Below are 204,918 nucleotides of genomic sequence, written 5' to 3'. Positions count from 1 at the left end.
GAGTTGAGGATGACTCCAGGGTTGGAAGGCTGGATGACTGGGAGGATAGTGTTGCCTCAGACAGTAGAAAAGATGGGAAAGGGGGAGGGTTTGGAGAGAAAGATGAGTTCTGGAGCTGAGGGCCAGCCTTATATATAGGCAGCAGCCATCAGGCAGGGCCACGATGGTGGAGAAAAGATGGGGACTTGCCTGAGCTCCCCCAAATTCCTCTCCAAACAACTTTAACACCTCAAAATGAATTCTGGAGTGGCAGAACCCACAAAAGGATGGGGTGAAACAATTTTCCAACCCAAGTCAACTTAGAAGGTTACCAGCAAAAGTCTGTTTCATCAGGGTGAGAGTGGAGCACAGTTGAGCGCAAGCAATACCAGGGTGCCTCAGCAAACTAGCAGCAGACCTTGGAATCAACTGAATGGGCAACGGCAGCTTCTGGAGCAAGAGAGCCTATAGATGGTAAGGGGGTTGGACAACTGGTCAGAGAAGGTAACAGAGGTAATCTTTACTGGCACTGGATACAGAATTTTGTTGCATTGCCTATATGGGGATCCTGGTCATAGTGCTGGGTCCCAATCCCAGGGTGAGGAGGAGCCCTAGCACACCAGAGTTTGCAGTTGCAGGGGAGTGGGGTCCTGGTCATAGTTCCAGAGCAAGAATGGGTGCTTATAGTTGCTCACAGACCAGAGTGCAGGCCATATGAGTAGTAAATACACTTTTCTTTAGGCCATACCACCTTGGAAGAATTGAAAATTTACAGACTTCCCCACCCCAGAGCTAGCTCTGAAAACAACTGCACAAAAAACCTGAAGTTTGAGACAGTGCTTCCTCCATCCTGGGAACAGAGCCCAACTTTAACATAAGTTAAAAGGCTGGAAATAGGCTGGGAAAATGAGTAAACAATAAAAAAGAACCTGACCATAGAAAGTTACTATGGTAAAAGGGAAGATCAAAATACAAATTCAGAAAAAGACAATAGAGTTAAAATTGCTATATTCAAAGCTTAAAAAGGGAGGGAAGGGGATTGGTCTAGGCCCAAAAAGAATTCCCACAAGATCTCAAAAATAATTTTAAAAATCAAATAAGAGAGGTAGAGAAAAAATTGGGAAAAGAAACGAGAGTGATGCAAGAAAGTCATGAAAAAAGAGTCAACAGCTTGGTAAAGGAGACACAACAAAATTGAAGAAAATAATACGTTAAAAAAACAGGATAGCTTAAATGGTAAAAAAAAAAAAAAAAAAAAAAAAGAGGCACAAAAATCCATCAAAGAAAGGAAGTACAGAAAAAGTAGAATTGACCAAATGGAAAAGGATTTACAAAAACTCACTGAAGAACATTCATTACAAATTAGGATTAGGCAAATAGGAACTGAGTCCAGGAGACATCAAGAAACAATAAAACAAAATCAAAAGAATTTAAAAAAAAATAGAAGTATGAAATATCTCAGTGGAAAAAACAACTTACCTGGAAAATAGATCCAGGAGTGAGAATTTAAGAATTATTGGACTACCTGAAAGCCATGATGGAAAAAAAGATCCTAGACATCACCTCCTGAAAGAAATCCCAAAATGAAAACTTTCAGGAATATCATAGCCAAATTCCAAAGCTCCTAGGTCAAGAAGAAAATATGGCAAGCAGTCAGAAAGAAAGAGTTCAGATATTATGGAGTCAGAGTCAGGATCACATAAGATTTAGCAGCTTCTATATTAAAGGATTGGAGGGCTTAGAATATGATATTCCAGAGAGCAAAGGAGCCAAGATTACAACCAAGAATCATCTACCCAGCAAAACTGAGTATAATCTTTCAGGGGTAAAATGAATATTCAATGAAATAGAGGACTTTCAAATATTCCTGATGAAAAGACCAGAGTTGAATAGAAAATCTGACAAGACTCAAAAGAAGCATAAAAAAGTAAACAGGTAAGAGAAATCATAAAAAAGATTCAATAAGGTTAATCTGTTTACATTCTTACATGGGAAGATGATACTTGTCACTCCTAAGAACTTTCTCATTATTAAGATAATTAGAAGGAGTACAGAGGGCATAGATGTGAGCTGAATATGATGGGATATCTAAAAAATAAATTAAGGGGTGAGAAAAAGGAATGCACTGGGAGAAGGAGAAAGAAAGAGATAGAATGGGGTAATGATCTCACATAACAGGAAGGTGGATTGGGGGAGGTGGTAGTCAGAAGTAAAATACTTAAGGACAGACACGATGAAAGGAGATGGTCAACTGACATGCTAATAATAGCTAATTATTAATTATTAATCGGTCATAGCTAATCCGACTTGGAGTTAGGATTCAAACAGGGATTTTCTCTTATTCAATCAAGTGCCCTTTCCCCTGCTTCTCAATTGTGAAACACATACACAAACACACACATACAAAATGCTGCCCGAGATTTACAGGTGAACCTTCCTCGTGCTGACTTTCAGCCCACATGGACCTCCTTTTGCCTGCTTCTTGGACACTCACTCCATTCATTCCATTTGATTGTCCTGCCCCCATGGATCTCTGAATACCAGCAAGTCCGATTCTCTATTTCTGACATTTGTTACTGTGGTAAGGCCAAAATTCAAAAGGAAAAGTTAAAAAGGGAGAGATCAATGAAGGAGCTGAGTTAAGGAAGAGGATATAAAAGTAAAAAATTTAGTGGAAAGTTGAGAAACCAGACTCTCAGGATACTTATCAAGTATTCTTCCCATGCCATGAGTTACTTACCTCTGGAACAACTCTCCCACCTGTTTCCAGGATACTATCAGGCAATAATGTTAGAGTTCACTTTAGTAAGGCCTGGGGCAAACAGGGAACTAGACCTCCATGAAAATTTCTGGTCCCAGAGAGAGGGCACTACATGCAACTCTTTTCTTCTCTCTCTTTTTTTTTTACTTGTTATTTACCATTTTATTTTCCCTAATTACATGTAAAAACTATTTTTAACATTTTTTTTTAATTTTGAGTTCCAAATTCTCTCTCCTGCCCCCAATGAAAAGGCAGCAATTTGATTTAGGTGATGCATGTGTAGTCACGCAAAACATATTTCCATATTAGTCATGTTGTACAAGAAAACACAGATTCAAAAAAAAATCCCAGGAAAAATGAAGTTTAAAAAGTATGCTTCTATCTATATTCAGACTGCATCAGTTCTTTCTCTGAGGATGGATAGCATTTTTCATCATGAGTCCTTCAGAGTTACCTTGGATCATTACATTGCTGAAAATAGCTAAGTCATTCACCACTGATCGTCACAATATACATGCAATTCTTTTCTACAAAACCATCACTGGGGGGAGGAGCCAAGATGGTGGAGTAGAAAGATACACATATGCTAGCTCCAAACCCACAGCCCATAAATTACCTGTAAAGAAGAACTCCCAACAAATTCTGGAGCAGCAGAAGCCACAGAACAACAAGGCAGAGGAGATTTCTGTTCCAGAGAGCCCTGAAAAGCTGACCCAAAGGGTCCATCATGCCCAGACTTGGAGCAGAGCCCAGCCCTGCCTTGGCCATGCAGCACGGAGAGGAGTGGATCTGAGCAGGCTTCAGGGACAGAATCTCCGGCAGCCCCACAGGTCCCTCCACCCACAGGTGACAAGGGTCAGTGAGAGAGTCTTTTTGGGTGGCCAAGAGGGGAGTGGGGTGTCCCCGTGGCTCCAGCCCTCTCGGGAGGCAGCAGCAGAGGCAGCAGCACACAAGGGCTCCCAAAGCAGGCAGGAGCTCAGATCCATTGTTGAAGGTCTCTGCATAAACCCCCTGAGGGAACTAAACCCTGCGTGGCAGCCCTGCCCCCACCTGAGCACCTAAACTTAATCTCACACTGAATAGCAGCCCTGCCCCGCTGAAAGTCCTGAGGCTGGGAAGCAGCATTTGAATCTCAGACCCCAAGTGCTGGCTGGGTGGATCTGGAGGCAAGATGGGTGTGAACAGGAAGCTCAGAAGTCAAGTCACTGGGCTGGGAAAATGCCCAGAAAAGGGGAAAAAATTCAGACCATAGAAGGTTACTTTCTTGATGAACAGATATCTCCTCCCTTCCTTTCTGATGAGGAAGAACAATGCTTACCATCAAGGAAAGACACAGAAGTCAAGGCTTCTGTATCCAAAACATCCAAAAGAAATATTCCATGGGCTCAGGCCATAGAAGAGCTCAGAAAAACTGGGAAGAGAAATGAGAGAGATGCAAGAAAAGCATGAAAAGCAGGTCAACACCTTGCTAAAGGAGACCCAAAAAAATGCTGAAGAAAATAACACCTTGAAAAATAGGCTAACTCAATTGGCAAAAGAGGTTCAAAAAGCCAATGAGGAGAAGAATGCTTTCAAAAGCAGAATTAGCCAAATGGAAAAGGAGATTCAAAAGCTCACTGAAGAAAATAGTTCTTTCAAAATTAGAATGGAACAGATGGAGGCCAATGACTTTATGAGAAACCAAGAAATCACAAAACAAAACCAAAAGAATGAAAAAATGGAAGATAATGTGAAATATCTCATTGGAAAAATACTTGACCTGGAAAATAGGTCCAGGAGAGACAATTTAAAAATTATGGGCCTACCTGAAAGCCATGATCAAAAAAAGAGCCTAGACATCATCTTGCATGAAATTATCAAGGAAAACTGCCCTGATATTCTAGAACCAGAGGGCAAAATAAGTATTCAAGGAACCCACAGATCACCGCCTGAAAGAGATCCAAAAAGAGAAACTCCTAGGAACATTGTGGCCAAATTCCAGAGTTTCCAGGTCAAGGAGAAAATATTTCAAGCAGCTAGAAAGAAACAATTCAAATATTGTAGAAATACAATCAGGATAACACAAGATCTAGCAGCTTCCACATTAAGGGATCAAAGGGCGTGGAACAGGATATTCCAGAAGTCGAAAGAACTAGGACTAAAACCAAGAATCACCTACCCAGCAAACCTGAGTATAATACCTCAGGGGAAAAATTGGTCTTTCAATGAAATTGAGGACTTTCAAGCATTCTTGATGAAAGACCAGAGCTGAAAAGAAAATTTGACTTTCAAACACAAGAATGAAGAGAAGCATGAAAAGGTAAACAGCAAAGAGAAGTCATAAGGGACTTACTAAAGTTGAACTGTTTACATTCCTACATGGAAAGACAATATTTGTAACTCTTGAAACTTTTCAGTATCTGGGTACTGGGTGGGATTACACACACACACATACACACACACACACACACACACACACACAGAGCACAGAGTGAATTGAATAGGATGGGATCATATCTTTAAAAAATGAAATTAAGTAGTGAGAGAGAAATATATTGGGAGGAGAAAGGGAGAAATGGAATGGGGCAAATTATCTCTCATAAATGAGCCAAGCAAAAGACTTATTAGTGGAGGGATAAAGAGGGGAGGTGAGAGAAAAACATGAAGTTTACTCTCATCACATTCCACTAAAGGAAGGAATAAAATGCAGACTCATTTTGGTATGAAAACCTATCTTACAATACAGGAAAGTGAGGGATAAGGGGATAAGCAGGGTGGGGGGGATGATGGAAGGGAGGGCATGGGGAGGAGGGAGCAATTTGAGGTCAACACTCATGGGCAGGGACAGGATCAAAAGAGAGAACAGAAGTAATGGGGGACAGGATAGGATGGAGGGAAATATAATTAGTTCTTACACAACACTACTATTATGGAAGTCATTTGAAAAACTACACAGATTTGGCCTATATTGAATTGCTTGCCTTCCAAAGGGAAGGGGTGGGGAGGGAGGGAGGAAGAGAAGATGCAACTCAAAGTTTTAGGAACAACTGTCGAGTACTGTTCTTGCCACTAGGAAATAAGAAATACAGGTAAAGGGGTATAGGATGAAGACAAGGGCAAAGAGGGATGATAGAAGAGAGGGCAGATTGGCAGACAGGGGCAATTAGAATGCTCGGTGTTCTGGGGTGGGGGGAGGGGACAAATGGGGAGAAAATTTGGAACCCAAAATTTTGTGAAAATGAATGTTAAAAGTTAAAAATTTATTTAATTTTAATTTTAATTAATTTAAAAAAAAAAACCATCACTGTAGGGTATGACACAGGATGGGACAGTCAAGACCTGTATACCCTGTACAGCTGTATACGTCTTCCTCATTCCAACCCTTTCTTCTAATCTATTCTCTTATTCTTCTCATCCTTTTCTCTCCTCCTCCTCTTCTCTCTCTCCCCAAACCATAGGATTCCACAATCATTTCTTCTCCTCTCTTCCTAGAATTTTGTTGTCATAAACTAAGATAAAGGTTTGGATTTGCCAAACCTGGGGGCTATTCATTTCTTCTTAGGCACTATATCTGTGGTTTGAACAGATTGCACTAGATGGATGATGGTACCTAGACAATAAAGCTCTTCCATCAAAATGCAACTCTTTATTAAAACAGGTAAAATAAATCTTAATTAGCCACTATATTTATGAAAATAACATGACATCAAAGCAAGATTTATATGTTAATGCCCAAGTAAAACTTATTGCCTTTCTCATTAATTTGAAGTTCATTGTTTAAATTAAACTCATTTCTACGTTCAGATTTGAACAAAATGTGTTCCATCTCACTCATCAACCTTTTAACAGCCAGTGTTCAGTTTTTGTCATAATGCTTTCTTGATTACCACCATGGTAGAAAATGGATTTAGCCTTAGTACAGCTGGGGCTCTTTTGTTGTTCAGTAGTTTTAGTCCTGTTTGGCCCTTCATGACCCTCTTTGGGGTTTTCTTGGCAAAGATACTGGGGTGGTTTGCCATTTCCTTCTCCAGCTCATTTTACAGATGAGGAAACTGAGACAAACAGGGTTAAGTGACTTGCCCAGGGTCATACAACTTGGAAATGTCTGAGACCAGATTTGAACTTAGGAAAACGAGTCTTCCTGACACTGTGCGCATACAAACACATTCTCTGCCACCAAGATGGCGCATATTAAGGAGGGAGACAAAATACTTGGACTTTATTCCCGAGGCAGCAGCAAGGGTTTTACCTATTTCCACAGATGGGGTGGGTGGGGTGCAGAATGATGACTAAACAGATCGAAACACTGAGAAATAAAGCTTTTTGTTTTGTTTTGCACAAGAACTATGATAATCATAGTGAAAAACGGCGGGGATTGCTCAAGCTCTAAACTTTTGGTTCCTGGTTGAGTTGGGGCTTCAGGGCAGTTTAGCATCAAAAGCCTTTGCATGCGGCCATTGTTTAGCTTTTGATTTTCTTCTAAGGGGATAAACTTTTACCTTCTTAGAACTTCATGTGTTTATACTTTCAATTTCCTTGCTTACCTTTTCCTTCATCACAAAGCAGAAAGAAAGAGAAAAACTGGTACAGGCTGATTTCATTGGAGAGATAGTAAAAACCAAACAAAACCCCCCAAAAAACCCCAGGTGATTTCCAGTCTCTATAGTTTCCATGGCAGGCAGTTTCTGAAATACCTCAAATCCCCACAGAGACATACTTAGATAGTAGATAAGAGTGATAAACTCAGGGTTGAAAAAAAAACCTGCATTCAAATCTCATCTCTGGCATTTACTAGATGTGTGACTATGTGCAAGTGACAGCCTCTCTGAGTCTCAGTTTCCTAGTCTGTAAAAAGAGGGGATAGGGTTAACCCAGCCATCTACAGTGTTACAGGGCTGATTTTCACAACTGCTCAAAGAGGATCTACATTTGTAGATCATGGGATCATAGAGTTAGAGTTGGAAGGGACTTGAGAGGTCTTCTAATCTAAAGCCCACCTTAATTTTATAGGTGATGAAATTGAGGACTCAGAAAGGTAAGTGATTTGTTCAATTTTCCAGTGGCAGAGCTAAGATTTGAACCTTGGTCCTTTAACTCTCAATCCAACATTCTTTTCATTCTGCCATGCTGACCTCCCTCCTACCTCTAAATCTAAGATCCTGTAAGTTGAATGAGATCACCTGCCTTGTCCTGAAAGCTGGACTTCTATCAATGCAGCCTAGGATCATATTAACTTTGTTAACAGTTGAGGGGCAGGACTATATATACACACACATATATGCATATATGTGTGTACGTACACACACATGTATATACATATACATGAATATATACATATATGTATATATGTATGTGCCTGTATCCAAACATTATTTTTACAAGTCTATTTAAATAAAAACAACCTTTCCAAACTCAGATATGAGGGAAGCTATGAGGTATGTTGTCAAAAGAACACTGGATTTCTGGTCAAAAGATTTGGGTTCACAACCACCATCTGAGGCTTTGTCACCCTCTGACCATGAGTCATTTCTTCTCTGTGGGTCTCTGTTAATCTCTATAAGATGTGTGTGTGTGCGCGCACCTGGCCTGTGTAATAGAAAGACTATTCAGTTCACATGTTGTATGGACACGTATCTGATCCAGGATGTAGCCTGCCCCTCCCCAAGGAAAGCTGTGCTTTCTGAGTTTGGGGGGAAAAGGAAAATTATGTAGTTCGACATTTGCTCCTTCCTTTGCCCACCTCAAGAGGGGTGTCTGGTTAAAATTATATCTACCACATATTAAGTATCTCTAAGTCTAGGGGTATAGTAGGTTTGGAATAAACTCATTTTTTTTCCAAACTAAACAGTAAACAGAAATTTGGGAAGTGCGATAGATTAGAATAGAACAAGATGTTGTTATTCCAGAATGTTTGACTCTACTTGACCCCATGTTGGGGTTTTCTTGGCAAAGATACTGGAGTGGTTTGCTATTTTCCTTCTCCAGCTCATTTCAATGATGAGAAACCTGGGGCAAACAGGGTTAAATGACTTGCCCAGGGTCACACAGCTAGGAAGAGTCTGAAGCTGCATTTGAACTCATAAAAATGAGTCTTCCTCATTCCAAGCCCAGTGTTCTGTCCACTGCAGCATGTACCTGCATGAGACCAAGAAATGCAAAATCAGAAAGGAGCTCTTCCACCTTCACTTAATCAAAGAGAAAGGAGAATTTCCCACCAACCAGAATCTGCTCAGCCGTCAGATTACAAGTGCTGGGACAAGTCAGAGGATATGCTAGGTGGGCCAGATTTCCCCACAAGTCCACATAGCTTATCTCCAGTTCACAATTCAAAAAAGTCCGAGCATTGACTCTCTGGGCCTGTCTCCATGACTGTTACCTCTTACAGTACCCCAGCCATCCACAGTGTTACAGGGCTGCTTTTCACCACAACTGCTCAAAGAGGTGTTACATTTTGTAGATCATAAGATCATAGAATTAGAGTTGGAAGGGACTCGAGCGATCTTCTAATCCAACCCCCCTCTTAATTTTACAGGTGATAAAATTGAGGCCTCGGAAGGGTAAGTGACTTGTTCAATTTTCCATGGGTAATAAGTGGCAGGGTCAAGGTTTGAACCGGTCCTCTGACTCCCAATCCAACATTCTTTCCATTCTGCCACACTGACCTCTTAAGGTCATCTGGAGCTAGCATTCTGTTCATCTAATCTATAATGGGGAAACCTATTGTTAGGAGAGAAATAAAAGAGTAAAATATTTCCAGCCCAGGGAGCAGTGAAATGTTACTAAGTAGAATACCAATACCCACCATTTCTGTAATAACAGTGGAAAGAGGAGTGGGTTGGGTGTCCACAGGACCTGGGTTTGAACCCTGGCTACACCACTTCTTGCCAAAGTGGAAGATAACCTTCTCAAGGCCAAGGACTGCTATTTTCTTGTCTTCTTATCCACAAGGCCTTGAACACAATAAGCACTTCGTAAACATAAACACTTGAGCGAAAGGTTCCTTCCAGCTCAAAATGTTTTGATCCTCAGATAGGGCTGAGTCTGGGGTTTGTGGGTCTGTGTGAAGAGGGGGAGCCTCCCTTGCCTGATGGCACTTCTCTATAACCTCTCTGGGGGTTCTCGCTGCTAGTAACCACAAGAAGAGACAAGAGATAAAAATGATATGTGGTGAATAGTGATAAACCTTCTTACAAGTTCCACACTAGAAATCCGTCACTGGTATTCAATGGAATGGAATGATATAGAGAGTGTCAGGGCTAGAAATGACTTGGCTCCATCCCATAGGGAGCCTTTGTAACTCTTTCCATCCCTCCCCCCCCACCCCACCCTATGTCTTAGATGTCTTCACGTCTCTGAATTACTTTCTGTATGCTGTACGTTTGCATAGCTCTTTTCAAGTTTTATTCCTTCCCCCTTACCCATAAGGGTGGAGGTTGGAGACTGGGTTTTTGATTTGAGATTCTGGTTTTTATTTGTTTGGGGGGAGTTTTTGATCTTCGTATTTCCCTGTGTTCAGCACAACGCCCTGGAGATACTGTGCATTCTAAATTAATGCTGAATTGAATAGAATCGAATCTAACTCCTTCAGTTGTTAAAGTTTACAAAGTGCTTTACAGACACCATTTCATGTGATTCTTAAACAAGAGGATGACCTGGTCATAATTCTGCTTGAGGAATATTCATCTACAACTGCTAAAAGAATGAATTAGAGAAGGTAGTGACTGGAAGCAAGGAAACCAGGTGAGGCTGTTGCAATAGTCTGGTCAAGAGGCAATGAGGGCTTGAACTAAGGTCATGGCTCCTTGAGTAGGGAGAAGGGGTCAAAGGTGACAGGTGTTGTGGCTCTTGAATCAACAAGGCCTGCCTCTGGGGGTTGAGGAAGAGTATAAAGTCAAAGACCAGTGAGGTTGCAAACCTGAGTAACTGGAAAGATGGTGGTGCTCTGGACAGAAAGAAGTTACAATGAGTTCCCTCTTGCACGTATTGAATTTGGGTCACCTATAGGATATGTAGGGGGAGGTAAGTACTTGATGATATGGGACTAGGACTCAGAAAAAATGTATATATATATATATATATATATATATATATATATATATATATATATATATATATATATATATATATATATATATATATATATATATATATATATGTATGTTTATGTATGTTTATGTGTTGGATATACAGATCTGGAAGTCATCTGCATAGAGATGGTGAATGAACCTATAGGAGTTAAAGGAAAGTGAAGGGAGAAGGACCCTAGAGATATTCTAGTTCCCTCTACTCTCATTTTACAGATGAGAAAACTGAGGTCAGAGGAAAAGTGACTTGCTTAAGGTCACAAAATTCTTTGTTCTAACAAGCTGATACCCAAGAAGCATGGCAAACCCTCCCTGTCTCTTGCTGCGTCAGCCCTAGCTTGACCTTCAAAGACTCCCATTCCTCTGCACTAATGAAGTAAGTTAGAGAGCCCAGGTAAGAGGATCTCAAATTTGTTTTGGATCATTTCTAAAGGGAAGAGTCTATCATCTTTCTAAGGTCAAGAAATACCTACTACAGGATCTTTGAGTTTAAAACATCAGCAGAGAATACTAGAAAGTTGAAGGGCAAATAATAGCCTGGTACCATATAGATTTCTTTCTCTCTCTTTTTTTGGTCTTTTTTAATCTTTCAAGTTGGAAACTCCCTCTACGTAGGCATAGCAGCAGCAATTCTGTAACATAGCCTAGAGAGCTGGCTGAGGCATATGTTGTCCATGGTCATATGTCTCCTCTATGTAATAAGCAGGAAATAATAACGATAACATATATTATATCACATATAATTTTCTGTCACAATCATATTATGTTTTTATGATGTTACTAATAATAATGACATTTATATAACACTTTAAAGTTTACAGAGCATTTTAAAAATATCTCATTTCATCCTTCCAACAAACTTCTATGAGCCAAGATGGCAGAATAAGCAGTAAATCGCCATAATTCTCCCGTATTCACCTCCAAACAGCCATAAAATAGGGCCCCAAAACAAATGCTGGAACAGCAGAACCAGCACAAAGACAAGGTAAAACAATCTTTGAGCCTAAGTAACTTGGAAGATCAACAGGAAAGATCTGTGTCATTTAGGTAAAAGGGGAATGCAGTCCAGAATAGGAAACATCCCAAAAACCAGAGCAGCAGGAGATCCTGAAGCCCACTGCAGTGGAGCAGGCAAACACCAACACCAGGACCACCCACGTGCCTCAGCATAGCTAGAGGAACCTGAAGACTCCAGCTCTGAGAACTGCTGGGTGCTTCAGCATAGTCCTGGGCAAACAGGCAGCCTCCTGTGACCAGGCTCTACTTCCTTCAGTGTAGCTGTGGGGAAACACCACACTGGCCTTAACACATGCCAGACACCAGCACTAGGACCCTGGCTCTGCACCAAGTCAGCTGCCAGATCCCCTGTGTCCTCCAGCAGTACCAGTCACCTCACTTATCATCGAAGCACCAGATACAAGGGTCCCCCATAGTCCTCAGGTCTACATCACCATAGCACCAGGTAAACAGCCAGGGCCTCCAGTCTCTGGCACAAGGAGCCTGAGACAGTGCCCCTTCCATTCTGGCAGTGGAGATCAAATTTAAAAGAAAGGAAAAAAATCCAAAAAAGGTGAGCAAACAACAACCACAACAAAAGAACCTGACCATGGAAAGTTATTACAGTGACAGGGAAGATCAAAACACAAACTCAAAAGAAGAGAACAATGTCAAAACACCTCTGGGCAAAACCCCAAAGAAAAATGGAAAGCGGTGTCAAGTCCAGAAAGAACCCATGAAACAGTTCAAAAAGGAGCTTAAAAAATATATGAGAGGTAAGAGAAAAATTGGGAAAAGAAATGAGAGCGATAAAAGAGAATTTTGAAAAAAGAGTCAACAGCTTGGAAAAGGAAAACAATTGCTTAAAAAGTGGAATTGGCCAAATGGAAAAAGAGACACAAAAATCCACTGAAGGAAACAACTCCTTAAAAAGTACAATTACCCAGATAGAAAAGAAAGTACAAAAGCTAATTGAGGAAAACAACCCCTTAAAAGTTAGAAATGAGCAAGTGGAAGCTAATGACTCTATGAGACATCAAGAATTAATCAAACAAATTCAAAAGATGAAAAAAATAGAAGAAAATGTAAAATATCTTTCTAATAATCCTGGGAAGTGCTATTATCACCCCCATTTTACAGATAAGGAAACTGAGGCATCAAGAAGTTAAGTGACTTAGCCAGGGTCACACAGTAACTGAGGCTGGATTTGAACTCAACTCTAATAGTTCCTTTCTCCCAAAGTGGTTATGAGGATCAAAGCGAGATAATAATTATAAAGCACTTAGCCCAGTGCCTGGCACAAAGTAAGTGTTATGCAAATATTAATCATTTTTATTATCATCTTTCTGCCTCCAGGTCCAGTGCTTTATCCAGTGAGCCAACTAGCTGTTGAATCCAAGTCTTGCCAAGTCCAAGGCTGGTTCTCTATCCAATACACCACATGGCATCTTAGAAACACTTAGGATCCTCAGTCTCCAGCTGGAAGAGACCTTAAAGCTATGTGTCCCAACCCCCTCATTCACATATAGAAATGAAGGTCATTTAAATAGTACACATCAGGAGCAAGATTTATACCCAAGTCCTCTGACTTCACAGCAAATACACTTTTCCACAGTCACATTCTACCTCCTCTAATTGCCTCACCCTCTTTCATTTCTGAGTCTATATACTCTCTTTGTCCTTATAATTTGGGGCTTTTGTTGTTCATTTGTGCCTGACTCTCCATGACTCCATCTGGGATTTTCTTGGCTAACGTACTGGAGTAGTTTGCCATTTTCTTCTCCAGCTCATTTTACAGATGAGGAAATTAAGGCAAACAGAATGAAGTGACTTCTGGGTCACTTCAGGGTCACACAGGTAGTAAATATCTGAGGCCAGATTTGAGCTCAGGAAGATGAGTCTTCCTGACTCCAAGCCCAGTGTTCTATCCACTGAGACATCAAGAGGTGAGGTTATTAAGGGATGGTATGATTTCACTGGTATAGGGAGTTCCCTATAACAGTGAGAAAGAGGAAAAAGAAAGTTCCCTCTACCAGTGCATGTGGGCACCTGCTCTGCACCACAGAGTCTTAGAGAGTGTAATAATGTAAATAAGCCCTGTGGCATGGATGATGTGGCTATGGGAAAAGGAAAGTGGCTGCCAGGCATGATTACCCAGAGACAGTCAAAGAGACAAGCGCCAAAGACAGGGACAAATAATTAGGGCTTGGCAATGACAGATTTCCTTGGGAACCTAAGGAGCTACAGTGGCTCAGAGATCCTAAAAGATGGTCAGGCAGGGAATCTCGAGTCTAGGTTCAGGGTTCAGGGAAGTTTAGTGAAGACTCAAAGTCGAAAATACCTAGAGCCAAAGACAGAGTCCCCTGGCTCCAGTTCAAGGGGAGGAACTGATGCCCTAGGGAGCTGACAGCGAATCAATGAGACCTAAGACCCAGAGTCGAATGTTTGAGCCTATTACATGACTAGGGACTATTTAAAGGGAAATGAGGCTTCATAGGGTTATCATGGAGGAATAGTCTTTCATTAATTAGTTAACTAATTAATTTGACAGTCATTTATTACTAGGCAAGTCTATCTACTCCATGGCAGAATCCCAACTCATATTGCTTGAAGGCCACCAGCGAAAAAGGAGTCTGCCACCTTCCAGGACCTCCTATCCCCCTTCTGGATAGCTCTGATGATCAGACAAGCCTAAATTTGTCTCTCTTACAGCTTCTTCCAACTACCCTACTCCTCTCTCAGGGAATCTAATATCTCTTCTCATTTGGACAGTTTTTCCAAGTACAAGGAGTTGGGAACTGTTAGCCTGGCCCCTTACCAAATGTCCCTAGTTCCTCTGACCACTCCTCATATTAGCATAGAGTCCAGGTTCTCCTGAATTCCCTTAGCCTTCTTGTGAACATTCAGCAGCTTTAGCATTGTCCTTCCCAAAATGTCCAGAAGAATGATCATTCTCCAGATGTGCCCCGACCAGCACGACTCTTACTTCCTTATTCCTGAAAGCACTGCAGTCCAAGACTGCATCATGCGTTTTTAAAACTGTCCTAGCACACTATCATCTCTCGTTAAATTAGTAATCCACTGAACCCTTTAGATAATTTTCATCCTGTCTAACCATGCTTCCCCCAAAGCCCTCATGTGACAGAGGGAATCTGACTCCAAATTCAACACTATTTCTTCTTAGGATCCCCCCTTATACCTATCACCTCAAACTGTATTCAGCAAGTGTCTGCTGAGTATCTACTAGCCTAGCCCTATCCTAAGCCCTGAGATAATCAAAAGAAAAACTCACTCACCTAAGGCTCTTCTAGCCTAGCCAGTCCGCCTACACCCTTGGTTTCCACCCTTCCTTTAGTTCTCAGGAATCTCTGCCTTACTCAATCATTTCTTTCTTATTCATTTAAGCAAATATTAATCTAGCTTAATTAAAGTAGATTAGACATTAATCTACTATAACGAAAGACCCTATGCTAGGAACTGAAGATGTAGAGCAAGCCCTAAAGGCAAAAAGGAAGCCTGAGAAGTATATAGGTCAATCATAAAACCAAAGAATAACTAAACTAAAAGGGACCTTGGAGGGTCAGCCTCTAATCTGGTCCAGCTCCCTTATTTTACAACTGAGCCCAGGGGAAAAAAGAACTCACACAGAGTTTAAAAGGAACAGTTAGGATTAGAATTTCCCATCCCCACATCTAGGACTCTTTCTACTTCACGGTATCTTTGTTTTAGGGATTGGATCAAAAGGGCTAATTTCAGGACTGATTATAACAAGAGGACAGTGGAACAGTGAAAAGATCCCTCCCTATGGAACCAGATAACTTGGGTTCAAGCCACTTAAGGTCCCTGGACTTGTTTCCTCACTTGTAAAATGAGAGAAAGGGTGGGATAAATGAGCCTGTGGTCCCTTCCAGATCTGTCGATATGATCTTATGTCTTTTTTTTTTTTAATCACACCTCCTTCTTTGGTGACCGAGGATAGAGAGCAGGACCTGGAGTCAGGAAGATCTAAATTCAAATCTATTCTGACACTAAGCTGTGTGACCCAGATCAACTCACTTATGTCCCACCTTTTCCTCATCTGTAAAATGGGATAGCGCCTACCTCCCAGTATTGTGAGGCTGGAGACACTTATAAAGCATTTTGCAAACCATAAATGCTAGATGTTATTATTCCGATGAAGTCTCCGTGAGTGATTGCTGGTTCCCAAAGCCCCCAAACACTGGCTGGGCTGAATATTTCGTTGTCATTGCCCCGGGGTCGCTCTGCCCCAGAAATCACTTAACGAGTGGAGAGATTATGAAGGCAACTGCAGACAAGCGCTAACTATCTGGAAAGGTGTTCAGGTGTGCAGAAACAAACTCCTGCCCCCCAATCGCCCCATCCTTTCGGTGAAGTGCCTTTGGGGTCTGGCCTGGGGTTGGTGAGGGATGACCCAGGCTAACCTCTCACTTTCCAAAAGCAAGGACGAGACTGAGTGGCCCAGGAGCTGGTCCCGGCGTCAGAACAGGCTGGAAAGGTGTCTGGAAGACCCGCTAGCAGTCCGGGAGGGGTTCCCTTCAGCCACGCAGTACCCCAGTATTCTGAGGGCCTGTGCCAATTTGCCACGCTCCGGGGATCACTGCCAGGTCTGCACTCCCTCTCACCCCAGTACCCCTGAGTACAAAGTCGGCAAACATCCCAGGGCAGAACGGCTCCGCTCAGCTGGAGGGGGGCAAAAGGGGAAAAGGACTAGGGGCGGGGAGACAGTGTCTGGCTCCGCCCCGCCGACCCTCCGCCTCCGGGCGCTGCCGGCTGGGGCGCAAAGCAGAAGGAATCCGGGAGATCGGCGGGCCCGGCCCCGCCTCCCGCAGCTCCGCCCCCGGGGTGCCTATTATCTCTAGGCTCTCCGGGGAGGTCGGCTTGCTAGGGGCTGGGCGGGGGGTAGGAGGGGAGCCGCGGCAGCAGTGGCGCCCGAGCCGGGAGCTGGGCGCTCGGGCAGCGCTCGGCGGCTCCTGCCCGGGGGGCGGTGGCGGCGGCGGCTGCGAGCCGGAGGCAGCCGGGCTGCGCGGGGCTGGGGCAGCAGCCGCGGCCGGGGAACCTCGCCTGGAGGTGCCTCGCCTGCAGAGCCAGGATGAGGAAAAGCCGGGTGCAGCGGATGGTGCTGGCCACATGTCTGGGCTCCCTGCTCCTCGTCATTTTCTACTTCCAGAGCGGCCCCAGTCCGGGTAAGTGAAGGCGAGCGGGCTCCCTTGGGGAGGGGGCGGCAGGGCTCCCCGGGCCAGTCCCGGCGGGCCTAGGGGAGCGCTCTGAGGTCCGCGGTCCAGATGACTGGGGGTGAGCAGTACCCGACCCGCGCAGCCAACCTGTGGCACTGTCCCCACCTCCCGCCCCAGAGCAGGCGCCTCTGCCCCAGGGGCCCCGGCCGCTGGGCCACTCCACTCCGTGGCTACCTCGCGCAGAGCTAGCCCCTTTCGGGTGCACCGAGTTGCACCCGCACGGGGACAGCCCCAAGTTCGAGCCTGAGGACGGAACGGTACCGGACCGGACTGGGCGCACACTCTGGCTTTGAGACAGGCAAAGCTTGAGTGCGCCGATTAGTCTCAGGCAGATTCTGACCTCTTAGGTCCACCTCCCTTATGAGCTCCTTTCCCATCTCCCCAGTCCTTGTCCGTCACCTTCCTTTCCAAAGAGAGGGTGCCACGGTAACTAACTTAGTTTAGGTGAAAGAGAATTGTGAGGATTCTACCCACCTTTAGGACCCTGGGCGAGTTCCTTCACTTCTAAGGGCTTTGGGGAGGTACAGAATGATGGAGGGTGTTAGCCACGGCCAGTGAGTGCAGTGCAGTTTCAACAATCAAGGATTCTTTACGTATCCTAAAAGGATCCCAGGGACATCCAGGAGAGGCTGGAGAGAGTTGGAGGCCGGTGGTTGTCTAGCTGGCTCCTGTACTGACCCAGCGCTGCAACTGAAGCCCAGGGAGAGTCCTTCCTCTGGAGAAATATGGCTTTGGGGGAGCCCAGCGGACTAGGGGTGAAGGAAAAGAGTTCAACCGCGTCCTTGTGTGTTTCAGAACGTGGGGAACTGGGTCAAAGGTACTTCATTCTCCAGCCTGAAATTTTACGTTAGTAGGCTGTTGGAACCAGGGAGTTCTTAGCATGGACCACGTTGGATAATGCAGGGGCCAGTGGGGATGAAACACAGGTGAGGAGGCAGGAAATCAGCTCTCAGCTATGAGCAGAGTAAGGGAGAGGGGATCTGAGCTCTGTAGCCAACTGGTGATGATACCTTGTGCAGGTCATTTCTCTCCTGGGCTTAATTTCCTTCTATGTAAAATTGGTGGATTGGACTAAATACCTCTCTTCGGGTCCTTCCAGCCTCCGCTAGATCCCATAATTACAAGGCAGGTTTCTAACTTTGGAGCGTGAGGCAATAGTTCCAGGAGAGGAAAGGAAAGGAATATAAGCCTGGCTCGGGTTCAAAGGGAGATGGCTGGGACCTTGGAGACCATCTGGGGCAACCCCCTCAACCCGGAGAGTGAAAGTAACCTGCACAAAGTTATAATCAAGCAAGTATTTATTAATGCCTATGTGCCAGGGGCAGCTTACATGTCGAAGTGGATCAGGAAGACTCATCTTCTTGAGTTCAAATCTGATCTCAGATACTTACTGGCTGTGTGACCCTGGGCAAGTCAGTTAACCCTGTTTGCCTCATCTTCATTTGTAAAATGAGCAGGAGAAGGAAATGGTAAACTACTCCAATATCTTTGCCAAGAAAACCCCAAATGGGGTCATAAAGAGTCAGACTGGAGTCAACAAAACAAGAACTATGTGCCGGTTAGGTGCTGGAGATACAAAGAAAGTGTGGGCCTTTAAGGAAGAGGTGGAGAGAGACAATAAACACCTATATAGGTATATGAAGAACACACAGAGAGAAGATGCAAGGCAGTCTTGGAGGAGGAGGCACTGGCAGTTGGGGGGAGGTGGGTAGGGGATGAGAAAAGCCTTGTGGGGAAGGAGGCACTTAAGCTGAGTCTTGGAGAAAACAGATTCCAAGAGGAGGAGGAATCCTGTTATTTCAGGAGCCCCATTGGCTGAAGCTGAGGGGGTTTCACATTCCCCTCTGTGGGGGTGCTTTGTCCTATGTGTGTTGTGCCCTATTCTTCCATTTAAGGCTGGAGTGGTTTATAGGATAAGACACTTAGGGCTGAATCATTTCTTGCCCTGGATAAGAAAGAAAAAATAACTTTCCTTTTCCCCTTCTGTGGAATCCTGTGTGGGACAGTCTTTACCACCTCTAGAATGTAGGAGCCTGCAGAGACCTCCACTGGGCAGTGTGGTACTGGGAGAAAAGCTCTGGACTTGGCATCAGAGGCAAGGCCCTGAGTGTTCCAAATACTCAAATTAGCTTTGGAAAAAACATCTTTAGGCACAGGAACCAAAATATCGTGAAAGTATCATAGATTGGAGAGCTAGAAGAGGCTATATCCTCTCCTCCCTCTCCCCCATGCACATTTTACTGATTAGAAGCCAAGGCCAAGAGAGTAGACATACCTCTGATCACACTTTGAATTAGCAGCAGAACCAGGTACTGGAGCCAAGCTCCCCCAATGCCCCATCTGTCACTGGTTCCTTTCTACCACACTGCCCCACCTGTGAAGGACTGGCATCTGGATGGACAGATTCTGGCCTTTATGAGAGTTAGTGTTGTCCCTACTGATCATTGTGTGTTCTTGTATAAGCTACTTGAGACAAAAAGCCAATGTTAATGTCATGCTTTAGGTTTGCCAGATATTTTACATGTATTAACCCATTTGATCTCTTTGTTTAATAATCTGTCCATTTCTTTCCTCATATGTATGTCAAGAGGTGGATGACTTTAAATGTTCCTTCTACCTTGATGGTAGAAAGAGCACCAACTAGCATGGGAATTAGACCAGAATAAATTTAACTGTGTCACTTTGGAGTGCCAGTTAACGTCTTTGAGCCTCAGTTTCCTCATCTGTAAAATGAGAATAATGATGTCTATAGTCCCTTTGACAAGACTGATATGAAATGAAGCTGATCCCCTTGGAACTTGGGAAGCTAAGCTCAGTCTAACAATACTCCCATTGCAAGGTGATTTTTCTTTAATACAAGTGTGACCTTGGCACTCAAACACCTCCAGTGGCTGCTTATTGCCTCAAGGATAAAAAATACACTTTGTTTGTTTGTTTTTAAATCTTTCATGACTTGGCCCCATTCTATCTTTCCAGCTTCATTTTCAATTATTCCTCTTTCCAAACACTACAGTTCTGCCAAATTGGACTTTTCTGTTCCTCGAATACAATCTTCCATCTCCCATCTCCATCTCTTTACACTGGCTCTCTGCCTCATAGGAACCCTCTTTTCCTTGAAGATGCAGTTCAGTCATCCCCTTCTCTAAGAAGCCTTTCCTGATCCTCCAACTGCTGTCCCTCTCCCCTCCCCAAATTACTTTACATTTATTTTAAATTTATTCTGTATATACTTATACATCATATAGTCAGCTAGGTGGTACAGTGGATAGAGTTCTGGACCGGAAGTCAGGAAGACCTGAGTTCAGATGTCTCTCAGAGATCAATTAGCTGTGTGACCTTGGGCAAGTCACTTAACCCTTGTTTCTTTCAGTTTCTTCATCTATAAAATGGATATAATAAAACACCTTCCTCCCAGGGTTATTGTGAAGAACAAAAGAGATAATAATTATAAAATGCTTAGCACAGTGTCTGGCACTTGGTAAGCGTTATAAGATTTTTAGTTATTCTTGTTATATGTCATGATGTCTCTCATGATAGAATGTAAATTCTTTGAGATTAGGGATTGTTTCAGTATTTGGACCTGGATAGTACCTGATGCAGTGCTTGGAATACAGTAGATGCTTAATAAATGCATAGTGAATAATTGTTTGCATGTTCTTGTCATTGCTAGAATTCTTTTGAGAATGGGCAAAGAGGAAAAGCAGTTTATTAACAGCAAACCTCATTATTGACCTAAAGGGGATTCCCCAACTCATTTTTTCCTATCAGTGATGAAACTCAGCCCTGAATGACTGGGGGCTATTTCTAAAAGTCAGATCTATCCCCAGAGGATAGAGATTAACCAACACTGAAGAAACTATATAAAGTGAGTCTGCACCTTCAGATTGAGTCAGGGGTATTTTTAGTGTGGTTTCCAAGAAGTCCAATTTCACCTGCCGTTTCTTTTTTGGCAATTGGGTTCAAGAGGTAATAAATGAGTGGAGAATTCTTTGGTAGAACAGACTCATCCACACAGGCTGGGCATGGGCCGTGGACTGGACCTTGTCCAGTGTGGAGGGTAGACAGATTGTCTATGTAGTCCTCACTATTCCAAATGTCCTTAGTGTGTGTGTGTGTGTGTGTGTGTGTGTGTGTGTGTGTATACATACACATGGTCCTCACCAGCCAGACTCATGCTTTTCTTAACCTGTGACTCAGAACATTTAGTTCAGCCTGGTTTTCTGAACCTTGGTTATCTCCAGTACAAACAGGTAGCGATTCCTAAGGGACCCTTCAGAGTTAGTCAGCACAGCTTGGGACCGGTTATCATTATCCTCCCCTACATACAAATGGTCCTGTGCTCAGCATTGTAATAGGGTGTCAGGATCTCACAGAGTAGGTTAGGGAGAAGAGCGTTGAATCTGGAGTTCAGCTCTGTTACTTAATTATAGCTAGCAGTAGTGACCTTAGACCAGTCATTTCACCTTTCTACATTTGACTTTGGCTTCCTCTTTTGTAAATTGAGAGGGTTAGGTTAGCTGATGGATAAGGTTCCTCCTAGCTCTAATAGTTTCCAAGTAAGAAAATTAGGGTCAATTTCAGGCTCACAAAGGGAGGTGGGCAGGTAGAGGGACACAGGAAATTAGCATGGCCAGGAGGGCCTTATGCCTAGGCTAGCTCCTTAGGGGACTTCACCCATGATATTCCACCACCTGCCCTGGAATATAGTAGGTGCCATTCCTCTGGTCCCTCATGCCTAGAAGACTTTCCTTCTTTATTTCATCTGACTTCTTTCAAATCTCAGCTAAAAATCTCACCTTTTCAAGAAGTGTTTCCCAATCTTCCTTAATGCTAATGCCTCCACTCTGTGATTATCTCATTTGTCCTGTATAAACCTTGTGTGTGCATAATTGTTTGCATGTTGTCTTTCTCATTAGATTGAGCTCTTTGAGAGCAAGGACCGGTTTTTTCCCCATTCTTTGACTCCCCAACACTTAGCACAATGCCTGGAACATAGTAGGTGCTTCACAAAAGCTTGCTGATTTGACTTGACTTGACTTGGACTCTTAGAATTTCAGAATCTCTGACTTCAACAATGTGATTTGTGTGTTTGACATCCTTAAGTACTTGCCACATCCAGCACATTCTAATTCTTTTCTTGAAGACAGTATTCACTGTATGTGGAATATTCCAATAGTCTTAAGCAGTTAAGGAGATAGATGAACATGGACATAGAGATATGGACATGAACATATCTAGATAGTGGTGAGGCCTGTGGTGAAGCCTTTGGCTTCTTTCAGATATTAATCCTGAACCATATTCATTTCCCAACCTGTTTTTCTTTGTCCTCTCCTCTTTGCTTTGTAGTTGCTAAATATATTTGTCTGCGTTGACTTGGATGGAAGGATTATGTCAGGTTCTTACAGTTATACAACTATGGTTGTATAGTTGCTATACTTGTCTACATTGACTTGGATGGAAAAATTATGTCAGGTCCTTACAGTTATACAACTATGGTTGTATAGTTGTTATACTTGTCTACGTTGACTTGGATGGAAGGATTTTATCAAGTGCTTCACAGGAATTCTGTACCTCCTCATTGGTGCATATGTAACCTGAAATTTTCTTCCTGGTGGTCTTTTTAATCTTGCTCTTGAGTACCATTTGCAACGTGAGGTGGCTTGAAATGATACTTCCCTTAGGGTCCATGATAACAGCTCCCTCCATTTACTTCTCCGAAGAGAATCTGTGAAGTCATTTAGACTTCCATGGGCCTTCTGGGTTCATTTAGAGCAAGAATGTTAATACTGAAATAGTTGATTTTTTCCTGTAGTGTGTCAACTTACTGGTCATTAGGCAAAAGTCACACATTTAATCAATCTAACCAACAATGAAATAATTATTTATAGTCTAAAAATGTGATTCTTAACACCTCCTGTCTCTTTCTCATCACTGGCTCTGTCTCGGCAGCAGCTGAAATCGGTCAACCAGGATTGAGGGACCAGGGACAGGAGGATTATTAGCTTAAACAAAAAGACCTCCCTGGGAAAATCACTGTTGCTTATTTGCTAACATGTATTGGAGGACAAGGAGCTGGAGAAATTCTATGAAGGCCTTGACATGATCCCCTCCAAACCAAGTCAACATGCACAGCTATATTTGGTGACTGTAGTGCAAAGGTATGTGGGAGGAGGGGCGGTGTGAGCAAGGTCAGATCACATCTGGAGCACAGTGTTCAGTTCTGGGCACCACATTTTAGATGAGGGGAGTCCAGAGTAAGGGGACCAGGGGAGAGAAAAGCATGGAGTCTGTGCCATTGGAGGATTAGATCAAAATGTGAACACTCAGCATGCAGAAGAGAAGATTCAGGTGGGACCTGAGAGCTGTATTCTAGGATCTAGAGGACTGTGAATGAGGGATGAGGCTTGTTCTGTTTGGTCCCAGAGGGTAGAACCAGGAGTAATGGGTAGAGAATGCAAATGAGCAAATTTAGGCTCAGCTTCAGGGAAAATCTTCCAAATGGTCAGAACTAACCCAAGGTGGAATGGATGATATGGGTTACCTTTCATTGAAGCTTTCTGAGCAGAAGCTAGATGGCCATTTATCAGGCGTCAATCAATGTCGATGTCAATCAATCGGCGAATATTTATCAATTGCCTACTCTGTGCCAGGCGCTAGGGAGACAAGGTAAAAAAATGAAGCAATTTCTGTCCTCAAGGAGCTTATACTTTATTGGGAGAAACAACATATGTGTATATTTATATCATACACACACATGTATATATGTATGTATATTTACACACTACACATATATGGTATTTATATATACATGTATGTATTACATATGTTTACACACATACACACATATGTATGTGTGTATAGGTTGGATTGGCTGGCCACCAAGAGCCTTCCAACACTACAATAATTCATTACCTAGAGCAGGTCTTCTTAAACTGTGGGTTGTGACCCTTTATGGGGACATTCTTCTGATGATCCCCCTTTCTCCACTTAGCCAGGTTGAACCCCAGCCAGATGGCAGGCGGGGCCATCCCTGGGGCCATGTTGAAGCCTTTCCAGCTTGGTAGGACGTGCTAGGGCTTGTGTTCTGCCGCAGCAGCTGAGCGCTATGCTAGAGGAGGACTTGCATGGAAGTGTTGCTCCTCGGAGAATTGTACGTAATTTTGCTGTGACTGACTTTTAAAGGATTCTTCCTGAGAGAAAAGTGAAGCATTCCAAGTGCCTTTTAGTAGCCTCGGGGACTATAACCAAGTCACTACACAAGCTTCTATTGTGTGCAAGCCTGGCTTATAGAGATGACGTCCCAAGATGTTCCCCTAGTGACTCAGGTGTGAGTGAGTGATGAACAGACATAACATGGCAGGGCTGAGTATGGCACATTTTGGAAGAACTCCCTGGAAGTGGGGAAAGCTTGAATACCTGGGCCAAAGCTCCCAGCCAAGACTTTAGACCTTCTCTGTCCCATGTGTAAGATTAGTGGTTGCTAGACTGGCAAAATCAGAGATGTGCTGGGAAATTTATGGTGTAGAAATGGGAGGGAGATGGGGAGATAAGAACAAGGTGGACTTGGGGAAGGAAGAAAGAGCTAATCTCTTTCCCTGGATCCTGCACCTGGGAGCATACAGCAGATACTGCAGAGAAGCTAGAAACCACGCTGGCCCCAAACTTAGAGAAGAACATTTCTACACCTTGGCATTTAGAGCTTAGAAGTCACATAGTCCAACTCCCTCTTCTTACCAATGAAGAAACTGAGACCCAAAGAAGGATCAGAGATTGAGAGCTAGATTCAGGAAGATGAGTCTTCCTGATTCCATGCTCAGTGGCCACTGGGCCACCTACATATCAATCTATACAGTATCTACTCTCATAGGTAGTATCTCTGTACTATCTGTTCTCATATATACTAGCTATCTATTCCCATAGATACTATCTATATACTATCTACTCTTATAGATATTATCCACTTTCTTTTTTCTGTTTCTTTCCCCCGAACTTAATAGTATTTTATTTTTTTCCAATTACATGTAAAGATAGTTTTCAACATTCACTTTTATAAATTTGAATTCCAAACTTTTTTTTCTCCCTCTTCTCAATCCTCCCCAAGATGGCAGGTAACCTGATATAGGCTATCCATGTACAATCATATTAAGCATATTTCCACATTAGTCATGTTGTGAAAGAAGAATTAGAACAAAAGGGGAAAACCACAAGAAAGAAAAAATAAAGAGAAAATAGTATGCTTCCATCAGCATTCAGACTCCACAGTTCTTTTTCTGGATGTGGATAGCATTTTCCATCACGAGTCTTTTGGAATTGTCATAGCTTTTTACATTATATTGCTGAGAAGAGCTAAGTCTATCCAAGTTAATCATCAAACAGTGTTGCTGTTATCATGTACAATGTTCTCCTATTCTGCTCACTTCACTCAGCATCAGTTCGTTAGTCTTTCCAGGTTTTTCTTGAATCATCTTGCTCATCATTTCTTATGGAACAGTAGTATTCCATTACATTCATATATCACAGCTTGTTCAGCCATTCCCCAATTAATGGGCATCCCTTCAATTTCCAATTCTTGGCCACCACAAAAAGAACTGCTATAAAAATTTTTGTACATGTGGGTCGTTTTTCCTTTTTAATGATCTCTTTGGGATATAGACGTAGCAGTGGTATTGCTGGATATGAAACACAGTTTTATAGCCCTTTGGGCATAGTTCCACATTGTTCTCCAGAATGGTTAGATCAGTTCACAACTCCACCAACAATTCATTAGTGTTCCAATTTTCTCACATGTCTAGAATTTATCATTTTCCTTTTTTGTCATATTAGCCAATCAGATATGTGGGAGGGAGTACCTCAGAGTTGTTTTAATTTGCATTTCTCTAATCTATGCTATCTACTCTCATAGATAGTGGTCGGTATACTATCATAGATACCAGTCCACATGCTGTCTATTTTCATAGATACTACTATGTACTTACCTTTTTTCGTCAATACTAGTCTATGTACTATCAGCCATTGCAGAGCGCTGGAAAAGATGTTGGAAGCCATTTAGTTCAATGTCTTTATTTTACAGATAAGAAAAATCTTGTGCAAAACTTAGATGACTTGCCTAAGACATCAGTGCTAAGTTAATGCCGCAGAATTTGAATCCAGATCCTCTGACTCCAATCCCCCTTTCACTTCACCCTTCTACCTCAAGTCTAACCCTTTCAGTTTTACAGAGAAGTAACCTAAGGCACAGAAATGTGTTGTATCTAGGTAGGTCACACAATAATAATTGAGCTCTTCAAGATTAAAGCTAACTCTTCTAACTCCAAATCCAGTCTTCTCTATATTATACCATGCTGACCCTTGGTGGGGATAGAACAGGTATCCAGAAATATTTTCTCCATTTCCCTCTTTGCTCTCCCTCCACCAAGTCACTGAAGAGCTTAACGTTAAAATTGTCCTAAATATCATGAATATTCCAAATGAAAAACATAGAAGAGAACAGGAGGTTGTAACTCAATTTCCTGGACATTTATTAAGTATGTACAACGTCACAATGAGCTGCCCACGAGCATGAGAAGGGGGTGGGGAAAAGAGCTCCCTACCCCAAGGAACTCTCAGATGTAGACAAAAAACAAATACTATAAGACGTTGTACTTAGACACTGGGACCCCACAGATGAAACAAAATAGTGGCAGCCCTCAAGGAGCTGACAAGGAGAGCAAGGCAAGGCTTTCCATGTTGGCTCTAAAGGTCCTGCTTTAATGAATAAATTCAAAATGTAGTGGGGGGGGGGGGTTTAAACATCTTTTTTTTTTTCAGCACTTAAGAATCTGTGATTTGTGAGAATGTGAGTGGTCCACCAGTAGATCACAGTCCCTCCCCTCCCCCCGACTCTTACCCCAACTGAGTAAAAGGGCTTTCAAGAGTTGCTGTGGCCAACAACTGATCATCCTGTAGCCAGTTGGGTAATCAGTGAGGCTCTGTGGCAGACATGTGGGTCCATTGCTGATCTACACTTGAAGCCTTTTCAGTTTGTTTTCCTACCTTCTAGAATTTCTGCATAGCCTCCAAGAATTCATAGCCACCTTCATACCACAATGAGGCACAAGAGGAGGGGGATCTGAATGGACTAGAGTTTGGTATTTTTGTTAGGATATCAGTCAGTAAGTCCCATTTATACAATGCTTTGTTTGACAGGCCCTGTGGGATAGGTAGTCCAAATAGTATTCCATTTTTAGGGATATGGATGGAGGTCCTTAGGGACCTAGGGATAGGGATAGGGATTTCATTAGTATGGGGAACTTCTAGTGTGGAAACACCCTCCAATAATTTCATAGCTCCCCCATAACTTTTAGTCATAGAGTTGTTTGGAGCACAAGTCCATGATCACCTACCATGCATATGTCAGAGGCAGAATTCGAATCTAGGTCTTTCTGACTCAAAAGCTGACCCTGAATTCATTTGCATTACACTGCTTCTTCCTCCTCCCTACCCCAGCATCCCATTTTACAGATTGGGAAATTAAGACTTAGAAAATTGAAGTAATTCATCCAGTGTCTCACTCCTGCTGGATGTTAGCTAATCCTTGCAAAGTGACCTCTTTAGTTTGAAATGCTGCTACTTTGAAGGGAGGTTGGGGGGGGGGGGTACCTAGAAAGCATCTTCATTTTAAAAGTGAGACAGCCATTACATGACCCAGGCAGGACCAGACCCCAGCCCTGGTGACTGCAGGTCCAGGATTCTTTCCACTATACCATAGCTGCTTCAAACTGCAAATTCAAATACACCCTATTTTCTTGTTCTTTATGAGTGTAAATTAAGATTTTTCAAGTGCCAAAAAAGTTTACCATTCTGAATGGATCCACATCCCCCTTCCAATCTCTCCTGCTAGTCTCTTGCCTTGCAAAGAACTTTCCCTTCTAGAAAACAGAGAAAAACAGTCCCCATCAGGATTTTAGTGGTGACTATATAGGTACATCAGGAACAGTGCACAAATGACATCAGAATTAACATCAGACAACAAAATTATGTTCCATAAATGATGCAGCTCATCGCAGTTGTGCAGACCTGACTCACAAGGCACCATGGGATCTGGAATTTTCATGGGATTTTTTAGAATAGGAGTTCTTAGCCTAGGATCTGCAGTGAACTTGCTGTTTTGGTTTGTTGTTACCGAGTCATTTTGATTGGTTGGTTGGTTTAAAAAAAAATTTTTGATGAAATCTTACAAAAGTCAACGTTGAAAACAATCTTTACATGTAATTGGAAAAAATAAAATAATATTAAGTGGAAGTAAAATAAGATATAGTCACAAGCTTTGAATATTTGTGACAATAATAACAATAAGAAAGAGTGATAGAGGAAAACTACTTTGATAATAATATTTCATTATAATTGGTTTCCTTTGCCATGTGTATTATTTGATGCATTTTTAAATGGTGTTTTGGATCCATAGGCCTCACTAGAAAGTCCAAGGGGACCATGACACCAAAAACGTTGAGATCTCTGAACTAGAGCAAGTCAATGTTGCTTGTGAGGGGTTGGCAGCTTCTTGCATATGTCCCAATGGAGACATGAAGAATGATTTTTGAGTGACATGGTCAGGACCAGCCCTGGGAAAAAATTCACAATTTTTGTTGGCAAGGTTTATTTTTGGCATTGTTGCTCCAGCCATATCAATGCCTTTTTCCTCCTTCTTTGGCACATGTACCTTCCTTTGGGAATTTCATTGTGTCCCTCCCCACCAATCCCAGACATCTAGGCTGTGTCCTTCTCCTGCACTTAGCTGGCTATTAGCTAATCCTTGCAAACTGATCACTTGAGTTTCAAATGTACACCCTCCTGGGGGTGGAAGTCATTGCGTTTGCATTTCTAAAGGGAGACAGCTCCCTGGGTCAGTGAAAAAAGCTCTTGACCTAGAGTCTAGAGACCAACTTTGAGTCCCCAGGCTTATTACAACTTTGGGCAAACTTAATAAAACTTATTGAAACCTTGGGGAAATCACTTTCCCTCTTTTGGCATTTGGAAAAAAGAGGGAGTTGGATCAGTTGATTTCTGAGGGTTAATTCATCGAGAGCAGCCAGGTGGGTAGAGTGCTGTCATAACTGGCATCCAGAAGACCCGAGTTCAAATCTGACCTTAGACGCACTTTACTGCCTATGTAACCCTGGGCAAGTCACTTAATCTAATTTACCTCAGTTTCCTTCTGTGTAAAATGATCTGGAGAAGGAAATGGCAAAACATTCCAATATCTTTGCCAAGAAAACCTCAAATGGGGTCACAAAGTGTAGGACATGACTGAAACAACTGGACAGCAACAACCAGGCTACTTCCAGGGCTGAGATTTGATGGCTTAGATATAAAGTGGCATCTCAAGATTCTCAGACTAAGACTTTTTAGACTCCCCCTGTATTTTTAAGGCCTTTGGATCTTAGCTTTAGAGCTGGATGGAGAGTGGTCAGCAGTAATAAACATCACAAATAAAATTTTAATCCAGGCCCTGGAACTCCAGAGCCAGGGTTCTTTCCATTGTACCACATGGAAGGTAGTAGACATCTGCTATCTCCTCCTGACCTTCTGTCCTTTCCAACGACAGTCCAAGACACCAAAGCTAGGAGCCCCTAGGTCAGTGTATGCACTGGAACATCTGGCTTGGGAGTCAGGAGACTGGATTCTAGACTTTACTCAGTTCGTTATATGACCATGGGCAGATTGCTTCTTTCTGGATCTCAGTTTTCTCATCTGTAAAGTGGAGATACTGGATTAATGAACATCTCTCTCATCCCTAGAAGTCTATAAAGTTCATAAGTCTTTCAGGTTGTCATTTTATAGATACCACTCAGAAAAAAAATCTTAATAAAAGCTCATGAGTTACAAATAATAGCTGATATAGAAATCATATATACTATTATTAATATAGCTGTCTGGTACTTAAAATTTTGTGTCACCTTTTTACACCCATTATCTCTTCTGATCCTTACAACATGCCTGTAAAAGTAGAAATCATTTTTCCCTCTATCCAGATGAGGATACTGAGGCCCAGTGGGGGAAAGTGAGTTATTTGGGTGAATTATTGATTGAGGCACATCTAAAGTCCAGGACTTCACAAAGCATTAAAGCTAGAAGGGAGTCTAGAGGGCATCTACTCAAATCACCTCATGTTACCAATGAGTAAACTGAGGTTATTATTACAGCTAGCATTGACGTACTACCTACTATGTGCCAGGTGAGGGCAAAGCACTTTACAAATAGTATTTTATTTGATCCTCACGGGGAGATAGATGCTATTATTATTTTTCCCCTTTTACAGATAAGGAACCTGAGGCACACAGAGATTAAGTGACTTGTCCAAGGTAATACAGTGAATAAATCAACAGAGGCTGGATGTGAACTCAGGTCTTCCTAATTCCACATCCAATGCTCTATATGTAAAGTGTTCACAAACGTCAAAAAGAATTATGGTTTATATAGGTATAAATGTGTGACCTTGAGCAAGTCACTTAACCTGTTTGCCTCATTTTCATCATTCATAAAAATGAGGGAATTGGCCTCAGTGGTCCCTAGGTCTTTTCCATTGAGCTATTAGGATCTTGTGTTGTTTTCCTTGGAACAAAGCTCCCTTTTATGTGTTTGTTTGTTTTCATTTTTGTCTTTGTAAACACCCCTCCCCCCCAGAACCCAGTACCTGACATACAGTAGGTGATTAATAAATGCTTGTTGAATGAATAACCACTTCCTCTGTAAGCCTTCCATGCCATCCCTCCCTCCACCTTGCACCTCTCTAGTCTTTATGTCATCATAAGGATCCTGTGTCTCTATCTCATCAGCATTAATAGCCTGAAAGCTACTTAAAGGCAGAACCTGTGTTGGACTGAACGAACCTTCTTTACTACTGACTTCCTTAGCATGTAGCAGGGTGCCTCACTCACAATAGGTACTTAATAAATGCTTATGAACCAACTGATTGGAGCTTTGTTGCTCTGTCCCTGTGGGTACTAGACAAGCACTTTAGCTTTCCCCCTTCCATCCTGGTCTAGCTAGGCCAAGGTTAAAGGGACCAGCTGCTGCTACTGCCACTGCCCCAAGGGCCAGGCAGCCCCAAACTTGGCACTCCATCCTTCTCTGCCTTTGTGAAATGAGGGGGTTGAATTGGAACCTCTTCCCTTCCAGCCTCATGAGCCTAGGATATAAGTTGACCGAGTCTGTCCTTGCTCCAAAGGTGAAAGGAAGCAGGTTTAGGCCCATGGGACTCTGGTAAGAAAACAGGAAAAAAAGTATTCTGAGTCTGGGGAGGACTGAAGAAACTGCGAGGGCTGCATTCCCCAGAGGCTGAAAAGGAATGTGGAATGATGACTAGAATCAGATTGGAAGGGAAAGCAGGAGGTGGGTCAGTAACACAGTGAAAGGAGAAGTGGAATTGAGTGAGTCCTCCCTTGTGGCCCAACTGCCAGCCTGAGCAGTGGGGAAAGCACTAGAGTGGAGCCGGAGATCTGGGCTCGGGTTCTCACTCTGTCAGACTACACTTACAACCACAACAAGAAACTTCTCTCTGGGCCCCAGAGTCCTCAGCTCTGAAATGAACCAGTGGGATTAGAGGATCTCTCTGCATTTTTCAACCATTAAAGTGATTCTCCTAAAATGCAGGTTCGGTGATGTCATGCACACACACACGCACACACACACACACACACATACACACATGCATACATGCACACACACACACACACACACACACACACACACACACACACACACACACACACACACACACACACACACACTCTGTCTCTCTCTCTGTCTCTCTCTTTCTCTCAACTCCAGTGGTTTGCGATTACCTCCCGGAGCAAATAGAAAATGCTATGTTTGGTATTCAAAGCTCTCTCTGACCTAGCCCCCACCTACCTTTCCAATCTTCTTATATCTTACTCCCCACACATACTCTTCAGGCCAGTGACACTGGCCTGCTGGATGATAAACCACTCTAGCTCTAGTCTCTGGGCATTCTCTCTGGCTGTCCCCTATGCCTGGAATGCTCTCCCTCCGCCTCTGGTCCCACTACTGACCTCCCTGGCTTCCTTTAAGTCCTAACTAAAATTTTACCTTCTAAAGAAAACCTTCCCCCACCCCTCTTTTTAAATTTTATGTTCAATTTATGAAATAAAATAAGTATTTCCATAACATAGTAGAATTAAAATAATGACGATTGCACATGAAACTGCAAATCTATTATGCACAACTTTGAACATTTCTAACCCCTCTTAATTTTAGTGCCTTCCCTCTGTTAATTATTTCTTATTTATCCTGTATATGACTCACTTTGAATATATTGCATCTTGTCTCCCTCATTAGATTGGAAGCTCCTTGAGGTCATGGACTGTCTTTCCCTCCTTTTCTGTCCCCAGGGCTTAGTACAGTACTGGCACATAGTAGGCACTTAATAAATGGTTATTGGTTGAGTGATGCCCCTTCCAGTCCTAAAAATCTACACACCTCTCAGGCCATTTGCATACCAACCATTCAGAAAAAATATTTAAAATAAGAACTCATAAGAGGCGTATCCGAATTTATCATGTCAATCAACAAGCTTGTGGGTAGAATGGGAGGTTGATTTTCACAGCCATTGGACATCTGTTATCCCACCTGATCCTCACATCACACCTGTTGGGGAGGCAAGGAAGTCTATGATTTTCAATATGGGGAAGCTAGGGCCCAGCATGAGAATTAGTGACAGAACTGGCATTAGAATTCAGGATTTCCCAAATGTTACAGATAGAAAGAACCTTAAATCATTTCATCCAACTCTCCTCCTCTCCCATTTTACAGATGGGAAAATGTGAGGCCTTGAGAACAGAAGCTAAGACTCAGATCTTCTGACACTACACTGTAGCTGCCTTGGGCCTCAGGCACAGCAGCCTTCCTCTTTCTCTTCCTCCTTTTCCCCATCTTTCCTCTCTGTCTCCTTTGGAGTATATGCCTGAGTGTCACCATTACTAAGATCGTTGGAGCTTTTGTGGGGAAAAGAAGAAGAATTCCTGTTCAGGGGCTTGGCAAGGGTTGACATCTTTTCTGTCGTTTAGAGGCTGGGTCAGAGAGCCACCTCTTCTGGAAAGATGGCGCGGTTCTCACAAGGGTGATGATGGGCAGTGTCTCATCGCTGATAGTAATGCCTTGTTTTAATAGATATAGAGCTGGCTTTGTGGCCAGAAAGAGTTGGATTCTAGTCTTCCCTCTGACCTATGCTGGCTGTGGGAGTCGCAGCAAATCGTTTAGCCTCTCAATATTCTTCCAAAATTGTCCTGCAGGCCACCTTTGGCACACGAGTTATAGATCACTAAATTCTGCTTTAATAATACTAATTATGGAGAACTAGAAGAAGCTACAGAGACATAGCAGAAGAAATCAAAACCGCATGGAAAGAGGGTGAAGCACATGTCATCCCCATCATCCCGTCTGCTCCAGGCCTTTCATTGAGCTGGAAGGAGATGAGCTTCCATCCCAATTTTATTCATTTTCAAAATGGAGTTATTTTTATCCACTTGTCTAGTCCAAAGAACAGTAAAGCTCCTTGAGAACCACAAGTGTCTTTTACCTTTCTTTCTATTCCTAGCACTGACCACAGTGCACATAGTAGGAACTTAATAAATGCTTATTGACTGACAAAAAATATAAAATATACCCACCGCATAGAAACTTGTCCCATGACCATTTCTATTTGAACACCATCAAAAAATGAGAGCGAAATTAGTAATATTCATTTGGATAGGGACTATACCTGTACCAATGTGTGCTGACCGGTACTGTCTTTGCAATTTATATCTTAAAAGAGTTGCTTAAAGCATGATTTGCCCTGGGTCACATGGCCACTATATGTCAAAGGCAGGATATGAACCCAGGTGTTTCTGTCCATAAAGACAACTCTCTGTCCACTACAACAAGCAACCTCTAACAACAGTAATACGCATCTCAGCAGCATTTTATGGTGCCAGTGTGCTTAGCACATACTTCATATCATCTGATCCTCTCAGCATCTGCTATAACTACATGATGAGTATTAACCCCCAGGAAACTGTGAGATGGACAAAAGTGAAGTGATTCATTGGAAGTCACCACAGCTATTAATGGCAGAGCCAAAATTGTCATCCCAGACCTCATGATTCCTCATCATTCATTTAAATATAAACCATTTAGTGTAAGGGCCAACTGTGGTATAGAAGTATGCTAATGATAATCTTGGTCCCTACAGAAAATATGATAAAATATTTTCTTCCTCTCAGTAAAGGTGGAGGGCTATAGGAGCAGAATGTTGTATATATTGTTGTACTATTAGTCAGTTTTGTTTAACTATCCTTGTTCTTTTTTTAAAATTTTTTCCCCAAATTGATTAATTTGTTTTCAGTTTTCAATATTCACTTCCATAAGTTTTAAATTTTCTTCCCCTCTCTCCTCCCTCCTTCCCCAAGATGGCATGCAATCTTATATGGTCTCTACAGATGTATTCCTATTAATAACATTTACATACCAGTCGTGTTGCGTAGAGGAATTGTAACAAATGGGAGAAACCTTGAGAAAAACAAAACAAAACACAATGAAACATAACAAAAGAGAAAATAGTCTGCTTCATTCTCCATTCCGATTCCATAGTTCTTGCTCTTTATGTGGATGGCATTTTGCCTCAAGAGACCTTTGGAAATGTTATAGATCCTTGAGTTGTTGTGAAGGACTGCCTGTCAAAATCAGTCCTCGCACACTGTGTCTGTTACTGTATACAGTGTTCTCCTGGTTCTGCTCACTTCACTCGGCATCAGTTCATATAAGTCTTTCCAGGTTTTCCCAAAGTCTACCTGCTCATCATTTCTTATAGCACAGTAGTATTCCATTACATTCATATACCACAACTTGTTCAGCCATTCCCCAGTTGATGGGCATCTCCTCGATTTCCAGTTCTTGGCCACCACAAAGAGAACTGCTGTAAATATTTTTGTATATGTGGGACGTTTCCCCATCTTTATGATCTCTTTGGGATACAGTCTTAGAAGCAATATTACTGAGTCAAAGGGTATGCACATTTTTGTAGCCCTTTGGGCATAGTTCCAAATTGCTCTCCAGAATGGTTGGATCAGCTCACAGCTCCACCAACTCTCTCACATCTTCTCTAACATTTTATCCTTGCTCTTTCTCCTAGTACATTCATTGCCTACATTTCTTCCCCGCCACTCACTTCTCAGCTCTTTGTAATCTGGCTTCTGATCTTGTTGACCAACAGAAATTGTTATCTCCAAAGGTTGCTAACAATCTTTTAATCACCAAATCTGATGGTCTTGAACATTTGAAACCATCAACTACCTCCCTTCTCTTCCTGAAAACAGTATAACTCTCTTTTGTCATGGTTCTCTTCTAACCCATCCTCACTCAATGGCCTCCAAAAAGGTATGGTCCTATTCAGAATCTATGACCCTTTGCTAGGTCATTGCCTATATCCTATCACCTAATTGTGGGGTCTCCACTGAGGCTCTGTCCTGGACCCTTTGCTCTTCGTTTAGGATCTCATCAGCTCCTGTGGATTCAATTATCATCTCTAAAAGAATGACTCTCACACCATATATCCAGCCTATATATCCATATTTCCTAGCTTCAGGTCCACATCACTAACTGCCTTGGAGACATTTTTAAATTGAATGTGCTTTAGACGTCTCAAACACAAAACATCCAAAATAGAACTCATCTTTCCTCCAAAACCTACCCATCTACTGTAATTCCCTGTGTCTGTCTTACCTATTTTTCCACCTCCCATCTCTGAACCTTTATATTGGTTAGACTTTATGCCTGGAATGCACTCTCTCCTCATCTCCATCTTAGAGTCCCTCCCTTCCTTCAATTCACCTACCACATGGAACATATTTTTATTCGCTCTGGTAAATGTTGCCTGAAACCTAAAAGGCAGAAGCGTGTGTTTCTTCTGCCATGCTGCCCTGCTTCAGTTCCCCCTTTCTTTCTTCAGGAGCTACAAGGTCCCAGTAATCCTCTTTCAAACTTCTGTGGGTACAGACTTGCCTCCTTGCTTCCTTCCAAAGGCCTTTGCCAATGGGGCAAAGCATCATGCCCAATGGGTCTCCAATCTGATCTTGGATCCCAGCTGATGGTTCTTCAGAACCAGAGAAAAACAAGATTCACTACAGTCCAGGAAGGGCTGAGGTTTTGTTGGGGCTTTTTTTCGCTCCCAAACAGATGTAGAATGTCTGCTTTTGCCAGATCAGCTCTGGAGCAAGTCCAAAGCAGGGCCCACTGTGATCACATTCCAGCTTGAATGCAAACTGAAGTCCAGGCCAGGGAACAATGCCTGGTTTGTAGGTGCCATCCAATATCAGGACTAGAGGTCAATTTCTCCTTGAGCAGGGAACCCTCCTGGGAAGGGCAAACAGCCAAGGAAACCTTTGAAAGGGAAGTATCATGGGCCACAATCAAACAATACAGATACCAGAGACTCGTTGTAGCTTAGCATTCAAGATCCAGTCTAGAATGCAATTGTCCATTCCTTTTACAATGGAGTGCCAGCCTCACTAACCAGTGCTGGTCCCTGAGAGCAAGCAATCAGAGCTCCTTTTGGTCTCCTAAGTCCTTGTCTAGATGCTTAGAAGGGCTTAGGAAATCCAATGACTGGAATATCATATCCCTTGAAGATAAAGAGTAAATGCTTACTGTGACCCCTCTCTTTCTGGATCTCTGTTTATTCTATTATAAAAAGGATGGAGCCAACCAATGAGCATTTATTAAGAACCCATGATGTGCCAGACGCTGTTCCTAAGGATATAGAGACATTAATGAGCAACCTCCCTCTTTCCAGAACTTATGATCTAGCAGGGGAAAACATGTCCACATGTAGGTAAATACCAAATAGATACAAGGTCATTTGGAAGGAATGCACCAGCACTTGGAAGTGTCGAGAAAGGTTTCAGGTGGTATCAGAGTTGATCTTTAAAAGAAACAAGGGATTCTAAGAAGCTAAAGGAAACAGGGACTTCTTCCCCTCCCCCCTTACACCAGGCATGGAACCTTGGTTAAGTGCTTACTTAGCATAATAGTTGGCACATAGTAGGAGCTTCATAAATTTCATGTGCTTCCTTCCCCCTCATTCCAGAGATGGGGAATAGCTACTGCAAAGGTATAGAGTTGGTAGACTGGTATATCATGTGTGAGGAACTGTAAGAAGGTCAGTTTAACTTTCCAGCCCTGACATTCTATGTTCTAAGATTCCTTTATAGAGAAGATCATCAATTTAGAGCTGGTAAGAATCTCAGGGGTCATGTAGGGCAGCCCCCTAATTTTAGAGAAGAGGAAACTGAGGCCCAGGGACGTCCTATGATTTGTACAAGGTCATATAAGTAATAAGAATCAAAGGCAGGATTTGAAACCAGACCATCTGACTCAAGATCCAGGGCTGTACTCACACCGTAGAACACTGACCATCCCCCTGTAACCATCTACATTCCAAGGTCTCTTCCCATCCTCCCGTTCTGTCTTCTGAGGATTTCTCCAGCTCCAACACAATACCATAGATTAGCACTTGAAGGGACTGTAGGGACCATGTAATATAACCACCTCCTTTTACTGTGGGGTAAACAGAGTCCCAGAAAAGGGACACACTTACCCAAGGTCCCATATAGCCTTATAAAAACTCAAAGCCTACATAAATGTGACCTGCTGTGGGTCTAATGATTCTAAGTGGGCTCTTGAAAAGAAGGGTCGATTTTGTCCAAAATTATAGCTGCCTTATCTGGGTGAAACACACATAATACTAGACTTCTCCTTCTTGCCACACCTCTCCACAACTGAAATGTGGTGGCCAGACTTAGACTGTGGCAGGAAATGAGCCCATGATTGGTGGTTTCTGGGGGAGTTGCCATGCGAACAAGGCATCAACGGCTACATTAGAGCAATTGCTTCTGCAGATCCAGCTGGGCTAGTCTCTCCCTGCCCCCCTCCCTCTCTGGACACATCCCTTGAGTCTTCTTTCTTCCTTGCACCCCTGGAATGCCTTCTTCCATCTCCTTTTCTCTCCCAGATTCTACCCTTTAAAGTACAGCTTCATTCCCACCCACCATCCAATGCAGGCATCATGGTTAGAAGGAAAAGCAACAGATATTGGGTTAGAAGCCAGAGGACCCAGACTGGAATTCTGTCTCTGTTGCTTACTTCCTATGCAACTTGAGCAGCTCTCTTAACGTCTAGGCTCCTACTTGTCCTCATCTGTAAAATGAGGTTAGCATAGATGATCCTTAAGGTTCTTCCAATTTCTGAATCCTAAAAAGCCTTTCCTGATCACTGCTCTTTTCTCGTCTCATTGCTGTCTCCAGTCTATCCTCTGATCCTTTATAACCCATTATAACACAAGTGCCAGAATAATCTTCCAAATTCAGTGCTCTCCTCATTTTTTATTTAGTCATTTCAGTTGTGTCTGACTCTCCCTGGCCCTCTTTGGGGTGTTCCTGGCAGAAATACTGGAGTGGTTTCTCCATTTCCTTCTTCAGCTCATTTTAAAGATGAGGAAACTGAGGCAAACAGGGTTAAATGACTTGCACAGAGTTACACGGCTATTAAGTATCTGAAGCTGGATTTGAACTCAGGAAGATGAGTCTTCTTCACTCCAGGCACTGTACCACCTAGCTGCCCCGATTCTCATCATGTCATTCCTCTACTCAAAAAACTTTAGTGACTCCCCATTGCCTACAGAGTAAAGTATAAATTCCTAATCCCATCATTCAAGCCCCTTCAATTCTGGTTCTAGATCCCCTTTTTGGTCAGCTTACTCCTATTCCTCACAAACTATATGCTAATCTAACTGGACTTTCTATATTCTCCCCTCTCACCCTGCTTGCTCCTGTCACTGCCCCTTTAGTCAAACTATCATCTATGCTTGGAATGGACTCATCCTTTTGCTCCTATCTTAAAAGTCCCTTCTGTCTTGGTCCACCATCTCCATGAAGTCTTTCTTGTACCTCTTCTCTATCTCAACAAATTTCTTATAGCTCTTTTCCTGGCCCTCTCTTTTACATTTATTAGGATCATAGATTTAGAGCTAGAAGGAATCTGAGGGGAAGTCACTCAAGGTCACATAGGTTATACATGACAGAACTTATATTTGCAATCATATCCTTGGACTCCAGAATCCACTATTCTTGCCAATGTAAGATATTAATAGCTTGATTTTTAGATACAGTTTTATAGTTTATAAAGCAAGTTTCTCCCCCAAATCCTGTGAGGTATCCATTCAAATGTTAGGGGTTCTATTTTGTAGTTGAGGCTCAGAGATGCACCCATCATGAACTACCTAGTAACAACAAATCCCTTCCACTCTAAGTGAATATACTTTGTACTGCATCCCTGGAAGCAATGAGCAAAACAGATTCAAGAGACCTCCAGCTGGTGCTCTTTGTCACAGCTTCAATTCTTTAAATGCTGAAATAATTCTTATGTATTTAGGTCATTCTTCTTTGTAGCATCTTTAATTGTGTTCTCCTCCAAGTTAGCATGTGAGTTTTTGAGAGCTGTCTCATGTGCACACAATGCCTTGCACGTAGTAGGTGCGTAATTAGTGTTTCATTGCATTCAGTTGAACTGACTCTCGCCAGGGATTTCCTCTTAACCTCTAGAGTGTGTTGGGGAGTTACTATAACTGCATTTAATATTCTTGTCATATTTTGTCCTACGTCTCCTTTTGTAGCCCTTACTAGCTATGGGAACTTCACCCCTCTAAAATGACTTTTCTTCATGTGTTGAGTAGAAAAGGTAATGTTTATACTATCAGTGTCACAGGATTGCCAGTAGGGAACTGCTTTGCAAAACTTAAAGCACTCTATGAATAGGAGCCAGCATTATTATCTTCCCCTCTCCTCCAGGACACCCAGTACAGTACAGGCACATAGTAGGTGCTTGGCAAATACTAGGTTAATTCCTAGGAAGATTTCTTATCTTAATCTCCTCTCTCCCTCAGGAGTCTGACCCATTGATTATTTCCCTCTTTTTCAGCTGCTCCCTACCTGCTAGCTCCTCATAATCTACAAACACTCTTAGAGCTCAGATCCCAGTTCTTTCACTTACTAGCTGTGTGACCTTGGGCACACCATGTAACTCCACTGGATCTTGGGTTCCTCATCTATATAATGCAAAGGCTGGACTCGATGTTCTCTAAGTCCATTCTAATTATAAATCTATGATCCTAAGATCCTTGTATTTTTTTTAAAGTCACTTTCCTTTGACTCTATCATCCTCTGCAGCCAGTGTCCAGTATGTGTGCTTATTTCTCTCCTAATCCTCTAAAACTGCCTCGACTTCTTCACCCATCCCCCCTTCATCCAGCCCTCAGCAGTCTGACTTCCAACCCTTTCACTCCACTAAAACTAGTTTTCCCTCCAAAGCTCAATAGGGCCACCCTCTTCCTAAATACTACAGTTTTTTTCTTGGTCTACATTCCCTTTGCCCTTTCAAAAGCATTCACCATTGCTGACTACTTACCTCTTCATTAATATTCCTGGAAGTCTTTGGCCTGTGTTTCACCACCATCCTGGTTCTCCTCTCTGTTAGACAGTTCCTCCCTAGGTTCGCCCTCCTTATCCTGTTCTGTGAGGGTGGATATCCCTCAGAACTTGGTCCCGGTTCCTCTCTTTCTTCCTTCCGTGGTGATCTCATGCACTTCCATAGATTTATCACCTACTTCTCTGCAGATGAATCCTAAATATATCCAGTCCTAAGTGCTCCCCTGAGCTCCAAACTTCATAAGCAACCTGGATGTTCCCCCAGCACCTCAAATTCAACATGTTCAGAACTGAACTCATCTCCCCCTAAGTCTTCCTCTTTCCAACTGTCCTGTCTTCTTAACTGTCCAGTTCTGTTGAATCCTCCCAGTCCACTTATGCTGGAAAGCTTGCAAGTCATGGGGTAAAAGGGTCATACACCTAGAATGGAAGGGAGCTTAGGGGTCATCTAGTACAATCCCCTTGTACTTATGAGGAATGAGGGACCTGACAAAGAGGAGTGACTTACTTGGCCAAGATGCCACAGAGAGTATGTGATAAAGTATGGTTTGTACTCACTGAGGTCTGAAGTTCAGCTCTCCCAGACCAGCATTCTCACCACTATACTGTACCATGTCTTTCCTCACACTTGCCCTCATATCCAATCCACTACCAACTACAACATTATTCACTTGACCACCACTCTGGGATCTGTACCATCTTCCTAATTGGCCCCATTGCCTGCCAGCTTTCCAATCTCCTCTCCATCCTTCCTATGCCTTCCAAAACAACCTTTATAAAGACCCTATCATTGTCATTATCTGCTCAAAAACCTTCACTGGTTGCATATGGGAAAAAATATCAGTACCTTAGCTTGGCATTTAGTGTCCATGATTAAGATTCAGCCTACTTTTCTTTCTGTTGAAATCTCTTTCTCTAAGACTCAGTTCAGGGGCTCCATGATAGAATTATCAGTTGAGAGATGAGAGGGACCTTGGATGCATCCAGCTTCTTGCTTTTACAGACCAAAACCCTGAGGCTCAGAGGGACTAAGTGAGGGGCAAATGCCCAGGACCATGCAGTTAGTGAGTGTCTGAGATGAGATTTGAATTCAGGTCTTCCTGACTCTGAGTCCACTTCGTAATCTGTCCCCTTCATGATTGCTTTCTACACCTAACCTGCCCCAAAGTATTCTCTCTGTCCTCAGATTTTATCCACCTGTGTGTACGTGTTGTCTCTTTACCGTCCCCCACTCCTATACCACCCTTCAACGCCCTATAAAATGTCTCCACTGAAGATAGAAGGAAGGCCACTTTTTGCTTCTGTGTCTCCAGGACCTAGCACAGAACTTGACCCAGGTTGCTGGTTTTGTTCAGTCATTTTCAGCTGTGACCCCATCTGGGCTTTTCTTGGCAAAGATTTTGGAGTGGTTTACCATTTCCTTCTCCAGCTCGCAGATGAGGAAACTAGGCCAATGGGATTAAATGACTTGCCCAGGGTCATACAGCTAGTGAGTGTCTGAGATTGGATTTGAACTTGGATCTTCCTGACTCCAGGTCCTGTCACTCTATCCACCATATCTCCTAGCTGCCCCTAACTTAATCTTTAACAAGTATCTAATAAGCATTTGTTGAATTGAATTGTTGAGACAATTCTGATCTTCCCTTACTCTTGGAGTTAGGGATCTGTTGCATGGATCTTAGACCTCCCACCTCCCTGCCCTCATATTGATGCTGGATTATCCTGACAGCTGGATCTGAAATCTTGTCCAGGAGCCATGTTGCATCCTTTCCTGTACCTAACCCGAACCTTAACTCTCTCTTTCCCAGCAGCCATAACCTACATTTTCCTTAGGATGTAGTTTAAGGAAGTATCATCTCCTCCTTGAACAGGTAGAATGGTCTAGGTAGGAGAAAACACACTAGATTAGAAGGCAGAGAACTTTGATTTGAATCCTAGCTCTGTTCCTTACCACCTATATTCCCTATTAAAGCCCCAGTCTCCTCCTTTGTAAAATTACACTACAACAGTAATCTTTGCCTCACCTGCCTTATAGAGTATTGAGTAGAAAGCCCTGAGCAGATCTGTAGAAGGAAGGACACAATGTCAGAAGAAGTGGGAGATGATTTATTATCATTCCCCTACATTGTCTGTTGAGGAATGGGAGACATACTGGGGTGCCAAGAAGTGTTTCAGGGAAACTTCTCTCCTTTTCTTATGTAGAGACAATCCTGGGCCAGGGTGGCTGAAGGGGATGTGGGATGGGTACAGATGACACTGATCCCAAGAAGTTGCAAGTGCCCCCTCCCCAGAGCCATAAAGAGGCCCCCTGTCATCCCAGCCTCACCACCATGACTCAGTCCTCCCAGCCAATCCAAGAGGAGCCCAGCTTGGCTGGATACAGGCCCAGCTCCCCACCCCTCTCTCTGGCTCCCTGCCTCCTAGTGAAAGGATTGGTGGGCTCAGGGTCAGAATTTCATCAGCTCCAGATGTGGGGTTGGCAGAGCCATCGGTCCCATTGGCTGGGCTGTTTCCCACATGCCATCAGGCCTTCCTGTCTGTGCCTCCAGGATCAGGGACCAGGAACAACCACTGTGTTCATTGCTTTTTCCCTTCCTGCCAACATGTAGTTAGGATGTGTTAAAATGAAAGATCTATTAGGACTAATTAGCTGATGGCAGATACCAGGGAGGCAGGCATAGACCAGCAGAAAATGAAGTCATGGCTCAGGCCTCACTTTTTTGTGGTTCAGTGGAAAGTGAATTGACATTAGGGCCTATGGACCTGGTTCGGACCAGGGCTCTGATACTTTGGAGCCATGTGGCCACTGAGTAAGTCCTCTTTTGTAAAAATGAAGGGCATCATCTCAGATCTCTTCTGAGTCCTACGAATTATCTTTGCCACGTCCCTCAGATCCCTAGCATGTCTCTTTCCTCTGCCTGCTTGTCTGAGTCTCATGTGGGTGTGGTGGGGGAAATCAACTTAATTATGCCAGCTTTTCCCTAGGAAGACAATGCTCTCACCTCAGCCTCAGCTGGGATGGCCTTAGAATTATTCCTCCAGCTGTAAGAATGAACTGTGCTGTCCACACCCTCCATCTCTTGATTGGTAGTCAGTGCCAATGGATTAAATAAAGTAGCAAAGGAAGTCAAAAGTTCCTGTCCCTGGGCATGGATGTCAGTTGTACAGAGTCAGGGAGTGTCAGAGGTGAGAGAGACCCTAGAACACAGAGAGTTCAAAAGGACCTGGGCATCCAGATTGTCAGAACTGGAAGGATGTTAGAATATAGAAGTTTGTCAGGACTTTAGAGAGCATCCGAACCACAAGGGTCAAACTTGGGGCTTACATGCCACAAGGCAGCTGCCCGAAGAAACCCTATTAAAATGTAACTGGAAAATGTTTAACAACAACAACAACAACAAAACCAAAAATGCAACACAACGCAGATAATGCTAATTTGTGGTTTTCTTAGTTTTCTTCTTCTTTCCTTGCTGTGGCCAGCAAGGATCAGTTTCTATTTGAGTATGACACTGCTCTAAACCAAGGGTTCTTAACCTTTTGGAGGTTTGGAGATCAATCTGTGATTGGAGGTTGGGGCTCATTTTGAAATTAGGGAAATAGACAAAATTACGGGGCCCAGCCAGAGAACAACCCCCTTGACCTTGACTTTGGTGTAGCATTTTTCTCTGACCCCTGAGTCACTGACCACAGGCTGGCCCATGGTTATTCAGCAATTCAACAAATATTCACTGAGCATCTACTATATTCCAAGACCCCTGAGGACAACCCAAATGCACAAGATATGATCTTTGTCCTAGGGGAGGGCATGGAGGGAAGAGTCAGGCAGCAGAAGGGAGAGTGATAAAAGTGAAGGCACTAGTTTTCTTATTAGAGGAGACCATACCAATTTGGGAATCCGGTCCCTAGATCTGAAGCATGCTATTTGACTTCAGGAAAGGCGCATTCTCATTAAGCCTCAATTTTCCCATCCATAAAGTGGGCATTGTAACACTTGTAAACTCTCTAGCTTGAGGCATGGGGAAAGCACCTTATAAATCTAGAAATGTTACTAGTACGATTAGTACTATTAGTACGATTGTTTTGTTGTCCAATCGGTTGTGTTCGATTCTCCGTGACCCCGTTTGGATTTTCTTGGCAGAGATGTTGGAGTGGGTCATCGTTGCTGTCTCCAGTCTATCCTCCGACCCCTTCTAACCCATCCTCCACACTAGTGGAGCTGTCGTCCAAATTCAGCACTCTTCTCTTCGTTGTGTCTGACTCCCCATGATCCCATTTAGGGTTTTCCTAGCAAAGATACTGGAGTGGTTTTGCCGTTTCCTCCTCCAGCTCATTTTACAGATAAGGAAACTGAGGCAAACAGGGTGAAGTGACTTGCACAGAGTCATACAGTTAGTAAGTGTCTGAGGCCAGATTTGAACTTAGGAAGATGAGTCTTCCTGACTTCAGACCCAGTACTCTATCTACTGTGCCACCTGGCGACCCCAAATATTATTAGTCACATGCAACGTAGCATCAGAAAATACACTGGCTTTGTAATCAGAGGGGTTGGGTTCAGAACCTACCTCTGATACCCCTGTGTGACTCCCTCTGCCTCAGTTTTCTAGATTGTAAAAAGGGGGTGGGGCTGGACTAGGGAGCCTATGAAGTCCCTTCTGACTCTAGTTCTGGGATCTTATATGAATGCCCTGTAAAGACTACAAATTCCTATCAGAGTTCTGAGAAAAGACCTCTTGGAGATGGTGGCATTGCAACTGGGCCTGGCAGAATTGGGTAGGATTGTGAAATCAGCCAAGAGCAGAGGGAGAAAGATAGAAGAACCAGGTGTGGCTAATCACAAACCGCTGATATAGAAATCCTGGACTGTGGGAGTAACTCTCCCTTCTTTCCCCCAAAGCCTCCCCTAGGGCAGCCCTGCCTTCCCAGCTGTGTTAGAGCCTACTGGACCAACTCTACTAGCTCCTTAAGTTTTCTGCCTGAGCGTTATTCACACCTTGGCAGTCAGCAGATCCTTTAAATCTAGGCTGGATTATCATTTTGCTGATTGTCTGGACTTAAGAAAGTCATGGAGAAAAGGAAAATAGTGAAGATTAAGGTCTATCGGGTGTCATTTAGGAAAGCTGCTTGTTAATCATTTACCAGGACAGCCCAGCTCCCTTCCAGCAGAGCATGCCTGGGGGAAGGGGTCGAGTATTAGGGCCTAAAATCCTCCAAAGGCAAAGCCTGCCACGAGTTTGACAGAAAGCCTGCCTGGCCTGTCTATCCCTTTTGGGAAAGAGGAAATGAAAGGTGGCCGTGGGCCTTCCTGTTTTGCCGGGCCCCATTATAACCTAAGCCCAAGTAGGATTAGTCTGGCATTTCTAATTGTGGCATATGTGCCCTTTGTCTGGGGGATACAAAAGGTTATATTCCCATCATGGGGCACAGACTTTTCACTCTAACTGAGTATCAATTAGTCAATCAATAAACATTTAAACTATTTTTTTAAAAGAAAGAATGATTTTTAAGATTTGAGTATCTGATTTTCTAAATGTATCAGATTATACTTATGGCAAAAAAAAACCCAACTCATGTTTCTCAGTACATGACACGTCTGTGTATATATGTATACGTGGATATGTGTGTGTGTGTGTGTGTGTGTATTAAAGATACAATCGTTAGTCCATTCCTTAAAACTGGACCAAATTAAAACTCAGGAGTCTTGTTTTCAATTTAAAGAAAACCATTCAGACTTTTCTCTCCCAAGTGTTTTGCCATATATTAAATACCTACTATGTACCAGGCATGCCAGGCACCATGCTAATTGCTGGTTAGAGGTAGAAGGAGTTGGAGAACACAGAAGAGCAGAGTACAAAGGCTCCTTAGCACCTAGAATGTCAAAACTTGAAGGATCTTAAATATAGAATGCCTGGCATGGAGAGGACTTTAGAGATCCTCCAGTCAGGAGTTCTTTCCCTGTTCTGTGTATGTAGCGGGGTGTCGTGGGCTACTTGGGCAGTCTGATGAGACTTTTGGACCTCTTCTCAGATTAATGTTTCTATATAAATATGTAGGATTACAAAGGAAACCAATTATACTGAAATAACAATATTTTTTCTTCCAAATTCTTGGTCCCCCTAAAATTTATCCATACCCTAAATTATAATCTAACTCCTTCATTTTACAGAGGAAATAACTGAGGCTCATGAAAGGACAACTGCTTGTCCAAGGTCACATAACAAGTTAGTGGTCAAATTAGCACTACAACCCAGATCTCCTGCCTTAACACACTGCTATACACTCTATGCCTCTGTTTACAGGTTCTGTCTACAAGGCCTTTTGATCCTCAATTATAAATGAAACTGCCTTTAGATTTCACAGAACAGAGTCCTTTATACTAAGACTGAGTTTGGAGGAATAAAGTATAAATAGATGCTAATTGGTGCTTTGGTTAATTGCCCCTCTGTTTCCTCCTCAGTCACTGAGCTTGTACTCCAGTGACCTCCCCTTCCCTCATTCCAAACCACTCTCCAGTGGGTGCTCAGGGCTCTCTCCCCTTCCTGGGGCTACCTACTGCTCCCCTACGATGATGGCCCATTGGGGTATCTCTTCCCCAGGCAAGACCCTACGCTAGAAACCTTCCCTTCAGAACACCCACATCCTTTCTCCCTGCTCCTGTTCATGGGGTAAAACTGCAATGTAGACGCCTCTCCCCCAGGAAAACATACAGCCATGGCATATCAGAGCTAGAAGACATTAAGAAAATAAAGCCCAACATCCTTATTACATGATGGCGGCTAATGCCCATTACATTGCACCTGACCCCAGAAAGCTCTTTAATCGTGATGCAGGTAGTGTTCGTTTCAGGTTCTGAGACAGTGGGGGAGGAATTAGGAAATGTTTAGGGGGTCACGTATGCCTTTCATACCCAACAGCAACTGCTAATTCTGCCTTTGTTCGACAGGTATTCATTAATCATCTATTATGTACAAGGCTCTGTGTGGGGGGCATTGGGAAAAAAGGGAGAAAAAAAGAATACAATATCAATCCTCAATCAGTTTACTAACCTGGACAAGTTTACAAATAATTAAAGGATCTCAGTCTAAATCCTAGACCCTTCACTTACTACTCCCTGTGTGACCTTGGATAAGTCACTCTGTAAAATGAGAGTGTTTGACTGAGCCTTTCTAAAGGGCTTGGTGAATTTGAGGCCTTTATCCTTTATATCTGCCATCCCAGCTGTTGCTAACAAATGATTTCAGTTGTGGCAGCCTTGAGCTCAGCTTTGGGAGGGAGACCTAGAATTGAAAACGACTTTAGAGCATCATTTTTTCCCCATCATCTCGCACCAGCTCCCTGGTGTCTCTTGGCCCCAGCCCTGATCCTTGGTCTGGCTGGACACCAGCACACAGATGGATTTACCAGCTACTCCAAAAAGGGAGAAACCAGCTGGCCCTGATTCACTTCACTACAATTCGGTCCAATCCAGTGGCAAATTCTCAAACATTTATTAAAAGTCTGCTGTGCGCCGAGCCCCATACTTCGTGCTGAGAGGGAAAATACAAAGTTTAAGGCAATCTCTACCTTTCTGGAGCTCATGGCATGGAAGGGGAGACAAGACACAGACATAGAACTGGAAGAGACTATTTCAGATAGTACTCTAAAGAGAGGCAGTGGGGTGTGGAAGCTGGGTAGAGAATTAGCCTCTGAATCAAGATCTGGGTTCAAGTCTAACCTGAAACATTCTGGCTGTGTGATGCTGGGACAATCACTTAGCCTCCCTCAGTGCCCTTGCTTCTATGGAGAGATAGCCTTCACATCTAGGAACTCCCTATGGGTCAGTTGAAAATAAATTAGATAGTTAGATAAGTGGAGGACAAAGTATCCTGTGAGGAGGCAGGTTGTTACTGAGGTAAGAGGTCCAGAAAGGCTTCTTGAAGGAGGTAGCCTTTGAGTTGGACTCTCAAGGATAAGTAGGAACCTAACAGATGAAGAAAGGAGAGAGGACATTCAAGGCATAGGGAACTGTGTAGTTAAAGGCAAAGAGGCAGGAGATGAAGAGAATGCTTAAGGGACAGAGTAGTTCTGGTTGGCTGTTGCATAGGTATGAGGCAAAGAGTGACATGAGATGAGGCTGGAAAAATAAAGTAGTGTCATATATCGTGAGACCCTGAAAGGAGTTTGATTTTTACTTAATAGGCAGCAGGGAGGCTTTGAAGGTCTTTAAGCTTGTATGAATAACTAGATCTACCCAGGAGGAGGACTTGTCTAACAGCATGTGAAGGAAGTTTTGGAGGGGCCAGAGTATAGGACTGGGAAGCCCCAACCAAAACCAGAGCTACCTTCCCAAAAGAGTCTTCTCTGGAAACCTAGAATCCAGATTTTATTCATGTCTTTTCTTCCCATCCTGCCTCTGGGGAAGAGTCCTGGAGACTTTGAAATGGGACACTTAGGTTTTGTTCCTATTTTCTAACACCCTTGGCAAGTCTTGTGATTTCTTCGATCCTTTTCTATAAAGTGGGGCTATTTGTACCCTTTACCTCTAGGTATATTGTGAAGGTCATACAGGTTAACAGTTAAAGCCGTGCTTTGCAAATGTTATGGTTCTAAAGAAAGTCCAGCACCTGTCCTGTGGTTCCATTTGGAATTTGGAGTCCGAGTTACCTGGGGCTGCTACTTTCCACCTATGTGACCTGGGCAATTCACCTCCCTGCTCAGTTTCCAAATGAGTAAAATGAGGGTGTTGTTCCAGCCCTCAATCTAAGATTCTTATCCAGACCTTTTTGTTTTCCTCTAGTGACTGTTTTGCATGGAGCTCAGGCTTCTGCTCTCCCCTTGGGTTGTGGACTTACAGGATAAAGTCCAAACTCTCTGGTCTGGTCTGGCAGCATATTCCATCTCCAGCCTTATCTCCCAGCTCTGGGTTATGGGATCCCTTTATCCCCTCTAGGCTGTTTCCTTCCCTCTACCCTAACACATGCAATGCTCCTACTTGCCCCTGAGACTTGACTCAGTCTACCCAGAAGGTCACAGGACAAGGACTAGCCAATTCCAGAAATCCAAATGAGAAATAAAGGTTAGGCCAGATTTGTAGGATCATAAAAATTAGATGTGATAGAAACATGTTTTAGAGATGAGGAAACTGGTGTTCAGTGAAGGTGACAGAATTTTGTAAAGGAGGTAGATTTTCATCTGGGCCTTGAAGTATGAATACGCATCAGATAGGGGGAGAAGGAGGAGGGAAGGTATGGCAGAGAGGGACCGGGAGGGACACATCCTCCTAGTCCCCTGCAAAGGAGAGAGATAAGACTTTTCTCCATGAAAAAGAATATTTATGAAGGCTTCCAGATTTTAGGTAGGAATTTGAACACCATTTTATATCACATTTTGTCAGTGTCTGCCTATTAAAAAAGATGAAAATGGTTTTGTATAAATGTTAGGAAGTGAATTATAATTTTGCTACTCACGGTTGGACAACAGTAGAGGGAGGAGTGGCCTGTTATCTGTCTCCTCTCTGTCTCCCAACTTTAACTCTCTACCTGGGAGGGACCTTGAAAAGAATCCTCAATCAGGCTGTAGGGCTTCACGGATCAGGCCTTCTCAGAACTTTGTCCTGATCTCATGAACTCATTTCAACACCCATTGGTTAAGGGCCTATGGGCAACAGCCATTGGTACTGGGGATACAAAATGGATAGATGCAAATCCTCTTCTTCTTGGAGTGAAGACATTGACTTGGGTCAGTGGTTTGGGGTATGGTATTCAGTCCAAAGTCATCTAGGAAAAATCTGAAAAGGGAGAGACCCTTTTGAGATGGAGGTCTCTGAGAAGCTTCGTAGAGGAGGTTGCAGATGATCTGAGCCTTCAATGAAGAGAAGTGCTTTCTAATAGGAATGAGGAGAGGAGAATCTGAGCTGAAGAAACTGAGGATGTTTAACCTAGAGAGAAGTCATATCTAGGAAAGATACCTGTCTTCCCATGGTCCCAGAAGGCAGAATCAGAGCAAAGGAAATAAGCAACTTAAACAAGATTGACTCTGGGGGTCAGAATACCTGAGTTGAAGTCTTATTTCTGATGATTACTGCTTGTACGATCTTGGGCAAAGGCATTAACTGCCTAGGTCTCAGTTTTCTCCTCTGTAAAAATGGGGTAAGGTTTTACTCAATGACCTCTTAGGTTCCTTCAGTTCTAGATCTTTGGCACTGAGTCATAGGCATATTTGGACTTGATACAATGAAAAATTTGCTAAAGATTTGAGTTCTCCCTTCCGTGGGAAGTGTGGATGAGTATTTGTCAAGTATGTTATAGCAAGCATTCTTTTGGGGAATGTGGGGTTGGAATGATTGACCTCAAGACCTCAGTCATGGACAGGGAAAGTGGAAAGAATGACCCTGGAAGATGACCATAGGAGGAGATCTAGGAATAGCTGCTGGTCTAGCATGGCTGGAATGCATGCAGAGACTCCTCAGGTGTGGCCAGGTCTCCTGCAGATTTCATTAATCTAACCTGCTCCTGGTACACAGTCCTCCCCCGTGGGTTAGACTCTCACTTCCTGCTGTAGCATCTTGTCAAAAAGTCATCTCCTATGGCCATCCCACCTCCTCCTGGATAGCTCAGTGGTGATCCTAAATGTTTCCCAAGTGTGTCCCAGCTGTGAGAATGGCTAGGCTAAACTGACCCCCTAACCAGTCTTCACCCACCTGTAAGAACTTATACCCAACCAAAGTTTTGTCTGAGTAATATCACAATTAGATCTGTGCTTTGGTTCATCACCTTTTCTTAACCTTATTTGCTAAGTGCATTATAATAATTGAAGAAAATCATAGGTTCAGAGATTTTGAGCTAGAAAGGGATTTTAAAAAGGCCTTTGAATCCCACCCCCTCATTTTACAGGTGGGAAACTGAGGTTGAAAGGGGTTCAGTGACTTGCTCAGGGTCACACAGCTTCTGAAGCAGAATTTGAACACAGGTCTTCCTGACACCAGTGCTAGCTTTCTATCCCCTAGCCCATCTGACTACCTGATATCACAGAATCTTAGAAAGTTAGCACTAAAGAGAGCTTTCCTATTCACATATGACAACGAGCACCATTCCATCAGTTGGTAGTGAGATTTTCTGGTGGAAAAGATATTGCCCTACTAGTCAGAAGTTCTAGCTCCAGATCTTACTGGTTTGCTGTATAACCTTGAACGTGTCACTGCCCATCACTGGGTATGTTTCCTACTCTATAAAATCAGGGAATTGAGTCAGATGATCTCTAAGAGCTTTACAAGGTCTGATGTTCTATGATCTCAGTTCCTTTCCAACTCGGACATTTTATGTTCTAAAGTCCCTTCCTGCTCTGACATTCTATGTTCTAAGGCCCCTTCCTGCTCTTATATTCTGTGTTCTAAGGTCCTTTCCAGCTTTGACACTTCTCTGTCCTCAGCCTCCATCCAGTTTTGTATGAGAATTTTCTTCTGGGTGTTCCTTGGCCTTCGAGAAAAGATGGTCCCCTCCGTCATCTTGAAGCAAAGCTAAGTGTTTCCAGATGTTCCTCTATTCTATAACTGCCCCAAGCAAAGTCTGCAGTTCACAGAACCGCTAGCTTAACCCCCTTGCTTGATGAATGTTTTTGTATGGCGTAAGCCTTCCCGGTTGGATTCTGTGCTTGCTGGTTTCCTATTGCAGCCCTCTCTTCCATGAAGGCTCACCCTTCACCCTGGTCTTACTTTGGGGACCTTTTTTTTTCTCTTTGCTGTCTTGTCACCCAGTAAATTATATACTAACTGTATTTTAGGCCTGATGCTTCAGTTAAATATCAAGGAAGAGTGGCCAACTAGGTTATTTAAGTGGTACATAAGGATGCCCACCTCTGCAAGGGTGGGGACCCCTGGGGTCAGAAACTATTGCACAGGGATACGATTATAGCCTTCAGGCCAAAAGGACTTTAGAGGTCCCCTGTTCCAGTCCTCTCATGTTACAGATGTGCAACCTAGATGGGGAAGCGTTTTGCCCAAGGCTACATAGGTTGTAGGGAATAAAACAGAGAAATTCAGATCCTCATACTTTGATTCCAAGTCCTGGATTTATTCCATTCCACTATGATGCCTCTGATTAGTTCTGACCACATTATGATGATGGCATCTTATTTTTTTTTTCTTTTTCTGGTTAGAACATTTATCCGTTTTCCTAGTTTTCTTTTGTGGTATCTGGAAGTTCATCTGTGAGCCATTAATTTTCCATCTTCCACCAAACCTCATTACTGTACTTTTGAAGCATACAGAGTATATAAGAGTTGAAACAGACCTCAGCGGTCACGTGGCGCACACCTCCATCTGACACTTAACCAAATCTCTTTGTCTCTCTGGCAAATGATTGTTAGAAAGTTCTCCCTTCTTTTCTTGAGCAGAAAGTTGCTTCCCTGTGAGCTTTCATGCAAAGTGACTAGTTCTGGCCCCCTGGAGAAACATTGCACAAGTTGGCTTCCTCTCCCACATGACAATCTTCAGATATTAGATGGCAGTTATTGCCCCTGCCCTGAGTTCTTCTCCGTCAGTCATCTAATATTTATTCAGCTCCTACTATGTGCCATGGACTACGCTAAGCGCTGGGGATGCTGGTTGTCCTCTGTTCTCAAAGAGTATCAAAATGATATTACTGTGTTAGAGTCAAGTTACAGTGTGTCCAGCTGTGGCTGATCAGACCAGGACAAGCTCTGAATGTTCTACCACAAGTCAGGCACAAATAGTCCATATGAACAACTGATGTGGATTCTCTAAATTTGCACATCTCACGTTTCTTTTGAGTGACTTCAATTCAGTTTTGTTCATAGAGCACTCCACCTTCCCTGATGTGGGCACGCCATGCTGGGCGGTCCTGTGCCAGTGTGTCCCATGTCACACAATCAATTCCAAAGTTCTTAATAGAGACCTTGTATCACTTCTTCTAACCACCATGTGATCACCTGCTCTGTGTGAGTTCTCCATAAAACAGTCTTTTTGGCAAGCATGCGTTTGGCGTTGGAACAACATGGCTTGCCCTGCCTCTCCAGAGAGTTGCGCTCTCTGGAGTAGAGTTTGAACAGTTGCCCGATGTAATAAGTAAACAACTATTAACAAACAAGCTATGTACAGGATAAACTGGAGATACTCAGCAGAAGGAAGGCCCTAACATTAAGGAGAATCATGAAAGTCTTCTTGCAGAAGGTGGGACTTTAGATGCTATTTGAAGGAAGCGTTAGGTGGCACCATAGTGCACAGAACACTGAGGTTGGAATTAGGAAGACTCATCTGCTGACTTCAAATCTGTCCTGAGACACTTAGTACCTAGCTCTATGACCCTGGGTTAGTCACTTAATCCTTTTGCCTCAGTTTCCTCATCTGTAAAATGAGCTGGAGAAGAAAGTAGCAAATCACTCCAGTATCTTTGCCAAGAAAATGCCAAACAGGGTAAAAAGAATTGAACAGGACTGAACAATGGCAAGGAAGCCAGGTGGCATCCTTGAGGAGGGGTGTTCCAAGCATGGCAGATCATCTGTGAAGAAGCTCTTGAGTCAGGAGATGGACACAGAACCTAGGGGCAAGGGAGGAGGCAATAAAAAGAGAGAGAGGGGACAGATCATGAATGACTTTATGCCCACAGCCAGAGGACTTCATACTTGATCCTGGAGGCAATAGGGAATCACTGGAGTTGACTGAATATAGAGGTGCCATATTCTGACTTGTACTTAGGAAGATCAGCTTGATATCTTACTGGAGGATGGAATGGGAAAGATGAAACAAGGAGACAAATCAGGGGACTGTTGCAATAGTCTTCTTGCATCTAACTGGACGCTTCCCTCAAACTTTCCCTATATGATATGGTTTTGGGTCCCCTGACCTCCTCTGGGTGCCCTCCAGTCTGTCCTGAATGGTGGTGCCTAAGGAAGGGGAAGAATATACCTTTCTGCTCTCAAGAAAGATGGGATACTGTGGGTACAATGAGGAATACATAGCACAACGCTGTGTCTAGGCAGTAGATGCCCCATAGTTAATGCTATATGTTCAGAGAAAAGAGAGATCACAATGGTTTGGGCTGGTCAGCGAAAGCTTTATGGAGAAAATGGAATTTGGGCTGAGCCTTGATGAGTGGGTAGGATGGGAATGGGTAAAGTCCTCCTTCTTGTCCCCAAAAGCCAAATGCTAATTTGGAATTACAGTTTCTCAGGGCCCTGGGAAGAAACTGCTGAAGACGCCATTCAAGCCTGTTTTCATCCTGGAAACTCTTCTCTGGAAAGCGAGGCAGTGCATCTTTGTAACAATCTCAATAAATACAGTTGCAGGCCGTAACAGAAGCCAAATCCATCTGCGTTACTCCTAGCTCTCACCCCATTGGATCATAGCTATCTAGAGATAGGACACATCTGATGGGACATATAATCCAGGCCCCTCATTTACCGATAAGGAAGCCAAGGACTTATCCAAGGTCACGCAGGTAGTATCAGAGGCAAGATTTTTAACCCATGTCCTCTGCCTGGAGAGCCAACGTTCTTTCTCTACTCACCCACTCAGACTATCTAAGGCATCTCCTTATCCAGTATCTCATTTGTACCAACAGAGAGGACAAGGCCAAGTAGAGTTGGTTCAGTAGACCCTTGTCCCTTGACTCTCAAACCAGTTCTCTTTCTACCATGCCAGGCCTCCTTGATAGGGCAGACTGGGCACATTGGGAGGTTTCTGAAGACCCGGGGTTTAAACCAGAGTCAATCTTGTGATGAGATTCACTCGTGGTGAACCCAAAAGGGATCAGAACCAGCAGCCCAGGAGCTCAACAGGAGTCAATAGGGTGACATGGCAGCCCCCAAAGCTCCCAGTATTTAGGACAAATGAATAGAAGCCTGAGTGCAGAAGGAGGGAGATGCTAGTCCCACTGTATACTTCTCCGTCAGGCCACAAACACCTGGAGTTCTAGGTCAGCTTCTGGACTTTTACACTTTATTTTATTTTTCCACATGTTTTTCCTTTTAGAGTTACAATATTAGAAATAATATTTTATTTCCTTTTTAGCCATTTATTTTTCTCCTGAGTCATCTTGCTGTAATTCCAGAACCCTCCCCTGTAACAAACTCTATTATGAGCCCCGTATGGGCTGGGACTAGTCCTTCCTTGTATGTCCCATAGCCTAAGGTTAGAAACTTCATAAGCACTCATTGGGAGGGTGTGGAAGGAAGGAATTGTACGTGCTGCTGGATGAAACTGCTCTGCCCTTCTGTCTGGGTAGAAGGGAGAGTCTCTAGGACATCAAGGTGAAGAAACATGGCATATATCTTAGGACCTTTCCCCTCTGGGTCCTGTGGTACAACCTTGTTATTAGCCACACTCCAGGATCAGCATTGTGCTATATATGCCCCAGAATGGAGAGCAGACCTAGCTATTGTTAAGACCTGGGTGACTTGCTGTGTGCCCTTGGACAAGTCACATCCTGATCCTGGTTCTGGATCTGTTTCCTCTTCTGTAAGATGAAGGATTTGAACAAGGAGATCACCGAGGTCCCTTCTAACACCATAGGTTCTAAAGCCTTCCCAGCTCTGATAGTCTAGATTCCCAAGTCCCTCCTAACTTGACTAGCCTAGGTGAGAAGCCCTAGATCTAATCTAATATTCTAACATCCCTCCTAGTTCTAACAGTCCAAATGCATCAATCCCTCCCAGCTCTTATATTTGAAGTGACAGGATCTTTGTCTCTTCTAGCATCCTCCTAGGTGCCCAGACCCCTCCCAGATCTAACACCCTAGGTTATAAGACTCTTTTCAGCCCTAACATTTTAGGTTTCTGTGTTCTGGGAAACCAAAGGAAGATCAGAAGATTTCTTTTTGAGTAATGAATTTCCAATGGGATGGTAATGAGACATAATAGCCAGATGTGCCATGTCCACTGTAGGTTTAGTTCCACCAGGCAGCCAGGAATATTCATGGTCGCCAGCCAGGGTGCTTTCTTCCCTGGCAGTGCTGTAGAAATGCTAATGTTGTTCATCGTTGGTTCTTCTTTTCCTAGACTCTGGGCAGATACCAGGTCACCCCTCCCACTTCTGTTATGGCAACTTCACCTTGGCTTTCCTACCATGAATGAGAGCCCAGATTTCTATATACATTGGTTATATTGTAGTCTCCTGGACAGGGGCCTGAGAGCCTCTCCCCAAGTCCCTTGATGGTGTTTGGAATGTTCATTTCAAGAGCACATTCAGTTACCATCTCAGAGTGTTTTTCTGGAGAAGATTTTCAGATGTACTCAGGGTCGTTTGGTGGCATCAGTTTCCCCTTTCCTCCTCCTTCTCCTATACCATTCCCCCCTCCACACACACACCCCAGCATAATCTGACTTCAAAGAAATCACTGGATCATTGATTTTTGGAGCAGGAAGAGATCTAGTCCAATCCTCTTATCTTAAAGATAGGGAGACGGAGGCCCAAAGAGATGAAGTGAACTGCAAAATAGAGATTCAAACCCATGCCCTCCAGTAATAAATCCAGTGCAAATTCAGTAGGAAGGAGAGAGCGCTGAAGACACACCAGCACACCAGTTTTGGCAGAAGAAGTGGTGCCCCAGATAGACCCACACTGGTTCAGATGAGTCTTTATGTTCACAAAGGAACCTCCTCCCCCACAGGAGACAGTAATGTTCTGTTGTCTGGAAATTCCTGGCAGGAGAATTAGAACTAGGCTCTGCTGTCAGAGGATAGCCAGGTTCTTCCGACCTGCCTCTGCAAACCATTGCAGCTGCCACACGCCTCAGGAAGCTCCGAGAAGGCCAGGCAGCAGAGTAGTGTGGCCAGGGCCCAAGCTCCTGGTGGGCAGCCAGCATCTCTGACGTAGGAGTCTAGTGACTTCTCCAGGCCTTTTGTCTCTTCTGTGGAACTCCCACCTGGCATTCAAGGCCCATCAGAGCTGGAAGGAGCCTCTTAGATCTTAGAACATCAGAGGAGGTAGAGCCCTCACAGAACAACTAGTCCAACTCCTTCATTTGACAGATGAAGAAACTGAGGCCCAGAGAGATTAAAATGACCCACCCTTTAATGGAAGAGTGAGGAGATCCTCTGAATTCACAAGTCAGTAGCAGCACTCTCCCCGTAAAACCTCTTTTCTTTTGCCCTTAGTTGGCCCTTCTCCTCCTTGATCACTTTGAAAACTGAGGTGATAGAATTTCTATTTAAATCAAGCCCCTGCTAGTTAACTAGTAGACTGAGTATTTTCAAGCAATAATTTCATGGTTTTGAATGCTGTTTGCGGTCCCTTTGCCCCCATTCTCCCTGGTAAGTAGGACTCTTGGCTTAATTCAGGCAGAATCCTTTGCCATCTTTGCCCACTGCACCATGCTGTTTCTTTCTTCTGTGCTTTTGCCTGAGCTGTGCCCTTCATCCATGAATCTCCTTTTGCCCCTGCCTCATCCTTCAGTTCCAGGACTGCTTTCCTAGAAAGCCCTGCCTGAATACCTCTGTCCATCATGAATGATTTCTTCCTCCTTAGAAATCTAAAAACCTCTCTTCTCTCATTTTGGTTTAAAATAATGCTCAGCCTCAAATCATTCCCTAATCATTTCATGGATGTGGATCTCCTTTCCCCAATGACATTAATCAATTCTCAAAGGCAGGGACAGCAGGGGTTTGAGGTTGTGTGTGTTTCTTTTTGGGGGGGATTTCCCTCAAGCATCTAGCACAAGGATGAGTATACAGGAAGTGTATATTCAGGAAAAGCAGACAATAAGCAATAAAAGTTTATTGAATGGAAGTGGGAGATTGGTGAAGATTACACAAATATTTGAATTAATGAATGATTAAATAAGCATTTGCTACATGCTTACCATGTGCCAAGCGTTGTGTTAAGGGCTGGGCAAGGCAGACCTTTCCCTCAAGTAGGCAAAGGCTACATATAAAAGGAGCTAGAGGTGGAAAACAGAGTGAGGAGATGGAAAGGTACCAGCTTGGCTTGGGAATGTCTGGGAAGGATATAGGGAGTGGGGCCAGACGAGGCAGCTCCAGTTCTGGGAGGAAGAGAAGACTGGAGTTCAGGTGGCCTAGCTTAGACATGGTCAGGAAGTGAGATAATGGTAATGATAAACCTGGTTCTCCCCTTTGCATGTGAAGTTCCTATTTGACTGTAAAGTTTGATGATTTTCTGGATGAAGGAAAGCCTTGAATGCCATAAGAAAAATCATAGGATTTAGAGCTGGATAGAAATTTAGAGGTCACATCTCATGCAACCTTGTCATTTTCCAGTTGAGACAACTGAGGCTCAGGGAGGGCAAGTAAGTAGCTTCTCGAAGCCTGTCATGCAGTAAAAGCAGGGTGGGTTCCGAAGCCAGCTCTCCCGATTTTAAGTCTTGTGTTCTTTCTACTTCGCATGATGACTCTTAAAATGACAGTAGAAGGAACACACCTTCCTTCTTTACCCTGCCCTCTTCCTCTTCTCTTTCCTTCACCCCATGACTTCCCCTCCGAGGCTCCTCCCCCCTCCCACCCCAACCTTTGCATGCTCATACACATATGGAAGTTTTCATGAATGACTAAGAAATTAAACCACAGAGTAAAGGAAAAAAAGCAATAATAATGATGGCTCACAATATAGGCTCATTGATTTAAAGCAGGAAGCAACATCAGAGGCCATCTGCCTCATGTTACTGGTAGCCAAGGGTGCCACAGGTTGTTAGTGGCAAAGTTGAAATGCAAATCCAGGATCTCTGGCCCCAAATCCATGGAACATTCTTTTCCAAACAATGCCCCACATCTCTGAAACATCTGACATCCCTCTCACCCACTTCTCTTGATCCTCACAACCCCTATGAAATAGGCAAGACAGAGACTATTATACCCATTTTATACATAAAGAAACTGAGATCCAATTTGGTAAGGACATGTCCAAAGTCACAGACCAAGTCAGTGGCAGAGTCAGATACTATGACTCAAGATTTAACTTCCAGGGGTTCTTTCCCCGCCACATCCCACTGCCTCTGTAACCCACACTCTCACCCCGCCCAAGCTGGTGTCTCCTCTTCTTATCCTCTGGCCTGTGTCAGTAAACACTTCCTGTCACTGGCGTGTTTTTTTTAAATGCCTCCTCAGTCCACCCCTACTTTCTCTTAAGCTCAACCACATCCCTGCTGAGGATTCAATTCTCTGTTCCAGCCTGGATATTGTGTTTGTTTTAGGAGAAACACATAGACACTTGTCTCCTCAGCCATGGTTTGGATGGCTGCTTCCCCTGCCCGAAACCACACTCTGCCAGCCTGTCCCCAGATGGAAGGTAGAGGCAGCAGAACTGCGTGGTGTGGTCTGAGGGGCAGAGCCAAGAGCCAACAGGGAAGAAATCTGAATCTAAATTGAATTCTCTTTGACTTGGAGAGACTTCTTGAGGACATCTCAGGATTTTAGGGCTGAAAGGAAGGGAAGAGATCATTTAATCCAACCACCTGTTCCAGGGACTCTCCTCTCCCCTAAGTGGAATATAAGCAACCAGAGGGTAGGAACTGCGTAACTTTCGTCTTTGTATCTTTACCCCATAACACTGTCCTTGGTAGCTCAACACAATGGAGAGAGAAAGATGGAGACAGATAGAGACAGGGGCCCAAAGGGTGATAGAGACAGAGACAGGGACAGGAGAAAAGGAAAGGAGAGGCTAGGATCTATCAAATGCTTGGCACTGGCTCTGGAGTCAGAGGGTCTGGGTTCAAATCCTGCCTCTGGCAGTTAATAACCATGAAACTTCCCTGACTCTCACTTCACTCATCTGTAAAAATAAAAGGGTTAATTTTCTCCTGTGTTATGTTATGTTTTCTTTAGTTTTATGGTTTCTCCCATTCATTTTAATTCTTCTATGCAACATGTCTGAGGTGAAAATGTATTTAATAAGAATGTATGTGTAGAACCTATACAAGATTGCACACCATTTCAGGGGGGAGGGGAAGGAGGGGGAGGGGAGTGGAAAAAAATCTAAGCTATATGGAAGTGATAGAAAACTGAAAACAAAATAATTATAAAAAAACAAAAGGATTAGAGGTAGCATCTGAAGTCCTTTCTAACTGTACATCTATAATCTTATAAATGTTGTTGTTTGACTCCTTATGACCCCATTTGGGGTTTTCTTGTCCAAGATACTGGAGTGGTTTGCCTTTCCTTCTCCAACTCGTTTTACACATGAGGAAACTGAGGCAAACAAAAGTTAAATGACTTATTCAGGGTTGCACAGATAGTGAGTGTCTGAGGCTACATTTGAACTCAAGTTTTCCTGATCCCAGGTCCAGCACTATATCCATTGCGCCACCTGGCTGTCCTTATAAATGTGTAATAAACAATGAATTCTTGTTGCATTGAATTGAATATAGATAACAGACCCATAGAGTGACTTAACCAAGTCTCTCAGCAAATGATAACTAGAACTCATATCTCCTGACCAGTACTCTTCATGCTATACCAAAGAGATAACAGGAAAGAGATGTAATGGTAAGCAATCACACATGGAGGGAATGGAGGAGGAAAGCAGTGAGAAATATGGTCCATGTGGTCTTAGGTTAAGTCCTGCCATCTCTCTGGGTCTTTTCTTTCCTCATCTGGAAAATGAGCAGATTGGATCTGATCTCGAGAGGCTCTTTCAGCAACCTGATCCATGGAGCCTTGGGGTCTGATGAGGTCTCCATTGAACTGGCTTCACCCCACTGTTCACTCAGTCTCCTAAGTTGCCTGTGTGCCCTGGAATCCCAGGCATTATTGAGGAAGTCATGATGCAATAATGTTCTCTGCTTCTTCAGAAACGCTATAAAATCCTCTCTCCTCTTTTCCCATCTATCCCTCTGACCTTTCCCAACCCTCTCACCTTTACTCTCTCCCCTTTTTCTTTTCACATTCCAAGTGTTCTCCACTGGAAATGGACACTTCAAGCTGTGTCTATCAAAGGCACTTGAGTCACTGCCCTGTCCTATACCCATCCTGCATCTTGGCTTGCATAGGATCATAGATTTGGGCCAAGATGAAATGACTTGATACAGAGAGCATCTTTCATCATATGTCCTTAATAGTTCATTTGGGTATTTGTAATAGTCGAAATGACTTAGTTGCTCCAAGTTGCTCTTAAAAAATATTGTTATTCCTGCCTACAATGTTCTCTGGGATCTCCTCATTTTGCTCTTCATTATTTAATGCAAGTCCTTTCATGTTTTCCTAAGACTGTTGGCATCATTGTAGGCAGAAATAACAATATTGTTTTAAGAATAACTTGGAGCAACTAAGTCATTTCTTATAACACAGCAGCATCCATAGAAGAATATATAGAATAACTTTATATACATACATATGTGCGTATACTTCTGCAGGGTGAGATGTGGGCAGGTTTTAAGAGGTAACTGTTAGCTGCTACCTGGAATTCTATCCCTAGTGCTTCAAAAAGGCTTTGCCATCTGTTAAAATATTAGTCTCCCTGGGAAGAGCCCTACTGTATGATGTTGGTAGTCATTGATACCTTAGTGTGAATAAGAGAGCTGAGAGTTACTTTAAAAGGAGCAAGGGGGAGAACAGGACTGAGGAGCCTGGGACTGAGGGGAAGAGGAAAAGTGTCCCTGAGAGGGACTGTGGCTGCTAAAGACAGACTTCTTTTTGTGGTATATGTGTGTATATTCCTTTTGAGTTAGTGGGAGAGGATCCTGAAAAAATGATGGGAGAGGGCGCCAACTCTCTGAATGTACAAGAGGTTCCTGCTGAGTTGGAGGGCAGGTATGATGAGGTGCATGCGAGACCTGATAAGGTAGGGCAAGACAACTGGAAACTGTAGAGGGACTACCAGAGGCTGAACTGTTAAATTGCCCTTCTCTTGTATTACATCCTATCCCATCCCATAATCCCCTCCTCTCCCATCCTGCCTCCCCAGTCTCATCTCATAAAGAGGTCTATTCACTGAATGGGCATTACCTCACTCTTCGAGAGTACCTGCAAAGACCTTGGCCTAAAGGGCCCAAGGTCTCCCGTTGCATCCTGGGTCATCTCCAGTCATCCTGATAAATATCAGGTCACTGGATCCAGATGGCTCTGGAGGAGAAGTGAGGCTGGTGACCTGCACATCCCTCACTCACTCACATCAAAGTCAGCTGCAAGTTATGTCATCATTTTCCTGATGTCACGGTCTTCTTTGAAAATAAAGGACAAACACAACTTATTTGTGTCTAATGGTAGCCATCTCTAAGGTGGGGGAGAAAGAAAAAAATTTATACAACTTTATTATGTATTTAGAAGGAATAGCAAGTTGTACACAATAGATTTGCAGTTCCATGTGCAACAGTCTTTTTTAATTATACTATGTTATGGAAATCCTTGTTTTGTTTCATAAATTTTTTAAAAAGGTGAAATGACTTGACCAAGGTAATGTAGGTACCAGAGTATCAGAGAGTGGTATCAGAGAAGCGTTTTGAACTTAGATTCTCTGAATCCAAGACCTTTCCACTGTACCAAGATGACTCAAAAAAAGAGCCATCTATGCCCTAGGATGAAGTTTGAAGGCTCTTAGTTTTGGGGTGCTACAGGGGAAGGGGGAAAAGTCAGGAGAGAGATGGCCAAATAAATTTGGCAAGGCCAAATAAACCTACATTTGGCCCTCTAACCCCTTTGTCCTGGGGGAATTAGCTCACTATAGTGTCTGGACATTGGGACCTCCAGAAGGCAGTCTGTGTTTGGCATCAGACTGGGTCCCTTCTCTTGAGCCAGGAGAAAATGATTTACTACCAAGGGGCTGGCTGGCTGGTTGGTGATTGTTCAGGCGCACATGCCACGGGAAAGTGGAGCCAGGGCTGGCACATGTCTGCTGCTTTCCTCCTCTCTAGTCCGTGGCTGACAGTGGGTCTGCATTTCTTTCTTGATAGCCTCCCTTTGGTAGATTTCCACCTCTTGAGGTGGAGATAGCCAACGAAGTAAGTCTGGAAAAATCACCCTTTCCCTGGAAAGCCAGCATTCTAGCCAAGCAATACCACATGCCGGACAGCTCTGCAGTTGAGTGGTGCCTGTCCTGGACAGGACTTCTCCCCACTCACTGAATGTTGGGGTTGGAAGAGACCCTGAAAGAGCAGCAAGTCCAATCCTCATATTTTGTAGAGAGGGAAACTGAGGCTCAGAGAGTGGAAGTCACTCAGAGAGCTAATAATAGAGCCTGGAATAGAAATTCAGCTTTTCTGATTCCTACTTCAGCCTTTTCACTCCAACACAGTGACTCCAAATAACCCCCAGTCAGCTACTTTTTTTCAAGTCCTGAGATACATTTGGAATGAATAAAGAAAATTATGACATCCTGAAATGTTTTTAGTACTTTGTGTATTTCAAAACAGTCCCATACATAAAGCAGAGCTAATCCTGTGAGGTAATAATAAATAACTCACATTTATGAATCACTTTAAGGATTTCAAAGCACTTGACTCACAATAGCCCCATTAGAGAGATATAACAGTGTGCATTGACACAGTACTTTAAGCTTGACAAAGGAATCTGGCTATCTTTTCCTTTGTCTGTTGCTTTAGGGAGTGGTGGCCCATGGCCAGTTCATAATTTTTGGACAGTTCTGAAAAATGTACTAAGCTTGAAGATTTAAAAATCAATTTTTAAAAAATGAAGTAAAATTCATTCAGTTTGCCTTTACCACCCCTGTGACACCCTTGAGTGGAAGCCCCAAAGCTAGATTTTCTTCCCTTCCTCTGACCTCTTCCTCCCAGAGCCTCTAAGTTCCTCACGTTCCAGGTGGTCTCCCCTCTCTCCTTCTCCCTGTTCCCCCTCTCTTCTTTCTCCCTCCTGTCCTTCTCTTCCTTCCTCCTCCCTGTCTCTCTTTCTCTCCCTCCTCTCTTTCTCTCTATCTCCTGTCTGCCCCTCCCCCTCTCTCTTTGCACTTTCTCTTTCCCTCTATTTCTCCCTCCTTCTCTCTCCCTTCCCTTGTCCCCCTTTCTCCCTTTCCCCCCTCACTCCTCCCTTTCCTTCCCATTCTTTCTCCCTCCTCCTTTTCTTTGTTTCTCCCTCCTTCTGCCTCTCCTCCCACCCCTAGCTATACCAGATTGACCCTCCAGAGGATAACTTATTCTTTCTCCTTATTTCCTCACCCAGTTGCTGGGGACAGGATCTTGGGCTCCAGATGGTTTGGCAAGACAGGGAGAAGTCCACTTCAGGCGCTTTATGACAGTGACCAGGTGAGTGAGGTCTGGGGCCTGACAAACAAGGATCACTTGGGAAAATGAGGGAGAGGGATGATAGGGAAGGCATTCTAGGTTTTTGCATTGTTCCTCTGTCTTCTAGTTGCTTTCTCTGCCCTGAGGTCTTCCCTGGAGTCAGTTAGGAGACTGCAGAGTTGACCATAGATTTTAGAGTGATTAAGGTTACCACCAGGAGGCCTGTTAAATAGTTGAAACAGCTGTCTACAAGGCATGATTGGAGGGGCATTAATCAGCCTTCATCTTTCTACTCCAAACAAATTCTCTCACTGCCAGAAATTCCACCATTGGAAATTTAGAACATTTGGCCTTTATTCTCCAATAAGATTTTGTACAGATCCCTGGGAAAGGAAGGCATCATAAAGTCTCATCAGGCAACACATTAGCATGGATTAGCTGATTACCAGGCTGAAATCAAGGCTCTCCAGGAATAGGAGAGGGGATTGGAAGGTGAATCCAAAGCAAACTTCCTCTCCACCATTCAGCCAAAAGGTCCTTTCAGCTACTACTACTTTTATTCAGGTGCTACTTAGGTGGTGTCAGGCCTAAGAGGAAGCCCAATCATGCCTTGACCACAAGGGAAATCAATCAATCAGGAAACTTTTAGTAAGTACCTGGCATGCACCAGGCGCTATGCTAGGCACTGGGGGTACAAATACAAAACTGAAATAAAAACCCCTACTCTCCGGGACCTTAGATTCTGTTAGAAGGAGACAAGTCCATATATAAGTATATACAGGATCAACACCTACATAATAAAGACAAACTAGTTAAGGAAGAAGGCACTATACTAGAAGGGGGGGGCCAGGAAAAGTTTCATGTAGAAGTTGGTGCTTGAACTACATCTTGGAGGAAGAGATTCTATAAAGGGAAAGTGAGGGAGTGCATTCCAGGCATAAAGGATGGCCAGCACAAAGGCACAGAGATAGAAGATGGAGAAGCAGCAAGAAGGGCAGTTTGAGATGGGCAAACTTACTTAATTAGGTGGTAAAGAGCTTGAAAATAGAGAATTTTATGTTTGAATTTTATGTCAATAAGGGAGCCACAAGACTTTATTAAGTAGATAAGTGACATGGTCAGAGCTACTCTTGAGGAAAATCCCTTTGACAGCTAGGTGGAGGATGGATTGGAGTGGGGGAGAAAATCAAGGCAGGGACCAATTAGAAAGTCATTATGATAATCGAGGTGAGGGGTAATGAGGATCTGAACTAGGATGGTAGCAGGATGAGTAGAGAGAAGGGTTCAGAAGTAGAAATGACAAGATTTAGAAATGATTGGATAAGTGGGGGGTAAGTGGGGGGAGGGAGAGTGAGGAACGTAGAATCATGTCAAGATTACAAACGTGGGAGACTGGAAGAGCAATGGAACCTACAGCAGAAATAGGGAAGTTTGGAAGTAGGCTGGGTTTGAAGAGAACGAGAATTGATTCTGTTTTGAACATGTTGAGTTTAAGTTGTCTCTGGGACACCCCATTTCAAAAGTCTAATAGGGTAGACTGGGAAGGGAGAAGGAAGTTCAGGAGGAAGACTGATGATAGATCTATAGACTGGTGAGTCATCGGTATAGAGATGATCATTAAAACCATGGGAACTAATGAGGACCCCAAGACAGACACTGAAGAAAGAAGTCAGAACTTCGGGGAACATCGAGAGTTGGGGGGGGGGGCATGAGGTGGACAATGAGCCATCAAAGAGGATGGCAGAAAAAAGACCCAAGGAAGGAGAACTAAGAAGGAGTAGAATGGCAAAAACTCAGAAAGGAGGGAGAGTATCCAGGAGGAGAAGGTGGATGACAGTTCAAATGTAATCGAGTTCAAGAGGGATGAGGAATGAGAAAAGACGATCCGTCTTGACAATTATGAGATCGTTGGCCATTTTGGAGAGGACAGTCTTACAGAGTGATGAGGTTGGAAGCCAGGCAGCCAAGAGTGGCTAAATAAGAAGATGGAAGAAGCTACAGCTGTAGGAAACTTGTTCCAGGAATTTGGCGGATATATGGAAATGAGGTGTGGGATGGTGGCATCTAGAGAAGGTTTTGTATTTTGTTTTGTTTCAAAAGGAGAGAGAAGACTTGAGTATATTTGAAGGTAGCAGGGAAGGAACTACTCGAAAAGGAAGAGACTGAAAATGGGGTGGGGGGCGGGATGATGGAAGGGACAGTCTGCTGCAGAAGCTAGTGGTGGGGGTGGGGTGAGGATAGGATCAAGGCATAGGGAGAGGCATTAACCTTGGCAAGGAGAAGGAACACCTCATTATCAGACACCAGAGGAAACGAGGGGAGAGAAGGGGGTGGTGATTTCAAGGGAAACCAGACATGATGGTATGGATAATGCAGGGAAACCGCTCTTCATTTCCATCAACAACCCCAGTAATGCACAAGAGCACAGAACGTAAGCCTCTTTCAGGGCAAGGGCTACCTCATTTTTCTGTTCTGAGTCACTGGGACCTAGCATGATTTCAGGCACATAGTAGGCACTTCATAAATACCTGTTAATTATTGGTTGATTGGCAGGGCTGGAGGGAGAGAAGATGCTCCCTGACCACGAAGAGTGAGTACCTATATCTTCCCAATAGGTACATACCCAACCACTATGTTTTGCTATTTCTTTTTAAAGATTTTTTTTAAGTCCCTAACTCAGAAAACCAGACCCAGGCAATTGCTGTAGTTGAGAATCTTTTTGCATGAATTTCAGAAAACTTTGAACTTATAGTCCCAATTATATCTTGACCCTGGCCCCAGAGTGAAACCAGAGACATAGAGAGCAACCCAAGGAGGAGGAGAGGATTTCACAGCACGGGACAGTAGGGCTCCAAGGCCTGAGCCTGCCAAGTGGGCATTCCACAGACAGCTCCTGGCCCACGTGGCGAGGTGAGGTCAGACTGAGCTGGGCAGGGAGCCAGGCAGGAAGCTGTCCATTGAGGAGCTGCACAGTGCACTGCTGGTCTGCTTCTCTCTTGAAGGTTAGGACCCTCAGCCATGGACGTTGTGACCTGCTGTTCTCAACCTCTTAGGCAAGAAGATAATGGATCTCCAGTCCTGGAATCCCTCTCCTGTGCCTAAGGCTTATGGCCTGTAGGCAGCTGGCTCCTTTCTCTGGTCAACCGCAGTACCTCATTAATGGGACTCTGCTGAGCTAGAGTTTACCATTTCAGACACAGGTCTGGACAAATCTGATCAAATAGGAAATTCAGAAAAAAATTTATGTCTGCAAGTTGTTTTTAGAATAAGTGTTTTGAACCAAGAGGTGCACCTGTATTGGGAAATGGATGAACAATTCATAGTATCTGAATGTATTGGAATATTATTGTTCCCTAAGAAATGATGAAAGGAATTGTTTCAGAGGAAACTGGGAAGATCTCTGTGAATGGATTCGGAATTAAATGAGCAGAACCAGAAGAGTTTATACAAAAATAACAACATTGTTCAGAAAAACAACCTTTTTTTTTTTGAAAGATTTGAGAATTCTGCTCAATAAAAATCCATGGTTCCAGAGAATGAAATATAAAGCATGCTAGAGAACAATGCATATAAAATGCGGAAAGAAACATTTATTTTTGGACATGATCAATGTGGGAATTGACTTTGCTTAATGATGAATATTTGTTACAAAGGTTTTATTTATTTGGGGGGGTTGTTCAGTTAAGGGGGAAAGGGAAGATAAAGTCTCTAAAACAGAATAAACATTTTATTGATGCTTTCTAGCATAATTGTAACTATTTACATCTTCTTAGGCAAGCCCTCCCTTATAACAAAGGAGTATAGCCAAGCAAAACAGTCCCTTGGCCATGTCTGCCTTATTCCTCCTCTGTTTGCTCTGCCAAAAGGAGGATGGCATGTTTCCCCATCAGTCATATGCAGAATCAAGATTGGCCTTTGCATCAACTGGAGATGATCTCTCTTGGTGTTTTTCTGGCTTTTTTGTTTTCTTACATTTTTGTGGTCATCGTCTAGAAATTTTTCTACTGATTCTATTTGCTTCCTCAGCTCATATAAGTCTTCCCAGGTTTCTTGGAATTCCTCATAATCATCATTTCTTATGAAATCATAATTCGTTACTTCCACATACCACAATTTACTCGACCATTCTGCAGCTGATGGATGTTCACCATATGTCTGGATTTTTACTACAAAAGCGCTGCTGTAGTTTTGTATTATGGGATCTTTTCCTTCGTCTTTGACCTCCTTGGGCTATGTTGATATCAGTCAATAAACATTTATTAAGCACCTATTACATGCCAGGCATTGTGCTAAGTGCTGGGAATACAAAAAGCTGCAAAAGACAATCGCTACCCTCAAGGAGCTCCCAATCTGATGGGGGAGACAGCAAATGAACAAATACATGCAAACAAATTATATATAGGATAAGCAGGAAATAACTGAGAGAGAGAAAGCACTGGGATTAAGAGGGCTCGAAAAAGACAGTTTTCATAATTCATTGAGCATAATTTAAAACAGTTTTCTAGCACAATTGAATCATCCACAGTTCCACCAACAATGCATTAGTATGTCTCATTTCTCACAATTCTTCCAACATTTACCATTTTCTTCTTTGATCAGTTTGACCAATCTGATATGCAGGAGGTAAAACTTCCATTTTTCTGAGTTTTCAGTCTTATTTCCAAGCAAAGGGGATCTCCACACAGCAAGGTGAAAGTAAGACCCATAGACTAGGAGTCTAGAACCTTTGGTTCTCAGCTCAGCTCACAGGATTAGCCCTGTGACCTTGGGCAAATCATAGAACCATGCCATTTTTAAACTGGAAGAGAGCTTCGTAAGGTTTCCAACCAAATGATATTTGACCAGCTTGGCTGGCAGTTTATCTTGGTTGTTTCTAATGGATGTGCTACATTTCAGTTTTGATTTTGCCAACCCTAAACCTTGGCAATCAACTGGGCCCAACCTCTTATTTTATATATGAGAAAAATGAAATCCAAAGAAACTAAATGATTTGTCCAAGAGAACACATTTAACAGCAGAGCTGGAACTAGAACTGTATCTCCAGGTTCCCAGTTGAGGACTCTTTCCACTGTATTATGGTACCTAACTCCCCTGAACCTAATTCATTTTCTCAACATCCAGGTACAGAGAATGGTCCCTGCTAGGTCAGCCTCATGGGCAGCTGTCAGTACTCACTTCCTCTTGAAATTATTTTAAATTATATTATGTTTAAATTCTTCTCTCCTCTCTCTCTCTCTCTCTCTCTCTCTCTCTCTCTCTCTCTCTCTCTCTCTCTCTCTCTCTCTTTCTCTCTCTCTCTCTGCCCCCCTCCCTCTCCACCTCCCTCTCTCTCCCTCTCTCTTTTTCCTTCTTTGTCTCTTTTTTCCCTTCCTTGACTCCCCACGATTTCATTGGTGTCAAGATCTTCCAGTAAAGAAAGGCCTTCTACCAATACACTTCAGTACCTTATCTACAAGTTTTAATCTTAAGGACTTGCCTGGAGTTCTGAGAGGTTCAGTATTTTTCCCAGAATCACACAGTCAGTACGTGGCTCAGATGAGTGTTGAACCTATATCTTCTTGACTCCAAGGCTAGCTCTCTCTATCCAACATAATGTTGCCTCTCATTACTTTTTACATATATGGAGACTCCTTGTCCTTAAGAAACTTACATTTTCCTTGGGGAAATAACATTCACACATTAAGTAAGTAAACTCAGAGTAGTTCTACAGCAGTTTATGCAAGTATATTGCTGTCCATTTATATTCAACTACATTCAAAACTATAATTTTTCAGCCATTCCTCAATCAGTGGGTACCTGCTTCATTTCTAGACCTTTGCCACCATTCAGAGTGGCATGTATGTGATGACTATTTCAGTACATAGTGGACCTTTGTTTTTGCCTTTGCCCCTTTTGGCATCTATATATTCAGTAGTAGGATCACTAGGTCCAAAGGGTATAAACAATTCAGTCACTTTTCTTTCATAATTTCTCATTGATATCTAAAACCATCTTATTTCACAGAAAAGGAAATGGAGGACCAGAGAGGGCAAGTGGCTTTCCCGTGAAATTATTTAACATGAAGATCTGGAAATTTTGATTGGGGTATAAAGGGCTAATAGATTTGGAGCTTAGGGGGGAGTATGCCTGTCTAGGGGCAGCTAGGTGGTGCAGTGGTTAGATGATCAGGGCTGGAGTCAGGAAGACATTGTCTAAATGCAAATCTAGCCTCAAAGTACTTACTGGCTGTGACCCTGGGCACCTCACTTAACCCTTAGTTTCCTCATCTGTAAAATGAGCTGGAGAAAGAAATGGCAAACCACTCCAGTATCTTTCCCAAGAAAACCCTAAATGGAGTCATGAAAAGTTGGACATGACTGAACAACAACAGGGAGTATAGTTCTGGGCTGCGTCACCAAAGTAACAGGCCCTGGGAAATCTGGGAGGACCATAAAGATCTTTGGTGGCACAAGGTGGGAGGGAGCCTGATTTCACAGTTTGTTTTGTTTTTCCAAGGGCAGACTTTGATCCCAATTGCCCCTCTTCTCCTCCTAGGTATACCTAATCCTACTGAGTTCGATTAGGCCTAGAAATAGGCATTAGACCCAATTCCACCAAGAGAAAATATATGTAGTTGTTAAAGCACAGAATTGAAAGGCAAGAGACTTGAATTCCAGCCCCAAATCATTTACTGACTTAATGTGTTACCTTGGCCAAGGCTCGATGTATGATTTGGGGGGACTCCCAGAGCCTCTGTTTCTTCATCTTTCAAATAAAAGGGTTGGACTAAATCAATGAAAATTATTTTTTAGACCTTATTATGTTCTAGGCACTGTGCTAAGCACTAGAGATACTAGTAATTAGTAATTAAACAGTCTTTACCCTCAAGGAGCTTCCATAGCATCAGGAGAGTTGATGACTGAAAATCCGTCCATCTTAAAAGATGGATCCTTAGAAGATGGGAATGATGCACATCCTAGATTCGAGTCATGGCCACTTCTGACAGTCTCTCTTTCTTCTCCTAGCTCCAGCACTCCCCCCTCCACCTGGTCCACCAAAGACGGAGGGAGCTTCTGAGTCAAGTGTGCAACCGCTATACCCGTAAGCGACGCCTGCTGAGCCCCGAGGACTTGCGCCACCTGGTAGTGGACGATGAGCATGGCTTGCTCTACTGCTATGTGCCCAAAGTAGCCTGTACCAATTGGAAGCGAGTGATGATGGTGCTCACAGGAGGCGGCAAGTACAGAGACCCACTGGAGATCCCAGCCCATGAGGCCCATGTGCCAACCAATCTGAAGACACTGGCAGACTATAGCCCAGCCGAGATCAACCGGAGGCTACGGGCCTACCTCAAGTTCCTGTTTGTCCGGGAACCCTTTGAACGGCTGGTCTCAGCCTATCGTAATAAGTTTACCCGCAGCTACAACACAGCCTTCCACAGGCGATATGGCACCAAGATCATCCAGCGCCATCGGCAGCATCCCAGCCCTGAAGCCCTGGCTCGGGGGGATGATGTCCGCTTTGAGGAATTCCTCTATTACCTGATAGACCCCCGTACCCGGAAGGAGGAACCATTCAATGAGCACTGGGAGCGGGCGCACTCCCTCTGCCACCCCTGCCTGGTACACTATGATGTTGTGGGCAAGTATGAGACCCTGGAAGAGGATGCCGCCTATGTGCTGGGCCTCATTGGTGCTGACCAAGCTGGCTTGCACTTCCCATCCTCTTCCAAGATCACTCGCACCACAGACAGTGAGACAGCCCGCTTCTTTGAGGGGATCAGTCCCTTCTACCAAAGAAGACTCTTTAATTTATACAAGATGGACTACCTCCTGTTCAACTACTCCATCCCTTCCTATTTACAGTTACGGTAATGGCCAAGGAGGTGTCTCAGGGGCTCTGGTGGGAGGTCTGATTTTTGTCTCTCAGTCATCATTTATAGACTGTCAGGTCTTATTGGTTCGGATGTGTCCTCCCTCTTACCTGCTGCTGTTTTTCACTCCTTTCCATGCCTATGCTATGGACTGTCTCCCCATTGACCAAGGGAGATCAAGATACAGAGCTCCTATTAAATGATGAGAGGGAAGAAATCACTAGGGCATTGATCACCCATCCACCAGCATCCCTTCTTCCAAGCTCAGCATTAGGGATTAAGTATGGCCACATCTCCTGTTGCCACTCAGTGGTCTGGCTGCAGACCCCAATGCTGGAGCTGCCATCATGGGTGCAGAGGGTCCTTGTGGGGGTTTGCTTGAAAGGTGCCCCCATTCTGTCTTCTCTGTCACCTCCTCCCTCACCACCTCTCTCCCAACTAGCTCTCACTGCTAGTAAATCTGATGATCTTCTGACCTTTTTTCTACTGGTTGGGTTGTAGGTGATGGAACTGAAGAGTGCAATACTGGGACAGGTTTCTTTTTTCTTTATAAAATGCCCTAAGGTGCTGGAGTAGCTCTTTTTTAAACAAAAGTAAATTTATTTCTTTACCATTTGTCTTTGTGGTATTTCTTCAGTCAGTTAACAAGCATTTATTAAGTACTTACCATATGCCAGGCATTGTGCCTACCAATGGGATAAACACGGTAAAAACGCAGCCCCTGCCCTCAAGGAGCTCACAGGTAATGGGAAGAAATATGCAAACAACAATGTTTGTATAAGGTATGTGTATGTGTGTATATTTATATATGTGTGTATGTATAATGCATATATATAATATCCATATCTGTATATATCATACACACATATAATGCAAATACATGTGTGCCTGATGTATACATTATGTATACGTGTGTATATATTTAATGGAAGATATATATGTAATATATTAATAATATAATATGTAAGACATATACTATATAATAATATAGATTTAATCTCAGAGGAAAGGTACTGAGAGAGGCAGGAGGAAGGGGGTCCAAGAAAGGCTCCTGCAGAAGATGGAATTTAAGCTGAGTCTTGAAGAAAGTGAAGAGGTAGAGGGGAGAAAGAAGAGCATTCCAGGCATGGGGAACAGCTAGTTCAAAGGCATGGAGTCTGGAAAGATGGACTATCTATTCAAGAAATAGCAAATAGACTATTTTAGCTGGATAACAGAATATGTGGAGGGGGAAGTAAGGTGTAAGAAGACTGGAAAGGCCAGAAGGAAACAGGTTACGAAGCACTTTAAGTGCCAAAAAGAGCACTTTCTGTTTCATCCTGGACCTTCTGGAGAGCCACTGGAGTTTATTGAATAGGGATGAGGGAGGGTGACATGGTCAGTCCTGTGATTTAAAAAAGATTAACTTGACAGCTGAGCAGAGGGTAAAACTTCCTCATTCCCTAAACAGCAATGTTAAGGGTGGGGGACAGGGGGTGAGAGGGGCATGGAGGCTCTGAAAGGTGGGGGCATGGGGCATGCCTACCATTGAGATGTGGACTCATGTTTGAATCCCAAGTCTCCCATTAGCTGTGGGTGACCTTAGGTAAGTCACTTGATTTTTATATGCCTTAGTCTCCTCACTTTAAAATGAGATTGGACTAGATCAGAAGTGTCAAACTCATTACCTGCTGACCACAAATGCCACCTAAATATACGCGTACACACACACACACAATTAGAAGTTAATTGGCAAATGTTTAATAAAATAAGCAAAAATGCAATACAACATAATGTTCATTTGTGGTTTTCTAAGTCAGTGTGTGCCCACCCCCCACCAAGAATACCTTTCTACTTGAGTTTGACACCCCTCGGTTAGATGACCTTCTCGAGCCAAGTCTATGACCCATGGATGGTGAAAAGAAAGGAGGTACCTCTCTCCTCCTTTCCGCTGCTCTATTGAGTTGTCCAGTGGTGTGACCCAGCACTGCTCAATCACTCTTTCTGTGCCTTAGTCCCCCTTCTATGGAATGGAGAAAATCCCAGCCCTATTTGGCTTGGAGGGTGGAGGGGAGGATCCAATAAGGTGAAAAATGTGAAAGGACCTTGGAAAAATTTTAAAATGCAGCACAAATTTGCTCATGTAGTGTTTCCAGACTCATGGCAATGCCCAGGGCACTCACAGTGGCAGAAATGGAGGAAATCACCCAGTTTTGATTAGACCCATCAAGATCTAGTTGGCAAAATGCTCTTCTCAGTGAAAGGGCAAGACCTCATGCCTGAGTTCATCCATGAACAATCAAAGCTTGCATTTATTTAATGCTTTTAAAGCCTTTTTTCAGTGTGTTTCCACATCTATGACCTCAATTTGTCTTTAAGTGCTCTAAGGTGTATATACATATATATTGCACATAGTAGTATCCCTATTGGATAGATAAGGATACTCCATCCTCTACAGGTCTGCCAAATGACTTGTCCCGTGCCACACAGCAGAACCAAGTCTCCCATAGCTGTGTCCTAATCAACTGCCAGAGAGGTGAATCTTCTTCCAATCTGAAAGATGAAGTTTTTTCCCCTCCTTTAGGGATCCTTGAGCAAAAATGATGAAAAGCAAATATGCTGCCTAGATGCCTCTGGATACCCAAGTAGTTAAGGACTCAAAAGAATTCCTGATCAGTTCTTTTAGGGGAATTAAAGTTTCTTAGGGACTGAAACACTGCCTTAGGGCTAGAGGCTTGAGACCCTTCTCTCAAATGTAGGTCTGTGACTGAGACTTGCATCTATGTGCATATTTATGATAGAAATCTTTATCACTTGTTTAATGGTGACCTCTTCTATCTATAGAGCTTAAAGGTAATTTCCTTGTTCTCATTTTTGATGTGACCTTTCATATCTAAATCATAGATCCATCTGGAGATTATCTTGATAGATATAGATGGTGAGATGTTTGTCTAAAACAGGCCTGCTCAACTTGCAGTGCCCCAAAGGAAAACATCCTTTGTATGTAAAGGAAATCCTTTGGCCCCCTGCAAGTAGTCGGAGGCTGGCCAAGAGTTGTGCAAGCCTGGTCTAAACCTATTTTCTGCCAGATTGCCATCTAGTTTTCCCAGGTTTTTTTTCCCCCAAATAGTGCGTCCTTGTAAGACTAGGATCTTTGGGTTTATCAAACATTATGCTACTGTGCATTGTTTATTTCTGTATGTTGTGATCCACTGATTAACCTGTTTTTAACCGGCACCAAATTGTTTTAATGATTATCCTTTGGACTTCAGTTTGAGATCTCATACTGCTAGTATGACAGACAGAATGAATGCATAAGTTAAGAAATGAAGAAAAGAAGAATGGAGGATTACAAAAAGAAAAGAGAGAGAATGCTTCATTTGATGGTTCAGTGAGAAAAATGGAATAATATTTTGCTAGAGGATTATGAATGGACTTGAGGATCTCATTCTAAGTATTTATTATTCCTACTCAGGATAAGGGCAGGGTGTTGTTATGAGGATAAACTATTTGTAATGTACTCTACAAACCTTAAAACACACACACACACACACACACACACTCTCTCTACATATATATAATATGTGTGTGTATGTATGTGTATGTGTATATATATATATATAAATGTATGTATGTAGGTAGCACTAGTTGTCATGATCATTGGTAATCCCCACTAATTTCAAGTCTCTGTTCCTGTTCTTCTAGTCTATAACCCATATTCTGGCCTCATTTTCCCTCCTTTCTAAGTGTTGATCCCACAATGGACCAGTTGCGTTGCATGCTTCCAGACTTCGTTCCTTGAATTCCCCTATGCCTTGTTCTACTGCCATTTGGAACCTCTCTTCAACACCCCATCACCTACCTTTTCTGCTTTTCTCTCTTCTTATAATGAGAGGGAGTAATCACATTGATAACTCTCCATCCCCTTCCTGGCCAAAAGAAAAATGTTTTTCTGTAGCAAAATGCTACAGCATATCCAGATTCTGTTCAACTTATTTTCTAATAATTTCGTTGTTTAAAACAATTTAAAAATATATTCTGAATGAATTAATGAATAATTATTTTATTTTAGACATCTTACAACATTAAAAATGAAATGAAATTTTTTTTTGAAAATTCTGAAGCATAGTTTAAAAGGTGGGGGAGAACCACAGAGGACCAAGGAGGGCCATCATGGGGCGAGAGGGATTAGACTACTATTCCTTGGTTATATAGCTACAGTGTAAAGAAAACTGGCGCTGGAGTCCAGACCTGGAGTTGGAATCCCATCTCCGATTCTTGCACCCTGCATGACCTTAATCAAATATCTTAAGTCTCCCTAGACCTCAGTTTCCTCATTTGTAAATGAGGAGGGTGCGCCGGATGACCTCTGAGGTCCCTTTCATCTCCAAATCCCTGAAACTAGTGCTAACCTGTGTGACCCTGGACAAGACTTAACTCTTCTTGCTCTCAGTTTCCTCATCTATTAAATGAGTTTAGAGTAAATGGTCTTTGAGGTCTCTTCCCACTAACCATGATCTTGTGGAAGACAGCCAAGTTCCTGATACCAGTTACAGCTCTTTCCCTTCCAAATATTGGCAGGCTGAGGGTTCTGACTAGTGGTCAGGGTCAGTTGATTCAATGTTTGACTACACTTAGAGGCAGCATGACAGTGGATAGAGAGCCTGCTTTGGAAGTAATAGGGAGGCCATTTTCCATTCACTGTAAGGAAGAACTTCCTAACAATTAGGATTGAATAAAGCGGGATGGCTTCTAATAGTAGGGAGCTCCCCATCACACAAGGTCAGAGAATGAATGAATCCATGGTTCAAGTGGAGGAAGATAGAGCCCTCAAGTCTGACCCAATTCTGCCATCTCGTGACTTTATGCAGAGACTGCTCTAGACATGCAGGCCTACTAATTAAGCCAAGAATCCAGGATCAGGGCAGGGTTCCAGCCCATTTACATCTAAGGCAGATGGTAGGCTAATAAATCATGGTGGATGGCAAAAAGGAGACCACTCCTTGCTGTCGGGATCAGACAAGCAGGCAGGCCAGGTTGACCAGAAACACTTGTTCACCTGTTAGGTGAACCTAGTCCTCCATTCATTTCCCTTGGAAATGCCAGTGAAAGCCAGTAGATTTTGCAATTAGCTGTAGCTGGGGCTAGAGTCCAAAGCCATGGTCCCCATATCAATGGGTCAAATTTGGTTTTTAGGGATAGACCTGGATGGGGCTTGTCAGCAAATTATTGAATACAGGGGGTCTGGAAGCAGCAGTACCACTGGCCATCGGCATGCCAAGGAATTAAACAGTTCTTCACCCTAACAGCTGGTGAGTTTTTACTCCTCTCTAGCACTAGCTGGTGACATCTGTCATAACCCTATTGTATCTCTGGATCATCTTCTCTTAGGATCATGAATCTGTTGCTGGAAGGGACCTTGGGGACCATCTAATCTAATATCTGCCCCCCCCACCTACACACACACACATTTATAGAGAAGGAAGCTGAGTCAGAGAGAAGCAAAATGACTTGACCAAGATTATACAGATGGTAAGAAAGCAGCTAGGTGTCACAGTAGAGAGAATGTTGGACTTGGAGTCAGGAAAACCTGCATTCAAATTCTGCTGTCACTAGCTGTGTGATCCTAGGTCAGTCACTTGACCTCTTTCAGCCTCAGTCACCTCATCTATAAAATGGGGATAATAATAGCACCTACCCCCAAAGGATTGTTGTGAGGATCAAATGAGATAACAAGTTAAGCAAACCATAAAATGCTACATAAACGCTAGCTGCTATTATTATCAGACGCTGGATTGGAACCCAGGTGGTCTGACTCTAGAGCTCATTCCACTTGGTTAGGTTACCTGCCCTCGTCAATTTTTAAAATCTTCCTGGTCCCACCCTTGTGCTTTCTAAGCTCAAGCAGGAATCCCACCCTATCCCCAGATCCCTGACAGAGAAGATTACTAGCTCTGTGTGTACAACTGTGTACCACCCATCACCACCATGGACAATCTGTTTTATTGTCTTATAAATTGGAATAAATAATGAGTTCCAGATGGATTTTTAGAGATTATATAATTCAATCTTATTTCACAATAGGAAACTGAGGCCTAGAGAAAGGAAAATGACTCACCCAAAGTCACACAACAGAGTCAGAATTAGTGTGCTTTCCAAGCCATCACAATGGCAGTCTCTCTTTCTACTGGCTTCTCACAAAAGAAGGTACCTGCTCAGGAGAATAGCAGGACTTGAACTCTGCCCTCATCTTCTCAAGACAGACCCTAACAACTATATCCATACCCCTCCCCGTTAGCTCCCTTTCGATTTCTGTTTTTAACCATTGATGAAAGACAGTGTGATGTAATGGACAGAAAGCCAGCCTCAGGATCAGGAATTCCTGGGCTCAAGTCACACACATTGAGTTCAGGACCACAAACGAGTCACTGAATCTCTCAATGACCCAAGTCTCTCTCTAACCAGATTCATAGAAGAAGTCTCCACACTGGGAATTAAGCCAAATCACAAATATCTGGTCCAAAAAGACAAAAATATTCCATACCCTCCCCCCGCCCCCAGCACACTGATTAGACATAGGATAATCTTTTCCCCTGAGAGCATCTGATCGCTGTTGAGGAAAATATCAAGAATTCCAGTTTCTAGAGGTTCCACAGGAGGTCTGTCTGAATGAAGGCAAAAGAAACAAGCTATAATCAACAATTTACCTTCAATGATTCCCCGCTGCTGATGACTAAATAAAATTCTCAATTATTTCATCTGTCATTGAAAGCCCTCTGCAGCATTCTCCATGATATCATTCCGTCCTTATTACTCCTCTTCACGCACTTCATAATCCAGCCAAACTGGACTACACTGTTCCATGAACACATACCATGCTTTTCCCAGCTCTTCACCTTTTCTGATTTGTTCCCTCTACCTGAAATGCCCACCTGCCTCCCCCCCATGCCCCTCCAACTATCTAATTCCTACCCATTCCTTCAGACCTTATTCAGATTTCACCACCCTTACCCTCCTTCCAGTTAAATGTTAACTTCTCCCTTTTCTGATTGCCTATAGCATTTAAAAATACCTCTGTTGTTGTGCTTTCGTACCCTTTATAGAAAACATGATTTATCTGTGTACTTGTCTTCTCTCTCTGATTGGACTACACATTTCCTGAGGTCAGGGCCAGTGTCTTATAACTCTGTATCTCCCCAACATACCTAATGCAGGACCCTCCATAAAAGAAGCATTCAATAAATATTTGATGAATGAATGAAGCAAGTCACACCTCCACATTCCTTCCTTTAGTTAGAACCCAGCAGAGCTAATTCAAGCCACAATGGAGTAGAGGCCAAGGAGAAGGCAGTAACAGGGTGTCTCCCCAGAGCTCGAAGGGAAGAAAAGATCCTCCCCCAACTGAATCTTGTTGGCTCCAGATCCTAGGTGGAAAAGATAATGTTTAATCCAGATCATTGGTTCTTCCCATGGTCTCATTACAGGTTCTGCCCTGGGTAATTGAGACTTTACCAGGAGACGGAGATTTCTTTCCTCTTTAATTTATATACATTGTTCAGAAAATTCTGGGCTTCCTGGAAGTGTGCATTTCTAACAAAAAGTTCCAAATATCATTGGCTTTATCTGGTCTAAGATTTGGTTGGTGGGAATATAATTAAAACCGGTAAGGCAAGTGTGTCATGGGGAAGGAGTGGGGAGAGGAGTGAATGAGGGAAGGGAGAAGGAATGGGGAATGGAGATGGAAGAAAAAAGCATTAGGGGCCCCTGGTACTTGAAGATTGGAAAGGTTGTTGCTCCCTGATACACAGAGATCCCTACAGCAGAAAAGTAAGCAAACAGGAAACACACATTCAACTAACATGGTTTTTGGGTATGGCATCCAACCTGGTCTTCCAACCCAGTCACTTCACTTAAGCTTTTGATTGCTTCTATAGCTAATGGTGGCAGGAGATGCATGAACACCCAACTTTCTTCACCATCTGACAGGTCAATCAATTACATCCTTGGGCTCTTTGGGTATTATTTTTAGGTCATCCACCCAAGGTGAATGTTTGACAGACCTGAGAATGTGGGAGATGTGACCATAAAGAAGGAGACTGATTCTTTTTTTTAAAACAAATATAATAACTCACACATCCAAATAGTAGATGTTTCCTTCAAAGTTAATTCATTTTTTTGTGGAGCACTTGTCAGAAATAATTGTCAACAGAGTTTCACAGGCTGGGAAGGTGGACTCAAGCTCTGAGGGTCCCTTCCAATTCTGAGGTTGGGAGATGTAACCATAAAGGAGAAAACTGGTTGTTGTTTTTTTAAACAAATACAGTAACTCACACATCCAAATAGTAGATGTTCCCTTCAAAGTTATTTTAATTCATTTTTTTGTGGAGTACTTGTCAGGAATGTTGTCAACCAAATCTCATGGGCTGGAAAGGTGGACTCAGGCTCTGATGGTCTCTTCCAATTCTGAGGTTCCCTGGTGCTCTGGTTACCTGGAGAGGCAACTCATGTCCATCCTAATGAGGCTGAGGGAGGTCCTTACTGGGAATGACCTTTATACCTAACCATGTGTTTTGGAGAATCTATTCAGCAGAGACTGATCTTCATCCTCTGATGCTGGATTTAATTTTTGGAATAATTCCAGGTAACTCAGGACCAAATCTGGCTGGTAAGGTGAACGTTATTATTATCAAGAGTAGGGATAGGTACTGGGCCTGATTTCATTTATTAAGGGAACTTCAGATGAGGAAAATTCTTAATTTCTCTAAGTGCAGGTTAGTACTTTCTCTGTAATTTAGAACCTAGAAAGTCCTAGAGCACAAAAAGGTCAATTGGCTTGGCCAGGGTCACAGTGAGTCTTGAACTCAGGTCTTCCTGACTCTGAGACAAGCTACCTCTCCATTATGCCACCCCAAGAATACTAGTAAAGAGCAGGCATATCACCTTAAGCCATGTAATGATATGTTCTACGTGGGCTTCAGAATAACCCAGTGAGGTTACTGTGGGTAGTATGGCATAGAGAGAACACTGGCCTTGCAGTCACGAAGACCTGGGTTCAAATGCTACCCCAGATATTCACTGTTTGACTCTAGGCAAGTTACTCCATCTCACTCCACAGGGGCTGCCATGAGGCTCAAATGCAATAAAGTACTGAAAGTGCTTCTGTAAACCTCAAATTTATAAGAAATGTGAGCTATTGTCTCAACTTTACTAATAAGGAAACAGAGGCTTAAAGTTTCAGAGAAGGTTAGTGGCTTGCCTTTGGTCCCACAGTAAATCAAACAAGATTTACATCCAGTTCTCCCTGATTTTAAGTCCAACATTCTATCCATTCATTCAGGATGCCTCTTCAAGCTAGGGACTATAATACTTCAATTGACACACCCTCTAAGAACAAATTAAATGAGTCAAATTGAGAACTGATGGAGGAGGGGGGATTCCATTCCATGAGGACTGTGTCATGATAGTGGCAGAGACAGAGATGGCAATGTCTCAGAAGAAGTGGTTCTCCTTCTGGGAAGGTCACATTCCTGATCAACAACATTGTCATTGGGAAGGGGAAAAGCACTGTCATGGCTGGGTTGAGTATGTCCTCTCGGTCACAGGACTAGGGAGCATCCTGAGAGGGGCAGAAAGATCTCCATGGACTCCCTCAGAGGCATCCCCCACCACCTTGTCCTTAAAGGAGGGACCTTCAAGGGAGGGACTTTCAAGAGAGGGACCACTACAACCTAAACTTCTACATCTCATGATGGAGTGACAAATAGTGTCCTAGGAAGTCATTCCTTTCTTTATTGAAGCTGCTTTGTTTAAAAACAAGGTATGATTACAAAGGAAAGAGCTTGATTTTCATTGAATCATTCTTTCATAGGATCACGGATATGGAGCTGGGTTGGCCTCAGAGGCCATGAATCCAATTTCTCATTTTGCAGATGAGGAAACTAACAGAGAGATTAAGTGACTTAACCAAAGTTACATGACTAGGAAGCATCTTAGACAGGATTTGAATCCAGGTTTTCGACTCCAAATCCACTCGTTCACTATTGTCTTGAGCTATTTCTAAATTGACTCTGAAGGTGGTTCCCCAAGAAGAATTCAAGCAATGGTAACCTCACTGAAATATGTTCATTACCTCCCTCAGGGACTGCTCTGAAGGGGTCAGAAATCATATGGTCTGTTTAAAAAAAAAAGGAAAAAAACAAATGCAGTCACATTGTCCTTTCAGTCATTCCCTTCATTCTGTAATTCAAATCTGATTACCAAAGTGTCCCCTTGACAAGATCCTTAGGGGACTTTCTTTCCATAAAGAGATGTAAATGTTCTGCAATCAATCATGGGAAGCAGAATGGATTCAAGTCAATGTGTATTTACTAAAGATCTACCACATGCAAACTGATTTGGTCAATGAAGGTTGATATGGAGACCAACACCGAAGAGTCTTGTCCTCAAGATTCTTCTAGCAGGATCCAAGAGATGGATCTATCTCTCTAAGGAGGGAGAGAATGACAATGGCACCCTGAGCACCCTGAAGTAAGGGAACGATTCTGAGAAGCAGAAGTGGAAAGGGAATGCATGGACAAAGGAGGAATGTGGTTGGGTTCTGGGAGACTTGCATTCCAGTTTGGCTGGAACAGTGTGTAAAAGGAGGGAAGGTGAAACAGGGCCAGAAATGTTAGGTTGGAGTCAAATTGTGGTACATAAATACCAGGCTCAGGGTTTATGGGTTTTTTCTTCTAAAGGCATTAAAGAGCCATTGAAAGTTTTTAAGAAGGGGAATTGACAGTGGCAGACTTGTGTTTTAGGAAGATTATTTGGGTAATGCATGGGGGGGTGTATTGAAGAGGGGAGAGACTAGAAGCAGGAAAACAAATTCAGAGGCTCTTATAATAGTCCAGTCAAGAGGAAGAAGGGACATGACCCAGAGGGGTGGCCCTATGAATGGGATCAAGGGAAGCATGTGGGATGTACTGGGAGTGAAACAAAATTAACTCTTTAGATGTAGGGAGTAAAGGAGGGAGAAGTCTGTGAATGACTGAGGTTACAAACCTTGGTGACTGAAAAGATGGCAGTGGCCTTCACAGGAATACCAACATTGGGAGGAGGAGAAGATTGAGTGAGGAAACTAGTTCAGTCTTGAACATGTCACATTTGAGACACTGATAGAACATCCAGGTAAAGGCATCCAGCAGATAGTTGATAGATAGGGACCAGATATATAGATATGAAATCATCTGTGTGAACTCCTAAGAGTGAAGGTAACCAAAGAATGTAGAGAGAAGGGAAGAAGAGAGGAGGATAAAGGTTTGGTATGGCAGTGAAAGCTGATTGATGAGCTAGTAAGTAAAGATGACTTGGAAGGGTAGTTCAGAGAGGAGAACCAAGGATAATGCCATTGAAGACAAGAGAAGAGAAAAGTCATGACATGGGCTTGTCAGCAGTGCCCCACACTGCAGAAATGCAAAAGGAAATGCCTCTGGACTAGTAAAAAAGGCTGATTACCTTTAAAAGTGCAATTTCAGTAGAGAACGGGGGTGGGTAACCAGACTTACATGAGGCTGGGAAGTGACCTAGGAGGAACTAAATATAGATCTATCTTTGACAGTGAAAAAAGAGAGATGAGATGATAATTTGAAGGGGTATTGTGGTCAAATGAAAGATTTTGAGATTTGTTTAAGTGCGAGTGGAAGGGACCTAAATATGTTTGTAGGCGATAGAGGAAGAGCTGGCAGATAAGATGATGAGGAAAAAGAGGGAAGGATGAGTAGGATGAGCTCTTGGAAGAACGGGAGGAGGAGGGGTCAAGAATACAAACAGAAGAGTTAGCCTAGGCTAAAAGGGCCACCTCTCCCTCACAGACTTGAGAAAGGGAAAACTGGGCAGGAAGGAGGATTCAGGGAGTGTAGTTCAGTGGAGATGAGGGAGAGCTCTACAAATAGCCAGGATTTTCTCAGCAAAATAGGAGCTCAGAGACAGTGGGCTTTGGATAGAGCCTTATAGAGAGAAGTGAAAGTCTGGCAGGGTAGAATAATGATGAAAATAAGGGGTAAATAAAGAATGCTATACCACAGTGAGGTCTCAGTTAAAAAGCAGATGGCCTGAATTTATGGTCTCCATTGGCATGAACTCATGGCTTCCTCCAATTGTGTTCAGCTCCATGGGAATATGTGTAGAGAATGGTGGAATGATCCAGAATGAAAACTGGCAGTGAATGATGGTAGGGCAAAGACTTTGAGGGTGAAGGTTAGTGTGTAGGATGTGGTTAATTACAGGTCAAGATGGGAAAAGGAGGAAAATGATGTTGGGACAGAATTGGAAGAACAGAGAGGACCAATAGATCGAGAGGTTGCAGTGAGAATAATGATTGCTTTTCTGGGAAAAAAGAATCACAACACATCAAAATTAATCATTAGAGGCATGTCTAAGGTCTAACCAGAAGGAAAATGAAGCTATTAAGGCACCATCTGGGAGGTGTCCCTACCTTCCAAAAGCACTTGCAAAAGGTATTTCCCACAATGCTTTTAGCAAAGGTCACCATGTTGGAATAAGGAAGTGTGTGCCTTCCCAAAGGGGAGTGCACTCATTTGGAAACCCAAAATTTATAGTGTTTATTAGTCAGTGACTTGAGAATCCCCCACCAAAGTAAAGAGTTTGTAACTGTCCCCCCGCTCCCCCCACTTTTGGCTATTTCACTTCCCGACAAAAACTCGAGCGACTGAATTAGCACAAACCCTTGTTTGGGACTAGGGGTTGCCTCCTTGGGTTGGAGTGTGTTAGGGAAGTCCCACCACCTTCTCCAGACCTTAGTCTTCTCATGAATGAAGAGAAAGGAGATGGCTTGTCTAACCAAGTTAGTATATCATCCTCCCAAACTTCTGTAAGTATTCTCCAATCAACTAGTTCCTTCTCTGGTCTAGTTCCCAGACAAATTGAGTCCTTTAGATTTTTACAATTAAAAAAAAATACTTCTCAAAGTAGTCTGAGAACCATTTTTTCATTTGACTCATGTCCTGTGACAGGTAAGGAGGCCCAAAATAGTAACTTGTCCAAGGTCTCCTGGCTCCTAGATTTGGGGATCTTTGCATGAGAAAACCCTCCCTTAGAGCTATCTCTACCTGTTGAGATCCTCCCCAAGTTCAGAGGCCCAGCTCAAGTGCTAACTTCCCTCATTAAGCTTTTTCTGATGACCTCAGCCAGGAGGTAAATCCTCCTGGTTTTTCATTATTTATGTGACTTTCTTATTCCCTCCTTACCCCTACCCCCAATCCCCAACACCATATAAGAATTTGGAGGGCAGATATGCCATTTTATTCATTTTTGTGTCTCTCATAATGCCTATCACAGGACTTCAAACATAGTAGGTGCTCAGTAAATACTTGAATGGAACAGAACATGAAAAAAACCCCAGGCCAGGAAATCTGTAGCTGTCTTTTGGAGATGACATTGATTTGAATCCAGGGTCTTAGTTTGCATACACAATTTATAAGAACACTTGGCTCACACAAACTTTATGAAGAATACATCATGTAAGTATTATCATGCTCATTTTAAGGATGGATAAACTGAAGATTAGAGAGCTAAAACAACCAGTTGCATGTCACAAGGCAATTTTTCTCCCTTAATGCATAACAAACTTAATTGAAGACATGAATTGATACAACTGACCATTCTTCTATGAAGCTGACTGTTTTCCCCATGGAAAGACTAACCTTGGACAAGATAAGTAATTGTTTTGAGGCATCAGTGTTTATTGGAATCACATAATTTCTAGCAACCATAACAACGTCTGGGTTGAGTTAGCAGTTCTTTAATAGACTGCCCTAACAGATTGCTACTAATATACCCTGAGAGCTTCAGACCATCAGTCCATTCAGTTCCACTAGAAGAGAACTATTGGTCCATGATGGTAAGTAATACAGAAGGGAGGTCTCTTCCCTGGGTGGAGAGTTCCACTGTTGACTGCCCAATGACTGTGATTAAGAACTAGCAGAATCAGTCATCATGATGAGTGAACAGCAGGTGAGGTTGGGAAGTTGATGTTGTTAAATTCCACCACAAAGCGTGGCCCCTGGAAGCCTGATGCCTCTGTTCTCCCTGTGAGCCACCCATACATGCGATAGCCCAGCAATTCCTGTAGCCGGGCTTTTTGCTTTGGAAAGCGCCTGCTAAGTAACTTGTCCTCTAAGGGGTTTCTCAGAGGAGGAATGTAGCTGGCTCTTGAAGGAGGTATCACCGAGGTCACCAGAACATGAGTCCTGGACAAGAGAGCAAGCAGGGGAAATTCACTTACCTTGAGCCCCCCTTACCCACCATGGAGCCAGTAAGGGTTGGGGTTGGGGGGATGGCAGTTGGATTCAAGGGGCCCAGGCTCAATACATTAAAAGGTCATTTAGTAGGTACCAGGGTTACAGAATCCTGGTGAGTGCTGGATTTGGAATCAAAGGTTCAAATACTGGCTCTCCCACTTAATTACCGGTGTGTTCACTAGGTAAGTCACTTAATTTCTCTGTGCCTTGGTTTCCTCATCTGTAAAATGAGATTAGACTGAGACTAAATTTTTTCCAAGGTCCATTCCAGCTCCAGTGCTATGTTTCTATGATCCTTCTGCTTGAAGTTTACTATCTTGGGACAGAAAATTCTTCCTTATATTGAGCCAAAATCTATGATATTTCCCCACCCCTTCATCCCTAGTTCTTCCTTGGGAGAGACACGAAATGCAATTCTCATAATACTTCTGTTATATAGGTAGCATCATGGATTTAAAGCTGGAAAGGATGGAGCGGGGGGGTCTAGTTTGAAGCCCAGAGAGGTTAAGTGATTTGCCAGAGCTTAGACCCCAGATGGGTGCTCTCCCCATGACATAAAACTGCTCCCACCCCTACTTTGCCCAATCCCCCACCTCTATACTCCAAACACAGCATGTCTTATGTTCCATAGGGGGAAGGGGTAGAATAGACCCCTTTTACCATGACCTAACCAACAGGACTCTGTGTGAGGGATCAAGAGTGAGTGAGACATAGGCCAACCATAAGAGGAGTGGGGTCCATGATGTAGGAAAAAAAAAAAAAGAAAGAAAGAAAAAGAAAGGGCAGAGTAGAAAGTAGTCATTGATAAATGGTGAGACAGACAAAGGTGAAGAATGGGACACTATTTGACTGGGGCCAATGTGGGGCATCACACTTTGGGAGACCAACTTCAATAATGTCGGGGGAGTTGGACTTGTGTACTTCCTAAAACAACAAGAGAGATGTGATCTGACCCCTTGCTAAAGGACCTGTGACTCCTTTTGGTCCCTGGGTATCCCTATGAATGGGAGGCCACCATTTATGTGTGGGGAGAGTGGGCTCATTCATTTTTATGCATAAGCAGAGGAGGAACTATGAGCTTAAGGTACCAGAAATAGCCTGCTGATGTTCTAAAATTCCTTCAGGACAATCATTAAAGCCGCAGAGGGGCAAAGTGGAAAGAGCACCGAACTAAGAGTCAGAAGACCTGGTTTCTATTCTGAGTACTCCTACCAAATAGCTGAGTCATGTTGGGCAAATAATTTTCCCTCTCTTGAACTCAGTTTCCTCCCCTGCTTTTTACAACCATCAGATAAGATGGTTTTTTCCAGCTCTGGCATTTGATAATGTTTTGGGGGGAAATTGATCTTTACTTTTTCCAGTAAATGTTTCTGGAGAGGGTAACCCATTAAGTCCCTATTGCCTTACTATGAATAGGTTCTATAAAACAGCTTTCATCCCAAACTGGAGACTAGGGTAGCACGTGCAAATGAAGAGAGTTTGAAACTGGGAAGGTAAACCTTGCCTCCTCTGATGTCATGCAGACCCACTGGCTGGTCCTAGACATATAAATAGTATTGTAAAGCATATAATGTCAGAGCTGGAATAATGCTTCACAATTTTCAAGGTAACCCTCCCCTTTACAAGACAGTTAAACTAAGTCCCAGAGAGGTGACAGTTAATGGCGTTGAGAGTAAATTCCAAATCCCTTGACTTTCAGTCCTGTGTCTTCTACAATATTTACCTTAATTCCCTGTAGCTATACCACCTGAGACTCAGTTTCTTTATCTGTAAAATGAGGGGCTTGGACTAGATGACCTCTGAAGGATTTTCTAGAGTTATAACCTCCATATACACCCCCCTCCTTTGAAGGAATTAATACATTTTAGTACAAAGTTGTCATTTGTGCGGCCATTATAAGACTGTTGTTTAGTCATCTCAGATGCTTTGTGACCTCATTTGGGGTTTTCTTGGCAAAGATACTGCAGTAGTTTTGCCATTTTCTTCTCCAGCTCATTCTACATATGAGGAAACTGAGGCAAACAGGGTTAAATGACTTGCCCAGGGTTCACATAGCCTGGAAGTGTCTGAGACCAGTTCAAGAAGATGAGCCTTCTTGACTACAAGTCTAGCACTCTGTGCACTATGGCACCACCTTGCTATCCTCATAAGATTCAGAATTGTCTAAATGAGCTGATTCCCAGTCTACATATTTGCTGCTCTTCCATCAAGAAAATAATTGAGTGGGGGGCAAGAGGTCCACCTGGAGGCTACAGCTTTACCTAGCCAACAATTTTACTTTGGAGAAGACAAGACCAGACAGAATGGGAAGAAGAGATTAATGGAGGTGGGAAATTAATGGACATGGGAAACACTATTATATCCTGATAGTTGAAAATGAGATAGCATAGGATTGTGTAGGATGGGAGGGAGGAAAGAGGATGGGGATGGAGGGGTGGGATTGAGGTACAGGATAGGAGAGAAAGGGATGGAGATGAGATTGGGGAGGCAGGATGGGAGAGGAAGGGATTATGGGAAGGGATAGGATGTAATAAAAGAGAGGGGAGCAGTTTAACAGCTCAGCCTCTGGTGGTCTCTCTCCAGCTTCCAACTGTCTTGCTCCACCTTATCAGAATGTTCCACATGCACTTCATCTTCCCTGCCCTCCACCTCAGCAGGAACTTCCTGTACATTCCTGTACATTTGCAGAGTTGGTACCCTCTCCCACCATTTCTTCAGGATCCTCCCCTACTAACTCAAAAGGAATATACACACATACACCTCACGAGGGAAAAAGAAGTCTGTCTTTAGCAGCCACAGTCCCTCTCAAGGACACTTTTCCTCTTCCCCTCGGTCCCAGACTCTTCAGTCCTATTCTCCCCCTTGTTCCTCTTAAAGCAACTCTCAGCTCTCTTATTCACATTAAGGTATCAATGACTACCAACATCATGCAGTGGGGCTCTTCCCAGGGAGACTAGTATTTTAACAGATGGCAAAACCTTTTTGAAGCACTAGGGATAGAATTCCAGGTAGCAGCTAACAGTTACCTCCTCTTAAAACCTGCCCACATCTCACCTTACAGAAGGACCCTCCCCCTCACAGTCACATCTGCTACCCTATCAGCAACATCTCTCCTTCAAAGAGTGAGACCCTCTCCTCAGGAAACTACAGCTGCCTTCCTCCAGGAACAGAGGGGATGCTCCTGAGCTGTTCCACTAAATGACTTTCCCCAGGACAGATTCCTAATTCAGACTCCCAGAGAGGAGAATGTGCCAGATTTAAAATCTGAATTCATCAGAGAGCTCCCAGTGGAGGTACTTAATATCTCCTTAGATGCCGAGACCTCTAGGTTCATTCATAACTGCGCTGTCTGAATGTCATTTTCATCCCTTTTGAGCAATCTTCTCTTTTAAAATTTCAGACCATGAGGCCTTGCCTTCTACAATTTTTTTTACTTTGTAGGTTCACATATTAAACTTGAAACTTGTTCACTGGACATTTCAATATAACATTTAACAGATTAAATCTTTTTCTATTTAGAGGGGAGGGACTTGAATGCAGTTGGAAGGGAGAGAGTGATGATTTTATTCCTTCTATACATTTTTGAAGCACAAGATAGTTTCATAGGCTGAGTAGGCATCACTAAAGGGACTGATTTGGGGGACTCTGGACTCCACTCCATCTATGAATATTCCCCCATTGGCTGCCACTAACCTTCTTCCATAGATTCATCTCCTGCAGCTAAGTATTGCCCTCTCGTTAAAAACCTCTTGTAAAGAAAATACTTGGGGAGGAGGAGTGTCGGGTAGTAAAGACTCAGCTCGACACTTCAGTTTGAATCAGTTTATAAGGGAGCTTTAGAGAGTAGATGTACTAGGCTGCCATTATATTTGTCCTAATTGGCTCATTTGAAACTGAACAGAGCTTTGAGGGGGGATTTTGAAACTGAAGCACAACCTATAAAAGTAGTATAGGCTTTGTAACAAATCTCTTGGCTTAGTAGTGAAGATCATCACCACCCAGTCCCCTACCTTTGCCACTTCCCTTTCTTCCCCAGCATACTATATAGCCATACTATTGTCTCTGCTAGCCCCACACATCTCACACCACCATTAATTTTCCTTTACTCCAAATCTATGTCCAGCACATTCTTCCAGTAGAACTCTGAAGCCAACCTAGAACTAACTCTGACTCATGCTGATTTCCCACTTTGAAATTCCCCAATCCGTTGGTCCTCTTTGGGAATGAAAGACAAATAACCACAACAACCCTATCAAAGACCACTTGGCCATCAGTTTGCCCTATGTCTTTCCATGTAGGTGAGCCATTTTCCTCCAACTAGATGATCAAATTCTATGAGGACAGGGACGCTGCCCTGCATGCTACCTCTTTGCCGCCCACAATGCCATGCACAGAGCTGATGCCTGTTAGCTTGAACTGAGGGCAAAGCAGCTGGGACTGTGCCGTCAATGTTCCTTGCATTCCTCTCCATGAGATCTAGCATTGAACAGGTTTGGACGCATATCAGGTGCATAATAAATGCTTAAAAACAATTCAGCCAATATAGCACAGATCAGACTGCATGCCATCTTGAGGAGGGAGAAAATTTAAAACTTCTGAAAGTGAATGTTGAAAACTAAAAATAAATTAATTAATAAATTGAAAAAAAAAGAAAAAACCCAGTTCAACCAACATTAACTGGCAAGGCCCTATGTTGGGTAATGGAGACACAAAGATAAAATAAGACACATCCCCCTAACTTCCAAGGCAGCTTATAGTCAAGAAAGAGCCCTGGCTTTGGAGTCAAAGGAGCTGGATTCAAATCCTGGTTGACCTATGTGATGTTGAGGAAGTCACCTCATCCCCAGTTCCTCCCCTGTAAGATAGATGACCTCCAAGTCCTCTTCCAGATCTGAATCTAATATACTATGTGAAGACAAAGACCTAAAACACAAATTGGAATATGATGAGTGCAAAGTGGGGCCTAAATAAAGTCCTCTGAGAAATCAAAGGAAAGAGAGATCACTCTTAGACAGAAGGAGGAATGGGGATGGAGGAGGGGTGAAGGAAGAGGGTATCAGGGAAGGCCAGTCAGGCCTTGAAGAAAGGGAAGGTAGAGAAGCGGCAAGAAGATGCCTTCTAAGTCCAGAGGGAATGAGCAAGGGCCCAGAGACCATAAAATACAGGAATGGGAATAAGTTTGGCATGAATGAGGCATGGGATAGCAAAAGAATTTAGAGTGCACATACCCTTTGCTTGGAATTGACTGGGTGGGTTGCAGGCTTTTCTGAAGGGGCAGCTTCTCTCGAAGGTGCCCCAGCATCTTCTGCGTTTCCCATGGCTTAGTTCTTGACATCTCAGAGCCTGTTTTTGTTAGCCAGGCTAATCTATAACACAGTACATTTAGTTTCCAGAGACCTAGAAGGAAGTTTTCCCAGCTCCACAAGGCTGAGAGGTGGAGCATCATCTACATACTCAACCCTCCACCCTTTCTTACAGGCTGTTTCAGCAGGGGTAGAAAAGGGCCTAGATCTATGATTAATTGGTGTTGGAACCCCCTCTACTAATACAGACCTCGCCATCTTTTCTGAAACACAGTCTTAGAAAACTGCCTGAACAGCAGTAGTGTCAAATTCAGATAGAAATGAGTCCGTTTGAACTTACACAAAGATCCCTGAAGCCACACATTTATTTAGAAACCCACATATTAACATTATCAGTGTTCTTTATTTTTATTTAAAAATAAATTATTTTTAAATAAAATTATTTTCTTTATCAGTGTTATTTATTTTTGTTCAATATTTCCCAATTACAATTTAATCTGGGAGTATTGTGGGCCACATGTACCTGGGGGAGGGGGTCGTTTTCACACAACTGCACTAATACATAATGCTGCCCCAATTTCTACACCAAACATTTGGTGTTTTTTACACCAAACATATAACAAGCATAGTCTGGGAACCACTGGGATGGACCATTTCTTGTATTCATACTTTCCAGGGAGATGGAGAAAAGATTTTCAGTTTCAGCAACCAGCAGAAGCAACAATCAAATGCCAGCCTCACCGCCAACCCCCACTTCCTCCTCAGCCACCATGCTGACTCTGCGAGCCCACACTCAAGAATGTATGTCAACCCAGAAAGGATGGTGAATCAGACTTGCTTACTCTGACATCTAGTCACTGGTCTGACTCAACGGCAGACAGAATCTTTGGTGCAGTAGAAACAGAACGGGGTTGGGGATTGGAAGTCCTAGGTTCTAATCCAAACCATCACCAAAACAAAAGAGCTGTGGGACTGAGGTTGACCCTCAGTTTCCTTATCCATAAAGTAAAGGGTTAGATAAATGATCCTGAAGATCCAATCCAGCTCTATATTCTGTGAGCCTATGAATTGATGGACTGATTTAATCAAAGCCAAATCTAAGTGCAGAGATTATCCAACCAAAAGAATGTCCATGGGGTCATCATTAATTCCATCTGAAACACTTACTCTTGAGAGTACAGATACAAAGGAAGGGAAAAGTTGTTACATTTAATTCAATTAATTCAACAAACATTTATTAAGTACCTATTTTGTGCTTAATAATATAATAATATAATCTGCTTAATAAATAATTTATCAAATTGTTTATTAAGTACCTACTGTGTTAAGCTTATGGATCCAAAGACAAAAATGAAAGAATTCCTCAAGGGACTTACATTTTACTAGGAGAACATCACCATACTCAGATAAGAAAATTCAAAGTACATATATGTGTGTGTGTATATATATATATATATATATATATATGTGTGTGTGTGTGTGTATGTATACATACACATATGACAGAGTAATTCCTGGAAGCCAGGGCACTAACAATAGAGAATCCAGAGAGGTGGTACTCAAGCTGGACCTTAAAGAGAGTAAGGTTTCCAAGAGATGCAAGTGAGGATGAGAACATTCCCAGCCTAGAGGAGACCAGTCAAATTTGGAGATTTCAGAAGTCCAGTCCCAGACACTGAAGCTGGACCCTCATTATCTTTGTTCTTTTGTCCAAGTCTTCCTTCAGTCTCCCAGTTTCACAGACCCAGTGTTACTCTCAAGACATCATCACTCTTCCTCACCCCACACATCCTATCAGTTTGGTTCAGTCTTGCCATTTCTACCTCTACTATATCTCTCCTATATAACCCCCTCTCTCTCTTCAGTCACCACCTCAGTTCAGATTTGTCATCTCTCAAACTATTGCCATCTTCCCCTAAATGAGATCCCTGCCTCACATCTTTCCTCAATCCAACCCATCCTCCCTAGTACAAATTCCTTGAACACTGACCATGTCATTCTCTTACTTAATAAATTCCAGTGGCACTTATTGCCTCAGATAAAATAGAAATTCCTCAGGCTGACTTTTAAAGCATTTGATAACCTATCCCAACCTACTTTTATGGCATCATTATAGATTACTCTCAGAAGTCTATGGTCCAGTTGAACTAGCAGCTTCTCTGTTCTTCAAACATCATACTCCTGTGTGTCTTTGCACTGACTGTATACTCCCTGTCTAGAATGAACTTGCTCTTCATATCCTCTTCAGAGAATCCCACACTACCTTCAAGACAAAGCTCAAACATCAGTTTCTACACAAAGTCTTTTCTAAACCCCCCAATACTAGTGAGGTAATATTTGTAAAGCACTTAAATATATAGTACTTGGCACATTAGTAGGTGTTTCATAAAAGTTTGATTCCTTCCTTCCACCCTCCTTAATCACCATGTATTTATTCTGTGTGTAGTATGTATTTATATACCTGTTATCTCTTTCCAATAAGAATATAAACTTGAGAGTAGGGACTGGGTTTTTCAGGCGTTGGGGAGAGGGTTTAGTCTTTGTATCCCAAACTAGGGAATAGAAAGATCTGGCACATAGTATGTCCTTATTAAATGTTTGTTTGTATTAAATTATTATGAATGTCATTATAAATGTTATTAAATGTCTGATAGAAGAGGAAGGTTAAGTCTGGGAACATGAAGTGGTCCAACCAAGAGCATATAGTTAGTTGTAGAAGCCAAACCACAAATGTTGAGTCAGTGGTAGTCAACAACAATCTCCACTTCTTTAAATAAACAGATTCTGTTTAGCCATGTTCTTCCTCCCTATCCCCCATCTATCCTTATATGTGATTTTTTTTTTAAACTCAAGGGTAGGATTTTACATTTATGACCATTTAGTTTAATCTTGAATCCATAGTAGATTCACTACATCATTCTGGTATTTCAACACCTTTTAAGACTCTGGTTCTGCCATCCAGTGTATTTGCTGTCCCAGTCAACTTCATGTCATATGCAAATATTACAGAAATGCCATCTACGTCCTAGTTGGTCATTGAGAAAAACGCTGACTAGCATAGGACCAAGAGACCGTCATCACATGTTTAGTGATATCCATCCTCCAAGTTATGCTGATATATTCATTCTTGCATATAAAACACTGTTGCATTAAATTATGAATCTACCTAACTGTATTAGCATCAATTCCTACTCTTTTCATCTTGTCCATAAAGTTATGACTTGAATCAATAGCTTACAATCTAAGTACAACATGTCAACAACATTCTCCTGAACTGTGTTGAGTAACATTTAAAAAAAAAGATGAGTAAATCACATTATCATAATTTGCTATCAGTAAACCATATTGACTTCTACGTGATCATTGCTTCCCTTCTAGAATTGCTAATTTGTGAATCCATTGTAGAATTTTTCCAAGGAATCAATGTCAAGGTTACCAAGTCCATAGTTTCCAGTATCTAGTCAGTCTCTCTCTCTCTCTCTCTCTCTCTCTCTCTCTCTCTCTCTCTCTCTCTCTCTCCCTCCCTCCCTCCCTCCCTCCCTCCCTCCCTCCCTCCCTCCCTCCCTCTCTCTCTCTCTCTCTCTCTCTCTCTCTCTCTCTCTCTCTCTCTCTCCCTCTCTCTCTCACCTTTTTAGCTCTCCAGAAATCCTCAAAGATTACAGATAGCCATCTATTGCTTCTATCTGCCAAACTACTTTGGTGCCCTGCTTATAATTTGCTCAGACTGGAAGACTAATTTAATTCATTTCGAGTCAGTATGTGGGCTCTTACAATCTTTTCTCATGTCTCTTGGGCTTCAGATCCTATTTAGCCATGATCATTCTTCCTTTTTCAGGTTTAGGATCACTGTTATTGATAGATGCAAAATTGCTGAATAGTTCTGCTTTCTTTGTGTGGTTAACACCATCCTAAAGTGAGGTTGGTGACCTTGCATAGCACCCCCTCACTCAAAACAAAGTCAAGTGCAAGTCATGTCATCATTTCTCTGATGTCATGGTCTTCTTTGAAAACAAAGGACAAACACAAACACCATCCTATCTGCCCCTATTAAACCTCTTCCTATTTTGTTGTCCTTGAATCGGCCATATCTTTAAAAGCCCTTTTTGCTATCCTTACTATTTTTCTAAGCCTTAGTTTGTTATGGGCTGCAGCTTTCCTGACTCGTTTTACATACTCATTCTAGTCTTTCATATTTTTTATATGTTCTTTTAAAATCTGAGATCAGAGAGTTCCCTGTGAAGCAACATTGTTTTCCTTAGATGCTCCCATTATCTTTTCAGAACCATTCATTATTCAGTTCAGTTGTTTTTCAGTCATGTCCAAGTCTTCATGCCCCCACTTGGAGTTTTCTTGGCAAAGATACTGTAGTTTTACTAATAGTCTACTATTTCCTTCTCCAGATCATTTTACAGATGAGGAAACTGAGGCTAACAGAATTAAGTGACTTGCCCAGAGTCACAAAGCTAGTACACCATCTGTGGCCTGATCTGAACACAGGAAGATGAGTCTTACTGACTCCAGGTCTGACACTTTGTGCACTATGGTGCCTCTGGCTACCCTATCATTCATTATTACATGGTCAGAATTTCATTTTGAGGGCCTCTCCATCTCTCTGTGAGCAATCTTCTTCCCTTTAAAAAGTTTTAACCCTTAGGATCTACTTCAAATTTCTGAAACCTTCTTGGACATTACATCCTCCCATTCTTGGCCTTGATGAATACTAAGATGGCATAGTCCTTTTCTCTTTTTACTCATCATTTCCTCTTCACTTACCTCATGCATCTTCCTTGGTCAAAATTAGATTTGCAATAACAATTTCCCTCTCACCTCCACTACCTTCTGAAAGAAGAAGGGAAGTCACAAATTTATCATGTCCTCTGCAACAAGTGGAATGAAACTTCTGGCAGACACTGACAGGAGTTGAACTCTCCCATCATCAATACTTTTTGGCCTATACTCACAGAAGTCCAACAGGCCACTTCTTGAAGCCTCCTTCAGCGCATGTTCCACTCAGCTGACAAAGTGATGTTCCTCACTACTCAGTGGAGTCCAGGGGCTCCCTCTTACTTCCAAGATCAGACATATGACAATCTGTTTGGTATTTAAAATCCCTGAACATCCAGTCCCTAACCACTTTTCTAGTCTTCTCACATTTTATACCACTCTCCCTCTACAAACTCTACAACCCAGTTACACTGACCTATTTACCATTCCTCAAACACAAAACTCCATGCCCTTTCACACTCCATCTCCCATCTCTGTGCATTTGTACTGGCTGGCTTCTCTTCCTGCAGAAGGCCTTTCTAGGTGCCCCTAGCTGCAATCTTTCCCTTTAAGATTACCTTCCATTTTCCTAGTATTTATCTTGTATGTACTTAGTTACATATTATTTCTTCTATTAGTATGTAAACTCCTTAAAGGCAAGGGCTGGTTTTCCCTTTCTTTGTATCCAAGAGACAGCTAGGTAGTACAGTGGATAGGGAACTGGCCCTAGAATCAAGAGGACCTGAGTTCAAATTCAATTCAGATACTTGACACTTTGCTGTGTGACCTTGGACAAGTCATTTATCCCCTTCCCCCATTGCCTCACTGCCCTCCCTCCATGAAAAAGACTTTCTTTGTATCCAAATGTCTAACACAATGTGTGCTGGCACAGAGGGAACACTTAATACTTGTTGACTGAGATACGGTGTCCAGCAGATTGGCTAAACTCATTGTGTCCCATTATCAGGAACTTTTATCTCCCTAGTATAATGGAAAGAAGTCTGTTGGTCCTGGCCCGACAATTCTCCTTCACACACTCTGCTCCCCACTTCCACTACCTTGAACAGTCTGGTGAAACCTACAGACCCCCTTTCTCAGAATAATATATTTCAATAATTGAAGGAAATGTTAAATTTTAGTTCAAAAATTAAGATGGAATCTTTTTCTCCATCCAAGTCCATAGACCCCCTGAAATCTATCCCCAGACTGCCAGGAGGCCTCTGTCCCCCAGGTTAAGAACCCCTACTTTATAGGGATGGCTTTAGTTCTTCCACTAGCTTTTGACATAAAAAAAAAATCTGCTCCTCATTCCCTCCCCTCCCTCCCCAACTTGTTCTATCTCTCTTGCACTTCTCTGAGAAATGCCTTTGCTTGCCTTGACCTTGGTTCTGGATTACCTTTTGCTCTCTTTGAGAATTAAGCCAGTAGCATCTTGCACATTTCAAAACCCTTCCCCCAAGGAGGCTCTCACTGCCAAACCTTCTCTTGCAGGTAGAACCTGCCACCCTGTGGGAATTGAATGTTGCTTTGCAGAGGCAGATGGAACAAATCTAGCTGGAAAATGAGAATCTCTGGAGCCAGAGGGTGATTTTGAGAGCAGGGGGATATAGGAGCTATGGGAGAAGATAGGCCAAGAGCTCCCTTCTTTTGCCTTCTCCTGTCCCCCCTCTCCCATCCATTTAACCCTCTTAAGAGATTTATTCAAGCTAACTTGGATGAGCTGGAGGGTTTCAGAGTACAAGTCCAGTTTATTTAAGACTATAGGTAGGAAGTTGCAGCTTGTGATAGCCTGTTTAACATAGCAAAGGAATATCTGCCAAGTCTGACCTGCTGTGGATCACTGGTCTCTTATGTAAAGGGAGGCTGGGACAAAGGACTGGACTACTAAGACCCCTAGACCAATCAGTTCTCAGGAACAATTTCCACGCCTTTTAGGGAAATGGTAGACACCCTGGTGGACACTGCTTCCACTATATATAAACATGTATAATTGAAAAAGCAGATGCTAAAATGTCTTACTCTCAGGACAACTTTGTAACTCTACTGCCCACTTGAGAATTTTGCTGTACTAACTCAGACTCATAGAGTGTCTATGAACTGTGACTTCTACCCTCACCACATGGGCTACAGTTCTTGTAATCAATGTTTGGGAAGGTGGGGCCACCCAGGAAGAATTTTAGCATGCTCTATCTTTCCTGATGCATATCACATCCGTATGACTGGGATGGATATATTCAGTGTGGCCATCAGGTTGATTGTATTTCCAATGGAAGAGCAGTCTAATGTCTTTCACCCCTTTTCTTCTCCCAAAAACCTTCAGTGGCAGAGTAACCAGGAAGATGGAGTGTCTAATGATAACCACGTCCGTTAAGGGCTGGTACCACCACTACACGTCTTCTGGTGCACAGTGTAACATCTGAGCATCAAAGCAGAGTTATCACTAAGATGGATTTAAACTGCTATGCAACCCCTGTAAGAATGGGTGGGCCCATTTCTCTACCCAACTCCCCAACCCACTACCTCTCAGGGTGACAGAGAATGTTAAGTGAATACATAAAGACTTCAGTTTGGAGGGCTTCTAAGCAAAGAGTCACCCCCATTTAACAATCCTAGGACCTGAAAACTCTGATTCTATCATCCTACACCCCTCCAGTTGGTAGCCCTCAAGTTGTGGTGACCATGAGTCCAACATGACTCACCCATAAAACCTATATAACTAAACTAAGGATCTGGTTGAAAACATAGAATACTACCTACAATCAAATCCCACCCCTTAATGACAATTGCCCTATATTATATCACTCATCCACCCTCTCTCTGCCATAATCCCAAATGCCAGTGATTATTACACATCAAACTCTGGGGCAGGAAACATGGGGTAGAGATGGATGAAATTTCCTTCTGAGGAAAGACTGATGTGGTCTGTGCAAAGATCCAATCAAGTGTAAGCCAAAGGTTAGAACTCTTTCTGCCTTTCCAGTCTTTCTACATTTTAATCAATTCTCTCTTCATATGATTCAGTCATACAGTTCTCCTTCCTGTTCCTCAGGCATAACATTCCATCTCTTACCTCCATGCATTTGCTTTCATTGTCCCATGTTGCCTGGAAAGGTCTCCCTCCTTATCTTTATTTGCTAGATTCCCTGGCTTCCTCTAAGACTCAATTCAAATCTAACCGTTTTTCTGAAGAATGACCTTCCTGGTCCTTCCAACTGAAGAGTCTTTCTCTCTGAAATTACTTTCCATTTTCACTGTATTATATGTTATATATAAATAGTTATTTAGATGATTTCTTCTTTATTAGATGTGAGCTCCTCAAAGGCAGGGACTGTATTTGCCCCTCTTTTTATCACGAGAACTTAGAACAATGGCTAGCACAGAGTAAGCCCCTTAATAAATGCTGGTTGCTTGACTGACCTGAGAGTCTCCCGAAGGACAAAATCCAAGATACTGAGATGGAATCAGAAAGCCAACTGCAATAGAAAGTCCAAGCCAAGATAGTCCAGGATCAAGAGGTATTTGTCTCTCTGATGCAATGCCTCCTCAAGGCCTTGATATTTTATGACCGTAGTATGTGTTCCCCACTCCTGCCCTTTACTGTCAGCATGGTGGTCATGGTTGGTCCAACATTTCCCTTCCTCACTCAGCCACACCAGTAAGCCCATGGCTTAAGACACCATCCTCCCCAGGTCTCAAAGCCACAGTTTGTTGAGGTGAAAAGTTCCCACTAATTCTAGACCATACACTTTGCATGGTGGTTCCCACATCCTCTTTGTGAGCTCATATCCCTACCAGTCCATCAGGTATTGTTGATAACCCTGTTGAAGAGACACTGGAGACAGACACATCCATCTTCTTACCCTTCCACAATCAGCTGTGGTGGCAAGGATTCAGGCAGGTTAGTCTGAGCTTCAGTTGCATGCAAATAACAAAGACTGTTGGATCAAGCATGGAGTGGACAGTGAGGAAGCCATTCGTTGCTGATAAGAGAACAGGACTACCAAACTTCCAGTGAATTTTTAGTAAGATGTAATGAGTGCAGAGCTTACAAGAGGAGGCTAGACCTGGTCCTCTGTGCTCCAAGGCTTCCCAGGAAGAGGAGTCCTTATTGGGTTGTAACTTGGGCTATTCATAGAGTGCACCAGAAGTCTTCCAGAATGGCACCACCTTCTCTGAAGACAGATTACAAGAATCATGAGGTGAGAGTAGAAACCACAGTTCACAGATGCTGTATGAATACTAGTCCTGCCAAATTCTCCAGTGGGCAGTAGGGCTACAGAGTTGTACCGAGAGCAGGAAATTTTAGCATCTGCTTTTTCAATAATGTATGCATATAGCCAGGCAGTATCTACAAGGGTCCTACCATGTAGGCTGGGGTGGTTTTCCCCTAAAAGCCAAGGAAGTTGCTCCTGAGACTTAATTAGCCTTGGAGCTGTAGTGGTCCAATCCCTTGTCCCAGCTTCCCATTCACATAAGAGACTGGTGGTCTACAAAAAGTAGGTGCTCCTCAGACTTGGCAAGTGTTCCCTTGCTTTACAGGCCAGCACCCTTTGCAAACAAGGGGAGCTGCATTTACTTGAACCACCATGATATCTTTGCCATTTAACCTTCTTGTGTAACACAGTATACTTCCTTTTGTTAACTGTTAGAGAGTCTACAAGTATCTCAGACCTCAAATGCCAGAGTGAATTGAGATTAGATATCCATTTATACCACTTCTTTTGATATTTTTCTACATCATCTCTGCATTTTAATTCTTTGGAAAACTCAGCGTTCTATGATTTGCAATCATGGGTCCTCTCTAGAAGACTATGAGTGACTTTTTTTCTTTTAAATATGGAATTTGTTATCAGGGACCAGACCAGCTTGGGATCAGAGAAAACACTGCTCAAATTTTGTCAGAGAAAATGTGGTGAAGAAGACAAGAGAGTTGACTGGACTTAGGTCCAGGAAGACCTGAGTTGGAATCCTATTTCAGAAACTTAATTAGTCATACGACCCTGGGTAAAGTCACTTAAACTCTCTGGGACTCTATTTCATCATTTATAGAATGAGAAGGTTCTTTCTAAGTCTATAATCCTATGATCCAATCTGATCTGAGCTCTTATGCCTTTTTGCAGTGCCTTCCACTGATGGACTAATGTGACTACACACCAAAATCTCAGCAATGTGCATTCTTTATCCATTTATTTTTTACTGTGTGATTGCTAGGTCAATTTTTTAGGCATCCACAGATTTCACTGAGAAAGATTCTACAGCAGTATTTCAGGGTGTAATGACATTGCTGATAAAGGTCCATTATTGTATTTCAGAAATATTTTATAAACGATTTTATGTTCTAAATTGATGCTTTCATTGGCTGCCATGTCCCTCTGCTTAACAAAAGAGATCTCATTTTATGGTTTCTGGGTTCTTTTGGCCTCCCCATAGTGCCATTTTGCCTCCATTACATTTCACTTAGCAATGGAAATAGCTAGTCAATGTCTTTATTTTTATCCATTTCCCACTTTTCAGTGTTAATAGATTCCTTAAATTTATTGGTTTGAAGCATGTTATAACTTCACATGTTATCATCTTCTCACATATATCTTTTCTTCTGATTTGGATATCATGGAAAAGCAAATTTTTGCCAGCAGGGCCTTGAGTAGTACATTCTGGTCAGAAGTGACATGAAAGGAAAGAGTGCAGGGTCAGAGAATTTCCTTCATGAAAAGGCTGGCAACTTCATCTTGGTCAAGTAATTGACCTCCATGAAAATGGCATTTTACCCTTACAATGGGAGGTAGGTCTGTCACAAAACTGAATTTCATGACCACCTAAGGATGGAACTGAGTCAGCAGGATCAAGGAGAATTGACAATATACCTCCTCCCCAGATCTTTAACTAGTCTTAACTTCCCTGTGTTCTTAACTTCCCTAATCTCCCCAAGCATATATTATACATGGCTGAACAAGTCAGGCATCTTAAGTGTGCATAAGCTATTGGATAGTTTCCCAAGGCTACCACTGGCTTTCATGGCAGAATGAACCACTGCCTACCAGGCTTTTTAACAAGTGATTGGCAAATGCTAGCACATGTGTGGAAATCCACTACAGACTGACACTCCCTTCCTTGCATGTAAGTGTTTTACTCTTTGGAAAATAAAGGCGGTGGTGAATTAACTCTAGTAGTAGACCTAGCTGAGGTTTACAGTGGCCCAATTCATCATCTGTAGAAGGACTTGTCAGAGTGGCTATCTACCAGGTGCCTATAGATTCAGGTTTTTGCAACAATAGCACATCTGCCTGTAGATCACAATATCTGAGAGTGTTGGTGATAGATAGTAAAACTGAAGATACTGCAACATAAGATCTAGCAGATCTATTGGATTAGTCTCTGGTACTCTAAAGGTACTGCTGGATTTTATAATTATCATGACCGAAGATCACAGGTGATTCTCAAATAGTGCTTTCATGGTTCAAATGCAGCTTTGACTATGGCCTTCTCCCATACTATACTGCTCTTTTCTAGACTGGTCTACTTAAAGTGCTGGGTCTAGAGAAAGTATAGAGATGGCCTGTGACAGGACAGTCTCAAAAGTGGCACTGGGTGTGTTTGTTGGCCCCCAAGATGAACTGGTCTATGTATCCAAGTACACCAAGATAAGGACTGAGGTTGATGGCTAGGTGGCTTCGCAGAAAAAGCTCTAACTGGAATTATGAACACCACAGTTAGAATCCTGACTCCAAGATTTATTAGCTATATGACCCATTTAATCTTTGTATGCTTCAGTTTCCTCATCTGCAAAATGGGACTCACAATAGTATCTACCTCCCAAGGTTGTTGTAAGGATCAAATGAGATAATATAGGCAAGATGCATTTCCAATCTACATAAATGTTAAATATGATTATTAACCAAGTCACTGAATGCACCTTCTGCCTCTAGTGTCCACTAGAATCTTTGGATTGCTAAAGGAAACTGGTTCCTTAAGTATGAAGAACTTGGGGATATAGGAACATTGTTCCATAAAGTCAAGGAACTAACTGGTATGGGTCTTTCATGGAGATGGAGGTGGAAGGTTCCCCCACTGCTATGTATGGATCTATATGGAGTAGCTATCAGCCTGTTTTCCACTTCTAGAAACTCAATTTCTTCTTAAACTGGCATTTCTCCTGCTTGATATATTAGCTGGCAAAGGCATAAGTATTCAAGGACAATTCAGAATAACTTGATATGCTTCACAAGATCCCATAGGCTGGCTGGCGGAATGCTGGATAGTCCCACTACCACGTCAGTGCCACCAAAGGCAAGTTTCTATGGGCACACAGGTACTGGTAAACTGAGTCACCCAAGCTATCTCACTGAGGAAGGGTATGATCAAGCCCAGCAAAAACTAATCCACAAGGACAGGAATATCACATGCTGAGTCATGACTGGAAGTCTTCCATGGTCACATGATCCTGCTGAAGCCCCCAAATCTTCAGATTAATAATCCTGGGTTCAAAGGCTAAAATTATTAATAAGATCTTTGAGTTCCCAAAGAAACCTGTTTACACTCTACAGTACAGTATTGCCAGAGGGCCTACCTACCCTTGCAAGGCAAGTAACAACACCATTCACTTTGTCCCAGGTCAGAAGTGCAGTTCCACAGAAGGCTTTTACTGGCCCAGGGCCTGAGGGGTATTCTTCCTGCCAACCAGTCAGGTGAACTTTCATGGTGCTCAGCAGCTGGCTCTAAATATGTCTGAACCAGAAGTTGACCTCCTACATAGATGATTCCTCAGGGGTCTGCTTCAAGTATTGCTCCAGATCTAAGATCCGAAACGGGGAGAACCCCTGTTAAGGAGCTTGTAATACAGCAGGTGGTTGCCATTTCCTGGTCCCAGGTTGTCTGTTTAGTGAGCAGTAGACTATACCGTCATAGCCCTTGGTGGGAGGAGAGTGGACCATGTGCTGGTGATAAGATTAATCCCCAGGGTAGGGAAGGTAGAGATTAATCCCCTCCAGGGGAAAGAAAGACAGGGTGCAAATTAGGCTCTAATTGGGCATAAATTAAAAATCAGGCTAAGGCAGAAACAGGTATCTCTGCAGTGAGACAAATGTGGAAAACTTATTTCAGGAACAAAGCTTCCTTCTGCCAGTTAGTAAATATCCTGCCAGCAAGAAATATCACCGATTTAGTCCTCTGGCACAATACCTCCCCAACTTCCTGGGAGTGATGTTCTTTCTTGGCCATGTGCTAATTATTGATTTGCTAATATGGTCATCATCTGGATCAGCCAGAGACAACTTCTTGCCTTGCTCCTCCCCTTCCTATGCTCCAATAGTCACAAAGGACATCTATCTGTTGGTGCAGAGAAGTTTTCACTTCCACAGGTTAGCTGACTACATAATTTTAGACCATATTTTTTTGTCTCTCATTTTTTAAATCACTGGAACATTAAAATATACTTGTTTGTCACATGTGCAATATACCACTCCCCAGCCAATGAGTAGATGGAATGAACTAAGGAGACTGAAGCAACAGCACAAAAATTATAACTTCTACCAGGAAGACAACTGGTTACTATTATCTTCCCCTATTCCATTTTCTTCAATTTTATACAGGTTCTTTGTTTTCTCTAAATTGTGGATTCACACTACCATATCCAAAGATAACCTATAAGAATTGAAATCCATATGGGCTACCCTTGAACTCAACCTTGATATGCTCAAAGCTGCCTATAAATGGAGAGGAAATTACCCTCAAACCCCTACACACTCTGTGTTCATTATCCAAAGGCCCATCCAACCAGCTCACCAAACCAGAGAAGAGTTCCACTGAGGCCTTCCCAAGTACACAAGTAGCAAGGCCAGTTGTCTTTCAACATCCTACCCATCCTTTTTCCAAAAGACATATGAAAACTCCAAAGCAACAAGCAACATAACTTTTGTTCTCTCTAATAAAGTAGGTGACCAAGGAAAGTTTATGATGTGTGAGAGCCTGCAATTCTTGCTGGAGATGTGAAACTGTGGATTAGTTTGTTGACTGAAAGGGCTGGGAGCTACCAGAACAAACCCGGAGGCCTGCCTAACCTCTATGAAGCTGGCAACGTGGGTTGAGGTTTCTATGTGCAACTCCTCCAACTAATCCAAGTAGACCACATAAGGTGAGGGATGATGTTAGGCCCTTGGCCAGTGCAAGTATAGATTCCATTTAAGAGGCAAAAAATTGATAAATACAAACAAACAAAAAACATCTAACTTGCAGCCTCCCAAGTCAGCAATGTGTGGCAAGCATACCCTCACTGTATTCTCGTGAACCCCACCTCCCTACATTTATATGCCTCCCTACAGGAGATGAGTCTGTTGAGACCTTGACTTGACAATATCAATTCATGTTAGAGCTTTGGATCCAAGCTTTCCTTTCTTAATTTGTTCACATGTTGGTTTGAAAACCTCATCCTTCTCTATGAGTGATCTTTGTCTTCATTAAATCAAGTCCTCCCCAGACTCTGAAAATTAAAATAGTAAATGCCTCTAGGCCTTCACTTCTAAGTCTACGTCACTTTGGGTGTCTGATTCAGAACTATGTCATCAGCTTTTGTTTCCCATCTGCTGTTCGTGTGGTCAATGACATACTCCTACGATTATATTACTTTTCTATTTCTCTTTTATATTTACCCAAATGCTTTCCATTGAGCCTCCTTACTCAGGTTCATGGCTTTCCACTCAAGGGTATTTTCTTGACACAAAGTGCTTCTCTGTCATCCATTCCCTCAAATCCATGAATTTTTTGAACCATGGACCCCTTTTTCAAAATCATGTTTTTAAATGCATCATACACCATACATAGGATTATAAAGGAAACCAATTACATTAGAATATAATTATTAAAATATATATTTAAAGTTCACAGACCTGCAGGTTAAGAACTTCTATGATAACTTCTTTTGAACAAAGCCTACCATAGCTATATTCCAAGAAGGAAAGTTAATCTGTTTTAGTGACGCCTGTGAGGTCATACTTGCTTCTTCCTATTAAATTATAAAGTTTTTTCGATTTCCCCTTCCTTATACTCCATACATTGTTATACAGATGTCTACATCTTTGATCTTTGACCTTCCCTATCTCTCCCACAAATTTCTAAATGCCTTTTCCACTTTTATTACATTATCATACCTGATATCTTATAGAGTAACCCAATTTATAATTTTAGCTGAACAATTCTTATTTCCTTCCATTTCTAGTTTATGGACCTCTTAATTAGACAAACACTTTCTTACCAGTCCTCTTCAACTTTACCCAAGAGCCCCTCATTGTGATATCCTAAACCATGGTTGAGAAAACCAAATCTCGTTCTTTGATATCATCAGTGTAGCCATCTAAATACTTCTCACATTCTCTTTTCTCTACTAAGTTCCCAAGCTATCACTGCAAAGAGAAATACCTGTTCCCCTAAGTTCTTCAGTTTCCTGATCAAGACTTTCTAGTCCCTTATAGATACTTTTAAAGTTTCTTCTGATGATTATCATGACTCTATTAGTGAGTTTCAGCCAATAGGTGTGATGTCTCATGTGGCACTCTGTCAAGTACTGGACATATAGCCCAGGAAGTCAATGCAGCTCCCAGTGGGTCTCCATGTAACCACTTCCATAACACTCAGAATAGAGTCGCCATGATACCACTTCCCCCTTCTGAAGCAAGAAACAGCTTTCTTGTACCTGTTGAAACCTGCGAATACTCCTGAGATACCTCTTCTTCCTCAGTTTGTCTAGATATAAAATTTAAGGCAAGAACCTTCATACCCATTGTATGGCCCCAGCAGTTAAGAATTCCCATTCCCTTCCCTTTCTCCTGTGTCACATTCTCTGACTCATCAACTTCTTGACCCTATTTTGATTACTTTTTCTTTCTCCAGTTTTTTTAACTTCCTGATTGACATCCTTCTTGGATTACCTATTAATTAAATTAATTTCTTAATTAATTCTTAATGAAAAGTTTCTTAATTAAATGAATTAATAGTGTCTACAATTTACCCTGTATCTTGTTTGTAAGTAGTTGTTTCCACATTGTCTCCCCATTATACCGGGAGCTACTCAGATTTGGGGTCGGTCTTTGCAGGCCCCCACACAGAGCAAGCAGAGTGCCTGACCTGACACACAGGACATTTAATGAATGCTTATTGACTTGGCTTCTTCCATCCCATCAAGCAGCCTTTCATCCTCCTGACCAAGTCAAACCATCTTCCTCAAGCTAAGGAGACCAAATCTGCATTTCAGAAATATGCTGCAATTGCCCCTGGCAGTAAGAGAAATATATCACCACCATGGCGAGTCACTGGAATGGTTTTCTAGCTCTCCATATACTATCTCCCGGTATAGAAATGTGTTAGGGTTCTAAGAATGAAACTTCAGTTCTCTATGACTTCCCACAAATAAACGCTGAGATCAACTCAACGTTCAATGGCTGCCTGTCCACACACATCCAAGCTTCCCTTTGTAAGCTAATCTGTCCAAGGATGAGGGCCAGAGAGACCACCACTAGGCTGCTAGAAGGTCATCAGACCAAGATTCCTCAGGAAAAAACATAGATGAAGAGAGTTTGGACTTTTGAGTTTCTCTTTACCTGTAAGGAAAACGAAGAGCAAATTCCTCTGCAGCTTCCTTCTTGCTTTTGTCGTGTGGAAGAAACTTACCCTGAGGGTAAGAGCTCTCATTTTCATGTCCTTCAACACCAGGATCTGGAAAAAAAAGATTCAAAGGATAGCAGCCCAAGGACTAGGGGGAGAAGAGGCATGGATTGTACCATGGAAGGGAGAAGTCAGAAGATCTGGATACCAGACCAAGGCACACTGCTAGATCTCAGGGTTGCCCATTTGGAGATGATAATATCATTCTTTCTATACCCCAAGGTATATGAAGAATAAGAAAAGGTAACTAGGTGGCACTAGGAGAGAGAGCACTAAGCTTGGAGTCAGGAGGATCTGAGTTCAGACTCAGCCTCAGGCCCTTACTATCTGTGTGAACCTGATCAAGTCACTTAAGTTCTGTTCACCTCAGTTTCCTCATCTGCATAATGGGGACAATAGCACCTACCTACCAGGATTGTGAAGACCAAAGGAGACCATAATTGCTGAGTGCTTACCACAGCACCTGGCACATAGTAAACATTACATAAATGTTAGCCACATTAGCTATAAGAAGACTCTCATTAATGGATTCTTACACACTTCATCTTTGCTTCCCAACCATCGCTCAGTTCCATCCTCCCTTTAGATTTACCACTGTAGCTCACAGTCTTCATTCCATTACCTTGGTCACCTCATCACCCTGTTTCTTACCATTCTCTTCTCACTTGTTCCCATCACGTTATAGGGGAATATTCCTTCTCTTCCAGGCACTCAATCCAATCTCTTCATCCCCAGATATAACTCTAGTTTTTTCATGTCTTGATTTCCCCCAGAAATTACTTTGTGGCACCATCAATAGTACTGAGAAGCAACATTTAATGTGCAAGGCAAAAGAGGCAGCTCTCTATATACATAAAGTGACCAAACTTTTATAATTTTAACAGAACATCCTCAGTTTTCCATGACCTGCTCTTTAGACGAACAAATATCCCAGAAACTTTTCTTGCTAATCTTGGTTTTGAATCCCTTCAGGTGAGGACAGACACACTGTAAAGTGCTTCAACTTGCTCTTTTGAATTCCCAAGCAAGTGACCTGGTAGCTCACAAGGACATTCAGTTTCTTCTGACAGTTGGTCTATTTTCTACCTCCTTTCTTTTAGCATGGAGTTATTTTGAGAACAGGCAGCCCAGTCTCCAAACTGTTTTGCATTTACAAACATTTGAGTCTAAGGAAGATTCCCATTCTACTCCTGCCTCCTGGCCACCACCAGCAATCTGCTGTCAAAAACACTTCAGATAAGTCACTCTGCTTGATGGGAGTTGACCTGAATGCTTTCCAAAAAGCCTACCATCTCAACATTCTTTGATTCAAAGATGAATCTCTGGCTGAAGCTGCTGTTTTGAGGAACGCACTGAGTGCAAGTCATGGGAACTGCCTGATAAATATCTAACTTTAATAAACTTATCACAACATGCCAACTTATTAGATGCCCACAAGATAACAAAGCAGAAAAAAATCCATCTAATTATAAATCAGATCTAATAAAAAATACAAATCAACTTACATGATAACTTTTACAAAGACAGAGAAGTTTTTAGTAACCATGTTAAGGACAACTTTGACCATATGCTAAAGATTTAGCTCTGGGCCTCAATCCAGGTCCCCATGGTGACATCAAGGGAGGAGTGGTTGAAATCACAATTGATGCTGTTTGTCATTTTTCCTGAGGTCATTACCAGGCTACTGGTGGACAAAACTTATTGTTGGTATAAATATTAGCCTCCATTCCTGAAACTTTGCCATTGCAACTAATCAGAAGGTGTGAGATGGAATGATCATAAATTTAGAGCTAGGAGGGACCTTGAAGGCCCTCACTTTGCAGATGAGAAAACTGAGGCACAGTTTCAGTTTTAGTGACTTGCCCAAGGTCACACAGGTAATTAGTGATAGAGGCAGCATCTGAATCTGAATCTGTACTGCATGGCTGCCTGTAGGCAGAATTACAGGAACATTTTAGAGAGGCATATTCTGATTTAATATAAAGAATATTCTTTTTTTAAAAAATGGATGCCTTTTTTAGTTTATTTCTGAATATCAGTATGCAGGACTTCCTACCAGATCCATTCAACAATTGAATAGGATGTCTCAGGGAGTAGAGGAATTTCCTATATCTAATGAATGGAGCACTGCACCTGGAGTCAGGAAGCCCTGCATTTGAATCTAGGCTCAGAAACTTAACAGTTGTGTGACCCTGGGCAAGTCACATAGTTAGCATTTATACAGTATCCTACATATGTTATTTCATTTAATCCTCACAACAATCCCATGAAGTAGGTACTACTATTATCATCCCCTTTTTACAGATGCGGAAACTGAGGCTGAGAGAGATTAAGTGACTTGCCCAGGATCATCCCATAGCTACTAAGTGTGTAACTCAGATCTTCTTGATTCCAAGGCCAGGAATCTATATACACTACACCATCTAGCTGCCATAAAGGTGGTGGTGGTGGTTATAAATGCTCAAGGTGGAAGATCACTTGTCAGGGTGACTGGGTAACTAGATAACCCCTAAGGTCCCTTCCAGTTCCAACATTCAACATTCTATTGCATATGGACACACAATATTGACTGATGATACCTTGCTATTAAGACAAAAAGCTAGAAAAAGTGAGAGAGAAATAGTTATTCAGATATGTTTAGAATCTCTTTACCTAGAGATTTTTAAGGTGAATGGTTAAGTTTACCTCTTCCCACGGGAAAAGAGATAAACTAAGTGACTTGAGCTTTTAATTTTCTGACCCTATAAGCTCAAGATGAGTATGGAGACCTACCACCCTAGAGCAGAAGATGTAAATGTGGAGAACTGCTTGTTTTGATTTTCCTGGGTACTAAATAAAGATGATGTAGCAGCAATTGGTATAGAGGCTAGAAGGCTAGTCTTGGAGTCAGGAAGACTTAGCAGACCCAGAGTGATTATGTAACTAGGTGGGACTTTGGGCAATTCACTTTTCATTTCCCCAAACAACTCCCTCAGACTATAATTATAGAGGAGCTGCTAATTTTTATAGGGTGGAGGGACCTTTCAAACTAGAAACCATGAATTTCCCACAAAGATGAAATTATATAAGTCTATGTCAAATTAGAGAGAATGAGGAGGAGGAGGAAGGAAGGGAAAGAGGGAGGAAAGAGGAAGGTAGAGAGGAGAGGGAGGGAGGGAGGGAAAGAGAGAGAGAGAGAGAGAGAGAGAGAGAGAGAGAGAGAGAGCTGCCATCTTCTTGGATAGTCAAATGAAAAAACAATTCGAAAACAGGAAAACGTGCATTGATGGCTTGATGAAAGGAAAAATTTTCTAACCCTTAAAGCTGTGCAGAGTGGAATGAAAAGGAATGAGCTCCCTCTCAATGAAAGTCTTCAAATAAAGGCTGTGATGTCACTTGTCAGGTGGTTTACAGATGAGAACCTTGTTCAGAAATGGGTTAGAACAGCCTCTGAGTTCCCTTCTAGCTCTGAAATTCTAGGATTTGGGGATTCTGATTTTTAAAAGCCTTCATTCATATGCTATATAACATGAATGCTCATTCACTTTCCTGCCACCTTCATTTTGATGGTAACAAGTACATCTCTTTGGAGGACAGGTAGCCTGGAGCTAAGGAATCCTTTGGTCCTTTTCTCATCTACATGAAGGCAATAAGCTACTATCTTAAAAGGTCTTACAGAGGGGCACAGTAATAGGCCGGCCACAGTTTTCATGTTGGTTCACGGATGCTTTGACCTGGTCTTCCCTCAATTCGGAGACCATTGTTCTCTTCTTGAGGACATTTGTCTGTTCAGAAATGCTTCTCACACCAGACTCTGACCTAGCAGGGAGAAAGCCAAAGAAATTTTATCCTTTGTGTGAGAGGGGGGTATTAATCAAGGCAACAGTATTTAATGAACAAACTAAAATAAGAGATGAAAGAGTACTGAAATCAAGGAAATTACAATTAGGGAAGACAAGATTTATACGCATTAAACATCTAAGAGCAACAGAGAGACCTATATAAGATGAAGTGATAAATTATATGGTATATTCCTAGAAGTTCTTCATCTTGTTTGTGACATGGACCCCTCTGGCCATCTGGTGAAACCTAGGGACCTCTCCTCTGAATTGATATTTCAAATGCATAAAATAAAATATCTGGGATTACACTAAAAAAAACCCCTCCTTTTTTATAAACAGAGTTCAGCAAAAATAAATAACACATTGGCAGTGTACAAAAATGCATATCTCATTCTGCAATTGTTGTCCACCACCTCACTTCTGTACCCATGGGCAGGAAGCATGCTTTCACCAACTAGGTTATTCTTTAATGTTTTCTGTACACAACTGGTTCATTCAATGCCCTGGAATTCCCATCTCCACCAATTCAGGCCTTGTCCCCTAATTTCAAATCCACCTGTTTCAGCAAGCCTTTTCACAATTAAATTTGATTGTACTCTGAGCATTATGCTCCACCTGGATCTATGTAACTCCCGACTTAAAAGAATACATTTTTTTTAAAAAGGATAAATCATAAACATCCTGTACATAACCCATGGGATACCACCAATCCTAAAAAAGCAACCAAGTTGTCTTAGGCTAAAAGAGCCATCTAGTGAAGGATCAGGGAATGATTTAATCCAACATTGCTTCTCTACTTTTCCTTTCTTCCCCCTCAGAGAATCTGTGCATCTATCACACTTACCCCTTTTCCCCCCTATTTCTTCACTGCTAACAGCTCAGTTGATACACACACACACACCTACACACACACACACACACACACACACACATACACACACATACACTATGAAGCATATATAGTTATCCTTTTTAATCTCCCCTTCTTCTATCTCTCTTTCTTCTTCTAACTCTTGTCCAATTTCTTGAGGAAGAATCTCTCTTCTTTTTTTCTCTTTTACCTTTTCTAAAACCCTTTCTTCTTCCCTCTTTTCCATTCGTCAGGAAAAAAGCAATCAAACCCTACTCTTGACTAACTAGCATTACTAACTAGCATTATTGCTATACCTATATCAAGGAACAGAAAAGTCACAAGTTTTAAAGCAAAATCAGGCAAAAATAATCAATCAATGCCACTTGCTTCAATGCATCTGGAAGTCCTTCCAGAATCTTCACAAGTCATAGGATTATAGACCTAGAACTAGAATGGATCATAAAGGTCACTTAGTCCAAACTTGTTCATTTTACAGATGAGGAAACTGAGACCCAGAGAGGTGAAGGGACTTATCCAAGATCACATAGTAGCAGGTAATAAAATTGGAATTTGAACCCAGGGCTTCAGATTCCAAATCTACCACATTAAGCTGTCTGCATTTTATCTTACTGTAATTAAGCTTATTTTTCTTAATTATCAATATTCAAGATAACTAGGATCTAATGGTATTAAATTGGTTTTGTTTTGCTTAATTACCACAGTGATAATAAAGTCCTGCTCTGATGTCTTATTGAGACTTGCTGGGGATTTGGGGTTACTACAAAGGCATATAATGGAGCACAAGCTTGGCAGGTCATGCACCAAGCTGGAAAGGTTTTGAGTCGGACCCCAGTAAGGACTATGGTGTCTGTCCTTTCAACAAATCAGCCGAGTTAATTCCGGAGAGATTCATCACCAGAAGACTGGCTTGGCTAAAGCCAGCCATGAAGACAGATGACTAAGTGTTTCTATCTTCACCAATGTCAGGAGTACCCACAGCAACAAAAATCTGGATCTCTTGTAACAATAGCTTTTTACTGCATTTAATAAAAAAGATAGTGTAACAGAAACACTAGGATTTAAATGAGGGTAGCTTAGCGTCCTAATCACTGCATATAACATTGTTTCCACAGGCAAACATAGTTGGAATTTTAAAGAACCAGCTTAAAGAGAAACTTCTTTTAGTTGAGAAAGGAACAATAACCAAAGAAATCTGTCCTTCCGGTAAGTCATGAAAATGGACATAAATGCCCTGCGATAAGCCCTCTCACCTGTGATCAGTACCTCAGTGAGACCCTACTGATGAAGATGATATCATCCCTGCCTGCAGTGTAATGAATGGGGTGCAATAAAATCTTAAATTAACTTCTCTGTCAAAATATTCTCAATATGGATATTTGGTTGCTTGACACTCTGTAACTGAAAGTTTCTGAAGGAAACTCTTATTGTTCAGTTGTGTCCGACTCTTCGTGGTCCCATTTGGAATTTCCTGAGCAAAGCTATTCCCTTCTCCAGCTCACTTTACAGATAAGGAAAGTTAGGCAAATAGGGTTAAGTGACTTGCCCAGGGTCACACAGCTAGTAAGTATCTGAGGCTGGATTTGAACTCAGAAAGATGAGTCTTCCTGACTCTAGCTGCCCCTCTGAAGGGACTGCAATTACCAATCTATTGGATACAGATCAGATTAGAGCTAATTCTGGTTAAATATGAGAGGAAGGAACTGTTGCACTCAGTGTTTACAGAGCAAGTGAAAGGATCATTCAGGCCTAGAGGGAGCTGGTCCAGGAGTGATTCCACTTCCTGGTTTACATCTTCACTCAAAGGGATACACTTGCAGAATGATTCTGGCACTCTCATTCCTAGGCTTGTCTTTACCTGGTCCCTGTGGCCTTGTCCTCCAGGCTCTAAACTACACTGACAGCCTGGTTTATCCAGCCCATATCTTCCAGGTCTCAAGACCCTGTCTGCAGGCTCCTGTCCAGAGCTCTACTTTCCTTCTTTCTTTCCTGGAATCTCTGTATGCTGACCCGACCTCCCTTTCCTTCCCCCAGCCCCACCTTCCAGGTTACCTTTTTAGAGCATCCTAGGATGACAGAATCAGAGCCTAAAGGGGACCTCAGAGATCATCAAGTTCAATGTCTTTATTTTACAAATAAGAAAACTGAGGCCAACGGAGGTAAAGCTGGTAAATATTTGAACCCAGATTTGAACCCAGGGCTTCCTGACTCTGAATTCAGCACTCAATCCACTATACCAGACTGCATCTCAAAATTCAGCACCTTATCTGTCTCCTGACAACTCCAGTCTCACCCTCTAGTTTCTACAGGGTCATTCTCATACATTCTTTCCTATACTGACTGGTCCCCTAGCTATGTTCCCTCACTTAGTCATTTAACGTCTGCCAGACCTATTTGCCTACCCTAGCCCTGACCTCTTTTCCACTGCTGTGTGTGTCCTACTGCTTTTGGTCAGAACCATTAACGGAAACTTTTGTACCTGGGGCAAGTGTTACAAAGATCTAATTTGGAGGAGAGGAAACAGAGGCCCTGAGACACTGGCATAAGGTCATTTCTGGCAAGATCTCCATGTAGGGGGTTAGGAAGGAGGGTACACCTTGACCTTCTAGCTATGTTGATGAATTATTCCTGCTAAGCAGGTGCTAAGCTCTTTGCTCCTACACCACTGTCAGGACCTTCTAAATGTGGTGCCCTCCCATATTCTCCATTCTGCCACCCACGACCTGGCACTAACACATGCTTTTCTGGTAAATTCTCCTGACAACTAAAAGAGAATCCAAGAATGGAGAAACAGACAAGGAGAGTGCTAAGCTAGAAACCTAGAGAATCCAATAAAAGCCTCGGGAAGGTTCTGATCAAAGTTAAGTTTAAGTAAGTGAAAATCACCAAGGCTGTCTTTCTTTAAAATTGAGAACTAGGATAAAAGAAAGAAAAAGTTAGAATGGTAGCCATTACAAGACAGAGAAGAAAGGACGCTACTTGTACCTAAAGAGTCTGTTTGCTTTGAAAGGATCTGTTTGGATTTACACAATATCACTGAAATGCAGCTGCTTTTAAAAAACACATCTACTTTGGGTATAAAACAATATTGAAAATTTGTGGTTATCACTTGGTGAGGGCTCAAGCAGACATCCATCGTCATGAATCTCACGCAGTGCCTTGTGTGCCTAGAGCAAATGGCCACAGCTTAACCTGAGTTTTAGGGGCAGCTTTTAGAAATGAGTAAATGCCTTGATAGCTAAACTGGAAAAACTAAAGCCACGAGCTGATAGCTTTGCTGAAGGGGGAGATAGAACAAATATCGACAAGAGAGACAGACATATAATAAAGGGTCAGAAATCATTCAAAAATAGTATATCTTAGTTCCCTCTCCTTCTGGAGTGCTGCTGAACTGGGAGGGTATGGACCATGAACTGACTTCTCATGCTGACAAGCAATAAGAGAGCATGTCAACTTCTAATGACAGGTGGCTATTAGCCACTCTGAGTGACAAGGAGCAGTGTGAGTGGCCTACCCCAGTGGCAACTGACCAACCTGCCATCAATGGCACCGTGCTCCAGAATCTCATAATAACACATCACCAGAGGGCAAAATTCAGTCTAAGTAAAGTTCATTTTTATTCCATGACTGATTCTAGTGAGGGTAGTTGTGGCAGTAACAATATTATAGCTCTCTCTTTACAGTTATGAAATGCTTTCAATATATCTTCCCTCATCTGATCCTTGCCTCAGTCTCAAGAGGTAGATAATGTAAGTGTTGTCATTTCAATTTTACAGGTGAGAAAAATTGAGTTTCAGAAAATAATGACAGCGTATGCCATGGAACTAGCAGGCTGAACTAGGGTTCATAAGTACAATTTTTCTGGCTTGAAGTTCAGGATTTTCCTACCATTTGGTACTATGAGTACCACAGGAATATCACTGTAAGGACAGGGTCTCCAACAGAGCAAGCCTTCTGAAAAAGTTTGCTCATTAGGTGTTACCTAGAAAGTACAGTCCCCAGGGACCCAATTATACCAAGGTCTCAGTGTGACAAAAATGCATATTCTATAATAGATGGGTTTCAGCATGCAGTTAGCTAATACAAAGGATTATGGGAAAGGAAAGCTGCGGCTGCCATCCTTGCATTTTTTAAAAGGGAAAACCAGACAACATTAAATTTGCTATCGAAAAGCATTGTAAAGATTTCCATACCTCTGGTGTTCAGCTTCCATCTTCTAAAATAGAAACAAGACATAAAGAAGCAGTTAGGGTTTATTTACTTAAGAGTAAATAAATAACATTTCCAACTGTGTCTTTCTCTTTAGGGCACTATATTCACATTATTCCAGAGCCCAGACAAATGCTACTTGCCTGGATAGGGGAATGAGAATGGGGAAGAATTCGCCCTTCTCTGTTGATGGTTCCAGGTTATCATAAGCTTTGATCATTTGTAGAGATCCAAGATCACCTGCTTCAAATCATAGCTGTAAATGTGGAAAGACTTGGCACAAATAATCCAGGACCACGTATAATCATATAATCCACCATACACACATTTCACACAGGTGTCATTCCCCAGCATGTGAGTGATTGGAAGTCAGGTTCAATGCTATTTCTGAACAGAAGAGAGAATTCTTCCCTTGGACATGTCAAAGATTATATGATTTGGAGGGGGTGCTGTAAGTTATCCTCTTCACTCAACCTCTTGACCGACTTAAAACAAGCCTCCCAGTGCCCCTCCCCATCCCAGTGAAAAAGAGAGGAGGAAGGGACACTGGGAAGGTCCCTTCTCACACCCTCTCCCCTTTTTAAAGTTCCTTTTGTACTGTCTCCCCCCATTAGAATATAAGGTACTTGAGAGCAGGAACTGTCCTGTATCTCCAGTGCTCAGCAAAGTGCCTGGCCCATAGTGGGCACTTAATCAATGTGTGATGCTTTGTTGCTTTGTACAAAGCCAAGAGTGCCATTATCAGGTATTCTAGGGAGGGCGTCTCAATGCAAAGATCGAGTAAGTGGCTACTCACTCCATGGGACTTATAGTGAAAAGTGAAATGCATGCTGGTCCAATAATCTGTCCCTCAACCAATTAAATTCTCATAAGTAAAGTAATGCTTTAAGGCATTGACTCTCCACAAGATCTATGTTAGAATGCTAACATAGCTGCTTAGGACTTAGGATAATATGTTAACTCAGCAATCCATTAGCAGGGCTTTTTATCAGATTGGCTCCAGAGAAGTAGGGTCCTTAAAGTATAACACATTTGTACAAGCAGGGAGGAAATTTTGGAACATGAGATAATACTACAGTGTTTTACAGTGGAGTCCTTGGTGAGAGAGGAGCCCCAGGGGAGGGAGACAGCAATTCCAACCTGAAAAGGGGAAGGGTGGCACTGTCCAAACATGGCCTTCCAAAGACCCTAAAGAGGCTGAGCATGAAGACTTCCAGGCTTTCAAACCCAAACCTCTCCTTGTAAGGAAGTGTTGAGCAGACTCAACTTCCTCTCTGGAAGCTGCCAAGCTCAGTTTTTGGGGTGACAGAATAATGGCTATGAGCCCCTCTGATTGCCCTGAGAGGGCTAGATGTGAACCATATAAGGGCTCTCTTGGCTTCCTTTTTTGCCCCTACCTTGGCATGGGCTTTTGAAGGGGTTCATATAATGAATGATGTAAAGCTTGAAAGGACCCCTTAGAAGTCACTGAGTCCAATCCCCTTCATTTTACATCTGAGACAACTGAGGCACTGAGAAGGTAAATTACTTGCCTAGAATTAAATAGCCAGTCAGTCCTATCCACTGCATCATGCTGCCTCTCTAAAGGCAAGAGGAGGAGAATGAGCATAGAATTGTTCACATCCAGCATACTAGGGATTGAAGGTAGGGTGTTCAGACATTCAGACCCTGCCTTCCAAGTCACTGAGAATGCTGAACCCCCATTTCCACTTAAAGAGGCAAGACAGGAAAGAATTTGGGCAGAGATCCAAATGATTCATTCAGGGACATCCTAAAGCCCCCAGGGTGTTAAAGGATAAACTCTTATTATCCTTAGGATTCATTGTCCAGAAAAGCCTCTCTAGTGATTGAATGAGCCTGGTCTAATCTCTGGACAAAACATCACAGGCTTCTAGAACTCCATCCAAATCTTTGTCAGTGTCCCTGGGATGATTTTGTTGAGTTTTTCTAAGAAATTACAATCATCTCTAAGAAGTTTGAACCCTTGACCCTCCATTCTTGCTCGGCAATAAATACCATGTGCATTTAGCATTCAATAAAACTAGGTGGGGCCACAAACTGATTGGAGTAGGTTTTGGCCGCATAAACATCAATAGATATAGATTGAGTCCACAACATTTCCCAATAACCCCTCCTGTACCCTAAAGTAATCTGGTAGAGCTAGATCAAGGTCTAGGCATAAGTAGGTCTGGGAGCCCTGTCTCCTCTTTCGGTGTCTTATGTCATGATGCTCAGCTTCTTTCCCCCATTCAAATCTGCCTTCAGGAAAGGTGCTGCTGTCTATAACTTATCCCTCAGGGCAAATGTCAAGTATTTGGGGGCTTCCTTCTTTGGGGTGACAGTGGCAATGGTACATTGTCAGCTTCCTCTGTCACTGTGGTAGGAAAGGGTCTCTTCTCTGGGACGGGGATTTCAAGCTTTAGAAAATTCAATTTAACAATAATTTATTAAGTTCTCTACCACATATAGAACTGAATTCTACTATAGGGATACAAAAGAATATGTGAACAGCATTCTAATTTGCCTTTGCATAAGGCTGGCCCTGGAAAAGAGAATCTGGAAGCAAATATTTCCAGCAGTTGACTGGACCCTGTACTAGTTATGTGGCCACCACTGGATAGAATGGGCACACAGGATTATAAATCTAGAGCTAGAAGAAAATTTAGAGGCTATCTAATCCAAACCCCTAACATTACAGAGAATACTAAGGCTCAGAAAGGTCACATGACTTGTCAATGGTCACACATCCAGTCTGTATCAGAAGTGGGATTTTATTACAGCTCTTTCTGACCCCAAGTCCAGCATGCTATTCACTCTATGATGGAGCTCCAGTTTAAAGATTGGCCCTTATGAGGACCTAGCTCTTATGAGACTGGGAATTAGTTACTCTTAAGCACATGCAGAAGATCTAAATGAAATCCCCTGAGGCTGTCCTGAACCAGTCCAAGAATATCTCAAATTGTCCTGTTTTCCTCCAGGATTGGGGATGGGCTTTCTAAAGTTCACTGCCTATGCCAGTGTCATGATCTTCCTACTGGGAAGACACTCTTTCCTCAACCACCACCCAGTGGGGAGCAGATGACAGTACACTTTCTAGTGTGACCCTACGCAAGCCCAGTGAACTAGAGAATTCAGGAGAACAAATGAAGGGTCCAGGGAAGAAGAAAATAGGAAACCCACTGATTACAAGAGAAACCACATACCCTGATCTTGAGCCACAGGAGGGGAAAATTCATTTCTAAACTGTAGACCAGCAGACTGTCACCCATGAAGATGTAAATCTTAACTTAATCTATAGAGAAGCAGCCTGGCATTCTGGCCTTGGATTAAAATCCTGCTTTTGATATATTACTGGGCAAGTCACTTCATTTCTCAACGTACCCAGACAATTCTCTAAGACTAAATTTGTGCAGAGATAGTATCAATCTGCATTAGTTGAATACACTTCCTCACCAAGAGCTCCCCATGCCAATAAAATCACAGACCCAGTCCAAAAAAAAAAAAAAAAACCCAATAATTGCTACACAAAGGAGATCGCCACATGGCCAAAGAGTATATTGAAATGATGTAAAATGGCATTATAATTTTTTTTGCCTTTCTTTTGTATTCTGAGTGTTCAGCACAGTGCCTGGCATACAGTAGGTGCTTAGTAAATGCATGTTGGTTTCATTTATTGACAAGGCACAGTGGATAGAATGCCAGGCCTGGAATCAGGAAGATCTGAGTTAAAATCCAACTTCAAACACTTACTAGCTGCGTGACCCTGGGCAAGTAATTTAACCTCTGTCTGCCTGTTTCCTCAACTGTAAAATGGGGATCATAATAGTGCCTACCTCCCAATATTATTGTTAGGATTGAAAAGAGGTAATTTTTGCAAAGTGCTTAGCACAGTACCTGGCACATAGTAAGTAATTAATAAATGCTAATTGTCCCCCAATAGGAAGGAAATAAGTTGCACATAGTCAGGACTCAAAAAATATTTATTAAATTGAATTCACAAATCAAAACACATTATAGCTTACACCAGCTTCAGAGTTTCCAAGATGCTTGCATCTCTCTTTACTAAGGCTGATTCTCACCACTATCCTATTAAACAGGCAGGGAAGGTATGATGTGACTATTTTAGAGGGAGAGGAGGTTCAGTTAAGTTTAAGGACCCCACTTAGGGCCATCTGATTAGGAGCAGAAGTAGACCTATAATATAGGTCCTCAGCTCTCTCCACTGCCCCCATATTGTTTATGTAGGTGGCTGGGTCAACAATTTGGAAGGCTGGATATGTCTTCGTCATTTATAAATACTAAAATGATGTGTATAAGGTTGACTTGGAAAATATGATGAATTTGGAGAAGCATTGGAAGACTTAGATGAGCTGATAAAAAGTGAAAAGTTAAAGTGGTAGAACTCTGGCCAGATGCAATGACCAATGCTAGTATTACAAGATCAGTGTTGAAGGACTGATCCTTTACTCTATTAACAATCCAAAAATTGTGTGCTTTGTAAAGTCTGTTGTTTGAATGTTTGTTGGGAAGTGACTGTTGTGTTCAAACAAAATATATCAGTAGATTTTTTAAAATAACAAAGCATTTCAGATTAAAAGCAAAGGGTCTTGAACACTGAAGGACACAAGGAATACACATATGAAAAATCTAAAAGTAGACACACAAAGGTCAACTATTCAGTCAACTACCATTTTTTATTAAGTACCTACTGCATGTGGAAGACTATGCTAAGGATACAAAGAAAGACAAAAAACAAACAATCCCTACTCTCAGGAAAGGTGAGCCATCTTTAAGTAATACTATTTTCATTTTGAAAGTCTCTAGAATGTACCCCGAGAATACTTTATTTTGTTGTTAATTTACTACATACCTTTTTATCAGATTTCCAGTATCTATATTTCTCTATGAGAAAAGAAAAAGAAAATTAGATAACAAGAATAAAACACTCAATATCATTCTCCTGTCTCCCCCTCTCCTCTGCCACATTCATACTTCTGGGATTCTCTTGTCCTTGCTGGCCATTTGCAAAAAAGGAAGGTCCCAGCCAGTGTGTTTTGGTTTTGTTTAAAATATCATGTTTATTTTTATGGTAGCAAAGAAATGAAAACAAAAAAAGCCCATCCATGGAGGGATGTGTAAACAAATGATGGTTCAGGACTGTAATGGAATAGCAACAACCAGGTAATCAAAAGCGACTAAGGTGAAATGACAATGACCAGAGCAGACTCCACTAAGGAGAGATGAGAAAACAGTTAGGTGGCACAGTGGACAGAGCACTGAGGTTGGAGTCAGGAAAACCTGAGCTCAAATCTAGCCTCAGATACTTACTAGTTGTGTGACCCTGGGTAAATCACTTAACCCTGTTGGCCTCACTTTCTTTATCTGTAAAATGAGCTGAAGAAGGAAATGATCAACCACTCCAGTATCTTTGCCAAGAAAACCCCAAATGAGGTCAGAAGAGTCAGACATGACTGAACAATTATTTTCTTACAGAAGTGAGGGACCTATGGGTGGTGTGGAACACCACATAAAATGTGAGATTTTTTCAATGTGTTGGCTAATGATGCTGAACTGCTTCCCACTTTTTTTCTTCATTATAAGGAATGGCTCTCTGGAATGGGGAAAGATACACTGGGAAAATGTGAGATCAAAACAAAGGAATCCATTAAAATATATTTTTAAAAAATAGTTAATTATCTATCCCCTCCCCTCTACTGAAGGAGGGAAGATTTGGAGGACTTCCCATCTTCTCTTTGCCTTTCTAGCCACATCCCCAGATCATTTGATGGAAATATCTGCATTGAGAAGATCTAAGGATAGACTGAGTACAGACTCAAGTATCTCTAAATGGGCCCACTGGAAAAGTTATGGTCTAGCTAAAAAGAACATTTTGAGAATTCCACAAAGGAGCTTCCAAGGGCTGAAAGTTACCACGTTAAATTTTCAGTGGGAGCATTTGCACCTCAGAAATCTACAAATAAGTTTTGCTTGTCGTTTTATTGATCAGCTAAAGTTTAGAAAGTGATGGATACAATGTTGATATTGAAGATTATAGTTAAAAGTGTGTCCTACAGACATGTGGGGAATGGGGGGGTGGGCAGTAAAGCCACCTGTTAAACATTTATGGGCATATCCTTGCTTCAGGTTATAAATCTATAATCCCCTGATCTACAAATTTAACATCTCTTTGACCTGGTACTCTAAAATAGAGCACTGTAACAACACTGTGGGCTGACAGGATGCTGCAGAAGGCAGCGATAGATTTAGGGAAAGAAAGATTAAAAGAAGTGTCATAGAAACCATTGGAGGGCTGGGGCTAGAAATCAGATTTCCTGTCTCCCAGAGGTACAGTTCACATATCTCATCTTAACTGTCCTTTCCCCAAAGGGTCAACGTGACCTCAGCATCTGATTCCAACTTGGCTTACTCCATATCTGAAACCCAATCCACTCCATACTTTCCACCCACATATTTTAAAATTCATCATTCTTTTTATCATCTGGCCAATTCCAGCCATCAAACTCTGCCCCCTCCCCTAGTTCATACCCCAAAGACTCAATTTCAAAATAATAGCACAAAGATGAGGAAGGGAAGAAACCAACTGAAGGAATCAGCACTTGAATTTCTTTTCTCTTTTCCTTCACCCTCCCATTCATCTTCTTTTAAAATGTTTTTACATTAAATTTTATTTTTTTCCATCAATTAAAATCCATCTTCCCTCCCCACTTTCATTCACTCTTAGCCAGGTGGGAGTTTCTCTGTGTGACTTATCTACCTGCACATACCAGTTTGACTTCATACATAACAAGTGGAATTCAATTTTTAAAGACCAACTTCATGGGACAGGCATTAGACATATGCATGCTTTTGGAATTATTCATCTGGCTGAATTTTTCACTTTTAGATAAGTTTTGGTGCAGGCAGCTATCTCCGATAATGAAGGAAATGTTTCATGTGCTGCAGTGGGCCTAGGGCATGTAGGGGCATGACATCACATGGTGTTAAAGAAAGCACCTGATTTTTGTTGTGGCGTCTGAATTTTTGTGATCCCTTTTTATCACTTGGCCAACTCTTGCCATCCATCTCTGCCCCCTCCCCTAGGTTTTCTTGGCAAAGATACTGGAGTGGTTTGCCATTTCCTTCTCTAGCTCGTTTTGCAGATGAGGAAACTGAAGCAAACAGGGTTAAGTGACTTGCCCAGGGTCACATAGCTAGTAAGTGTCTGATCTGAGGCTGGATTTGAGCTCAGGTTTTCCTGACTCCAGGCCCGGCTGCCCATAAAGCACTTTATAAACAGTGTCAAACCTTAAGTCATACTTCACTTTCTCTCTCCTCTCCTCCTCTGACCTTGCTTATTTTGGTCTGCCATTTGAGGGGATGGAACCCATGCCTCCACTCCTAGATGGTTCTTCCCAGAATTGTGATTTTAAGGAAAATGCCCAGGCCAGCTACGTCTTCACCCTCTGACTCTCTAGACATTCTCTACCATGCCCCTGCCTGGACTCCCCACCTTTCCAGCTCCCCTTCTGCATTGCGGCTCTCATTAGAAGGGAAGGAGTAAATAGGAGGCAAAGTAAATAAAGATCTGACCTTGGAATCAGGACACCCTGAGTTCAAATCCTTCCCTCAACACACAGAGCTGTATGACCCTGAGGAAATCACTTTTCCTCCGCCGGACTTAGTTTCCTCATCAGTAACATGAGGATAAGGATAATTATAATCCCTACCTCTCAGAGTTGTGGTGAGAAGAAAATGAGCTATTTGTAAAGTGCTTTGCAAATCTCAAAGTGCTAACAAATGCTAACAAACATAAATGCTAACAAACATTATTATTATTTTATTATAGTACTGTAATTATATTACTATTTTATTGTCATTATTAATAATTAACAATGAACTGCTCTTTCTAAACATATTTCTATTGCCAGCATTAAGCAGAGGGCCTGGCATAGACTGAGCATTTAACAAATGCTTATCCACTTGACTCATGGTACCTAGCACAGTTCTGGGAATATAGGAGACTTGACAAATGTTTTATCTTGTTTCTGTCTACTTGTGGATCCACAGAACTCAGTTTGGAAAATGTCTCTGCAGAGAAGAGGTCCCAAGGGCTAAGCATCTTGCAGTAAGTACCTTCTGGGCCATACAAGATGCTGAGAAACCCACTTTAAATTTTTTTAAACAGTTGTCATAAAAGCCAAGTGCATATAGGTGTGTGTATGTGATTGTCCAGAGACTGCCAAACACGAAGAGCCTGATATAAAGTCCTAGGTAGGCAGGATAGTGGATAGAGTGTTACGCTTTGCCCAGAAAATCTGAGTTCAAATCCTGTCTCAGACACTTACAAGCTGTATGACCCTAGGCAAGTCATTTATCCTCTTAAGAGCCTCTAAGGCTATATGTCACAGAGTAGGTGCCAACCTGCCTTACTAGAGCGAGTTCCCTAGATATTAATGAAACCACAAGTGCTATTCAAAAGTAGAACAAAACTTATCCCCTTAGCAGAAGCCCAGTTTATCCCCTTAGCAGAAGCCCAGTTTATGATTCTGGTGGGCAGAACTAGAGAGGCAAATCCTAGTAGACAATGAAACCAGACCTCAGGATCCCAAGGGATTGATACTTCCCTCCTCTCCCTCTCCCTCTCCCCACAGCCCCAACTCCCTTAAATGTGTTGAATTACACTGTAAAAGAGAAGGCTCCATAGATTGCATCACCTCAGATCCACTGAAAAATTCGTCTAAGCTTGATTTTGAGCTGCCTAGGAACTTGACACTCCCTCTGGTGATGGAAATGAGTATTTCTGTCCCAAGTCCAGGATCATACAAAAAAATAAGTGTCTGTGGCCAGATTTGAAATCAGAAAGATGAGTGCTTCTTGACTTGAGGCCTGGCACTCTAGCTACCCCAGTATAATCCTAAAGGAGAAAAATAGAAGGCATTCCTGATGAAAAGACCTAAGTTATTGGACCACTGAAATTTAAACACAGGAATGAAGAGAAATATAAAAAAATTAAATATTAATGAACAATAATAATTAGGGCAAAAAAGGTTAAGTGACTTGCCCAAAGTCACAGAGCTAGTAAGTGTGTGAGGCCAGATTTTTAACTCAGGTCCTCCTGACTTCAGGGTGAGGATTCTCTCGATTGTGCCACCTAGCTGGCTCCTAATCAATAATTAACTGCAGTTATCTATAGACAAGTCATTTGCATTCTTCAGACATCAGTGTTCTCATCTGTAAAATGAATCAGAGGCTGAGAAGTGAGGGCACTGCACCTGATGATTTCTAAGGTCTGTTTCAACTCTGACATCCTAAGATGCTCAGCTGCAAACATGGGGTTCTCTCCTTGAGAAAGGAGACCCATCTAACACACAGGTTTAGATTAGGGAACAAGGTAAGGCAACAGCAAGTGTGAGGTTGTGTGATATGGCTATAATCAGAAGACCAGAGATCTAAAGATGGAAGGGACCAAAAAAGAGACCACCAAGAACTTGTTTTACAGATGAGGAAACTGAGGCTCCAAGAGAGAACAGAATTCACCTAAGGTCACACACGTTATGTTGCAGAGCTGTATTTCTTGGGACTCCAAATCCAGGAATCTTTTACTATATCCCCCCTTGACTCTTAACAAATGGAAAAATCATTTAGATTAGATTAGATTAGATGACTGATTATTATTCAATCCCACATTTATTTACTGCCTTCTCTCTGCTTGGGCAATGGGACAGTTTCTGAGGATACAAAAACAAACCAAAAAGGGTCCTGCCCTCAAAGATCATAATAGATTTAGAGCAGATTTAGAGCTGACCGTAAAGCCTACTAAGACCAACATGCTCATTTTAAAATTTTTTAAATTTATTTTATTCTGTAATTAAGAAATGAAACAAGCATTTCCATAACATAGTAGAATAGAAAATAAAGAACGAGGTCCAGAGAAGGTGTGACTTCCCCAGAGTCACATGGCTGGAAAATGTCTTAGGCAGGATTCAAACCCAGCTTTTCCCGGCTCCAAGTCCAGTGCTCACTCTGCTATGTCACACTGCCCCCCCTTATGTTCTACAAAAGGTGGGGATGCAGTGGAGCAAAAAGCAGAATCCTGGCTGAAGGGGTCTAGCCTAGCTTTGCCTCTGTAGTAGGCACACTGGCGCTGGGTGAGGGGGCTAGTCAATAAAGCCTTCAGGGAGGCAGTAGACAGCACTTGAGTTGGACTTTGAAAGAAGCATATTGATATTGTTCAAGGATCCCGGGTGTTTCTGGTAATAAACTAGATCGAGAGCATTTTTTTACTGGTGCAAATTTGGGCTGAGCATCAAAGCAGATGAAACCCCTTTCCAAAAGTGGTGGGCCATCAGGAGGATTATGTACCTCTCCTCCCAGTTCTCAGGCGAAGTTATGTAGGGAGGAGGGGAAGGTGTGAAGAAGGCACTCCTAAAGCTTGTAGATACAACATAAAGTTCCAGTGCCAGTTATGGCTCCCAACTATGGCAGCCTACCACCAACCAGCTCTCACTTCTCTGTACTCCAATGGCTCATCTGAGGTCTCTGCAGCAGAGCAATGACACCTGGACAGAGTTTTAAGTCCCTTTCCCCCACCATACCATCCCTCTAATTAGCCTTCCTGACCCCACCCTAGGTGAAAATGATCTTTTCTCCCCCAAACTTTGCAGGGTAATTTATATTTCTACATCTGATCTTATTATACTGTTCTGAAAATCGTAGCTTTTATGCAGCTGTTTTATAAGTTTGCTACATATTTAGCATGTATTATTCTCCCACCAAACTATAATGTTATGACAGGAGGGCAAGTTTATTTATCAATTTATCTCTCACAGCACTTAGAATGGGGCTTTGTGCTTAGTAGGCACTTAATGGTGTTGAAGGAATCAGGTGTTTGCCTTCGGGTAGAATAGTTATACAATGACTTTTTTCACAACCCCATTTCATTACTCAATTAAATTCTCTTTTAGGTGGTTCACCAACTGTTTTTTAATGTAAGTTCTTTTTAACTCCCCAACAGCATGTAAGCTCCTCAAAGATCATCATGATCCTCTTTCTAACCCCTACAATGCCCAGAAAATGCTAAACAACTACAGTAATAACAATTTGTTGTTATTCAGTCCTTTCGGTCATGTCTGACTCTTCATGACTTGGTTCAGAATTTTCTTGGCAAAGATACTGGAGTGGTTTGCATTTCCTTCTCCAGCTCATTTTACAGATGAAAAAACTGAGGCAAACAGAGTTAAGTGACAAGGTCACACAGTTAATGAGTGTCTAAGGCTGGATTTGCACTCATAAAGATGAGTCTTCCTAACTCCGGGCCTGGAGCTCTTTCCACTGCAACACCTAGTTGCTTCTAAAAAAAAAATTCTTTTGATCTTAGCAACTAAAAAAAGAGCAGTAGACTTGATGATGATCATTCCAAGATGTATTAATCAATAATAACCTTTGCTTCATAATAGATGTTTCCTAACCATCAAAACGAATCGATCCACTGTGAATCAAACAGAAAGCTTGGGCGTAGCAGGGTCCTTGCACCTGGGGCTAGGAGCTACATCGCTAGCCTCCTTCCTCTCCTCTATTACCCACCTTCCTCTTTCATACCCCCAGCGGGGCCAAGGCATACCAGCACTTCCTCTACCACCTTGCCCTCCCTGCCACTTCCCTGACTTGTGTAGGTTCAGTCTTGGGGAACTCTACTTGTTTATCCTTTGATGGACTATTTAGTATTGATTATCTCAGCGCCTTCCTGCAGGGATGGGCTTTGTAGAGTTCCCAGTTTGGGGAGCTCTACCTCGGGTTGGACCACCTTGACATGAGTTTACCAGAGACCTTCTCAGCTAGAATCCACATCAGTCAAATGGCTTAGAAAGGACAATCAAAGAGTCTTTTGCATGTACCTTCTGTTCCAGAATATTGCTCACAACCAATGTTCCACCAGTAGATGTCATTGTAGGAATCGAAAAAACCCAACAGGGCGTCTGCTTAGTCATAGCTAAAGTAAGTAAGACGCAGAGTGTGGCTCAGCCAAGGTCCCGCTGATTGCTATGTGAGTGTGTCCTTGAAGGAAAGGGTATTTTGTTCTTTGATTTTATATTCCCAGTCAAATATAATGGCAGGTATTATAGGTGACTATTACCTGCAGTCCCAAATTCCCAACTTTGGGCACAGACTTATAGGATCTGAGAGCAAGAAAATCCCCCAAGAGTTTCCTACTTCAACCTATGCCTGACCAAGAATCCCTATGCTGTTGTTTTTCAATCGTTTCCATTGTGTCCAATGCTTCATTTGGGGTTTTCTTGGCAAAGATACTGCGGTGCTTTGCCATTTCCTTCTCCAGCTCATTTTACAGATGAGGAAACAGGAACAGGGGGTAAGTGACTTGCCTAGGGTCACCCAGCTAGTAAGTGTCTGAGGATGGATTTGAACTTAGGTCTTACTGACTTCAGACCTGGCACCCTGTGCCCAATGGCACCACCTAGCGCCTAAGAATCCCTTTACAGCACCCAAACTAGACCTCCAACCAAAGGGAACCCACTGTCTCCCAAGGTAGTCCATTACCGTGCTGAATAGCTCTGATTTTAGGAAGCTTTTCCTTACACAGAACCTCCGGATTCTGTCTTCTCAAACTAAGCAGAACACATCTAAACCCCCTTCCAAATAGTTGAGGCTGGCTGTGGAATTCCCTTCTCCTAGAATCAACACCCCTACTTCCCTCAGGCAGTTCTCACCATAAGACATGTTCAACAAACTCAACAGACATCAGGTCAGACAAATTAACACACTGATCAGGCCTGAATGCATGTCTCATTCTGCACCTCTAGTTAATCATCTCTCCACCAAAAGGTAGTTAGGTGGCGCAGTGGATAGAGTGTCAAGCCTAGAGTTAGGAAGATATCTCCCTGAGTTCATATCTGTCCTCAGACACTAGCTGTGTGACCCTGGACAAGTTATTTACCCCTGTTTGCCTCAGTTTCCTCATCTGTAAAATGAGCTGGAGAAGGAAATGGCCAACCATTCCAGTACCTCTGCCAAGAAAACCCCAAATGGGGTCACAGAGTCTGAAAGGAGTTAATAAAAACCACAAGGCAATTCATTTCTGACTATCTTTACTGGCTCCCCCTTCATCCACTCTATACTTCACCCAAACTAGCCTAATTTGCTGTTTCATGCACAGGAGATTCCATCTCCTGCCTCCCTCCAAACCTTTGTATATACAGGCTATTTCCCAGCTCTGGAATACTTTCCCATTCCTTTTGGAACCTGTTGCTCCCCTCCTTCAAGTACCTTTCCTGATTCTCTCAGTTACTAATGCCCTCATCTCCTTCCTCCACCACACTGCATTTTGTATAAATTTTGTATTTGTACTTAGCTATCTCTGAATCCCTCTCTCTCCCCAGTGGACAGAAACTGTCATTTTTGTTTCTGAATCTTCAGCGGCTAGCACAACCCAGTGCCTGGCACATAGTGGGTATATAATAAAGGTTTATTGTTTAATAAAAGGCTGGCACATAGTAGATATTTCATAACTGCTTAATGATCAATGGATAGAGTTAACTTTTTTTGGCTATCATATTATACACCATTGCCTTATGTAGAACTTTCAGTCCATAAAAGCTCCTAGATATTTTTGCCCTGGGCCTTTGGTCTAGCTACATTTTTCCCATTTTATGTTTGCGATGTTGATTTTTTTGAACCCATGTACAGCACTTGATATTTAGCACTTGCTAAATTTGGCCTGGTGGGATCTTTTTGGATTTAGGTTCTGTCAGCCAACATTTGCTTAGCATTCTCCCTCTCCCAATTTTGTGTCATTCATAGGTATGATAAGCATGTTTTCTCTGCCTTCCTTGATTCACTGAGAGCATCAAACAAGTTTGCTGGGGGCCATTTCATTAGAAATCTGTCTCTAGGTTGACAGCGATCTATTAATGACTGCTCTAGACATTCAACCAGGTGCAAAATCACTTAACTGTACACATCTAGCTCATTTCTCTCCATCTTATCCCAAGCATCACACAAGAAACTGTCAACTGCTTTGCTGAAGTCTTAAATTCAGCATAACCATACCTATACTATATTAACAATATTTCCCTTATCTATCGATCTAGTTAACCCACTAAAAAGGAAATGAATTTATTTTAAGTATGATCTTCTTTGGATGAAGCCACACTGAAGACTTTCAGGGAAGACTGCATTCTTAAGTGCTCATAAATCTACTGGGATATTCTAGAATTTAGTCAGGAACAGAAGTCAACTTCACTAGTCTTTAGTTTGTGGACTCCAGGCTCTTCCCTTTTGTGAAAACTGAGACAATATTTGCCCTTCTCTAGTCCTGGAGCAGTAATGCTTTTGTCATCTCAGATCTTTCAAAGATTGCCAAGTTTGGCAATCACATATGTCTGTTCTTTCAATAATATCCCTGGGCCTGGTGAGTTGAACTTGTTAAAGTTAGGTGCTGTGAAACCACTTTTTATTTATAAGATCATAGATCCAGAGAGGGAGGGAAGGGACCTCAGAGGCCAGCTGGTCCAACCTCCTCATTTTCCAGATGAGCACAGTGAGGCCCAGGGGAAGGTAAGTAACTTTCCCAAGGCCACACAGGTAAGCATCAGCATAAGGTCCATTATCTCCGATTTAATCAGGATAAAAATCTCCAATTGGCAGATAGGTGGCACCAGGGTGCCAAGCCTGGAGTCAGGAAGACTCGTCTTCCTGAGTTCAAATCTGATCTCAGACACTTACTAGCTGGGTGACCCTGGGCAAGTCACTTGATCCTGTTTGCCTCAGTTTCCTCAGCTGTAAAATGAGCTGGGGAAGGAAATGGCAAACCACTCTAGTATCTTTCCCAAGAAAACCCCAAATAGGGTCACAAAGAGCCGGACATAACTGAAAAAACAGCTGAACAATAGGAATTCCTTCGACCAAGGAAGGTTAGCAACTCCTCTGAAATGTATGAACCTTAGATAGCAGACCCTGGAGGGACTAAAAAAGTAAGGACTTGGTTACGGTCACATAGCTACAAGGTATCCTTACAAACCTTTTCTGACTCCAAGGCTTATCCCGGACTAAAATTCCACAGTGGCTCCCTCTGCCTTCCTGACTGCTATCTTTTATTCTCACCCCATTCAGCCCTGACAGCAATCTTATCCCTTCTTCGACCATCCTCTTTACTCAGACGTGGCTATAGGAGGAGGACATTTCTTAACACTGAGTGCTTTAAGGATGAGCAATATTGTTAGCCTGGAGAACAGGTGATCCTAGATGACAGAAGTTAGGACCACAGGGAGGTCAAGGAGGAGGAAGGAGAGAAAGGGAAGGGAGGAGAAAAAGTAGCAGAGCCAGAAAAGAGAAAGAGTCATGTAGTCAGATGTGGGGAAGTACCAACAAGACTTATCTGAAATATTACCTGAATATCACAGATTATCCTAGTGGCAGCTGCTTCCAATCCAAGAGACCACTAAGGGCAAAGTCTCTTCTGAACCCTGAAAAAAATGTAACAGTGGCTGTTTTCTCATTCTCTTTCTGTGTGTTTGATGGTACCCGCTCCTTTTTCTGTGTTCCTGGTTTAAGACTACTAGTGCCCTTATCACTCACATACACACAAACGCACACTCAAACAATTCCAAGCATCTTAATTTGTGATTATCTCACCTAGGGTTTATGCATTTTAAGCCTGATCTCTCATTGTCAAAAGAAAGGCTAGATGTTCTAAAAGAGGGGTTTCAGGCTTTAAGGAACAGAATTGGGAAAGGCTTTGGTTGCGGCAGAGGACATTTACTTCCCCACTGTCCGTGAATGAAGTCATACCACTGACAGCATCCCTGCTTTCTCTGCTGTGCATAAACCCAAGCTGATTTCTGTTAGAGATCTTCAGTTTGTAATGATTTCTAGAGATCTTGTCCCAAACACCCTTGGAAAGTATGTACATGTATGTATGTATGAAGAATCCATAACTAATGCAAAAAATCACTTTAATTCACCTGTTTCGTAACTTCAGCGTTCCATATTACTATCCTGACTTTGATTCTGATAAAGTCAAGAATCCTTGATTGCAACTGTAATGAAAAAAGTGATTTTTAAATTGGAAAGATAAGGAATCAAATATATACACACACACGGACACATATATATTCTTAGTTCTTGAATGCAATTTTCAGTTAATTCTCAATCCTATGTGCTACTAGAAGAGGGTGGTATTTAATACCCATAATGATAATAGGTAACATTTGTATAGCACCTTCGAAGAGCCAGCTTATGCTAAGGCCCTTACAATTTTTATCTCACAACAACCCTGAGGACTAAGTGCTACTATGTTTTCTGTTTTTACAGATGAGGAAACTGAGGCAAACAGAGGTTAAGTGACTTGCCCAAGGTCAAGCATAGTAAGTGTCTGAGGCTAGATTTGAATTCCAGTCTTCCTAACTCTAGACCCAGTGCTCCATTCCCTAGGCCACCTAGCAGTCATGATAAGATCCATAAATTAACACCTTCTGGTTCCTTCTCATCCTTCCTCTTCCCATGTAAAAAGTCAGTAATCAAAAACTGTTCATGATAGATCATTTATTTTTTATTAATGATTTCCAAGGGGGGATCTCTAGTGAAAAGCTTCAGGAATCTGCTCTTGGCTTTGAATTAACAGTGGGTTGTTGTTTTTTTTTATCAGTAACCTAGATAAAAGCATATAGGATATGTTTATTAACTTTACAGAAGGTATATAAAAGTGGAAGAGGCTACTACATTGGATGACAGATTTAGGATTCAAAGGCAGAAACAATGAATGGAAACTAAAAAAACAAAATGTAATATGGATTAAACATAAAATCTTATACTAGAATTCAAAAAACCAGTTTCACAAGCACAAGATGGAAAAAGTGTGAGTGTGGACAGTAGTTCATCCGATGAGGATCTTAGGATCTTAGTGGACTTCAGGTTCTGTAAGTTAACAATGCAATGATATAGCACTCAAAAAGGCAACTGATTTTAAAGTGCATTGAGAAGCCAGTATTCAAAGCTAGGGAAGAGATATGGTTCCATATATCTCTCTGCACTAGCCAGACATCAGCAGTATTGTGCTTGGCTCTGAGCACCACATTTTGGAAAAGATACTGATAAACTTGAAAGCATCTAGCAGGCAATCAGAATAAGGATCTAAGATCATACAATACAAAGATCAGTTGAAGGAACAGGTTTATCCTGGGAGGAAAAAAAGACCTTGACCTTAAGTGGGGGGGGGGGGCGGCTGGGGGGGAAGGGGGAGGACATAATAGCTATCTTTAAGTATTTGATGGACTGGGCCAATTTGTCTGGCTTAGTACCAGAAGAGCAATGGGTAGAAGTTTACAGACAGACAGAATTTAGCCGTGATATATTAAAAAAAAAAAAACAAATAACCAATTTCCTAACGATTCAAGCGATGCCAAAGTGTAGTGCACTGCCTCAGGAGGAAGTAAAGGCTTGAAAGCACTTTGGGCATGTTTCAGGGGGGGTCCTTTATCCTGTGTGGGGTGCACTAGAAGGCTTCTCTGGTCCCTTCCACATTAGAGGCTGACTAATTCTTTGTGAAAATTTAAGTATGTTATTTCGGAAGGGGTAGCCCATCATAACTGATGTGATGCCACAGCATGGGCACTGAGCCAGAGAATCAGGATGTCTGTATTCTAGAGCCAATGGAACCAGTTAACAGGAGCTTCCTCTTCTGTTTCCTCTTCTAGAACACTGAGGGGGGTTACTGATACTAGTTACCTCCTGAACTAGCTTGTGTATGTGTATACACATATACTCACATATATCGACTGCCCTGGCTTCCTTTACGCTCCAATTAAAATCTCATCTTCTGCAGGAAGCCATCCCCAACCCCTCTTAATTCTAGTGCCTTCCCTCTATTATTTTTTATTTTTCTCATATATCATTGTATCATCCCCACTGGACTATAAGTTTCTTGAGGGTAGATTGTTTTTTGCCTCCTTTTATATTCCCAGTACTTCGCATAATTCCTGGCACATAGTAGGTGCTTAATAAATGTTTACTGATTTACATATGTTCATATTGTGTGTATACATAACACTGCATATTATTAACACACGTGCATACATATGTACCTATACTATGCCTGCATTAACATATGTAAATTTGCATGTATTCATCAACAAATGCATATTTAATATTCATATTTGCACTTAATCACATTCTATGTGTGCTCTATTTTTATACATTCTTTTTGTCTCTTCCATTAGAATGTAAGTTTACTTCATACTTCGTATTTATTTGCATGCCCAGGACATACCCAGCACAGTCCCTGGCACATGTCAGACACTTGATATTTGTTGATGGACTTCTAAAACCCCTCCTAGCTCTCACATGTGATGCTCCATCCAAACTTGTTGTTACAGACCTTTTCATCAGTGTAATTTGAGAGGTAAAGGTTACAAAGAAGGAGAAGAACCAGTCGGTCAAAGTATGAAGAGGAATGGGGGAAGGGGCTGCTTGGGGGCACAATTATCGGGTGCTTGAGTAGCATCCAAAGAAAGACAAATGTCTACACTGGCCACTTACAGGGGTCTGACTGGCCTAAGCTTCATTTATCAGTACTCAGTGTTAGTACTTGCTGAGTTCTGCGTCACTGTTACCCCATGGAGGAACGAGCGCAGCACCTACCTTTTCACAGATCCTTGAGGACTTCCCAAGGGCACTGCTTTTGGCACTTTTTTTTTTTTTTTGCAGGCACTTAGGGTTCCTGCTGCGATTGCTTTCTCCTGTGATCTCTCCTCCTTCCAGGGCCTACTAATCTGGTCTCCTCAGCCAGGCCCCAGATGTATTGGTGTCTTACATCATTCCCTCCATTGACCTCCAAAGGTCCATGAATCCAAACTTCTCTCTTCCAAATGCTGGTACAGAGGTGGCCTAGAAGGGGCTACGGAGGTCTGGAAGAAGAGGCTTGACCCAACAGAGTCATCTTGAGGGTTTGGCAGATTGGGGCAATTGTTCTGGGTCCCACTCTTGGGGTGGAGGGCAGGAAAGAAAGGAGTGGGGTCTCACACACTGATGAGAACTTGGTCCCTGGAGTTTTGGACTGACTCAGAGAAGCAATTAAAGGGGAGGAGATACACCAACTTATGCCACAGGAAGTAGAAGGGAACCCCTGAAATGCTTAGCACATAAAGCCTGCCCACCTCTGTCATAAAAGTAATATGGGTGGGACTTGGGACTGGCTGCCTGGTAACAGCACCCCCTCCCTGTTTTCCATAAATACCCCTCAACAGAGTATGGTGGACCTTTGTGACATCTCTTTTCCCGTTAAAGGCTGAATGTTCCATAGCTGGATGGGGAAAGGGACCACACTTTGAATCCACATCTACCTAGTTTACACCCTTTATTTTTCGCATTCTTCCTCTAGAGCAAAGTTTTCTTATAAACTTTTTCCTCTTGCCAGCCCTTTTTGTGTTTAGGCAACTTTCATTGGCACTGTGTGGCCTGAGGGCACGCACAGTGCCCAGGGCGCAGGCTTTGTGTTCAGAACCAGGCTGCAGTGAAGTTGCATAGTGTAACATGAGCAAGTGCTACTGGAAACACCTTGGATTCATTACGTTTTTGATTTTTAATTAATTTTTGGTCACTGCGCATTCAGAAATCTTTTTAGTGTTGCCAAATTTTTCTCCAACCCCACTTGGTGTCACGACCCACAATTTAAGCAGAAATGCTCTAGAGAAAGTAACCTCCAATAGGCTGTTAAAATTATACGTATGTTACCCTTCTCTTCTCTGCTACTAACAGGGGTTAGTTTATGAGATGAGTTAGTTGAGACCTTGGGAACTGAGTGAAAATACCTCTTTCTTGGGGTGTGTTGAAAGGCAAAGACTGGGAAAGTTAGCTTAGGAAGTGAGTCACTGCATCTACCATCACTATGCCTAATACATATTTCATTGAATGAAGTGGAACCTGCTCATTTTACAGATGAGAAAACAGGTCCACAGAGATGAATGAGTTCCATAAGGCTATATTGCTGGTGTATGGTAGAGCAAGGACCCAGGTCTTCTGACTCAGCATCGTAGGATATTCATGCTGGAAGAGGCCTCCAGAGACTATTTGGTCCAGGTTCTTCATTTTAGAGATGAAATAAAGTGAGATCCAGGGAAGTGATCTGACCTATGTTCACACTGCTACTAAGCATCAGTTAGGAAACGGACTCATATCTTTTGATCCCAAGTTCTGTGCTCTTCTCACCGTGGCCCTGCCTCCAAACCCAGAGTCATACAAAGGAAGGGTTTGCTTGGCTGAATGAGCTTGGTTTGGCTCTTAGCCCATCTTGGAAAATTTGGGAGGGCAGGTGCAAGGAGAGCATTTTCCTCCCTATATTCAGGAGGATCACTTTGCTAGCACTTTCCCATTGAAGGAGAAAAACTAGCTTGTGGGGAGGGAATCTTCAAACTTATTGTGTGTAATGCTTATTATATGTAAATGCTGTAGAAAAGAGAAAGAGAAGTGGTTCCTATAGCTTACAATAGCTAGCAGTTACGTTATCTAATTTGATCTTAGCAAGCTTGTAAGGTACTAGTATTATCCTCACTGTATAAAGAGGTTAGACTGAAAGGTTGACTTGCCCAGCTAGCATCCAAGGCAGAATTTGAATCTGGGCCTTCCTGACTCTTCACAACCTATACTTTGTGGCATCTGGTCACTACTATAATAGAAATAAATATTATAGTGTCCAAGGGCAACTGATGTGGGCTGACCTAATTAGGAAAGGCTCATTGAGAAGGTGGGGCTTGAGATGGAAAGGGTAGTTGAGAATGGAAGAAAAGGCACCAAAAGTCTAAGTTTGGAGGCAGAGCTAGGACAAGCCTATTCAATCCATGTCTGATTGAAACAGGAGACTCACGTAGAGTTGGTAAGAAATGAGACTAGAGAAATTACTGAGGTTACAGCCAGCTTTATATACAGCAGTGCAGAAAGCGGAATGTGGAAGGGGAAAGCAAGAGGGAGACTGCAGGTATGGAAAGCAGGTCATAGCAACTGGTAATAACTTGTGACTACAGGGCAACACTGGTACAGTGGAGAGGGCTGCACTAGAGTCACAGCAGCCGAGTTCAACTCTCATCTCTGGTATTATCTGTGTGGAAATAACAGAGTGACTTCTTCCCTGTGCCCATCATCTGTAAAATGAGGGTACTAACCTAGATGACCTTTATGGTCCCTTCCTGTCCTATATCTATGATCCTATTCAGACCATTCCAGGCCTGAAGTAAGAAAAGGTTGGAGGCTAGTGACAAAAGAATGTGAGAAAAAGCTTTCTACGGAATGAATATTATCCATTTTGACTTTTCTGCAGATTAAGAGTTCTTTCACAAGTATACCTTTCTTTAAGGCGGCTAAGAGGTGCAGAGTTGGACTAGTGGTGTGACCCTGGCCAAGTCACAACCTTTCTCATTCAGTTTCCTCCCAGGTTTGTTGTGATGATCACTCAAGAGGGCACATGTAAAGTGTTTGACAAACCTTAAAGCAGTAAACAAATGCAAGTTACGATTCTGTCCAAAAGACTGAAAATGCCACTTGCCCACATAAAATTCTCAGTGTCTATTCACCCCACTCTAACATTTTCCTTCTATGGTAAAAGCAATATTCTAAGTCCTTGCTTTTTGCAGGAAAGATGTTTTTCCTTAAATGGTACTGAAATTGTCTTTTGAGATTTAATTGGTTCAGGGGACTAGGGCTTGTGCCACTGATGCAGTTTCCTGGTCACTTAAAAGCAAAAAACCAACCTGGACAGTAGGGCCCAGCAGCATCAACACAGGCACAAGAAAGCTGTGCTCGGCTGAATCAAGTTTATATCCTCAGTGAATATCTTTCTCCTGTTGAGGCTAAATTAACATCCTTTTGTAAACTGTTCGATGGCACAAGAATGTCTCATTCCATTCCCATCTCAAACCTGAGGTACTCGCCTGGAACTCTGCAAGGAGTCGTTCCTTATCAACACCTAAAGCTGCTGCCTTCTTTTGGAGTTATCTCCAATTTATCCTGCGTATATTGCTTGTACGTGGCTATTTGTCTGTTGTCACTTCCATCAGACTGAGGTCCTTGAAGGAAGGTTTTTACCTATGTATCCCTAGCATTTAATGGCGCCTGGCATTTAGAAGGCGATTAATAAAAGCTTGTCAACTCAGCTTGTACCTACTATGCCCTCTGCTAGACCCTTGACTCAGTACTAGGTATATCAAACACATCTCTGCAAGTCAATTTGTGCAAGGGAATGCTACTTATATGGGCCATTTCTCAAGGCAGTTTTTCCAAAGGTTTAGAGAATCTGCAGCTCAGACACGGGATGATGCAGTAACATAAAATGGTAGGTGAAGCTATTTTAAAAGAGACATCGATATTTCTTTTATGCCAAAGGCACCTGAACTGCTGCGGTGAAACAGTCCTAGATTCTGTTCCAAGAAAACCAACTGCAAATTTTAGAGTACCAAGGGAGAATTTAAACTCAACCTATGAAAATGTTTTGATCAAAACCTGAATAAGAGCTATCGCCGATCATTTACATATCTAAGTTTCTATAGAAACCCATCTGTGTTTGGCATCCCTCTGATCTGTTCTTTAGGTAGCAGTTGCCACAGCAACTGATACTCCACGCCTGAGATGAGTGTCTGAGATGTCTGCCATACATATGGGGCAACGAGTGCTTCTGAAACATTTTCAAGCCTTAACTCCCATAGGGTTCTAAAACCTACCTGGGTTTCTCCCCTAAGGGATTTGGCTTGGAAATTAATCAGTAGCCTGGGTGGAGGTCAGATGTGTCTAGGAATTATTCAACTAATTGGGCAAGGTGCACAGTAGAGTTCATGGTTTGGGTTTAACTGCTACAACCACAGACACGTAAAAGAAACATGAAGATAGTACATCTCAACACCTTTATACCTCTAATTTTCTCTTTTGTTCCCCCTTTCCTATTCAATATTCAAACCTATTCAGGATATTGACCAATATTTTCCACTTAAAAAGGTCAAGCCCCAAATTACCTTCTTTCTGTAATCCAATCTATCCTCCTTTTCCCTTTGTAAAACAGTAAGGAATAATCCAACCTACAGAAATCCTAACCTGTTAAGGACCAGGTGTGTACTATTAGAGAAGACTGAGCAGGAAGTCTATAGGTTTAACACAGAGAGATGCCAGGGCATCCAGACATTTATGGACCCACATAAGACACATAAGCACTCTTATATATGGAATTTTTACACATCTTATTCTCATAATCTTTTAAGTATGTCAACTGTTATCCCTATTTTACCAATGAAAATCGAGGCAAAGTTGGCTTGCCTGGCACAGAAGCCTTCTGTTTGCTCATCAGGTACGCTATAAAACCATGACTCAGCTAGATATAAGCTCACTGAAGGCAGGAAGAGGTGGGGGGCCTTTCATTTTTGTTTTCTTGTTTTCGGTACATGGCACCTCGTAGGTACTTAATAAATGCTTGTTGACTGATTTCTTAGCACAACCAGCCTATGAGTCATAAGGACCACACTGGGAGAAAGGAGAGGAGGGAAGTGGCTCCAAGAGGAAAGCCCAGTTGGTTTATTATGTTCAACATCTGGGAATCATTTAGGCATATCCAGACTCCCAACAAACTCAGCAACTCTTTCTTATTACTACTTGTAATTACCTCTTGTATACCCAGTTATGTAATCTAAACTTCAAGGAAGTGCTAGAATATGTTTATTTCTGGTTAACAACTTGAATGGTGAATGGGACCAAAAATGCAAAGTGGCCAGGATAATTTTCAGTTACATCTTCACAATACTGACAAGGACCGCAAATAGCAGAACCCAACAGCTGAACATCAGTGATGCCCACCATCTACAAAGAGCACAAAATCTACTGTCACCCCATGTGCAGTGGGTTGAATAACGTACCCAATTTCCTCAAGAGAGCATGTGACCAAAAAAGACCATCATAGGCCCAGTTCATCTCATAATGAGAAGGTGGTTAAATCAGGTAATAAGGAGGATGAAAACTCCCCATCTACAGGCTAGAGCCCGTAGAATCACCAACAGTGTATTAGAAAAACAAAAGTCTGTAGAATGGGCCAATGGCCTGGTCAGTTACAGAAATGGAAACACCAAAGACAAGTTCAGTTTTGGTGTATGATCTGCCCTAAACACATGTGGTGCAGAATAAAGTTAGAACAGAATGTGTATGGAGAGGGATGAAAAGGTATGTAGGTTCATAAACCCACTATAGGGAAGAACAGTTAAAAATTCAGTCTTGGTCATTCTCTATGCCTGGGCTAACAAGCTTAAGTAATATCCAATAGTCTGATTACTCCACCTTGTATCAATGAAGGAAGACAGAAGGTATCTGTGAAATGGGAAATTCAAACACATCCTCTCTCCCATATGAGTAGTAATAGCTTTAATGAAAGAACAACTGATTTAAAAGTAAATCATCCTAGACTAGGGAAGTGTAAATAGAGCTGTTTTATAAATTTGCCAGTTCTTCTCTGATGCCCCAAACCAAAAACAACCTGTTTTTTTTCATTTCTTCCACATTCATTCTTACGATTAGATTATAAACTCATCGAGGTCTGAGGCAACATCAAAAAATTAAAATCCAGGTAAATGCCAGAACATCTACAGCACCATAACTCAGTGAACGTGTCCTGATTCTAAGCAGAATGAGTCAAGGTGATCACACTCTGTTTATTAGTGATTAGAGCCACCCCCACTTTCATCTAATACATCTTCCTGAGCATCAATGACAGGTATGATTAGAGTCACAGTTTGATTCCTTTGTAAGGTCATGTATGACCACTTTGCAAAGTCAACCCAGGTTTCCAGCTGTCTACTTCCACTGAACATACTGCCTAGGGTCATACCACTTAAGGCAGGAATCCTAAGCCAAGCAAGGCTGAGATCAATACTTCTCTGAAGCCTCCAAGGAAGATCTAATTTAATAGCCAGTGTTCATTAATACCATGCAGAGGAAATGTAGAGTTGAGAGATATGTGTCTTCAGATGACAATTCAGGGTAAAGACGTCACAGCATGCTTGCAGTGAGCAGGTGCACTGACTGCAGCTCATGAGTTCCATTCCACTCAAATCGTAATGCTTACCTCACGTTACTTTTGTGCGTGAAGATGATTTACATCAGCCTTGCAAACAAGTATACATTTACAGACACCCTACATTTCTGTCTCCCAGAGGCTTCTTTCCCAGTAAAGTATTACAAATATAAAAATGCTGTTCCAACCTCACTTGACGTAGAACATGACCAGTCCCCCATCGTATTCCATGCCACTGTGAGCTTTAGGGAGAAGGGGAAAAAAGAGGGAAAGCTGGAAGAGTACTCAACCACTTGTAAGTGGGGGTACATGATCTAAGGTTTCCAAAAGAGACTACAATTCAAAATCTCTCTCTCTCTGCCCCTGCTCTCATTCACCCTCAAATAAAACCCACTAGACCTTGGTAAAGAGAGAAGCAACTCACAAACAATAATGTTATATGCTCCCGCTAAAGAACTAAATCCAAACACATAACTTGTTTTCAAGCCTCTACAACACAGTTCTGATGTGCCAAAAGTGCAGAATTTATCACGTGAACAAGCATATTTATTTTTAAATGTAGAATTAAACACGGACACAATCTACTAATTTACTGACCACTAATGCACCTTTGTCACAGATCTAAATTCAGTTCCACACCCATCCACCCTAATCATCTAACACAGAAAGCTGTCTAACCCCCCTCCCAAACAACGGTGCCAGACTAACTGGCTAACACGTTCATTAAAATGATAAATGGTAACACTCAGTTAGGATCGGAAATACACACAAATGTTTGCAATAGTCCAAATGAAATTTCATACCATTTGTAGCTGTTCATTTATTGAACCTAGATTTCATAATACATTGTGGTAAATAGTTAAAAAACCATTTGAAATTACTTAAATTTTACATAATATATTGAAAACAGTCTTGTAATTTTATTCTTTGGACCAAAGTGAAAAAAAAATTCAAGCATTTTCCCCTCTAAAGTGAGACACTTTCTCATATTAGAGATAACACCATGGAAAAAATGGCTTCAGGTATGTTAATGATATGAGGAAATGCATGAGTGAGAGAAAATCATGAGTCAGGTCTCTAAAAAGGCGGGAGATGAAACACACTCCAAGAGAAAATGGTTTATAAAGAACACTACCTAGACAATGTGCAGCACTGTCTGAGGCTAGAGCCCAGCTCAATCTCCGCAGTGCCGAAGGGCAAACAAACAAGAATGGGGAGCGTTCATATGTTACCTAACAAACTGATCACAAACTTGTCAGGAAAAAAATCCTCTGAGTGGTACAGAATTTTTATGGCAATGCACACACGCAAGAAAACCTACTGTATATCTGAACATCTTATCAGAAATATTTCAATTTCCAAGTCCAATTCATAAGAGACCTGCTGTGAATTCTAGGTTGATCTGTTACACCAGTACAGTTTTTATACAAATAACAAAGTAGGGCGACAAACACACTGGCAACTAGAAAAGTTAATCGTGGCTAATTGTGAGACTCACGAGTTCCTTCAGGAAGATGTTCAATTGCCTAAACTGGAAAGGGAGGGGTCCTGACTTGCAAGGGAATCATCAGCCATAGCTCACCTCACAATAGGGTTCTGAGCTATGACATCAAGACAGCAGCGTCACTGCTTCTCCAAGGAAGTCAAGATTTCTTAGGCAAACACCCTGCTGCCTTTGCTATTCTCCTTGTCGGTGATCTCTCCTACAACCAAAGGAAAGTCCTATGTCTTTTCTGAGCTCTGACATACTTTCTCTGCTTTCGTTGTACCTGAGTATATTTAGGTATTCTAAAAAATCTTCTACTGAGAAAAGTATCCATGACAAGGAAAACCATAAAGCAGCAGGGTCTAAGCTCAGCAACCCCTCTCGGAGATACTCAGTCCCGATGACTTTGTAATTTCCATAGTTGTGAAGATCTGTTTTTTTAAAAAAGAAAGAAAACAAGGTATTGTTGGTATTTTAACTTAGAGAATATAAATAACAATTGTTTTGTCTCTCAAAAAATACCTGCTGATAAGAGCTAAAGCAAATAATCTATTTTTGTATTTATTGACCAGCTTTTTCGACCGTCTTTCCAAACACTCATGGACATCAGTACAATATTCTTTTGTTTCTCTTACCTCACCACAGGTAGGATGGATGCCAATAGTGTCATCAAGCAACTGCTTGGTGAGGCCACATTTCATCGCAGCTGCAAAGCCCTGGGTAACCTCACCAGCGTTGGGGCCAAGAACATGAAACCCTATCACCCGATTCTTTATGAAAAACAAAATAAAAAAAGCCCCAGGTTAAAAGTCTGAATAGCAGTGCCTTAACCATGATTTCAAAGCTGGAGTATATATAAAGCTTCTACTACAGAACAATAATCCTATTCTGGAACTGTGTCTAGGACATTATTGTGAAACGGAGCTGCTGTAAGAATCAGTTAAATGAGGCAGTAAATGCACATCTAGAGTTAATTTGCTCTCAAATTTACCAGAACAAGCAATTTAACAACTGCATGAAGGAGTTCATTAGTATGATGTAAATTTTAGAATTATGCTCAAGAGCTACTAAACACTAACATAACAAATCAGAATTAAAGTCCAACATCACAATATCCCTAAGAGGCTGATGTTGCAGTAAATTCAGGGTGTTACTGGCCAAAGCTCCTGACATAAAATATATGATGCTCCAGCAGTGACTCAAGGAGAAGTTTGCCTAACTCTCCAGCCAGGTGTTCGGAGGCCATAGGTGCGGTTGTGCTCACAAAGACTCTACACTTTTCTCTCAGGAAATTTTCAAGTGAAAGTGTTGTAGTAGCCTTTCAGGCTATTCGTCCTTTGTTTATTCTCAGGTTCCACTCATCTATTACTAAATTAGATGACTGACTACCTACCACTAAACTAGATTCCTAAACACCAATGTGCACAACAAAGAAAAGGCACATAAATGTGGGTAACTAGGACAGCAAGAGCCCACAGAAATCTGGGCTGGGCTGCACCATGGAGAAGATTTGTTTAAATGATCCATCCTGTCATATGGAAGTCTATTTAACATATAAATAACATAGTGTGCTGCTATAACATAAGTCTACTTAACATACAGATAACATAGCATGCTGTTATAACACAAAATGTCAAGCATTCAACTGGACTGCAAATTCCTGAAAGATGGGGACTGCTCTTTCTTTCCTTTTTAGAATTAGATACAATCTGTGAAAATCTTGGCAACTGGCGATAGAAACTCAAGAATTTTTGTGGCTTTTAAGTAGAAGGTACATGGCAGAAATCCTGTGTTCTACTCCCAGCTCTGTCCATGACTAGAGGCATCAGCTTAGGCAATTTCCTTTAACTCTCTGGCCCCATTTCCTCCTCCATAAAAAGAGACAGCAGAACTAGACATCTCTAAGGGCCCTTTAGCCTTTTACTCCTAAGCTCCCTAAGCCAGAGCAATTGACTTTAAAATGAAAAGATATGAGACAAATTGTGAAGCACCCACTGTGAGCCTTCTGTACTTTCACAGCAAAAGCAGTCTTTTTTCAGAGCAATCAGAATCCACAAAGAGTGTCTTTGAAGGCACTGTGTCCCAGAGATAATGACATTTGGACATGACTGTTAGGAAGGGATCATTTGCATCCCATCATTTGAATTGTGTTCCTTAAAAAAAACCAAACACACTGAAATTACAGAAAACTAATGTTCGTAATGCTTCTGTATGGCATTCACCCTATTTTTGACATTCCAGTGGTTCTAGGGGAAACTGAGACAGAGAGAAGTTTAGGTGACTTGCCTAAGAGTTTCAAGGTCCAGTACTCTAAACACTAGACCCCTGAGGTCTCTGTTAAACAGAAATTAATCTCCTAATCTTGAAACAGCATTCTTTAGTGGAGAAGGAAAAAGAAGGTTGTGGAACATAAATGAAAATGGATGTCACATAAAAATACAAGGTATTACAGTGAAAGTGTTCATCTTGTATTACAAAAGGATATAAAGATATAAAATAAAAAAATAAAAACACAGTCTTTTTTCTAAATGGAGAAAGATAAACTGACTACGGGTGAAGCAAGTTCTCCCCAACAATATAATGGTCATATAATTATACTCAACTTTCATCACCTGTTACTGCTAATACCCACTAAGATGGGCTTTGCAACGAAAATATAAAATGGGGCCAAAGATATCATTTTACCATAGATGCCAGGATTGACATTCAGCCAGTTTTCTATTTTCTTCTTTACCTGACAATGGAGTCTTATTACTAAAATTATAAAGTAAGCTCTGAGTCAGCTCTCAAAAATCTGTATGCTTTTTGGGTTATGCAGTTAATTTTTAAGCCTTAACTTCCTATTATACCTTAGTCTCCATCTTTTAACTATCCAACAATCATGAAAACAAGGACAAATCTGGTCCTACAAGACTATCATAGTAAAGAGGATCTAAGAAAATGGAGAAAAATGTCAGACACTAGCTGGGGAGGTCTAGTATTTAATGACCGCTTTGTTTTACCTGTAAAGAGGAAAGGGGGTTTGGAGGGGGAAAACTGTCGAGGGTGCATTGCTAATTAATGGCTATCTTATGTTCCCTGGCAGTGTGGGCAAAGGGAAGCAATCCCAGAGATAAAGTAGTGGCCAGGGTAAACCAGGCACGCAGGCTCAAATTATCCTCCCCTCCCAATCCATCAATGAGAGACCCATTTCCTGTTTTAACCTTCAAATCCACCAAGGGAAGGCTAAACGTTATACATGCTTCAGCATAAATCACTCCAATCAGATAAGCAGATTTCCAAGCCACAACATTTCACAAATCTACAAGCTCATTATTTATATAGGACAACACACCAGGAAGGAGAACTTTGATTGGCACAGGAAAGGAGGGCAGACCTAAGAAAGAAACTATGGCCAGAGGGCAATGTGAGGAAACTGCACAGGAATTAGGAGCTGTTCAGAAGAGTACGGTGTTAAGACAAAAAACAATTTGGCAATTTTGCCTACAAAACATTTTTGCCAGGGGGCTTGGAAGCACCTGGTATGTACCAATGCCAGCTAAAATGTCAGGACGAGTTTGGAAATTGCAAGCCTCAGCTTCTCCCAATTTATCCTGGACTTCCCAATCCAGACTAGTCTAGCCCTGCCTCTCTAGTCAGACAGGTATCCATCCATCCAATCCCCACCCATTCCTGCAGAAAAAGGAGAAACTCAACTAGCCTCCTTTCCCTTTACCATAAGTATGATGCAGATCAGATCTATGGGAATTATGATCTTGTGATCTATGGGAATTAGAAAGTTTTAAAAAAAATTAAAAATCAGAACACAATAAAATGGACTACACCAGAAAATAAGAGCACAAATTCTATCTCTCCTCCATGGTTCAGAATGCACTTCATAACGCTGCAGGGTCTAAGGGCTGTCACCAATAACATCATGGCACTGAAAACATGCAGAAGAGAACTGATTAGCGAGTGCCACAGCACTCACTGTCTAAGCTGCTCATTAGCAACTACTGCATGCCACCTGGTAGTTCTACTTCTCTGCCACGCATGTCTCCACAAGACAGTGACTGTGGAGCCCTTCTTTGATCTCCAATGTCTGCAGTGGTGGCTCCATAAACATTTGTTGATGAAAGAGTGTTAATAGCTTCCTGTGACTTTACTATTGGTGTAGGCGAAAACACAGGTAAAACTACTGCAAGGAAGAACTTCACATGAAACAGATCTGCTCTTTCTAGATTATTCCAAGTGTTCTCCTCCAGGAGATTAGGAAACTTCACTAACTGATGACTGAATTTCTAAAGATTATGTCTGATTTTAAAATGCAAGTGAGAACACCTTTAAAATGAAAACAATTACAAGTATATGATGTCATTAAGCTTCAGTTATATAACTTGTCATTTTCTCAATCAGCCAGATAAACATTAATTGGATAATCATCTGAATAATAATGTGCTCTGCAATCCAATCTCTTTGAAATTCATCACCAAAATCCAGATTTCAGGAATGAAAGTTACCCTCTCAAGGTTATTATTAATTCATTTCCACTTCTAATACATACATTGTCACGTTTATTGCAAATTATCTTTCCAAAGCAAGTATTGTTTTCTCTGCCAGCTACTGTCCATTCAAGAGGCCAGAAAAAGGTATGATATACCTAGAAAAGAATTGGGGAAAAAAATTTTATTGTGGCAGAAAATGATTTACTGAAATTCAATTTTCTTGTAAATCGTCAAGAAAAACAATATTCTTTGGGGAAAAAATGTGTTACAAGTTTAAATCCCATGATCTGAATCGTTTAACTTGTGACTCAGGTCCGTTTCTCTCCTGAAATGACAGATGCACAATTCTGCCAACTTTTGTTTTTTGGTTTCTTACATTAGTTTGAATACACTCAAAGAATGTTAGATTTGAAAATAAGCTTAGGGAAAACAGAGGAAAGTAATTATATTTTTAATATATCCAGTGGCTAAGATATGTTTAAAATTCTTCCCCAACCTACAAATATTAAGGCACATATATGGTGGGCACAGTCAACAATCATAAGTCGTGAAGAGCCATCAAAAAAGGCTCAGATTTTTCTCAGCAAAACTGTCATTTGTTTACTAAGAGTTGAAGGAAAGAAGTTGGCATATCTGGGAAAAGGGCAGATACCAGTCAGCTCACTTCCCCTCTTTAGCCGGTCTCCAAACAGCCCTTTCAGAAACACAAACCCACTGTTGGGTGGGGAACAGAAGCAGTCTGTGCAGCAATGATCTTACTCTGACTACTTAGAGGATGTGCAATTAAACTGGTAAACCAAGAGTAAGAGCTTCGTTTTGATGACAAAATCTTTTGGGGCAAAAATATGAGATCAATATGAGCATTGAGTATCAGAGTTGAATGACTACAGAACACCCTTAGCTATATAAGGTGTTCATCTATATCCTGCATTTAGTCATGGTTACAGAAGGTTCTTGAAAATAAATATTAACAGGAGAATCCTTTCAGAAAAGTTATGTTTTACATTAAAAAAAGGGGGGGGGGGCTAAGGAGGACTGACGTGTGCAGCAAACCTTACAAACTTCATATCTTTTTGAACACCAGACTTGAGGCACCCACTCTCCACAAAGGTACACCTGCTCTGGGGGTATTGCTTGATAAACTCACCTTTCCCATGTCTACCTTTTTACTTTCCTCTTCTTTTAATTTTTAAAAGCTTCGAAACTAAGTTCAATATGGAAATGTATCAAAATTTCTAAGACCCAGTTAAAATGCCTCCACAGTAAGCTTAGTTCACTTAATGAACATAAATACAAATCATACTCTCTGAAAGAGGGATCTTCAAGTGGGGGTGCACAAGACAATCTGCGAGAATAAGACCCCAGTGGCAGAGCTCTGACAATCCTTTCCACAGGCCAGTGGCCTGAGACATTTTCCCCGGGAGGCAGGAAAGAGAAGGGCTCACAGGTCAGAGGCTCCAGTGCGCCAGGGGACCTGCACCATTCACTCAAGCCCCAAATTCATGGCTGAGGCAGAGAGAAGGTAATGACCAAGCATTCTCAGCATCAAGGAAGAGAGAGCTGAAAGTTCCACCACACAGGGAGGGGATCCGAAGGCACCAGGTTTTCCTTGAACACACCAGCCCACCACTGCCTCCCACCTGCCTTACCTGGGGAACACATGAACAGATGTGGCAAAAGGGGGGAAACAGATCCAGCCCACAGAACAAAGAAATAAGGTCAGGCACATACTTTTGTACTGTTAACAAATACATCAAAAACTATGTTAAATACTTCCTTACGTCACTGTCTTAAAATGTCTTTTTGGATAACCTATATGATAATATAGTAACACAGTGGTCACCTCTAGTAAGACTGTGTGTTTAAAAATGTTCATGGAGAGGGGCACATCATTTTGGAAACGCCTGCTATAAACCTAATTCCACATCAACATCCATCCCCCAGCTCTCCCCTTACCATCAAGTAAGTTTTAGTCCTGTCCATCAATATAGCATTATAAAAATGACACTGTCCTCAAGAACACTGGGGTCCAAATAACATAAATAACCCACAAAGTGGCTAAGACTAGTAGTACTTTGGTGGTTTGGTCGCTAGTAGTTCTCTACACCAGAAATTACCTTGCTGGATTTTTTAAAAAGTGTTATTGCTGTCTTCTGTTTTTGTCAGTCATATTCAAATATGCCCTTCCCTCTTCCATACCCAGTGACCTTTCCTCTAAGAAAAAACAATTAAGCAAAATCAACCAACATAGGGACATGTGCCATATTCTATACCCAGAGTTCCCCAGCCCTCTAACAAGCAGAGGGAAGGATGCTTCCATATCTCATTTGTGGGATAAAATTTGGTCTATAAATTACAAAATGCCAAAATCACTCTGTATTTACTCTGTAAATGTTGTGTATTTGGGGGAAGGGAGGGAAAGGAAGAGACTAATATTTACAGGGCGCTCACTATGTTCCAGGCACCTGAACACTTCACAATTATTATCTCATCTGCTTCTCACATCATCCTATGTATGAGAAAAATTGCTATTATTATCCCCATGTCAAAGATGAGAAAACTGAAACAAACAGAGGTTAAGTGACTTTCCCAGGACAACACAGATACTAAGTGGCTGAAGCTGAACATGGATATGATCAAGACTCCAGGCTCAGTGCTATACCCGTGTGTCACCTAGACACCTACTTTTACTTATCTGTTTATAGCAGAACATTAACTCTCTGAAGGCAGGGACTGTTTGGTTTTTGTCTTGTGTCCAGAGCAGTTCCCACAATCTGCAACACAGCAGGTACTTCAATGTTTGAGGAACATTAAATTAAATTCAAGTGGAAATAGTTCCTAAATCTCTAAAATGGAGATTTAACTGCTCTTCTCTAACAGTAGTTACTCAAGTCTCCTGCTCCAACACACCTCCAGGAGATCCCCAGTCCCTTGAGGATAGGGTATCTGAATGTATGGAACACTACTGTGTGGTAAGAAATGGTGAAAGGATAGTTCAGAGAAACCTGGGAAGACCTCAAAGTACTGATGCTGAGTAACAAGAGCAGAACTGGAGAATGTCACAGAATCGTAATACTGTGGAACACATTTGAAAGACTGGAGAACTCTGATCAATGCAGCAATCAATCACAGCTCCAGAAGAATAATGAAGAACATTTCTGGACATGACTAATATGGGAATTTGTTTTGCTTAACTAGGCATATTTGTCAACAGTTCGGAGGTGGGGGGGGGAGAGAGAAAAGGAAAGATAAACAGAGAGACAGAGAGAAAGAGAGAGAGACAGAGAGAGAAAGGTGGAAGAGAAAAAAATCCTGTTGCTGAAAAAAAGTATATTTAATTTTTAAAAAGTCCTTTTCACTGATTAAACAAAAGATGCTCTCTTAGAAGAGGAGTGTACCTTCTAGCAAAGCATTAATTATAACAAAACACACAAAGAAACAAAACATTTGGAAACCATTATGAACTGAAAGTACAAGGAGGGAGGGTGCTGGCTAATTATAAATGAGAGGTTCTTCAAAAGCTAATGTAAGTAATTAAACAGCCTTACCTCTATATTATCTTTTTTAAATAATTCCATGGCTTTTTCTTCAGATAATCCACAACAACCATATTCCAAAGGAGTGAACACTGTAGTTGGGACATTAATGTAATCACACTAAAAGATAAAACACACACTCTTTTATTTTATAACCCTTTAAACAGCCACAGAATCTATGTGTAAGTATTTGCATTTTAAGTAAAAATATGATTTTAATTCAATTTAACAAGTATTTAGCTCAGTACCTGCTATATATCTAACAACTATGAGGGATACTGTGAGGGATGCTAGAGAAGCATATGATACGATCTCCGTCCTTTATTAGGAATGACAGTCTTAAAAATGGGATGAAATTTAAAAAAAATTTTTTTTGGAATATAGAAAAAACTATGAGGGCAGACTCCCCCAAATCCAACTGTAGAATAACTGAGGGTGAGGTAGCTTGCAGTTTCCCTTTTCTTAAATAAATCTTTTTCATGGAAAATACAAATTAATAATTATTATAAAGAAGACTTCTAGGGAAATAAGTTACTTGAAAGTCAATGATTTTCAAGCATTTCCACTCTGTACCTTGATTTATATAAGTCATTTTGAAGGAGGTTCTCTTAGGCTCTCTGCTCACCTGCTGAGGGTGTTGTTGAGTACACATACACAAAATTGGGCTGTCCCCCAATTTACTGCAGTATAGCCTCTGGGTTCTCAACAATTAATCTACAGTTTAAAACATTTTCCTTATCAAAAAGTTGCCCTACATTTGCAACAATTGCCAATGAGATATAGATACTAGTGAAATAATTTTGATCAAAAATGTTAACCCAAACTCAAAGCATTTTGATCTAAAAATATTAACATGACCTCAAAGAACACATACGCACTTACCTTTTCTAATCGTCCCCCAAAAAGTCTTCGTGCTAACAACTTTCCTGCCCGTATAGCAACTGGGGTGAGTTCTAGCTTATCCTCCAACACATCCCCAATAGCATAAACATAGGGCACATTGGTTTGCTCTTCATCATTTACTGGTATCTTTCCAGTCCTGTTTAAATAAAATTTTTTAAAAAATAAAATTTTTAAAAAAATTATGATTGGGCTCATGTTAATGGAATAAAAATATATTTTACACTTTATAGATTAACTGGGCACTTCACACATCCTATCTCCTTGGCAATCTTCCCACGAAGACTTTAATGCCCATTAGGCACTAACAAGAATGGAAATTACATTTCCTAAGCCACCTGCCTACCTCCGAGTATACCAATTCCCCAGTCAATAAACCCCAAATGGGAAGGGGGTGGGAGGTCAGAAAAAGAAAAAAAAATAATAGAAAATGAACTAAATTGGTCCACTATCCATAGGAAGAGAATGTCTGAATCTGGCTCCACAAACAAAACTTCTGATTACAGTTAGTTTTCTAGTCTCAAACAGAAGAAACGCCAGTACTATCCACAATACCTCATCAACTATTAGGAATACACATAACTTAAAATGACTCAAGCTTCTCTATTTACAGCCTCAACAAATACTGATTCATTGATGATCAACCAAACAACACATCAATCACACTTCCAGTGTTGGCAGGACTATCCAGACTCTCTACGGTCTGTGCCTGAGAGTCATCTTGACCACAGAGGACTCCCTCGTATCACACCTGGATTACTGCTTGGGTATCCCCTATAAACCATTATTGGTAGGAAATTGGACTTCCATAGCTGCTTTAATATGCAAGATTACAGAATAATAAACACTCGATGCACTCAATAAAGGCTTAGTGGCTATAAAAGTATACTGATTATCAGTAATGATGTGATAACACAATGTTTTTTGAAAGACAAACTTAAAAAGATTAACATTTCATGGCAATTTCACACCTTACTAGTCAAGTGCTAATTTCCAAATAGCTATCTGTAATGAAAATGTGCTTTGTGCCTGTAAAATATCAATAAGGTCATATACACTTACTTCTCATTGATTTTGACACCAATCTTCTCCAAGCCAATTTTCCTTGTACAGGAGTCTCGACCAATGGCTAACAAAACCTATGTATTAGATAGATATAATAGCTACTATGTATAAACCATACAGATTTTAAGTTATGTTCTATATCCTCTGTTACTCATTACCAATAGTTTCATTAGCTATTAAAGCTAATTTTCCCCTGAATAACTTGAGAACTCAGATTGTCAAAACTAATTCAAAAGTGCCAGCAAAGCAGAAACACAACACTGAGAATGAACTCTGCCTGGCATGGATGCTTTGGTTACAACGTACAAGCAACATTTTATAAGCACAGACAAGTAGAACAGCTCTGAGAGCTACAAGCTGAACTTAGGATATACTTAACAAGAAAAGCAGGCTGTCCATAGTAGACATCTGCAATTTTGCATATAATCCATTTGTATTCTTCTAGAAGGAAATGACCATTTTATTTGGTGCTTAAATTCAGAATAAAAATATTTTAAAGAAATATTTCATGGTAATAGTTGAGTTAGCAGTATCTGCTTTACCTCTCTAATGAATTTAAACATCTTTAGTTTACAAGACCCTTACATTTTAAAATCATTCAAATAATTGTTTAACCAAAACATAAAACTGCATCTTACAGCCTAAGAAGTAAATTCTTACTGTTAAATTAAGGAAATGGGAAGAGAAAGAAAAGGAAGGGATGGGGAGAAGCAAGGGGAGACATGGGGAGGTAGAGATGTCAAATGGCGCACATTAAACAGACTGAAATAGAGAAAATTACACGATAAGATAATCCGCCTTCTCCTTGGCTTTCAGCCTTTTTTTAATCCAAAATATAGCTGCTAAGGTTATCTTCTTTACCTTTTACCCAAAACCTCTTTATTGCTATGCTATCAGGCTGGGCACCCACTGCCCTTTATAAGACTCGCCCGATTCACAATTAATTTCAAGTCCTTTGATCAGTCCGTTCCTACTGTCTCTTCCTGTTCTTCTGTTCTCTTCTTCAGCTTCTATCCAACAGACCTGCTCTCAAGCCTCTTGATTTTCTTCCGTTTCTCTACGTCTTCTTCGTATCAGTTCAATTTCCTTGAACAATCTTCTATTTCGTATCTGTCAGACCTACTATCTCTCCTCTAATTTGAAACTTCCGTCAGATCCTATTAACCCCAAGAATACTTCTTATGAAGGTTAGGAAACAGAAAAATGGTCATTCCAATCAAGTGGTCAAGCCACTATTCTTCTCCACACCAAATGGGAACACCTCAAACTCCCAGAAGCAGGCTATTTTTATGATCACAACTGGGTTACAAAAAGGGCCAAGAGGAGGTCTTCATCTCTATTACATATAAAAAGCTCCAGTTACACTTGTGGTAAAGGAAGCCTTTTAAAAAATAATCTGTCTTGTAAAAGAGAATCAAAGACATTTTCTGGCAGAGTGAAGAACCTGTGGCCTCAAAGACACATGTAGCCTTCTAGGTCCTTGAGTGCAGTCTTTTGACTGCATCCAAGTTTTACAGAACAAATCCTTTTATTAAGGCGATTTGTTCTGGGAAGCTTGGATTCAGTGTGAAAGGGCCACATCTGGGGACCTAGAGGACCACATGTGGCCTTGAGGGTGCAGGTTCCCCACCCCTGATATCTGACTTATGAACATTAAAAGCACACAAAATTTTTCACTAGCTCTTTCCATGGTTCTTGCTGTCACAGGGAAAATAATGACATTAACAGTAAGATTGAGCAGCTCATGCCCTGATCTCAACACCGAGAGATTTACCAATTGTAATGGAAGGTGAGGGGGCCTTCCCAGGGTGAAAATTCCTTCCACCAATGCAGATCAGCAACTTATCTATACACATCATCTCAAGAGTTGTCTAGAACACTGAGGTTAAAAACCATGCTACAGTTACACAGCAGCACATGTCAGAAGCTGGACTTGACTCCATAGCCAACCTTCCAGTCACTAAGTCACTGCTGTCTCTCACAAACTATTACCCAGAATATACTCCCAGCCTGGCTCTATTTTTTTTCAGACTCTTAACCATGGAAAATGTGTCAGGATCTATGGCACGGCAAACTTACTGTGTTATACTCTTCTTCGACAGTCTCCGCCCCTTCCGTAGACCGCGCTACCACCTTCAGCCTTCCAGGCGTGCCTTCCTCTAACTGCTGAATCTGATAACAATAAGTTATACGTTTACATCAAAGAAAGCAGTAAATCCTCATTCAACATTATATACAACTTCCGGCTTCCTAGAATATCTGCAATAAAAAACACAGAAACTATCACCACTTCTTTGTTCTTATGAATTTAGATGGAAAATCTGCAACTGCTATTCCCCATGAGATTTCCACCCCGAGGGACTGGTTGATTTGAGGAGGGTAGAATAAAGAAAATGTTAAGGTACAGAAGAACTTTTTTTTTTTTTAAGAAAGAATGCCCAAACCCCACAAACTCACCTTCACAGGTATATATTTCCTGAGGAAATTCACACCGTTCAGTTCCATGTAAGCACCTATTTTTTCAGCTACTTCCTGATCAAAGCCACGAAGGAGGATGGACCGCACCATAACTGTGACATTTAGCCCGATGCCAGCAAGGAATCCTGCACACTCCAGAGCAACATAAGAAGCCCCCACAACTAAAGTCTTTCCAGGGCAATAAGGCAGGGAAAAAAGATCATCACTAGATGGGGAAAAAGCAAACCCATTTATACCTAAACAGAAACTAACGCATTCATATTTAGAAGTTATTTCCCCTTAATTGTGAAAATAATACAATTAAAGTCAAGGTGCCCTTTCAGTTGTACCTTACCTAGTGATACAATATTCTTTATCTCCTGGGATTCCTAAATACCGGGGTCTTTCACCTGTTGCTATGACAAACTTCCCTGCAGTGTGAAAGGTTTCCTGTCCTTTCCTATTGGTTGCCTGGAAAAAGAGAAGGTGAGACAACTGAAGGTAGCCATATTTTCTTTAAAGTGTATGTGTAATAAAACACCATCAGAAAGATTTATGTGCTTCATCACATGTAGCACTGTGCCACACACACTACAAAGAGAACTCCGATGTGCTCACACTCCCTACAGATTTACAACCTAAGCCAGCAAGCACAATACATATGTATATGTACCCACATGCACGTGCATGCATGCGCGCATTATAGACTCAGTGACTTAAAATTAGAAGAGACCTTAGGGAGTACTGAAAATAATCTTGTATACAGCAGGCACTCAATAAGGATTTGGTAAATGATTTCTGTATTAATTCAACAAAAACGTAAGAACATGCATATTAGAATTGAACAAACAATTGAACTGATTGGTTACTGGGGCTTTGCTGGGACTAGCTTAAACCAAGAGCATTTACACCTTGAACATTAGTAAATGTTGCAAATCAGCACTTCATTTGTTTTGGTGATTATCTAGACTTAAAGTGATGGAGAAAATGTTAATAATGCAAATTAAACCTAAAAGTGTGGCATATGCATAATTTTCCTCTGGAGAGCTGGTTGTTAAATATTTACCAGCACACACGTTAATAGTAAATTTGACAACACAGATTAATGGTCTTAAAAAGGACCATTTATAAGCCTATCTCACAGGTTTTGATAACTAATGTCTACAAAGTATTTTGAAGTCTTAAATCATGAAGCATAATTAATACAAACTATTTTCTCTTCAGCCCCTCTTTTATTTATCCTAACCCTTTAGAGTTTCCAGACAGAACATGTTCTGGTTATTTAAGACAGCAATCTAATTTAGAAAGAGAAACAAGGTTTAAGGTTAGAAAAAAGGTGTTTTTTTTTTTTAAAATAAAATTCATTCAATTTACCAAAAGGACTTAAGACCCATTCTGATTCTGAAACAAGTCAAGCATGTGATAAAAAAATAACTAATTCATACTTACAGCAATAATTTTAGTTAAAATAACTACACAGGCAAAAGCAAAGCAAAACAAGAGATAAAATGGAACCTGTACCTTGATTTTATGGTGTTCAACAAATTCCCCATAGGAATTGGCGTATGTCACAGATTTCTCTCTCAAAGCCACCCTGTATCCCCAATTTAAAGAGCCAATGTGGTTCTGAATTGCTTCTGTCATGGTCTCCCAGTTGTGCTTAACTAAAAGTAAACAGCAAGACTGAGATTTAAAATCAAACTTAGTTTAATGATACACCACATGATAAACCAGTATAAAAAGCTCTGAAGACGCTAAGGACAAAAGTCACCAGAAGAGCTCCAGTCTCCATCACCTCTGTACATCTGCACAACAGCTTCCTACTCTAAAGAATTAAACCCGTACAAAGAGCCAGTTCCAAGGGCACAGCTGAAAGAAAGACAAGTGAAAAGGAATGGGCATCAGGGAAGGCGGTCCATCCCTCTGAGACCCTTCTGGAGTACCAATGTCTCAAAGAACTCAGAGTCAGGAGGAAGTGCAAAGACCTTCAGGGTCTAGCCTTCTCATTTTACAAAGAAGATGAAATGATCTGCCCACGTCACAAAGGGGGTATGGAAGTTAACAGGTGGAATCTGAACTCAGACCTACCTATAATGCCAACAAACTTCCATCCCCAAGGATCACCCATGAGAGGGCGGTTCCCCTGTGAACACTGATCTAACCCTTATCTTCCCAGCCTTGGGACACCACATCTCCAAGCTCTCTTGTAACGATACATGAAGGCTCACAAACACGTTATCTTAAAGGCCCAGTCTGTACAAGATCACGGAGTTGTTAGATGCTGTTGTTGTTTTCAACTAAGGTAAAAAAAAACAGTGTCACTTAAAAGTAAAAGGGTTAATACTTCAGTTAATTTTAAGAAACTGAAAGGACCTGGAGGAAAAAAACATAAAACAAGAGGAGGGCTGGACTGGCAGGGACAGGGCTCTGAGCCATTTCCCTCCCTAACCTCTAGAGTCTACAAGTGGATGATTCCTTGTTGTTGGTATGAGTAACCTCAGCAGACCCCTGCTAGCTTAAAGGAGAATTTAAGAGGCAATGAGCCCTGATATTAAATTCTTCCCCACTGTCTCCTGGCCACGCATCTTAACTAACTGATGTCAAGATTTGCTAAGCAATGGAAAAAGCAGAAACAGAAAAGCTGAGGCAATCTTTAAGGGAGCTCAACCAAAATGGACAACAGCGAACAACAACATAAGATGGTCCATGATTCGTCTCCAATCAAATGTAGCACTGCCATTTATCCGGCCTCACTGCAAGTACACTCACTACTAATCAATCAGAGAGAACCCCTCTACAGTAGAACTTCTTTTATTAATTCCAGGCTGAATTCTTACATATCTGAGAATGGACAGTTACCCACATCCTAACTCCAAATCCAAGCAATATCAGTCCCCATTTCTCAGTGGTGAATCCCCATGCCCGACGCACACCTGTAGTCCCAGCTATGGGGGAGGCTGAGGTTTGCAGATGTCTTGAGCTCCAAGTCCTGAGCTGTAGTGTGCTATGCAGATTGGGTGTCCACACTAACTTAAGCATCAGGATGGTAAGCCTCCAGAAGAGAAGGGCCACCAGGTCGCTTAGGAGGAGAAAACTGGCCCAGGTTATAAACAGAGCAGATCAAAACTCCCATACTGATCAGGAGTGGCACCAGGCACTACGTTTCCAGTCTGGATAAAATGAGGAGCCTCAGTCTTAAAAAAAAACAAACAAAACAAAAAGAATCCACAAATGCTCAAGCTGCTATCCTTCCCTTTAAATCTAGCACTTCCTGAACAAGTTCCCCAAAGTTCTAAGATAGTTGATTTTGGACAACCTGTAGCAGAAGTTTCAAGTTCTCACTTTGGGGAAATCTTAGCAATAACGATGGGGAATACAAGAGGGAAAAAGTTGTTTCAACAAACAAGGAGCTAATGCCACTGATTTACAAAATAAGAGTCAATGTCCAATCACTACTTTTAAATTGTGTCCTCCCTGCTCTTAATAAATCCTATCACCCAGGAGGACATATGCTCTCTGAAGGCAGAGATGTGCTTCTGAGCCTCCACTTGTACAATAAGGTACTGAATGTCAGATGTGCTGAGGAGATGGACCCAGAGGACTGTGGCTGTCACCCAAACCTAGACCCTTAGTCAGCAGCAGACCCTAAACTAGTAGCCAAACCTCCTAAATGCTGTCCTGACAGCATATTTCCCTAACATTGTTCTGCTTCCTGATCTTATTTGGTTACTATGTCACCATTAACTCAAATTAAAAGGCTCATTTTTCATCAGACCATGGAGCTGGAGGTAGAAGGGACCCTTTCCCCTCATTTACAAATGAGGAAAGGGGCTCTAAGTGTCTGAGGTCAGTCAGAAAAGAGACAGAGGCAGGATCTGAGCTCAGGCTCTCAGACTTCACACCCAGCTCTCTTCCCCTGTACCATGTTGCCCCTCCACTGACAGTTCCTAGGTGTCTGCCAAGGGCTGTCAATCCTGTTCCAATGTAGTCTAGCTAGTCCCAGCCCATCTCCTAAGAAGTCCTAGTTTCCATCTCTTTACATGCTCTCATCTCCAAATCTTCCCCATCCTCTAAGCTGGGAAGGTCAGAAGGAGCTGACTCTGCAAGTATGGGAACAGTGCCACATGTAAAGGGAATGGAGTTTGGGGGGTGTCTGGTGTTTTTTTTTTTATCCCCCAAACAAAATAATTTTTAAAATGTTAATTGTTCTTTGAGAATTTAGTAAATCCTTTACTGGTCAAAGAACTAAAACAATGTCTTCTTGCCATAAACATCACGTTAAATCTGACTACACAGGAGCATGGACATTTAGGTCATCTCCAGGGTTTCTCAGCAACCAGCTTATGTCCTATAGACAAAGTCCAGAGTAACTTTGCATAGCTTTGGCCTAAACAAACAAAATTCCTATACAGACTCCTCTCAAGTACACATGGAGAATTTAGCTGACTGTTCCTTAGTACAATTCTGATAAATATATTTAACAGGCACTAATTAAGTACCTACTAAATAAACCCTAAATATTATGAATACAAATTAAGAATGTATTATACCTCTTTCTCAAGGAACTCAGACTTAGAATCCAAGTATATCTCGACCCAGGCTATGCAGAGAATAAAATGCAAGGCTATAAGCTGAATGAGTAAAAGGTGGCAGAGCTCTAAGTGATAATTAGCACAGGTAGTGGCTCTGATGGACAGCATCACAGAATTTAAGAGCTGGAAGACTAGCTTACATTGATGAACACTCCAAGATTTACAAAGAACTTCATACACATTGTCTCACCTGATCTTTACAACAAACTGCTTATTATTTAACAGTTGTTATCTGACCCCTATTACAGATGAGGACCCAGCGGCTTGGAGAGGTCAAGTCATTGGCTTATAACACAGCTACTTATGTGTATCTCTTCTGATTTCATGTGCACCAAAGTCATTTGTTCCTCTCTCTCCCCTCCCCTACAAAGCAATCAGCTCGCTACTACCCTGATGAACTTTCATCTAGCCTCTGCTTAAATACTTTCCGGCAAAAGGGAACTTCCCCCACTAGACAGTCCATCTGGTCCTAGCTCAGTTCAGATGCTAGCAACCATCCTCATTTGGCTTGAAATCACTCTCTATCGCTTCTCATTGTGACCATTGGGCTACAAGGAAACGCAGTCCAGAGGCTTGCCTCAAGGGCCCTTGATGATTTAAGGAGAGTTCCCAGGCTCTTCTCTAAGTCATCTCCTATCCAGGTGCAGAAGCCCCAGCTTTCTGGCCTTTCCATGAGATGTGGTGCCTGGCTCCTTCTGTCCTGGGGGGGGTCTTCTCTGGGCAGATTCTATCTTGTCAGGGTACCTCTTCAAGTGTGGCTCCTAGCACTCCATATGTGGTCTAACAGGATCCAGAATGAAAAGTCTGGGGCTGCAGCGCCTGATATAATCTACCTTCACTTTATATGGACGGACTTTATAATTCTCCCCCACAAATCTCATGCACAGTAAAAGTAATTTCACACCCAGATAAAAAAGGCTAAGTGATATGCTCTCATTTTCATCTCCTAGTCTTTTCCTACCTCATTACCTACCTTGATCCTCATATTCCCAGCCAAACTTCCTGGAGTCTTTTAAGGCCTGCCCCAAAAGGGCAGCCTGATGCATCAATTTTTTAGGAATACAGCCAACATTTACACAAGTGCCACCAAGACCTAAGGAAAGAAATCATAATTGAGATATTTCCATTGTATTGTGTTCTATGCGGTTGGTGTTATACTGACGTGTGGGATGGAATTCAAGGTGTCCCAAAAGTCGTAGTGCAGTTTTAAGCTATTAAACTAAGATTTTTGGGACATCTGGTAAAGACCACTACCAAACCCTTGTGTCACTCTTGGAGAGGAAAGCGAGAGTAGTCCTTAAGCTTTTTTGAAGTCATGGACCATTTAGCAATCAACTGAAGCCTATGGACACCTTCCTAATGACAAAGGCACTACCATCCTTCCAGGCAGGTCTCCTCATTCTCTTTTACTCCTCTCCTCTGACACGGGCACTCCCCGGTGCAGGCCTCCCTCAAGTCTCCCCCCACTCCAGCCCATTCTCCACTCGGCTGCCTCATCTTCCTAAAGGGCAATTCTAACCATGTGTCTCTGTCACACACACACACACACACACACACACACACACACACACACACACACACACACACTCTCTCTCTCTCTCTCTCTCTCCGCCCTCCCGCCCCATCTCCAGAGGTTCTCTATTATCTCTAAGATCAAATACAAAACCCTGTTTGGCATACAAATCATTTCAGTCTTTTTACATCTTACTCCCCTCCAAATGGTGCATAAACCAGTGCTAGCAGCTCTCTCACTGTTTTTCATTCAGGTCTCTGTGCATTTTCACCAGTTTTCTCCCCTATGCCCTGCGTTTCCTCCTTCCTCGTCTTCACCTCCATCTCCTGGCTTCCTGGCTTCCTTCAGATCTCAACTAAAATCCAACCATCTACAAAAGGTCATTCCTGCTCCCCTCCAAAGATGGCGCCTTTCCTTTGAGACGACCTCCAGTTTATCCTGCCTATACCTGGTTTGTGCCTAGCTATTGGTAAGTGGGGGACCCCCCACTAGCCCATGAGCTTCTTGAAATCAGGGACTGCTTTGTCTTTCTTTGCCTCCTCAGAACTTGGCAGAGTCAGAGTGCATGCAACATAACAGGCCTTCAATAAATGCTTCATGACTTGCCTTCTTGGAATCATGTTTTTAGTTTCATGTTTTTAAATATATAATTTATTTTTTGGTTTTCAACACTGACTTCCACAAGAATTTAATTCAATATTTTCTCCCCATCTCTCCCACCTTCACCCCAGGATAGTGTGTACCCCATCTCCCTCTTCCCCCAGTCTGTCCTCCCTTCTATTACTCCCCCACTTCTTCCATCCCCCTCCCCTCTATTTTCCCGTAGGTCAAAATAGATTTTTATACAACATTGCCTGTACATCTTATTTTCTAGTTGTATGCAAAACTGTTCTTAATGGAATCATGTTTTTAAATACATAAAATAAAATACAGAGGATTACAAAAGACAGCAACTAAAGATAGTAAAAATCCGAAAACAAACAAGTTCATGAATCCCAGGTTAAGAACCCCTGGCCTCACAGAAAGGGCTAATCAATCAATAAAGGAAGAACTTTGAATCTTCCAGGATGCATAGGGGAACTAGACAGAATAAAGACCAAACCTGTACAAAATAATAAAATTATGCTGACCCTTTTCAGGGGGAGAAAGTTATTGGAAGGGATTTGGTCCGAGATATATGAACTTCAGGAAGATTACCCAATTGAAATTACCTTCAGAAAGGATACTTGTTCAGAATGTTATATCCAATTAGAAGATAAAAGAAGGGCAGAGAGGTTATTGCCATATGTTTGTGCTAAAGGCTTATGATGACTGTGTCATCAACATGGCTTTGGAACTTAAGAGGGAAATGCTAACTTTACACAAGAAGAAAAAGAATAGGGTGTGCTTTTCCCAGAGGATCCTTAAATAATAACAAATACCCAATAATACAATAAATTACATTTATTTTAGTACCACTCTGGTCACAAAATCAGGTATAAGATAATGCACTATGACCATGATTTCTTTAACCAAGCTAAAGGTCTGAATTTTCTTTCTGCTTATGAGTCAGAAAATCAAGCTGTGTGGTAATATTTGAGTCCTTAGAAAAGCATAAAGAAATATTTATGACCTACGTTCACTATTCTACTGAAAAAAATTTAAAAACTGCTATTCTGGAAGGCTTCCTTGGCCCTACCTATACCAAATCTAAGGGAGGATGCCCATGAAAGTTGGGCCAGTGTCTGAGATGGTGAGGAAGGGGGAGGATGGACCTGGGATCTCCCTGGTGGAAGTATGTTTTGACAGCATGTTAAGGTTGGCAAAGTCCTTGGCATGTGTTTGCATTCGAGTTTCACAACAGCATGGTGAAGTACTACAGATATTTTACAAATGAAGGAAATGAAGTGTAAAAGTATTACTTGACTAAAAGTCAAGGATCAGGATGTGAACATAGGTCTTTCTAACTCCAAGTCCAATGCCTGTCCACTCATGGATCTACTTATGCACCAATTTAATCACTGCAGACACCCCCTTAACCAACAGATCACCACTTTTCTATGCCTTAGTAGATGGTGTTCATGTGTGGCTGTCCCTGAAAAATTCATTGTTATCTCTTGAGGCTGATCCTGACCAAAGGCACAGACAGTAACTATCCAGGCCAAGACTCAAAGCCTTTCCAGTTTGTGAAGATTGGCCAGAGTTAGGCTCTGCTGCTACAGCTTTTGAGAGCCCAGGTTCACCCCTATACCTCAATGAAATATCATAGTAGGATTTACTGGAAGAACTTATATTAATATTAGCACATTAATAGTGCAGTGTTAATGTCCCATTTATTCTATTTGTGGTGTGCATTTGATGTTCCATACACAGGAGCTGGAGAAGAAGGAAGAAAATGAAAGAATAAGAGTTGAGGGAGCAATGGTGATTAACAAAAAAAAACAAAAACAAATGAGAGAACCTCTGAAACATATTTAAAAGCTCACAGATAAGTACAGAACAAAGGAAGTTCAGAAAGAAGCAGATAAACAAGAGCCATTTTGAAAGAATGGAGTTTGTTACTTATTTAAAGCAGGAAATATGGAAGAGGGATGCATAGAGATGGAGATTCAAAGAAGAGCAAACACAGTCCCTCCTTTCCAGAGGTGCACAGTCTGATGGAGGAGACAACATAGAAACTAGGTGAAAACTTGAAATTACAGCCAGGATGCACTGGAAAGAATCACTGAGAAGTACTCGAATTGGGGAACGGGAAAGACTTCTTGTAGGAGGTGGGATTTTATCTGAGATGTGAAGGAAGCCGGAAGGCCAGGAGATGGAGGCGAAGAGGACAAAGGAGAGAATTCAAGGTATGGGGAGAAAGCTGGTGAAAATGTATGAGAAATAGCATGGAGGCTGTTGTCGCTGACTTGACTATGTGGAGGGGAATAAGGTGTAAGAAGACTGGAAAGGTAGGAAGGAACCCAGTTACAAAGGGCTTTGAATAACAGAGAATTTTATATTGGGTCCTAGAGGTGATACAGAATCATTGGAGATGAGTGAATGGGGTGTATGAGAAAGAGAGGGAGAGACGGGGGTGGGGAGAGAGAGAGAGAATCAAACACGATCACACCTACCCTTCAGGAAAGTCAATTAGGCAGTTGAGTAGAGGATGGACTGGAGCAGGGACATTAACCAGAAGGCTCCTGCAACCGTTCAGGAGTAAAGTGACAGGCAGTGGGAATGTCAGAAGACAGAAGGGGGAGTACTCAAGAGACTTTTCCAAGGTAGAATCATCAAGTCTTGGCTACAGAATGGATAGGGAGCAGTGAAAAAGAACAAGGAGTCAAGGATGACTTCCAGGTTGTGTGACTGGGAGGACAGTGGTGCCTTCGATAGCAACAGGAACATTAGGAAAAGGACAGAGTTTGAAGGGTATAATAGATAATGAGTTCAGTTTTAGAGATGTTGAGCTTCAGATACCTATGGGACAATATCCAATAGACAGCTGGAGATTCAAGGTTAGGAGACAGTTTAAGGTTTGGATAATTAGATCTGGGAATCATCAGCATTGAGATGATAATTGTGAATCCATGGGACCTGATGAGATTATAAAGTGAAACAGAGTTCTATTTTGTATATAGAAATGCTCTTTTTAGGATGTTTTAAGTTCAAAAAAAAGAAAGGTATAATTCTGAATTTTTGTATATTGGGAAAGAAGTATAAAAGAAAAAGAAAATCAAGGGAAAACCCTACACCAAAAAAATTTTGCAGGACAATTAAAAAATACTAAAAAAAAAAATACTGTTTTCTTTGTAATTTTTGCCTAAAAAAAGCCATCTAATTAAGGACATATAGTACAATGACAGAAACAAAACCAAAACCTAATTTATTTCATATTAAGGCAGTCAGTAACATCAGAGAAATTGCTATTCAGGAGTGCCAACAATGACAATTCAAGCAATTCAGACATCATTCTGGTGACAGTGAGATTTTAAAATACAAACAAAAAGAAGTCAAAACAGCTTACCCCATGATGTGCCCAAAGGAGATGGTTTAACAAAATCTAGCACCATAACCTTCTTCCCCAAAACTGCAGCTTCCTACAAAAAAAAAGCTAAATATTAAAAATCTTAAGATTTTTCCAAATGTTTTCTTCTGCTCAAATATACAAGACAAAACTATGTATGTCATCCACATCCCAAAAATAGCAAGCGTCCATCTTATCAAGGTTGACTTTACAGCAAAAATTTCACAGGAAATATCCAATTTAAAGCTACACATACTCTAGCTTACAAAGAAAGTAAAAAAGAAAGTTCCAAGAAATGCCTTCTAACAGTTAGCAAGAGAAGCCTCCATACACTCCCTTAGATTCTCATACCTTAGAGCACGCCAGTCCACCAGAACCACCACCAATTACAATGAGATCATAATCATAAGTTGTGGAGTCATCCTGGAGAAGTCTCTGTAGTAAACCACTCTGGTGCGCCTGTAATTTTATGGAAGATCTAACATGAGAGCAAGTCACATTAAGTTTCTCAAAAATCTAATTTGGTTCCACTATCTTCAATCAATGTTGGTTTGCTAAGCATTTTAGGAAACAATCAATCTGGAAGTATACAAGCAGGAATTTAAAATTCCCTCAATAGCTATCCAACAGGACCTAACTTGTCAGAAATCACACCGAAGAGTAGTCATATGCCATCATCTGACAGCAAATGCCATCTACCCAGAGACCACATTTTTGTTCTTACTTCAACTACAGATCATTAATAAGACATTTCACTTGGACTGGTCACCAAAATTTTATATCTATTGGTAATCAACCGGAAAACAACATTTTCTAACACCTCCACATAGTTTTTTAAAAAAAAGTGCTATATTCTCCATTTATGAGGGTAATAATGCCCAGTAGACCATGTATTTTCAGCTATTTATTCAATAGTGGTCACAGAATGTACCAGGCCATTTTGTCATTTGGTATATCTCCTTGTGATCAATGCTTTGCAATTAGCTACAAGAGAGCTAGTTGAGATTAGGATCTGTGGCCTTGTAAAAGTTTTATTGATGTAAAATCAATTAAAGGAACCATGATTATGGTCTTGGAAGCACCATGTCCTAACCAATTGAGATTATTGACCTTTTCACATCAGCTCCCAACCCTGGTTTTCCCTGCATGCAGGTAATAGTCAACTGAATGAAAATTAATTCAATTATGGACATTATCTTTAAAGAACAATATTTAAAGAACCACAAATACCTATATAAGGACTTCTCTGACTAAACCTCAACTATTTTCTCCCACTGTTTAATTCTGATTGACCTTTGATAATCTATTACCCTTTAAACTAAATCTTGATTTTCTTTATTCAGATTTAAGGAGAGTCCTTCCTTTCCCTTCATTTCTTGTTCTTCACATGTTAAAAAGCCCCCGCCTTTGTAACTAGGCCTAACTTTCCAGCAGCTTGCATTTGCAGCTTTCTTAGGCTTGCCCAGTTTCACACCTTCTCCATGCCAGTCAAGCTGGCCAACTCGCCGCACCTTGTCTACAACACTTCCTCCTCTCCCATCACCAGGCTCTTTTGCTCCAGCTCTTTCCCTATGCCTCACACGCACACTCGCTTGACCTCTTTCTTTTAGATGACCTAGTTCCCTTCAAAGTTCAGTTCAAGTGCCCCTTCCTACACATGCCTTTCCTGATTCCCTCAAAATTATTTTGTATTTGCCTTGTATACTTTTTTTACTTATATATAAGGGCATGTGTTGTTTCTTTCAGCAGGATATGAGTTCCTTGAGGGCAGGGATTGCTCCATGTTTGGCTTTGTATCTCCCTCTCCTCCAGCACCTGGCACAGTGAATGACACATAACAGATGTTGAATAAATGCTTGCTGACTGATTGTGTTGAATGACTTACTGATCACTTTTGTGGTGGCAAAGAACTTGGAACAAAACAGGTGCTCATCAATTGGGAAATAGCTAAACAAACTGGGACACAAGCAGATAATAGGATATTACTGTGCCCTAAGAAACGACAAATGTGAAAGAATTCAAAGGAGCATGGGAAGACATATAAACTGATGCAGAGCAAAAGAAGCAGAACTGAAAACACACACACCACCTACAGCAATGCAAGAAAGAACACTGAAAGGAAAATGAAAGCTGTACAATCATAATGACCAAGCTTGGCCCAAAGAAAAGTTGAGAAAATGCATAAAATGCATATAGTGCAGAAGTGGGGAGCTCAGATTGTAGCATGTTACATATACTGTCAGGCACGAGTGATGTTTTGGTTGGTTCTGATCTGCTTTTTGATTCGCTCTTTGTAACTTGTCACAAGGGATGACTGGGTAAGGGACCGGGGAAGAGAAAAATTTAGAAATGAATACAATGTGGAAAACAAAACACATCAATAGTTTTTTTTTAATTAAATGACTTGTTAATAAGACTAATTAATGCAATCAAAAATATTATCTGGGACTTCATTTTGCTCTCTCAGAGAAGGTTCTTCCTATACCTTCCTTACAAGAGAGAAAACTGCTCTCCACGTCTTTTCGAGGGTAATTCCTCAACTGGTGTAAGTGAGACTATCACTTCGGGTATTCACACATAGGTAGGAGGCTCTGTGATTTGCTCTCTGAAAAGAGCATCTCTGGAAAGATGATCTCTTTCCAATCAGGAGAATTTCCCTGGGAGTTGGTGTAAAAGCTAATTTGCATCAGATAATAAAGATTATGTATTAACTACCTAGCAGAATTTCTCATATACTATAACCTGTCAAAAACTACTAAACTGTTATAAATTAATTCTTACTGGGGTTATAATATCTCCCTCCACCTCCCTCTGAACATTTAAAAACCTATCTAAATACATAATACAAATTGTTTCCTCCTGACTAATCTTCAACTACCATCTATCACTACTTGATCTAACCTTATTTTATTCTTATTTGGCTTTTAAACAGAATTCTGATTTTCTGATTCAATTTTTAAACAGATCAAGGGTCAATTCAGCCAAAGTCGTGAAGTTTTGTTTGGTATGTTGGTAATTCAACCAGTAGTCACAAGGAGATATCCAATTACCACCTGAAATTACTGCCATCACTAGTGTCATTTCCCCATTCTAAATAGATGTCAGTTTTGTGTGGGTTCTGTTTTGTTTTGTTTTTGGACCCAGTCACCCCAGGAAAGCATTCTTAAATTACAGCATTATTGCTGGAAAGGACATATAATACATCCATTCCACTTCAAGCCTCAAAGTAAAACCACATTACCTGAAAAGTTTTATCACATCCACCCATGTGTATTTTATTCACAAATATATTAGGCACAGTCCTTTGACTAGTTATCTCCAGTAACAGTTCTTGAACCCTGGGTCCATCATCTAAGGAATAAAAAGTTAAAGATGCTGAGAAAATTTTCAAAGATTTTGTGAGATGAACTGAATGAAGTCTTTTTATGCAAAAGTTCAGATGTACATACTTAAAATCAAGTACATATAGAATTAAGATTCTGAATGGAGGTGAGCCTACCTTAAAAGGAAATTTAAGATAAATAATGAGGATTAACAGATTTTGCTTTTCTTATAAAATCCACTAATTATACTAATACAAATAAATCTCTTTGATAAACCCAATTTAAAAACTCAACCAAATCAGTGTTAACTAGCAAAATGCTTCTATGATTACATTTGAAAAAAACAAAACACCGCAAAGTCAAAAATAAAAGTTTCTCCTCTTACACTCTGCCTCCCCAATCGCTCCGGATGATTTCACTTGTTAAGGTCACATGAATACAGTTTCAAACTTTATCTCTTATAGGAATTCTCAATGGTAAAGGAAAGGAAATGAATGAGTCTTCACGAAGGACTAGGCCCAACTGGTAACAAGAATGATTTCTTCCCATTTTCTTTGCCTTATCTTGACTTATGAATGAAAGAATTTGCTTAAAAAACATTACTATCAAATTAGAAACCTATCATTCTGCACCCTTCTCCATCCTGAAAATATAAATCTGAACCAAATATCCTGCATTTTAGCCCATACTAGTTCACTACCTTTAAAATGCATTGCTAAAGCCTGACCAGGATGGTTCATTTTACTTGTAATAGCTGAAGAACTAATACATTTTACAAAAAATGCATATCAACACTATGTGCTAAATATTTTACTTACCAACCAGATCAAGTTCCAAGATGTTACATTCTACTCCCAAATCAGTGAAGAGTTCTTTTACCTAAAACAAAAATTTGCTAGAATAAATTTCAGTATCACAAGTTGTAACATTTATGATAGAATCTAATTAAAATGCAAATTACTAAAATAAAATGCTGAAAATAGACCAAGTTTTCTTTTAAAGAACTTTTACTTTTATCTTCTTAGTGTCTTTTGAAATGCAATTTTGAGTGGGATGAACTTGGATAGAGGGAAAATTGAGTGGGAGGGATGGATCAATATCTTACATGTAAGAGGCATTTAATATTTGCTGAATTTGACTGGATTTTAAATTATTCTGAAAGAATTAAGACTTTGAGATAGAATGTAATTTACCAAGTCAACAAGTATTAAGTACCTTCTATGTGCCAGGTACTATGTTAGGCACTGGGGATACAAACACAAAAGTGAGACCCCCATCTTCAAGACAACTGCAGTTTACTGGAAGATACTACATATTTACAGATAAGCAAATACAGTATACGTACAAAATAAGTACATTATATGTCCAATATAAATATATAATGATTTGGCTAGACGGGGGAGGGGGGAGGGAGGGAGGGAAGACTAACAACTAAGAAACTGGAGAATTTTATTTGTCAATTTATTTTTCTCCTTAAAAAATTTCAAACTAACTTAATTTTTGCTATAAATTATTGTATTTGAACGGACTGGTGATTTTGTTGGTTTGAATATTATGTAGGCACCTAGATGGTACAGCAGATAGAGCCTTCCTTTGGAGAGGACTTGAAATCAGGGAGACCTGAATGTGAATCCTGTCTCAGATACTATCTCTGTGACCCTGGAAAAAATCAATTAACACTTTCCCAACTGATAAATGGTCAAAGGATGTGAACAGGCAGTTTTCAGAGGAAGAAATTAAAGCTATCTATAGTCATACGAAAAAATGTTCTAAATCACTATTGATTAGAGAGAGGCAATTCAAAACAACTCTAAGGAACCACATCACACCTATCAGATTGGCTAACATGACAAAACAGGATGATGATAAATGTTGGAGAAGATGTGGGAGAGAGGGAACACTAATTCAGTGTTGGTGGAGCTGCGAGCTGATCCAACCATTCTGGAGAGCAATTTGGAACTATGCCCAAAGGGCTACAAAAATATGTATACCCTTTGACCCAGCAATACCACTTCTAGGACTGTATCCCCAAGAGATCATAAAAATGGGAAAAGGTCCCACATGTACAAAAATATTTATAGCAGCTCTCTTTGTGTGGTCAAAAAACTGTAAATCAAGGGGATGCCCATCACTTGGGGAATGGCTGAAGAAATTGTGGCATATGAATGTAATGGAACACTATTGTGCTATAAGAAATGATGAACAGGAAGACCTCAGAGAGGCCTGGAAAGACTTATATGATCTGATGCTGAGAGACAGGAGCAGAACCAGGAGAACTTTGTACACAGCAACAACCCCAGTGTGTGAGGATTTTTTCTGGTAGACTTAGAACTTTATTGCAATGCAAGGACTTAAGTAATTCCCAGTGGTCTCAAGGCAAAATGTCTTCCACATCCAGAGAAAGAATTATGGAATTCGATCATTTTCTTCTGTATTACGTTTTGGTTTGCTTTATGATTTCTCCCATTCATTTTAATTCTTCTATGCAACATGACTAAGGTGAAAATGTATTTAATAGGAATGTATATGTAGAACCTATATAAAATTGTATGCTGTCTCAGGGAGGGAGAGGGGAGGGGGGGGAGGAAGGGGAAAAAAATCTAAGTTATATGAAAGTGACTGTAGAACACTGAAAACAAATAAAATAATTTTTAAAAAATCAATTAACCTTTCTCAATCTCAGTTTACTCATCTGTAAAATGAGGATAATAGCACATAGCTCACAAGGTCACTGTGAGGATCACTTCCTTAATGTTTTATCAGAGTAGGGCTTTTAGGGAAATACATCTATTATTCAGTATATCAAATTTATAAACATTTATTAACTAATAAGTTATTTGTAACTCACAATTATTGTAATTATCTCTCAAGAAAAGAACTGTGTCTACCTCACTGAAAAGCACAGAAGATTTTGAGGCTAAGAAAAGATCTATGAGGCATCCTGCCTCTGATGTGAACAGAAGTATCTGACAGAACAAATACTGTTCATTATTCCTGAAAACTTGAGTATGAAAATTAATACTAGCAAACTGAATGATTTTCCCCAATTTCTTCCAAAGTAAACACAGAGTCGTATTCTCAGAGGACATATTTCACTTACAGAACATAACAAAATATACTCCAGAATGCAGCAAATATTTTTTCAAAACTTATAGATGATACATAATTGAGGACAGACAGCTAACATATTAGATAACAGCATTAAAAAAAAAAGCTCTGTGGGGCAACCTCTCTGAGTATCAGCTTCCTCACCTGTGAAAATACTCAACAGTCTATACCTCACAGAGCTACTGCAATATCAAGTGAGATAATGGATGTGCAATTGTTTTATAAGGGTAATACACTTACATAAATGTTAGTAATTGCTATGACTCACTTAAACAAATCAGGCTCTCCTCAGAGCCTCCAATGCCTATTTTTAACAGCCTGTTGGGATTATTTCTACCTGGATAGTCCTTTTGTCTTAAAAATCACCTAGATAAAAATAGAATAAATAGAATCCTTTCTAAAATAGAACCCCTTATCTTTTCCCCAAATCTCTTGTTCCCTTCTGCTGTTCTAAGAGTGGATACATTATCTTCCAACTCACTACATTTCAAAATCTTAGAATCATACTTTAATCACCCTAATTTAATTGTCCTACACATCTAGTCAGGTAACTTTCTGTAGGTTCTGGTCTTGGAGCCAAAAGACCTGGGTTCAAAGAGACTAGCTTTGTAACCCTAGAGAAGTCACTTAACATCCTAGAGCCTGTTTTCTCATCTGTAAAAGGTAGATACTAATATTACCAATCTCACAAGGTTGTAAGGATGTTTTGTAAACCTTAAAGCTTTATAAAAATGTGAGCTACTCTTACACTTCTGTAGCTTCTCTACTCCCAAGGCAAGTGCTCTACTTCAAGCATTTATTTCTTCTCACCAAGGCTCCTTAAATGCTGTTCCTCATTCCATTATTATCCTTTTCCAACTCACCCTCACACCACCTGGTCAGTCACCTTCCTAACGCACCACTCCGATCATGATGCTCCTTTACTCAAAAACTTTCACTGGTTCTCCATGGCCCATGGGACAACATACACAAACCCTCACTCTTGCTCTTCAGAACTCTTCTCCATCTAGCAGCTCCACGCCATCTTTCCAGACTGAATTCCTCTTTCTTTAACATATTCTACAATCAACTCTGACAGATGTTTATCTCTGGTTCTCCTATCTCCTGCACAGGCCATCCTTTAAGCTGAGAACTGATTTCCACACTCTTCATCTCTATGTGTTTAAATCCCTCCCTTCTTTCAAGTGACTCAAGCGTCATCTCTTCCACTTAGGCCCGGCAGAAGTCACTCTCTCCATTATCCAATTCCTCACTTTGCCTAGACCTGTCCTTGCACCACATTTATTTGTGGGCATGATAATATCTTATTAGATTGTAACCAGTTTGAGAGCAGATTATACCCAGTGTCTCGGGTGCACAACAGGTATTTCATTAATATCTGCCGAACTGAGCAGAATGCAGAGTCTGCGGAAACATCAGGAACAAGTCTTCCAGGACACTTAAGGAGACAGAGATAAGCGTGCAGACCCAACATAAGGCGGAGGAGTAAATATACTATGTAACAAGCAAGGATTGTGAACCATCACAAATGTGGTTACACTGCGAGCTAGATCCCGTCCTGCAGAGTGAACTCTGGGGCTTCTCCTTGGGGGGGGGGGGGGGGCACCACTTTAGGCCCACAGTACAGGGGTTACCCTAGTCCCACCAACGCTGGCATCACCTCAGGGCAGAGGATCCCAGTGCCGACTATTGTCACTGCAGATAAATCTGGGCAGGTTCCATTCTGGGTCCCAAGAACTTCTCTGCTGGGCAGCCGCAGCTGCAGAGACAACCTTGGCCATCTAGTTTCCCCTCTAGCAGCCTGACAAATCTGGGGGGACCCCCTGGCCAGAGGACGGAGGATGCTTAGCAAGGCTAAGTTGGCCAGCGCAGCCCCCGCCCCGCTACCGCACGTGGCCCCTCCCCCACCCCGCAGACCCCCCCCCCCGCCCCCTGCCGCACGTGGCCCCCTCCCCCACCCCTCCCGGCCCCGCCCGGCCCCCCTCTTGGCCCTGCCCCACCCCCCGGCCCGGTTCGGCCCGCGCCGCCGTCACCTTGGTGCTGTAGGGGCAGTAGCTCTTACTGAAGATCATGACGCGGTTGGTCTCGATGAGGCGCCAGAGCCGCCGTCGCAGGTCGTCGCGCGGCTCCAGGTTCAGGCGGCTGTTGCCGGGGGGCTGCATGGCGCCCCGGGACGACCGAGAGGCGGGGTCTTCGGGGCCCTCAACGTCCGCCCGCTTCTCGGGCACCGGCGGCAGGGGCCGCGGCTCTGCCTGGACGCCTGAGGCGACTCGGAACAGGACGGCCCCCACCTTCCTGGACGGAGGCGGAGGCCCCAACCAGGCCTCCCTCTCCCTGCAGGGGACCCCGGCCGGGGGGGACCCAACGTGCTCCCACGGGAGAGCCGCGCCCCCGACCTACGGGAGGAGGGACCGCACCGGACCGACTCCGGGAGCGGGGATGCGGAGACCGCGGCCAAGACGCTCCGATGTGCGCGTGCGCGCGCTGACAGCCCGCTCGCCTCTCAGGGCCAGGGGAAGCCTAGAGAGCTGAGGGTGGGGGAGGCGGCCCTCAACTCCAGATCCCAGCGCCGGCGTCCTGCGGCTCCTGCTGCGCGTGCGTCGGGCGCCGCGGCCCTCGAGCGCGCCTTCTAATTCAGACCGAGTCGATGAGACCAACCTATATAGCGGGGGTGTCAGGAGCCCGGGATGGGAACCGGATTTTCAGAATCTCCACGTAGAACCGTCAGAAAAGTTATCTGTGCCTAGAGTATTAAATGCACAATATTTAGAAAGTACTCCAATGATATTGTCAAGGAGGGAAGAATCCATGGTTCCGTCTCCCTGATTTCTCCCCCCTGCAGTCGGGTGCACTTGGGATAACCCAATCTGGAGCGTGCGCAAAAGCCCATGCCCGCTGCGGCGCCGGTTGGCCGAGCTGAGGGGAGTGCGTGGGTGGCTTTGCAGAGCGAGCAATTACCAGCCGTGTTTGCGAGGCGCCTGTGGTTTTCCCGAGCGCCTCCACGTTATCGTCCGCTTGGGTCCTCCCCTACGATCCTGTGAGGGAGGCGAGGCACGAAGCTGTGTTCCCTTTGTGCTTGGCAGGAGAGGTGTCGTGTTTGCCCTTCGTTCTGGAAGAGGACCACGAGATGAAAATGAGGACATGACTTGCACTTGCCTTTGATTGGAGGGAGGGAGGGCTGTGCAGGCCACCAGCCTCACTTCTCCTCCAGTCATCTGGGGCCAGTGGCCAGATATTCTTCAGGACGGCTGGAGGTGGCCCAGGATGCAGTGGGAGACCCTGGCCCTTTGAGGCTAAGGTCTTGTAGCATTCTCACTTCGAGTGAAGTACAATGAACACTAAATCCTAAAATGTGAGGAAAGTGAAGCAGAGGCCACGCTGAGATGCGTTACTCAGGCAGGCCCTGTCATTAAAAAAACAAAACTGATGGATGGGAGCTGGGGGGGGGGGGGGCAGGGGGGACACGGGGGGAAGGCCTTCCCACAACGCACTTGGCGCTACTTTCTCGCAATCTATGAATAGTCAATAAGTGTGTCATCTATTAAGCGTCTACTGTATGCCTGTCCGGGTTGTGCGTGCTGGAGAGACACTTGGAGGTCCTGCGATGTATCCCCTTGATGGATACAAATATATACAAAGTAACAACAATAACAGTAGTATTCACATAGTATCTGCTATGTGCCAGGCTGAGGTTGTCTACTTCGATTCTCCCAACGACTATGGGAAACGGATGCTAGCATGACTCTCATTTTATAGATGGAGAAATCAGGGCAGAGTGACTTGCCTAGGCTCACACAGCTAGTACAAGTCTGAGACTGAATTTGAACTCAAGTCTTCCTGACTCCTGGCCTAGTACTGTGTCACTTCTTTTATTACAATATCCAAGGTAGTTTGGGGGAAAGGACATTGACCGTTGAAGGGGATCAGGAAAGAAGGCTGTGTGCATTACAGGCATGGGCAAAGGCATGGAGACTGGAAATGCTGTCTTCAAAGATTTACTCCAAGTCAGTATGTGATTCAGGTGGGATTTCATTTAATAAATGAGGAAACTGAGGCCCAGAGAGGGTATGTGCTTTGTCCAGGGTCACGCAGATAGTAAGAGGCATCATCTGGTCAACATACAGTCATTTATTAATTACCTAGGGGCAGAAGATGCAGGATACAAGGCAAAATCAACAAAATCTCAAGGTGCTCACATTCTAACATGTTTAGATACATAGATATTTTTACTTCTAGGTACAAAACAGATACAGGATACTTTAGAGGAGGGAGAGACACTAGCAGGTGGGAGACCAGGAAGGTTTCATATTCAAACCCAGGTTCTCTAACTCTATATTCATTATTCTTTCCAGTATGCCATACTGCTATACTTCTTTACAGAAAGATAAGACAAAAATCTGAATTCATACTTCTAGCACTGGAGAGTGCTCTGCATTCTTGCATCTGTATCTCCCCAACAACTAGGTTAAACATTGGGTCTGAAGTCTAGAAGACTCATCTTCCTGAGTTCAAATCTGGCCTCAGCTACTTACTAGCTGTAAGATCCAGGGCAAAGTCACTTAACCCTGTTTGCCTCAGTTCCTTATCTGTAAAATGATCTGGAGAAAGAAATGGCAAACTACTCAGTATATGCCAAGAAAATTGCAAATGAGGTCACAGAAGAGTCAGATACTATTGGAATGACCAAACAATTCATATCTCCCACTTCATCTTGGGATTTGTAAAGGGAAATTAGGAGTGTGTGGGGATCTGGTGTGTTATCCATTATTTCTTAATGATTTTGGAAAATTTTTCTTCAAAGAGCCCCTTCTTGGGTAAGGGGTTTTCATTCCCCTAAACATTATGAGAGTTGAGAAGATCTGGTTACCACAAGGAGAAACCAGGGAACTGCCCTCCCCACCCAGAAAATCTGGGGAATACCTATCTATTAGATAAGAAAGAAATCCTTGAGAATAGTATATTTACTATCAGTCAAAAAGCATGAAATGCCTAGCATGTACCAGGCACTGCCAAATGCTGAGTTTGCAAAAAAAAGGCAAAAGGCAGTTCTGTTCTCAGAGAGTTCACAATCTAACGGAGGGGACAATATGCAAATAACTATGTACAAATAAGCTATAGACGGGAAAAATGAAAATAAAACAACAGAGGGAAGGCATTAAAATGAAAAGGATGGAGAAAGACTTCCTTTGGAAGGTAGAATTTTAGCTGGGACTTGAAGGAAGCCAGGAGGCAGAAGTGAACATTCTAGGCTTGGGGACAACCTGTGAAAATCTTTGGAATTGGAAAATGAGTGTTATTTGAGGAACAACAACAACGGTGTCATTGGATCAAGAATGACTTGGGGGAGGGGAGGTGGGGTGAATGTAAGGTGTAAGAAGACTGGAAAAGTGTGAGGAAGCAGGTTTTGAAGGTCTTTAATTGCCAAAAAAGACTTTATATTTGATGCTGGAGGTGAGAGAGCCAGTGGGGAGGGGAGGGGAGGGTGTTAATGGTTATTCCTTCCATTTAGGAAGGTCCTTTGATAACTTTTTTCTTTAAAGACTCAAAACAGCAAAAGGTGAAGGGTGAGGTAGAAAAGAAATGTAGAAGTGGTGAACTGCAGGGTATACCAAGAAGGCTGTCAGTAGTCAGTCTATAAACGTTAAGTGCCTACTGTGTGTGCTAAGAGCTGGGGATACAAAAGAGGAAGAAGACCCTCTCTGTCCTCAAGGACCTTACAAGTCTAATGGGGAAGATAACATGTAAACAAAAATATACAAAGTAAGCTATATGCAGGATAAATAGGAAATAATTAACACAGGGAAGGCACTGGAATTAAGAAGGGTTAGAGAAGGCTTCTTCTCAACAGTGGGATTTTAGATGGAATTAAAAAAAAAATAGAGGGGTCAGTAGGTGAAGTTGAGAAAAGAGCATTCCTGGCATGGGGGACTGCCAGAGAAAATGCCTGGAGCTGAGCAATGGGATGTCTTGTTTGTAGAATAGCCATTGTCACTGGATCAGAGAGAATATGTTGGGTAAGAAGACTGAAAAGGAAGGAGGAGGTTGGCTATACTTTGAAGCATTTTATATTTGCTCCAGGAGACTAGGGAGCTGCTGGAGTTCAGTGAGTGGGGAGATGAAGTGATCAGACTTTAAGATGAAAATAAAACAGGCTTCAGGAATGTTTTTGCTTTTTGTTTTCTTTCATTAGATTTTAAGACCATCTCTCTATTTAATTGTCAGTTAGTAAATGTTGATCATGATTGGTCTTCAAGAAAAGGTTAAATTATTTTCTATATCCTGAGTTTACTAAGGCAATAAAGTGTCTCTTCAAAAGTTTGAGACAAAAGTTTTAGTATTTAGATTGTAAATATGGTATCAAACTTTATCTAGAATACCCTCCTCCCCAAACTGGCAGATAATGTACAAAGTGTTTTACTTCTTTTAAATATCCCTGGAGTGCCTACCAATAAGGGCCACATTGGACCCTGAGGAATGAGGAAAGGAGAGTCTTGAGTCAGTAGAAGGATGACAAAGGACAGAGGTGTGGGTATCCTTTGAATAGGATTTAGAACATAGCCTGGCTTTGCCACTCATTACTTTGTGACCTTGGAAAAGTCATGCACCCTCACTGACTTCAGCTTCCTCTTCAGTAAAGTGAAGGAGTTGAACTAGATGATGTGTTAGGTCTCTTCTAGCTCTAAATGCTATGAATGTAGATGTCCAGTAAATGATTATATTTCACTCAGTGAAGTTTGCAAGGAGCAGATGGGATTGTAAGAGTTCTTAAAAAAGAAATAAGATGCTTGACCTACAGAAAGTTTATATGCTAGCTACATATGTAGGCATGTTTGGTGAAAAGGTCTATCAGTTAACATACACTTATTGAGAGCATGTCATCTCTACTTCCTGTCCCTAGTCTAGTGTTCTGTACTTATGTTGTTGAATAAATGTATTTGAAAGATATTTATGAAGCATCTGTTACGTGGATAGCATTTTAGCTGTGTCATCTTGGGCAAGTCATTCAACCTCTCTAAGTTTCACTTGCCTCACCTATAACAAACAGTGAGACATGCTCTTCCTCCATCACAGTTTTAAGAAAGCTGTTTTGTAAATTGTAAGTAAAGCATTAGGTAAATGTAGTTATTTAAAATGAGCTATCAATTATTTAAATGTAGCGAATTAAAAGTTATTTTAAAAGGTGGACAAACCTGAAATATGCCCAAGCAAGAAAGGTTAAATAATAGGAAACAGTTTAGGAGCTATCACCAGGCAAATTAAGTGACCAATGTTCAACCTAAAGTTCAAAGGAAGGAGAAATCATTGTAGGTTAGAAAAAGCAGGGAAACCCTGGAAGTGAAAATTCAGACTTAATCCTTAAATTTACAGACTCATTGAAATTCAGCATTGAGAGGGAGGTTAAAGATGACTTAGGCCAGTCCCCCTCATTTGATAGATAAGAAAACTGAGGCTCAAAAGCTGAGATTTGTTGTTCACATAGCATGTTATTTATTGGTAGAGCAGAGAAAGGGGGGAAATATTTTTAAAAATGACTTAGCTAAACTGTCAGCCTGTATCCTAGTCCACTCCCTCAGGATAGCTCTGTGAGTAAAGGCACAAGCCATTTCATTTGATGAGCACACCATATTCTCATTCTGGTACCCAGAGACATTTAGAGGCCCTGGCCTTCACATCCTTCCTTACCTGATCCCCTAACCTTTATCACACACAATCATCTCTAAATAGTGCAAGTTTTTCTACTTGGGGGGGAGGCATTTTATATGTCCCAGAAGATGAGTGTGGTATTAGGAAGGATTGATAGCTTAATTATAACCATGAGGATAATTAATCCTGACCATTCTAAAACTTTAGGACAGAATTAATAAGATAAAACAAACAACCAGCTAACCTGTGTCATCTGAGGTGCAGGGACAGTTCCAAGTCAGATATAACTGGGGGGTCCCCATCCATGACTTTCCTCAGAGGCTAGAGAAAAAAAGCCCTGAAACGATGATCATTTGAGTTTTTCACCCAATGTGTTCCTCTGACCCCTGCAGAAACCCTGGTGAAGTGAGAGAGTAAGTCAACAAGCTCTTACTATGCACTGCTAGGTGCCCCTCTGAGCAGAAAGGAAATCACTGCCCTCAAGGAGCTTACATCCTAACAAGGGAAGGCCACCGAGAAAAGGGGGGAGTAGGGGTGAAGGTACCAGGCTCAGGGACATTGTAGAGAAAGTCTGAAGGAGACAGGAATTAGAATGGAAAGGAATCAAAGGCGGATCTGTCCTAGGTCTCTTTAAAATGGAGGTTCTCGAAGGAAGCTTAACCAGAGGTAGAGGCTGAAGGGGGAAAGAGAATAATTCCAGTGTGTGAAGTCTAGGGGTTCAGTGAGCCTCCAGGATGAAGAGGTTCCTAGGGCATCGTAAAGAAAGATTGGTGAAGTCAGGAGTGCTGCTGTCACTCATCTAATACTGTAGATTCAGCTGTGCCCTCCAGCCTTCAACTCTCCTTTCTTCCCCTGGGGGTGAGGGTCAATTAAGCGACAAAATATATTCCTATGGCATTGTTATAAAAAGGTTTGAGCCAGTTTTCCTATGGAGCTTGGTCGTGGCAGGAATTAGCTTTGTTCTTTCTGACACTGTCAGCAGCAAGTGTAGGTAGGAGGTGATTTCCACAAGTCTGGGAGAAATCCTCTTAAAGATCTGTTGAGTCTGGGGTTTGTAGTCAAGACCCCTTTAAATATCAGACTTATGGAATTCCTCAGTCTGTACTTCTAAAGCCAGCCACCAGGTGGCACTGCAGCTTCTTGGGAAAACATGCTCACTCTCTACTACCTTTTTTTTTTTTTTTTTTTAAGTAGTACATCCACCCCTCTCTTTAAATGCAGATTATTGGGTTTTTGGATTACTCAGGCATCACTTCTTCCATTTCATTGCTTGCAAACATCTCCACCGGGTCAAGAGAAGAGAAAGGGGGGAGAGATCCAGTCAAATTTGATACTTGTTAACAGCCCTGGTAAAAGGTTTGATATAAGGAGAAAGCTGAAACATGACTAAAATTTGGTTTTAAAATCATCTGGCAATGTCAGGAATGCTAAAGCCCAGAACAAGCTGAGGCTTGCAGTGAATACTAAGGATAACCAGGAGCTGGCTAGGTAAGTCACACAGCCAACAACATTCCCTGATTGCTTACTTATGTGTACCCAGCCCTGTACTGTAAGGAGATAAAAAGTAAAAAAAGATCCAGTTAATCGAGATATATTTGTTGGAGTGCTTTATTTTTTTTGCAAGAGCAGCTGAAAATTTCTAAACTTGTTTTAATGAAAGTTTCATTCTTCAGAAGATGTGGGCAAACAACCAGCAGAATTGTTATTCTGGATGCAGTTCTGACCATTAAGGACCATAGCATTAGAGCCAAAAGGACCCTTAGTGAATATTGTCAACTCCCCTAGTTTACCATTGAGGCTGAGAACTGAAGGGACTTGCGTAGATTCACACAACAAATAAGTAATATCAGGCCAATTTGGGAACCTAGGTCCTTTGTCTCCAAATTCCACTATGCCACACTGCCTCCCAAAGGGTTCAAAGTAAAAATAATTGGAATCTTGAGAGTAAGCATATACATAAGGAGGAGACTTCATGGAATAGTGTAGCCACACCTTAAATCTGGGAAGAGTCAATTTCATGCAGTTTGGAGGAAGCATAGGTATGATATGGCAATCTAAAATTCTACAGAAGCCAACTTAAGAGGGATCAGATGTTCTCAGGGACAAAACTGTGATGATATTAACATACATGACTCAGCTGAAGAAAAAAACAAGAAACTATCCAAAGAGCTCAATGTGTCCATATTGATAAACTCAGATTTTAAAGACATACGGAAGGCAGAAGCAGGGACAAATAACGGAGCATGAATACAAAAGAGTAGTACAGTCTTATATACCTGGAACCCTGTAGCCTAGGACAGACAAAGACGTGATATAAATGCACAGGACAGCAACGATGCATTTTTAAAAGCTGTATTGAGAGTAGTCAATTAGAAAAGAAATAGGTCAACTGCTTTTTGTTTGCCTGTTCATGTGTACCTCTGATTTCAGTGGTTTAGGAACCCTTGGTTAGGAATTTCCTTCCTTCGGTGATGATTGGGAACTGACCTGCAGTTTATAGTCTCAGAGGGTTGCTCAGAACATTGAGAGAGGTTAAGTGATTTGCCTATTGTCACACAGCCAGTATGTATCCCAGGCAAGACTTGAGCCCTAGTCTTTCTGACAAGGATGGTTCTGTTTCTCTCATACGTCATACCTGTCTACTGAAGGTAGAGATGAGAATGTAGAAAAGGCAGATCTATTTAATTCCTACTTTTCCATACCAAGGAAAGTGATGATTCTTATGTGGAAGAATTTTAACTAGTTCAGTTTGTAGTGGGGTATGGAGAGTGCTATCATAAGACACCCGGTTTAAAAGACTAGGTTACATTAAGATTACGCAGGGCCATGAATGCTAAGGTAAGGACTTCGGATTTTGTTTGTAGGTCATAGGGATCCACTGAAGGTTTAGCAATGGAGTCCTTGGACTTGTCAACGGTTCTGTGAACTTAAGTGACAACCCAGCAAGTGGGGGGTAATCTGCGTGTCTCTGACCTTTACACAGAGCAGGATTTACTTTACCAAAGCAAAGTGGTGAAACGGGAGTTTAAGAGCCCAAACTGGTGATAAATCTCTGACAAGAGACATTGTATAAATTGGGGCTTCCGGAATTTATCATTCACACTGCCTGCTGTGCATTCTTGTGCTGCTGCAGGATAAAATAAATTGGTCTCGCTAAGGGAACGGCAGGAAGCATTTGAATATTCCCTGCTCTGAAATGGTAACCTTTTTTAACTCTGCAGACCTCCTCTCCCTGGAGTAGTAAGGGGCATATGCATGGAGGATAGATCTTAGAAATCAGAAGTGATATGCACAAGTGGGAGTCAAAGTTGGGGCTAAGGCCCCTGCACAAGGGTTCCAGTGAGCTCTCTTGGTAGAACTGACTAGAATGTTTAAAAAACCTTCATTTAAATACCGTCTAAGAAAATTGTCTGTCTCACTTCTTAAAGTGAGTAGAAAATAACTTAGAAAAACCCCTGATCTCCTCTATTCTGGGGAATTGAACAGGTTGCTTCCTCCCCAAGTCACTAATACTATATAGAATAATTTGGTAGTAGAATAGATAGATATATAAATACACACACACACACACACATGCATATATATATACATATGTATGTGTGTGTATGTGTGTGTGTGTGTGTGTGTGTGTGTGTGTGTATATATATATAATTTGCTCTGGTTTTACAATAGACAATTTGAGGAATCCCAACCCCCCTGGTGAACTGCTTAGTCTAACTCAAATAGAGAATATCTTTGAAATTCTGGGCATAATCTTTTGAGCTTTAAGATAAGAGTTAATGGTTTGAGGTTCTCAAAGTACTTAATTAATTAAAAAAACCCTTCTCTCTAAACTGTATATTAATAAAGCCAATTTTCACTTATCTGTGGTAATGGGAGAAAGACAAGCATTAGAAATGGAAACCAAAGATAATCCTAAAATCGTATTTTGGTCAATAATTTCAGTCTTCTTCCCCACTAAACCTTTTTTTTTCTCAAAAGAGACTACAAGAAATTCAATTGAAGGGTTTGAGTCTAAACTCCACTTTCCTTTCTCCTTCTAAGTGAAAGTTCAAGTGGTTACTAGAACAGTTAAAAAGGGGAGGAGGGGGGAGATTATTTTGGGTATTCATTCTTATGTCTTTGTAGTGTTTGATTGTTTTATCTTTTCAATCAGATGGTAGCTTCCTCAAAAGCAGGAGCTATGTCTTCTGTTTTATAGAATTTCGAAATCGTAGAATATCAGAGGTCATCTAGTCTAAACTAAAATGAAGTGGACAACTCTGTATAACATTCCTGACAAATGCTCATCTAACCAGCTGCCTCGTAAAGACTGCCAGTGATAAGAAATACATTACATCCTGAGTCAGCCCATTCCACTCTGAGACAGTTCGGATTGTTGGCAAATTTTTCCTTATATTGAGTAGAAATCTATCATCATCTTCCACTTGTTGCTCCTAGTTTTCCCTTTCAAAGCCAAGCAAAGCAATGTAATCTCTATGTCACAGGACAAGTAATTCCTTTCAGATGCTCAGGACAGATGATCATATTCCCCCTATGTCTTCTGTTTTCCAGGTTAAATAATTCTAATTCTTTCAACTGTTTTTCCTATAGTATGATTTCTAGTCTTTTGGACCATCCCAGTTAGATATGCTTTAGACATATTCCCCATTGTAAACATTAGACATTAGACCAGGGATGAGGAATCTGCAGCCTTGAGGTCACATGCAGCCTTCTAAGTCCTTGGGTATAACCCTTTTGACTGAGTCCAAGTTTTACAGAACAAATCCCTTTATTAAGGGGATTATTCTGTGAAGTTTGAATTCAGTCAGAGGGCCATGCCTGAGGATCTAGAGGGCCACATGTGACCTTCTAGGCCTTTGAGTGTGGCCTTTTGACTGAATCCAAGTTTTATAGAACAAATAATTTTATTCTAGGAGATTTGTTCTGTGAAGTTTGGATTCAGTTAAAGGGCCTCACTTGAGGATCTAAAGGACTGCATGCGGCCTTGAGGCCACAGGTTCCCCATCCCTGCGTTAGATATTCCTTCATTGTAAACATTGGTGCCCAACACTTTTTTTAAAACAAAAGAAACCTATTATATTGAAACACAGTTACCAATTTTTTTTTTAAGTTTGCAGACCATACAGGTTAAGAACCCCAGCTCCACTGTACCTTTAACTATTGTCTGGTATTTAGATCAACCAGGCAGCTGTGCCTCATGTATGGTATCCGTAAGTGAATGTAATGTACCAGATATGACATAGTTAAGTCACAGTATAATAGAACTAGCATATCACTGGAGCCTGTTACATTGTTACTATTGTAGCCTAACATCACATGAGTTTTCATTGTGGCTGTCTTGTGCTTTTAACTCATATATGAGTTTCAGTTGTATAACCATGCCTACTATAGTTTATACTTAGGTAGTTGCTTTTTGAACCCAGGTGTAGGACTTTACATTTATCTGCAATAAATGTATTCGGCCTATTGTTCTAACCTTTAAGTCTTTTTGGATCCCGATTGTGTAAGCTTAAGTAATTCTGTTATTCAATGTGTTAGTTTATCCCTCCCAGCTTTATATTCATATGTATATTTCATAGTTATACCTTTAGTACCTTTAATCTAAGACACCGAAAAAAGTGAACAGATCAGGGCCAAGGACAGATCCTTGAGGCACTTGACTAGAGACCTGCCTCTGTTGAGCCATCAATAACTGTAATTTCACTCTAGTTAATCAACCAGTGCCAGATCTGCTTGATTGTATTATTTTTTAGCTCACATTTCTTAGTCTTGTCCATAAGAATATTTTGAGAGACCTTTTCAAATTCTTCTTAAAATCCATGTACACAAATATCTTTCACATTTTCTTGGTTGCTTAGTCTAATAGCCCTTTTTTAAAAGGTGAAATTTAGCTTGTTTTGTTTTTTCTACAGCAGACTACATATTTATAAAGGATACAACTAACTGCGAAGTACAGACAAGAGATAGTTATATATAATATTTATGAATTAATATTTATCGCGGATAAATGTAGCACTATCCTTGGATTAAAAAAATCAACTGCATAAGTATATAATAGAGGAGGCATATATGAAACCCATATGTGTATATATATGTATACACACATATATATGCATGTCTGTACATATGTGTGTGTATGTATACACACACACACACAAACACACACCCCTACATACCCTTCTCCCAATGAACCCTCACTTGTAACAAAGATGAACGATTATGCAAAGTCAATCACAAAGCTGCCAGATCTGGTAGGATATGCACCATTCTGTAGCCATGGTCTCTCAGCTCTTTACAGAACAGTACCTGTTCCCTTGGACTAGTATTGGTCATTACAATTAATAAGAATTTGATTGCCTTTCAATATTGATTTCATTTACATCGTTGTCATCATTGTAGATATGGTTCCCTTGGTTTTACTTTATTCTATATTGGTTATACAAGACTTCATATTTGTCTTCTCTTATTGTATGTAATATAATTATTCAGTTATAATTATATAACAGTTTTTTCAGCCTTTTCCCAATCAATGATTATTAATTTTATTTCTAGTTTTGTTTTTTTTTTTTACTCCTACAAAAGTGCTACTGTGAATATTTTGGTAAATATAAGGTCTTTCTGTCTTTTTCCTTCTTGGCACATCCACTCTGGAGTAGGAGCATGGGGATCAAAGGGGTATGAACAGTTTAGATACTTTTTTTTTTTAATAATTAGACATTGTTTTCCAAACTAGTTGGATTAATTCATGTCAACAGAGCATTAATTCATATTACTAAAGCCCAGGTCTGACTGTGTCATTCCCTTGGTCAAGAACCTGCAGTGACTCCTTATTGTTAATAGGATAATGTACAAACTCTTTCATTTATATTCCATCCAGACTAGCCTACTTGCTATTCCCCACACACAGCATTCCATCTCTTCCCTTTATACTTTTGTACATACTTTTTCCCATGCCTGGAATGCACCCCCTCTCCCCCATCCACCTCTTAGAATCTCTACCTTCCTTCAAGGACCAGATCAAATGCTACTTCCTACATAGGATCTTTCCTGATCCTTCCTTGTCATTAGTGATTCCCCCCCAAATTAATTTGTATTTACTTTGCATATATTTTGCATATATATTTACATGCCTGTTTCCACTCAATAGAATATAAGCCTCCTGAGGATAGAAACCATTTCATTTTTGTTTTTGTATCCTCAGTGCCTAATGATAGGTACTTTATAAAAATTTGCCAAATTGAATAAATTGGCTGATATAATCCATTTCTAAGTAACCCATGCAGTTATGTAAGTAATTACTACTTTTTCTTTCTTAGTTCCCATAAACTATGTCTTTAATAACAATTCTGGGAATATTCAAAGTAGTCATCATCAAAATTATTTTGTATTGGTTTTTAAAAGGAGTAAATGAGTGAGAAATGTTAAAGAAGAATGAAAAGCAATCAAACTCAATAGCCAGCATTTGATAAACCTGAGAACATAAGTTACATGAGTCAAAACACTTTATTTGATAAGAAATTTCTGGGGAAAACTAGAAAGCAGCTTGGCAGAAATTAAGTTTAAACTAGTATCTGACACCTTGGAGTATGCTCAGAATGGATACATGACTTGAATATAAAAAATCATTCCATAAAAAAATATAGAAGAGAACAATATCAGATTCCTAGTTTTAACCAAATAAGAGATAGAGGAGATCACAAAAAAATAAATAATTTTGATGACATGAAATTAAAAGGCTTTTGACGAGCAAAATCAGTGCAGCTAGAATAAGAAGGAAAACTTGATTGGGAAAATGTTTTTGTATCAAAAATCTCTGCCAGGTATCTGATAGCTAACATATATAGAAAACTGACACAAATGTATAAAACCAAGAACCATTCTCCAATGGTTAATGACCCAAAGATATGAATAAACACTTCTCAAAGAATTTGCAAACTGCAATCAATTAAAGGTTGCTGTAGGTCACTAATAATAAGAGAAATGCAAATTAAAACAACTAAGGTTTCACCTTACAACCAACAAATTGTCAAAGATTACAGAAGATGATAATAGTCAATGTTGGAATTGGTGTGAAAAGACAGACACTCTAATACTCTACAAGGAACTATTAATTGGTCCAACAACAACAAACCCTGCATTTTACGTAATTATGATGACCGAGAAGTTTGGCTGTAGAGAACAGTTGAGAAAATCCACCCACTTCCCCTGCAGAAGTGAAGCACTATGTGAAATATTGTACATGTTGTTAGGCACAGCTGATGTGTTGTTTTGTGTAACTGCTTTTCTTCTATTTCTTTAAAAATCTTTATTACAAGGCATACAGATCATAGGAGGGATATATTAAGAAAAGAATGTGATATAAAAACAAAATATCAATATTAATCAGTAAAATTCATCTGGAAATGATGGGTTGAAAACAGATTGTGAAGGGCATTAAAGGCAAGAGGAGTTTGTGTTTTACCTTATAGGGAATAGGGAGCCACAGAAACTTTTTAAGTAGAAACATGTTGAGACTTGTATTTTAGGAACATTCATTTGGCAACTATGTAGAATGTGGTTTGGAAGGGAGAGGCTGGAAGCAGGAAAACCAGTGAGGCTGTTTAAAAAGTCTATGGGGTAAGTGATGTGAGCCTGAATTGGGTGGTGGTTGTGTGAGTGGAGAGACGAATGGGAGCTATAATATAGAAGGAGCACTCATAAGACTAATGGGATATTGGTGGTGAAAGAGAGTGAAAAGTTGAGGATAATTTCAAGTTTGCAAACCTGAATGGCTGAAATAAAGGTAAAGCCCTTGGCAGAATTAGGCAAGTTAGGACAAAAGACAGATTTAAGGAGAAATATAATGAGTTCTCTTTTGGATATGTTGAGTTTGAGATGGCTACTGGACATTCCTATGGAGACAGCTAGCAAACAGTCAATATAATATACACATAACTATTTGGAATTCAATTGCATAGAGATAATTACTGAATACAAGGGAACTGATGAGGTCATCTAAAAAGAGAAAGAGGAGAAGACCCAGGGTGGAGTTGTGATGGGCATTGAAGGAAAGAGGAGAGAGCAGTGTCATGGAAACCAAAGGATAAGATAATATTCAGGAGGAGAAGAGTGTCAAAAAGCTGCAGAAAGGAAAAGAGGGTTGAGAAAAGGACATTGGATTTAGCAGTTTAAAGATCATTGGTAAATTTGGAAAGAACAGTTTTAGTCAAATGATGGATTGGAAAGCCAGATTGCAAGGGGTTGAGGAGAGAGTGGAAGGTGAGAAAGGGATAAGAAAGATGACATTTTTTAGCAATTTGTCTGTGAAATGGAGAAAAAATATAGAACAGTATCTTGAGAAAATGGTAACTTCAAATGAAAGTTTTTTGATTTCTTTGTTTGTTTGTTTAAAGGATGGAGAACACCTGGGCATTTGTTGATCACAGAGAAGAAGCCAATAGAGGAGAGATTAATGCTTAGCAAGAAGGGGAGATGATTAAAGGGACAAGCCACCAGAAGATACAAGAAGATATGAGATCCAAGGATACAAATAGAATGATGGACCTTGGCCAAAAAAAAAAAAAAAGACCACTTTTTTTTCTCAGAGACTAAAGAAAAGGAGAGTATGTGACACAGGAATATTCCATCACATTCATATACCATAATTTATTCAATCACTCTCCAATTGATGCTACTTCCTTAGTTTCCAGTTCTCTGCCACAACAGAGTTGCAATGAATATTTTTGTGTTTATGTAGGTTCTTTACGTCTGCTACATTTGTAGCAAGTCTTCTGTTGTGGCTGAATAAATTATGGTATGCAAATGAAATGGAATGCTGTTATACTGTAAGAAATGACAAAAGGGATAGTTTCAAAGAAACCTAGTAAGAGCAGAATGAACTAATGCAGAGTTAAGTGGGGGAAAGAAACAAACAATTTAAACAATACTGCAAAAATAAAGAATGTTGAAAGATATAAGAATTCTGATCAATGCTGTGACTAGCCACTGTTCCAGAAGCCATGGTCAACATGAGAATTTGTTTTGACTGTCCATATTAACTGGAAGATTTTGGTTTTCTTTTTTTCTTTCCAATAGTGGGGAAGATGGGAAGGAGAGAAAATAAAGGCTTATTAATTGAAAAAAATTTAAATGTCACTCAACAAGCATTTACTCTGTGCTAGACTCGGGATATAAGTACAAACAGACAGAAAGTCAGTCTCTGCCTTTGAGAAGTTTGTATTCTAATAGGGAGCTAAAAAGAGTGGGAGAGAGAGGAAGATAGCCTTTTGAGAAAGGCCTTTGCAGATGAGTCAGCAGTGCCCCTTGGAGAAGAATGAAGGCATGGCTCATCTGGGTTTCCTCTGGTCAATCAGCAGGCACAGCCTCAGGAGCAGACGTTACTTCACATTTGAAAAATGGTCCAGGGGTGGAATGAACTTCTAGGGTGAAGAGGTTTCTATAGCATGGTAGAGAAAGAAAATCTGATGGAGATGAACGAGCAGTACAGCCTGGGAAGTGAGGGAATGGATGCGGAAGGAAGTAAGCAGAACTAGGAAAACAATTTCTACAATGACTACAATATTGTAAAGGAAAACAACTATGAAAGACTTAATATTCATGATCAATCCAGTGACCAGCTGTGACTCCAAAACATTTGTGATCAATCATGCTTCTCACCTCTTGGAAGAGCTATTGCACTAGAGGTGCAGAATGAGACATTTTCAGAATTCAGTATGTGAATTGGTTTTCTATGGCTATACTTATTTGTTGAAAGGGAAGACTTTTATTTTGGAGTGGGTAGTGAGGAGTAATGAGAGTAATATTAAAAGGGGGGAAGAAAAGTATTGACCATTTTTTTTTAAATCCTAAAAACACATGAACAAGCAGGGTGATTTTGGAACTACAATGCTAAATATGAAACATACAAAAATAATAAGAGAAATTTCCTTTAAAAAAGAAGAGATTGACAGGAAAGAAAATGGAGGCATAAAGTGTAGCTATTTTTTTTTAACAGAGTTTGTCTGAAAAAGGGAAGAAAGATATAGGATGATCCCTGAAAGGGATGATGAGATCTAGTGAGGATTTTTTTTTTTTTAGCATTGTGAGAGATTTGTTCTTGTTTAGGTAGCTACACTTTGGTCTTATTCTCACAGAGTAAGATTGGCTATTATCTCCCTTCTCTGGGTCATATGTTTGAGGGACTAGGGAAGTTTTTCACCAATGTTATCACCTCTGGACCCCATTCCAGTTTGCATCTCTCATTGTTATCCACCAGTAATTGATTCTGTTTAACCAATTAACATCAGTTAGCTTTTCAAAGGGATATTTACTTTGAGGATATAGAAAGAACAGAAATACATTTCCCCTTCATATATAGGGGCATACTCTTCCCTATACCACCCTAGCTCCTAGGGAAGGTGGGCTCAAAGGGCTTTCTCTATAGCATTTTCCCCATCAAATTCACTTCCAAATTTGGCATAATCATTGAATGAATCCTCATCTCAATTTCCTTTGTTCTGGGTCTTTCAAGTTGTTCCCTAGAATCTCATTGCTAGGTTGGCTGGCCACAGAACAGTTGAGACACCGGCTCATGGACCTCCAGTGAGTTACCTTTTAAGCTTTCAAAACTTATAAAGTCATAGTTGTCTCCAATACTTCACCTAAACTAATAAAAAAAAATACAAAAAGACAAAGAACAGAGGTCAATATTCATATACCACATGTTAACTTTGGATGGTGAAAGCCAAGATCTCTCCCTTTTCTGAGACTTATGGCATTTTCTCCCTCCAAATGCAGCCAGGGAAGAAAAAAAAGCAAGAATTGCTTTGTCTTTAGTGTCTTGGAATGTCCTCCAGTTCCAGCTCCATAGCCAAAAACGGCTCCTCTCCACCATATAATTAACAGATTGTCATCTTTTATAGAATGTCTGTACATACACCAAAGTCCACATCAGTATTGTATCAGCCAAGCAAGCTATACAGTCTCATAAGGTCTACTCATTATATTTGTATGCTGAAAGGAAGGGAAGAAATAGAAGATTGGACGTGGAAGATGATAGTGGTGGCAATCTTTGGAGAAGACAGGAGGGAGTAGGATCAGGTGAGTATGTGGATGGATTGGTCTTGATGAAGAAAGGGGCATCCTTTACATCAGAAATTGGAGCAAATGAGATGGTGAAGGATGATTTCAAGATGTTGTTAGATGATCAGAGAAAAGGAGAAGAGACAAATGGTCTTGCTTTTCTAGCTAACATATGAAAGGTGGTACTTATCTGAACAAACAGGTTAAGGGAGTATGGAAAGAGAGTTGAGAAGACAAAAGGTTTGGAACAGCTGCTGTGGTGAGTGGGATGAAGAACTAGGTTGGGGGCAGAATTCAAAAGGCACTAACCAGCCAAAGTAAGTCTTACTCACTCACATGCCCCCTCCTCCCCACCTCAGTTTCATTTGAAGAAAAGAGATTGCCTTGCTACATTGAGAGCAAAGTTGAGATTGCTGTTATCTTGTTGTTTTTCAGTCACGTCTGACTCTTCATGACCCCATTTGGGGTTTTCTTGGCAAAGATGCTGGAAGAGTTTGCCATTTCATTCCCCAGCTCATTTTATAGATGAGGAAACTGAGGCAAACAGGGTTAAGTGAGCCCAGGGTCACACAGCTAGTGTCTGAGGCCAGATTTGAATTCAGGAAGATGAGACTTCCGGACTCCTGGCATAGCACACAGCACACTGCACCACCTAGCTGCCCCACCCCACCCCAAGTTAAGATTAGATAATCTTAATTTGTAGTGTACTTATTAGCAGGATTACATGACCACCTCTAGTTCCATTCAGCAGCACTTGAATAGGAAAAGAGAAGGCAGTTACTGGAATTAATCCAATTATAACCTTCCTGGACCTCAGATTTTTCATCTACAAAATGAGGAGGTAAGACCAGATGGCCCTGAATATTCCTTCTGGGTCTATATCTGTGATCTTATCATCCATTGTTATTCTTAAAACCATAAAATATTCATGTTGGAAAGGATCTTGAAGAAGGTCAAGTTCAACATGCTTATTTTACAGTTATAGAAACTGAGTTAAGAAAATGAGTTGGCTAAGGACAGAGCTAACTGGTGGTAGAAAACCTGGCTCTTCTGATTTTTAGAGCTCTTTCCACTATTTCATGTTTTCTCACTTTTACATGTTTACATCCACAAAAGGACACTCCTCAATCCATTATCATTTTAGAAGGAGAGGGTCTCTTAATGATATGCCCATCTCTCTATCACCATACTTCCCTCTCTGTCTCTGTTTCTTATTTCTCACAATCTGTCTCAGTTTCATTGATACAGATTCCATTACAGGTAATCCCTTATGCTAACATTCTTGGGCTTTCTTGGTTTTGTATGCCTGAAAGGATCTCTCTTCCTAAAAATACTTTCCAAAGCTAGACAGTACAGCGGCTGAGCTGGATGCAATAATATCAGTTGAGTTTATTTAAAATGAGCACACCATTTATTAAATCCACAGCTCCATTTCCAATTTTACTTTTTTCTCAAAAGTTGGTTAATGGTCTCATAAAACTGGGCTCTGGTACTTTAACCTCTCAAATTTAGTTCTACCTTTTCCAGCTCACTCAAGGGAACTATTTTATCCACTGGTCCTGCCCCCCACAAACACACACACTTTGTTCATAATCATCCAATATTCTTTTCTGTCTCTTTTTTTTAAGAGATGCTGAGTGAGATTTATCGGACACTGCTAATAGGTTTTCAAGGGTTCAGATTTCTAATGTATAACATTGATGATGACTGATTATTAAAATCCTCATGGCTTTCATTTGTTGTTATTCCATCATTTCAAACATGCCTGACTCTTCGTGACTCCATTTGGGATTTTCTTGGCAAAGATAGTGGAGTGGTTTGCCATTCCATTCTCCAGCTCATTTTAACAGATGAGGAAACTGAGACAAACAGGGTTAAGTGACTTGCCCAGGGTTGCACAGCTGGTGAAGTGTCTGAGGCCGGATTTGAACTCAGGAGGATGAGTCTTCCTGACTTCAGGCCTGAAGCCCTATCTACTGCACAGTCTAGCTGCCCCATGGCTTTCACAGTGTTACTTACTTTTATATTAAAAAGAAACATGTCTTTCATAAACTATCATGGAGGAAGCTGCGGGAAATGTGTTAAAAAAGATGGTAGAACTGGTTTCTTTTTCTTAGAATCAAAGAATACCAGAATATCAGATCCAGAAGAGACCTTAGAATCATCTGAGACAGATGCAGGAATAAGCCCCAAATGGGGAAGTGATTCACTCAAGTTCACAGGAGTACTGAGTGACTAGGGAAAAAGATGTCTCTTGATTCCCACTCTGATTCACTTTCTACTACGCTATGCTGTCTTCTCCCTCTCTTTTAAAACACCTTCAAGAATTAGTATATAAGTAACATTTACAAACAAAAAGCCTTGTACACTACTTCCTTGTAGGTTTGACATATGGTGGTAATGTGCTAGAAACCTGCAAAACGTAAAAACCATAAAGTAGGCTTCATCGCTCCCTTCATTCATCAGGTTAAAATGAATGATGGCTACAAGATGCCGAAGCAAGAAAACCCACACAATCTGGGAGTGGGTATGAATTTTTTAGCTTCTAGAAAGATGTATTTTCATAGCACGCACATGATTTGAATTCTGAATTATGTGAATGCACAAGAGAAAAAACTCAAAGTTTTGTTCATATTCTTAAAAACCCAAGATTGGGCACTCTGATGTTATTACTGCAAGAAAATCAAAGAGACTCTCTCCCCAGCAGAGATGAGAATAGGATTGTTGTCTAAAGCCACAGAGAGGGTGGCTTCCCTTACAAAGGGAATGTCAAGTGTGGATTATAGGCCCCCTTTGATAATAATACCTCACACTCATAGAACACTATATGCAAAACACTTTCACCTTCATTATCTTTTTGAGCCTCCCAACATCCTTTTGAGCGAAGTGGCACAAGTGTTATTATTGTATTTTACCAACGAGGAAATAACTTGGAAACGTTAAGTGACTTGCCCTAGATCACAGACTAGTTTAGTATCTGAGCTAGAACTCAAGCCCACATCTCCTGATACTTCTGTTTACTACCCTTTATATCCTTCTGTTTTAACCTTATGCCATCCCCGTGAAGGGCTAGATTTGGCTGTTTTTAGTACTATTATAAATTGCATGTGGGGCAATGAGAGACAAGAGGCAAGGTGGACCAGGGGGATGGAGAATGTTAAGAATGTCATTCTGCCATGAGTTTGGGGATATTGAGGCACAGCTGAAGAAACCAGATTCTCCCATATCTCTTTTGCACCTAGTAGCTGCTCTGGATTGATACTTGTTCTATGCTTATACTTCATCAGAAGAGAAAATGAATGGGACTTGTGCAGGTTGGGTAATGTTCTCTCAGCTATGTCCTATGGTTTACATAGACTTCCATCACTCAGTCAGCAAGTATTCATTGTAGATCTGCTGTGGGCTATTTAGATAAACCAAACAATCACACAAGAATAAGTAACAAATAGTAGAAGACTGTGTATAAATAAATGCTACATTATGAGCTCCAGACAGTGCTGTAAGAGTTAGAAGAAGATCAGTGAAGGCTGGGGGAAATAGGGAGTGCTTCATGGAAAAAGATTTAACCTTTACTTTACTTTACTGTATAGTTAGCAACTGACATGGAAAGAAAATGCATGAAAAAACAATAAGTAGTGAGCATGAAATGTTCACAGATCTACAGTGGGACCAATGTAATGCAGGGCATGAGTCATATCAAAAAGTCAATGATTTGGAAAAAAATTGGACTGTAATATTGGTCTTATAGGTACCCTCTATTCAGAGGGTCTCTCCATTTTCTAAGTGACCCTAATTGGTTTCAAGGGGGAGGATCGCTTCCTGACTCTTCTATGAGTTGCTGTTGCTGTACCTATTTTGGTTACTATGAGAGTCCTTGACATTGTCAGAAATCCAATTGGGCATCTGCTTTTGCTGCTGAAACTCCTCTTTTCATTTCTAGCCACTTGATATAGTGGACAGATTGCAAGATTTGGACCTGGATTCAAGCCCTGGGTCTACCTGTTACCACCTGTATGACCTTGGAAAAGTCATTTAACTTCTCTGTGCCTTCGTTTATTTGTAAGATTAGGGGATTGGACTAGATGATGCCCAAGGCTGCTTCTAGCTCTAAATCCTAAAATCCTATAAATTTTCCAGTGGACGCAATAAACTGGTGTGGAACAAAGCCAGTCTAAGTTGCTGTGTGGGATGCTATTTTATATTTCTCTTCAATGTGAATGCAATGTGTAAAGATCACAATTCATCCATGTCTTCCAATCCTGGGTAATTCTTGTTGTTCCACCGATCCTTCAGTCTTCCCAATGCACTAGAAGTCTTCCTTCAGGACCTTTCATATTTCATATACAACACATTCTCTGAGGTGACTCAACTTACAATCCAAGTCAGGTTCTCAGCAGGGAATCGGTACAAAATATCCCCTCAAAAGTATATAACACAGTCTCCCACAAGGCCGTATAGATTCCAAGAGAAACTGGGCTCAACCTTAGACAGCACATGAATGAATGAGCATTTATTAAGCACTTACTACACACAAAGAACTGTGACAAGTGCTGGATATGCCAGTAGAAAAGATGAGGGCAGGTAGGAGGTACCATAGGGGCAGCTAAGGGGTGCAATGGATAGAGTATCAGCCCTAGAATCAGGAGGACCTGAGTTCAAATCCTACCTCAGTCACTACCTGTGTGACCCTGGGCAAGTCACTTATCCTCGATTGCCCCCCAAAAAAGTAAGACAGTCCCTACTCCCAAGGATATAAAATTATAATATGAGAATATAATATGTATGTAGAAGGTTTCAGCTGACTGTCAAATGAAAAGGTTCCATAACCTTGAGTTGTAACAGCAAAACAAATGGCAATGCACTATGTTTCATAACATTTCTACTGATAAAATCATATCAATTTCTGATGCTGAACTATTAACGTGCCAATTACTTTGATGGGAAGAACTTTCTTTTTCCAGATCTTTGGTTAACAGTGACTGCAGTACCTATAGCCACAATTGCAATGACATATTTTCACAGGGATTGCTACACAGGAAGTTGGGTGCAAAGGCTAGGCTGGAGATAGGACCAGTGATGTGGGGGTCAGGTGTGGGGAGAAGATGAGGTACTGCCCCTCCAAGGGCTCTTGGGTTTACCTATCAGTGGGAGATGATGAACAATTGGTATTGGTAGTAATGACTAAGGTGACCTGTACAATGATTTCTCCCCTCAATTATGACTGTAGGGCTGAAGCTAGAAGTAGGATGAGTGATTTTGAGGATACCACTATTCCCAAAAATCTTGGGTCCAAAATCTTGTGCTACCTCCACTGCAGGAAATGGTGGTGCAAAGGGTGGCAGTGGTAATTTGACTCACCTGACAAAGGCCACCTCCTGTCTCCCTCAGAGTGTCTTGTTATTTAGTTACACTGATTTGCCATCCCCATAGGAAGTTATTATATCAGTTATAATACCCTCAAACACAACTGCCTACAAGGAGATACAAACCCGTGAAAGTAAGATGACTTATCTAATATCATACAGCTAGTAAGCAGCTGAGCTGGGGTGTGATCCCAGGTCCTTTGAATCTAATCTGGTACTTTATTCAGTGTATCACATTGACAACCATTTGGTTTTTCCTCTATGGATTGTCACACATCTGATGTCTTCTTAGTATACATTGATCTCATTTAGGAGGTCCTGTTGTCTTTCAGGGTTCAATTCAATTAGCACAATATTATCCACAAACATTGTTATTCAAAAATAATATTTTGAGAGTTCCTCTCTATAAGGAATTCTTCTTCCACTTGAATTTTCACAGAATAACCTCCACAGCATGAGTGAACATCGTTGGTCAGTATATGTCTCAGTTTTATTACTCACTCAATATTGATATCCAGACACTGAAAAAAATTATCTTAATGGTCATACATTGCAAAGAATTTTGCATAATCTTAACATATGCATAGAAGCCTCTTCCAAGAGATCCATATTTATTTGGTGGAGGTTAACCTAATTATCCACAATGGACTCCTTTTTAAAAGAACCTTTAAGATTACATTTTGCTCATAAAAGTAAAATGTTTTAATGGCAAACAGTGAACAATAAATACAATGGAATATTGTAACCTGCTGGGGATGGAAGCTCAATTCCATGTGGACAGTCTCGGGTGGGTAAAGGTGGGAACTTCTAAATCTTAGAGTTCTCACGAGGCCCCCCAGGAAACGACTGGGAATCGAGGTGAACCGAGCTATCTCGTGTATTTCCGCCTCTTCCCGTGAGAAATGTGATGGGAGAGAGCTCTCCCCGCCCTCGAGATTGTCCTGGATCTGGGCACACTATTGTTATCTAACAGCACGGTATTCAGATGCAAACTATGCGGCTGGAGAGCTTAAGTAGGATCAGGAAAGCCTGAAAGCTCTCTTGGGCGGAGGGGCCACGTGTGTGGACAGAAGGCTCCGCATTTCCTCTTTCTTCTCTCCCCTCCCCCTCTCTCCCTACTTATACTTCTACTTCCAATCTCTTATTGTAAGATCTTTGCCTCCTTGGGAGATCTTTCTCTCTCCCTCCTAAGGAAGAATTCCCCTGCACTTGTAACTAGACCCTGAAATAAAGCTCAACCCTTGTTCGACTCTGGAACGTCCTTTCTCTCATATGAGCATCTGGTTTGGCCAGCCAAAGACGTCCGATAGAGGTAAGGTAAGACTCGGGTAGCCCTCAGGCCTCTAGGCCTGGCAGTAACCTCTGAACTTTTCTGTCAATTTGTGACTTGAGTGGTTTTTGTAGAAAATTTCTGTGAAAACTGGTCTGTTTCCCTTCATATTTTCTTTTTTAACTTTTTTAAAAATTAATTAATTTATTTGACATTCATTTTCACAAAATTTTGGGTTACAAATTTTCTCCCCTTTTATCCCCTCCCCCCCAAACACCAAGCATTCTGACTGCCCCTACGACCAATCTGCTCTCTCTTCTATCATCCCTCTCTGCCCTTGTCTCCATCTTCTCTTTTGTCCTGTAGGGCCAGATAACTTTCTGTACCCCTTTACCTGTATTTCTTATTTCCTAGTGGCAAGAACATTACTCAACAGTTGTTCCTAACACTTTGAGTTCCAACTTCTTTACTTCTCTCCCTCCCCACCCCTTCCCTTTGGAAGGCAAGCAATTCAATATAGGCCAAATCTGTGTAGTTTTGCAAATGACTTCCATAATAGTCATGTTGTATAAGACTAACTATATTTCCCTCCATCCTATCCTGTCCCCCATTACTTTTATTCTTTTTTGATCCTGTCCCTCCCCGTGAGTGTCGACCTCAAATTGCTCCCTCCTCCCCATGTCCCCCCATCCATCATCCCCCCCACCCGGCTTATCCCCTTATCCCGCACTTTCCTGTATTGTAAGATAGGTTTTCATACCAAAATGAGTGTGCATTTTATTCTTTCCTTTAGTGGAATGTGATGAGAGTAAACTTCATGTTTTTCTCTCACCTCCCCTCTTTATCCCTCCACTAATAAGTCTTTTGCTTGCCTCTTTTATGAGAGATAATTTGCCCCATTCCATTTCTCCCTTTCTCCTCCCAATATTCCTTTCTCTCTCACTGATTGATTTCATTTTTTTAAGATATGATCCCATCCTCTTCAATTCACTCTGTGCACTCTGTCTCTATGTGTGTGTGCGTGTGTGCATGTGTGTGTGTGTAATCCCACCCAGTACCCAGATATTGAAAAGTTTCAAGAGTTACAAATATTGTCTTTCCATGTAGGAATGTAAACAGTTCAACTTTAGTAAGTCCCTTATGACTTCTCTTTGCTGTTCACCTTTTCATGCTTCTCTTCATTCTTGTGTTTGAAAGTCAAATTTTCTTTTCAGCTCTGGTCTTTTCATCAAGAATGCTTGAAAATCCTCTATTTCATTGAAAGACCAATTTTTCCCCTGAAGTATTATACTCAGTTTTGCTGGGTAGGTGATTCTTGGTTTTAGTCCTAGTTCCTTTGACTTCTGGAATATCCTATTCCATGCCCTTCGATCCCTTAATGAAGAAGCTGCTAGATCTTGTGTTATCCTGATTGTATTTCCACAATACTTGAATTGTTTCTTTCTAGCTGCTTGCAATATTTTCTCCTTGACCTGGGAACTCTGGAATTTGGCCACAATGTTCCTAGGAGTTTCTCTTTTTGGATCTCTTTCAGGTGGTGTTCTGTGGATTCCTTGAATATTTATTTTGCCCTCTGGTTCTAGAATCTCAGGGCAGTTTTCCTTGATAATTTCATGCAAGATGATGTCTAGGCTCTTTTTTTGATCATGGCTTTCAGGTAGTCCCATAATTTTTAAATTGTCTCTCCTGGATCTATTTTCCAGGTCAGTTGTTTTTCCAATGAGATATTTCACATTATCTTCCATTTTTTCATTCTTTTGGTTTTGTTTTGTGATTTCTTGGTTTCTCATAAAGTCATTAGCCTCCATCTGTTCCATTCTAATTTTGAAAGAACTATTTTCTTCAGTGAGCTTTTGAATCTCCTTTTCCATTTGGCTAATTCTGCTTTTGAAAGCATTCTTCTCCTCATGGGCTTTTTGAACCTCTTTTGCCAATTGAGTTAGCCTATTTTTCAAGGTGTTATTTTCTTCAGCATTTTTTTGGGTCTCCTTTAGCAGGGTGCTGACCTGCTGTTCATGCTTTGACTTCATGTCTCTCATTTCTCTTCCCAGCTTTTCCTCCACCTCTCTAACTTGATTTTCAAAATTCTTTTTGAGCTCTTCCATGGCCTGAGCCCATTGGGTGGGCTGGGATACAGAAGCCTTGACTTCTGTGTCTTTGCCTGATGGTAAGCATTGTTCTTCCTCATCAGAAAGGAAGGGAGGAAATGCCTGTTCACCAAGAAAGTAACCTTCTATAGTCTTATTTCTTTTCCCTTTTCTAGGCATATTCCCAGCCAGTGACTTGACCTCTGAATATTTTCCTCACACCCACCTCGCCTCCTGATCCTCCCAGCCAGCGCTTGGGGTCTGAGATTCAAATGCTGCTCCCCAGCCTCGGGGCTTCGGCAGGGGCAGGGCTGCTATTCAGTGTGAGATTAAGTTCAGGTGCTCAAGTCAGGGCAGAGCCGCCTCTCAGGCTCAGTTCCCTCAGGGGGTTTATGCACAGACCTTCAACAATGGATCCAGGCTCCTGCCTGCTTGGGGAGCCCTGGTCTGCTGCTGCCTCAGCTTCTGCCTCTTGAGGGGGCCTGAGTTATGGGGGCACCCCACTCCCCTCTTGACCCGCCAAAGAGACCCTCTCACCGACCCCCATCACCTGTGGGTGGAGGGACCTGCACGCCTGCTGGAGATCCCATCCCTGAAGCCTGCTCAGATCTGTTCCTCTTGGTGCCGCGGCTGCAACCAGGCTGGGCTGGGCTCCGCATCTGCAGCGTGACGGACCTTTTGCGAGAGGTTTGCAGGTGCCTCTGGAACAGAAATCTCCTTTGCTCCACTGTTCTGTGGCCTCACTGCTCCAGAATTCACCGTGAGTTACTTTATACAGATGTTCTATGGGTTGTGAGTTCGGAGTTATGTGTATGTGCGTCTTTCTACTCCGCCATCTTGGCTCCACCCCCCTCCTTTCATATTTTCAATCAGAAACCCTTCACATGTATATATGTCATTTTCATAAAGATTTTCTAGAGATGAGGAAGGAATATGGGTCAATAATTGCTGATGTCTTATTGGTCATCTCTTTTTGGTAAAAATAACATTCATGGTTTCTTCCCATTTATTTGGTGTCTTACTGTCTTTGAGATGGAGAAACTGATCCTGAGTGCTTTCAAAATTGTCCAGTTTGGCAGGATTTCTTCTGAATACTTTGGTCTAGTACAGCTGCTCTTCTCCACTTCATCTTCCTAAATACCATTTACACTTTTGCTTATGGTGCTGAAGAGTTAAAACCCCAAATGTGGTTATTCTGATCCTGGTAATTATAAAAAGAGATCACTCTAGAAATACTGGCCCATCTGGTCCATTTTGCATCCTTTAGTTATTCTTCCAGTTTCATCCATTATCTCAGGATAACATGACTTTCTTGGGTCTCCTGCCCAGTTTTCTTCAGGCTCATCTTCTCCTCAGTTACTTTCCATTGTTTGGCAAGGTGATCCTCCTCTTCATCTTTCATCATTCTCAATCAGTTTTTTATTCAGATGTACTTTTCATTGCTTTACACTGAAAACAATTGTAATTCCCATGACTCAACTTTTTTAAATGGTGTAAATAGCCTATTGACACCATAATGTTTTGGTAATGACTTTCTACTTAAAACCACTATTACTCTTGGCTGTCATGTCTCTCAGCTTGACAGAATCAAATGTTTTGTTGGCTGTGACATTTATGGCTTCTTTTTTGGTTTCCTCGTTGTGGTGAATGTTTTATATTATATATGTATGTATACATATATAAGCTTTACTAAGGGCAGCTAGATGGCCAGTGGATGGAGTCACAGAATTCATGTCTGACCTCAGACACTTACTAGCTGCGTGACCCTGGGCAAGTCACTTAACTCTGTTTGCCCCAGTTTCCTCATCTATAAAATGAGCTGGAGAAGGAAATGGCAAACTACTCCAGTATCTGCCAAGAAAATCCCAAATGAATCACAAAAAGTTAAACACAACTGTAATGACTGAACAACAACAAATCTTTGCCAATAAAACTAAAGAAAGGGTCACAAAGAGTTGGACACAACTAAATTGAAAAGCTTTCCTAAAACATGGTGACAATCAGCATCAATGAGTTTACTTTGAATAGTTTCCACTTGTTAGAGATAACAGCTTGTTTAAATATGTTGACTTGGAACTATTGTGGTTTTAAAAAATATTTATATCTTTTGTTTTTATTTCACCTTCATTTCCCAAGAGTTCATATGCCTTCCCATGTTTCCCTTTATCCTTCATATTCATACTTTCTTAACATGTAATATTTCATTTCATTCATATATCATATTTTGTTTGGCCATTTCATAATTGATGTACACCTACTTTGTTTCTAATTCTTTGCTACTATCTATCTATCCCTGTATATATATAACTTTTATTTCTATTTTTGACCTCTGTAAGCAAAGTTATTATAATGGCATATTGTGCCTTCTCTTTATCATCTAAATTTCGTATTGATTTTCCTAATCCCTGTAGCTGGTAGTGCCTACTCATCCACCCAAAATTATCTCATATTTACTTTGTATATATTTTCTATATGTTTATATGTATACATTTTGTTTCCACCAATAGATAACAAACTTCTTGAGGGCAAACATTGTGTATGGGGGTATGTCCCTACCACCTACCACAATGCCTGGAATATAATAAATGCTTAATGAATATTTGTTGACTTATTCATTAATTTGGACTTTTTTCCCTTAACCAGTAAAGGATCTAACAGCTACACTGAGACAACTGCTTCTAAATTATCTCTCATATCGGTAAGTAGTCTTCTATCTGTTGGCATATAGTAAATTTCATGTTTTGTGATATTGCTGGGTTCTCAGATATCCAAAACCTTCTGACTCCTTTCTTTTCTAAGCTTTATTGGTGCCTTTTATTTTTTTTACATTACCATCATATCTGGATATCCTCTCCACTTCACCCTACTCAGTGATCCTTCCCTTGAAACAAAGAAAAATGATTAAGCAAACCAACTGACACAGAGATTTCTGACAGTTTATATATCATTTTGTACCCATAGTCCCTTACCTCTCCAACAAAATAAATATAAAGTGCATTTCTGTATCTTTTCTGGAGCCAAGATTGGTCATTACCAATATATATCATGGCTTAATTTTAGTGCTGTTTCATTTACGTTGTTGTAAGCATTATGTATACTGTTCTCCTAGTTTTGCTTACTTCACATTGCTTGAGTTCATACAGGTCTTCTCATATTTCTATGAATTCTTCATATTTATCATTACTTTGGTACAGTAATGCTCCATTATATGTATATACCACAATTTGTTTAGTTATTCCTCTCTAATGGTCAACCACTTTGTTTCTAGAGTCTCAGCTAGCCCAAGAAAGTACAGTTGTTAATATTTTGGTATGTTGAAAACTTTTCCTTCTGTCATGGACTTTCTTGAGGCATTTGCCCAACAGTGGGGTCTCTGAGTCAAAGACATGAGCAAGACAGTGACTTTTCTTGCAGATTGTTTTCTAGAGGTGACCAGTTTGTGGCTTCATCAACAGGGTATTTCTGTCTTTGTCTTCTCGGGGCTGCTTTACCATTTACAACTTCTACCTACTGATTTTTATAATAAAATACCCATGATATCTAGAAATGAGGTTTTTTTGTTC

The 204,918-nt window shown here is 41.6% G+C and overlaps 3 protein-coding genes across 3 annotated transcripts; 1 reads left to right on the top strand and 2 right to left on the bottom strand.

Annotated features, from left to right (window-relative positions):
- The first annotated feature begins 16,790 nt into the window (after positions 1-16,790).
- CHST13 (carbohydrate sulfotransferase 13) lies at positions 16,791-73,147 on the top strand. Its single transcript, XM_072598350.1, has 3 exons — positions 16,791-17,003; positions 64,619-64,701; positions 71,685-73,147. Exons 1-3 carry the CDS (start codon positions 16,910-16,912, stop codon positions 72,531-72,533), a joined length of 1,026 nt encoding a protein of 341 aa, XP_072454451.1. The 5' UTR covers positions 16,791-16,909; the 3' UTR covers positions 72,534-73,147.
- A 13,085-nt stretch (positions 73,148-86,232) lies between these two features.
- On the bottom strand, positions 86,233-136,555 carry C3H3orf22 (chromosome 3 C3orf22 homolog). The gene is made up of 9 exons (XM_072598349.1): positions 136,083-136,555; positions 133,409-133,483; positions 132,835-132,910; positions 122,302-122,333; positions 117,416-117,438; positions 112,186-112,328; positions 108,467-108,581; positions 92,040-92,177; positions 86,233-86,760 (listed from the first exon to the last, which is right to left on the bottom strand). Exons 5-9 carry the CDS (start codon positions 117,433-117,435, stop codon positions 86,505-86,507), a joined length of 672 nt encoding a protein of 223 aa, XP_072454450.1. The 5' UTR covers positions 117,436-117,438; positions 122,302-122,333; positions 132,835-132,910; positions 133,409-133,483; positions 136,083-136,555; the 3' UTR covers positions 86,233-86,504.
- Positions 136,556-143,266: 6,711 nt separating this feature from the next.
- Positions 143,267-175,519, bottom strand: TXNRD3 (thioredoxin reductase 3). Its single transcript, XM_072598348.1, has 16 exons — positions 174,962-175,519; positions 170,639-170,699; positions 169,739-169,848; positions 166,849-166,956; positions 166,498-166,570; positions 161,970-162,089; positions 157,926-158,068; positions 156,760-156,875; positions 156,405-156,630; positions 156,027-156,119; positions 153,945-154,021; positions 152,865-153,021; positions 151,995-152,102; positions 148,506-148,601; positions 144,598-144,732; positions 143,267-144,393 (listed from the first exon to the last, which is right to left on the bottom strand). The coding sequence occupies exons 1-16, from the start codon at positions 175,088-175,090 to the stop codon at positions 144,331-144,333; spliced, it is 1,815 nt and encodes a 604-aa protein (XP_072454449.1). The 5' UTR covers positions 175,091-175,519; the 3' UTR covers positions 143,267-144,330.
- Between the last annotated feature and the right edge of the window lie 29,399 nt (positions 175,520-204,918).

The sequence above is a fragment of the Notamacropus eugenii genome, chromosome 3, assembly GCF_028372415.1.
Source record: "Notamacropus eugenii isolate mMacEug1 chromosome 3, mMacEug1.pri_v2, whole genome shotgun sequence".
Taxonomy (NCBI): domain Eukaryota; kingdom Metazoa; phylum Chordata; class Mammalia; order Diprotodontia; family Macropodidae; genus Notamacropus; species Notamacropus eugenii.
This window is presented reverse-complemented; position numbering and strand designations above follow the sequence as displayed.

Coding starts and splice junctions, on each gene's coding strand:
- CHST13 (XM_072598350.1), top strand. CDS start 16,910: ATGAGGAAAAGCCGGGTGCAGCGGATGGTGCTGGCCACATGTCTGGGC. Junction 17,004..64,618: donor CCAGAGCGGCCCCAGTCCGG/GTAAGTGAAGGC, acceptor TTCCTCACCCAG/TTGCTGGGGACAGGATCTTG. Junction 64,702..71,684: donor CGCTTTATGACAGTGACCAG/GTGAGTGAGGTC, acceptor TTCTTCTCCTAG/CTCCAGCACTCCCCCCTCCA.
- C3H3orf22 (XM_072598349.1), bottom strand. CDS start 117,435: ATGGAAGCTGAACACCAGAG. Junction 112,329..117,415: donor ATGGAAGCTGAACACCAGAG/GTATGGAAATCT, acceptor TCTCCCTGCTAG/GTCAGAGTCTGGTGTGAGAA. Junction 92,178..108,466: donor GCTCTTCGTTTTCCTTACAG/GTAAAGAGAAAC, acceptor ACTGTGTTATAG/ATTAGCCTGGCTAACAAAAA.
- TXNRD3 (XM_072598348.1), bottom strand. CDS start 175,090: ATGCAGCCCCCCGGCAACAGCCGCCTGAACCTGGAGCCGCGCGACGAC. Junction 169,849..170,638: donor CTTGGAACTTGATCTGGTTG/GTAAGTAAAATA, acceptor TTTATTCCTTAG/ATGATGGACCCAGGGTTCAA. Junction 162,090..166,497: donor TCCTTTGGGCACATCATGGG/GTAAGCTGTTTT, acceptor TTCTTTCCTTAG/GTCTTGGTGGCACTTGTGTA.